Source organism: Sarcophilus harrisii, chromosome X (assembly GCF_902635505.1).
Source record: "Sarcophilus harrisii chromosome X, mSarHar1.11, whole genome shotgun sequence".
NCBI lineage: Eukaryota > Metazoa > Chordata > Mammalia > Dasyuromorphia > Dasyuridae > Sarcophilus > Sarcophilus harrisii.
In genome coordinates, this window is record NC_045432.1 from 56,135,109 (window position 1) to 56,423,466 (window position 288,358).

Genomic DNA, 288,358 nt, shown 5'->3' on the forward strand with positions numbered 1-288,358 from the left:
CCAGAGCAACTGGCCTATGGAGAGATTACACTGAACTTCAGTTGACAGTACTCCAACTCTTTCCCAGTTGTGGTGCATCAAATGACTCTGGTCTATTTAAAACTTCTGATATATTATACCCAAATTCCTATCCTCTACACAAAAGGTTTCTTTAAATCAAAGCATTAGTTTTATAGACAAAGAAACTGACACCCAGAAATTAAAGGTCACACAGCTAGCTAAAATGGTAGAGTCAAAAATGGGACCAGATGTCTTAACTCCTAGTCCATTGATCTACTATAATGGCAATAATAGTAATAACAACAATAATGAATATGTAGTTGTATATTCATATAGATTCACATTCACAGACAACTATCACTGGAACTGTTTCTATGAGTATTGACTTTTAAAAGTCTGCTAATTATAACCTTTTAACGGGAGATCACCTATCCACAATGATCTTGGAATGCAGAGGGCAGAACTGCAAGTTCCAATTATCTATAGTGGGACCTCCAAAGCAGAATAGAGTGAAGCAGTCATGAAGCAAAAGACCCTATATAGGGCTGACTGAGCATAAGAGAAAGTTGTTTTACTCAAGCTGTCTATGTAATTTTTTAAATTCTTGACTTTTTCAGAATAGACCCAACAAAGAATATTTACTTGAACAGGACAAAACCTAAAACATTTAAATATCTATTCATTGACCTTCTCAAATATTCTGTTTAATCCAATAGGCTATAAAAATTAAAAAAAGATTAATTTTTCAGTCTTATGTGCACACGATATACTTAAAGATGATCAAGATATCGGAAACTCCGGTTTTATTGTAGTTTGGGTTGCAAATTGTAAAATCATCAGAATTTCAAAATTGGAATTAGTTTTAAAAGTCTCTTCTACAATTGCCTACTCCTGGTTCAAAAACTAAAAATCATTAAAAGTCTGCAAATAAGATTGTAAAACAGTTAAATCCAATTAAGGCACTTTAGAAAGAAGTCACTTTCAAAATCCAAATAAAAGAAATGCTCAATTTTGAATACATCAGTCTCTCTTTTCTCCACATACTAGTTCAACCTCCAGGACACGCAACCTTTCTGTACAAATAAGGTTCTAACAATTTTCTGGGGCCAGACAGCTTCACCCAATTTCACTATTAGGAATCAGAGCATAAATTCAGTGGGTCCATCATGAGTAATAGCTGAGGAAGACCCAAGAGGATGCATAAAAGTGAGGTTCCCAATAAACTAACAAATAAGATACAGTTACATTGAAGAATACCAACGTCAACCATTCCCCTTAAACGATGGCTTTTAAAAGCTACCTTTCTTTTGGGGTCTGGAGGCCCTTTCTAAACAGTGATCACTTATGGCCTCACTTACATATTCTATATGTCAATAGTCACAGCTTTAAACAAACAAAAAAAAAAAGGCAGGAATTTACTTTCAGTCTAGCACATTTATCCATATCCCTCTCTCTCACCATCACTGTATTTGCTTTAGAGAATGTGTATTTTGACCTAATGGTAAATAATAAGTTAAATTCTCACAGAAAGTTAGTGACCACAGAGGAAACTTAAATAGGGAGCAGAATCATTTGAGTTACAACAATTCATTTGTAAACTTTTCCGTATTATTTTCAATCACTGAAGAATGCCAAGGTTGAAAACATACTGAATTTTCATCTTGCTCTTTTTAAAGAGGTTGGGAAGAAAAAATTTCAATTTATTTCAATCAACTTCTCTTAAACACCAACTCCATGTAAGGTACTGGGGATATGAACAGAAAAAGTCAACTGTCCTGGCCCTCAAGGGGAAGGAGGAGAAGGGAGAAAATAGAAAAATCACAGGTTTTCAAGGGACTTAATTTACATTCAGAGGCAGCAACCAAGGTGAACTAGATGTCCAATATGTGGCCCATGAACAGGAGCTTTTTTTTTTTTTTTAAACAGAAAAAATTTGTTTTAACCCAATTAGTTAGTCTACATTAAATAACTAGCACAGTAGGGCCTGACCACCTGTTCACCCCAACCATTGGATAATTGACAGTCACTAGGCATCATGCTTAGCATCAATTAGTAAATGTAACTGAAGTGAAAAAAAATTCATCATATAATTAAACATTCATTCATTGTACTATCTGTCACATACAAATTACCCATCATGTGGTTTTCCAGAAGTCCTCATAATTATCACTTTATTTAATCACCTTCCAAATTCTTTGTCTTAAAGTAGATAAACCTGAAGGAAATTTTCCTAATCAGAAAATGTTTAGGTTCACTCTGTGAGTGAGCTACTATGGTGATTCCCAAAGTAATTTCAAATTAGGATAAATTTTTTGGAAATTAGGAAGTGGGACTAATTTGTTACTAAGCTGACGTGTTTTAAATGAGCTTTCTCATATAAAAGAAAAATAGGGAAAAGGAATTGACCTGAAAGCTCTAAGTTTAAGACTGATTATTAGCACCCACAGATACGACTTTTTTATGTGACACTTTCACATCTAAAGCTACATAGCAATGTGCTTCAGGAGAAAAGACCTAAGCAAAATATCCATTAGGGAGCCTTGGTCTGTACACATGGGGAGTGTTTTCTGTTTTTAGGAGGCAATACAGCACATCTGCTTTCTCAACCTAAAAGACAGATGTGCAAAGCCTCAATTTCATGGGAAGAAAAAGGGAAAATGGGTAGTGGATGTTTATTATAGTTATCTGAAATTGCTGGATAGATAAAGATTGATCAAGATATCTCTTCACACTGGAGTAGAAAAATATTTTATCAGGTGACTAAAAATTAACAAAAAGGAATTCCTCAAATTAGACTGAAGTAGTGCTACTACAAGATTTTCTTTTATTCCCAAAACATACTCTGTCTAAAAAATTCTGAATTCCACGAGGTTAAATGTTTTGTAAAGCTCACTGGGATGGGGAGGTTAACAACAGAAGGGAGATTTGTCCTAACACTGCATGGACTTTTAAAGCAAACTGCTTGTTAACATTAAGGCACTACACATCACTCTTTGGTTCAATTTTTTAACACAATCTCAATCCTTTTCAAGAGAGGTAATATGAACCATACACATTTTGCACTGTTCCAACACAATATATACAGTGTCTAAGCTTTAATGTTCCAGCGTTGATTTGCTTCTTTTTAATTCATCAGGAAACTGAAATATATACATAGATCCATTAGTCATTATGGATGACTCTATAAGAACACATTAAAGCACTTGCCCGCCCGCATACAGACTAAGGTCCAGAGGGGGAAGAACAGCCTGGAGCTAATCAGCAACCTCATCCCAAGCCCTACCTCACCAGAGGCAGAGACATTCTAATTAATTTGATGATCCCTTTTTTTTACATGTCAATGAGAGGAAATGGGGTGATTCCAGGAAAATGGGGAGGAAGCAAGTCCTGGAGGGCTTATTTAACTCTATCCCTAAGTATGCATATGGAAAAGAGAGAACAGTAATCTTTTATCCAAAAAAGAAAGAGATCTTTGGGACATTAAAGCCTGGAGTGGGAAAATGGAAGGTGTCATGCTTTATGGGCTGTGTGGCTAAGCTTTGAAAATCAGCTCTCTCCCCTTTGCCTTGAACTATTGGTCAAATCAAAGCGGGTGAAACAGAAACACCACAGTATGAGATTCTTCTTGATATTATACTAATTTGATTTAGAAATCCTTAAAGGAGCATATGTTGGAATAATTTTTTTTGGGGGGGGGGGGAGAATATCATAAGCAGTCATTTGCATGCAGACAATTTAAAAGAAGCTGAAATAACTATAAGACAAAAGTAAGAGTGAAATGAGACAAGAAGACCCGAACCCATCATTGTCACCAGGTTATGGCTGACAAAGAAAGTCTTTCTTACCTGTAGGGATAGCCATGGTATTTAGACTTGAAGACAGAGAGCATCCAACTGAAAAACACCACGACCAGCACAATGCCAACGGCACACATTACTATTAAAAAGAAAAAAGGGCATGGTAAGTTCAGTGTGAAATATAGCCACAAGAGAGTTGGAAGACCAGTTACAAAGTCCTTATCTTAATTTCCAAAAGAGAGAATTTGGCTCAGGTGATAATGCTAATTATCTGGCTCAGGAAGAAAACCTCCCATTTTCTTCAAACAGGGCTTATGTTAGGGTTCCCTAATCATTTAAAAAAATAGATATAAAGAAAGAAAGTGGACAAAGTACGTGCCTGCTGGACTTGGAGTCAGGAAGAACTGGTTTCAAATACTTCTGAGTTGCGGAACCCTAGTAGGCTAGTTCGTTCCTTTATTATCTTCTTCCTCTCTGCTGGAAGGGTGAGACCATGAACTCCAAGCCTCCATGTAAAGGGGTCCTGAGACCCAAAAGGTTGAGAACCATTGTTCCAGACAATGTAGGTTATGTGTCTTTTTATAAGGGAGCTTCAAGTAAGATGCCTCTGCCCAGTTAGACTCCCAAAGGCCTTTCCATCCCTTGCTCTTTTGGTGTCTGTCAATTTGGATTCCTCAGAGCAAGTAGTGTATTTAATGAATCAGAGCTATATGGAATCAATTGAAGAATATTGGTGTTTTAAAAAGAGGAACAGAAAATGGTTCATGGTTAAAAGTTGTTAAAAATTCTGCAGTTTTCTTTCTTTCCAGACACTTCCAGCTTTTCAGTTTGGGGCCTAGCTCACAGTTCACTTAAATAGTCATTAAGTAGTCAGTAATCAATAAGTATTTATGAAGCATCTACTAGTGCCAAGTACTGTGCTGAACAGTGGTGACACAAATACTAAATAAATAAATGAAGGAATGAATAAATAAAAGCAGGCCCTGTCCTCACCATGCTTACACTCTACTATAAGACAAAACACAAAAGGGTGGGTAGAGGAGGACAGGAGGGTACCTGATGCAGGAGTATGTTGGAAAAGGCAGTCAGAGAAGCCCCATAACATGTATTTCCACCCACAATTAAGAAATTACATGTAAATTTATGCAAAACATTCCCCTAAAATTCAAGTTGTGAAAGAAAACCAAGATCTTTCATCCTAATGAAAATAAAAACCCTCAAGAAAAATAAAGTTAAAAAATAAAGAGAAAGATAAGAGTAATAGAGAATGCTTCAGTCTATATACAGACTCAATCACTTCGTTCTCTGGGTATGGATGCGACTTTTATCGTAAGTCCTTCAGAGAAGGTATAGATGATTGATTGTACTACTGAGAATAACAGTCATTTACAGCTGGTCATCCCAGAACATCGCTATTACTTCACATACAGTATATTTGACTTTGGAGAACCACTATTCTAGCAGATATATGATTGGGAAGGGATGTGGGCCAAATGCATCGTCAGAAACAAGGCATTTTAACAGAGACGGACTTTACTAGAACCTCCATAATGATAAGAAAGCTAAAGGAAATCTTCAGAACTATATTGTTATTATATAGAGCAGGCTCTTTACCTATCTGAACGATTAGCCTGCGTTCAAATCTTTTACAGTTTACAAAGTACTTTTCACAGACTTCTAAGAGACAGAGCAGGTATGATTTTCATTTGGCAGAACCACCTCTCTCAGCAAAGAAACCTGATTTTAGAAAAATTTTATTAGGGATAACAAATATCCCTTTTGTGGAAATAAGGGCTGGTAATTTGAAACACTAGAGAAATCATTTGATTCAGTGCCAAAGGTGAAGGAAAACTAATTCTTTCAGGACATCATTTTCACATATGAACATTCTGAGACTGGGGCTAAATATAACACTGCACAGAATTTGCTGTATTTTAAAAGATACATAGACTGTGGCTTCGAAAATACCATGCCTAAGGCAAAGAGATGCTTTTTTTTTTAAAACAAAAGAATTAGCCATCACACTGCTTCTTAGATAGGCAAACTGTTATTTTACGATTTCTCATATATGAAGCATTTATTTCATGCATTCATGGTTGAGATCTACGAATATACTTTGCTCTGGAAATGTGAAGAACTAACCAAACATGGTTTTTTAAGAAAAGATCCAGAATGTGGCTCTTTTCAACAATGAGATGATTCAAACCAGTTCCAATTGTTCAGTAATGAAGAGAGCCATCTACACCCAGAGAGAGGCCTGTGGGAACTGAGTGTGGACCACAACATAGCATCCTCACTCTTTCTGCTATTGTTTATTTGCATTTTTGTTTTCCCTCTCAGGCTTTTTTTTTTCTTTCTAGATCCGATTTTTCTTGCGCAGCAAGATAACTGTATAAATATGTATACATATATTGGATTTAACATATATTTTAATATATTTAACATGTATTGGAATATCTGCCATCTAGGGGAGGGGGTGGGGGGAAAGGGGAAAATTTGAAACAGAAGGTTTTGCAAGGGTCAATGTTGAAAAAATTACCCATGCATATATTTTGTAAATAAAAAGCTATAATAAAAAAAATTTTTTTTTTAAAAAAGAGACACCTAGAAACAGTAAGAGGACACAGGATCTAGGATTTGGGAGTCAGTGGCTCTGGGTTCAGATACAGCCTCTGAAACTTGTCAGCTGTGTGATCTTGGGTTGCTAACTTCTATACTGAGACCAGAGCCATCTTTAGAAGCTTGGCTAATATTCAGATTTTTCCCATAACAGAGAATACACAACAGAATCTCTGAAAAATGAAAAGAATAATAAAGTTGCCTTCTGAGATTCTCTCTAACCATTCCCTTTATATTTTAATAAATGAAATAACATTTTCATTTGAATAAAAGATTAGAAAAAAAGTAAAAATTTAATATTAATGAATTACAACTATGATAGACAGCTGTTCTCAGCTAAACAGTATAATATATATATATACAGAATATAAGTAATAATATATAAGTACATTTATATTAATATAATATATTATATTATAAGTATATTTACTTATTATATTATAGTTCTCAGTTATAGTAAAAAAAAATAGTAGATCAAAAAAAAAAAAAAAAAAAAAAAAAAAAAGGGAAGTGACTGGCCTTGGGGTATACAACTCTCAAGCAATGAGGGTCAGGATTCAAATCCAGACCTCTGCTGACTCTGCATTGAATGCTACAAGTCTTCCTCTTACTATCTCACCTTCCCAGAAAGGGAAAAAAGAGCAGTACTAGAAAGAGAAGCAGACAATCCAATCTCTTCAGGCTGTGGAAACAATAAAAAGTAAGGTTATGACATGGAACGTAGGTTGGGGCTGGGAAACATAGCATTAAGGAAAGAAGGCTTCTGTAATCTTTACAGCTCCTTTCCCCATGATAATCCTTGCCTCCCCAAAGGCTTCTGCTTCCTACCCCTCATCTTCTCACCCCACAAATCTGGAACCCTGTCCTCACGTTTAAATCCTGTCTTTAAATCCAAGTCTGGTTCTCATGTTGTCTCCAGTGGGTGGGCTAGATAGACCTTGCTCCCATTTCAAGGGCAGGGAGCTGGGTTCCTGGCATCCAAAGTCTGAAATTTAAATGCATTTTCCCATAGAAACATTGCTCTTGCTCACATATTCGAATGTTGTAAATAGTGACTGAGCTCTATAGTACTGTTAATATCACATCATATTTCAGGTATATTGTGAGTTAGATAGGCTTTGTGGACAGGCCCAGGTACCTAACCACCATTTATTAGTATTAATTGACATAGGAACACAACCCACTGCTAAGATGTGAGTTACTTGTATTGAGTCAGTTAGAAAATTGTGACTGGGGAAAAAAAACTTCCGGATTTCAAAAAAAAAATCTCTTAAGCAAAAGGAAATTCCAGCCTTTAAACAGAAAGAACAAAAAGTTACATGGAGTATTTTGGGCTTAGAACTCAATTCATCTCAAGCATTTATTAATCACCTGCTGATGCGCAAGGCAGAGTACAGCTCTTCAATTTCAAGCCAATTTTCTGAATTCGAGTATTATAAAAATTTTATGAGACTTACGCTTTCTCTTTCCGATATCCATGTGAGATGTGATGGCTTCACACAAAAGCACTATCCCCAGAGTAACAGCACCATCTTTGAATGTGGTTTAAGGAGAAATATCCACGATCAGCTACACACATAATATTGGCTTAGTTTCTTCCAGAAAAAACGAGTGTGGTAAGTGAGGAGGATTCTGTCTATCTAATGTAAAAATTAGTGCACATAGAAAGAGACATTCAATAGACAAACAAGAGCCTACATTTTAAATGAAACATTTCAGTGCCTAAGAATGATTTGCACAAAACCACTCAAAAACCAAATGAAATCAAACAAACAAAAAACACAAACCAGATACAAACTATTCTTTTTTACTTTTTAACTTTGACCTTTAAATAACTGGTCCTACTACTCTTGCATAAAAGTATTTTATCTTGCATATTCCCTCCCCCAAAGTACATATAGACAATAAGTATGCCTCAACCAGCTGGAAAGCACGGGGATTTGCAGATTAAATTATGACTTTCCCAACTCTCCATTTTTCTCAGTCCTCGATCAGAAATAGAAAGAACCATTCCAGGCCCCAATTATTATTCGAACCAAGATGAGGGTTTGTTTTTGCACAAAAGAGAAATCCACCACATGGCAGGAATTTTAAAATAACAACAAAAGAATCTATCTAAATATCAATCAATCAAGTATGAATGGATTGTGGGTGAAGGCCAAATGTAGCTACCAAGAAAGCACAGTTTTCTTTTTAGCAATAAATGACAGAAATCTTGGGTGTATATTTGTCATCCTTCATTGGTATGGTTTCATTTAATCCTTTTGGGGAAAATGTGTTTTTTGATTAAAACACTATTGCCTTTTTTTAAACTCTACTTTTTCTTCGGGGGAATGGGGTGGGGGAAAGACATGCTTTGTTTTACAAGGCTAAAATAGAAATACATTTTGTATGACCTCACACGTGGAAGTGATATTATATTGCTTGTCTTCTCAAAGGGTAGAAAAGGGGAGGGTGATAAAGAATTTGGAATTCAGTTTTTAAAACAATGAATGCTAAAAATTTTTTTTACATGTAATTGGGAAACATTTAACAAAACTGAGACAAATAACAGACTACAGATTTTTAAAAAATCTTCATATATTCTGCCATTTTATCAAGCCTGTTGCTTTTTCTATTGACATAGTAACAGCCCTTTCTACACTGTGGGAGATAGCTCCTCTTATGTTGCTATGGTGGTAGAAAAAGAAAAAAAAATCACTTGATAGCTGATGCCTGGTGATAAGCTTCTCTAAGCTTAGCAGGCTGGTCTTTAGATGACAAAGAGTCTGTCGCAGGGTATATGTAAAAGCCTTTCTAATTTGATAAACATGCCAGGGCCTCCCCTCTCTAAACATAAATTGTAATCACCTCCATAGCACAGTGAGGCATCAATGATGGCCATCAGCAAGTCCCAACCTATATAACATAGGAAAAACTTTAGGATTATAAGAAGCATATGCTTAGATGGTTGGCAACAGGGAAGCATGCAATATTCATGATGAAGGTAAACTAGAGTAGAAAAACAGACTTGACTTAAAACCCTCTATTTTTCCAAGTTAGGAGTAGGGAGAAGGTATATATTACATAGCTCAATGGAACTTGGTCAGGTGCTTTTGGCCTAGTACCATGGGAATTTCCCCTGCCCTTTTCATGTCCACTCCTTGTGACATCATCTAGCCAAACTAAAAATACCCTACTCTGTCAAGCAAGGCATCAGAGTATTTACTGCTGAGAAATAACAGCAGCAGCTCCAGATGGTGGGCAGAAGGGTGGGGCTGTACATCTTAAGCACAATGAATAGAGAGACAGATTCCCCGGGAACAAAGTTTTAAACAGTAAATGGAAGAGACACTCCAGATGTAGTCACTGTCTCAAGCCTATAGGTAAGGTGATCGATCTTTTCCTGGAGCTGGGTTAAAAAAAAAAAAAAAAACCTCTCCCCCCCCCACCAAGAGACAACACATAATACTGATCAAAAAGTCAAATTTATATAAATGAAAGAGCTCTGGGAAAAGTAAAAGCATGAGGCAAGTTTTTGCTGCAAAGAAGATTAATGAAAGGCTATCATCACTCTGAAGAGAGACTATAGCAAAGAGAACATAGGAAATGCTATGAGGGAGTAGGGACATAAAAACTAAGTCATTGCTAGTTAATTATTATAAGGAGGATACTAAACAGAAGGACGATGTGTGTTTCAGCTACAAACTGGGCCTGGCTGCTTCCATGTATGTAATTCTGGAAAAACAAAAACAAAACACACCAAAATTATTTTCAAAAATACATATGCCATTCAATACATATTAATTCAATTATAGAAAATTATATTCAATTTGGAATTATGTATTATAGTTCAATATCTTTTGTATCTACGGAAACAGGAAGAAGTGTTTGCTTTTTTTTTTTTTTTTTTTTTAAAGAAAACAAATCAGGACTAAATGCAGACTTTTATTTAGAGGCCTCATTGAACAAAAACACAGACTATTTAAAGCAAAGACTGCTTTTTGGGTGCTACACACCAAATAAAGGTGGCTTCAAACCTTTAGAAATAGAAAAGCAAGGTAACCTAGAAATCTGAATTAATGTTCCATCTCTCCCTATTTGACCATGAGTACGTAATGCTTTGTTATGAGTCTGATAATCCTGATAATTATAAAATGGTGATAACAATTGGATTCCCCCACCACTATGAGCAAACACTTTGAAAGTTTACAAAGTACTAGAGAAATAATCATTTTCATTACTGAGAGGTAGGCTGGCCCGTCCCATAGAGAGCTGAACTTGGAATCAAGAAAAGCTGAGTCTGCCTGGGCAAGTCACTTAAACTTTTTTTGGCCTTCAGTTTCCTCATGTGTAAAGAATGACTTCTATGATCCCTTCTAGCTCTAAATCATGCAAGTAAAGTGAATATGACCCCCCAAAAGTCAGCCTACTCCCAATTAGATAGAATGATCACTTTGGGTACAAAAGATACATAATAAAACACACTCCCCTCTTCCACAGAGAGGAGTGGGGGGGGGGGGGGGTTTATAGAAACAAAAGGTTTTTGTAGTTCAATCCTGTCCCACTCTTTGTGACCCCATTTGAGGTTTTCTTGATAGAGATAATGAAAAAGTTTGCCATTTTCTTCTCTAGCTCATTTTACAGATGAGGAATTGAGGTAAACTGAGTTAAACAAGCTGCTCAGGGTCACAAAACTAGTCCATGTCTGAGGCCAGATTTGAACTCATGAAGATGAGCCTTTATGATTTCAAACCCAGTCTCTATCTAATACAGCATCACCTAAGAGCTCAAGAAAAAGTTACATAAGTAGACCATTTAATAAGAATAAATATGCAGGGGGGAAGCTAGCTGTTTTCCTCTGTTGTACCTGAGCCATATTTTGGATTGGCACAGAGCCAGCAATTAACCCACCATCAACCAACCAGCATTTATTAAATAATCACTTATGTGCCAGGTACAGTATGTACCAGGTAAAACAGGCCACTTCAAATAGTGGGAGACGTCACGTACACATGTGTATATAAGCACATAGAAGCTAAATCCAAGGTCGTGGGGGAAGAGAAAAACCAGGATGACTGGCAGCTAGAGGCAATTAGGAAAGACTTCATGGAGGAGAAGGTACCCTAGCTGAGCTCTGAAGGAAAAGAGGAATTCTAAAAGACTTGGGTTAGTAGGGAGGGCAATCCAGACATTGGGGGAGGGAGGAGGAGGGGGGAGGTTGGTGGAAAGTCTGCAAAAAGGCACAGGAGATAAAATGTCATGCAAAAGGAACAGCAAGGGAGGTTGGTTAGACTGTAGAGGGTGTGAATGGGAGCATCATATAATAACGTTGAAAAGGGACACTGGAGCAAGGTTGTAAGGAACATTAAATGCCAGAAGAGTTTATATTTGATTCCAGAGGCAGTGGATGAGTAGGAAGGTCAGCCCTGTGTATTGGGACAATTATTTAGCCAGCTTAGTGGAAAAGGACTCCAGATGTAGGAATACTAATTAGCCAGCTAATGCAGCAGTTGAAGAGACAGAACTGATAAGCGCATGAAATAAGATGGAGGTGGCCATAGAAGAAAACTGCTAGAGAAATTGTTGGGCAGAAACAATAAGATCTGGTCATTGATGGGATATCAGGTGAGCCAATGTGACAAATCAGGGATGAATGACGCTATGAACCTCTCAGACAGGAAGAATGATCGGGTACTTATTCAAGATAAGGAAGTCTGAAATAACAACAACAAAAATATTAAAAAAAAAAAATCCCATGGTGACATTAAGAACCCCTTTTTACCTTCAGGAATTTTAGTGACCAAATACATTTTATTATGAAGATGGAAAAAATTCCAAGTCTTAAATGTAAAGGGCGGGGGGGGGGGGGGGGAAACCCCTCCAATAGTTAAAGAGTTCTGCATCCTAATTATGCCTAGTGGTTTTTGCTATGAAAATTTTCCATGATTTTGAATTTTTAGGAGAATTTAAGGTTTTATTTTTTTTTAAAGAAAGTATTATTCACCATGAAAACATGCAGAATATATTCCAAGCACTGGGAGGAAAATACATTTTCCTTTGTTTCTTTGTATGTTGCTACTTTAGCTACGGATGCAAAAAAAATCCGGGAAGTGACTTGGCCCACTGCTTTTTAAAAAGTCAGAAAACTGCCAAGTATTTACTACCCACGCTGTTTCCCACAACAGCGAATGTGACAAGTCAAAACAATCTTTCTCCAAGTGAAGAGTCCAGGCACCTGAAGACGAGATTATTGAGGAAGATGTATACTAGAGCTATGGGCGGCAAGCCAGAGAGCAGGAAATCTATATATTTGTCAGATGTGGTTGGCCCATTCTGCCTCTTTGTTCATGAAAGACTGAGTGGATATGTGGCAGTGGGATTCTTAAGGGGGAAGGCAGAGGATAACATCCTGGATGAAGAGCAGGGAGGTTCCAGAAATCATGGTTTCTAGGAAATATTGGTTTTATGACACTCATGTTACCTCCAAATCACCTCCAAGAGTATGGATAAATTCTTAAAATAAAACTCAATGATTTAAGAAAGAATAGTTGAAAAAAATAAGGATATTTAGCTTAGAGAAGAGAGTACTTTTTAAGAAGGCAGGGAAGAGACAGACATTATGGCTCACGTGGATTATTGGAAGAGCAGACACAAAGAAGAAAGATCTGACTCCTGTTTGTTCCCAGAGGGAAAAATTAGGATCAACTCAACAGAGTTGCCAAGAGGCCACTTTAGGCTCCATTAAAGGAAAAACTTCCTAACTATTCAAAACTAGAATGAACTGCCTCTAGAGTATGTTCCCTCTCAGAGGTCTTCATCCAAAAGATGCCAGATGATCACTTGTTGGGGTTACCTTTATAACTAAAGGTCAGACTAAATGGCTTGAGATTCTTTCTAATACAGATCTTCAGATTTTAATCTGTTAATATGTATTAAAAGCCTACTGGGCACAAAGCACTGTTAAAAGCTGGGCATGTCACATACAAAGCTTAGATAAAACCAATCCCTGCCCTCAGAGAACTTAGTGGGGGGTGGGTAGGAGGGAAGAAAAGACAGATATCTTGTGCAATATTTTGTATTATTATATTTTTTGTATATAATTTGTATTTGCATAATATATATTTTGTATATTATATTTATTATATGAGGTTCTAGGTTGGAAGGACAAGAGAAATACATCATGGAATGGATGGCATTTGAATTGGGTATTAAAGAAAAAACTGAATTCACAAAGGCAAAAAAGCAAAAACGACTTTGCAGACATAGAAAACAGCATGAGCAAAGATAAGGAGGAAGAAAAAAAGATGGCAGGTGTGGAAGGTAGAGAGAATAAATCAGTCCGGCTGCAGGATAAAGTGTGATGCAAAAGTAGAGTGGTACCAAATTACCGATGATTTTCATGTGCCAGGTCAAGATTTTTCAAATATGTAAACAACAGTTTTTTTAAAACCATATTTTTTTTAGTAGGCAACATAGGGAACCATGGAAGAATCTGAGGCAGAAGAATGACATGACCCAAAGATAATTCTGGCAGTGTCATGATCATTGGGGCCTGAGGAAAGGCAGAAAGGTCTACTATGGAATTATTGCAATAATTTAGGAATTATGGAGGAGACAGATTTCCTGGCACTGTTATCCAACCCCTGGGCCTTGCCATCACCCCCACACTCTTTGGACTTTCAGATCTCTCCATCCTCCCAGTAACTGAGCTGTCTTTTATGTTTTGTCACCCCTCATGAGTGTGTGAGATCCCTGAGAACAAAGACTAAGACTATCTGTCTTCCTGTTACTAACTTCATTTAGGGTTAGGCACATAATAAGTACTTGGTGAATACTATTTCATTCTTCAACAGGAGTAATAATGATAAAGAAAAGCATATATTTCAAACACCGAGTTCATCCAAATAAATGCAAATGGTAAGATAGTGATTGAAGAACTCATTTTCAACAGGTGCTCAATTCTTTTCCTCTCCAATTAACAATTATCTATTTTTTCTTCTACCAATTCCAAATGAAACAAAACAAAACACATTGAAGCAAAACAAATCACCACATCAAAGATGTCCCAAAACTTATGTCTTATTCTGCATGTTGAATCTAATGAGGTTCTCAATTGTTAAGTGAGTTTTCATATGAAATTAATTGGTTCAACAACCTCCCTGTTCCTCCGCACTATAGAGGAGTGCCATTTAGGTTACAAATCAAAGAAGGATTATCGAACAGCCATTACCAGGCTTCCTATCCTTGTACATGGTGTTTTACAGGGACACAAAGTATTTTCATTCAGAGAATCTCATTTCTTCCCATTTCAGAGCTGGAATGGACCTCAGAGATCTAGGCCAGTCCCCTGATTTTGCAAATGAAGAAACTGAGATTGGCCAAACAGCTCCACTGTCCAACAAGTGGCAGGATGCAGGTCCTGTAACTTTATGCCCAACGCTCTTTTGCCTCACTATCCCTAGAGTGAACAGTGAAATAGACAGGATGGATTTTTATCCCCTTTTTATTGAGGCAATGAAGGTGCTTTGAGAGAGTAAGAGGCTTACTGAAGGTCATATGTTATATGACTGGGTTTTCTCACTACAAATTCCACCACGGACACCATTAACATAATGTTCATTCTATAGGGATCACAATTAAATCATACAGGGTTACAGAACTGTTTCACTGGAGATGGAATAACTTAGAAATTTGGATTCTACTATGCTACTGGATGTAATCATTTGAGAGTTAATTTAAATGCTTTCCAAACAAATAGTTTATAGTAGCTTTTTAACGTGTAAAACTCAACAAATGGTGAAATGTGTTGTACTCTTCAAAAGGCCCCAGAACCACAATGCCTTTTTCTACATGAAAATGAAGTTTCATTCTTCAGCAACTGAAGATGTATTTCAAAGCTATTTACAGCACTTCAACTTGGTATGTAAGAGCTCAGGGCTTTCTATTTTCAAGGTATGAAGCCATGGCAGATTAAAAACTTGGAGCCAAGAAGGAAACTGGGTCTACTTCATATACTAGACAGATTAGTATTAATCTGAACTTGCAATTTAAAGGAAACCTGACTTTTCCTTACCACCTGTCCTGTATGGGGATTCTTATGAGCATACGGTGGTCCTCTTATGTGATTCCACATCTGTCCAGAGGTCATGGCAAGTACAAAACACTTTAAAAAAAAAAGATACAAAATGGTTAAAAATAAAACCCTTAAAATAGTGAAGTAAAATGGCAAAGCCTATCTACTCAGATAGTATGCTCTCAGCATACTTAGACAATATATGATAAATGAGCCTCCTGTATCCTTTTTAATATAAGGCACTACATATATACACACACATCTATATTTATAGATACAGATATATACATATATGTATATAGTGAAGTAAACTCATGCATCCTATTTGATATAAGAAGAAATTTCATTCCTCCTTCTAAACACTTTAGTTTTATATTGACAGTCATAAGTATATGAGGATAAAATTACATTTACTAAAAAAAAAAAAAAAAATTGACAATACTTTTCTCTGATCAATCAATAAACATTTACAAAGTACCAAGGCACTTTGCTAATATTGACCATAATTAAGCTGTTTATGAAAGGCTTCAAGTTAGCCAAGTAAAAAGCCTTTTCTAAACAGAAATCATTGTGGAATATTATCTCTTGTCAGAAATGTAAGAATAACAATTTACTTCCAGACAGAAAATGAAACATCAGCTCAAAAATTCTAATTTTATAGTAACAAACCACTGTACCGAGTCCAAATTAGAAGAAACGATATTACTCTTTTCCTTTCAAATGAAACAAAAGATTCTTCTGAAATACAGTATTCCATATGCCTTGCACTAAAGCTTTGGGGATACACTGTATAAATTTGGCTGAAGAGATAGCATTTTGAACTTCATTCCAGAAACAACTCTGACCTTAGCAAATTACTTACCAAAGCTGCAAAAGCCCATCCAGTTTTGTTAAAAAGAAAATCTAGATTACTTCTTCGAAGATAAACAAGGCCACCAATAACAGCCAAAAGCAATCCTAACATAAGAGGGCCAGCATAATTTGCAGGCCTAATTATTCGAATCTAAAACAAAAGAAGAAAAGTATGTTTATTATATATATTCAATGATTTACGATGGAAAAATAATTAGAAATGAAGATATTCCTAAGGTTAGTGTGATAACCTCTTAGAGAGAATGACAGTCTCACTTCATGGGACTATTATTTAAAAATATGTCACATACTTCACTGTAATTTAGGGTACCTAATCAAGGAAGTGATTCTAGATACCACAATATTTTTAACTTAAGGACCTCTCAAGGTCACCTCATTGATCAACTGACAAATGAAATCCAGGATGGGACACTGAGCACAGGGAGTTTTCTCACATAGCTCTCTGGTTCAGGAAACTGCACCATCATTTTATAGCTTGGGGAAGGGGGGAATAGTTAAAATTAGTGACTCTGAGTAAGACAAGGAGGGGGGAAATGCTAAATACCTTCATTATCTTGACTGTTTAATGAAATTTCTGAAGACAGATTTATTTTTCCCCCCAAATTGAGCAAACTTACATTGACATCGGTTCTATCAGCTATCCACCGGGCAATCTGTTCAGCTGAAAATCCCCGAACTTGTAACTCATATGTATCACTCTGTTTTGGCTTTCCTTTGGCAGGGAAGTTCATGAAAGTTGGAGCCGAATTCATATTTAGCTGATTTGAAAGCAAAGCAAACAAACAAACAAAAACATCATGAAAAGGGAGAGATTAAAACCCCAGGAAAATAATTCACTAGTAACAGCAAGGGAAAAGAAAATAAAACTTAAAGGTTTTGACATTATAATGCTGTTCTCCCAGATGTTACCCAACCTGATTCAGTATTATAAAATCTTACCATCTGAAACACATCAGACCCATCATCGAAATCTACCATAGCAAAAAATATCTTGTTGGTAAATGCATTGGAATATCTCCAGGAGTTGGCCAAAATATGGAACTCTTCATCAGCTTGTCTAGATATAAACACATGTAAAAATAAATAAAAAAGAATGACTGAATTTTCCAATAGCTAAAAAAACAAATAACTCATATACATAAAAACAAGAGCAGAAAAGGGCTTTTGAATGCTCCCATTATCCAACATAGTGAAGGGGAAGAAAATATGTCTCTAAATAACGACAACAACAACAAACAACAAAAAAAGGACCGCTAAATAGCACTGCAGTGGATTGAACACTGGGACTGGAGTCAGAATGACTCATCTTCTTGAGTTCAAATCTGGCCTCAGATACTTCTTAGCTGTGTGACCCTAGGCAAGTCACTTCACCCTATCTGCCTCAGTTTCCTTATCTATAAAATGAGCAGGAGTAGGAAATATCAAACCACTCCAGTATTTTTGCCATGAAGATGCTAAATGGGATCATGAAGAGTAGCGCATGACTGATAAAACTCAATAAAGATGGCACAAGTTAGATTTTGAGCGATGTACCCGATGTATCCTGAGGAAATGAGAATCTCAACGGCCAGTCACAGGGATAGCATGAGAAAGCATCTGAAGAAGCGCTATTCATTGCTATACTAAATAAATGAATCCATCTCAGAGGCAAGTGGAATTTATATTCATCTTTAATATCCATATGCTCATTTTTCTGAGAATTCAAACAGCAATACTAAAAGGTATTTTACTTACAAGTTAAGCAGAACTGTGATGCTGACTGAATTAGAACTTTGGAAATGTAATCATTGGGCATATAAGGTTAGAGTGAAAATAGGAAGTTTGTACTCTGCCTTCCTAGTTGTGTGGACTTGGGCAAATAATTTTTAATCTCTCTCAAATTCAGTTTTCTCATCTGCAAAATGGGCATACTAATAGTACCTACTTCACAGGGTTAGTATATGACTTAAGTGAAACATGATCTGAATTGTGCTTTGCAAATTTTAAGAGTGCTATGTAAATGACAGCAATTATTATTAATATAGATACAGGTCAGAGGATCTAAATTTGCAAGGGATTTTGTGGTCCAGCCCCCTGATTTTTCATGTGATGAAACTAAAGCTTAGGGAAATCAAATAATCTGTTCAAAGTTAAACAAGCAATAAAGAGAAAGTCTCAATTTGAATCTGTCTTCCAAGTTGTAATCTAGCAGTTGTTCTGCTCCCCCCAAATATCTCTCCTTCTCCTGTGTAAAGAAGCAGGGAAAGAAGAGGGAAAGTTTAATAAATAATATCTTCTGGTGTAAGTGATGAAATCTCATTGATTCCACAATCATCATCCAAGAAAGAGTATCTATCCAGTGCTACCATTGTCTGTTGACCTGATGTGAAGGCGTGAGACAAGAAATGTTATCGTAACCATGCAATGTGTATTTGTCTCTAATAAGAGGTGGGAATGGATAGGTGTTTTGTGTTGCCATTTTTTTCCAAATGATACCAGACTAGAGTTGAAAGATCATACCGGCAAACCAGACACTGTCGATGAGGCTCAAGAGCTGTGAACATCACAATCACTGAGTAGTTCTTTGGTGATCCCTTGACAAAACGACGGAATTTATCCCCATTCATTCTTATCACTGCTCTCTTGCTGGCCCAGTCCATCAGCTGACTAACCTTTTCTGATAACACCATCTACAAAACAGGAAAAAATTTTTCACAATACTCCAAAATCTCAGGGCTTTAAATTGTGGAACAAATGATGATTAGGGGCAAAATGGATAGTGGAAGCAAATATTCATTTGACTGACTTAGCTCTTAGTTTTATCCTAGAATAAAAAAAAAAAAAAAAAAAAAAAAAAAACCTACTTTCTCAACTGCCACTTTGGTTTAGTGAGAAAGTATATGTCAATGGTAATTATCATCACCTCTCTGAGTTTTGATATCCTTGTATGAAAGAAAGGGGATAGTAAAAGAGTGGGAAGGGGGGAGTACAGAAGACTAAGAGACAAAAACTAGGCTCTTTTTCTTTGAGGAATTGGGCAATGGAAAGCTAGGAAGCACATAACAAATCCAAGTTTAAATATTTTTGATGGACTATCACTGCAAGGATGCAGATTGGAAAAATTTTACTTGGGTTGTGAAACTTAAGGTATATCTGTGAGTCAATAAACATTTATTAAATGCCAGGGACTGTGCTAAGCACTGGGGATATAACCTCCCCCCCCCCCCCAAAAAAAAGACAGTTCCTGTTCTCAAGGAGCTGGCAATGTAACGGGAAGACAACAAGCAAACAAATCTCTTCTCTCAGATGTTGAATAGGGAATTAAGAGAGAAGGCATTAGAATTAATAGGACTTAGGAAAAGTTCCCTGAAGACTAGATTTTAGTTAGGATTTAAAGGAAGCCTTTAGGTAGAGATGAAGAGGGAGAGAGCTCCCCAAAGAGGGGACAGCCCGAGAAAAGGCCTAGAAAAGGAATGATTCAAAGTGTTATCCTACCAAGTGAAGGAACTGCAGCTTCCTGACTTCTCACAATCTGTCCAACAATTATGGCATTGAGGGAGACACACTGCTGGGTACTGTTAAATTTGGAGGTAGAGGTCCTGGGTTCAGTCATCTATTGAATTTTCATGTGACTTTGGGTAATTAACTTTAACCTGTCTGGGCCTTGTGTGAAATGAGAGTAGTAAAACATAGATAAGATGACTTCGGGTCCCTTTCTAAGTCAATTATTGCTTGTCTATTAGAGTTGTTCCGAATAAACCCGTTTTAGCAGTATGGTGTATTCTTATTGGCGTGTAGAGTTCTCAATTAGAGAATTCCGTAATTCAGTAAACAAGGAGACCTTGTGTACTTCAGGTCAGATAAAAGCACTGGAGACAACGATGACTAAGAGTAAGGTTTAGTGCCTGTCGAGTTTTCAAAGTTATGAAGTGGGGAGGGGGTGCTCAGTGAATGCGGCCGGTCGGTTGGCTGGTTGGGTCCTGTCTGCGCCTGGGAAACCAAGCCCCTCTGCTCCAAAGATCTCCGATGCCTTTTTCGCCATTCTAGGTTCACTCTCTATGCACGCATAGGGTGTGGCCTTGCCCCTCGGGCCAAGACAATCTAGCCTAAGCCGAGTAGTTCCAGGGTAGGGGTCAGGGGGAAGCCATACTTCCTCGGCCCACAGCTAAGGTTGGCAGGCCTATGGAATCTAGAGACCTAAGAGAGGGTCCAACCCGGTCTTAAGAGCCGTGAAGAGAGGACCCAGAACCTAGTGGAGAGGGCGTGCCTCCGCCGGGGGAGGCAGACGAGGGAAGGGGAGCAGCCCCTTCCCCCCCCCACCCCCCATCGGACCGGCTCCCCTCCAACCCTGGGGACAGAGCGCCCCCCACCGCCCAGCCCCGTCTAGGCAAACAGCACCGGGGGAGGGGCCCGAGGCCGCACCCTCAGGCCTCCCAAGCCCCCTTCCGGCGTCACACCCCCAGGCAGAGAGCAGTAGCCCCCCCCCCACCACCACCACCACCACAGCAGGTTGCGGAGCCGCCCCCGCAGGGGCAAGCGAGCCAACCAACGGTCGCTGCTCACCTCCTTTCTGCGGAAGGCAGAGGCAGAGGGGAAGCGGCAAGCCACGAAGAGCAGCGCCAGCGCCAGCGCCGCCACCGCCGGCACGCACCAGACCCGCCAACCGACAGCCATGGCTGCTCCGCTCCGCTCCGCTCCTCTCTCGGCCCCAGCCCGCCGGAGACAAACTTTCCTTAGCCGGGGATGGCAGGGGCGGGGAGTAGGAAACGGCCCACCCGGGCGCGTTCGTTCATTGGTGTAGATCACAAAAGACGCCCCGCCTTCTCCCTTCCCGTTTGAGCCCTCAACCCCAGCTTCTGGACAAAAAGCTTTTTATTTGTGATTGGTCGGTTTCCGGTGGGCTGCGGGCTGCAGCCGAATGACCTGGAGTTTTCTGATTGGTGCTTTTGATAGTCTCTGCGAGATCCTACCCGGAGACACCCAAATGTAGAGAAACGTCTCGATTCGGCTATATACACGAATAGCTTGGAAACTAGTAATATGTGCCCTCCCGAGCAAATCACTTTGTATTTCTTTGATATTCCGTTTTCTGTGTGATTTTTGTTTCCCTCGGGAATATGCAAATTTCTCAAGGACGAGGACTGTCCTTTCCTTTGCGTCTCACGCTCCCAGAATCCTCCGCGGTGCCTGGTCCTTCGTAAGGACTCGTTGAATTAAACTGCACATGCGTGAAAGATCCACACGCTGCCGAAGATGATTTTGCTGGGCAAAAAGGATATTTCTGTTCCTAAAATCATAGGATTCCCCTCCCCCCCTTTCCAGGAATTAAAAGCTACCCAAATTCTACCGATTTGATTAACAATAGCACGATCGTGACTTTCCGATCCCAAGAGGTTTTTGAATAAAGATTGCAAAAAGACAAAAAAGGCATGAGTAATTAGTCAATCGTCATCTTGTGAAAAAACTGCAATAGGTATCATTATCTTTATAAAACCCAGAATCTATCAAGCATTTGACAAACTGATAGCGTTAGTGGGAGCGGGCAGGAAGGTGTGGGGGGTGGCCAGAGGTTGGAAAGGACAGACAGTAAGAGAAGGGGGTAGAGAGAGAGAAGAAATAAAAAGAGAAAGCTTTTCTTTTTATTCATCTTGTTTATTTGCCAGCCAATTAATTTCTAGACCCTGTAAAGCAGCACTTTGCAAGTCTTAAATCATGCAGGTTACATAATCAAAGCTTTCGTCCCCTCCTTTTTAAAAATGGTTGCTGGAAAAATGAATTTGAGGCTCAAGATCTTCCTTTCCATCCCAACGCTCCCACAAAATTATGTTTCGGGTTCTATCAACAGTTAATTCAACTGTCCCCAAAGTAAGAAAAGCGTGCCAGTTGATTTTTGCTATCTAAATTAGGAAGCCCATGCCTTGAGGGTTGAAGAAGGTCAGAGACTTTCCTTTCTTTTGTACCTACCGTGTTTCTTTTGTGCTTACTGTGTATCTAGTTTTATCTAGTGATTTTATGGGGAATAATATGCCTGTATCTTCTTCACACCCGTCCTCTCACATTACAAGAATTTAGATATAATGTTAGGGTTGTCCACTTTTTTGGTTCAGAGCCATATAAAAAATGAGTATTGATACATAATATTAGTGTAACGAGCAAGATGAGACAGAAGAAAGAACGAAAATAACCCTGAATTATCAAAAAATTAGAAGGAAGAGCAAAACAAAACAAGCTGCAGGGTCAGAAATGGGACTCGACCCCACGTCCCCATGCGGAAGCCAGAGCAGCCCATCTTGGGAAAGCAGAGACGCCACCTATAGTCTGACCGCACTGCGGTAAAATCTATTTGATTACATCATTGAAAAGGGAAAAGGGCTCTACGAAAAATTCCTGATGAGACTCAGGGTGCAGATCACGTTTTTTTGCCTAGGAATAGAATTTCTTATCGTCCCTAACGATACCCGGCCCCCGCTTCCGCCCCCGCCTTAATATCTGAAGTTCAGAGGAGCTTCATTGGTTGAATTCACGATTAACAGTCTTTTTTGTCGTCGCTGCTCGTTTCTTAAACTACATTTCCCATATGTCATTTCTCACTGCCTCTGCGGTAAAAAGTACTGCAGTTCCGACGAGAAATCACAGGTATCGCGGGAGTTACTTTTCCCCTTTAGTATGCGCCGCAGACGGCCATTTTGCTTCTCTTGACTTCTTGCAAGGGCGAAGCAACGCGCTTGGCGCGCTGTCGACAACCTGAGTCCCTTGTGGTTTCTTCTTGCTCTTTTGGCGATGTTCCCTCTGTTTAGGAGGGCCTTGAGCCGCTTCTCGGGTAAGCAAATTTCCTTTCTCTCGTAGACCGATTATCTCTCGAAAAGACAAGCTGAACCTTCAGATAACCTTGACTCCTTTTGTTCTCCTTCCTCAGGGTTTCTTAGTTCTTTGGACAGTACCCTTCGCCTCGGTTTGCGAACAGTGCTGTCCGACAAGCTTGAGGGGGAGGAGGTCCTCATGTCCCTAGCGTTTCCCTTTTAACCCCGTTCGGTTTCTCCCCTCTCCGAGGAGCTGTCATTCCATGCCCTGATGGAAAAGGAAACCTAGCCAGCTCTCTTGCTGACCTGGTGACCTTGCTTGGTAAAAGCCCTCGGAGGGACCATTGGGGTGCTGCATGCCCCCTCCTAAAATTCCGGGATGGGCACTTGCCTTCCCCCAGCCCGACTCTCCCCCCCGCCCCCCATCCCCAATGCCTTTGCTAGGGTCTCTGACTTGGAAGGGAAGGATGATCACTCTCTTAGCATCCTCTTGCTTTATTTGTCAAGGGTACCTTCAATTCTCCCCTAGGGCATAAGGGATTAATTGCGCTTGCCAGAATTATTTCTCTGTATGTGAAAGGCTGCCCCCCCCCCCCAAAAACTTTCCTTCCATCTCCTACCCTACTGCTCCCCCACCCCCCCCTTGCCATTGTCAAAGACCTGGTCCATTTCGACTAGCATGGGTTAAAATGTGTATTGCGTTCGAGATTGACCTTTAGAGTGGTTAAAGACCTGTTTTCTGTCCCTAATTTGACCAAGACAGTATGACCTTGAGCATTGTGTTTCAATGTTACTCGATCTAACCTTTTTTTTCTTTTTTTGCAGCAGTGGGCGGGGTTGGGTTGGGTTGAGGGAGTATGCTTGTATTATTGATTGTCATGGAACCTAAAGGCAGCTTCTAAGATGGCTACTAAAGATCTGGCTCAGCCCACCTTTGTCACAATGGAAGCCCGAATTCATACCCCTGCAATGCGCTAGACTGAGAAGTCACATGATCTATGCAGAGCACCACCGCCCCTCTCCCCGAACCCCCTCCCTCCACCTGCCTGAGAAGAAATGCCTATCTTTAGAGAGGTCTAAAGCTCTATTAGGAAGGTTACATCTCTTATCAGGAAAGAGTCTGTGATATTGTGAAGTTTTTTGTAGCCAATATTTTTAGTCTTTCCAGGAAGATTTCGAATGAATGAATGAATGAAGCTTTTAAACTCATTGTGTGTGCCAGCCACTGTGCTAAGCGCTGGGGATATAACAAAACAAGAAACTCCTTTTTTTCCTGGAGCTTTCTAATTCTGATAAGACTACACATAAAAGAGCTAGAGTTAAAAGAGGGGCCAATTGGAGACTAAGAAAATAAGATGAAAGCTCTCTGGGGTCTGAGGGGGGTGGAGTTTAAAAGGATGAGTTTCCTTTGCCCCCCCTTTCCCCTTTTAGCCAATTTATATGCGCTTTGCAGGGTGGCTCATGGTCAAGGTTTGATGTATATATATATATATGTCGTTATATATGCATATATATATATATGGAGATATGTATCAAGAGAGATGGATATTTAAGCTGTTCAAAGAAATGAAATCTTAATGTTTAATCATCTTTTAAATAAAATTCTCTTCCTGTTTACTTGCTAGGAGGAAGGGAAGGAGATGGGTCTCATGGGGTCATGTGGACAACCTGGACTAATTATATCGAGATCATCCCGGTGCTATTTCATCATTAGCATATGGAGACCATGGCTGGATCTCATAACTTTACATGTTTTAAGAATAATCGTATGTTTGTTAGAACTGGAAGTGGCCTTGGAGATGATCTAGTCCAGTGGTGTCAAACTCGATTAGAAATGGATCCCGGCCGGCCAAATATTATCTACAGTGTATTAAAATTTTATTTTGTGAAACATTTCCCAATTACATTTGAATCTGGTTTGGCCGCACTCGGGAGTTATATTGATTGAGAGTTTGACACCTGATCTAGTCCAACCCCCTCATTTTACAGATGGGGAAACAGAGGCCCAGAGAGGGGAGGTCCCCAAGGACCTCACACAGCACAACTCCCAGGCCAGTGCCTCGCTGCCACTAACCTCAAGAGGTTAGTACAGTAAATTTAACTTTTAAATTTTATGCCACCCATAGAGCATGTTTTAAAGCGTAGCTGAATTCAAGAAATAGAGAGCTGGGGGGAAATAATTTGGGAAAAGGCCTAAAGAAATTTATGCATGTTATTATGTGGTGATAGTGCAGTAGTATCACATCCTAGCTGGGAGGGGGTAACAATATGAGAGTTAGTTTTAGAGTAGGAAAGGGCTAGGCCTTTTTTGTGTGTGTGTTTTTTTTTTTCTTTCTCTCTTTCTCTCTTCTCTCCTTTCCCCCCAGGTTTATACAGGATCATACATTTAGAAATCCCCTCATTTTACATGAGGCCTCTAGGGTTAAGTGCTTTGCCCAAGGTCAAAGGGAGGAATCTGAGTCCAAGTCTTCTGATTCCACTACATAGTGCTGCCATTTCTATCGCTTAAATTCCATGACAAAGGATCAATAAACCATCGCTTAACATTCGGGAATAGAATGCTCCAAATATGGGGAAATAGGTTCTGTTCAAAGAATTTTTTTTTTTTTAATTTATATAGGTGTTGTACACATGGTGGGAGTTTGAATTTATTTGCCCTTGCATCTCATAGTTTGATGATATATCTCTCATTGTAGCATATTAACATATTTTTTCAGATGATACATCATAGTGGCCTTGGAACTGGGGAGACCTCAATGTCTTGGAGTTGAGGAAAAATCAATTCAGTTACTATTAATTGGTGTATACACATATGCAGAACACCATATTCCCCTCCACAGCTTACTCATCCTTGACTACCAATTAGTAGCTTAAATCCTAATAACTTTTGACACCCAGATGCTAAGTCTGGATCCTGATTTGGTATGTAGCCTTTGAGAACATTTTAGTTCACACTGCATAAAGTAACACAAACATTTTATGCATGCTTCTGAAGGAGTGAAAAATTGAGAACTTAATTTGTTCTACTAGATGTCCCTATAAATTTAAACCTGATTTCACACTATTTGGAGGCAATGCCATCACTTGTGAGAAGAGCATTGAGTTCAGGGCCTGGGTTCATATTCTTCCTCTGGACTTAATACCTGTGTGACATTTGGCAGATCACTTAACTTACCTGGGCCTCATTTTCTCATCTTTAAAATGAGGATATTGAACTAAATGATCTGAAGTCCCTTCTAGGTTCTAGATCTATGATCCTACAGTCTTATTTGAGGAAAAAGTGAGTCTTTTATTTTGGGTCTGGGTGAATTTCTCCATAGTGTGGTCATTCTGTGATTCTGTTTATCTCCCTTCCTACTTTGTTTTTTGCTTTTTTTATATTTTAACTTTAAGGAAACATGAGGTATACAGTACCATAAAGCCATATACTTGCCCTTCATGATTATTACTGATAACGATCAAGTTTGCCCTGATTTCCTGAAAACTGATATGCTTTTTTGTTTTGTTTTTAGTTCGCAGCTTTCAGCAAACTGTTGAAAGGCAGAACCATCAGGACAGGCTGCCTAATTTTCATGATAAGTATGGCACCCCAATATTGCTAAGTGGAGCCACTTTCTGTCTTGCCATTTGGGCATACGTAAGTACCATTGCATCCCCCTCTTAGTACAGAATTATTGCTAAGGGAAATGTGGGATGAAAGGGAACTTGCTATTAGATGAGAGTGCTTACCTCTTATATTTACCAGAGACTGTAAGTAACTAAGAGTTGATTATTTGCGGTTCTGACCAATGAAGAAAAGAGTCAGAAGCTTCTGGATATGGGACATGATTGACTAGCTATGATGTGACTGTGGAAAATAAAATTTTGAGAGAAAAAGTATCCAATACAGAAATGTGGGATCTGGGAAACTGAATGAGCAGTTTCCATGTATGTACACTCTTGATTAAATTAAAGAAGCCTGAATTTTCCTTTCCTTTACAAGGGAATTATAAAGCAAATTGGCTGGGGAGACCTGTCTGATGTTTGCCAGTGTATAACTGAGAGACTTTTTAATCTTATAGGCAGCAACACAGATTGGAATCGAATGGAACCTGTCCCCTGTTGGCAGAGTCGTCCCAAAAGACTGGAGAAGCCAGTAAAGGAGAAATTCCTTTTCAGCAAAGCTGGCGTCATTCTGGATTGATTATTCCAGAATTATAATAAGAAGTTAAAGGTAGTCTGTCATCTACTGTAACGTGGCATTATTCATGTAATAAAATGCATTTGAAATCTTTGTTGTGTAGATCTTGCTCATTTCCCATATTAAAAAAAGCCTGTGCTCCAAGTAGCTTAATGGTCTTGTGAATGTATTAGTATTAATATTAAGGAGCACTGTTGCATTTCTACATTAGCTTTTCCCCTTCGCAGCAATTGAAAATTTGGATACCACAGAAAAGCTAACTTGCTGTACTTTTAACTTAAATAATTGAGAAGTAGCAGCGAGTTCACAAAGCTAAATCCCATGTTACCCGAGCTTCCAAGAATTTGATGTCAAGGTAGCCACCCAATTGCCATTCACTTCCTACTTTATCTTCTGTTTAATAAGTCAAGGTGCTATGGAGCCTATAGGGAAAGATGTCTACTTCAAGAGTTCATAGAATTGGTGAGAAAGTGTCTCCATCCTGTTCAACCCATATCTGACATAGTCATCTAGTCTCTGCTTGTAGACCACAGTAAGGGGAGAATCCACTGTTTCTCCCAGATCAAAGCTAAATTTGCTTCTTTTATGACTTCCATCCCTAATTCTGCCCTTTGGGGCTAATCAGAATTTCTCTAATCCCTCCTTCAGAAAGCGCTTCAAATACTTAGGTGAAAATGATGTGTTTACTAGTTAGAATCTAGATTTTTATGGCTGTGTTCATGTAAATGTCTTACATTGTCATTTAAAAATGAAAACATTTGTAACCGTGACACTTGATAATGATAATTGTCTTCTATCCCACCCCCATTGGAAAAGAAAACTCTTGTAATAAATATGTATAATCGAGTGAAACAAATTTTTGGATTGATCATGTCCAAAAAAGTGTGGATATGCAACCTGAATCCGTTACCTGTTTTTTCAAGGAGGTGGGTATTGTGTTTCATTGAGTCCATTGAAACTGGTTGATCACTATATTCATCAGAGTTCTTTGGTCTTTTAAAATTCTTGATGTTATTGTATAACTTGATCTGCTCACTTCATTCTGCATTAGCTCATAAGTCTTCCCATGTTTCTCTGAAAACATCTCCATTTTCTATAGTGCAGTAGTATTCTATGACATTGTTATTGGCATGCTTTGTTAAGCCATTCCTCAAGTGATGGGTGTTTCCTTTCTTCCCAGTTCTTTGTCATCAGGAAAAAGTGTTATGAATATTTTTATTCATATGGGTCATTTTCCTTTTTCCTTTGATCTCTTTGAGGATAAAGTCTTAGTAGGGATAGTGCTGGGCCAAAGGATATGTGCAGTTTACTAACTTTTCACATCGTTCCAAGTTAATTTCTATAATGGCTGGGCCAGTTCACAGTTCCACCAATTGTACATTACTGTATCCATTTTCCCAAAGCCCCTCTGGCATTTGTCTTAACTTTTGGTCAACTTTTGTAACCTGATAGTTGTGAGGTATAATTTTTTCATATGTGTATTGATAGCTTGGATTTCTTTGAAAACTGCATTTTTGTATACTTTGACCATTTATCAATTGGGGAATGGCTCTTGGTCTTATTAATCTGAATAAATTCCCTGTGTATCTTATTAGAGAAACTTGATGCAAAAATTTCCCAGTTCCCTTCTGATTTTCTCTGCATTGGTTGTGCCAGAACTTAGATTTTATGTAATCAAAATTGTCCATCTTATCATAACTTGGCTTTTGCTAGATAATGCAACACTGGGGAAGGGGGGGGTATATGTTATGTGCTTTGCTAAGTGTTTAAAAAATGTGCTTGATGTGCAAAATAAAATTTCATTGAAACCAAAGCAGATTGGTAGTCTGTTTTTAAGGCAGGATATTGGCTGAAGTGTCTGTACATCATTTTCTCTTTTCAGTCTGGAAAATAATGCTTACTGTCACTCCAGAAATGGTATGTATCTGGAAGTAAAAATTTGGTGTAAAAAGGCCCTGCAGATTCAATTGCCGATCAGGACACTAGTTGTACAATAGTTGTCTTGGCCATAATGGGCCTTAGTCTTCCTCTGTAAAATGAGGATTGATGATCTCTAAAGTACTTAGTTTTAAAATTTAGGATTTTTTGAGATCATTTGGAAGAAATAGCACTTAAAATATTAATATTAGCTAAAATTGCTAGAGAACTAAAATGTGAATAGAAAGGTGGTAGCTTAGCCAAGAAAGTATAAAGTAGTAACTCATTTTAGTCTTATTCACTGAAGCTACATCACAAGGAAATGCAAATAGTTGGCAAAAACCAATAGTTTATTTTAGTGCATTCATTCTCTTTTTAAGTCTTTCCCAAACTCTCAAGAATTACCTGTGGCATGTTTTCCTCATTTTGAAAAGTGAGGAAATAGTTTTTTGAGGTTTGTTCATTAACTGGAAAAGTCTTAGTTTCCACCTTACACTCTCAGTTGAGGAAGTTCCTAAGTTCAGAAGGACCGTTCTAGGATATTCTAGGTAGGACCAATCGAGCCTCATTTAAAACCCTTTGCTAAATTGGATCCAGCCTACCTTAACATTTGTGTCATTTTATTCACCTTTGCAATCTACCTTCTAGCCAAACTGTTCCATGTTCTCATTCTTCAAAGCATAAACTATATTTATAATAGGGAACTATTAGGTGTTTGTTAGGTACTGTGCTAAGTGCCTTACAAATGTTACTTTATCCTCACAATCATCCCTGGAGATGTCTTATTTTTATACCCATTTTATAATTGAGCAAACTGTCTGACAGGTTAAATGACTGTTCACACAGCTAATAATTGTCTGAGGTGGTATTGGAATTCCAGTCTTTCTGACTGAAGCTTAGAGGGATTAGGAAAGGTTTCTTAAGAAACTTAGGAAGTTTCTTTAACTGTGGGCTGTGACCCCATAACTGAATGTGGGAGTAGAGAGGTTGATTTATCAGTAAATGTTTGATTTATATACCTATTTTATATGTCTATATACCTGGGGTTGAGTAAAAATTTCTCCGAAAAAAATTGGTTATGAGTAGAAAAAAATTAAGAAGTCTTTTCCTATAGAAGATGGGATTTTTGTGTTTTGTATGATTTCACGTGTATAGTCAAAATGACATTTCTTACTTTCTCAATGGATGAGGGAGGAAGACATAGGATTCAGACTTCAACATAAAAGTTTAAAAAAAAATTTATTTTTAAAGGTGGGATTTTAGTTGGCAGTTGAAGATGAGGAAATTGGAAGGCAGGGGTGAGAAGGGAGAGCGTTTTAGGCATAGAGGACAGTAAAGAAAATGCCCAGAGCCAAGTTATGGAATACCTTGTTCATGGAACAGCATGGAGGCCGATGTTACTGGGCTAAAGAATCCATGGTGGTCAGAAGGGTATTTGTAAAGTGTAAGAAGACAGGAAAAGGTGGGAAGGAGGATAGGTCATAGAGGGCTTTAAACAGGAGTTTGGATTTGAACTTGGAGGTGAAAGGAAACCATTTGAGTTTATTGAGTATGAGTTGGGTCCATGGTTGAATCTGCAAGTTAACCACTCAGACCTTTGTTTCCTCATCTATAAAATAGGAACTACTTGTTTCCCAAGATTGTGATAGAAGCACTTTTTAAACCTTAAAGTATTATAGAAATGTGAAATGTTATACACACCGAAAAGTAAGGTGAGAACTTGCAATATAACTATTAGAGTTGAAAAATAAGATCCCCCCCTAAGCTATAGTCTTAAACATCATGCTATTCTAATGGTAGAAAGCCGTATTTCATGAACTTGATCATACTTGGGGTCAAGGGTTTTTTGTTTGTTTTCACCCTTCAGATCTCCCAAGAAATAAAAAGATCGTTTCTTGTCACCTTGAGACTGTCACTAATTCTAAAGTTTGAGGGGTTCCTGAGGTCAGGTTTACCCTTTCTTTAAGGGTTTTTCTGTCTGAAAACCATCACTGACCCTTGTGCTACAAGAACAATCACTTTTTCAAGAGTTGAACTCTCCTGGCATATATATCATACAAATAACATGCTTTTCCTTTAATTTTTATCTTCCATTAAAAAATTTTTTTTTCTAGTAAGTATAGAGAGATCTGCTAGATAAACGAATATGAAGGGCATAAACCCTTTGGAAAAGACTTCTTAGAAATCAAGGGATATGAAGTATTTTAAGAATCAATGAAGTATTACTGAATTTCTCTATATTTTCGCTCTGAAATGAAATTAATCCATTATCTGGGAACTGGTTGGCTGTTGTCCTTAATCATTTGAAGAATAATGAGCATGGTATATCTCTAAAATAGGGATGGTACTTATACTGCTGGTGTCAAAAGGTAATTGGGTCTCAAATATTTAGGCACCCTTCAAATGCTACAGAAACATGAGTTATCTATTAATTTTTGAGAATTTACATCTTGTTTCTTTAACAGAGACTTGACAAACATTTTCAGGTCAGAAACTGAAAACGAGTTGCTGAAAAGAAACATAAAGTGGCCAGGAAGCAGGACACTTTACTTCTTAAGCAAAATCATGAGGTGTGCAACAAGGGATATGACCTAGGTGGTATCTGATTGCTAGATAAGAAGCTAGGGCTTTGAAGCTGGGGATGATATTCTTAGAACACTGAAGTGGAAGGACTGAGGACTCTTCTACTAAGATATTTTTCCAGATCACTCTCCTTTGTGAGCTTAGTCAAAGAAGCATTCTGATGGATAGATGCCTTGCTAAAAGGTTCCACTGTTCAGTCATTTTCCAGTCATATCTCTTTGTGACCCTATTGAAGGTTTTCTTGGCAAAGATATTAAGCGGTTTGTCATGCTCTTCTCCAGCTCATTTTCCAGATGGGAAACTGAAGCAAATGGCATTAAGTGACTTGCCTAAGGTCACACAGCTAAGTGTCTGAGACTACATTTGAACTCAGGAAGATGTCTTCCTGATTCCTCACCCAGTGCTCTTCCCACTGCACCCAAAAAGCATTCATTAAATGCCTACTATGTGCCAGACACTGTGCTAAGTGCTATAGATTACAGAGAATATAAATCCATTTCGGTACATTCCTTAAAGGAGCTCATAATCAAATTGGGAGGAGAGAGTGAGGTATTTAATATGGAAATGGCTACATATAAACTAAATATAGGCTAGATAAATCAGGAGTTATTTCAGAGGGAAGATGTTCTTTCAGAAGCTGGGCCTTTGGCTGACACTTGAAGAAAACCAGAGTGGCTAGGAGATGGAGATGATGGCTGGAAAGAGGCCAAGTCTATTGGCTCTGAAAGGAGATGAGAGTGCTTTCTGAAAAATTTCCAGGATTTAAACAATGTTCCAACCTCACGTCCCAGAAAAATTATGAAATGGTTTCCTATGTTTGAGCCTTGAGTTCCAATCCTAGAGATTTGCTCCAAGGAGATGAAAAATGTCCGGATTTTTCTGTGGGGAAAAAAGGAAATATAACGGATGACCACCATTTGGGGAATCACTGAACAAAATATCTTGTATGAATGTAATGGAATAGTAATGCTTTAAAAATGATGACTAGACACTTAATACTTCCTAGCTGGGTGTGACTTTGGGCAAGTCACTTAAACCCGATTGCCTCAGCAAAAAAAAAAAAAAAAAAAAAAAAAAGACCAGGAGAACTTCAGGGAAATATGTGAAGACTTACGAGCTGTGGCTGAATTTGCACCATATGTCTATAAATATAGGGAGTAGAGCTGTGATTTCAATGAGAGGGGGAAATCCTGGAGGAGGAAAGTCACCCACTGAGGCAGATGAGATACCCTTAAAACTCTGAGAGTTGTGTAGACTAGAATACTAAAGAGTAAGGTGATTTGCTTAGTGTCGCCTCAGAAGTAGAATCTGAAAGCAGATTTTCTTGGCTTATAGGCCAGGTGTCTGTTTACTACACACGCCACTGTTTATAATATCAACTACATTACAGAAACACAGAAGTCTAGTTAAGGACCAATCTCCATCCTGGAGAACCAACTTCTTTGTTCTATATAAGGGGAGGGAGGAAGGACTATGGATGTGGATTCCAGCTCCGTTCTGGGGCAAGATCAGCGTTTTCTTTCCTACAGGAGGAATGGCCCATTATAAGAATAAAAGACAACAATAGCAGCAAGTTGCTTCACTTTTCTACTTTAGAATACACAGGGGCATTTTTTGTCAAAGTGTGAGCTTTCTAAGGCTGGGCTCTTGTTTCTTGAATGTGGGCTATGTTGAGGTATCTCTAATTTTGTTCAGAAATGTAGAGAGTGAGTAAGGAAGCCTCCTGCCTAAGGCTTCCTGTTACACTGCAGACATCCTTTTTCTAAAGCATGATGATTTAGCAAGAGTTTCTTGCTCAGAGACACCCTTGAGAAATCCATAAGAAATTGTGTGTGTGTGTGATGTGTATGTTCCTACTGTTTTCAGAGATCTTAGTCAATCATCTGTAAAATGGGGCTAATGATAACATCTACCTCCCAGGGTGGTTATGAGAATCACATGAGAACAGATGCAAAGTACTTAGCACAATGTACTTAATATATGCTAGTTACGCATTCACCTGTCTGATCAGTCATCTACCCATCTATCCTTTGTCTATCTGTGGGTACGAGGACTAGCTCTCATGCGCCCAGAAGCGTCGAGTCTCTTCCAGCTTATCTATGTAGTTAGAAATCTATGTATGTACGTATCTATCTTCATCTTCATCATCTATGTAATCTACCTAATATGGGTTATGGGATTCAAAAAACTTTACCGGAGCCGTGGGCTGCGTTTCCGCTTGGGAACGGTAGAGAGCGGGAGAGATCCGCGCCATCCCCCGCCTTCCTCACTCCGCTAGCTCCCCGACCACGTGACCCATCTCCCTCTTCCCAGGCCTTCCCGCTTCCGGCCAGGGCATCACCCGGAAGTGCGAGTAGCCTGGGGAGGGGTGAGTGAGTGGCTGCCGCGGCGCCCGGAGGGGAGGAGGAGGAGGAGGAGGAGGAGGAGGAGGAGGAGAAGCAGGAGGAGGAGGAGGTGGGACGAGAAGGAGGAGCCGGAGCTGGAGGGGAGTTGGTGTTGGTGCTGGAGGTGCAGCCGCTGCTGCCGCCGCCGCCTCCGCCGCCTCCGCCGCCTCCGCCTCCTCCGCCTCCGCCGCCTCCTTCTCCCGGTGTGTGCGGCAGGACCGCGTCCGCCGGTCGCCGCGCCCCTTCAGCGCTGGAGCTAGGGCGCGGTGCGGACGTGAAGCTAGGTAAGCCCGGCGTGCCTCTTGGGGCGGGGGCAGGTGCGCCCTCCTGGGCTGGCTGTGGCGCCCTACTGATTGACGTAGGGGGCTGTATGGGGGGGAGGGGGACCCCGTCGCGAGCGCGCCCCCAGCGAACTAACTCCTGAAGCCCCTGTCCGGGCCAGAGTTCTGCCCGTGCCCCACCCCCTCCGGGCACTTTGCGGGGCGCCTGCCCCGCCGCCTCTGCTTCAGGGGCACCCCTTTGTACTTTGGGCAGGATCCCGAAAAAGAGGAGGCGGCGGGGCACTCGTCTTGTTCGGAGATTCTGGTTTAAAGAGGGAGGGCATGCACGCTACTGGGTGCATGGGAGCGTATATTCCTTGTCTCCTTGCCCACAGAAATAAGACGTCTCGAAGTTTTCGCTCTGCCTGGATCCCGAGTCCGAGGATCGAGCTCTGTTTCTGTCTTTCTGTTTCTTTCTCTGTCATCTTCTCTTACTGACATTGACTGAAGCCCATTCCAAGCTGGGAGCAAGGAACAAGGATTTCATAAATCGTTTTTTTCCTCCCCATCTCATCTTTTTTCTTGTTACCTCTTCAGCTGTGGACATTGGCAGATTTTTTTCGGCTCTGCCAAGTACCGTAGGTGATAATGAGACTTGAGAAAATTAAAAGAAGTAAAACAGGGTCCTTGCCCTAAGGGAAGTTAGCCTTTTGGTAACTGAGTCCTAGTTAGGACAGCAACCACGGATTGCCACAGTCCTAGGGATTGAGTCACCGGGCAGCCAATCTTGTCCTTCCTTTAGGACTTTTTGAGTTTTGCTTTCTTATTTCAAAATATCCACCATCTGTGTTATCATTTTCTGTGTGGGACGGTAGGTAGAACACTGGATCTGAAGTAGAAAATTTGAATTCGAATTCCTGCTTTGACTCTTGCCAATTTTGTGACCTGAGCAAAACTTGCCTCTTGATGTTTCGCTTTCTTTCATCCTATAAACCTCCATGAGTGGAGTCCATCGGAAATGGGGATTTTGTGGTCCCCTATATTTTGGGAACATTTAAAATTGGGTAAAATAGTTCCTCATAATTTCTTTTATGTTTTCTTCACTGGTTGTGAATTCACCTTTTTCATTTTTGTCGTTGGAAGTTTGATTTTCTTCTTCTTTTTAAATAGGTTAGCTAATGGTTTATTTTTCTTAAACAGTTCCTAGTTCTATTTATTCATCTTTTTTTCTTGCTTTCGGTTTTGTTAGTCTATTGTTTGATTTTCAAGATTTTTATTTTGGTGTTTAGGCGAAGGTTTTTATTTTATTAGTTTTCTAGTTATTTTAGTTTTATGTCTAATTCATTGATCTGCTCTTTCACTTATTGATTGAACCTATTTAGTGTTATCCCATTTTCCTCTCAGCACTGCTTTGACTGCATCGCTAAATTTTTGGTATGTTATCGCATTGTTGTTCTCTTTGATGAAAGTGATTGTTTCTGTGATTTGTTTTTTTGATCCAATGCAAGTGCTTAATAAATGCTTTTTCACTCGTTCATGTTAGATGTCTTTTTTTTTCCTTTAAGTTTGCAAAACAGTTTATATAGTCTTGGTTCTCCGGCAACTATATAAAATGCCAGTGAAACAACACTTGAACGAACAACAAGGTTATTCACTGTAGCCAGTGAATCTCGATAGAGTTAAACAAAACTTAGTAATTTCTGTAGAGCATTTGATGTATTTGTTATACAAAAAAGAAAGCAAGATCTAATGCCCCACTATTACAGCTTTGTCAGTGCTTCAGATATAAGCATTCATGGCTCTCGGAGTGTAACCACATAATGCCATTATTACTGGATTATAAATTCATGCAAACTCATACCAAAAAGGGAGAAAAATGCAAATATCCTCATACTATTACTTATTATGAGTAGATTACATACTCATACTATTTCTTCCTTCTTACTAAAGAGTTGCTCTTATTTAAAAATTGCTCTGAACATTTACGTTTTCCAGAATCACTCAAGTACTTTGAGTAGGTCCCAGAATCACACACATCCCCCTCCTTCTCATCTGCTCTCCATTCTCAGTATTACTGCTTTTACTTACATCTCTCAGTTTTGACTGCTTCCTCTAATGCATTTTACTCATCTTAATGGAAAACATAGCACAGAGCCTGAGCTTTACTTTCTAGGCAGCTTACCATTAAATAAGGAAACCCCCAAAGTACCACTGGCCTTCTGCATTTGACTTAAAAGTGTTCTTTTCATTGCAGAATTGTGTCCAGAAGGACTGAAATTTATTCCAAGTAGAGAGCAAGAGTTAATTAACCCTGACTGTGACTTATACTTTGAAACACCTCCAGGCTGGATGTTACTATTTTATATCCTCCCTGATGACTGACTCCTTTTATCTAAATATTAAAGCACTTGACAAACACTTTAAGGTTCTTAACCTATCCGTGGGGAAAAGGACTCCATTTGCAAGTAGGGAAGCAGGTTATGAGGGGTAAAGGTTTGCCTCAGGTGAGCTACACAGTCCTTAAAAGAATTTGGACATGGGAGTTGAGTTTTGACTCACCATTCTCTTTACTTAACCATTATCCCAATTTCTTTTATTAAGAAGGGGTAATACCAGTTTGCCATAATCTTGTTGTGGTCCATATGAACCAAAAGCAAGGTCAATTTTTAGTCCTTGGGTAACATTCTTAAATGTTACCCAGGAGTCTTCTGGTTATGTGATCATTTGCTGGCCTACTTCTTGAGATAGTACAGAAGCACAAATATCGTTCCTTTAGATGTTTCATCAGAGTGGTTTTTTTTTTTTTTTTTTTTTTTTTTTTTTTTTTTTTTTTTTTTTTTTTTTTTTTGGTCCACAAAACTCTTTCTAGATTTTGCTCCATTGACTTTCTGGATGGAAGTAACTTCATCTAGGCAAGCTTGAGAAAGCCCCTGTTAAAGCCTATTTGGATTATAATACAGTATTTCCTTTCTTAAAGGAAATAGTTATTTTCTTTCCATTCTGCTTTAACTAGCTATATGTTTCTTCCATCCAGGCTTAGTTAGGATCATGTGAGTACATCTCACAAAGGGAAATGTACATTTTTTAAACTAAGAAAACCACACATACACGCACAAAACTCCAACAAACCTTAGCCATAAAGTAGGAACCTGGGAGTCTTGGCATACTGGTCTTTTACCAATCAATACATTTTAAATATTAGCATGAAAAGGGTGTTTCGTCTCTCAGTGCAGTTCTTTTAGCCTGGCTGACTATAGTGATAATATTTGAAAGCTAGTTGATTTATTGTTAAAATGACATTTTAAGAAAGGTATTTTATATTATTACCCACAGGTATAGCTTTGTTTTTATTTTTTTACACTGTTTTTAATTTTATTTCTCTCAATTACATGTAAACAAAAATTTCTAAGATTTGAGTTGATTTTAAATATCGAGTCCCAGATTCTCTCCCTCCCTCCTTCCCCTCTCACTTCCTTTAAAAGGCTAGCAATTTGATATAGATCTACATGTGTAGTCATGCAAAACACTTCCATATTAGACATGTTGCAAAAGGAAAACACAGACCAAAACCCCCCAAGAATAATAAAAGTTTTAAAAGTATGCTCCAATCAGACTCTATCAGTTCTTTCTTTGGATGTGGATAATATTTTTTCACCATAAATACTTTGGAATTGTCTTGGATCATTATACTGCTGAGAATGAGAAACTCATCATTGCATGTTATGTATTGTAAATTATTATTATCGTATACAGTGTTCTGTTTCTGCTCACTTCGTGTTGGTTCATCTAAGTCTTTCCAGGTTTTTCTGAAAGCATCTTGCTCACCATTTTTTTCCAATTAAAGCTTTTTATTTTCAAAACATACACATGGATAATTTTTCAACATTTACCCTTGCAAAACCTTGTGTTCCAAAATTTCCTCCCCTCTTCTCCCTCCCCTCTCCCCTAGATTGCTCATCATTTCTTAGAGCACAACAGTCTTTCATCACAATTATATATCAGAGTCGTCCCCCAACTGATGGGCATCCTCTCGTAGTTCAATACTTTACCACCACAAAAAGAGCTGTTAGAAATATTTGTGTAAATATAGGTCCTTTTTCTTTGATCTCTTTGGGATACAGTGGTATTACTGGGTTAAAGGGTATGCATGATTTTATAGATCTTTGGACATAATTTCGAATTGCTCTCCAAAATGGTTGGATTAGTTTACAGCTTGACCAACAGTGCATTAGTGTTCCTATATTTGCACATTCCCGCCAACATTTGTCATTTTCCTTTTCTGTCATATTAGCTAATCTGAATAGGTATGAAATAGTACCTTGCAGTTACTTTGATTTGTTTTTGTTTAATCAGTAGTGATTTATTTATTTATTTGTTATAACTTTTTATTGACAGAGCCCATGCCTGGGTAATTTTTTTACAACATTATCCCTTGCATTCACTTCTATTCTGACTTTTCCCCTCCCTCCCTTCACCCCTTCCCCCAGATGGCAAGCAGTCCTATACAAGTTAAATATGTCACAGTATATCCTAGATACAATCTCTGTGTGCAGAACCGAACAGTTCTCTTGTTGCACAGGAAGAATTGGGTTCAGAAGGTAAAAATAACCTGGTAAGAAAAACAAAAATGCAAGCAGTTTACATTCATTTCCCTGTGTTCTTTTTTTGGGTGTGGCTGCTTCTGTCCATCCTTGATCAATTGAAATTGAGTTAGATCTTCTCTTTGTCGAAGAAATCCACTTCCATCAGAATACATCCTCATACAGTATCATTGTTGAGGTATATAATGATCTCCTGGTTCTGCTCGTTTCTCAGTAGTGATTTAAATGATTATTTTTAAATGCATGCTGGTGGCAGCTATATGTAGCATGCCAGTTGTAGCATGGTAGCTTCTCGGGGTGTGGTCAGTTGGTAGCAATAAAACAGAGCTGGGAAGACACCTTTGAGGTCTTTTAGCCTGACCTCATTTTATGGGTGAGGAAACTGAGTCCCTGAGAGGATGAGTGACTTGGGCAAGGCCACAGGTGGTACCTCGGGTGACAGAGTCATCAGACTGCCCTTATAGGTGGGGCTTCAAGAACTCTGAATTCTAAACTGTAGCTAACTTGTAGGATGTTAGGCAAGTTATTTTGTTCATCCTCTAAATCATAGATTCCAAACCAGAAGCAGGCTAAAGATAAGGAAACTGAGACCCCAGGAGTCATGAGAATATAAATAGCAAAAGGAAGAATTAAGCAGATAAAGGTGGCAAAGTAGGCACCTGCTGAGCACCATGGATAGTGTTGGACTTGGAGTCGGGAAGGCCTGAATTCAAATTGTGCCACAGACAGTAGCTATGTTACCCTGAATAAAACGTTCAATTTCTCTCAGCCTCTCATTCCTTTTTTGTTAATTGGAGATGATGATAGTGCCTACCTTACAAAAGTTGTTGTGAGAATTAAATAAGGGAGGTAAAACACTTTGTAAACCATAAAGTGCTAATATAAATGCCAGCTATTATTATCATTGAGTCTCAGTGGATCAGAAGGCATTTTTTAAGTACCTGCTGTGTTTCTGGCACTGCACCATATATTAAGGGCTGGGGATACAAAGAAAGATAAAAGACAGTCTGCTTTCAAAGAGCTTAATAGAGAGACAACAATATACAAACAAGACACGGTTGGTTTGAATTCTAGATAATCAACAGAAGGAAGGCACTGACATAAAGGGACATTTAGAATAGTTTCTTAGAGAAGACACAACTTTAGCTGAGACTTGAAGGTACTAACCTCTTCTCTGAAAGTCATAGTTGTGGAAGCTTCTTTCCTGGTCGGTGACTACAATCTTTGCTTTTACAGAATTGTCTCACAGAAACCTTTATGTGACAGGGGGAAGGGCCCTGGAGATCATCTAGAACCCGATCATTTGCCAATGCTTGTTTTAATATTTGTAAGTGGCATCAATTATAATAAAATGTTGCTGTTTGAAAGTGTTAAGCACTGTAAAAATCACCTGCAAATCCTGGTTGCCTATAGTTGTCTTATCCCATACCAGATTTGGGTTGGTCTTGGTGATTTTGTATGACCTAACTCATTTTGACTTTGTCTATTTCATCTTTCTAGATGTCACTTTTCTTATATGTAAAAGGAAGTTTTTGATTTAGATGATCTCTTATGCTTCTTTCTAGCTTTGACATTCTGTGACACCATCTTCTCTTTCACCAATTATTAAGATCTGTTGGACACGTCATGTACTGATCATGTACAGTAAATTTTCATTATTAGATCGAGGAATAGAAACTTTTTATATATATAATCTGCTAACTGATTTGGCTATTCAGTTCAACTATGGTATTCTGGGAAGCTAATAATAATACTACTAGCAATACTAATAATACACATTTGTGTAATACTTTAAGGCTATAAATGAAATGACTTTGTCCGAAGAGTTGATAGTTTAGTTATCATTTGCCAATCAGGGAAAGAGAAAAACTTCTGTCATTCTATTAACACTGAAGAGCTGTCAATGAGGTTAACAACTCTCCATAGCCTAGGTCCCTTGAAAGAAAATCCTCAAGACTATTAAGATAAGTAATTGTAACTGACCTCAAGTGTCATCTAGGCATTTGGAGATGATCCTTAAGATAAAAGAAGCTTATTTGGAGTTTAGTTGTTGGCTTTCCTAATGTTGTTCCTTGCGATTCCAGGGATGGTAAGTCATGTCTGTATAGGTCCTTAATACCTTTAATAATAAAATTATTTACTCTTAGAATCCTTACCAAAGTTCTAAGTCATTTGTAAATTATGAAATCCTTTTATTGCAGGTAAAAGTAGAATGATGTTAGGTAGTACCATATCCTGCTAATTTATACATTACTTCTTTTTAAAAGAGTTTTTGTTGATATTTTCTGTTTCTTACATTTCTGCATTTATCCCCTGTATCCCTTCCCCTCCTCCTTCCATATGACAAATAGTAACTTTTTTAGAGAAGGAAAAAAATCAGCACAATTGATCGATACTTTAGAAAAGTCTGAAAACATGTACAAGGTGTAAGAGTTGTAGATCTCCCACCTTCAGGAGGGGGTAAGTTGGGGGTGTCTTTGAAATTCTTCATTCTAGTCCTGCTTGATCTTTATTATTTGGTTACATTTACTTTTGATGTTTTGGTGTGTCATTGTTCTTCCCAAACATTGTTGGGAGTTGTAGTTAGTATGTATTATTTCCTTCAATCTGCTAACTTCATTCTGCATCAGGTCATATGGATCTTTCCGTGCTTCCGTCTATTCATTCCACACATCATTTCTAATAGTACATAAATATCCCATTACATTCATGTATTATCATTTGTTTGGCCATTCCTCATCTATTACTCATTTTTGAAATTTTATTTTCCGACATTTTTTTTTAGTTTAAATTCCAAGTTATCTCCTTCCCTCCAACCCTACCCTCACTCCTTGAAAAGGCAAGCAATATGATACCAGTTATTCATGTGACGTCTTACAAGGCATATTCCCATATTAGCTGTGCTGAAAAAAAATAAAATAGAAAAAATATTCAATCTGTACTCAGAATTTATCCGTTCACTTTCTGAAGGTGGATAACAGTTTTTATCATAAGTCCTTTAGAATTGTCATGGATCATTGTCTTGATCAGAGTTGCTAAGTCTTTCATAGATCTATTATAATAGATTATCGTGACAGTGTATAATGTTCTCCTGGTCACTTCACTTTACATCAGTTCATATAAATCTTCTCCGGTTTTTCTAGAGCCATTCCCTATATCACTTTTTAAAAAAATAATACAGTACTATTGCATTGCAACCATATACCACAACTTATTCATCCATTCCTCTAATTGGCGGGCATACCTTCTATTTCCAGTTTTTTACCACCACAAAAGAAGGGAAGTGTCTTGGACAGCTACCAGAATTTTGATTGGATGGTAGATATGTATCAAGTGAACCTCAAAGGAGAAGAGACTACTGCGTGATGGTGGTAGAAGAACTTGGAAGTGCTATGGGGAACAAGGAGTATTCCAACTCCTCCACCATGAGCAGTGAGTCAGCTGAATAAGTGAAAATGCAACTAGTCTCAAAGAGAAAGGTCAGGAGGCTGTATCATTAGTCCGGAGCTAGGTCTGTGTGAGAAGTGCGAGATGGAGAAGCAGGAGAGGAAAATATTCGAGACTAAAGCAAGTTTGTTACATTGTTAGGGAACCTTGGAAAAGGATGGGTAGCTTTAGAGTGGAACCTGGTGGGAAAGGAAGGATGAGTTAAAGGGGGATAGCATAAGAGAGCAGGTGGGTTGATGGAGAATGGGGTTTGGACTATGACAGCCAGGGCTTCAGAATCACTGCTATGGGAAAGCTGTGAGTCTGTGTCAGTCATTGAAGAATGAGTTCAGGTAGGGTATCAACATTTGGCTTCAGGGTGGAGTCCTCTAAGACTAGTAAGGTAGCAAAGTGTCACAGTAGATGGATGTTGGGCTTTGAATCAGGAAAAACTGAGTTCAAATATAACTTCAGACACTTACTAGCTCTGTGACTGTCCTCAAGTCACTTAACCTCTGTCAGCTTTCATTTCCTCAACTGTAAAATGGGAATAATAATAGCACTGACTCCCAGAGTTGTGAAGATAAAATTAGATAATATTCATAAAGCATGTAGCACACAATGCAGGCACCTAAATGCTTTGGTCCTTCCCTTTCTCTCCAAGGGCATTTGGCAGCTCAGCCAAATGGACCAGTGAGAGAGGCCAACGGAATGGTGTTCCTCTCCTTTCCCCCTAACAGACCGAACCAGGAAACCAGAGGGAAGGTGATCAAATGGTGCCTGGACAGACAAGACTAGACCAAGCCAGGAAATGGACAAAAGGAGCAGGATGGAATGATGTCTCCCTTTGCCCCAGCAGTCAAAATCTGGTCAAGGAAGCCAGCACACAATAGTGTTTCCGATGTTTTAAAGGTGTTCCCAATGCAGCCTGAAATAGAAAAATAGATAGCCTGACTGCCTAGCTAGGGAGAAACTAATAGTGTCGAGAGACATTATATTATTATCTCTACTATAGAGGACAGATAGCTGATTTTGACATCCAGAAGAAGACCTTTGTTGAAGTCTTGCCTCCGATTCATATGGGTTTTGTGATTGTAAGTCGTGTATCTCCGAATGCCCCACATGACTGTCTAAGGCCATGAATTGTAGAGTAGGTACTGAACTGCATTGACAAAGTTTTTCATAGGGAGAATATCTACCAATGAAATGACAGGTTTGGTGTAAAGAAAAACGACTCTAGTGTAGTAATACTCTGAAGCAGTTTTCATTGATAAATACTGAAAGGCATCCAAGGTACCTTTGTTTTGTAAGTCAGCATGTTCAAGGTGCCCTAATCTTGATAAGATCCAAGACTTACTAATGGAATAGAACTTAGGGGCCATCTAGTCCAACCACCTAAGTTAACAGATGAATAAACTGAGACCCAAAGAAATTGTCACTTGGCTAGTATCTCATAGGTAGTAAGTAACAAGCTGGAATTTGAACCCATGTCCTCTTCAGAAGGGACTGTATAATTGAAGCGTAAGGGAAACTGAAAGCTAGACTAAGATATTCTTGTCTTTCAGGTGTAACACACACACAGCTTAGCTGGATATATGAAGACAAGGTAGCCTAACAATGTGCTAGCTCTCTCCCCCTCTTCCTGGGAAAATCCTTGGTTTACTGCAGGAGAGGCAGGGCATCCCCTTGAAATGCAGGCCTGCTGACTATGATGTGAGCGTCAGTTGGATAGGAGCTCTGGTTGGATGCTGCTCCAGAAATGGACAATATCAGTATTGTTGTTTTGCATATTTGGGGGCACTGAGGCCAAGGTCATGGTCTCCATCCCTGTGTGGGTGATTCAGCTTCACATCAAGAAAACCATGTGGAAGGAGGGCTGTGCTAGGTATCGATCTCACCTATGCCTTTGTAGTTTAATAGTCGACGTGTATTTAACTATTTTAGTTTTGCAAAGCACGATACTTAACTTTCTCATTCAGCTCTTTCCTATGTCACACTTGATTCTAGACAGTGTTTCTCTACTTGTTCGACAGTATGGCCATGCTGCTCCCTGGTGGTCCAGACTAGACTGTAAGCTCTTTGAAGACACTCTATCTTTTTCATCTTTGTATTCCACCCCATCTTCCATGGAGGGCCTACTGTATAGGTGTCCAGGAGATGCTTATTGAATGAAAGAAGAAATTATTCTGGGCTTGTAATATTAATAATGCTTTCAAGAGCTGATCCAAGTCTGCTGTTTGACCCACTGTGCCACACCTCCATTAAGCTACAGAGGGCCCATCGTGCACTTCCAAGCAGGATCATGGCATGCCGAAAACCACCTTTTAGGAAGATGAATCTCTTAGTGATGTTCAGGAATGAATGGAGGGGAGAAGGACTAGAGTCATAAAGTCCAGTTAGGGAGAAAATAATTAAGAAAGGAAATATGTCTCCAAAATTTCTGTTATAATACAGGTATCTTCTCTTGGAAGGATCAAGTATAATTCCCTTAGAAAGGAAAGGCCATTATCTAGGAGGCAGGAGACTTGGATTAAATAGTTTCTAAGGACCTTTTGAGCCATTTGTAAGACATAAAGATATTCCTAACTTTGGAAGGTTGAAGGGTTTCACTGAGGAAAGAAATTAGATAATATTTAAAAGACTTGGAGATGGGGGAGAGGATGTGAAACGCCAAATGGTGGTTTGATCTTAAGCAGAGCCTGGTTCTACTTGACCTCAAAAGATTGAACTAGGAACAGTGTGAGAATGTTGCAAGAAGGCAGATTTAAGGCAGATAGAAGGAAGAACTTAATGATGGGGAGGTACAATGGTCTTCCTAAGGAGGTGGTGGCTTCTTGGTCACTGGTGGTCTTCAAAGGCTGAATGCACCTGTGTGAAGTGTCTCTTGGAAGAGATTTGTGTTTAGGTATGCTGTGGATTAGATGGCCACAAAGCTGGTGGCTGAGACTGTGGGAAAAGGTGTGTTATGTAGCTCAATGTCCCTATACTAACACCTGAGCCACAAGGCATATTCTTTTGAGTTCTTTAGCTTCGATTTAGTGTTTTTTTTCCAGTTTTATCCTCATTGTAAAATGTCATTTCTAATTATTCTCAGTGTTACACCTAACAGCCATGTCTCCTTTAAAATTTTTTTCTGCTTCTAATCTTTAGTGAACTAGGAAACCAGAAATCACACCTGTTAGAATTATCTGTGAATGTGAATAAAGGTAAAATGGCAGCTGGTTGGCTCAGTGAATAAAGCACTGGGCCTGGAGTCAGGAGGACCTGAGTGCAAATCTGGCCTCAGACACTTACTAGCTTGTGACCAGGGCAAGCCCCTTCACCTCACTTTGCCTTAATCCACTGGAGAAGGAAATGGCAAACCCTTCTTTGCCAAGAAAATCCCATGGACAGTTGGTCCATGGGATCACAAAGCGTTGGGCTGGACTAAGCAACAATAAAAGGTAAAATAGGTTGAAATTTCTCCGGTCAGGTCTATCTAAGCTTTAGTACTTACTGGCTTTGCTGTTGCCCGACAGCGTGACCTTAGACAAGGTCTCAGTATCCCTAAAATGAGGGGTGGGATCCATTTGATCTGCAAAGGTCCCCTTTCCCTGTAAAATGAGTGGTTCTCAGGTCCTGTATCTTAAACAACTGGATTTTGTTCTTACTGTGTAGAAATGTGGATGATTTGGGGGGTTTATTTTGTATCCTACTTTAATGAAATGATAATCTCAACTAGTATCTTTGCTGATTCACTAGGATTTTCTAAGTTAGCCGTTATATCATCAAAAAGTAAAGATAGTTTGTCTCAGAGGACTTTACATATTACTCGGACTTTTTCCTTATTTCTCTGGGAAAGCCCTTGGTTAAGGTTTTAGAAATACCCATTTGATTAGAAGTAGGCAGAAGTGTACAGTGTGTTTCACTGTTTACTGGAGTTGGCTGGTCGTACCTGATAAGCTTTTGCTCCTCCTTTCAGAAGACAGCTGTGTTTGTGCAGGTTAATGATAAATTTTGTTAGTATAACACTTTCTACTCAAAACTCTGCAAACACGGTTCCCCCAAAGCACATACCCTGAAATCCAGGCAGTTTGGGATGCAAGCTGTTGCTGGGACAAGGTGAATCTGTCTATACTTCTGTCGGGTGTAGATGCAGAGAGAACAGGTAGGATCTTTTGTTTCATTTTTACGTCATCAAACATAGACTGCCAGAGTGCTAAGGGTCTTTCCAGGCCATCAGACCCAAGCCCTTCATTTCACAGATGAGAAAAAGTGGGACTTTGAAAGGGGTCGAAGCTCACCCAAAGCTGTGTAAAAGCCGATGAGTTGGAGCTCGGACAAGAACCCTGTTCTCTTGGTGTCTATCTAAGATTCTCTCCATTCAGCTTTACCATACGGCTTCCCTGAAAATTCCGTGTGATCGTTATCATTTGGGGAACATATAGAGCCTTTCTTCTGAGAGGAAATCTTCACATTCTTCACAACTAATAATTGTTCCAGGAGCTCTTTGGAAGAAACCGCTCAGGACTGGCTTTATCTCGGTGTATAATTGCAAGGCTGTTAACTCGAAGGCTATTTGAACTTGTGGCATATGGAGTGCCTAAAGGTACCAGACTGAATCCTTGAACCCCAGGGTTTATTTGTTTGAGACAAAAACTTATCGATTTGAATTAGATTTCTGCACCCACAGGGTAAAAATTCAAGAATAGACATTTTTTACCCTGTGTTTTTTTTTTTTTTAAAGCTCTCCTTACCCCAGCCTCCAGTTCCCTCCTTTCGCAGGCCTTTCCTCCCCAATGGTTGGTGATACCCTCTAGCTCTGAAATGACTTTCTTTTATTTTTGTGTTTTTTTAATGTTTACTTCTCAGAGTACCTATCATCTCTCCCCTTTTCCTTTCCTCAATAGAAGGTAAGCTTTTTGAGGACACACTGCTTTCATTTTTTGCTTTTGTATCCCTAGCATCTAGCACTACCTGAACCATAGAAGGCCCTTAGTTGGATTTAGTTACACTTTGTTGACTAAAATAGCCTTGTTCTCTGGGACTACCTGACTGAAGTCCAAAGTGCTTAACCTAACAATTAAGGCCCTTCCCGTCTAACTCTGACCTACATTATTATTCCGTTCTCCACCCTTCCTTATCTGGACCCTGTTTATTCATAGGGATACCTATGATAAAAATCACTGCTCTAACTAGAAACCAGATTATAATTACACCTAATTTACTTTCAAGAGACAACACACTGGGACACATCTCTGTAGAAAGAAATTTCACAGGTTAGATTTAATCTCTCCAGGACTCAGTTTCCTCATCTACAAAAAAGAAACTCAACCAATAGTTTTCAAGGCCCTCTCCACCACTTCAGTCCCTGTTTCACTCTTTATTTTCATTCCCCAACATCTCAACCGAATGAAATTCTCCCTACAGGGGAGGGTGGTTACAGACCACCCCTCAAATTGCTGTCTCCTTAAAAGCCTTCTCCAGTCAGCTTCTTCCCTCTAAAGCTGGCAAAGTTTGCTCTTCTCACTTCTTTGAAATTGTTAAAATGTTTTCTTTCCATCTCATTGTCATTTTTTATTTATTTGTGACCCTGTTATGCCCTCTTTTCAGTTTGCCTTTGAAGGCTGGGCCAGTGTCTTAATATTCACCTTTCTATCCTCCTCAGCTCCTCCTAGCTCTGGGCCTTCTCAGTAAATGTTTATTGACTCCTCTTGAATTTTTTTGCAACTCAGATACATTTTGGCTGGCCATAACCTCACAACTGAGTCATAAATGTGAGGCTACATAACAATATTCTTTTCCATGTTATTTTATTCTTTGGATGAAAAGAATTTACAACATTCTTACTCTGGGAAGAGTATCAGGACATAAATCTCCAGGAACCTTAGAGGGGTGGTAATGAGATCAGGCTCTTCTGGGCTTTTGAGGTGGTAAGTGGTCAGAAGGTATTAACCTGCCTGACCACTTTAGCAGCTTGAGATGAAGGGAATATTTCTCTTACCAAAGGAATATATGGAAATGTTTTGCATGACTACACATGCGTAACCTATATAGAATTGCCTACATTCTCAATGAAGGGGGGGGGGGGGCAGAGAGAAGGAGGGAGGAAGAAAGGAAGGAAAGGAAAGAATCTGGAACTCAAAAGTTTGAAAAATGAATGGTAAACATTGTTTTTTCATGTAACTGAAGGGAAAATACTAAATTAATTGTTTAAAAGGTATATAGGTTATGTCACCATCTTGTCTTAGACAGACTTATAGTAAGCTTTTTTGTTTAGTATTAGAATTGAAAAGCAGAGATCTTTAGACTAACAATGTACTGGCCCCTGATATTGCAATCCTAGTTTAAGAGAGTAAAACGTAGCCTTCCTGATGTGCTCATCATCATAATATAGTTTAGAACTTTTTCCTTATCTTGGGTGACCTTGCTAGTTTTGAGACGAAAACCAAGCACATCTAAGTCTTAAGGCCACATTCATTTACAGAGAGCAATCAGTTTTTCTTTTTGCATAGACTAGATAGAGATGGGGAAGCATTCAGAGTAAGAAGAAAGAAGTAAACTTTGTATCTATGTTTTAACCTCGGGGCAAAAGCATAGAGTGTGCAATCTAAGGACCTAGTTTGACAAATCAATCCATAAAGCATCTGCTGTGTGCACGGGATTTCAAAAACCAAACAGTTAGGTCTTGTCCTCAAGGAGTTTATATTTTGCTGGGGCATGGGACAAGATCTGATACATAGATACTTGTAAGGTGAAAGCAAAGCTTAATAACTGAGAGCTTCAAGAAAGATTGCCCTAGGAAGATAGCATATGTGCTCAGGTTTGAAGGAAGCTGGGACTTGATAGTTAGAAGCAGAGGTAATGAGGGAGCACATTGGAAGCATGGTAGCTACTCTATACAAAGGCACAGCCATTGAAGCCAGGATACCGATTGGCAGAGGTTACCTTCTTTTAAATTTTTTTTAATAATAGCTTTTTATTTTCAAAGTGTATGCAAAAATAGTTTTCAACATTTATCCTTGCAAAACCTTATGTTCCTAATTTTTCTTTCTTCCTCTCCCCACCTCTCCCCTCGACAGCAAGTAATTCAATATATGTCAGACATGTGACATACGTATTTCTATACGTATTTCCATACATATTTCCACATTTATCATGCTGTACAAGAAAAATCAGTTCAAAAAGGAAAAAAAATGAGAAAAAAAAGCAAGCCAACAACAATAAAAAAGGTGAAAAGACTATGTCGTGATCCATTTTCAGTCCCCACAGTCCCTTCTCTGGATGCAGATGCCTCTCCATCACAAGTCTATTGGAATTGGCCTGAATCACCTCCTTGGCAAAAAAAAAAAAAAAAAAAAAAAGGCGCCAAGGGCGTCAGAGTTGATCATCACATAATCTTGTTGCTGTGTACAATGTTCTCTTGGTTCTGCTCACTTCACTCAGCATCAGTTCCTGTAAGTCTCTCCAGGCCTCTCTGAAATCAGCCTGCTGATCGTTCTTACATAACAATAATATTCCATAACATTCAGATACCATAACTTATTCAGCCATTCCCCAACTGATGGGCATCCACTCAGTTTCTAGTTTCTGGCCACTACAAAAAGGGCTGCCACAAATATTTTTGCACATGTGTGGGTCCTTTTTCCCTTTTTTATGATTATAGGTTACCTTCTATTGACTCTGCATAGAACTTATATGTTCATAATAGTTTGCTCATTGTGTTCCTTGTTCAAATGTGAATTTTTGTGGGCAGGGACTGTTTTTGGCTTTCTTGATATCCTCCAGCTCTTAGTACAGTGCCTGACACACCATAAATGCTTAATAAAGGCTTGATACACCCCCAAGAAAGGGGAGAGGGTGAGGAAGAGGGAAGAGTGGAAGATCATGCAGATGCTGCAAACCTTCTTGTCTGGAAATGTAGTGGTACCCTTAACATAAACAGAAAAATGCGGAGGAGGGATAGGTTTGGGGGGTTAGTGACTTCCGTTTGAGATACATACAGGATGCCCCGATGTGGAGGTCTCCAGTATACAGTTGGTGATCAGAACACACAGTAGGACTGGATAGACAGTTCTGGGAGTCACTGGGAATGAGCTGATGAAACCTACATGGGCTAATAAGAAGCGGGTACACACCAGAATCTTGGCAGATATCCATAGTTGCAGGGTAGGACCTAGATGATGATAGGATCCTATGAATAAAAAGTCTATGATAGAAGCCAGGAGAAATGGGAAACATTCAGAAATGAATTTCTTAAGTCACGGAAGTGAGGAAGAAAACCAGGCCTTGTATTTATAGACTGCTCCACAAAGAACTTACCTACCAAATAACTCAGATTTCTTTTTTGCTGATTATTTGTTTTTAAGGTATACATATCACTGTTGGGCACATAAGTTGGAAAGGTGAAAGGAAAGGGAAAGGATTCATATATACAAAAATATTTGTAGCAGCATTTTTTTGTTGTAGTAAGAGCTAAAAACAGTGACTGCACGTCGACTGAGGAATGACCGAATACATCTGTGGTGGCTTGTTCATTTGTTTTCAGTAGTGTCTGACCCTTTGTGACCTTACTTGGGATTTTCTTGGCAGAGATTTGCCATTTGCTTCTTCAGTTCATTTGACAGATGAGAAATTGGAGACAAACGGGGTAAAGTGACTTGCCCAGGGTCAGAATTGTATGCGGCCAGATTTGAAGTCATGAAGATGAGTCTTTGTGAATCAAGGACTCTGTACTTGATTGGAACTCTGTCCACTGAACCACTTAGCTGCCCAAATATGACTTATGTGCAAATATTGTTGCAATATAAAAAATGATAAATAGAATGGATTTGGAGAAACCTGAGAAGATTGATCTGAATTTATGCAGAGTGAATTGAGCAGAACCAGGAAAAACAGCTAATACAACGACCTAAATAATGTGAAAGAAAACAACTTTGAAAAGATTTCAGAATTCTGGTAAATACAATAACCGGTTAGTACTTTAGAAGCATGCATCTTATCTCTTGGCACAGAGTTGGTAGACTTGAAGTATGAGTGAAACCTACATATTGAAATTTGATTAATATGTTGATTTGTTTTTATTGACTATACTTATTAGTGACAAGGCAGAGCTTCTCTTTAAGGGTGGGTAAATTAGTGGGTAGTAAATGGAGGTACAAAAAAAAGAACATCCAGAAAGATCACAATAATACAGGGAAGAGAGAAGGAAGTTTAGAAGGGACATAGAAAAGCTGGGCAGTTTTATTGCTACTATGTTAAATTTACGATATGCTTTTTTTTTTAACTCTACAAAAGGCACTTTTGGTTTCTTTTTTTGTTCTTTTTATGTTGAAGTATTCGTGTTTCTTTAGTTCCTAAAAAAAGACTGTTAAAATAGCTAAAATGAAGCTACTTTTTAAAAAAAGGTACATGCCAAATCAACAGAAGAAAAGAGGATAGATACAAAAGCAAAGCCTAGACTTGTCAGAATAGTGCCTGGATAAGAAATTGGAAATTGAGTGGATGCCCATTAATTGGAGAATGGCTGAATAAATTATGGTATATGAATGTTATGGAATATTATTGCTCTGTAAAAAACGACCAGCAGGAGGATTTCAGAAAGGCCTGGAGAGACTTACACGAACTCATGCTGAGTGAAAGGAGCAGGACCAGGAGATCATTATACATCACAACAAGATTATATGATGATCAGTTCTGATGGCATGGCTCTCTTCAATAATGAGACGATTCAAACCAGTTCCAATTGTTCAGTGATGAAGAGAGTCACTTACACCCAGAGAGAGGACGGTGGGAACTGAGTGTGGTTCACAACATAGCATTATCACTCTTTCTGTTGTTATTTTGTTTGCATTTTGTTTTGCTTCTATTTTTCTCTTGTGTGGCACAATAATTATATAAATATGTATGCATGTATATATTGGATTTAACGTATATTTCTGCTATGTTTAACATATATTGGACTACTTGCCATCTAGGGGAGGGTGTGGGGGAAAGGGGGAAAATTGGAACATGGGGTTTTTCAAGGGCCAATGTGGAAGAATTGTCCACGCATATGTTTTGAAAAATAAAAAGCTTTAAGAAAGAAAGAAAGAAGGGAGGAAGAGAGAGAGAGAGAGAAAGAGAGAGAGAGAGAGAGAGAAAGAAAGAAAGAAAGAAAGAAAGAAAGAAAGAAAGAAAGAAAGAAAGAGAAAGAAAGAAAGAAAGAAAGAAAGAAAGAAAGAAAGAAAGAAAGGAGGAAGGGAGGAAGAGAGAGAGAGAGAGAAAGAGAGAAAGAGAGAGAGAGAGAAAGACAGAAAGACAGACAGACAGAAAGAAAGAAAGACAGAAAGACAGACAGAAAGAAAGACAAAAAGAAAGAAAAAGAAAAGAAAGAACGAACGAACGAACCTGGAGAGCACATCCAAATGAGCTGGGGCTTTGAAGAAAAGCTGGGGATGGAAAGATTTCATTGCAATCAGGAATTTGCAAATGAGGAAATTCCTTCCACCAGCATTTTCTTTATCATTTCCAGCTTTTAGAAAATTTCTCAGAGCTCAATGAACTTAAGTGACTTGGCCAGGGTCATATAGCTAGGCAGGGGGAGGGGGGCTTTGGCTGCCAGCTCTTTAGTCACTGTACTTGTGGTTTCCAACACAAATAGAAATGGAGCTCTGCCAGTTGCTTGTTGCTTTAGAAAACCACAGATGAACATTATGTTGTGTTATATTTTTATTTCTTTTGTTCAGCATTTTCTTTTTTTATTATTATAGCTTTTTATTTACAAGATATATGCATGGGTAATTTTTCAGCATTGACAATTGCAAAACCTTTTGTGACAATTTCTCCCCTCCTTCCCCCTACCCTCTGCCCCAGATGGCAGGTAGACCAATACATGTCAAATATGTTAAAGTATATGTTAAATACAATATATGTATACCTGTCCCATAGTTATTTTGTTTCAGCATTTTCTAGTTACATTTTAATCAGGTTTGGGCTTTGGGAGTTTTGTGGGCCTGAGAGTTTGACATTTCTGCGCTACTCTATGCCACGAAGCTAATGACAACAAAGGAGATCTTGAAAAATTCCTTTTGCTTTATATTCCTTTGAATGGAAAGGGAAGAAATAGCAAGGAAAGTATGGAAAGGATTCTCAAGGGCTAGTGACTGCAGACAAAAGACAGTGTTACTCGAGTCTAATTTTGTTTCAGTGACCTTTGGACAGGAGAAAATAAAATAAAAATGGCCACCACAAAGTTGCTAGCCAGGATAGGAAAAAGAATAACAAGAAAGCTACCCAGGATGAATCCAAGTTACTTGGTTTTAAGGCTCTACATCCTTAGTATTAACAGTATTATTGGATGTGATTGTTGAGTTACTATCAGTGGTAGATGAAAGAGCTTTAAGAATAGTAAAGTGACTTCAGGACTGGCAAAAGGCAATATCCCAATTTTCAGAAATGAGAATAGATGGTACCTGTGAAGGTCAGACTGGTGAGCTAGACTTTCATTCCTGGGAAAATCCTAGAGAATATTATTATCAGAGAGGATAGAGGAGGAAAATGATATCATTTTTAAAAAATCTAAACTTAAAGTATATGATAATATGACTCTTAGAGAGATGGACTCAAGATTCCACATGGAGCATACATTTATGAATAAGGCCAGTGTGGGCATTTATTTTTGCTTGAATATGCATTATTTATCACATGGATTTTTGTTTTTCTTTTTTTAAAACAAGAATAATAAGGCATGTCATTGAATCAAAAATATTATACTTTTCCTTTGAAATAAAAATTTTCATTTTACCCTCTATTTTTATGGATGAAGAAAAACTGTACTGCATCAATTGATACAGCTTGGTCCTTTGAGATATTTTAAAATTTTGATTCTTCTGGGGTGAAGAGGATAGGAAAAAGGAGAAGAGAAGAGGATGGTGATAAGGTTGCTAAAAAAAAAAATAGGGTCACTGAAGCAGTTTATAAAAAATATGCTCAAAAGAGACCAGAAGGAAGGCCAGAAGGAGACAAATAGGACAACTTTCAAAGTCACAAGATGAATTTATTTTTTTCCTAGTAAATGTATTTATTTTAATATTCATTACTTTATGAATCATATTGGGAGAGAAAATTCAGAGCAAAAGGGAAAACCATGGGAGAAAGAAAAAAAACAAAAAAGAAGTGAACATAGCTTGTATTGATTTACATTCAGACTCCTTAGTTCTTTTTTGGGAAGGGCGAACTTATTTTAAATTGATTATTTCCTTAAAAGGGATATGATAAGCAGCCTCATGTACAAGTCTCTTTTTTCTGTTCTATTTTATGTATGGAATTGTTCGTTGTATTTAGAACTTAAGTGAAGTTTTTTTTTAAAGAAAAATATTTATCCTGCTCTTTCTTGTGCAACAAGATAACTGTATAAATATGTATACATATATTATATTTAACATATATTATATTTAACATATATTTTAATATATTTAACATGAATGGGACCACTTGCCATCTGGGGAGGGGGTGGAGGGAAGGAGGGGAAAAGTTGAAACAGAAGTTTTTACAAGGGTCAGTGTTGAAAAATTACCCATGCATAGCTTTGTATATAAAAAAGTTATAATACTAAAAAAAATATTTTAAATCATTACTATTCTTCAAAGAACTCAAAATTAAATTATTATAGACAACTCTTAGTTTTTACAATTTAAAAAAAGAAAAATATTTATGTCATATTGATCTTGTGGAAAAGTTAGAGAAATGTGGGCTAGATGAATGTGTAATTCCATGGATTCTGAATTGTTTGAGTCAGTGTTAATTTGTCTCTAGTAAAGTGTTCACTACATCTGTCCTTGGCATTATGCTATTTAACATTTTTAATCACTGATTTAGATAGTAGCCTATATGGCATCCTTGTCAAATTTAGAGATGACACAAAATTAGCAAGGCTAACTAAGATGCTGGATGACAGAGTCAGCATCCAAAAAGATCTTGTGGGACATATTTCTAAATTTGAGGACTTATTCTGTTTTTATCTTTCTTGATCTCCTTTGGTAGAACCAACATTTTCTTGACTCATCATCCCTAAGTTCTCTGAATTCCCTGACTTTGTGGATTTCTTCCCCCTGCAACCTGATTGGCTCTAGTTTCCCTGCTGCAGTTTATAATCATCAGGGCAGGGAGTATCTCTGGTCTCTTTTTGTATCTCCAGTGCTTAGCCCACTGCTGGGCACATCGTAGGCACTTAGTAAGTGTTTATTGATTGATAGGGAGCATTTAAAAATCCCAGTCTCATGTAGTCCGTTCTTCTCATATGTAACGGTTACCTGGAATTATGGGAATCATTGTACTCTGATCATGTACTGATCAGATGTGTTTCTATGGAAACAAGGAGGCTGCATCCAGAAAAGCTTGAATGTTTCTACATCCCTGTTGAATTGGAACAAAATAAATCTCTTTTGTTCAGTGACTCACAAGTGACTAATTTTCATGGAACCTGGAATATAAATTAAGAGGGGCTTTGGGGTTGGAGTACATACCATACCTCCCTGTAACATTTAAAATGACAGACTAGGAAATTGGACTGAATATATTAAGATCCTACGTGACTCCAAGCTTTTTAATGATGACAATGATAGCATTTATATAGTGCTTTAAGGTTTGCAAGATACTTTATATAGGTTGTGTTATTTGATTCTCACAAGAGTCCTGTGAGATAGGTGCTATTATTATCCCCATCTTGCAGATGAGAAAACTGAGACACAATTTCAACTTACTTGGTCAGGATCATATAGCTAAGTAATTGGGGCAGCATTTTATTTGTTTTTATTTTTTTTTTAAATAAATCAACCAAGTATTTATTCAGTGTATACAATGTGATAGTCATTACGTAAGCACTAGGGATACAGATTGCTGATATGAAATAATCCCTATTCTCAAGGAGTGGATTCTAGCAATGGAGATCATATTTATATACTGTGTCTGTCTGCCTGCAGAAGGTAGAGTTTGGATCTTGAAGAAAGCCAAAGATCCCAGGATGTTGAGGAAAAGAGATAGAGCATCCTAAGGCTCTAAAGCCCTTTGGAAATAGATGTTCACTAATACTGGCTCCCAGAAGGAGCTGAGTTATTTTCTGCTGTGCCAAAGTAGCAAGTGAGCCCTGAGAAGAAAGGACCCAATTTGTTCTGGGTACCATGGCTCATCAGTGATGAGTAAGGCTTGAATTGTGATCTTCTGGCTTCCTGGCTTTGTGGGGCAGCATTTTAATTCAGGTCTATTTAGACTCCAAGTCCAGGACTTTATGGTCTGTACCACTTAGCTGCCTTTGCAACCACCTTTCTATTTTATTTATTTTTGCCTTTTTTCTTTTTTGAGTGTCTAGTTGTTTTTTTAAAATTTAATAGCATTTTATTTTTCCCATTACATGTAAAGATAATTTGTATTATCTTTACAACATTTACATTACAACATTATCATTTATAACATTTATCAACATTCATTTTTGTAAGATTTTGAGTTCCAAATTTTCTTTTCTCTCTCCTTTCCATCTCCCCTTCCCAAGACAGTAATCTAGTATTGCCTTCCTATTTTCTGTAAAACTTAGAAGACATCCATCTAGAACTCTCATCATCTCAGTTGTATACTTCACATCCCCATTTGTTCCAATTTTGCTTCACTTTTAAGAGGAAAAGGTGCCTTTTCTTCTTTTAAGTTACCTTCGTTTGATTCTCCCATCTATTCGAGGTATCTGTCACCCAATATTCCTCCTCTCCTTCACAGCCAAACTCTTAGAAAAAAGTGGTCTAGGGACACAGTGGATAGAGCTCTGGTCCTGAAACCAGGCGAATCTAGTTCAAATCTAGCCTAAGACACTTAACACTTACTAGCTGTGTGATCCTGGGCAAGTTAGCCCCAATTGCCTCAAAAAAAAAATTCCAAGGGGGAAAAAAAGAAAAAAAGTTGCCTACACTCAATATTTATACTTTCCCAAAAGTATACTTCTTACTTCTTAACCTCTTGGAATCAAATTTCTGTCCTGCTTGACTGAAATGACACCAATGATTTCGATTTCTTAATTGCTAAATCAAAGACTTCTTCCTTCTTGACCTTTTGCGGTTTTGGACACCGTTGATTATCCTCTCCAATGGAAGTTCTCCTCTTCGGGTCTTTGCAACATGTCTCTGATGTGGTTCTTTTCTGTGGTTTAATCAATCCTTAGTATTTTTTGTGGGCTCAAAATTCATACCCCACCCTGTGCTCTGACCTTCTCTCTCTATATTCTTAGAGATCACATCAGGTTCCACAGATTTAACTGTTGTTTATATGCAGATAATTCCAATATCTCCATGTCCAGGTCTTCTCTCTCTCCTGAAGCCTTGTTCCACAGCTCCCATTGCCTACTAGATATTTCCATTTGGATGTTCCCATGGCATCTCAATGTCAATGTGACTAAATCTGAATTTAGTATCTTTTTGTTTGAACCCACCCCTCCTCTTAAATTCCCTGATTTTTGGAGGGGTCCATATTGTGGGCCAGGTACTGTATATATGAAGTGCTGAGGACAAAAGGAAAGGCAAATGACATTTCCTATTTTCAAGGAGCTCATGGTCTAATGGGAAAGGCACAAAAACAACTGCACAATTATGGGCAGACCAGCTACATACAAGTTTAATTGTAAATAATTAACAAAGAGAGGGCCCTAAAATGAAGGGAAACTGGGAAAGGCTTCTTGGAGAAGATGGGATTTTAGCTGAGACTTGAGGGAAGCCATTCTTAAGGAACAGTCTTTGTGGATGCCCAGGATCAGGAAATCTAACAGCAGGGAGTGCTGCGTGATGTCGGTGGGTGGGCTGTAGTAGGGCGCTCAGGTGTAAGAAGGCTGCAAAGGTGGGGAGAAGCCAGGTCATGAAGAACATTCAACACCAAACAGCTAAGTAAGTGTCTAAGGAGGATTTGAACTCAGGTTCATGATTCTTCCTCCTGGCCACCCAGCTGCCTCTCATGAAGCGTATATGAAGATATATGAAGCTTGAGGATTGAGAAAAAGTCATTAAATTTGACAATTAAGAGACAGGAAGCATTCTTCCAGTCGCCCAGGTTTACAACCTGGGGTTCACATTCAATTCTTTGGGGGCCCTTACTGCACCCCCCCCCAGCCAATCAGTTGTCAAGCCTTGTTTTTTCTCTATCCTGTCTGCCCCAGCTTATATCACAAACCCCAATTCTAGCCCTCATCTCCTCCCACTTGGGCTATTGTGCCCCCCCCCAATTTTCAGGCTCCCCCTCTTCAATCCATCTTTCATGTAGCTGCCAGTTTGACATTGCTAAAGCACAGGTCCGCTCCGGTTACTTTCTTCCCTTCTCCTAGAAATTACCGTGGCTCCCTCTTCCCTGTGAATCCTTGGCCGCGGGACCATTTGTCCGGCTCATTCTTTGCCAATTCCCAGGCGTGGATTAGCCCCCGCCATCTGGCTTCTAATATGGAAATGAGCTTTGCATGACTTCACATGTGTAACGAACGGCTTAGCTGCTTAATGGGTGGGGGAGGAGCCAACGGGAGAGAACCTGGAAATCAAAATTCAAAAAAAAAGGAATGTTTAAAAAAAAAAAAAGACATTTAGGCAATGGGGTTCAGACGGACTATCGGTGCAAAAATAATTGGAGAAAGACAAAAAGGCATTTTTTTCCTCCTCTTTCTGTTTCCCACCCCATACCGTCAATAAAGAAAAATGTACAAAAAATTAAAAAGCAGCAGCAGCAGATAGCCTCTGTATTTTTCCTCTGGTTTCAGGAGAGGCCCTTTGCTCGGAAGGAAGGAAAATCTCCTGTGTGTGTGAGGCTCCAGGAGAGAAGTGACAGTTTGGAGGAGCTGCAGAAAAGCCCTGCCGTTTACCAGTTATGAGGCTTGAGTTAGGTTCTTAATCTATCTCTGCCTCAGTTTCTTTATCTATCAAATGATGTGTTAAGGGAGATGATTTCTTGGCTACCTCCTGGGGCATCTGGATGGCTCAGTGGATAGAGTGCCAGGCTTGGAGTCAGGAGGACTCTGCTTCCTGAGTTCAAATCTGACCTCAGACACTTGATGCTGAGTGACCTTAAGCAAATCACTTACCCCAGTTTGCCTCATTTTCTTGGTCTGTAAAACGATCTGAAGAAGAAAATGGCAATCTTTTTTACATTTTTGCCAAGAAAACCCTCAATGAGGTCACAAACAATCCGATCCAATTGAACAGCATGAGCTACCTTATGGTTTTGATTTCTAGGATCCCTGATGGAAATTTTAAAAAAATCTTTGCCATCAATCCAACATTAAATTTGGAGGTGATGAAGTGTTGTATGTCATATCTTTAATCCATAATTCTAAAGCCAATTTGAAAGCCGCAGAGTAGCTAATAATCATGGTGAGAATTTTTGTTGCTTTTATATATGCTTTGGGGCACATTTTGCTTCTGCTTTGGGTGGAGAAAACTCCAAAATGAACTCATTTCCTTCAGATTTTTCATTTTTATTTTATTTTTTTCAAATTCAGAACTTAAGCTCAAAACCCCCTTATTCCTTTCCTTGCTACTTTAATATCTAATGCTGACAGAGTCCCTGTCCCTCAATTTGCTTTTCCTCTGTCCTATATAGTATTTCCTTTTACTCTTCTTCCATTCTTCCTTTCTTCCTCCTGTTCATTGTTTCCTCACATCCTCCCCCTTTCCTGCTTCCCCTAAACCCACTGCTCATTTTCCAGCTCAAGGCCACATTTAGTGGGCAAATAGCCAGTGTATGTTTCTTGTTTAATCCAGAAACTGGGGGTACAATAACTTGCTAAATTTTCTTATTTATAATTTATATTGTATCTTGGGGAACCAACGTGAGTTATCTCAAATAGACTTTTATAGACTCGTTTAAAGCCAGATATAAAAAATAAGTTCTTGCATTGCAAGAAAGGAGAAAAAAATTTTGGCAGCTTGGGTCTTTTAGGGTCCTTTTTTCCCCCTCCAGAATTGCAATTTTTAAGATCATTTTAATTTCCTTGTCATTGTATGTACTTAATCCCTCTCTTTAGTTCTAATTATTTGCATTATAAAACTGTAATAATTGGAAGTTGTTAAAAAAAAAAGACCGACTTTTCTTTACTCAGATTAGTTTAAAAATGAGTCAATAATAAAAATCTAAATGGATCAATTAATTGCCAATACTGAAGAAGCAGTGTGAAGCAAGCACCTTGAGCAGAAAGAAGACTTCAGTTTCATCAGAATGGGTTATTGTCATTCAGTTGTTCAGTCAGATCCAACTCTTCCTGATCCTGTGGACTGCTTCATACCCACACGGTCCATGGAGTTATCTTGGTAAAGATGTCAAAGCAGTTTGCTATTTCCTTGTCCAGCAGATTAAGGCGTACAGGTGAAGTGACTTGTCCAGGGTGACAGCTGGTCCATGCTTGAGGCTACATGTGAGTTCAGATCTTCCTGTCTCCAGGCCCATTGCTCTATCCGCTGAGTCAATCAGCATATCTTGGGGTCACTTCCTAGCTGCATAGCTTGCTGCTGGCTCATGTGACTTTGGCTAATCACTTCATTCCTTCCCCTTCTGAAACCTTCTTGTATAAAATGAAGGGAATGGGTGGATGGACTAGCTTATCTTAATGGCCCTTTCTAGCTCCCTAGCCAATTGTAACTCAGTTAAGTCAGAGCCTGCCTCCTGCCACAAAAGGCCCCAGGAACTACTTAAAGAACTTTTGGTATCTCTGGCTTGTTAGAGCCTGGGAACTTCCATATCTGGCTCCCCTCTATGGCAACTAGTTAAAAACTATCTGTGCATGTATTTTGAAAAGTAAAAGACTGTTATTAAAAAAAATAAAGGCAACTACTACTTTCCCCTCAAAAATTCATGCTTCAAGACATCTAAACTTTGGAATCTTTTTTACCCAGTAAAGGACTAGTCTGTGAACCAAGAGTTTTTCAAGGGCCTCATTTCCTCTCATTCCCCTCTACTGTTGGTCTTCCCCCGAAATATGCAGACTACATGACTTAACAGCTCTGTCCTGGGTGGAACCCTCTGTAACAAAGGAATCCCCTTAGTCCCGTAGAATCCAGAACAAGAGAATAAGAGGGGCAGGTAGGTGGCTCAGTGGCACTGGTCCTGAAGTCAGGAGGACCTGAGTTCAAATCTGGTCTCAGATATTTAACACTTCCTGCCTCTGTGACACTTTCTAGCTGTGTGACTCTGGGCAAGTCATTTAACCCCAATTTCCTCAGCAGAGAGAGAGAGAATGAATAAGAGGCACCTCCCCACAGCTTCTTCTGCTGGACCAGTCTTTTCCCACCAGGGGCCTTTATGGACCCCTTCATTTACAGTACTATCCCCTACAGGGCCCCAGCAGGGAGGAAGAACTAGGGGTTTTATCTGAAGGGACACATTGATTTATTTCCATTTCCCCAGTGACTCTTTTGTGGTCAGTGCTTTCTAGCTCTACTGGTATCAGTTTTTAGTGGACATCATGGCTCATTTACCACTCTTAACTCTCATCCCATCCCCTACAACTGTCTTGCATTTCCAGCAGGAGTTTTATACTAAGATGGAACAGTTCAGCATTCCACGCAAAAGGTTTTTCTAGACCACTGTGAAAACCCTTTCTTTTTTTTGGAGGGGGTGGTGAATCACTCTAGCAAGTCTCTGTTTTCCACACTGGGACAGATTCATGGTGAATCCATCCCATCATCTCTCCTCCCCAACCTCCCATAAGTACCTAAGTAGTATGCTTCCTACTGAGTCTTTTAGGGATTGGCAAAGTCACTCTTCTCTTTCCATTTGCCTTTTCATCTCCCATTTTCCTTCAGGGCAGTTGGACCACATTATGCAAATTTCCTCAAAAATGAGGAGTGAGAAGGGAAGAGGTGGAGCTAGCTTCAGGATTTGAGGAGACTCTCTACTTAAGAGAAAAAGAGATGCTTATAAATCTCTGCTACACTGTCATAATGGGAAGTAATTTAAATGTTTACATGAACTCATTTGACCAGTTGAATTCTATAAGTCAAATGGAAGATACAATTTGGAAGAATATAAGTTTTAAGCAATTAGAACAGGAAGGGGCCTCAAGCAGCAAAACAGTAGAAAGAGGCCTGTTATAGGTGTGCCACAAACTGACTGTGCTCATATTACTTAATGAGAATGGCCCTCACTTTGTGTGTGTGTGTGCGCACACGTGCACGCATATATGTGCACATGTGACTAATTTGTGTGGGCTCCACAGCTTTGGCTTGGAAAATCCCCATTGATTTACTGTATTAAAATTTTAAAATATGCTTTTGAAAAATACTTTTGTTGATGCCTTTTATATCTACATCAAATTCATTTCTACATGTGCTCCTCCTCTCTTCCTTACTCAGAGAACCATCCCACACAACAAAAACTAAGCAGAGAAAAAGGAAGCTCAGCACACTAACTGATAGCTGGGCCATGTATGGGCGCTATATTCTATTCTTTTAGGTCTCTCTCTGTAATAAAAGGAGTCACCTTTATTTTTTAATAATAGTGCTCACTACTATTACCCTTCCCAGCAGCTGTTGAGGGATGTGTCACTTAGCAAAAGGCTTTGATACATACACCCATATATACATACTACAGTGACAAGAGATACATGACATTCACAAAATGAAAGGAGATGAAACTTGAATTCTGCCAAATTCACCTTCAAAGATGGAGAGTTAAGTCACTTGGATATTGATGAGGGCATTGTTACCCTCACTATGCCTCAGTTTCCTCATTTGTAAAATGATGAAGGACTTGGCCCAAGTGATTCCTAAGGTCCCTTTCTACCTGCAGTCTCCGACTCTGTTCATTTTTTCTGTGGCTAGAGTGGGGTTTCTTTTTTTTTTTTTTTGGAATGTTTTTTTCTCCTACTAAGTCAGATGATTTTCTTTTTTTTTTTCCATGTGACATTAAAAAAATTTTTTTTAAATAATTATAACTTTTTATTGACAGAACCCATGCCAGGATAATTTTTTACATCATTATCCCTTGCACTCACTTCTTTTCCGACTTTTCCCTTCTTTCCCGCCACACCCCTTCCCCAGATTACAAGCAGTGCTATACATGTTAAATGTGTCACAGTATATCCTAGATATAATATATGTGTGCAGAAACGAACAGTTCTCTTGTTGCACAGGGAGACTTGGATTCAGAAAGTAAAAATAACCCGGGAAGAAAAACAAAAATGCAAACAGTTTACATTCATTTCCCAGTGTTCTTTCTTTGGGTGTAGCTGCTTCTGTCCATCATTGATCAATTGAAACTGAATTAGATCTTCTTTTTGTCGAAGAAATCCACTTCCATCAGAATACATCCTCATACAGTATGGTTGTTGAAGTGTATAATGATCCCCTGGTTCTGCTCATTTTACTCAACATCAGTTCATGTAAGTCTCTCCAGGCCTCTCTGTATTCCTCCTGATGGACATTTCTTTTTTTTTTTATTTTTTTTTTTTTTTATTTAATAGCCTTTTATTTACAGGATATATACATGGGTAACTTTACAGCTTATTGTACAATTAGCTTGTGAAAGGAAATCAAAAATGCATGTGTGCATAAATATAGGGATTGGGAATTTAATGTAATGGTTTTTAGTCATCTCCCAGAGTTATTTTTCTGGGCATAGCTGGTTCAGTTCATTACTGCTCCATTAGATATGATTTCGTTGATCTCGTTGCTGAGGATGGCCTGATCCCTGATGGACATTTCTTACAGAACAATAATATTCCATAACATTCATATACCACAATTTACCCAACCATTCTCCAATTGATGGCCATCCATTCATTTTCCAGTTTCTAGCCACTACAAACAGGGCCGCCACAAACATTTTGGCACATATAGGTCGCTTTCCCTTCTTTAGTATCTCTTTGGGGTATAAGCCCAGTAGTAGCACTGCTGGATCTAAGGATAGGCACAGTTTGATAACTTTTGGGGCATAATTCCAAATTGCTCTCCAGAATGGTTGGATTCGTTCACAACTCCACCAACAATGCATCAGTGTCCCAGTTTTCCTGCATCCCTTCCAACATTCATCATTATTTTTTCCTGTCATCTTAGCCAATCTGACAGGTGTATAGTGGTGTCTCAGGGTTGTCTTAATTTGCGTTTCTCTGATCAATAGTGATTTGGAACACTCATATGAGTGGAAATAGTTTCAATTTCCTCATCTGAAAATTGTCTGTTCATATCCTTTGACCGTTTATCAATTGGAGAATGGTTTGATTTCTTATAAATTAGAGTCAGTTCTCTATATATTTTGGAAATGAGGCCTTTATCAAAACGTGTAACTGTGAAAATATTTTCCCAGTTTTTTCTTCCCTTCTAATCTTGTTTGTACAAAAGCTTTTTAATTTGATGTAATAAAATTTTCTATTTTGTGATCAATAATGGTCTCTAGTTCATCTTTGGTCACAAATTCCTTCCTCCTCCACAAGTCTGAAAGGTAAATTATCCTATGTTCCTCTAATTTATTTATAATCTCATTCTTTATGCCTAGATCATGGACCCATTTTGATCTTATCTTGGTATACGGTGTGAAGTGTGGGTCCATGCCTAATTTCTGCCATACTAATTTCCAGTTTTCCCAGCAGTTTTTGTCAAATAATGAATTCTTATCCCAAAAGTTAGGATCTTTGGGTTTGTCAAACACTAGATTGATATAGTTATTGACTATTTTGTCTTGTGAACCTAACCTGTTCCACTGATCGACTAATCTATTTCTTAGCCAATACAAATGGGTTTGGTGACTGCTGCTTTATAATATAGTTTTAGATCTGGTACAGCTAAGCCACCTTCATTTGATTTTTTTTTTCCATTAATTTGGGGTGGGGTTTTAAAAATCCTCCAGGCCAAACCACTGCTTTTCAACAGTACTGAATCAAAACTACCGAGGATAAGATCAGAGATTGAAAGTAGGAGGGAATTTGAGGAGGCATCTCAGTCATTTTATAGATAAGGAACCTGAGGCCCAAAGAAGGCAAGTGTTCTTTAAATGTTATACAATAAGTAGCAAAGTCAAGATTTGAACCCACATTACGACTCCAAATCTAGTGGCCTTTGCACTGCACTATTCTACCTATCATTTCTGAGGCTTTGACTCAGATTTTTCTGAAGTATATATATATACATATAAAATTTTGTTTTTAACAGACGTTTGTAAGATCTACATATACTGCATACATTTACGGGAACCTTCCTCTTTAGGCAAGATAGGCTCAGATTATGATGATTTTTTTTATCTTCATAAACTTTTCAATCTCTTCAAGTCATCATCCTTGCATTAACTTCTTCAATAAAATTTGTATTTGGGGTATCCTGTACCCAGCTACTTAGGCAGCTATAGTAAGTACCTTGTACTCCCAAGACCTGGCAAGAAAGTTATTTTGGCTTTTGGTCAGTTATCAGCTTGATTCTGGCTTTTGGATGTTTTGTGACCAACTACTCAGACTGAAACCTTTATACATAAATTATTATCAAAAGAGACCTTTTGATTATGGCTCTACTATCTCATAGTTGATTCTTTTATAGCAAGTCCATCACTGAGTCTTTTTGTCTGCCTTCTAACCAGGGAAGGAAAATCTAATCGTAGAGGCTATTTCAATTTTATGTAACTAAATAATTCTCTTTTTTGAAGTGGTTTCACTTTATTTTGTCAGTAGTATTTTATTTTTCTGAGTACACGTAAAGATAACTAGTTTTCAACGTTTATTTTTGTTAAACTTTGTATTCTAAATTTTTCTCCCTCCCTCTTTTTCCTTCCTCTTCAAGATAGTGGGCAATCTGATATAAGTTAAATGTAAATATGTGCAATCCTTTTAAACATATTTCCATATTTGTTGTGCTGTGCAAGAAAAATCAGACCAGAAGGAAAAAATAAACAAGAAAGAAAACAAACAAAAAAAGGTGAAAATATTATCTTTCAATCCAGTCAAGTCTCCATACGTTTCTCTCTGGATATGGATGGCACTTTCCATCCCAAGTCTATTGGAATTGCTTTGAATCGCTGCATTGTTGAGAAGAGCCAAGTCCATCACATGTGATCATCACATAATCTTCTTGCTACTGTGTACAATGTTGTTCTGGTTCTGCTCACTTTATCGGCATCAAACTAAATAATTCTTAAACATTTGACCCAAGGTTTTAGGTCAAAGTCTCAGTTTTTTCCCTACATAGTAAATTCTGTGATTTATTTTCTAAAACATGGCGCTGTGGGTCTGTGATTTTATTTTTTAGCCTTGGATATTGTGTTACATATCCAGTAATTAAAAAGAATATTATTTTAACAGTGAATACAATAAAAATTCCAATCTAATTTAAAGATCTTTTTAGTATTGGAAGATGACTGAATTTCTTTGGGCTATTCCTATGAAGCAGAATTCCTTGGATACTAAAATGAACTTTGCACACCATCTCTTTCATTTATCTTCTTTTCACATTCCTTATACTTGGCTCTTCTAGTAATTTGAGGTGAGACTTTGTGGTTTTAAAGATAATTAGTTGCACATTTTCTTTTAGGACCTCTGTTAAAATCTTCCTCTGATGCCTCATCAGGGGTTGGCTCTGGGCTCTTAAAGGCAGTGCCAGTGAACTGGGAACCCTGGCAGTTGAAGTGCTTGCAGGTTGGGCTTCCCTCATCCAAGCACCAGCCTCCCTGAAATTGGAGAGGTTTAGCCACTAAGGTAGCCCTTGAGTAATACATTTTGCAGCCTTTTGAGCAACTCTTGAATACTGCTCGAATGCTAGTGCTGGACTTGGTAGCTAGAGTCCTTGTACTAGCAAAATCACTGATCCCTGAAATATTTAAGTATTCTTTCAGGGAGGGGAAAAAACAGGTTTGTAACTTGAGTGGGCAGCAGGAATAGTGAGAATAATAGTGCGATGTCCCAAGAGTCGAGAGACCAGGATTCTCATCCTAGTTTGGCCCAGTTCTGTATTACCTTGAACAAACCACTTGATCTTTCTGGACCGATTTTCTCTAGAATTGGTCTAGAGTTGAGGGGTCAAACTTGGTGTTTGCAAAAAGAACCAGGTTAAAATGTAATTTTGAGATGTTTAACAAAGTAAATAAAAATACAATACAACATAGATAATGCTAATTTGTGGTTTTCTAAGGCAATATGCAGGCTTGCTGAAATCTCTTTCTATTTAAGATGGATGCCACTGGCATAGGAATCTTATTTCTGAAGTTTCTTTCAGCACTGAAATTCTCTGTGTTTAGTTCTCTGTCCCAAGTTTTCCCTCTGGGAGTCAAGAAAAGAGTAACTTCCTCCTTTTGTAGCATACCTACTGATCCTGAATTTACCTGTCTTGCCCCTTTTCTCTGTTTTCTTGGGGCCAATGCTATTGTTTTCCTCCTGGTCCAGTTAATCAGCCTTAGCCCATTTTGGATGTTTGTAGGCCTCTGGCACTCATCCTGATACTGTATCTGGATAACTAAAGAAACATTTATCGAGTGCCTGTTATGTGCTAGTGTTACCATGCTAAGCACTGGAATCAGAAAGACAGGCTATTCCTGTAGTCCAAGGAAGAGGAAGGCTCAGTGTTAGGATGATTGGGATAGTATCTATATGAGAAGAACAAAGGAGACTGATGTGAGAAATGTTGGGGATAGAATTTACTAGAATTGGTGACTCATTGCTAATGGGTCAGTTATATACCAGATATTGTGCTAGGTGCTAAAGTTGGAGAGAACTCGAAGAACCTAAAGGCTAAAATGAGATTTTTGTAGAGGCAAGGAACTGGAAATTGAGTGGATGGAAGTCCATCAGTTGGGGAATGGCTGAATAAATTATGGCATATTGGTGTTATGGAATGTTATTGTTTTATAAGAAATGATGAGTAGGCTGATTTCAGAAAAACCTGGAAAGACTTGCATGAAATGAGCAGAACTAGGAGAACCCCATGCAGAGTAACAAGATTATGTGATGACCAACTGTGATGGACTTGGCTCTTTTTTTTTTTTTTTAATAATTATAACTTTTTATTGACAAGAACCCATGCCTGGGTAATATTTTACAACATTATCCCTTGCACTCACTTCTGTTCCGACTTTTCTCCTCCCTCCCTCCATCCCCTCCCCCAGATGGCAAGCAGTCCTATACATGTTAAATATGTCACAGTATATCCTAGATACAATCTCTGTGTGCAGAACTGAACAGTTCTCTTGTTGCATAGGGAGAATTGGATTCAGAAAGTAAAAATAACCCGGAAAGAAAGACAAAAATGCAAGCAGTTTACATTCATTTCCCAATATTCTTTCTTTGGGTGTAGCTGCTTCTGTCCATCTTTGATCAATTGAAACTGAGTTAGATCTTCTCTTTGTCAAAGAAATCCACTTCCATCAGAATACATCCTCATACAGTATCGTTGTTGAGGTATATAATGATCTCCTGGTTCTGCTCATTACGTTCAGCCTCAGTTCATGTAAGTCTCACTAATCCTCTCAGTATTCGTCCTGCTAGTCATTTCTTACAGAACAATAATATTCCATAACATTCATAACATTCTGTTCCGATTTTTCCCTCCCACCCTCCACCCCCTCCCCTAGATGGCAAGCAGTCCTATATATGTTGAATATGTCCTAGTATATCCTAGATACAATGTATGTGTGCAGATCCAAACAGTTTTCTTGTTGCACAGGGAGAATTGGATTCAGAAGGTAGAAATAACCTGGGAAGAAAAACAAAAATGCAAACAGTTTACATTCATTTCCCAGTGTTTTTTCTTTGGGTGTAGCTGCTTCTGTCCACCATTGATCAATTGAAACTGAGTTAGATCTTCTCTTTGTCGAAGAAATCCACTTCCATCAGAATATATCCTCATACAGTATCGTTGTTGAGGTATATAATGATCTCCTGGTTCTGCTCATTTCACTCAGCATCATTTCATATAAGTCTCTCCAGCCCTCTCTGTATTCATCCTGCTGGTCATTTCTTACAGAACAATAATATTCCATAACATTCATATACCACAGTTTACCCAACCATTCTCCAATTGATGGGCATCCATTCATTTTCCAGTTTCTGGCCACTACAAAGAGGGCCGCCACAAACATTTTGGCACATACAGGTCCCTTTCCCTTCTTTAAAATCTCTTTGGGATATAAGCGCAGTAGAGACACTGCTGGATCAAAGGGTATGCACAATTTGATAATTTTTTGAGCATAGTTCCAAATTGCTCTCCAGAATGGCTGGATGTATTCACAATTCCACCATCAGTGTGTCAGTGTCCCTGTTTTCCCACATCCCCTTCAACATTCCGCATTATCTTTCCCTGTCATTCTTGGCTCTTTTTTTTTAAACGATGTGGTAATTCAAGGCAATTCCAATAGACTTGGGATGGAAAATGCCATCCTCATTTAGAGAGAGAGTTATGGAGACTGAATGTGGATTGAAGCATAGTATTTTTTTTTCTCTCTCTCATGGATTTTTCCATTTTGATCTGATTTTTCTTGCATAGTACGATAAATATGGGAATATGTTTAAAAGGTTAACATATATTTAACCTATGTCAAACTGTAAGGAAGAGAGGAAGAAAAATTTGGAACACAAAAGTTTTACAAAAATGAATGTTGAAAACTCTACACATGTATTTGGAAAAATAAAATACTATTTTTTGTTTGATTTGAAAACATTTTATTTAATTTATACAAATAACTGCTAAATAAAAAAAGTAGATTAAAACAAAATAATTATTTTTTTCTGGCTAAATTCAAAGGCACATAATGTATAATTTAGAAGAAAATGCATTCTCTTCCTCCCTGTCCCATAGCCTTTAGGACTAAAGTTCTGCTAAAATCTTTTATTGTTCAGTAAGATATTTGGTGCTGTCTTATGGGTAATGGCTAAATATAATAAAATACTATTTAAAAATAAAATAAAACGATGGCATCAAAAAAGGTTTTAAAAAAGTCTAATGGAAGGGAAAAAAAAGTTTTTACAAACATGCAAATACAAACTATACAGCATGTCCCAAAAGTTTTAGTGTGGTGTTAAACTTAAAACAGTTTATAAAATAAAAACAAACTAATGGGAAATTAGGGCTGCTAAGAACTGAGGGTATCAGGAAAAGTCTCCCAAAGGACGGGGTTGTTTAGCTGAGCATGAAGGAAGGTTCCAATCAGTAGACATGAGCAGAAAGAGCATTCTAGCTATAGGGCATAGAGAGAAAGTGGGAAGGCAAGGAGATAAGAGATGGACTGTCCTTGTTTATAAGGGACAATAATTGATTCAGTGTGGCTGCTGTGCAGAGTGCAGGAAGGGTTGTGGCATATAATTAGCTGGAAAAGATAGAATGGAGCCAGATTGATAAAAACTAAATACCTGACATAGGAGTTTGGATTTCATCTTTGAGGCAATAGAGAGCCACAGAAGGAATGATGGGAGCAGCCATATGGAGGGTAGCTGGGAGAAGAAAGAGACTGGATACAGGGATACCAGAGAAGAGGCCGTTGTGGTAGCACAGTGATGGCCTTTTTTAGCAAAGTTATACTGCTAATTGAGAAAAGGAGATGGTGAGTTCAAGAAGATAGATTTGATAAGGTTTGATAACTGATCAGCCTGATAACTGTGCAGTGAATGAGGTTGAAGAGTTAAAGAGATCTAGGTTTTGAGCTCAGGTGACTGGATAAATAGGGATGTTCTTGAGAGAAATAGGGAATTTAGGAGGAGTGGGTTTAGAGGGAAAGGTAAATTCTGTGGCGGACATATTGAATTTGAGATACCAGTGGGTCATCCAGGTGGAGTTGTCTGTCTGGCTGTTGAAGACAAAACCTAGTTCAGTAGCAAGATGAGGATTAGATAGTAGTTTGGGAGTCATCTGTGGAGAGCTGAGGAAATCATTAACTTGGGAATTGGTGAAAGAGACAGAGAGAGCCAGCCAGCTAGCCACAGAGATAGAGGGAGGAAGAGTGGGCTCAGGCCACAATTCTAGGGGGCACTTGCACATAGCGGTTGGTACACTGATGATAATCACATGACAGAACCTGAGAAGAATCTGTCCTATCAGTAGGAAGAGAATAGTATTGGAACAGAGTCACTGAAACTTTGGAAAGAGAGAATCTGAAAGGAGTCTGTAGTATTGAATGCTGTGGAGAGGTCCATAAGGATAATAACTGAGCAAAAGGTCATTGCTTATGGGCATTAAGGGAGAGGGAAGAATCAAAAATGGCTCAGAGAATAAGCTTTGGAAAACAGATGTGAGAGTCATCTATGTAGAGCTGATACAGGAATCCCAGGGAGCACGTAAGATCTCCAAGGGAGAAAAGCCAGATCCCTGGGACACCCAAACTAAGAGAGCAAGAGATCCCGAAAGGGAATGTTCAAGCCATTAGGAGGAGAAAGCAGTGCTTGGAAAGCCAAGGCAGTGTCAAGGAAGAAGGGGATTTGGGGATTCACATCTGGTGGAGTTTGAGGTTACTTCTAAACTGAGAACAGTCTAGCTTGAGAAACTGGGGGCCTTTTCTTACTGAAAACCACAGTTGCTTTTTTTTTTCCAAAAAGACCAAGAAGTCCTTTTAGTCTTGGAAGTGAGTTATTAAGCCAAGAATGTACACTTTGTCGAAGGACAAATGGGAGGAACCAAAAGCAAGTCAAAGAAAATGGTTGTTTTGATCCTTGGGGAGGGGATGTGGAAAATTTTGCTTGGTCTTTAACGTTGTGAGACAGGATCCAAGGTAGGCCAAACCAAATTACATGTGATTGCCTTTGAATTTGGCCCGCTGTTCCTGATTTGAAGCTGTGTGTATGATTTATAATTCCTTTCTGGTATATGATTACATTAAGCAATAACTGCTGGCTCACAATTAAAAAAAAACCCCAACAAACTTGGCTTTCTTAAGTTTCACAGCTTTTCTTCTCCCAGCCCTGTATATATTTGGAATGTTAATATGAATGATTAGTATTTTGAAGGGTGAATGTTTAGATAAGTTAACTTTCCAGGATTAGGATCCAGGTCCTCTGCTATCTATCATGTGCCAAAATGCCAACCCCTGAATGAGATGGCCACGGTCCTCCACCACATCCGTAGGTGCCTCATTTAGGTGCCCAATATTGCTGGTAATAAATCTTGACTAGTTAGACTGTGTTGTAGCAGTTTGAATATCACTTGGAATTCAGTTGACATGAGATGATATAGTTATATAGTGCTCAGACCACTATAACACTCTCCACTCCTGTGCTATGGTCTCAATTCTTATTTGCAAGATTGTTTAGAAAAAAAATCCCAAATGTCCCTTGTTTCTACTAGCTCTGAGGATGGGCACCTTAGCAGCAGACTAGTTTTCACACACCCTAATCCCTCCGAAATGATTACGAGTACTGTATTTAGTCCGTGAAGTTTAGTCAAGTAAAAGCCCTATATTTCTGCCTAAAATCAATCTCAAAAGCTTTCATTCTGCACATTTTAAAAGTTTTTTCTTGTAACCAGTCCTTTCTCAGGAAAACAGAGTGTGGAAAAGGAATGGCCAAGGTGAGTTTTAGGATAACCTACATTGTTAATGAACTGTATTGACACTTGTAATAATGTGTGGCCCAGACCTCATTTATTACCCATTGCCAGTTTTATTTTTCTCCTACTTTTTCTTCCCTCTGCCTGCTCCTACCCTCAAGTTACAGTGAGATAAAAAAGTAGGAGTGTCTGGTTTTCCCAATATGCAATAAGCATACCCTTTGTAATTATATAGATCTCAACAATGCAAAGTTCCTGGCCACATAGAAAATTACTACAGCCCATAAATTTTTAAAGGGAGAGGCTAACTGGCTTGTAAACCGTGTGGCTGGGAAAACATCAGTATGTTCATTCTGGTCCCCCTTCGGCATTCCAGCTGGTTATGACATCAGCTGAAAGAGAGGAATAATATTTTGGTCCTGGCTTGGATGACTGACTACTGTAGTCTATACCCTCAAAAAGCAAATGTGGAAAATGATCCCGAAGGCAAGAGAGAAAGAAGACAGTTCAATGCTGAGGTTTCAGCTGTGTCCTCGGTACAGATAGACATTCTGCCTTCCTTCTTAGAAGTGGGCTTTTTGTAAAATGCTAAGCTGCTTCAGGTTTTGGTCAGAGTTGAAGATAAACAACTGGAGGGTTTTATTTTTTGAGAAAAGGGAGTTGAGACTTTCTCCCCTCGTTGCTCTTTTGTGGTAGCCACAATTCTTTCAGATGTTGTGCCTGAGTACCAGAAGACTTCAGGGTTACAATTCTGGAGCTGGCAGGGGTTTCAGAGGCCCTGCAGGCTTCTCAGTCATTTTACAAATGAAAATTGGGCTCCAGACAGGTGCCATGGCCCAGCCAGAACTTTTTTTTTTTCACATGGTAAAGATACTTTATTGCATTTTAGGATAAAAGGAGTAAAAAGTTCTTCCCCTTAAGGTGCTTATGTTTTATTGGGGGATACAAAGTATACAAAGAAAATGAGATAAAAACTATATACAACATAAAAAAGTAAAGGTTGGTCCTAGTATATGATTTATTTTTTTCCAGGTACAATAACTCTGAAAGGTCATCTAGTAAATCATAATAGAATCATATATCGATGAACCTATACCTATACCATAGAACCTATATCGATGAAGTTATAGACACTTGAAATATCGATGTGAATTATGGGAAGATCCATTTTATGGGGCACTAAACTGAAGTGTTAATGTGCTGTGTGTATATATCATCCATCAGACATGAGGGAACATATGTTACATATGGAAACCCAGCATGAATGGTTCCTATCCAGCCAGAACTTTTAACTGAGATCCTTTGATTAGCTCCAACCAGCACTCATTCCACTGCTCAGCCTTGCTTCTCTTCTAATGGAAAGAACGGGGTGAAATTTTAGCATCAGATTTTGTTCTGCTTACAAATGACTCTCAGCACGCTATTTATCACAAATACTTCCAATCACAACAAACTCTAACTTGCAAAATTAAAATTGAATTAAAATTACTTTTTCTTCTTTAAAGATGCCTATTTTTTGACTTAGAGAAATCTTCTTACATTTTGGTATCATGTTGAGTAACTGTACAGTTGACAAATATTGATTAAGTTTTAAGTGCAAATTATCCAGAGTGAGGTTCATTGCGGTTCTTTAAGAGACCATCTAGTATAACTCCTTCGTTTGACAGATGAGGAAACTGAGGTCCAGAGAGGAAGAATGACTTGCCCCATAGTGTTAAATAAGGGTGTTGGAGGTTGGATTTGAATCCGATACCTGTGTATCCAAATCCAGATTCAGTGTACTTATTATTATACCGCACTGGTTATTGGGTGGCCCAAGAGTCTTAGTGTATATTAAAACTAAAAAACCCTCTAATATCTGCTCCTTAATCTTCCTCACAGTAAAGTCTCACTTTTAATATTTAATTGGACTCTTTGACTATTATCAGTAGATGAATTTGAGGTAAAGATACTAAACAGCATTTAAAGTCCTTCACAACATGAATCCTATCCATCTTTCCAAGTTAACATATTATTCCCTTTCCTGCATTTTCTGTTCCATTCAAAAAGGCCTGTTAATTATTCTCATAAACGCCATTCAGTCTCCTCCCTCTGTCTTTGCTGAGTAGCTCTCCTATATTTGGAACGCACTGTGTCCTCCTCATTTCCACCTGGTAGAATCCCTAGATTTCTTCAAAGTATAATTTAACTGCCATATCCAAAAGATAGGATAGTGTAACAAGAAGCATTTATATAGCACCTACTATGTGTGTCAGGCACTATCCCAAGCACTTTACATATATAATCTCATTTGATCCTCACAATAACCCTGCAAGGTACATTTTACAGATGAGGAAACTGAGACAAAAAGGTGAAGTGACTTGCCCAGAGTCATGCAGCTAGTAAGTGTCTGAGACTAAATTTGAACTCAGGTTTTCCTGACTCCAGGTTCAGCCCTAGTCTATCATTGGACATCTTGCTCAATTGCAGCTTCTATGTGACCTTCTTTCCTATTCATTTCACTTGTTAGTGGGCTTCTCTTGTGAAATGATTGTGTATTGCCTTGTAAATACTTATTTCCTTGTTTCTCCATGTATGTATCATATCATCCCAGTAGAGGTAAGCTCCTTTGCAGCAGGGGCTGTGTTGTTTTTCTTTAATCCTGGCACCTATCATGCTGCCTTCTGCGCAGTAGACATATAAGGCATGGTTTTTAAAAACTGATTTGAAATTTACTTCATCTAATAAGTGTAGTGATGGCAGAAGCAAAAAGGATTTGAAGAAGCCAAGGATAGAGGAAAGTGAGTGTGTGTGTGTGTGTGTGTGTGTGTGTGTGTGTGTGTGTGAGAGAGAGAGAGAGAGAGAGAGAGAGAGAGAGAGAGAGAGAGAGAGAACACGAGAACACACATGTGATTGTGACCCTAAACTTATCTTTTTGAGTCTGGACTTGGAGTATGCTGGAGATGTTGAATGTGTCAAAAACGAAGTCGCCCCTGAGCTGACATAATTTGTTATTTATATCTCATGCTGGACTCCCTGTGTGTCCTTGGGACTCAAGACAAGCAAAAGTCATTCTGCATCAGACTGAGACTGTCTTGTAGACAGTAGATAACAAAGTCTTGTAGACATTGTAGATAAGCAGGCCATCCCAGCCTCAGAATTTAGCAGTTCCCAAGGGAAAAGAATGTGGCTTTTGCTTTCACCTTACTCCTCCCCTTAGAGAGGGGTTTTAACCTTTTCTCATCTTTACTACATTTTTCCCCATTCATGCCATGCCCCTTTAGGCAGAGATTTCTGGTACCCCCTTTTCCCTTGGTCCTACTGTCATAAATATACCAACTTCTGTATGGATTGTGAACTCTTTGGGTTCCACATGGGTGTTCATTTCTCTTGAAATTACCTTAGTTTTCACATAAGTTTCATGAAGCTGTGATTACCTGTTGACAGTGTGTATATGAATTTATGTGTGTATGTGTCTGTATTATGTGTATGGAGTCAAATTGGATAACAGATCAAGACTATGAAGGTAGGAGAGCAAATATAAGTTGGGGATGAGGGACTAGGTGAACAGGTAGGAATGGAGCACTGGAAGGTTGTGGTGACAACAAAGAACACATTTAAGAATGAAGCAGAGGGAGACCTAAAAGGACAGGAGATTTTGTTCAGCAATGGGAATTCAGAATTCAGATCATGGAGTTGTTATAGGTGATGGTGGGATTGAAGGTCTGACCCTTCTCATGAGTGGCTGAAATGGTATTTTAAAAAGTAGGCTCTGGAGTTGAGGAGGCTGATGACCTGGGTAGCTAGAATTATTTGAAGGGACATTACTAGGTATATTGAAGAGGTGGGGGGGAGGGAGGGAGGGAGGGAGGGAAGGAGGGAGAGAGAGAGAGAGAGAGAGAGAGAGAGAGAGAGAGAGAGAGAGAGAGAGAGTGTGTGTGTGTGTGTGTGTGTGTGTGTGTATGTGTGTGTGTGTGTAAAGTTTGCAGTTGGAAGGAAGACTATGAGGTGAGCATTGACTAAGACCCAGCAGTGGAGATTGGTGGAGGAAAAACTGCCAATCAATTGCGGCAGGAAGAAGCAAGAGATTCCCCACTTCTCTGATCTAGTTGAAATTGAGACAAGAGGCAGAGAACATGCACTAGAGAGGACTGCCAGAAATGGTGATCTAAAGGAAGCCATAGAAGTTCTGTGTGCTGAAGATGGAAAAAAGTAAAAGGAAGGGATCTTGGATGTTGAGGAGTTGGTTAATTATAGAACAAGAGTTTAAGGGTAAAGGGAGGAGAGCATAAAGGGATGAAAAGGGGTAAGATTGAGCCGAATGAGGGAGAGTGTAGAGAGAAAAAGGTAAGAGATGACAGGAGAATAGAGTTTTCATCTTCACAGATGGAGCACAATGTTACATTGTGTAAAAGAAAGAAGTGGCAGCTTCATTTCAACATTAATCTTCATTTCTTCTGGTTATATAGTATATAGCTATATTCCTCAGTAATGGAGGAACTAGCTAGAAGGTCAAGGGTTGGGACAAGCAGCTGTTGAGATTAATTATCCTCCCCACCCCATCTGCTTCTTGGTTAAACTCAAAAGACATTCATTCTCAGGGCTGTTGCCAAGAGTTGGGGCCAATGTCCATGTTCTCCACCTGTTCTGTCCCAGCTGCCAAAAAGACTTTATTAACTTAGCATCATTTTGTTCTTTTTTGCCCCTTAAGCATATGAAATCAGCAGTGGGAAAAGATCACAATCTGAGCCCATGGGCTTACTGGAGACAATTGGGGCAGTTATGTAAAGAATACTGATTCTAAGTAATTATCTTCTCTATCCTTTTAGTGGCTAGACTAGTGGAAAATTTGATCAAACTCATTTGGTATTGTTCTCTGTAGAGTTTGAATTTTATCATTTATTTTATAAATGCCTTATTTGCACATATTAACTTACAGGAAATGAAAACTGAGGTTGCTTATTCGACTTTCATTTTCAATTACAGTGGTTAATATTGATAATTGTTCTTTGTCTTTCAAAGACATGTTCCATTTTCATTTAATAACTTTGAGAGCTTATTTCTATTTGAGTCCCAAAACTGCAATGTGAATTTTATCTCTATAGAGGAAAGTGAAGCATTTTATAAGCAGCCTAACTTCTTCCCTCCCTCCCCAGCTTAATAGTATTTTATTTTTCACATATTTTTACATATAAAGATAGTTTTTAACATTCATTTTTATGAGATTTTGAGTTCCAAATTTTCCTTCCTTCCTTCCTTCCTTCCTTCCTTCCTTCCTTCCTTCCTTCCTTCCTTCCTTCCTTCCTTCCTTTCTTCCTTCCTTCCTTCCTTCCTCCCTCACAGCAAGCAATCTGATGTAGGCTACAGGTGTGCAGTCATGTTAAACATACTTTCTTATTAGTCATATTGTGAAAGAAGAATCAGGAAAAAAAGGAAAAACCATGAGAAAGAAAAAAGCAACTCCCCCCCCAAAAAACCGTAAAAATAGTATGCTTTGATCTACATTCAGTCTCCATAGTTCTTTCTCTGGATGGGGATGGCATTTTTATCACAAGTCTTTTGGAATTATCTTAAATCACTGTATTACTGACAAGAGCTAAGTCTATCGTAGTTGATCACATAATCTTGCTGTTACTGTGTACGAGGTTCTCCTGGTTCTGTTCACTTCACTCAGCATCCATTCATGTAAGTCTTTCCAGGTTTTTCTAAATTTAGCCTGATCATCATTTCACATGGAACAATAATAATCTATTACATTCTTATATCATAATTTATTCAGCCATTTCCCAATTGATGAATATCCACTCAATTTCCATTTCCTTATCACTTAAAAAAGAGCTGCTACAAACATTTTTCTTTTTTTCTATGTATTTTCTTTTTTTATAATAGCTTTTTATTTTTCTAAATACATGTAAAGATAGTTTTCAACATTCACCCTTCTAAAACTTTTTGTTTCAAAATTTTCTCCTTCCCTGCCTCCCTCCCCTGAACGACAAGCAATGCAATGTAGGTTAAACACTTGCAATTTCTCTAAACATATTTCCATATTCATCACATTGCACAAGAAAAATCAGATCAAAAGGGGAGAAAAACACGAGGAGAGAAAAAAGTAAATAAATAAATACAGCCACCACTAAAAAACGTGAAAATACTATGTTATGATCTACATTCAGTCCCCATAGTCCTCTCTCTGGATGCAGATGACACTTTCCATCACAAGTTTATGGTAATTGCTATGAATCACCTCATTCTTGAAAAGAGCTAAGTCCATGGAAGTTGATCATCACATAATCTTTTGTTGCTGTATATGATGTTCTAGTTCTACCCACTTCTCTTAGCGTCAGTTCATTTAAGTCTCTCCAGGCTTTTCTGAAATGAGCCTGCTCATTATTTCTTAGAGAACAATAATATTCCATTACATTCATATACCATAACTTATTCAGCCATTCCCCCAATTGATGGGCATCCATCCACTCAATTTCCAGTTCCTTGCCACTATAAGAAGAGCTGCTATAAACATTTTTCCATATGTGATCCTTTCCCCTTTTTATGATCTCTCTCTCTCTCTCTCTCTCTCTCTCTCTCTCCTTTTAATCTTTACTCTTATTTTTTAAAATTTATTTTCCAATACACATTGCTTTATGAACCATGTTGAGAGAGAAAAATCAGAACCAAAGGGAAAAAACCAGGGGAGAGAAAAAAACAGAAAAAAGAAATGAAGATAGCATGTGTTGATTTACATTCCATCTCCGTAGTTCCTTTTCTGGATGCAGATGGCATTTTCCATCCAAAGTCTACTGGGATTGCCTTGTGTCACTGAACCACTGAGAAGAATCAAGTATTTCATAGTTGATCATTGCACAATTTTGCTGTTACTGTTTACAATGTATTTCTGGTTCTGTTTGTTTCGCTCAGCATCAGTTCATGTAAATCTTTCCAGGCCTTTCTAAAATCATCTTTTTCATTTTTTATAGAATGATAATATTACATTACTTTCATATACCACAACTTGTTCAGCCATTCTCCAATTGATGAGCATTTATTCATTTTCTAGTTCTTTGCTACCATAAAAAGAGCTGCTACAAACATTTTTGCACATATGTCCATTTTTTTCCTTTATGATTTTCTTGACATACAGACCCAGTAGTGGCACATCTTGGTCAAGGGGTATGCACAGTTTTATAGCCCTTTGGGCATAGTGTTCCAAATTGCTCTTTAGAATAGCTAGATCAGTTCACAACTTCACTATCAATGCATCAGTATCCCAGTTTTCCAACATCTCCTACAATATTTATCATTATTTTTTCTTGTCATCTTAGCTAATCTGATAGGTGTGAGGTGATACCTCAGAGTTGTTTTAATTTGCATTTCTCTAATCAATAATGATTTAGCTTCCCATAATTTCTAATTCTTTGACACAACAAAAAGAGCTCCTACGAATATTTTTGTACACATGTGTCCTTTCCTCCTTTTTTATGATCTCTTTGGGATACACACCCAGTAGTTGCTTTACTGGATTAAAGAATATGGACAATTTTATAGCCCTTTGGGCATAGTTCCAAATTGCTCTCCAGAATGGTTGAATCAGTTCAATACAATTCTACCAAGTTTATTATTAGTGTCCTAGTTTTCCCACATCTCTTTCAACATTTATAATTTTTATTTTTGCCATCTTAGTCAATCTAATAGATGTGAGGTGGTACCTTTGAATTGCTTTACTTTTCATTTCTCTAATCAATAGTGATTTAGAGCATTTTTTTCATATGACTTACAGATGGCTTTAATTTCTTCATCTGAGAATTGCCTATTCATGTCTTTTGACCATTTGTCAATAGGGGAATGACTTGTATTCTTATAAATTTGACTCAATTCTCTGTGCAGCTTAGAAATGAGGCCTTTATCTAAAATACTGGCTATAAAAATTGTTTCCCATCTTTCTGCTTCTCTTTTAATCTTGGCTGCATTAGCTTAATTTGTGCAAAACCTTTTAAATTTAATGTAATCAAAATTATCCATTTTGAATTGCACAGTGTTCTCTATTGTTTGGTCATAAATTCATCTCTTTTCTAAAGATCTGATAGGTAAACTATTCTTTGCTCTTCTAATTTGTTTGTAGTGTCACTCTTTTCGTCTAAATTATGAACCCATTTCGACTTTATCTTGATATAGGATGTGAGATATTGTTCTGTGCCTACTTTCTGCTATGCTATTTTCCAGTTTTCCCAGCAGTGTTTGTCAAATAGTGAGTTCTTATCCTAGAAGCTAGAGCCTTTGACTTTATCAAACAGCAGATTACTATAGTCATTGACTATTATGCCTTTTCCTATTGACTATTATTACCTATTCCACTGATCCCCTATTCTATTTCTTAGCCAGTACTAGATGGTTTTGATGAAGCAGTCCAAATTCTAAATAGGATGAGAGCTGTTTGGAATTCAAAAAGCATGTTCCTCTAGAAACCGTGTTATACATGCTATACACAATGATGAAGTTCCCAGGATAGCCTGCAACAATCCTTTTAATCCTTAACCTAGGTGAAACATAATGAAAACTGTGATTCTCTCCTTCCTCTTAGCTTCCTTGTACATGGAGTACCAGAAACATTCCTTCTCTTTTAGTCAATCTTAAAAGCAGCTTGTCCAAAGCTCTCAACAAGAGTCCACTTGTTTGTTTTTTTCTGGGATAGTCTTGCTCTCCCCACCTCTTCACCTCCCCCACTCATGTCGAGCTGTAGCATTTACCAGGCATATTGGTTGTTCATGAGTCTGCTGCTCTGAAGTTTAGGATGTTGGTGTTGATTCTTTGGGCAGCTAGGTGGCACAGTAGATAGGATGCCAGATGTGGAGTCAGGAAGACCAGAATTCAAATCCAGCCTCATCCATTTAATATCTATGTAACCCTAGGCAAGTCACTTAACCCTGCTTGCCTCAGTTTCCTCATCTGTAAAATGAGCTGGAGAAGGAAATGGCAAAACCCCACACGAGGTTACAAAGAGTTGGACGTGAGTGGAATGACTCACTAACAACATTTAATTCTTTTTGGAACCCAGATAAAAGATGAACTTTAAATGCTTTTTGGCTGTGAATCACCATGTGACATTCTGCACCAAAATTTTTTTTCTTTTTTTTTTTCTTTCTTTTTTTTTTATTTAATAGCCTTTTATTTACAGGCTATATGCATGGGTAACTTTACAGCATTAACAATTGCCAAACCTCTTGTTCCAATTTTTCACCTCTTACCCCCCACCGCCTCCCCCAGATGGCAGGATGACCAGTAGATGTTAAATATATTAAAATATAAATTAGATACACAATAAGTATACATGACCAAAACGTTATTTTGCTGTACAAAAAGAATCAGACTCTGAAATATTGTACAATTAGCTTGTGAAGGAAATCAAAAATGCAGGTGGGCCTAAATATAGGGATTGGGAATTCAATGTAATGGTTTTTAGTCATCACCCAGAGTTCTTTCTCTGGGCGTAGCTGGTTCAGTTCCTTACTGCTCCATTGGAAATGATTTGGTTGATCTCGTTGCTGAGAATGGCCAGGTCCATCAGAACTGGTCATCATATAGTATTGTTGTTGAAGTATATAATGATCTCCTGGTCCTACTCATTTCACTCAGCATCAGTTCGTGTAAGTCTCTCCAGGCCTTTCTGAAATCATCCTGTTGGTCATTTCTTACAGAACAATAATATTCCATAACATTCATATACCACAATTTATTCAGCCATTCTCCAGCTGATGGGCATCCATTCAGTTTTCAGTTTCTAGCCACTACCAAAAGGGCTGCAGCAAACATTCTGCACCAAAATTTTTAAACTTTGAACTTGTAATGTGAATCTGCTCTCTCCAAAGTGCTTTTCTTAATTGACAAGTCTGATGGCCTTTTTTCCATCCTCATCTGTCTTGCCCTTTCTGCAGCATTGACACTGTCAGGCACCTTCTTATATGAGCTCTCTTCTCTGGGTTTTTGTGGCACTGCTCTAGTTCGAATTCTACCTTCTCATCTGGCTCATCATCTACATCTTCAGCTGTATGGGTATGACCCCTGAAGTGCTTTTCTTTTTTTTCTTTCTACCTTCTTGTTTGGTAACCTCATTGACTTCCATGGGTTCAGGTGTCATCTCCATGCAGATAACAGTCAGATCTACTGTATAATAGCTAGCCTAAGTCCAGCAATTAAAGTCGAATGCCATAATCCTTATCACGAACTGCCTAGGGAACATTTCAAACTAGATGTCTCATATACATCTTAAACTCAACATGTTCCGAATGAAATCCTTTGCCTTTCTGCCACACATATTCCTATTCCAAACATCCGTGTTATGGTTGAGTACACCACCATTAATCTAGGCTTGAAAACCTGGTGCTGTCCTCAACTCGTCATTCTCCTGTACCTCACCCACCCATCCAATCATTTGTTATATCTTGCTATTTCTTTCCCTGTCATATCACTTCAACATATCCCCTTATCTCTACTCAGACAAACGTCATTCCAGTTCAGGCCTTCATGAGCTCTCATTTTGTTCTAGGATCACATATAAGCACCTGTGTTTGGTATTAAACCTTTACAGCTTGTCTTTCTATCTTTCCAGTGTTTATACACATTACTCCCTTCCACCCACCAGCCTCCTTGTTGTAATGAACACACAGCTTTCTCATCTCCTAGCTGTCTCTGGGTCTTTGTACTGACTTCCTGCTCCATCATGCCTGAAATGCCCTTCCTTCTCATTGCCACTTCTTGCAATCCCTAGCTTCCTTTAAGACTCAGCTCAGGCCCCACCTTTAAGACTCAGCTCAGGGCCCAAGTCTTTCCCCATCCTTCTATTACATTTATATATGTACCTATTGTCTTCCTGTTGGAATGTTAGCTCCCTGAGAAGAAGGATTGTTTAATTTTGTTTTGGTATCTCCAGTGCCAACCACATCACCTGACAGGTTCTTCATCAATGTTCACCAGTTGATTCACTGACACTGCCCCCGTTAACCCTCTCAGGGCCTTGGGGTTGGTAAATTCTGCATGCTGTATAATATTTAGCTTAGAAAAGATAGGGAGAGGGGCAGCGGATAGAGCACCAGCCCTTAAATCAGGAGGACCTGAGTTCATATCTGGCCTCAGGCACTTAACACTTCCTAGCTGTGTGACCCTGGGCAAGTTACTGAACCCCAATTGCCACAGCAAAATATATGTATATAATATAAAAAGACTAGATAGGGAGAGATGATTGATAGATAGATAGATAGATAGAGGCTGATCGACCAATCTATCTATCTGTATTTAGGGGGGGGGGCAAAATGTATTCTTCAGGGTCCTACAGTAGATGTGGAAGCCAATAAACCACATTGCTTTTTTCCATTTTGAATGTTCTTTTTTTTGACCTTGCTAATATATAGTAAACACTTTTTTTAATGCTTTAAGAATGTTTGAGTCAAAATACAAGTTTTCTAAAGCCACTCAGCTGCTACAGCTGGTTCACCTGGCCTCCCACTTCTCTGCCCAGGGATTGTGATTTCATTAAAAGGGATGGGACCACACAGGATTCTGAGAGCAGGCAGGGTGAATAATAGAATTGCATCTTTAAAGGTTCATCTTAGTTAAAGGCTTGGAGAGAGGACATCTATAGAGAGAATGAGATCAGAGGGAATCTTTCCCCCCTCTATTTCCATTCAGCGTATTGATGCTGATTTTCAATGGATGAGAATAGAAGGGTAGGTACAAGTGCCTGGGAATAAGCCTTGTACACTTGACAAGTTATTGTCCTCCTTTTTTTCCCATGAATCATAGTAAATGGGGAATAGTAGCCAGATACACTGAAGTTAGCCAGTTGAGTGTTTGCATAGCTGCAAACCACCAAGTTTGTTTAACAAGACAGGGGCACTATTGTACAGCTGGTACTGGTGAGTTGGATGAATGTAGCTATTCACATGTTTCACTTCAATTTAGGTCTTATTTACCTCACTCTTTCCAGAGCTGGCTGTTTTTTGACAGATTCTCACAGGAGCACAGATTGAGAGCTAGGTCGTTCCCCTGATTTTGGAGATGAGAAAAACTAAGGCCTTATAGAGAGTGTGACTTGTTAGAGCTGGCATCCAAAGCCCAGGTCTTTTCATTCTAAATCTACCATTCATTGCTCTGCATTGTGAGGCCTCTCTTCTGGTTTTTGTTCATCAGCCTGTCTTTTCTTTTGTTCTAGTTTGTTTTTTTAATAAATCATTCTTAGTTTTGAGTAGAAAATAAAAGACCTTTTCAACACTGCTTAAAACTTTATTTTATTTTAGTTTATTTCATATTTATATTTATTTCAAGGAAACGTCTTACGTATCATTTTTTGATCTTCTTTGAGTGGCAGCAAGAAATGGTTCACTTTCTGAAGTTAGCATTTCCAATACTAGCTGAGAACTTTATCGGATACTCTTAGAAGGGGAGCTAAAGTGTGGTATATGAATGTAATAGAATATTATTGTCTTGGGAGACATGAAAAATATGAAGAATTCAGAAAGGCATGGAAAGACTGTAGGGACTGATGCAAGGTAAAGAGAGCAGAACCAGGAATATGTTATACACAATGAATAAAAAAACATGAATGGGGGGGCATCCACAATTGAACACAGAAGACAAATAGTGAGCAGTATTTGTTCTAGAGGCCAGAGGATAAAACATACCACCTTATTCTCATGCTAGAATCGGGGTTGGGAGTAGAATCACAGGCAGCTGGTAGTATAGTGGATAAAGGATTAGACCTGCACAGGAAGGCCCTAATTCAAATCTGGCCTCAGACACTTACCACCTGTGTGACTCTGGGCAAGTCACTTAACCTAGGACTGCATCAGTTTCCTCAACTGTAAAAATGGAGATAATAGCAGCACCTACTTTTCACGGTGATTGTGAGGCTCGAGTGAGATAACAACTGCAAAGCACTTTGCACAGTACCTGATACATAGTAGGTACTTAATAAATGCTTATTCCTTTCCTTTCCCTGTTCTTCCCGGAATCAGTTGTCCAAGGTTGTACACTCTGACAGATGCAGTGCCTGTGGCCATGGGGATGTGATTACATATTTTTTAGCCTTGTTTGTGCCTTTGTTCATGCTGTTCCTTTTACTTAGAATGATCTTCCCCCAGCCCAGTTCCACTGAATTTCTACCCAGCTCAAGTGGCACATTTAGGAAGCCTTTTCTGATCCTTCCTTCCTCCCTCCCTCCCAGCAGAAAGTAATCTTTCTTTCTCCTCAGAACTACCATCGAACCTTGTGCCTTTCCTATTTTGTCTTAAATTTCTTTATAACTACTCATAGTTGTAGAACTTCATTATTTTATGCTATTTATATATCTTTTTTTTCTTTTGAGAAAGTTGCACAATGATCAGAGAACTGGCCTCTGACCCATTCTGGCTGTGTGACTCTGGAGAAGCCACTTAATCTCTCAATGCTGTAGTCAGCTCTTAGACTAGAAGTTGCAGAGGTCTTTTACTGGAACAGAGAGTTCGTCAGGTCTAGTTAAACAAAAATTCCTCTTTCTGTTATTTGTTTGTGCCTTATTTCCTACCAGCTGTCTCTCTGTCTCTCAAACTCTTGCGTCCCTGAGAGCCTTTCTCATGGCAAAGCCATTGAGGAGCTCCCTGGAACACTCCCACCCCGTTTTTGCCAAAAAAGCATGCCTGCAGGAACCTATACTAGCCTTCAACTCTGCTGGAGTTCCAGGGATGGAGATCTACCTGTGTTCAACATGAAGTCCACAAATTTGCTGGCTGAGGTTTTGTCAGAAAAGGGAGAACAGTGGGTCATAAAAGTCATTCAAATGTAGCTGTTCAGAAATCCAAATCTTGCTACTTTGATTGCAAGGAGAAGCGAGATAGGCCAGAAACTTTAAGAAAACATTGCGAGTCTTTTTAGACTTGTCTTAAATCTCAACTCTTTGTTTTGGTGGTAATATTTAGTTGACATGTTGGCAATATATAAGTTTGATTCTATGATCTATTAAAGTGACTCTGAATCTAAGATCTTTGATTGTTTTTCTACTACTTGAGGTCTAACTATTGGTTTCTAGTATCGATAGGATTTTCTTGTTTTGAGGTTCTCCTTTCTTTTCGCCATAACAACCTGTTATACCACTGTTTTTCCTATAAAGCTGTTCCTGATAGGATTCTTTTTTTTTTTTTTTAACTTTTTTTGACAGAGCCGATGCCTGGGTAGTTTTTTTACATTATCCCTTGCACTCACTTCTGTTCCAGTTTTTCCCCTCCCTCCCTTCACCCCCTCCCCCAGATGGCAAGCAGTCCTATACATGTTAAATATGTTACAGTATATCCTAGATACAATCTATGTGTGCAGAACCGAACTGTTCACTTGTTGCACAGGAAGAATTGGATTCAGAAGGTAAAAATAACCCGGAAAGAAAGACAAAAATGCAAGCAGTTTACATTCATTTCCCAGTGTTCTTTCTTTGGGTGTAGCTGCTTCTGTCCATCCTTGATCAATTGAAACTGAGTTAGATCTTCTCTTTGTCAAAGAAATCCACTTCCATCAGAATACATCCTCATACAGTATTATTGTTGGGGTATATAATGATCTCCTGGTTCTGCTCATTTCACTTAGCACCTAATAGGATTCTTGATGCATTTAACTATATCCGGGAATATCATGATCTTCATTATCATCAGAACCATTTAAGTGCTTACTTTACGTGAAACATCTGTGCTAGGTGCTACAGGGTGCTACAGAGAACATTCTTGATTGTGTTCTGAAAAGAGACCACATAGGTAAACCATTTTGTAAACCTTAACATGTATTTGTATATAAATGCTATTGATTATCATTAGTGGTAGTAGTTGTATTATTGTTGCTCCTACCATTTAAATTTTAAAGAAACTTTAAATTTTAAGAAACAAATAGGACAACTACATGTTACATTATATACAAGTATTGATAAGAATGGTGGGGTGGGTAGAGCTGCCCGGGCAACTAGACCCACATGTGATTAGACTGAACCGGCTCCCAAAGCCTCCCAGAAAGCCTGTGTTTGCATGGGGAAGAGCATTTCAGTAGAGCAAATAGCATAGAAGTGAAAGCCTGTGAGATGCAGATGTCCATGTGCGCAGGCAAGGAGGAAGGTCCGATTGATAGCCAGTGGTGTCTTGGAACATATGCATCTGGCCATATGTAACAGGAGAACGAGTTGATATAGTCCTGATTTGGACTTGTAAGGGCCTCTTAGCTTTTCACCATGTGAATTGTTCCATTTTCTACCAGATATTTTCCCTGTTTTGAACAGGGGTTTCTGTCCCACGGCTTTGATTTGGAGTATACGCAACAGAAAGCATCCCTAACAAAGGACTTAAATTCCTGACCACAAACCTATGAGTAGATCTTATCTCCAAAGTTTTTTCTTAAGTTTGAGATCCAGGTACATTTTTCTGACAAAAATTACTTTAATAAATGATATTTAAGTTGCTAGGCCAGTCTACAAAGCCAATATAGCCTATATGATAGCTGAACCATTGTGCAGAGCAAGAGGAAGATGAGTTTCTTCCCTCTTTTCTTTGCATAGTCCTGGCACAAAAGTTTGATACAATCCATTTCTTTGATATCTTTCCACCCCCCTTTCGGTACTACTTTTCTATTTTCCAGCTTACCTTTCTTCAGGTTCCCAGTGTTCTTACACTACCTTAATTAGGCGCTGTGGCATCTTGCCTAGGCCTGCCTTAGGAAGGTCATTCAATAGTTTACATTTATTAAGTGCTTACAGTTCAGCAGGCACTGTGCTAAGCACTGGGGATACACAAAAAGGGCCACAGACAGTCCCTGCCCTCAAGAAGTATACAGTCTAAAGAAAAGAAGGCAAGAAGAGAATCAGGATGCATTGTTGGTGGAGTTGTGAACGAATCCAACCATTTTGGAGAGTAGTTTGGAACTATGCTCAAAAAGTTATCAAACTGTGCATACCCTTTGATCCAGCAGTGTTACTACTGGGATTATATCCCAAAGAGATTATAAAGAAGGGAAAGGGACCTGTATGTGCACGAATGTTTGTGGCAGCCCTTTTTGTAGTGGCTAGAAACTGGAAACTGAATGGATGTCCATCAGTTGGAGAATGGCTGAATAAATTGTGGTATGAAAATTATGGAATATTACTGTTCTGTAAGAAATGACCAACAGGATGATTTCAGAAAGGCCTGGAGAGACTTACACCAACTGATGCTGAGTGAAATGAGCAGGACCAGGAGATCATTATATACTTCAACAACAATACTAGATGATGACCAGTTCTGATGGATCAGGCCATCCTCAGCAACGAGATCAACCAAATCATTTCTAATGGAGCAGTAATGAACTGAACTAGCTATACCCAGAAAAATAACTCTGGGAGATGACTAAAAACCATTACATTGAATTCCCAATCCCTATATTTATGCACACATGCATTTTTGATTTCCTTCACAAGCTAATTGTACAATAATTCAGAGTCTGATTCTTTTTGTACAGCAAAATAATGTTTTGGTCATGTATACTTATTGTGTATCTAAGTTATATTTTAATATATTTAACATCTACTGGTCATCCTGCCATTTAGGGGAGGGGGTGGGGAGGGTAAGAGGTGAAAAATTGGAACAAGAGGTTTGGCAATTGTTAATGCTGTAAAGTTACCCATGTATATATCCTGTAAATAAAAGGCTATTAAATAAAAAAAAAAGAAGAGAATCAGGAGAGAGCAGTGCTAGGAAGGTCAAGGAAAGAGAATCCAGCAGGGAGGCAGTTGTCAGTGGTGTCAGAAGCTGCACAAAGGCCATGAAAGACAAGGCCTGACAAAAGGCTATTGGGTTTAGCAGCCAATGCTTGGTGACTCTGGGGAGCAATTTTAATCATAGATTTAGAGCTAGAAGGGACCTTAGAATCAGAGCTGGAAATTTGGAAGGGTCCTCAGTCATCTAATACAATCCATACCCAATAGCTGACATTTATTTGATGCTTACTGTGTGCTAGGAGCATATAATAGTTCTGATGCAACAACCCTGGGAGATGGGTGCTATTATTACTTCCACTTTACGGATGAGAAAATTGAGGCAAGCAGGAAGTTAGATGACTAATCCAAAGTCACACAGCTAGTAAGTGTCTGAGGTTGCATTTGAATGCAGGTCTTCCTGACTTCAGCCCAGTACTTTATCCTACCCAGCTGCCTCAAAGAAACCCCCATTCTAACATACCTGAGAAATGGTCATTCAGTCTCTGCGTGAAGACTGCCAAAGAAAGAAAAACTACCACCTCTCAAGGTAGGATTGTCAACTTTGGGACAGGTCACTTGCTTAAGATGTTTTTACTTTTATCAAACCTAAGTTTACTTGTCAGTTTCCACCTGCTCTACCCCCTGGGGCCAGACAGGAACAAATCTGATCCATGTATTATCCGATAGCTCTTCAGATGCTCTAAGGCACCTCTCAAGTTCCTCTTCCATCCTTTCTCCAAGCTGAACATACCTAGTTCCTAGATCTTCATATGTCATGGGCTCAAGACTTCACCGTGCTAATTGCTCTCCTCTTAACACTGTAATGTTTCAGTTTATTTAAAACATGGCATCCAGAACTGAACACAGCATTTCAGATGAGGTATGATGTGTACCAAGTACAGTGGGCTGGCTAATCGCTTCTCTATTCCTGGAATCCCTTTCATGCTTTTGGGCTACTCATTGCTTCCTAAAGTCCCGACTCCTTTTGCAGAGCACCTGCCCTCTAGCTGTGTCCCTCCCATTTATACTTGTCAAGCTGATTTTTGGTACTCAAGGGATGCAACTTATAGGATTTCTTATTAGATTCAGTTTAGTGCTCTAGCTTGTCAAGAAGCTTCTCTAGTCCAGAGCAGGTATCTCTTGTCCAGCGCTACACAAGTAGTAAGGTCAGGAGCCAGAACTTGAGCCAGATTGGACTCCCGAGTTGGTGCTCTTTCCTCTGTCCCACTGCCTCCCTTTATATTGATAAGTGAAAAACAGTACTGTATTTCACTTACATTGGCTTTTAAGATACTTTAAGGTACTCAGACATCATCTTTCCACATCATATTCTAATTTATCCTGTCTCCTTTTGCATTCTGAAATTTAGTACTGTCTTATAATTCCATGACTGATAATTGGCAGCACCAAAATTGAGATTTAGAAATGTTGAAAAACCAAACATTTGCAAAATCATAGAATTTTAGCATTGTAATATACCTTGGTGATCATTCTGCCCAAGGTCCTCATTTGTTGAGTGGTGGGATCAGAGGCCTGATTATAAGGAATTAAAAAGTGAGTAGGTGTTAAGGAAGTAGAGACAGTAAAATTAGATAACTATTCACTATATCCTTGGCACTGAAAAGGAGGAGAAATAGAGGAGTTTAGCTTGAGAAGATATCAGAGTGGAGTAGATTTTGAAAAAATGAGGGATGCCTGCACATGGTTGTAAGCATGTGTGCATGGGGCAGGGGGGAAGGGGCTGTAATGGGAGGATGGGAAAGATGGATTTTGAGCTGTGGAATCAGAGAGGTAAAAGAGCTTGTAATGTATGGCCTTTATATCATTAAGAGGCAAGATTTTTCTGCTGGGAGAGGAGGAAGAAGGAATAGGGAGCTCAAGGAGACAGGGAGAGGCTTGGAACGCCTTTGGGGAGTGTATTCTAGATTCAATCAAGGAAGAATTGCTTTTCATCAGTGAGAGCCCAGTTGACATTACATAACAGGAATTTGTAGTCAGTCCAGTCAGCCCAGTTTTGTGACTTCTTCCTTTAGCAGAATAGAGAAGTACTGCTCTCCGAAGATTGTAAGGACACGAGCAGCTGTTGGACAGGGAGTATGGATTTGGTCAACTGTAGAATCAGGACTGTGTAGAGAGAAAAATGAAATCAGATTAGAGGTGATGGAGCGAGAAAACAGAGGGATAAAGTCATTGGATATTGGGTGAGGACAAGGAATAAGGTTAAGAAGAGTTAGGCAGAGGGGGAGAGATGGAAGGGGAGATTGTGATCTGTAAAGGGCAATTTGAATTCACACATTCTCTCCTTCCCTTTCGAAACTTTTGTCTCCTTGATAAATTGCAGGATTTTTCACGACTTCCATGGCTCTAATAGAAAAAGGTGTAGGGAAGCAGGGCAGGTATGGGTCTTTGTGGTTTGTACGTTATGGTCTTGGACTGCCCTGTAGAAAATGTAGCAGGGCAAGTGGAGAACAAAATTGCTTTGGGGCAAAGATCATTGCAAAACTTACCCCTGCAAAGATGAGAGAGAATGTGATCTTGAAAATAGATTACAAAGATCAAAACAATACAAACAATTGAGTTTCTGAGTATAATAGATAGCATTTTTAGAGTTGATTGCCTAACACTTGAAATTATCTCCCTCTTGAAATTACAGTTCAGATTGTTTAGATTTACTCATTGTGTACATGTTGTGAGCAGCTAGGTGGTAAAGTGACAAGACACTGGGACTAGAGTCAGGAAGACTTGAATTCAAAGGTGATCTTGTATTTGACAGTTACTAGTTGTGTAGCCCTGGGTAAGTCACTTAACTCTCAGTTTCCAAATATGTAAAATGGGCTAGAGAAGGAAATGGCAGACATTTCAGTGTCTTTGCCAAGAGAACCCAAAATGGGGTCAGGAAGAGTCAGACACAATTGAAAAACAACAGAACAATGAAAGTATATGTTGTATCTTCTTCAACTCGGTAAACTCAAGGATAGGGGGGTGTTTATTTTTTGTCTTTGTTTTCCTATTGCTAGTGTAAGGCTGTGCTAGTTTTAAGTGCTTGATGAAGTGAATTGAATCGGAACTATCATTTTAGCCCTAGTATCTTAAAGAGTCATCCAGATTTTTAAGCAGGCTCTGCTAGTTTCCTGTGATGTGCGTTTGGGCCCATTGTCTGAAAACAAAGGACTACTAGCCTTTCTAGTAACATATCTATTTTAGCATGGAAGCTAGTCATGTTTCCAAAACCAGGGAGTAGATTCAAAGGTAGTGTAAGGGGAGGCCTTAAACAAGGGTGCTTCATAAATACAAAGATGCTGAGCCTAAAGCAGTCTGGTGAGTGTGCCTTCAGGTGTGTCAGTGGTCAGGGTTTACTTATATATAAAGCTTGCTTGCTTTTAAGTTGATTATTTGATTGTCTAAGGAGAGCCATCTTTGTAATCGTTTTTACCTTGTGCCCTCTGAGAGAATAGGATTCGGAAATATTTAAACATCCTATCATATGTGGTGGTAGAAGGTCAGTCAAATTAGCATCTGCTTCAGAAATGGGCAGAATTCATCCTTGGAGATTTCATCCCAGTTGAAATGGTCCGTGCTAGCTCTTATTGGGACAGTCTCCATTTTTAAAGTGTTACTTATGGTCCTGTGAATGCAGATTCTAATTCAAATCAAGTAGATTCTAAGAGTGAACACTGAACTTTTGTGATTGGATTCTGGCTTTTCCTTTTATTGCTGTCTCATGCTGGGTGTGATAATATCTTAGTATCATTTCTTTTATTTCCTGCTTTCCCTCCCAGCCCCCAGTCACCATTTGCCCTTTCCTCCCTTTGTAGCTCAAAATTCCTCCCCTGCCTCTTCTGCAAAGCTAATTATTCTCTATATAACTTGAAGTCTTTGCCAAGTACTTGCATAATTTCCCTGTATCTACCTAACCTGTTCTTCCTAATGTAACTTCTCTTATAAACTAGAGAAATTTGCTTTAATTAGTACCTTCAAAGTTACACAAAATCATGGGACCCAAACATGAGTAACGTAAGGTTCCTCTCAAAGTTGCCTACAGATATGCATTGGGAAAAGCCCATTATTTTTCCTGACTCATTTCTTAGGCTTGCTTCCAATGTGACTGATCATACCAATTGCACAATGGTATGTAAACAAACTCTATAGAAATATGCTTCTTTGTAACTTCTTTCCTTTCTACTCCTACCGATATATTATCTCCTCTGCCCTTGTCTTTAACATTATAAGCTAATGGGTACATCACCTGAAATTTTGTCTTTGCCTAGTCCACATAAATACTCGATAAAGTTTGTTCAATTGAATTGTTACTGTATGTAGGTGATTTTGTGTTGAAAGAAAATTACTTGAAACACGAAAACAACTTGGTGCAATAGTATTAGCTATGAGAAATTACGGTAAGAAGGAAAACATAAGCAGGAATAACTCTGTCTCCTTGGAAATATCCTAAGTTTTCTTTTAGTGCTGTATTCATTCAGGGATGGTGATGTCTTGTCTTGGAAATAGCTTTTTACCTCCTCTCCAAGATGAAGGAAAGTTATAGACAGATTTTTTAAAGTGATTTTTATTTACTTTACTACCAGCACAGTTCCATAGAGAAAGAAAAGTGCTCATTTCCACTGCTGAGTTGAAATCTTTTACTATTTTTTTTTTTAACCCAGGAATGTGAAGAAAAGCAAAATGGATCCAATTATGGGTGTGAATTCTATCACCATTGCAGTGGAAGGTATGACATGTAATTCCTGTGTCCAGACCATTGAGCAACAGATTGGAAAAAAGAATGGTGTACACCATATTCAAGTAAGTAAATGCCCCAGATTTCAGTGAGAACAAATTATGATGATTGGAAACCTGGTATGAAATGACTTTTAGACCTGGAACAGAAATGGACTTGAGAGTTCAAGACTTGGGAGCAAATAATGTCATGGTTCTAAATGTGCTGTTAAGTAGGTCATCTCTGGACCTTTATTTCTCCTTCAATAACAGAAGTCAAGGTGATCAAATTTAAGGTATCTGAAAATGGAAAACAAGGTGTCATTAGGATCATTGATTATGAAAGATGGTGATGCTTTCGATCCTATCCAGTAATCGTTCTGCATGGGTCACATGGCTCACAGATATTTGCACCCACGGACAGAGGCTTTTCTTTACTCAATATCCAGTCAACCTGTCTGGCCTCTCATTTCTTCCATCTGAACAGTCAACTACAACAAAATTGATTTTTTTCTCTTAACGTTGCCAGTATAACCGTGAAAAAAACCAATATTTGAAGTAATAAATTATGGATTATGTTTTTTTAAGTAGAATCCAGAATCATTTGTCTGTAGCAGAGAAAAGAGGGAAGGGTCATGTGTGTGTGCTTTGAAGTTTTGTTGTCTTAAATATCCCAGGCTGAAAAACTGGAACAAGGAAAAATCTGGAAAAATTCCTGATACTATTTTATATGTTAAGTGTAGACTGATTTTCAGTGAAGGAAAAACCATTAATGTGGTGTCCACTATTGATCGGGACCATGCTAGATGGACCTTCTGATTAAGGAGGATCACTATTGTGGCTTTCTGATAACTTCATTTTGGTGTCTTGTGGTCATTTAGGGTTCCTTTTGTATGTGTGGCACACTGGGATGTGTTTACAAGCACAGAGAACACTCCTGTTAGTTGGGAGCCGGTTGTGTCTTCATTTTTATGTGGCTGTCGAGTGCCACCACAGGCGCTGTTTTCTCCCCAACTCATCCTTCTAGCGTGTAGTCTGTTATTGTGAAAGAGAGTCTCATTGCTGTGCTTCAGTGGACAGAGACAGTAGAAGTGTGTTTCTGATGTGTTGCCAGCTTGCTGCATGATCTTAGGCAAACTTCTTCAACCTAATTTCTGTTTCCTCATCTGTAAAACAGGGTTGATAATTCTACTTCTTTCAAAGAGGTTATACAGCATTACTAATTAGAGAAGTGAAAGAACTTTCTTATTGGATTCAGAGGACTTCCTAGACTCCATGTCTCCTTGTGGCTACATTCCTTTCTTAATTTGTTAGGGCCATGGATTTTGCAAAACTGCCTGATGAGATCATAGCCACCATAGCCATAGATGAAAGGGGACTTTAGAGGTCATTTTGTTTATTCCTCTTATTTAAGAGAAGGAAATCGATTATCTGCTAATATTTGTTTTCATCTTTATGCAAGTGATTTGTAAAACCTGAAGTACTTAACTGTGAACTATTATTATTACATAGACAGTGGCTAAGAGGACTGGACTTGGAGCCAGGCAGGAAGACTCCTGCCTCAGACACTTAGGATGTGTGTGACCTTAAGAAAATCACTTAGCTTTTTTCAGCCTCAGTTTCCTAATCTGTCAAATAGAGGTACTTCCCAGGGTTGATGATAATCTCTGCAAAATGCTTTGCCAACCTTAAAGTGCTATATAATTGCTAGCTATTATTTTCATCTCTAAGCATAAGTTGCAGTAAATTTTGTGCTGTACATTTTCAGTAACAACAACAATAACAACAAAACTCCCAAAAATGGATAATGGAGGAAATTGAGATAAGTAATTTCTACCCACTTTTTCTTCTTCCTGTGAGTTGGATTTTTATTTCCTGTGGTATACTGACCCATTCTTTCTTTGTCTTAGCAATTAAAAAAAAACCATAATTCTGTACTGACTGTGGATAAGACCCTTCATCTGTTAGGTCTGTTTCTTCCTTTGTAAAATGAAGGAATTGAGCTAGACCCTTTCTGATTCTTTAACATTTTCTTTTCTTTCTTTTTTTTATGCTTAGGCAATTAGGGTTAAGTGACTTGTCCAGGATCACACAGCCAAGAAGTGCTAAGTGTCTGAGGTCAGATTTGAACTCAGATTCTCCTGACTCCAGGGCTGGTGCTCTATCCACTGCACCACCAAACTACCTCTCTTTAACATTTTCTTTCCAACTTTTGTAACTAGCTGCCTTTTCAGTCTTGTTCTCCTCTCTCTCATTTCCCCTTTCTTCTTCATCTTTTCCCTCTTTTTTTTTGTCTTACCTACTTCTGATTTCACTTATCCTTTTCACCTTAATCTAAGTTATTCGCTTTTTTTGAGTCTTCCAGTTGTTAATGTTCACTTCCTCATCAAATTATTTCCCATTTACTTTATTATGGGGAGATATCAGAATACTACATAGTCAACAGAGATCTGTGTATTTGGATTCCAAAAATCTGAGTTTAAATCTTAGATCTCAATAATTTTAATTCCTGAGTGAGCCTTGGCAGTCACTGAACATCTCTGGGTTTTCATTTCCTTATCTATAAAATTAAGGACTTGGATAAAATGATCTCTGAGGTACTTTCCATCTCTAAATCCCTAATCCTACTTCTCTGGATGTTTTCTTTCCCACCAGAAGAAAATAAGCTCCTTGAGGATGGGGCCTGCTTTGTTTTTACTGCCTTGGTATCCTGAGCCTCTAACACAGTACCAGACACTTAGCAGACATTTAAAATAGATTGCTTGAATTTATTTCCCCTGAAGTACCTGACAAGGTCTCTGAGGTCAGAAGTTAAGAGAAGCCAAAGACCTCCAAAGCAGTGTCCCTTACATCGTTTTTTAATTAATAGTATTTTATTTTTTCAAATATGTGCAAAATTAGTTTTCAACATTCACCTTTGCAAAACCTTGTGTTTCAATTTTTTTCCCTCTCCAAGATAGCAAGCAATCCAATACAGGTTAAACATGTTGAATTCTTCTAAATATATTTCCATATTCATCCTGCTATACAAGAAAAATCAGATCAAAAGGGAAAAAATACTTGAAAGAAAAAAAAAAACAAGCAAACAACCAACAATCCACAAAAAGGTGAAAATGCTATGCTTTGATCCACATTCAGTCTCCTTAGTTCTCTTTCTGGATGCGGATGGCTTTCTCCCTCACAAGTCTATTAGAATTGCCTTGCACCACCTCATTGTTGAAAAGAGCCAAGTCCATTACAGTTAGCCATCAATATAATCTTGCTGTTACTGTGTACAATGTTCTCTTGCTTCTGTTTATTTGACCTAGTATCAGTTCCTGTAAGTCTTTCCAGGCTTTTCTGAAATCAGCCTGCTCATCCTTTCTTACAGAACAGTAATTCCATTACATTCATATACCCTAACTTATTCAACCATTCCCCAACTGATGGGCATCTACTCACTTTCCAGTTCCTGGGTACTACAAAAAGGGCTGCTAATGCAGTTTTACATGTGTGGGTCCCTTTCCCTCCTTTATGATCCGTTTGGGATACAGACCCAGCAGAGACACTGCTTGGTCAAAGGTTATGCAGGATTTGATAGTCCTTTGGGCGGAGTTTCAAATTGTTCCCCAGAATGATTAGATCAGTTCACAACTCCACCAACAATGCATCAGTATCCCAGTTTTCCTCGCATCCCCACCAATATTTATCATCATCTTTTTCTGTCATCTTAGCCCATCTGAGAGGTGTGAAGTGGTACTTCGGAGTTGTCTTGATTTGCATGTCTCTAATCAATAGAGATTTAGAGCACTTTTTCATCTGACTAGAAATGGCTTTAATTTTTTTTTAATCTGAACATTGTCTTCATATCTTTTGAGTATTCCCTACATCTTTCAAAAACATCCACTGCTTCATCAGGTCACAGGGCTGGAGTGGCCCTCTTGCAGAGCCCCCTCTGTATAGATGTGGATACTGAGACCCTTTGATATTAAGTGATTTGCCCAAGATCACACAAGCAGTTAATGGAAGAAATGGGATTCAGCACTCAGTCCCTGGGATTCTGAGTTCAGAGTTCTTTCCACTGTACCAGTCACATGTTATTCATCCTCAGTGTTAATTAAAGACATTTGAATTTCTGTGTGTCTTTGTAAGTCAGTGGTTCTCAAACTTGTCAGGCCTGACTTTTTCCCCAGTAGTGCCTCTCCTGTTTCATCAGAGCCCTCCACATTTTGTTTTAAATGTGTCTCATATTACCAAATAGCTGTTTGTAGCTTTATGTCTCTGGTTGCCACAACATCCTTGGAATACTCTGCAGATTCCATGTTTGAGAAACCCTTGTCTACATCTTATTTTTAAATCCCCTTTTATGCCATATGTATTTATGCCTATATATACATATATATATATATATATATATATATATATATATATATATAGTTTGATTTTCCTGTTATGTGGCAAGATGTGTCTTCATAGAAGGTTACCTTCTTGGGTTTAGAACTCAAAAGGACCCCAGAGCTTATAGGATTCGGAATCATCGACTTAAAGCTGAAAAGACTATTAAAAGACATTTAGTACAACCAACACTCTGAGAGGAATCCCAGCCCAGAGATTGTTAAGTGACCTGACCATTGGCGTACTGCTAGTAAATGCCAGACAGAATTTGAACTTGGGACCTCTGATTCTAAAGCTAGCACTCTTTCCCTCTGTATCAGGCTATCTCTGGATCCCAGTAATCTGTTCCAGTCCCTTCATTTTACAGATGAAGAAACTGAGACCAAGAAAGGAAAAATGATTTGTCCTTAGCCAAATAGGTAATAAGGAGCACAGGGTAGGTCTCAAAGCTGGTCTCCAATCTGGATCCTCTGGTTCACTTTACACTCGCCCATCCTACCTCCAAATGGCTTGAATCACCTTTGAACCATGTTTCCCTCCCCCAAGCTTGCATACTACAGTATCCTTAGTGGGTATTCAATTAATATTTAATGATAACAAACTCTTAATGAATAGCCAGTTTCGTGTGTTATTACCTCCTCTATGAACTTTTCTCATGGTTGGTTTGGGCCTTAGAATGATAATGTGTGGTAAAATCATACATCCTTATTCTTCATTTGACAATCAGCTGAATTAGAACATGGCTTGATTGACCCTTGGGAGAGGGAGCCTGATTCTGTCTTCCTGGGATATAGTCTTGAATTCTCAAGTTCCTAGCTGGGAGAGCAGGATCTGTCAGTCAAGCTGGAAGCTTGCATGTATGTTGCTGTAGAGTCATTTAAAGAATCCTATTCTTCCATGACTGTTGTCACCTCTTGCTTAGTCTTGCCCACACCCACTGTCCCAGCCAAGACTCCCATCAGGGAAGCAATATATCAAATAGCACCCCTCCCTTGGTCTATTTAGGGAGAGTCTCTCTGGCTGCCTCAGTGCCTCTCTAGGTTCTTGCCTCCTCACCCAAAAATCTCAAGCATCAGGAAAATTAAAAATAGATCTTTCCCACAAAAAGTTTGGGGACCTGGTGTAATGTGATTCTCATGGAAGTGTGCTATTATCTATGTTTACTATGAGTTGGTGTGACTTTGAAGGTGTCTTTTCACAGCCAGGGATTAATGAGTCATTCTCTAAACATATCCCTAATAGCGCCAGGAAAAGACACATGTTTGATAGCCACATCTGAGTATTATTGTTCTCATTATTAGTACCTAAGTGAAGGCTTGAAAACCATTAGAAGAACGTTATAGTTGGTGGGCTTTTCTTACAGGTGTGTGTTTTTTATTTGTTTGTAATTTGGCTTTTTTAGTTCATTTATCCTGGGAAGAGAAAAGAGAGTAAAACCTATTTTGACTGAATACTGGTGACGAATTTAATCGGTTCATAGCAATTTTCAAACTGATCACCCATATTAAAGGTGCCTCCTCCATCATTGGATTTCCCAGCAGCACTTTGGTCTACCTTTCATATTCTAATGTGTATTATGTTTAAAATCTATATGCAACATCCTTTTTTTCCCCCTCCCAACCACGCAGAAGAGATACTTCTGTGTTCTACAGAGCATTATGGTCAACAGATCAAACTAATGATCTCTTATGATCAGGAATCTGAAAGACTCCCTTTTAACATCAGACATTTATTTAAGAAGTGCATATGTAATGGGCTGAGGCTTGAGTTGATGCACTGAGGTCCCAAGCACGTGAGACTAAATAGTAATTGAACTATACTCTATTAATATATATGGTTGGAGAAAGAATGGCCCCCACCCACTCTCTGTGCAAGTCCTGATGTGTTGTATAGGAAATGACGATTTTGGTGGGTGGAGGCATAGGGGCAGGAAGAGAGGCTGGGGGAGATTGCTGGCTGGGTTCTGCTCTGGTGGCTGCTGATCTCGTGGCTTCTGGTCTGGCTGGCTTCTTGACTCAGTTTCCTTTTACCTCTGACCCCCTTCTACCTCCAATTCTTCTTCATCTCTACTGAGAATAAAAGATTGAAGATTTTTCCCTAACCTGAATTCCTGACTCTGGCTGATTTTAAAATACACGGTTATCACATGCATAGGGTTCATTGAGTGGGAATTTAGCAATCTTGGTGTGTTTTACAGGTCATATACCTTCAGTTCTAAGAAGTTCTTGCTTGGGCTTTTACTTAGCTTGCCATTTTGTTTCTCACAATAACAGTCTCAACGAAGGTGGCTTTGCAGTTGAATACACAATTATCCACACTTGAAGGATTTGTCATTAGTTTTTTTGTGATTTTTCACAAGAACTTGAGCAAATAGTCTTTGATTTTACTTACCCGTTGGTAAAAAAGATCTGGTTACTTCAGTCATTGTGTTTCAGTTTGAGAAAGCACTAGAATCTTGGGATTAAAAAAAGGGTCCAAGAACTAAGTATGTGGGAGTGGTATTGAAATGTAGGCAGTTCACAGTTGATGCACTTTTCTTTCCTTCCACCGAATAAAAGTCTGCTGATAAAGTTTTATCTTTCAATCTCATGTCCTTTGGGGTTGGAAATAAGTTTTTCATTGATTTTACTTAATTTGTGTGAGGAAAAGCACAAACTCCAACCAGTCAGAGGTCTGTGCTTATGACTATAGCTACAGAAGTTTTTAGGGAAAAAGAAAAGTACAGGGATAGTTTCCAAATGTTTTCTGCTTCTTTGACATCTGAGTAAATTTCACGGATCCTTATTTAGTATTCTTCTCTTAATTCATCTTTCTCAAATTCTTCTAAAGCTAATGTTTCTTTATATTCACCATCATGCTGTGGCATGGGTTCTAGTATAGTAGACGTCCACTTTTGATCCCCACAGATGCAGTCATCTCTGATTTGTTTTGGGGAGAAAGCCAAATTGGAAAAACCAGAATCGACAGGTGCCTATTTCATTTATTTATTTTTAGGCACATTTTATATTTTGAATTGATTTTCTGAATAATCATTTTTACTTTGTAATATTTATAATTCTTGGACTAATCAGAAAACAAGTGCTATTTTAAAATTTGTTGGCTTGAGAAAAAGACTAGCAAAAAATAGATTGTATTCTGTAGTACTTAATTTTTTTCAATAAGTGCTAAGTGTGACACCTGCTTTCTTTGATCTAAAGCAACTGGTACTATGTGCCAGAGCGGAAGCTGAATCTCACTAATTATGTAGCTATACAGCTTTACTCCTGTCAGTAGAATTTTTGATAATTACAGTAAAATTATTTTACTATCTGGAAACCCATACACTTGGAGTATTCTCCAAATAAACCTATGCCTCATTTACTGAGAAATATATATTCTATAGAAAACAGGGCCATCTTACCTAGGGAGCTACTTCTGGTAGAAATCTTTTTTTTTCTGACAGCATTTATACTTATAATTACAGGGCTGAATTCTTCTTTGATATTTACATGTATATTCCTATATGGTTTTCTAAAAAAAGCCAACCAAACTCAATCATAGATGGTGGTACTGTTTCTTCAAGATCTTCCCAGGATTTACCACTGTTTCACAAAGGACCATTTAAGGTCAGATCAGTGCCATTTGAGTTTAGTTACTTTGCCAAGAAATGGAATTATCTATGTAACCTGAAAACACTTTCTGATCAGTAGCAAATCGTATATATGAACACACACACACACACAATGCAGATGTGTATGACGTGTATATGTACACATGACATGCATACAAATATACACGTGTGTGTATTCTAAAACAGTGAGAGATTCATAGTGGCACACTTTCTAAGTTTGGCAACTTGATAGTCAATAATGAAAAGGAAAAATAACACTTCTAATCACTTCCTGCCTTGCTTGTCCTACTTTTTCTTTCTTCTGCCTTTTGTCAGATCTCTCTAGGTCCACTCTTGGGCTATTTTGACATAAAGGAAAACATGCAATTGATATGCTAATTAGAATTAGCATTTACTGGGAGTTGCCTGTTGTAAGTGAAATTTTAAATCTGGACCAAGATGTTACACTATATATTGTGGACATAGGATGTTGGGTACTTTTCAGATTCCTGTCCTTGAGGCAGCATAATAAATGAGATTTCCTTCAGGACGTCAGTATAGTAATACTGTCACAAATATTTTGATCCCTTTTTAGAAAACTTGAAGTCTAATTACAGTCAGCTGATAGGATTATGGTATTTATTACTAGAAAGGACTTTAGAGATTATAATTTTTGAGAATTCAACATGTGGTTTATTAATAATAATAGCTAGCATTTATGCAGTGCTTTAAGGTTTAAAAAGTACTTTGTATGCATTATCTCATTTGGTTCTCACATCAACCCTGTAAGGTAGGTACTATCATTATCCCCACTTCACGGATGAGGAAACTGCCATAGGTGATTTTGCTCATTGTCACACCCCTAGTATATGTCTCAGGATGGATTTTAACTCGTTTTCCTGACTCCAAATCGACTGTGCCATCACTTATTATGTAACAATCAGATTTGGGAGAGATAGTTAACCCTTTCACAAAGCTCTTGACGGGATTGTGGCCGAGCTCTGACAGAAATCAGCTATCCTCCCCACCATGGAATAAGGCAGCTTAATGTTTCAGAACTTTCATGGATTTACAGAGGGAATACATGGGCCAGATTTGAAAAGATGGGATGGAATAGAATGGTTTTTTTTCCCCACTTCCTCCTGTTCCAGCTCCCACATCTCTCCCTGTTCCTGCTATCAGCAGGGCTTCCTGGAACGTCACTTCCAGGACACAACCTCATTCACCACTTATCATGAGGTTGCATTTGAAGGAAGGATCCCAAACACTAATCACATTTCTCCCTTGTAGACATATGTCCAACTACTGAGCTTTCCTAGAATTACTCCTCTATGGTTCTCATACTTATACTCTCTCCATTCCAGTGATTCTGAACTCCCAGCAGCTGGTATACATGCCATATTTCCCATTCCCAACTACTTATTCCCTTACTGTCATATACATGTTAGTTTTCATCATTATCATCATCTTCATCTTCTCATGACTGCTTCCCACAACACTTTCAGGTCTCCTTCATTCTTAAAAAATAATCCTCATTTGTTTTTCCTTTCTCTCCCCATTAGCTTTCATCCTCTATCTCGCCTCCCCTTCCTGGCTAAAGTCCTTGAGAAAGCAGTCTGTAGTTCTTTTCATTCTCCCCTCACTCTCTTTTAAATCCTCTGCAATCTGGCTTTCAAGTTTCAAATTCAAGTGAAACTGCTTTCTGCAGTGTTTCCAGTGACCTCTTCACTGCCAGACTTGATGGCCTTCTCTGTTCTTCCTCATCCTTCTTAACCCCTTGGCAGGACTTGCTGCTGCCGGTCACATCCTCTTGGATACTTTCTCATCTCTGGGATTTTTTGTGCCGTGCTCTCTCCTGATTCTTTTCTGTGTCACTTACCAAACATGAGTACTGCCTAGGGACTCTGTCCTGAGCTGCATTTTCTTCCTCCTCTATTCTGCCTCACTTCATGATCTCACCCTGCAGAGCCAATCTATTAACAAATCTTGCCATTGCTACCTTTAAAACAACCCTCACTCATACATACCCCTGCTCTCTTTTTCTATGGCCATAACCCTGTTTCAGGCCCTCATCCTTTTGCACCTAGAATATTGCAATAACTTTTGAACTAGCCTCCCTGTCTTTCATCTAGTCTCTCCCCACTTGATCCTCCACTCAACTGCTAAGGTCTGACCATTCTAGGCTCCCCACCCCGCCATATCCCATTGCTGATTCACATTGGGCTTGCAGTCCACTAAAACTTTTTCAGAACACGTGTTGTCTAACTTCCCACCCCCTGTGGTACTTGAGGTCGATTTTTGTATTCAAGTGTAAGATTTTACATTTGTCCCTCAAGAACTTTTGGGATTTTCACTCTGTTACCCACTGTGTGACAGCTCAGTGTTTTCCAATTTGGTAAGCATCCCATCTATGCTGTTATCTAAGTTATTGATAGGTAGGTTAAACAGTAGCCCAAGATCAAACACAGATCCGTGGAATACCCAAGTGGAGATTCCTTGACATGTTGATACATAGTCCATGTTTGTACTGTGGATACATGTATGTATGTGCATATATAGGCAGAATGTATACACCCTGAACAATTTCACAAAAGCTATTGAGCTCACCCTCAGTTTCCTGTTCCATTCTGGGCCTAGCATTAACACCTGTCATCTCCCCAGGACCTTGGGACAGAGGAACAAGTCTAAGCTGCTTAAACAGCTGAAAACATAAAGGACAGTTTTTGTAACGTGAAAGTCATAATTAAATGGATTATTTAATTAAATAATTTCTTCATTGGGGACAGTGATGCATTAGGCATATTGGGTTCCATCTTAGGCCTTAGAGTAACAAAGCAGGGCCAAAAGCCAATTGGACAAGATGACTTATGTTCGCTAAAATCCTTTTCTGATTGTGGCCTCATTGTGGGGCAGTATGGAGGCAATCGTAGATTTGCAGAGGACACACCAGTCTAATATTGTACACACTCTGACACATTTTGCCCAGCTAGAAAGACTCCATTCCAGCTCCAATGTCTCTTCTCTAAGTTCCATCTTGGCTGAGGCTCGAGAAGCTCAGACTATGGTGTGGTGCATTTTTCTCCCACAAAGATTCTCACAACCTTTTCTTAAGTTCTGAGTTTACGGTTGTGATCTGCATAGGTTCGAAGAGGTCCTCACTGCTAAAGTCTCTGGTCCTGTAAATCTATGTAGCTGGCGAAGTTTAAAACACTCAAACAGTTAAAAAATAAGGAAGTATTTTTCTTAAGCATGAAAAAACGACAGGAGAATTTCTTAATTAGCATCCATGCTATAGTTTCCTTATTTACTTATTCATAAGTAGAGGAAATCAATAAGGAATACAGTAAATTCATCACCAAATACTTTTTGTATTTAAAATTAAGGAAGTGACTTTTTAATGGTTTGGTTTTTTAATTGTTGTTTTTTAAACAAACAAAAAAAAATTCCCCACTTTTTTTTTTTTGTAAGGGACAATCAGATATATTAAAGAGATCAAATTAACTACAAAAGGACACATGGGTGTGAAGTAACAGCATCAGGATTTGAATTTGGGCTTCTTTATTCATGCCCACTGTTCTTTCCAGTGCAGCATCTTGCCTTCCAAGGAGAGGGCATCTATCGAAGGAATAATCACTCCATCAGTAAGCATTGTTAGGCTCCTGCTATGTGCCATGCAATGTGCTGAGCACTGGGGATACAACAAAAGGTAACAGCTCTCACTCTGATGGGGGGACAGTATGCAAACAACCACCTACAAATAGGCTAGGGACCTGGATTAAGTTGGAGTTATTCAATATGGGGCAGGCGCTAGATTTTTTTTTTCTCAGTAGTATTTTTTTTCTAATTACATGTAAAGATAGTTTTCAATATTCATTTTTGTGAGATTTTGAATTCCATTTTTTCTCTCTGTCCCTTATCTTCCCCCTCCCCAAGACATCAAGGAGAGCAATATAGGTTAGACATATACAATCATTTTAAACATATTTCCACATTAGTCATGTTGTAAAAAAATAAGAACAAAAAGGAAAATGTACTAGGAAGAAAAGTCAAACAAGAAAAGGTGAAAATAGTATGGGAAGGCACTAGAATTAAGGAGATTTGGGAAAGGCTTTCTTTAGATTTTAGCTGGTACTTGAAGGAGGCTGAGATGAGGAGGGAGAATATTTTAGACATTGGGGCCAGCCATTGAAAATTGCCAGAGGTGAGAAATGGAGTACCTGGTTTGTGAATGGCAAGGAGGAGGGAGGGAGGGAGAGACAGAGGGAGGGAGGGAGGGAGGGAGGGAGAGAGAGAGAGAGAGAGAGAGAGAATGAGTGTGTGTGTGTCTGTGTCTTGTGTGTCTGTGTGTCTCTGTGTCAGTAGGAACAGACATCAAGAGTAAGAAGACTGGCAAGACAAGAGAGGAGCTAGGTTATGAAGGACTTTGAATGACAGAGGATTTTATTTTTGATATACATATAATGTGATATAGTTAATTTTCCTCTAAAGAGACATATTCATTCCCCCAAAGCACCAGTCTCTGCAAAGTCACAAAATAAAAACCACACGTTAATTATGGGGAAAATGTGTTAATATGGGGAAAATGTGATTGGGGAACAGTTTTTAAAAACTTCTTTTTTGTTTTTGTTTTTGTTTTTTTTCAAAAATTTCTCTGCTGACACATTAAAAACTAGACAAGAAACTAATAAAAGTGATAGCATAGTTTTCTACATGTCAAATGGTCGAGAAGTACATATATCTTACAACCCATAGTGGCAGAGTCTGTAGCCTCCAACTGTCCACGATCTGCTCAGCCTGTACCTTAGTTCTACCACGTCTCCTGTTGACAGGGACGACTGCAACTATGGATCTCAAGGACAGAAGCTATGGAGAAGGATCAGCTAACAGCTCCTATTGCTCCCGAAGATACATGATATATCTTGACAAAGAACTTAAGTTTACTTATGGGAAGTAGGTGTTAGAAGGGTCGCAATTTGTGAAGTGGTACAGTTTTTTGGCATTCTTTCTATTTTTCACCTAAGGAATTGAGCATAAGCCAAGTCAAAATGCATACTGTGTTATGTAATCAATCTATTGGAATAGATTCACATTTTTGAAACAAGCATTATGGCAGAGTTGACTTCTTAGAAAGGAGAAGTCTAGGTCAAAGCTTCTTAAACTTTGGGTTGCAACTGCATATGGGATTCCCACTGAATGTAGGAATTGCAAAATTATCATTCTTATCAGTAAATGTTTGATTTGTATACTTATTTTATATACTCATATGCCTGAAGCCACATTAAAATTTCTTGGGTGAAAGGGGGGCACAAGTGGAAAAAGTCTAACAAGGCCTGGTTTAGGTAAAATGCTCAAAAAAAAAAAATCTTGGGAGGGAAAGAAAACTTACACCTGGGGAGGAGGGTTAGTGTTGAGCCTTGAAGGAAGGAGATGTGGAGATGGGAGGGAGCATTCTAGGAATGAGGATTTAAGAGTAATCCAATTTTGCAGGAACATGAAGAAATATCCGAAGGGGGATAGTGTGAAAGAATCCAGAAAAGTTAGTTTGGGGAGATTGTTGAGGTCCTACTATGCCAAGGTCAAAGATTACGTTTTGTGCGGCATAAACTAGATTAATATATATATATATATATATATGTTACATTGATAACAGAAGGAAGATTCACTTAGTAACCATTGTAGGGGAATTGTAAATAACTCCCATTTCAGTGAATTTAATTTTTAGCTGTTTGAAGAGGAGTGTGTGTATATGAGTGTGTATATGTTTTACATGCCCTGAGCCTGTGATGTCACTATCTAATGTTCTCCCATTGGCCATGCTCTTTCACATTGTCTTGGGTTTTCCCACAACCCTGGGAGAGGGACAGGGCAGGTGCTATTCTCATTTTATATACAAGAAAGTTGAGCTTTAGGGACGTTCTGCACCTCACCTGAGGTCATCTAGGAATTGGCAAGAACTGGCACTAAAGACAATTCAAGTCTTTTGAAACCCAGTTTAGGGTGCTTTCCCCTTTGTCAGACATCTTTGTAATGTGGGGAAAAGGAGTTGTCATGGCAGTAATCTTGGTGTGACAACACATTGACCCTCAGGGAGACAGCAAAAATAGACACTGAAGGGGAACAAGAATGTATGCCACCAGATCATGGGAATGAGCGAATGTGGCCTTGACTTCTACAGACACAGCAGAGAGTTTTTTGGGTTTGTTTGTTTTTTTCCCTCAGACACAGACCTGCAATATGTTGACTTTGGCAAGACTTGCTTATACCTAGTCCTAGTTATCTTAATTGACCCATTTCTGATTTGAAGATTAAGCTCCGTACCTAATTATTTTCTTTCATTAATCCTTTTCCCTAGGGATTTAGCATGTTGAGTTGTTGGGCAAAAACTTGAAGTATTGTGGTAATTTGTGTGAAGACATGTTAAGAAAAAGCAGTTTGCATCCCATTGGCAAATTCTAAGTGTGTTTGTCCATGTACAGGTTTCACGTGCTTTTCCAGTCCTGTAGTTATGATTGCCTACCTTCAGCCATATCCGTTTTATCAATATATGCTGCTTTTTCTTCAGGGAGAACATGCAAAGTCAAAAGTGATGGAGAAACTTCTCTGAGAGGGAAGGTGTTGAGCATGTTTTATGGATCTTGTTTGTGGCAGGATGATCTGGCAGCTTCAAAATATTTGTCACATCACTTAACTAACCCTGGCTCTCCCATTTTTCCCCCATAGGTTTCACTGGCAAAAAAAACGGCAACCATTATCTATGACTCCAAACTACAGAATCCAGGCTCACTGCGGGAAGCGATCGATGATATGGGATTTGAGGCTTCTCTCCCCAATCCCACCCCTCAGCCTGTCTTAACGGACACTCTGTCTCTGACTGTTACTACTTCTTCACTGGCCCCATCATGGGATCAAATCCAGAGCACATTGCTTAAGGCCAAGGGTGTAACAGACATTCAAATTTCTCCTCAGCAAAGCTCAGCAACTGTGACAATGATCCCTTCTGTGGTGAATGCCAATCAGATAATCCAGCTGGTTCCGGGTATCAGCTTAGATACTGGAGCACCAGAAAAGAAGCCAGCCTCTGGTGAAGACACCAGTGTGGTTCAAGCAAACGGAGTCATGCTGAAGATGAAGGTGGAGGGCATGACGTGCCATTCATGCACAAGCACCATTGAAGGAAAAATAAGTAAATTGCAAGGTGTTCAGCGAATTAAGGGTAATGTTCTTTGATTTCTTCTTTTTTTTTCTTTTCGAGTTGAAGGAAAGGAGTGCTTTTCCCTTTGGGCTTTTGATTTTCTCTTTCTTCCAAAGCTCCATTCTTTGAGTGGGTAAAAAGTGATGAGAATGGAATGCTTACTGGTATTCCCACATTTGTATTCCAGCCTGAATGTCAGTTAAGTTAATGTCTTTAATTAGAGGATAGGTGATTCCCAGACCCTAATTTGGAGGAGGAGACTTTGGGGGCCTAGAGATGTAAGGAGTTGAGGATTCCTAAAGCAGCCATCCTCTAATGGAGTTTCTTATAGTAACCACTCTGCTTTACTTTATTGCCACAGTAAAAAATAAAAGCACCCATGTTTTTCTAGAAAGAAAAAGAATATTTTATGAACAGAAGAGAAGAATGAGGGAGGAAAAATATGTATTACAGCATTAACAGGGTATCCTATGCTATCCTATTTGTTAGACGAGAACTAACAACAACTAAATTATGCTTTTTTTTTTATTTTGGTTTCTCAGTCTCCTTGGATAATCAAGAAGCATCTATTGTGTATCAGCCTCACCTTATTACAGCAGAAGAAATAAAAAAGCAAATTGAGGCTTTGGGTTTTCCAGCATTCATGAAAAAACAGCCCAAATACCTCAAGCTGGGAACCATCGATGTAGAACGCCTGAAGAACACGTCAGTCAAATCCAATGAGGAATCGCAGCAAAAATGTTCCAAATCTACGAAGGGCTCAACTTCTACTTTCATCATAGATGGCATGCATTGTCAATCCTGCGTGTCCAATATCGAGAGCCATTTAGCTACACTCCCAGCTGTAAAGAGCGTGACAGTTTCTTTAGAGAACAAATCTGCTGTGGTGAAGTATAATGCCAAATTAATCACTCCAGATGCCCTGAGAAAAACTATAGAAGCCATCTCACCAGGGAAGTATAAAGTGAGGCTTGCAAGTGAGTGTAATAGCAACCAGAACTCTCCAACAGTTGCTTTTCTCCAGAAGCCATGGGGCAGTGCCACTAGCCAGCCTTTGACTCAAGAAACTGTTATAAATATTGACGGTATGACTTGTAATTCTTGTGTGCAATCAATAGAAGGTGTCATATCAAAAAAACCAGGTGTAAAATGCATACGCGTCTCACTTGCCAGTAGCACTGGGATGATTGAATATGACCCTTTACTGACCTCTCCAGAAATCCTAAGGGAAGCAATAGAAGACATGGGATTTGATGCAACCTTAACAGGTAATTAATTCCCTCAATTCCCTTCGATTCTATAATGCTGTTTTATTTCCATTTTGGCAGTACTCTTGGTTTTTTATCAAATAGAAATGAGTTGTAGAGTATTACAGTAAACAGAATTCCAGACTTGGAGGCAGGAAGAGCCCAGGTTTAAATCCTGCTTATCAGCTTACTTACCAGTTGTGTGACCAAGAGGGGGCATTTAACCTCTCAGGGCCTCAGTTTCCTCCCTTGTTAATTAAGGGGATTGGACTAGATGGCTTCTAAAGTCCTTTCTGGTTCTGATTCTCTATCATCCTGTGATCTGTTGTATTCATTTTCATTAGGTTCTTATATTAAGATGAAATTTTTTTTTTAAACTGGGCTCAGCTATTTGTTCTTTCCTAACTAGAACCGAACTAGTTGGCATCTTCGAACTGCAGTTTTTACCCAGTATTTACCCAGCAACAGGTGAACTTGGCCAAACTACTGTTGTTTTGAACTTGATTTGAACCTGGCCTGAGAGTGAAATGGAAAATATTCCACTACACTTCTTTGATTGAAATATGTGTGAAAAAATTGGGTAGCTGCTCCAAAGTCAGCACAAAGTTGTTTCCAGACCATCTCATTAATTTCTACTGTCTTAATTAATGTAGGCAAACATTGCCATGCAGATATCTTCCTATTTCACTCTCGTCAACTGAGACAATGTCAAATGAACTTTTCTGTGCCTAGTGATTGCAGCAGATCCATAGTAGTAACATGGAACCAACTCTTAGTGACTGTTGGAGACATGGCTGTTGATTACACTCATTTTAATATAGCGTATTTCAAAAGACTTCCATTTCTGACTCCTATTTATTCCTCTGTATGAGTAAAATCACATGGAGAGACCTAGAAGGTTTAATACCTGTAATTCTGGAAATCTTAATAGAGTAAAGGGATTTCACAGCAGTTACAGAGGAAAATAAAGAAAGGGAAGTGTGGTATAATGGAAACAGCCAGGAAACACAAGTTCTACTGCTACCTGCCTTAATTAGCTCTGTTGTCTTTGGACTAATTGCTTCCCTCGGCCTTCTTTTCCTTATATGTGTGATTGAAGAGATTAGGCTAGAAAAGGTTTCAAGTTTCCTTCCATCCAAGAAATCAATTCAATCCAGCAAGCAGTACCTAGTTACTGATGTGGGAATGTTGCCTCCGACACTCGGTAAGATGATGATCCTAGAAGAAGGAGCAAGGCTTTCAGATAGACCCAATTTCTATTTCGTTTGCCATTATTGTCATGCCATTTTTTTTTTTAATTCTGCTGGTGTATTAATGTATTAATTCTCTCCGAATCATGGTTTCAAATAATTGAAAGAAATGCCAAATTTCAGTTAGAGCTCAGTGAAAGGAAAGCTGTAGATTTTCCCCATCCAAGTTCTCAGCCTTATGAGTCCAGTACTCTCACTTGTTAGCACTCTCACCCTTATGTTTTTGACTTTCTGTCATTGTACTTGCCTAACCTCCAGTACAGTGAGACTCCTTGTGGCCATGGCCTTCCTTAGAGTCTCCACACTTAGTAGGAGATTAATAAAGGCTTGTTGAATGGAATGTTAATGCAGCCTATCCAAAACAAAGCTCTTGAAAAGAAATTGGTTTATTTGACTCCTTTGTTCTGACATTCTTTTTAATGCCCCTAGGACCATCTTTGGTTAGGTGGAGGTTTCTCTTGTTCTGCCTGAGTAGTCATTTGCCAAATATCACTTGTTATAGATCTGCATTTGGAAATCACACCCAACTTTACATTTAAATAATGTCAAAACTGCAGAAGAGTAAATAGGTTAAGGGTTAAGTTGTCTACAAGACTTGAAATAACCCAATTAATCTGAAAACTTTAAATGATTGCTATTATTAATTGATTTTTTTTTTTGCATCAGCTGGATTTCTCAGTAATTCTTGGTAATTTTGAAGGAATGAGGAAGCTTTAAGGCAAGATTAAGTTATAAAGTAAACCATTGCCTTTGAAAATGAAATACCTCTTGGAATTTTTTCCCTGGCAACTCTAGTATTGCTTGATACTCTTCCTGGGCACTAAATACTTAGGATAGAGCCAACACTTCAGGTTGTTTTCCCATGACCAGGAAAGTAGTTAAGACACTGGGAGAATTTCGTTCCCTACACTTGGGGGAATGATTGAACTTTTGTCAAAATATGAACAAGATGGAGTCATTTGAATGTCAAGGCCAGGCAGGCTCCAGCCGGTCGTTCATGAAGGGAAAAAAAAGACTATATAGGGCCATTAGTGGTCGATGCTATTCAGCCCCTTGGTTTTCTTTGCATATATCACCTCACTGAACGTGAAAAACTATGGTCAATCCTCACCTTACAGGTGGTGGTTAGTTTTCAAAGGAAGGCCAGGAGCCAGGGGAGTAACCGTAGATGGGGATTTCCTGAGGCTTCAAGGGAGAGTGGAGGCTTCCCTCGGTTCCCAAGGGGTAAAAGATTGAAGCGGAAATTCCCTGCATTTTACCTTGCAGCAGAGCATTCATTATGCTGATCTGTGGAGAATTCTTCCTAAATGTCCTCTGCTCTGATACCTGCTGTGGCTTAATGAATATTTCCTGTGTTTCATTAGAGGAGTACACACTTTATTATGCCATCCTCCCAAAGTCATTATCTAATTTTTCACAGTTAAATAGAGTTGATACTAGTTTCCCTACTTTAGCCTATCTTTAGCCTTCAGGAGGTATATTTATTTTTGCCTATTAGAGCTAATTAGGGGAAATTGCTGTTTCTGACAAACATGATCTTATCGGTTAGATTCAGGTAAAGAGTAAGAAATCCCTTCATCTTTTTTGACCTTCCTTCACCCCAACTCAGTGTCGCAAATCCAAGATCGTGCAGGTTAGAAGTAACAGAGGTAGGATTTGAACCCAGTCTAAGAGCCTGCAGATCCTTGCCACCTAGGGAGTTCATAAAACTAAGTTATCAAGAGAATCTAAAAGCATTTATGAACTAACTGCCACCTTTTTCTCTACCTTCTTTTTAGCTTAGTTACTGGTACAATCTTTTTCAGTTTCCTTCTGTAAATTTGATCTCATTTTTGTCTGTTTTGAAAACCCGTAAGGCAAGACTTCTTAAACTTTTTCCACTCGTGACCCTTTTTGCCTGAGAGATTTTTATGTGACCTTGGGTAAATAGCTATATAAAATAAGTATATTAATCAAGTGTTTACTGATTATAAGTCATAATTTTGCAACCCCATATTGTATCACAACCCACAGTTTTAGAAGCTTTGCCTTAAGTGAATGGAAAGTGCTTTTCCATTGTGACTGTGATATCAGTTACTTATTTGAGGAGGATAAACATGTTCTAATTGGGGCAGAGTAGAGCAAAACTCCTACTTTTTAGGATCTATTAGTCAGTAAACATTTATTAATGAGAAGGGATTTTTACCCAAACTTCTCCTTCTGAAAAATATCAGATACCTAGAGAAGAATCAATGAGACTAATACCCATTTTACTTAAAACAATCACGTCTACTTCTGTAGGGGTATTATGCGTAATTAATATGACCATTAAAAGTAATTTTGAAAAATTCCTCTTATCTGTCTATCCCTACTTAATTTATTTACCAGCTACTCATAGGAGAATGGCAGTGGTTGAACAGCTTAGTAGAAACAGATCTGTGCTCTTTTGATTCAATTAAGATTCTACTTGGACAGAGCTGGGTAGTAAGGAAATGGAGAATCAGAGCTGTGGAAAGACACCAATGGATGTGGATGGCATTTTTCCATTACCAGTCTTTTAAAATTATCTTTCACCTTCCCCCCGGGGCGATTAGAATTAAGTGACTTGCCCAGCAGTCATTTAATGATTTTCATGGTTGCCTTTTTGGTTTATTTAGTACTTGGGGGTATACCAGGGATATATGCATAGCCAGTTAACTGGGAAACATCTTTTGTAGGTGTGGTTTCCAAGCTGTTGTATTCTGAACACTCTTTTTCTAACATACAGCAATCTGTTCATCCCTCATGTAAAACTTATACTTTCTGTTGATTTAGAGAATATATAATGACAAAAGTTAGAATTTATTGAGGATCTCTTTAAATGGATTTGTAATGTATTAATCACAGTAGCATCTATATTTGCTTAGAAAACTATGTACACGTAGAATGTTCTGTCCATAGAAAGTAGGTTATTAATGAAATGGAGCCCTTGCAATAGCGTCATGGTTTTCCAGTGATCAACAGCCCATAAATTGGGAACCACTAGTATAGGCTATAAACCATTTGGTGTAATACTGCAAATAAGCAAACCCTCTTCCCCCTGCCCTAAGGAATGGAACTTTTGTTGTTTATAACAGTCTTTATTGGAAATGTTGCTTTCAGATTCAAATAATGAAACATGCAGCAAAACAACGATTCCAACTCATTGTAAAGAAGAGCCAAAACCTCCCGTCCATGATAAAGAAGAGTCAAAGACTCCAGCCAAATGTTACATTCAGGTCACTGGCATGACTTGTGCCTCGTGTGTAGCAAACATCGAAAGAAACCTACGCCGGGAAGAAGGTAAGAAATTTAGGAAAGTTTAATGTATTTTCTAATAACTTTGAGACCCTTTGTCATTTTCATGGTATTAGGTGTCTGGATGCCTGAGACTCCCCTTGTGTATCTCTCTTTTAAAAACCTTTTTAAGCATAAATATTTCTAGAACTTATTCTAGGCCGCTGAAAGACCTTAGATTAGTCCCTTGACCACCAACGTTTTTTAGTTGCTCTTTGTTTACATAGAGAAAATGTCCCATCTCTTTCACTTGAACAATTTTATGTAGTTACAGGCAGGTCCCTCAGCCTTCTTGGTGTTTCAGGTAACTCTAAGACAAAAGGTACAGAGAAGGTATAACTTGAACAGGCGAAGAGATTTCTTCATCTGAGAACGCTTTATGAATTCCAAGTCCAGTCCTTATCCCAGATGCTTTAATTCCCTGTTCTTCTTTAATAGTGGTTAAGATTTCTAGAAAATGATGTAAGACCTGATCATGTTGGTATTCAGTAAATATTTATTAATTTTCCAGTGTAAAAATGCTTTAAAAAAATAAAATGAGGATCTGTAGGTTTTTTTAAATTTCCAATGGTATTTTATCTTCCAAATGCATGTAAAGATAGTTTTCAACATCTATTTTTTAAGACTTTGTGTTCCAAATTTTTCTCCCTTCCTCTTTTCCCTCTCTACTCCTCAAGACAGCAAGCAATTTGATATAGGCTATTCATGTATAATCCTTTTAAACATATTTCCATATTTGTCATGTTGTACAAGAGAAATCAGACTAAAAGGGAAAAGGCCATGAGAGAGAAAGAAAGAAACAAACAGACCAAAAGTGAAAATAGTAAGCTTCAATGTACCTTCAGTGTCCATAGTTCTCTCCCTGCATGTAGATGGCATTTTTCAAGAGGCTCTATAGTTTTAACTTTATCTTTTAGTTTAAGTATCTTAAGTTTCTATAAAATCTCACTACATCTTTCTAGCACTTTCACCTCTATTTTCTTAATAGTATTTTTCCAATTACATATAAAGATAGTTTTCAGATTTCATTTTTATATGATTTTGAGTTCTAAACTTTTCTTTCTTCCTCCCCTCAGAGAACAAGCAATCGGATATAGGTTATACATGTACGATCATTTTAAACATATTTCCATATTAGTCATATTGTGTTAGAAGAATCAAAACAAAAGGGAAAAACCATGAGAAAGAAAAAACAAAAAAAAAATTTACAAAATGAAAATAGTATACTTCAATCTGCATTCAATCTTTGAAGTTCTTCCTCTGGATGTGGATGGCATTTTTCCATCCCAAGTCTTTTAAAATTATCTTTCTTCTTTCCCTGCCGAGGCAATTGGGATTAAGTGACTTGCCCAGGGTCTTAGAGCTATTAAGTGTTAAGTATTTGAGGTCACATTTGAACTCAGGTCCTCCTGACTCCAGGGTAGGTGCACTATCTACTATGCCGTCTAGCTGCCCCTCACATCTATTTTCAGTAAAAAGTATTTTAAGGTGATATATAATAAAACCATGGTTTCAGGTTGCAAGGTCTTAGAAAATTGACACCAGACATTTCTTATTCAACATTTGCTCCACAGCAATAATTTACTAAAGTGCTTCCTGTTTAGAAAGCAGTGTGCTAACTACCAGAGAAAGAAACGAAATTTAAATGAAACATGGAACATCAAGTCTCGTAGGGGATGTGACACAAAGAGACCTCTAACTAGAGCTCACGTTGTTGTAGGATATATTAGTTAAAGAGATGCAAACTGAAACATTCTGTGAATTTGAAGGGTGGGGGGAGTTATAGAAGAAAAGTTTTCAAAGAAACCCCAAGAGCCATCTAGCTCAACACTTCCAGGCCAGCCCTTTTTATTTTTGGATAGCTTTGATAATTGTTCCAATGTTTTTCTATTCCATGTGGCGTAAATCTTGTGTTTGCGTAACCCCTACCCATTGCTCCTGATTCTGCCCACTGGGGTCAAATAGATCAAGTTTCATTTCCCTCCCATAGTTCAGCCTCTCATACAGCTTTCATGTCCCCTCAAAATCTTTCCTTGTCCAGGTTAACCATCACTGATTCTTTCAACTGATCCTCCTATAAACTTGCTCTTTGTCCCTTTTGGCTTCTTATCGCCATCTTCTGGATACATTCTAGCTTGACACTGTCTTTCCTGAAATGTAAAATGTTTCCTAAAAAAACTTTCCTAAAAAGTTCCTAGAACTGCACACAGAGATCCTGACGCATTCTATTTCTTCTCAGGATCTGTCAGTCAGGCAATAAAAATTTATTAAGTACCTACTGTGTGCCAGGCACCATGTTAAACAGTGGGGATACAAAAAGAAGCAAAAGACATCCCATGACCTCAAAGAGTTAACAATCTAATGGATAGCAATCCAAGAGCTATGTATGCACAAGCTATATATAGAATAGATAGGAAATTAAGAGAGAGAAGGCGCTAGAATTAAGAGGAGTTAGGTTTAGAAAATGGGATTTTAGTTGAGACTTAAAAGGAAACCAGGAAAGCCAGCAGGTGGAGATGAGGCAGGAAAGCATCCCTGGTAGGGAGGATGACCAGAGACAATGCCAAGAGCCAAGAAATCGAGCATCTTGTTCACGGAACAGTCAGGAGGCTGGGCTTACTGGATCCAAGAGTGTGTGCATAGGAATAAGGCATAAGAAGACTGGAAAAGCCTTATGAAAAGTAATAAAGTGTCTTAAAGGCCAAACAGAGTAATTGGCCTTTGATCCTTGAGGTGATAGGGAACCACTGGAGTTGATAGGGAACCACTGGAGTTTATTGAATATGGAGGGGAGTGGGAAGAGAGAGGCAAGCAGATTGCCAGAAGGCTTACTGCAGAAGTCTAGTTGTGAGGCAGTGTGTTTTAGATGTTGCCGTTACTGCAGCTTAGGGGAACACTAACTTTTTAATTCTGTTGACTTATTCACTCCCCTAATTTTCACACCATTAAAATGCCCAAATCTTTTCCATAGGCCTCCATGCGGCCCCCAACTAGAGAGAACGATAAAGAATGTGACTTTTGAATATTTCAGCCTAGCTCAGATTTTTTAGTCTGTAAAATGTGTTTTTATATTTGTCAGAAATGATCACATAGGATAAAAATAATGTAATTGATTGAAAAAATCCTCTGCTGATGAGACCAAGGTTATAGGTCTGTTCTCTCTACTATACTACTGTTAATGCCAATTTTCTTACAAGAACATAGTATTAGTTACAAGGAGCAAGTAAGTGTGGCTAGGTGATTAGAAATTCATGCCCACTCCTGAGGGAAAAAACTTCATTATTTGTGTCCTGCTGACCAGAACCATTAACAGCATCTTATGTAAGGAGAGAGGTGCCTTTTTGTATTGGTGATCATAATTTCTTTTTTTTAATTAAAGTTTTTATTTACAAAACATATGCATGAGTAATTTTTCCAACATTTACCCTTGCAAAACCTTCTGTTTCAAATTTTCCCTTCTTTCCCCCCATCCCCTCCCCCAGATGGCAGGTAGTCCAGTATGTTGAAATACATGTTAGATCCAATATATGTATACATATTTATACAGTTATCTTGTTGCACAAGAAAAATCAGAGATGATCATAATTTCTAATGCAATAATTGTCAGTACTACTTAATCAAGTGTTTGTGTGTATGTACACTTCATTAATTTACTGAAACTTCATTATTTCAGTCTCTAGTAATTCCACTGTGAACAAGTGCTGGGCCAAATATTATTTTGCTCTGTCTCTGATTAAAATCAGTCAATTAAAGAGCTTTTATTAAACCCTTACTATGTTCCTGGAATTGTCCTAAGTGCTGGGGATACAAAGAAAGGCAAAAAAACAAACCAAGCCACAGTCCTTGTCTTTATGCAACCTGTATTTTGATGGGGGAGATATTTTTTAAAAAACTAGGCACATATAAGGTATGTAGATATAACCACAAAATGGAAGGTCATTGGAAAGAAGAGAGTTTTCCCAGCTGGTAAGGACTAGAAAAGGCTTCCTTTAGAGGGTGTGCTTTGAGCTGAGCCTCGAAAGAAGCCAGGGGGGCTAAGAGGCAAAAGTAAAGTATCTCTATTAGGTAATATTTTTTACCATAGCTGGAGTCATAGTATAAATACCAAAAAGTGATCAAATAGAACTTTCCAAATTAATCTATGTCACCAAAATATAGATCACACTCATAAAATGAGAACTCTTTAAAAGATATATGGGTATAGATGTGTGTATATATAAAAGAGAATTACACAAAATAACAAGTTAAAGATATATTTACTATGAATGTTGGATGATTTAAGAGGAGATTGAGGAAATCTTCAATGGTTCTGGAGCTGCCCAGTGCCCACCCTAAGTCCTTAGGGCTAAGGTCCACAGAATGAGGTCTGCTAGTGGCTGGGAAGTTCTCACAGTAAATTTACAGCTTTCAAATTTCTGTTGGAACCAACTTCAAATTTTACCTCGATCTCTTGTCTCTTCCCTTGGGAGACTAGGCGTATAGCAGATGAAAGCCAGTCAGTTGACTTTTGTCAGCCAGCCACACCCCAGGTTTTATGCCAGCCAGATTTAGAGAAACAGTAAGCCATACTGTTTTAAAATAACTAATGATTCAAAGAGAGGCAAAATGATATTAATGGATGGAGGACTGGCAATGGAATTGGGAAAATGTGGGTTTGCATCCTGCCTTCGGTCGGTGTGACCCCAAGCAACTCCCACAGTAAGATTAGAAATTACACTTGAGTTACCAGTCTGCAGTGGTTTTCACTGGAGAGCGTTTCTACACTTGGAGTTCCATTTATTGATGAAAACATAGATCTGGACTCACAATTTAGACTTTTCACAGCCTGACTTCCCCAGAATATTCCAAAATAGTAAGGTTGAAACTGTGTTAAGTAAAGAAATATATAAACTCTCTCATAAACTTGTCTTGAATTGAGTATCTAGATAGAACAGTAGCCTCATTAAAATCAATTTTAGCTATTTGGGATGGACAGGAGCTTCTTTTCTAATTTGAATTCAAATACACAAGCAAGACCATGAGCAAGTCACATAACTTCTCAACTTTGCCTCTTCCTCATTCCACCAATACTCCAAAACTGGGAATTACGGATGAGTCGCTGATTTGACTTGGTGGAAGAAGCCTCCACAGCAGGAGTCCCCTAGACCAGGGAAATCATGGATTGGGACAAAATCAGATGGATACAGACATTTAAAAAACAACAACCCAACGTGAAACCACAAGTGTGCATTGTTGCTGGCTGCCCTTTTTAGTGTCACTAAAATGGCTTCTCTGTACATGCGCTCCTCTCTATTTCTGTGCATTCTTATAAATTATGTTGATGGGTTTTGTGATTTTTGTTTTGTTTTACATTACCTGCAGCTAGTATGGCTCTTATTCGGTATTGCTTTCTTCCTTCCAAAACACCTGATATGTCTTCCCAAATGAAAGGAACAATTCCGTGGCTTACTGAATAATGCCAAATGTGTAAAAGCCTGCCCCAATCCACAGCTCCACCAACAGTGCAATAATGTGCTTCTTACTAATGTACCATAGCTCTGCCATCAATTAATTTTGCTCATTTTTAATATTCTCTCTACCCAAGTAGTGGGTGGAAGGTGGGACTCTCAGAGCTTTTTTTTTTTTTTTTTAACTTTTTTCCCTAATTATTAGAGAGTTTGGACTTTTCAAATGGTTATTGATCATTTGTGGTTTTTTTTTTTGAAGAAATATCTATTCATATCCTCTGAGAATGGATTTTATTATATTAATTTAGGTCAATTCCACATAAAATTTTGATGCCTGATTTTTACCAGAAATACTTATGGTAAGAACTTTTCCCTAGTCAGTTCTTTCTTTTATTCTGTTTGTATTGCTTTTTGTCATAAAGAAATTATTTTTATGTAATCATATCCATATATTTTGCCTCTGATATTTTCCTTTATTGATTGAATAAATAAGAATTGTCCTCTTATTTTTGTAACCACAATAGTAATATTATCAGAGTCAGACTAATAGAAGGACTGGGATTTTAACCCAAGCACTAACATTTGAGAAAGGTGTGCTTCACGAGGTGAAATATATTTATGTCCCCACAGATTGGTAGGCAGATCCTTCACGAGGTTGCCATCCTTGTAGTCTGTGGCCATATCACACCCCTGACATATTCACATGGTATGGACTGCTGCCACCCCAGTGCTTGATCTGAAAGCCTGAAAAAATCACTGGTATCAGTGGGTTGGAGGTGGAGAGAGTACCAATAATAAAGGCAAAAGGGGATGGCATCCACCACCTGTACCCTCCCCAGTCTCTGTTCTCTTTTTTTCCCCAGTTAACAGTTTCAGTATTTTATTTTATTTTTTTTCATAATTATAACTTTTTATTGGCAGAACCTATGCCTGGGTAATTTTTTACAACATTATCCTTTGCACTCACTTCTGTTCTGACTTTTTCCCTCCCTCCCTTCCCCCCTCCCCCAGATGGCAAGCAGTCTTATACATGTTAAATATGGCACAGTATATCCTAGATACATGTGTGCAGAACTGAACAGTTCTCTTGTTGCACAGGGAGAATTGGATTCAGGAGGCAAAAATAACCCGGGAAGAAAAACAAAAATGCAAACAGTTTACATTCATTTCCCAGTGTTCTTTCTTTGGGTGTAGCTGCTTCTGTCCATTATTGATCAGTTGGAACTGAGTTAGATCTTATCTTTATTGAAGAAATCCACTTCTGTCAGAAGATATCCTCATACAGTATCGTTGTTGAAGTATATAATGATCTCCTGGTTCTGCTCATTTCACTCAGCATCAGTTCATGACAATAATATTCCATAACATTCATATGCCACAATTTACCCAACCATTCTCTAATTGATGGGCATCCATTCAGTTTCCAGTTCCTTGCCATTACAAAAAGGGCTGCCACAAACATTTTTGCACATGTGAGTCCCTTTCCCTCCTTTAAGATCTCTTTGGGATATAAGCCCAGTAGTAACACTGCTGGATCAAAGGATAGGCACAGTTTGATAACTTTTTGAGCATAGTTCCAAATTGCTCTCCAGAATCTCAGTCCCTGTTCTCAACCCTCCCTTTCCACTTTGTCTGATGCATCCCTCTTTTGAGCAGTTCTTTGTCTTAGATTTCTTCCTCTCAAATTCCTCCCGTCTTCTGGTCCTCACTGGTACCCAGTTTTCTCCTAAAATTGCCACATTTCTTGGCATCCTCTTTAAAGCTGGCTGCTCCTTCTCTCTCATCCTCTGACACACTAGAGCAGAGGAAGAATTGACATACCCCTTGCTCCCTACTGCTACTTTCAGGCCCTCTTTCTGCCACCATCACCCAATAACCACCACTCCTTTAAAGATCATTTCATCCTGTTCTGAACCTTGTTGCTACAGACCTTCATGTCACTCTACTTTCTCCCAAATAAATTCAGTACCCAACTTCCCAGTTATTTTATTATATTGGATTTATAAAATACTCATCTGAAAGTTTTTGGTTCTAATTTTGAATTGTTTATTCCATTCTGTTGACCTATTAAGATCAGTTTTGATTGGATTTGTCTATAATCTAACTTTTCATTTTGAAGTGCCAAGCATATAGTAGATACTAATAAATACTTTTTGACTTCATATAAAGGTTGGGGGTTTTTTTCCCCATTCTCCTAAACCTAACTCCCCATAGAAGATGTTTCAAACCTTCTCTTAATGTATATACTACATTAACTCCCCATTCTTCAACATAGGATCTTGCCTCCTATTTCACTCAAGAAATTAAAGCCATCTATTGTGCTCTCCCTCTTCTTCCCTCCTTTACACTCCATATCCTTTTAGCATTGTTCTTCATCCTTTCTTCCTTTGCTCCAGAATGGAGTGGCATTTCTCCCTGCCAAGGCCAATTTTGGGTCCTAGGACTTCCCATAATCTCTGGCAGCTTAACCCATTGATCATCTCTCTTCTTTTCCTTCTTTTCAACTTCTCCTTATCAACTGAAGCCTTCTGTACTTCTTTCAAATTCTACTCCCACATGTTTAACCTAGTGCTTCTTGATCTCATTGTAGAATTTTCATCCATGTCTTACTTCCTTGTAGATGTACTCCAGGGATTTGTCCTAGACTCTCTTCTTTTCTTTCCTCTTTCTGTGTTCACATTCTCTCTCTGTTTGTCTCTCTCTCTTTCTCTGTCTCTGTCTCTCTCTGTTTCTGTCTATGTGTGTGGCTCTCTGTCTCTGTGTGTGCCTCTGTCTCTCTCCTCCCATCCTGTGATATCATCAGCTCCTATCTATTCAACTATTATCTCCTTGCAAATGGTTCCCAGATCTATAAATAAAAGCTCACATATCTCTCTTGAACCTCTAGGATTACATATCCAGTTGTCTGCTTGACATCTCCACATGGATGTCCCATTAAGTATCTAGTCTATCACATTCTTATATTACAATCTGTTTAGCCATTTCCCAATCAGTTGGTACCCATTTTGTTTCCAGTTCGTTACAAAAAGAAGTTCTTTGGACTTTTTTTGAATACTTGTGTATTATTGGATCTTTCTTTTTGTCTTTGACATCTGTAGCTGAATTGAACTTTGAAACGATGATAGCCTTGAGTTACCGAGGAGTATGAGATTTTCCACTCTATCCCTGAAAGCTACCAGTCTGCTGACTTTTGGGAGTTCCTGTCTGCTTTTTAAAGTTTTGTCTTTCATTCCTTACTTTCACTTCTTAGTTCTGTGGGCTGGGAAACCAGATTGAGCAAGTTACTTCATCCCTCCAGGCTTCATTTCCTCTTCTGTAAAATAAAGGGTTTGGCCTAGATGATCTTAAAGGTCATTTCTAGCTTTAAATCTAAGATCCAATGATATCGCACTTAATATTTCTAAAACAAAACTCATTTTTAAAAATTGTAAACCTTTAATTCTCATCTCTTAATTTCCCAGTTTTTGTCAAGGATGTCCCTCTTCTTCCAGTTATAAAGTTTACAATCCTAGGATTGCTCTTGACCTTTCACTTCTGTGCCCTTGCCACATCTAATCAGAGGTCAAGTCTTGTTACTTCCACTTCCTCAAAATCTCTCACATCCATCTCCGCTCAAACCTCAGCCACCCTAGTGAAGGCCTTCACCACCTCTCATCTGAATTGTTACAATGGATTAGTTGGGCTCTTTCTCTCTATAATTGATCCTTCACAAGTTGCTATCACTTATGTATGGGCCTGACCATGTCACTGCCCTGCTTCAGAAACTTCAGTGATTCCCTCTTGAATTTAGGATAAAATATAAACTCTTCTATTTGGCTTTCAAAGCTCTTCACAGTCTGACTGTAGCCTATCTTTCCAGGCTAATTATGCATTAATCATCCTCACAAACTCTGCACTCCAGCCAAAGTGACCTACAAGTATACATAGTGAAGCAAAACAAATTTCCACATTAGGTATGTCAACAAATATGGGTCATTTCACGTCTTGAGTTACTCACCTCTCTGTCAGGAGGATATAGTGTATTTTATCATCTAGGATCATGATTGGTCACACATTGATCAGAGTTCTTAAAGTCTTAGTTGTTTTCCTTTAAAGTGTTGTCATTGTACAAATTGTTTTCTTGGTTCTACTCCCTTCACTCTGGATTATTTCATACAAGTCTGCCCAGATTTCTCCAAACCTGTCCCTTTCAAAATTGTTTATAATGCAATAACATTCTATAATATTGATTGTAATTGACAGATGATGTCAGCATTGGGAGTATGAACAACAAAGGCCTATTTTTACTCATTTGTAAACCTGTTGTTCCTTCCATTAGATGATAAACTTCCTGGGGATAGAGATTCTTGTTTGGTTTTTATCTTTTTGTCCCCAGGACTGACACATAGCAAGTATTTGATAAAAGCTTGTTGATTGATTAGAGAGATGAGACAACAATGGTAGAAGCTCATATCTAAGTGTATGGTAGTTGTTTTGCTAATGAATTCTTTCATTACCAATGTGTGTATCCAGGAATTTGAAGTATGGGATACCTTTTAGATAATCTAACATGCCAAGATTTATGTGAACTGATGCAGAGTGAAGTGAGCAGCACCATGAGAACATCGTACCCAGTAACAACAATATTGAATGATGATTAGCTGCGAATGACTTAGCTATTCTCAGCAATACAATGATCCAAGACAATCCCAAAGGATTCATGATGAAAAATGCTGTTCACTTCCAGAGAAAGAACTGATTGGAATCTGAATGCCAATTGTACCATACTTTTAAAAACTTTATTTTTCTTGGTTTTTTTGTCTTTGTTTTCTTTCGCAACATGGCTAATATGGAAATAAGTTTTACGTGATTGCACATGCTGAACCTATAAGAAATTGCTTGCCTTCTTGAGGTGGGGAGGGGAGGAAGAGAGAATTTGGAACTCAAAAATTTTAAAATGAATTCTAAAAACTTATTTTACATGTAATTGAGAAAAAATTTTTAAAAGGTCATTCTAACATGTTGGCAGACTGCAGAATAGTAGAAGAAAAATAGTTTTATTTGATAATACTACAATGTTTACATTGTTCCTTTCTTGGCTATTTTGCTAGAGTGACCTTTAACACTTACATTCAATAAATCCAGTTGAGCACATATGACTAAGCACTTACTGTATACAGACCAAACCGTGCTAGTCACTGGATGAGATAGAAAGTTTAGATAGAGCCTAGACTCTGACTTTGTGAGGCTTAGTCACATTGGGGAGGGAAGGTAACACATGCAGAGCTGTCATTTTGAGACCATGTCTGATGGAGCACTGCATTTTTCTTGGAGAAAAATCTTTTTATCAAGTACTGATTTCTTCTTTCCACCTTTGGTTTCCGAACATATGTAGGTTCTTTTTTTACACCAGTCCTTAGTTAGTCTTTGTTCTGTGCCTAAAGGTTAAATACTCTAGTTTAATTTGGGGCTTTTCCCCCCTTACCATTGGCCTTAGTTTCAATTAAAAACTGATTAAAAGGCAATTATAAAACTTTTCTTTTCCTATAGATATTCTGTTGTCTGCATTATTTCTTTTATTAATGTTTCCAGGGATATATTCTGTGCTCGTGGCCCTGATGGCTGGCAAGGCAGAAGTAAGATACAATGCTACTATTATGCAGCCCCAAATGATAGCAGAATCTATCAGGGAACTTGGATTTGGAGCTGTGGTGATGGAAAATGCTGATGAAGGGGATGGGGTTCTGGAACTTATTGTAAGTAAGACCTTCTTAAAAGTCTTCCATGGAGTACTTGGGGATGATTCAGAGTAGATCTACAAAGATGGGCAAAGGAAATGACAATCTGTGAGTGATATAGGTTAAGGGTTATCCTACAAAGGATGGCGGCTGCGTCTATTGCCATTTCTAGGAAGAATCAAAATAAGAAATTAGCTTAAACTGAAGGATTTGTATTGGACATGGAGAGGAATGTCACAGCACAATTCTTAGAAATAAGAATAGCTAGGTTGTAAAATGTCTGTCTTTTAAAAAAAAAAAAAGAGAAGAGATTCTCATATGTTGGTGAACTCTACATGGGTCCTTTTTTGTATGAATATAGATTATTTTTCATTTCTTCATTTAAGAGAAAAAATGCAGTTCCACCTTTTCTCACCATATTGCAAGCTATTTTGTAAAAGGTATATTAAAGCAAAGATACTGGTTCAGATCATTTCATTTCACCCTCCACTCCCCACCAAAAAAAGTGATCTAGATGACTAGCAGCCTACTCCAGTGTTACTACACAGTGCATGTTTCAGTAATCATATCTCAACAGCCTAAGGTACAGAGAATTACACATATGCACAATCTCAGCCATGTACACATACGTATAAATGAAAATAGATCGCCACCTGCTGGTTGTATAAAATTTTGCCTTATGTACAGCTGTGACTTTAGCCATCATGCAATATACAGCAACAGGTTATTTCTGAAAGAGACAAATGTTTGTATTTAATAGGTGAGAGGAATGACATGTGCCTCCTGTGTGCATAAAATAGAATCTACCCTTATGAAAACCAGAGGAATCTTCTACTGCTCTGTGGCCTTGGCCACAAACAAAGCACATATCAAATATGATCCAGAGATTATTGGCCCTAGAGATGTTATCGGTACGATACAAGTAAGTGCCAAGATTTTCCTTTTCTCCATTATTTCATTATCAATCTAAGCTTTCTAACAGAGTGATTTACTCAGCTCAAGATTTCTTACTTCTCTCTAGTATCGAATTGTAATCTGGAACAGTTATAGCTAAATTAAACAGATTCATGAAAATTCCCTAGGATCATTCTTTTCTGGCAAGGCAATAGAGAACAGGAGTCTGGGGTTCTTTATGTGACACTTCATATATTTCTCCTGATTCAGTCAGAAGGATTTTGAGTAATCGATTCCCCCTACTCTCTCTGGCTTCCCTACCTCCCACTGGTCCTCCTTGTCAAAAAAGAGCCATTATCAGGTAAAAATGCAGATATCTCTCCGATCCTGGTTCGACTTGAAGTGGTTGTGGAAGACTAAAAAAATTGGTAGTAAAAGAAAATTTGGCATGAGGCAATCATGATCATCACCAGTTGAGGTTTTTGTTTTAGCTTTTTGTGAAAGTATATGACTGTATGACAGTTATTTATGCGTTGGAAAAGGGAACTGAAAGACCAAGTGCCTATCCATATCATTCCTCTATTCTCTAGCAATTTACTTTGTTCGTCTCTAAATGAGAAGTATTAACAGTACACAGAAAAGCTCATTTAAACAAAACCATTCAAATGAGCATCTTCCTATAACAAAAATATTCCCACACCCCCACTAATAGTAGCTTCTTTTTTTCTTTCTCTTTTAGGTTTTAGATGTGTTTTTAGGCTTTTACGCTGTCGTGATTTCTCAACATACTGAAGGAAGTCACTTAACTCTCCCTTGTAATAAAGAAAAACAGTGAAGCAAAAATACTAGCTCAATGGGCCAGTCTGACAGTACTTGTGACATTATGCTCCCATACTCCTCCACCTCTCTACTGAGAGGAAGGAAGTGTGTTTCATCATCTTTTTGTTTAGGACTATAATTGGTCATTGCAATTAACCAAAGTTCAGCTGCTTTTTACTGTTGTTTTGATTAACACCATTGTAGTCACATCTTCATACTTCATTCTGTTTTAGTTTGTAAAAGGAATTTCTAGTCAGGTTTTTCTGATTGCCTCATATTTGTTGTTTTTTATGGACTTTTATGATTATATAATGAAATTACATTCATGTCACAGTTTGTCCAGCTATTCCTCAGTTGATAGCTAGCATTCCTATAGTTCTCTATTCCTTCTTCCAACCCTTCTTCCTTTCCCCCACCCATTTCCTGTCTTGGGCTCTAGATCAGCCATAGAGACGACTTCATTGACACTTGTCACAACAGGACTTGATCTGGATTTAGGACTTTTCACCTCCTAGAATTTAACTTAAATATTTGCAGAACATAGTTACAGGGGAGTGTGATTGGAGGGGGCCAAGTTTCCCATTTCTACTTGCTGCCCCCTGTTCACAAAAAGAAAGAAGAGCCTTGCCAATACTGGTGCCATGCTACTCCACAAAGGAGGCTTCTCTCCTCCTTTACTTGAAAAGACTCTCTGGACGTCATTGTCAAAGACTCTGTTATTTATTCTTCAATTTTTATAATGGCAAATATTTGCTTTTTTAAATTATTTTTTAACCAAGTTTACAATTCATATAAATAGTATCTAATCCAGGTATTGGATTAGAACAGGTAATGGATGGCAAAACTCTTTCTCTGATGAAGGCCTCATTTCTCCACTGTATGTAGAACTGAGTCAAAATTATAAAAAATTAAGTGCCACACCCCAATTGATAAATAATCAAAACAGTTTTCAGAGGAACTGAGCAAGCTATTTATAGCCATATAAAAAAATATTCTCTAACTCCTATTGATTGGAGAAATGAAAATTAAAACAATTCTGAGGTACTACTTCATACCTATTAGACTGACTAATGGGCCAGAAAAAGAAAATGACAGATGTTGGAGGGAATGTGAGAAAAATGAGAAATTAATGCATTGTTGGTAGAATTGTGAACTGATTCAACCATTCTGTAGAGCACTTCAAAACTATGCCCAGAGCTATAAGATCATGTATACTCTTTGACCTAACAATATCACTACTAGGCATGTATCCCAAAAGAGATTTTTTTTTAAAAAAGGAAAAGGGTCTATATGTACAAACCTATTTAAAGCAGCTCTTTTCTCAGGGTAAAGAATTGGAAATTGAGGGGATCCTCATCAATTGGGGAATGGCTGAATAAAAGGTGATATGTGATTATGCTGAAAAACTATTGTTCTATAAGAGATGATGAGTAGGATGCTTTTGGAAAAACTTGGAAAGTCCTCCATGAGCTCATGCAACATGAAATGTATTGTGTACAAAATAATATCAATGTTGTGAGATGATCATCTGTGAATGCCTTGGCTATTCTTAGCAATACAGTGATCTAAGACTACTTTGAAAGATTTATGGTGGAAAATGCTATCCATACCCAGAGAAAGAACTGATTGTTTCTGTCATCATGATTGTTGCTATCAACTGTTGAGACTTGGTTATCTGGTTCCTTTTTTCTTTTTTTTTTTTTCATTATAACAATGATTTTTTAAAATTTAATAGCCTTTTATTTACAGGTTATATGCATGGGTAACTTTACAGCATTAACAATTGCCAAACCTCTTGTTCCAATTTTTCACCTCTTATCCCCCACCCCCTCCCCTAGATGGCAGGATGACCAGTAGATGTTAAATATATTAAAATATAAATTAGATACACAATAAGTATACATGACCAAAACGTTATTTTGCTGTACAAAAAGAATCAGAATTGTACAATTAGCTTGTGAAGGAAATCAAAAATGCAGGTGTGCATAAATATAGGGATTGGGAATTCAATGTAATGGTTTTTAGTCATCTCCCAGAGTTCTTTCTCTGGGCATAGCTGGTTCAGTTCATTACTGCTCCATTGGAAATGATTTGGTTGATCTCGTTGCTGAGGATGGCCAGGTCCATCAGAACTGGTCATCATCTAGTATTGTTGTTGAAGTATATAATGATCTCCTGGTCCTGCTCATTTCACTCAGCATCAGTTCATGTAAGTCTCTCCAGGCCTTTCTGAAATCGTCCTGTTGGTCATTTCTTACAGAAGAGTAATATTCCATAATATTCATATACCACAATTTATTCAGCCATTCTCCAACTGATGGACATCCATTCAGTTTCCAGTTTCTAGCCACTACAAAAAGGGCTGCCACAAACATTCGTGCACATACAGGTCCCTTTCCCTTCTTTATAATCTCTTTGGGATATAAGCCCAGTAGTAACACTGCTGGATCAAAGGGTATGCACAGTTTGATAACTTTTTGAGCATAGTTCCAAACTACTCTCCAGAATGGTTGGATTCATAACAGAATGATTTTTATAAATGATCTTTTCCTGAGACATTTGTAATAGTGAAATAATTATCCTATAGTTTAGTTTACCAAACCGAAACCATAAATGACTTGGTGTTCCTTGTTTATACTGAAGATAGGTGTCAATAACTATGCATAACATATGTTTATATGCCAAGAAAAGAGGAGATTTAACTATCTTTTGATATATGGAACACCATTAATAAATGAATGACTATCCTTCAGTTGCACAAAACAACTGGGTGGAGAACTGACAGATAAGAAGAGGTACAATGCCTTAATTTTGTTAAATGATTATTAAACACCAGTTATTTTCTAAAAGGGAAATTCTCATCCCTTTAAGAAATACAAATGTATTTTACATGAAAGCTTGCCTAAAAATCTCCCTAGTGGCTTTATTTTAAAATAACCTTCTCTTGTTTTTCCTTAGAACTTAGGTTTTGAAGCATCTTTAGTCAAGAAGGATCGCTCAGCAAGCCACCTTGACCATAAACGAGAAATTCAGCAGTGAGTGTCTCATTTCATACCAAGTGTCTCATTCATTACAATTTTGGACTTCTCATTAAATGTTGGCAGCCAAGATTGAGTGTCAGATGCCAATATTTTCCTGGGTAGAGTGCTCACAGGTTGTTTTTTGTATCATAAGTGATCTGTAATTGTTGGTTACCTACAAAAAAGATTTTTTTTTTTTAATTTCAAGGTGGAAACGAGCCTTCCTCGTGAGTCTGTTTTTCTGTATTCCTGTGATGGGGCTGATGATTTATATGATGGTTATGGACCACCACCTTGCTAGTATTCACCAGCATCACAACATAAGTGAGCAAGAAATGGAAAGTTATCACTCTTCAATGTTTCTGGAGCACCAGCTCCTGCCGGGACTATCTGTCATGAATTTGCTGTCCTTTTTGTTATGTATACCTGTTCAGGCAAGTGAAATGTGGTAGATTATTTTTATGTACTATGGAAACAGTTAAAACTTTTGATATAGAAGCTAATTTTCAAATGCAAGCAGGAAATTAACCCCAAATCCGATCTTTATACAGGACAAAAATAATTATATTGAACAGCTAAATCTAAATTGGATAATTCTTTTTTTTAAAACTAAACAAAATTGTGTTTGTTTTCAAGGTAGGAAACAAGGCATTAGGAATTATTACCTTTGGTATTTAAATCTTTCAGTACATATTATATGTTATATGTGTTATTTCTCCACAGTACTTCAATCTAATCACTTAAGCAATAGATTTCAGAGGTCATTGTTTCCTGAGGCACTACTGTTAGACTATTAGACATAGTCATCTTGAAATTTGAACTAAAAAGGGCAGTTGTACCTGCTTTTTTTTTGAAAAATGTCTGGGTCCCTCACTTTATCAAAATTACAGATACATTTCTCAGTTACGTCTGCTTAAGTCTACCATAAGGGGAAAAAAGAAAACAGCTACTAAATCCTATATCTTGTGAAGTACCTCTGATTGAAGCCCTAGAAAAAGAGGAAGTAAGTTTTATATATAGAAAGTTTATCCTTGTATGCAACCTTGTTTTTGAAAGGTCTTTAAGGTATATCATTACTATTCCTAATCAGAGTCTTTTCTTTAGCTTCTAAGGCCAAGGTTGGCAAACTCTGACCTGAGAGCCAAATCCACCCATCATTACTCCTTCTTCTTGTTTTTAGACAGCCAGTGAGTTAAGAATGGTTTTTACATCTTTATAACAAAACTTGATTTTGAAAATGAAAAAAAATTCTTAGTTTTCAGTTGGACCAAAACAGGTAGAGTTTACCAACCCCTGGTTTACTAATCCCAGTCAGAGGAAGAAACTCAGAACTTAAAGTTCCTTTGTGTGCTTATTTGTGACTCAATGAGAAAAATATCTGTGGTTCTTTGCTGTTGCAGTTTTTTGGAGGCTGGCACTTCTACATCCAGGCGTATAAAGCCCTGAAACACAAGACCGCTAACATGGATGTGCTCATCGTACTGGCAACCACCATTGCATTTGCTTACTCTTTGGTGATCCTCCTGGTTGCAATGGCCGAAAAAGCAAAAGTGAACCCTATTACTTTCTTTGACACCCCACCTATGCTGTTTGTGTTCATTGCTCTGGGTCGTTGGCTGGAACACATAGCAAAGGTAAAAAAAAAAAAAAAAGCAAGTGAGCAGAGTTGTTCAGGGGTTCAGCAGCCTGGGCTGGGGAATATCAATATGGTTGTAAAAAGGCTGACAATGATGAGGATTTTTAACGAAGTTTATTTTAAACACCCATTGGAGGATTTAGTAAAGGCTAGAAATTCTTTTTTGGATTTTGTTTTGCTTTTTTGGTGAGGCAGTTGGGGTTAAGTGAATTTGCCTTGGAGTCTGAGGTACTGCCTCACACCTCTCAGATTGGCCAAGATGACAGGAAAAGATAATGATAAATGTTGGAGAGGATGTGGGAAAACTGGGATGCTAATGCATTGTTGATGGACTTGTGAAATCATGCGAGCATTCTGGAAAGCAATCTGGAACTATGCCTACAGCGCTATCAAATTGTGCATACCCTTTGATCAAGCAGTATCATTACTGAGTTTGTATCCCAAAGAAATCATAAAAGAGGGGAAAGGATCCACATGTGCAAAAATGTTTGTAGCAACTTTTTGTGGTAACAGAGAATTGGAAAGTTAGTAGATGCCCATCAATTGGGCCATGGCTGAATAAGCTGTGGTATATGAAGATAATGGAATATTACTGTTCTATAAAAATGATGAACAAGCTGATTTTAGAAAGTCCTGGAAAGATTTACACAAACTAATGCTGATTGAAACAAGCACAACCAGGAATACATTGTATACAATAACGGCAACAATGTGAATTGATAAACTATGATAGATTTGGTTCTTCTTAGTGGTTCAGGGATGATCCAAAGGAATCCCAATAGATTTTGGACAGAAGATGCCATCTTCATCCAGAAAAAGAATTATGGAGATAGAATGTAAATTAACACATGCAGTCTTCACTTCTTTTTTCCTGTTTTTTTTCTCTCCCCTGGTTTTTCCCTTTGGTTCTGATTTTTCTCTTCCAAAATGATTTATAAAGCAATATGCAATAAAAATAAAGTTAAATGGCTTGCATAGGGTCACACAGCTAGTAAGTGTTAAGTGTCTGAGGCTAGATTTGAACTCAGGTCCTCCTATCTTCAGGATCAGTGCTCTATTCACTATACCACCTAGCTGCCCCTAAAATTTGTTCTTTATAGCTTCCTCTTTTAAGAAGAAAAAAAAAACGATGGGACAAAAACATGTTCTGGGTGACCATTCAAATTGTCATGAAAAATTTATAATTTGATTCAATTATGTTCCCCAAACTAACTTGCTGCTACAACTCTCTTGCCATCTCTACTGCTATGTTACTTTTATTCTTTTAGCATTGTTACTATATAATATTTTTCTTTTTTTAAGGGGAAAACATCTGAGGCTCTTGCGAAACTAATTTCACTACAAGCTACGGAAGCAACTATTGTAACTCTAGATTCAGACAACATCCTCTTAAGGTATTTGATAATTCTTCCTCTGAAATTCTCAATTTTGTCTTCATTTGTATAATGTTATAAAATTCCTTGAACAGATTTGAAGTTTCTGCAAAAGGGAGTCTATGAAATTGTCTTTTGCAGCTCCATCTCTGACCATGTTATAACAAACTGTGTGTAACACAACCCGTATAAAACGAGAGATGTAGGGGGAGGAGGATGGTATCATGAGAATTTTCCATGTTGATTCCTTTCCAGTGAAGAACAAGTGGATGTGGAACTTGTACAACGAGGAGACATTGTTCGAGTGGTTCCAGGTGGCAAATTCCCAGTGGACGGGCGAGTTATTGAAGGTCATTCGATGGTAGATGAGTCCCTCATCACAGGTAAAGCCTTTCAGGGGCTTGGGAAACTATTGGTTCTTTTAAATCAACCATTTGGGTAGACTAAATAAGCTTTTATTATTATTATATTATAAGCTAGGCACAGAGGTCATATGACATGCCCAGAGTCACACAGACCCCAATTGGGTCTTCCTGATTCCAGGCCCTGACTCTAAGTGTTCTCACCAAAGACGAGGAATAAAAAAAACTCCTCTACAGGGACTTACATTCTACTGCAGGAGACATGTCACAGTTACAAATCTTTCTGGAATAACTACAAAATAGAAGATAGTTTGGTAGGGAGCTGGTTGAGGGTGCTTTTTCCAGAAGCTTTTGGGTATTGAGTACATTATGATCACCGAGAAGCATGGGGCTAGGACAATAGTTCACAGAGCTAATTTCCTCAAGCTTGTTTGTTATAAAAATATCCTTTGTTTGCTTGGGATTTGCCTGTGCTCTTGTGAATCTTGAAGCGAGTGGCCAGACTGTGTGAAGAGTCAGTCTGATAGAGAACCTAATGGACTCTGATGCATTTTATTGGGCAAGTACATTCAGCCTTGTCATCCATCCCTGGTGTTTTAGCAGTTTTAAGCAGTGCTCCAGGGGTGGTATGGGACTAAAGTAGGATGGGATTTCTTTCTAATAAGCAGCAATCTCAATAGTTCTAGCCTGGCCTGGCCCCGGGTTATCCCCAGGCCAGAGAATCCCTTTAAGATAAGTTCATTCTACTCAGGGAAATGAGTGTGAACCACTACATAGAATTCCCAATCCCTCTATTTTTGTCCACCTGCATTTTTGATTTCCTTTACAGGCTAATTGTACACTATTTCAGAGTCCGACTCTTTTTGTGCAGCAAAATAACTATATGGACATGTATACATATATTGTATTTAACATAGACTTTAACATATTTAACATGTATTGGTCTACCTGCCATCTGGGGGAGGGGGGAGGGGGAAGGAGGGGAAAAATTAGAACAAAATGTTTTGCAATTGTCAATGCTGAAAAATTACCCATGCATATATCTTGTAAATAAAAAGTTATAATTAAAAAATGAAAAAAAAAGATCAGTTCATTCTATTATGCATCCAGAGTTTATTAAGTACCTACTATGTACAATTCATTGGTGCTAGAGAAAGTCTGAAATTTGGATAAAATAAGATTCCTGCCATTATCTTATAGCCCAGTAGTGGGAAAATAAATGAACACGTATCACCATAATCTCTCATTTTTTACTGAGTAAAGAACAAAGTGTCACTCAAGGTTGGAGGGAAATTTTTGTTGACACTGGGGTAAAAGGAGAAGACAGGGCAGACTTCCTAGACAAATAGCATTCTATTGGTAAGAAAACATTGAATGAATGCAGAGGGGGAAGAAAGAGGATATTCAAGATTCAGGAAGCAAGGATGCCTCCATTGAAGGCTCTATTAGAGTACACATGGAATAGCTTTGGGGATTCTATATAACTTGACCCAAATTCAGGAAGACCTGAGTTATATATGAAGCTCCTTTCTACCCCTTGTTCTGAGGATTCTTGTATTTTATTCTTTAATTTACAATGGATTTGGAAGGTGTCTAATAATTGATTGTAGTTTTTAAATTAGTATACAAGGGAAACTGTCAATAGTCAATAAACATTTACCATCCTTACCTTCTGTTCCTCTGATTGGAGGGTGGACCCATGAACTCCCACATCTCCGATAAAGAGGAAACCCAGTTTAGAATATCTTCCTTTTCTAACATGACTCCACTACTTTGGAACTTCTTAGAATTTCCCCCAGTTCCTTCCTGGACCTGCACCTGTCTCCACCACTTTTTTTTTTTTTATCACCTTTAGTTTGGAAATTCTTTGAAGGCAAGAACTATCATTCTTTTTTATTGGAATCTTTACAAAGTGTTAAGCCATTGGAGTTGATTTGATCTTAGAGATATTTTGGGCCAGAACTTGAAACAAGGTACTAAGTGGAACTGATAGAAACAGTGCTTGTGTTCACACCTTTAGAGAGCTTATAAGTATCTAAGTACTCAATGGAGTTCACATGTTTGAGAGAGTTCAGGGTTTAGAAAGAAACACCGAATTCATACCTCCCTTAGGGCCAGAGAGCACTCTGGGAGATAACCCAGAATCCCCCCCCCCCAAGTATTTCCAGTGCTTAACTAAGTAGGTGGATAGAGAACTGACTTAAGAATAAGGAAGTTCTAGATTTAAGTCCCCAATACTTACTGGCTGTGTGACCCTGAGCAGATCCTTTAACTGTCCCAGACAGTTCTCTCAGACTAAGTTGTATTAATAGTTATATTAACACCTGCACTAACAGAGTTTCTTCCCTAAAAGCTCTCTATACCAATGAAGTCACAAACCCTGACCACAGAAATGAAGTCTAAGTAAGAATTGTCAGGCTGTTGCTTCTCGTTGCTCCTTCAGAACTGTTCTTACCTCCTTATCCAGGGGAAGCCATGCCTGTAACCAAGAAGCCAGGCAGTTCAGTAATTGCTGGCTCCATTAACCAGAATGGGTCCCTACTCATCAGAGCAACCCACGTTGGAGCAGACACAACCCTCTCTCAAATTGTCAGGCTTGTGGAGGAAGCGCAGACATCCAAGGTGATTGGGCTGGGATGGTGAGGCTGGTATTACTTGAGAAATTCTTTTAAAACATGGTATGGGTTTGGTCTAGTCTGAGTAATAACTTTTAAATGCCTTTGGAGGTGTTCTGGCTAAAAGTCAAGGTAGTAAATGGGCCGAGCATCATAATAGGCCCTAGGGAGGCAGGGAGAGACCATTTGGTTACTGCTAATTTGTTTCATTGTTAATTTGGGGCTCAAGAAAAGATGTTTCTCCACAATGCCAATCATGTGCTGTCTTCAAAGTAAAAAAGAAAAAGAGGAAAGAGGAAAAAACTCAGAATCAAATCATCTTTTCATTTTTTCAGGCTCCCATCCAGCAGTTTGCAGATAAACTTAGTGGCTATTTTGTTCCTTTCATTGTTATCATCTCTGTTGTTACCCTCTTGGTCTGGATCGTGATTGGATTTATTAATTTTGAAGTCGTGGAAACCTATTTTCCTGTAAGTGTTTTGTAAGAACTTTCTTTTTTGTTTTTTAATTGGGAGAAAATTTAACATTTTTTATCTATATTTTTGTAAGTAATTTAAGTTGGACGTTGCTTTAACAGAAACTGATATTTTGTGAGTGTCTTGGATGTGTATGAGGAGAGAGGGAAAGTCAGGAGTTCAGGATAGGGAGGCCATGTTAGGTATTCATATATGTATGTAATGTTCTTTTGGCATCTTAGTCTAGGAATTTTTATTTCTGACTTCTCCAAAAGCTATATTATACTTTTAAAATGTACATAATTGATTTATTTTTGAATATTTTATCTTTATTTCCTTTATAAAGTTTTTATTTGACAAGCTCCTAGATGAAATCTTAAGGGCTCTTCATTCTTGCCAAAGTATCTAGTTCTATGACTGTTTCTTCAATGCAGTGTAGAAGAAAGGATGTATGTAGCCTGTGAACCAGAAAACTCATTGACTTCGGCATCTGGCTGTACTCCTAATGTGAAAAATCACTTTCTCTTTAGGTGCTTGAGTTCCCCTCCCGTGTAAAAGGAAAGTTTGAGGAGATGGTTTGTTGGGTCCCTTACATCTCTCAAATTCTATGATTCTGTAGCTTGTAACTTACAAGTAAGTCAGGGTCAGCAAGTGTTTATTGAAAGCCCTATGGCTATAAAGGAACAAGAGACTCTTACTTTATGATGTCTGTCTAGAGAGAATTGGCCTCGGTGCATCCTGCCATGTCCCTGAACAGACTACATTGAAAGAGTTGGCTATATATTTGTCTTAAGCTACTGAGATTTTGTGGAATCTAGAAAGAAGAGAGATTTCTTTAAATGGCTCAGGCTGGTCAGATACATATTTGGAAAATTTGGGGGGCATATTTTGAAGGCTCTTTCTTATCAGGGAATTTCCATTGCATTTTAGGGAAGCTTAGTGTCTCTGCGGGATTTTCCCCAAAGGTCATTTGTTTAGTCACATTCTGAAGATCACTGAGTGCTGAGAGAAACTCAGCTCCCATTACTAGGTCTGGAGGGATTTTCTTGGAATTAGAGATTTGGAGCTGAAAGGGAAATTAAAGGTACTTTAGTCTGACCTGTTGAATCAGTCAACAAGTACCTCCTATGCTTTTCCTATGTTCCAGGCACTGTATTAAGTGCTGGAACACACAAAAAAAGGCAAAGATGTGGTCTCTGCTCTCAGTCAAGACCACCAGAAATGAAGTGATCTGCCTAAGATCTCACTGTTGCTTAAGTGGCAGAATGAGGATTTGAACCTGGGTCCTCTGATTCAAATCTACCATGCTTTCCATGACACTGCTCTCTGTCCTTTTACTTTCAACTCCATTGTTCATTTGACTATGGCATGTTGTCTTATAGGATATAGTTCATTTGTAGGTTCCCATGGAAATCTCAAAAATATTGTTTGTCTCTGTTGCAGATGAAATTACATTGAATTAAGCTCTCTTTGGCCCTTAGCATGGAATTTTCCATCTTTGGCAATAGTAAAAATGCAGTTCTATATATAGGAGCATGGTCAAGCTAACAGTTGAATTTGATTTATTTATAATCAAAAGTGAAAAAAAATGTTTCTCTCTGGATTTTTCTCTTATAATGAAAAAAGTATGTATTTGTAGTCAAGCGTAGAAACCAAATTATAGATAGGATTCTAGTGTCCAAGCAATGTTCCTTCCCATTGTTGTATTCAGTATTATAAAATGAAATAATCAAAAAGGTCTTCTTTCTCTGCCAGGGCTACAACAAGAGCATCTCCCGGACTGAAGTGATAATTCGATTTGCTTTCCAAGCCTCTATCACTGTACTGTGTATAGCCTGCCCCTGTTCTCTGGGCTTAGCCACTCCCACTGCTGTTATGGTGGGCACTGGAGTAGGAGCTCAGAATGGCATCTTGATCAAAGGTGGAGAACCCCTTGAAATGGCCCACAAGGTAAGTGAGAAGGAGGCATGTCCAGCTGGCTTGTGCATGGGCCAGAATATGATACTATCATCTCCACAGGAGGCTCACTGCCACATGGTGCTTGGTTTGAGCTTCTTTCCTGGGCTTCTCCCTTCTGTGAGCCTCTGTTTCCTCTTACAAGCAGATGAGGATCATCATATTGGCTCTCCTTGCCTCACAGGGCTCTTTTAGGAATAGTGCACGGATAACATGGAAGTGGTTTCTAAGTGTGAAGGACTGTTATCTCCTGTTGTTCCTCTCCTTAAAGTTAAGCCATCTATCACACAATCTCAGACTTGTGTTTTTGATTATAGAGAAACTACATTCTTGCCAGTGTGAGGATATTCTGAGGGAATAAACTCTACCTGTATATAAACCCTATACAGGTGGACAGCTTGAAGCACATTTGGGAGATCTTGCCCTGCTTAGGACAAAGTTGGAACAGTGGTCAAGCCACTCAGTCATACTCTGCTATTGGAGTGCCTTCTTTCTAGTTGTTGTGGTTGCCTTCTGTTCCCCCTCTACCCTGGGCTGCCTGAGCACCATTGCTTTTCTAAGCTTCTAATTTGAGGTTCCATGGAACTCCTGGGCTGCCTGTGAAGCTGGTTCTTGGTTCTCCATCTCTATTTACCAAGCTTTTGTTTACTCAATGCCAGTCTGCCCTTCTAGAGCAGGTCTAGAACAGGGCTTTTTTACCTTTGTTATGACCTAGACCTTTGGGCTTTCTTGAGAAGCCTCTGGGTCCCTTTTCAGAGCCATATTTTTAAATACATAAAGTCAAATGTGCAGAGTTACAAAGGAAATCGATTACATTAAATCGGCGACATCCCTTTTCTTCTTGCCCAAGTTCATGAAGTCCCTGAATTCTACACGTGCACACCCTGGGGTTTGTAGGAGCCAAGTTAATTAGTTCAAGTTTAATACACGTGTACATTCATTAACATAATTATACAGTCTGGTATATACAGTGCAGTGGGGGAGGAATAGAGTTGACTTACTGTATCTCTGTCTCTTCCTCCTTTCTCAGTTCCTCCTACCTTCCCATTCTCCCAAAAGTAATAAAAGGGAGGCCATTTTTAAAAATACATAAGAAGACAGTGTTTTTACCAAAAAAGGAACTCTCCTTCTCAATATTACAAAATTGATGATGGTAAGGAATGTCATCTGACTTTTGCAGGTAAAGGTAGTGGTGTTTGATAAGACTGGAACCATAACCCATGGAACCCCAGTAGTGAACCAGCTGAAAGTTTTAGTGGAAAGTAGCAAAATATCACGCAGTAAGATCCTGGCTATTGTGGGAACTGCTGAAAGTAACAGTGAGCACCCACTGGGAGCAGCAGTGACCAAATACTGCAGACAGGTACGAGATTTTCCTTGTTTTTCTAATATAGTGATCTTTATATAGTGGCTTTGCAAAGGAAGCCCAATATATGAAATAGGATGACCTTGGAAGCGTTGATTCTGAATTTGTATTATTTGTATGAACTGAAAGAAACATATGAGGTAGTAAGTCATATTAAGGCTTATTTCTGCTCTTTGTGTGTGCATGTTTCTTGATTTGTTTTCTTTTCATTTTATTTCTCCTTACTCTTTAACTGTGACCAGCCAGATGCTTTTTAACCAAAATACGCAGTCGAGACAAGAGATCCTGAGAGCCTAGGAATAGTAAAGATTATTAACAGCCTGTGAGCTCTCTGAGGGCAAGACTCCATCTTACGTATCTACCAAGTGTAACCCCATGCACATAGTAAACACTGAAATATTTGAATGAATGAAAGAAATCTTGGAGTCATTAATGACCACAGCACCATATTATAGAGAGTGCTCTAACTGATTTGTTTCCATTGGTTTTTAATCAATCAAGAAACATTTATTAAGCACCTCCTGTGTGCCGGGTACTGCGTATTAGGTAGTGGAGAGACAAAGAGAAAAAATGGAAAAATTCCTACTCTTAAGGAACTTACCAGGGTAGAGAAATAAATGAGGCATTGTTGTTTCTTCTCCTCTGACCTTTATTGAAAATAGAACGCGAAATAATTAAGGATTATTAATTATTAATGAGATTGAGAAGAAAAAATTCCAAAGTCCACTGTCATTTTTTTCCATTGACTCCTCATATGACATGGGAGGAGAGATTTAACCTCTAGTTCTTGCATTCTTGAAAAAACATTGCACGTCCCATCAGTGGCAATTAACATCAGTGAGCTTTCTTGAGGATCTTGTGACATTGCAAAGGGGAAACATCCTTCTGGTTTTTATATTTTTTTGGTTAGGAACTGGACACTGAAACCTTGGGTACCTGCACCGATTTCCAAGTTGTCCCAGGCTGTGGCATTAGCTGTAAAGTAACCAACATTGAACCCCTGCTCCATAAAAGTGACTGGCAAGTCGAGGAAAATAATCTTAAAAACTCATCCTTGATGGAACTTGATGCAAATGATGGACAGCCAGGTCATTCTTCCTTGATTATTGATGCCCATTCACTCAGTAAGTTATAGATTTTAGTACCAGTTATAGACCATTTGAGGGCAGATAGCAAACTATGCAACCTTTTAAGATTAGAAACACAAATCAAATTAACTGTAGCTTATTTTCCCAAATTGCCAATGTACTGTCATACAGTTAAGTCTGTTTTAGCCATATGCTAAGACCTAAATTATCTGATATATTGCATAGACTCACCAATAATTCTCTTAAGTATTTTGACCCATTTGCATACATGTTAAATGTTTACATATAAATTATGTTTATAATACTTATGATCCCAAAATAGAACATTCATTTTTTTGCTCCATATATGCTTTTTCTGAAAACAAAACAAAAAATAATCAGAATGCCATGCAATAATAGCAGAAGATTATATTAAAAAAATTTGCTTTCTTCATTCAGGTACTTCGAAATACACAGTTCTTATTGGGAACCGTGAATGGATGAACAGAAATGGTCTTGTAATTAATAATGATGTGGATAGTGCAATGATTGAGCATGAGAGGAAAGGCCGGACAGCTGTGCTAGTAGCCATTGATGGTAAAAGTTTTCTACAGCTTTGCTCTGAAACTTAGTGTTCTGATGCAGAAATATCAGGAATAATTTAAAGGTTACTTAAGTTGCTCTGTGTATATTTCTGAACTCTTCTTTGGAAAAGCATTCAGCAATAAGTGTGTCCCAGCTAACTTTTGAATGCAAAGAAAAAAGCCATGCTTCAATTTAGTGATAATTCAGTTGTTCTGGTAAAAGGTAATATATTTCACATAATTAAATTCTCCTTCATTTGCTTTTGCCTGGACGGTTCTGTACTTCTATGTCCTACATTTAGTGGTAATATCTAATAGAATAGAAACGAAATATTGGTATATTTAGATTTATTCTGGCCATTCATAGTGAGATGGAAGGCAATATTTTATTATAATCATGTTAGATCTGGGATAAAGCTGTGCGATACCACTTTACCTTCTCTTTTTAAATGGACCCCTAAGCAGCTCATCTGCACAGTCTAATGTGAAATGTCCTTTATGTGGATCTTTAAATTAACTGATATGTTTAGGTCTATTAGCAAATGCCTGTTTGAGAGAAAGGAGATGCCCTTTTATGACCCATCTTTTTGTCCTTTCTCATTTCCTGTGCCCCACCCTCTTCACTAAGCCCCGCCTTTATTTTTAGCAACGTTTTCAAAAGCAAAAATGGAGGTCGGTTGTTAGCTTTGCATTGTAGACTTCAGTATGTGACCCAGAATCATTTGACTTATTATGCCCTGATCAAGAGGGGCATCATTTGATTAGAATTCATTGGTTTTCTGTGGGTTTGTGGACGGTAGGCAGAACATTGCTTTGTGTTGGTTATGCTCTAAGTAAGCCAAGTATATTTTGTCCTCGGTCACTGTATTAGGTATGTTGTGTGGGCTGCTAGCCATTGCTGACACAGTGAAACCTGAAGCAGAGCTGGCTGTCCACACGCTGAAATCGATGGGCTTAGAAGTCGTTTTGATGACTGGAGACAACAGTAAAACTGCTAGGTCTATTGCCTCCCAGGTGAGTTGCACGTGATTTTGTTTCAGGGAGGGAAAGGGGACGGGGGAACCCAAACAAGAAGGCGAATCTTCAGCTGTATCTCTCCCTTTTTTATTCCCTACTAGCTATTAGTCCCATAGCTACCAAGCAGCATGAGCTGCTTTTGGTGTCCTCCCTAGCCAAAGGGAGAGAAACCTGCAGAATAGGCTAATAATATCTTAGCAGTTGTGGAACAGCTCTTAGAACAACATAAATCAATGGAAATTAATGTTAAGGAGTATCAAGAAATGTCATGACTTTTGCAGGTAAAGGTAGTGGTGTTTGATAAAACTGGAACCACAACCCGTGAAACCCCCAATGTTTAGCCATGATGGAGTTCTTTGAGGTTTAAATGTTTGTGGTGGGAGGGAAAAAATGAAATAAATAAAATAAAATAAAATGGGGTAACTAGGTGGTGTAGAGAACAGATTGTAAGACCTGGAGTTAGGAAGACTCTTCTTCCTGAGTTCAAATCTGGCCTCAGACAATTACTAGCTGTGTGATCCTGGGCAAGTCACTTAATCCTGTTTGCCTCAGTTCTTCATTTGTAAAATGAGCTGAAGGAGAAGTAAACCACTCCACTATCTTTGACAAGAAAACCCCATGTGGAGAGTTGAACACAACTAAAAAAGTGACTGAACCACCAACCAAAAAAATTGAGGCTAAAAATAGTGCTAATTTGTCAAGGATTTTGTGATGATGAAACAAGACTGTCTTATCCTAAGTATCTTCCATAAAGTACTGGAATCATTTCTATCTCTACTGTTTTTCTAGAGCTCTTACCCTGTTTTCAAGACTAGCTTCTCCTCTCTCCTTCTGTTTTTCCCCTCTCCAGATTATTCTCTCCTCCCTCTGCAGTGCCTTTTTAAAGCTCCTCTTCCTCTGTGAACATACCCACAAACACTGTGGCTCACATGGATCCCTCCTTTTTCTAAACCTCCGAGGGCATTTATTGTCTAAACCACTTAATTGGTCCTCTCTATCTTGAGTTATCCTTGAATCCTGAACTAGACATTGCATTAAATTGATTGAATTAAAGAAGCAGATCTTGAATTGAATTGGTTTTTTTTCTTTCTCTAGGTGGGCATTAAAAAAGTTTTTGCTGAAGTCCTTCCTTCCCATAAGGTTGCTAAGGTGAAGCAGCTGCAAGAGGAAGGGAAGCGTGTCGCAATGGTGGGAGATGGGATCAATGACTCCCCAGCACTTGCTATGGCAAATGTTGGGATTGCTATTGGCACTGGAACAGATGTAGCCATTGAAGCTGCTGATGTGGTTCTAATAAGGGTAAGTCATGTGGCTGGTCCTTTGTGGAAAGCCAACTCATCAAATTAGTAGCTGCCTCAGCAAAGATGTTGAGAAATCCAGCTACTTCCCTGTTGAGATAGTTCATGTACTTGATCCCATGCTGGGCTTGGGGTCAGGAGAACCTGAATTTGGATCCCATCACGATGATGAAGTAGCTAGGCAACTCTGATCAAGTCACAAGGCCTCCCTGAGTCTCAGTTTCCTTACCTTTAAAATTGGGATAAAAATAGTACTATCTTCCTAATGATTTTGTTAAATGAAATAGCATATTGTAAAGTGCTTTGCAAATCTTAAAGCACTACATGAATGTCAGGTGTTATTATTGTTATTGGTATTATTATATCATCATTGTACTTTTGTGCTGCCTAGCATTGGAATGGTGAGCATGAGCATTTCAGGGTCAGGGCTTTGGGATGAGCTTACTAATTATTCTCCTACATTTCTCCAATTTAATGAAAAAAATGAATTAGATAGAAGGTAAAATACCTTGCTCCTTCCTACAAACATACCAGGAGTTCATGAAGCTTCCATGTTTGGCAGTTATAGCACATCTATAGTCCAACATTTGTTCCTGTTCGTTGTCAACATAAACTTCAGTATAGACTATTGGGTGATAGATATGTAGGGGAAATACGATGGCTTCTTGTCACTTGCTCGTCTCTCTTTTAAATATATTTTTTAAAAGTTTTGTTCATACCTTTTTATTCATACCATAGTTGTTACCCCACCCTATCAAACCCTCTTTTGAAACCAGGAAAAATATTTAAGCAAAACTGGTAGACACAGCAACCAGATGTGACAATGTCTTCTACTCCATTGTCAAATTAATTTTTCTCAAGTTCAGATCTGACCATATCCCATTCATATTCAATAAACTCCAGTGGCTCTTTGTCATCTCCAATGTCAAATATAAGATTCTCTTTTTGGCGTTCAAGGCCGTTCACTACGTGGCTTTCTCCTATTTTACCAGCCTTCTTACAACTTTGCTCCCTTCATATCCTGCAATCCAGTGAGACTTGCCTTCCTACTGTTCCATCTCCCAACTCTGGGATTTCCCATGGCTGTCTCTTACCCCTGAAATGCTCCTCTTCCTCAGCTTCCCTGGCTTCCTTCAAGTCCTAACTCAAATCCCACCTTCTGTGAGAACTCTTTATTGGTCCCACTTAACCCTCATTTCCTCTCTTTGTTGATTATCTCCAATTTATCATATGTGTGTATAGATTTTTTTTCTTGTGTATATAGATTCTGACAGTACTTGTTTGAATGATGTTTCTTCCATTAGACTGGGAGTTCCTTGACAGCAAGAACTGCTCTATGCTGTTTGTTTGTTTTTTAGCATCCCCAGTACCTAGCACAGTGCCTGGCATGTAGGATTCACTTAAATAATTGTTATCGGCTGGCCACCTGACAGTGTATATACCATATTTGTCATCTATAATCTCCCAATTTTCTGCTCGGAGGAGGAACTTGTATGTTGAATCATAAATTTCCCAAGACTAAGATTATTTACTACAATTCATCAGAGTTCAACTATCTTTTAATGTTGTCTTGTTTATTATGGTAATCACTATATATATATATTATTCTTCTGATTCCACATACTTGGAGCTGGAACAGTTCATCCAAGTCTTATTACATTGCTCTGAGCTCTTCATTGTATCTTATAGCAAAATATTATATTATACTCATATACTATAATTTATTCAGTCACTCTCCATTTGATAAGTAACTACTTTATTTTGGGGGGTTTTTTGCTGCCATAAAAACCTTGGGGTAAAAATTTTCTGTCTTTAATCTCCTTTTGCCCATTTTTGGTGAAATGTTTTATTTTGTTTTGTCCTCATATCCTACAAATTGCAAAGGTTTACTTGTAAAAAAAAATCCACTATTCCAAAACAAAATTATTTGAAACTTGCTGTAATGGGATTGGCCCTACATAACAAGGCATAAACCTAAGGAAGTTTTGGGAAAGTTTACTAAAGTTTCAGAAAATTTTCTAAAAACCTAGTTTGCATTTCTAAAGCTGGCTGTCAAATTTGTAATAAATGATCTTATCATGAGGGAGTCATCATTTTCCATTTGTGTGGAAACCAAACTTGACAGTTATAAGTAAAGCTTGATGCTCTTCTTCATGTGCCAAATACTTTTATTTTCAGAATGATCTTCTGGATGTGGTAGCAAGTATTGACTTATCAAGGAAGACCGTCAAAAGAATTCGAATAAATTTTGTCTTCGCTCTGATTTATAATCTGCTTGGAATCCCAATAGCTGCTGGTACGAAACATTCAACAACCACTGTTTTTATTCCTCAGAAGTCATTCCAGTTTTCTTCAGGGAAGGAGTTTAGATTTCTAGAATGATTTTCAGGATATGGTTATTGGTTGAGTTTCTGATGTGGTAGATTATTCGACAAAACCAATCATTTCTAGAAAAAAATTACCATTTTAGGAACGAAGAACATATGGGGCTCCTTCCCTTTAGACAAATTGCTTCAAAAGGGTACCCAGATAGCTATAAGACACAAAAATAAGAAAGCCCAAGACCAGTGAAATAGAACTTATTAATAAGCATTTAAATGTCTACTGTGTATAGGGTCTTTTATTACAGTCTGAGGAAGCAGGTAGACCATATATATTGTCTGTGACTTCACGTTCTCCATTCGGAAAGACAAAGTGAAAATAAAAAAGTACATGCAATTCCTTACAGACCAGTTCACCCAACAGGTACAAAACCTAGAATGTTTTAGGAATGTAATCTCTAAATGGGATTAATTAGGAAAAAAAAAAAAAAAACAACTTCCTGGAGAAGGTGAGCTTTGATTCAAGGATTGAGGGAGATGAGGAATTTGTTTCTCATTTTCTCACTAGATTATAAGCTCTTTGAAAGCTTAGCTCAGTGTCTGGTACATAGTAGGTACTTAATAAATGTTTACTGAGATCAGAAACTGCCTTCACATTTCTATTATACCACCTCTCTCCCTCACTTGACATGTTGAGCACATAGTTGAAACTCAATAAATATGTTAACCGATTGAAGGGACTTGGACTATAGGAGGCAAAAATATCTAGTTAGGGGAATAGCATGAAGAAGGTTATGGATGTCAAAACTAGAGAATTTGTGGCAGATTAGCTAAGCACAGGAGGACTTGTAGTAACAAGATGTGAAGTTGGAGACATCCCAAGGTGGGATCTCCTAGGAAGCTTTGAACTTTAGCCTAAGGAGTTCTACTAGTTCCAGTCAAACACTCAACAGAAGGGAATTCCAAATTAGTGATGGAATGCCAGAGAATATCCTCCTCCCTCCAGTATAAGACCAAGCTATGATCCTAAATCCCAATAGTAATCAAGTATTAGGAGGTGACTGCATGTATCATTTCTTCTCTTCCTTGATGCTACAGTTTAGGAGAATTTAACTCATTTGGCTGAACACTTAGGAAACCATTAAGTTATCCTTCATAGTGTTTCCTTTAAATTGTACTATTTCCAACAACAATTCCTTGCTGTATTATCTACCATAAGTAGAGCATTATACTAGGTTCTGCGGGGGCAAACATATGACAAATGTCTCTGCTTATGCTCTTGGGGAAGCAAGAGAATATATTAGAGGCAGCTAGAAGAAGATGAGGTTAATGTAGTCCCATATAGAGAGCTGAGGGACAACCCTTAACTATCCTGTGAAGAGGGAGACAAGTCACTTTGCTTGTTGGAAACATCTTAGCAGCTCTAAGAAAGAAAAAAGCCCTGACTCAAGGCCATGTTTACTTTCTAGGTGTCTTCCTGCCCATTGGTTTGGTTTTGCAACCTTGGATGGGATCAGCTGCCATGGCTGCCTCATCAGTTTCGGTGGTGCTTTCTTCATTGTTGCTCAAACTGTAAGTGTGGCAGTGTGACCAAACATGTTTTCCCTATACCGTTTTGTGTGTCATAAACCCTTTTGGAAGTCGGATGAAGCCTATGGGCCACTTCTCAGAATAATATTTTCAAACAAATATAATATAATATACAAGATTCCAAAGGAAATAAGTTATATTGAAATATAGTTATTAACAAGTGCATGAGCCTCTGCCTTAAAACCATAATTACTAGGCTGTCTTACTAGGTTTTGAAACTGAAACCATAAGTTCTTATTGTTGGTATTAAAAGGGAGCCCATAATTGTCCTTGCAGGTAGCTAATATATAGCAATCACTGGCAGTGAGGCAGGGGGCAATCCCTTCCTTCTCATGACTAAAATTCACAGGAAATAGAATTTTCCATTGTAATGGTGGCAAGCTTCCTATCATCAGCTTTAAAACCTGAATTCTCTAAGCTCCCTCCCTTGCAGTGACTTCCAAGAGACGTTCCTCTAAGAGTGCATCTCGGTTTCTTTTTTGTCTTGTTCACAATATCTTTCTATCATATCTACTTTGCCGAAAATAAGGAACTTGGGGGAAAAAAGAGCTGGAACTTTTAGTGCCACATCAGTTGAGCAGAGCATCTACTTTGGTAGCCTGAAATTTGCAAATTGTGGGTCCAGATGCTGAGGATCCAGAAGGGCATGAAATATGGCAACGGCTTTGTCCTTCCTTTCCCTGCCATTTTAATGGAAGCATAGAAACAAGTTCTGAACTGTTCCTCTAACTCAGGGATCCTCAGACTTTTTAAATAGGGGGCCAGTTCACTGTCCCTCAGACTGTTGGAGGGCCAGACTATAGTAAAAACAAAAACTTTGTTTTGTGGGCCTTTAAATAAAGAAACTTCATAGCCCTGGGTGAGAGTGATAAACGTCCTTGGCTGCTGCATCTGGCCTGCGGGCCATAGTTTGAGGACCCCTGCTCTAATGTAAAAAATGAACCTTCAGAAGATACCTGTGACTTCCCCACAGCATACACTTTTTATTACTGTATAAATCTGTATGTGGCTCAGCTGTATATTACTGTGACATTTCTTCCCTCTACATTTATTTATTCCAGTATTTTCAACTAAGTTGTGCCTTTCTGTATTTCTAGTTATAAGAAACCTACTTATGAGAAGTATGAACTGCGACCTCACTACCAGGTAGGCCGGAAGAGTCCTTCAGAAGTGAGCGTTCACATCGGCCTTGATGACATCTCCAGAGACTCTCCCAAACTAGGTTTGCTGGACCAGTTAATCAATTACAGCAGAGCATCAATTAACTCCTTGCTCTCAGATAAGCGTTCCCTGAACAGCATTGTTCTGAGTGAACCAGACAAGCACTCACTGCTGGTTGGAGATTTCCGGGATGATGACGACACCTCATTGTGAAAAAGCCCAGCCACTGCTTCTGGCCAGACCTCATGGATGTAATCTGTTCAAAATTCGTGTTGCTAGAATTTGGAGTTGGTCTTGTGTTCTAAGACATTTGGGGAAGGGGATGTTTGTCTTGTGAAAGTATTTTTTTTTAGCATACCAACTTTCAAGCTATTTGTGTCTGGTTTCAATGATGTTCAGTATTTTTTTTTTAACCTGAGAAAGTAGAGCAGCAATGGAGACTCATATAAGCCTCCAAGTATTGCTGTTAACTCACTGGTCAGATGGTTTGGGAATTTGATGAGACCCCCCTTCCTTCCCCACCCCACCCCCAAAAAAGAAAAAACCAACCCAGTCCCTATTAACAGCTTAGGAAGAATACGTCTTTCAGGAGATGGGCGCTGAAGGGATGTGGCTGAAAGTTGCTTTGTTGGTCATATAACTTGCCTCCTTGCAATGGCAGAAATAATGACTCACAGCTAAAGTCAAGGCTTGGGAAATTAGGCAGGAGAGAGGAAGAAAAGCACTTGAAGCCATTCATGTGACACGTCATGCCTTATTGCAACTTTTCTCCGAGAATCTTTACCTTCTAAGCTGTTAGCACCTAGCTCTTGGTGAGATAGAGCTTTTCTCTTTCTCAAGTGAACTGGACTAGGTTGGATTGGGTCAGGTTTGCTCAGGTTGGGTTAATAGAACCGATGGCCTATTTTTTTTTTAAACTAGTTCTCTCTTGCCTTCCTGGCCCTTTGGGGTGAAGGAACCAAAAGGACGTTGAAGGTTTTTTGTCTCACCACACTCCCACACTTCGATTTTTCCAAAGATATTAGTTAGTTCTGACTTCAATTTTAACATAACCCTGTACAAATGTGATTCATGGATCATACTGAGATCAGTTCCAAGGAGCCACTCTCAATAAAATCACTATTACCAGCATCTGTTTTAGCCTCGTCTTCACTGAATTTTCCCACAGATTAACACTACCTTATTTAAAAACATATATATGTATATAAAAAAAAAATATATATATATATATATCATTCCTATACCTTGAGGTTTTTAGGGAAAAGTACTCTAGTTCTTAGTATATATTAGTATTTATCATTTGATAGATTATTAAATATCTTTTAGTACTTTAGGTAACCTTTCCAAGTTATTTTAAATGAATGCCAATAGCGTAAAATTGGTTTTGTTTTAAAAAATCATTTTTCTATGAATTGAAATGTAGAAATTAGTCTTTACCTAGAGTTATACTTATTAACAAACTGTATACTCTTTCCCTCTAGTTTGAGATGTTTCTACTCAATTGTTTAATGCAACTAGTAGATTTAAAGGTTTCTTTCCTCTGCCATGTGGACTTAGTAATTCCTCTGTTACATGGTTGGGAAAGAGGAAATGGGTCCCAAGGTTTCCACTGGTATAACTACTTGTGTGCCTGTTATTTGCAGGATCCTGTCTTTGTAGAGACTACCCGTTAGAAGATTCATAAGCAAATGCTTGGTTTTCTGATCTCATTATTTAAAAATCTTGAGGGAGATCATATTGCTCAGGCAACCTAGTAGAACAGCCTAAAGGGGAAATATCATTTGTTCTTTCTCACTCCCTCTCCCCTTCCCCACACAAAACAAGATCTCTCATCTGTCATTTAATGGTATCTTTCTGGATTCAGAGGAAGTCTAATTTGTATCTTCTGATCAAAAGACAGACACAGCTGAAACTTTCTATGAAGGTTCTGTTAGTTTAGAAAGGCAAATTCATTTTAGGGAAAGATGAAGGAGTTTGTGTGTCTCAACTCTTATTGTAGCCTCCTCCTGATGCTGTATTCTATATATCCAGGTTTAGTTGTAAAGTTTCTTTCCCTAATTTCAGTAGGTTTTTCTGCCATCCTTTATTTCCAGAGATTGCTTCTAGGGAGAAGCAGAAAAGGTGGCAAATATAAAATATTGTTTCTTACGCACTCCAGAATCAAAATTTTTCAAAGGAAGCAATCTCTTTCTTGAAGGGATTTGGTCATAGCCAGTTATTATTTCCAAAGCTATCTTTGTTTATGAAATTCTTTTGGCACCAATGGCTGCACTCTGGGTTGGTGGCCACGTTTGCTGTCCTGGGAAAGAGCAATTGTCATAATTTCAAAATCATGACTTTATTATGGGAACAGAAAACATTTTGTTCAGGACTGTCTTGCTTTACATCTGCAGCCACATTTTGGTTCTCTTCCATAGGTCTCTTTTGCAAGTCAAGGGTCCATTGGCTTCAGATTGGGTTGTGGAGGGAAACAAAAATATTTCTTACAGCAGGGGTCCTCAGACTTTTTAAATAGGAGGCCAGTTCACTGTCCCTCAGACTGTTGGAGGGCCGGACTATAGTAAAAACAAAAACTTTGTTTTGTGGACCTTTAAATAAAGATACTTCATAGCGCTGGGTGAGGGGGATAAACGTCCTCAGCTGCTGCATCTGGCCCACGGGCTGTAGTTTGAGGACCCCCGGACAGTTTATAGCAAGAGTTGTAAGAACAAATATATATATTCAAAATTCAAATGGATTTCTATTTGTTTCTGATATTTGAAATTATTTGTTCTATTTCCTGCATCCATTCACCAGACTGTGCATTTAGAGTCTGAGGATAACAAGTGCCCTTTTGTAGACTGGAATATGAGGTGCTTCTTGTCTGAAATGACTTGGGAGGCCTTTGGAATTAGAGGCCTACAATCTACCTAATGTGTTTCGTGTTGTAGAACAGACTGAGGAAGTGTGGCTATCTGTTGTGAAAACAAGACTGTCTTCCTCACCTCCCATCCCAGACGATGTGTATTGTGATTTAGTGTAAACCTCTTAGAAAGTTAAACATGCTGCTTTGTGAATAAATGATTTTATTTCATAAAGTTCTTCGGTTCACATGTACAGAATGGTTGAAATAGCACTAGATGAAATGTTTCTAGTAGTATACTTGTATGACCGTTTCTGTACACTTTTTGTGATGAAACAGCTTGCAATCAAAGGGTTTAAAGTTGTTATGGGAAATCAACTTTAATTACTTGTCGTTTAATAGCTTGTATTAGATTGATTATTTTTCTTAATATTTATTTTACTGTATTTTGTCATCCTCTATAAGTGAAAAATATTCGTGATTTGTTTACTCTTCAATCCTTCATTGGACAGTGTTGTGCAATGCCTATCTCTCATATTGTTGTGTAGCTCATTTGCTCTCTTTGCTCTGTTTTTTCCATATGCATGTAATTGAACATATTTCTGCCAAGGATGTGCCTTCAACTTTGTAATTACAGTGTTGTCCCGAGATATTTTTCAGTGTCTCTTTTGTGAAATGTTTCCACCATCACCAGTAGCTGTGAGTACACGTAACATTGGGAGGGCCCTATTCCCTAAAAGCTAGGGTCACTCTAGGGTTGGGGTTACATTTATAGGTATTAGTGAAATATTGCTCTTGACAGCTGTAAAGGCAGATGTTGCTCTGTAAGATGGTCTTTTGGATTTCTTTGGTCTTCTTTTAAAGATAAATTGCACAACATCGAGTATTATCTAAGTTTTTTCTTTTATTTTTTCACAACAGTCCTTTGATATAGAGAATACAAGTCTTATTATTATCAACATTTTATACGTGAGAAAATAGTGATTCAGAGAAAAGTGCCTTTCACAGCTTACATGACTAGTTACTTCATGTTACAAATCTAATCTTGTTCTTTCAGCTTCAAATCAAATTCCCATTAGGCCATGCTGCCCTTGCTCTATGTCCACATACCCCATTACTGGTACTAAGAGTCTAGTTACTTTTGAGTGTCGTGTGGGATTTCAACTCAGTGAATAAGCTGATGAATCTTTAATACTGTCTGGGTTCTTGAATTCTCATATGCAAACATTAAGTATTTCCAGTGCCCATGGAAGTATAGCATTGTGGAAGGGGGTGCTGGACTCAGAAAAAGAAGGATTGTATTCCTTGTCCTTCCTCTGACTTGGATTAGCTGTGTGACTCTGGCCAAGTTAAGTAACTTAGCAATGTAACAGGCAACCCCTAGAACCTATCTACTCAAATGTAAAAGAGTTGCAAGCTACCTGGGTGGAAGGAGTTCCCACACTAAAAGTTCTCCATTTTGAGAAAACCAAAGATCCTTCATTGTATATTTTACTGGGAACTGTGCTACACACTAGAAGTACAACTTCAAAAATCAAATAGGCTGTTGCAGTAGTCTAAGCCTGGGGTGATAAGAGCCTGCATCATGGTGGTTGCCATTGTCAGAGAAGAGAAGGGGGTGCGTGTGAGAGACACACTTCACAAAATTAAAAATCAACATACTGGGTGTTGGGAGTGAGAGTGAGCACTTGAGGATGGCACCTAGATTGTGAACTTGGGGCACTGGGAAGGAGACGGTACCCTCAACAGTAATAGTTGTTGGGCTTGTAGGGCTGACAAGACCCGGCACTTAATTGGATATGGAATGTGAGGGAGAGTGAAGATTTGATGTTGGACTCCAAGATCAAAAATATGAGTGACAAAAAGGGTGGTGGTGCCTTTAAAAAAATAAGGAAATTTGAAATAGGGCTGGGTTTCAAGGGAAAGATCATGAGATTTTTTTAGTTCTGTTTTTAGTTCTCTTGAGTTGTAGTTGCTTGTGAGACATACAGATGGAAATGCCCAACAGGAGGTAGAAGATAGTAACTAGAACTCTGGGAAGAGAAAAGAGCTCAATATGGAGATTTGGAGTTCTCGGCGTAATGATGGTAATTGAATCCATGAAGGCAGAGAAGATCGAGAGAACGAGAGAGAGAGAGAGAGAGAGAGAGAGAGAGAGTGTGTGTGTGTGTGTGTGTGAGTGTGAGTGAGTGTGAGTAAGTAGAGGAACTAGGACAGAACTTTGGTAAATCCATGGATAGGAAACAAGACCTGGATCCTGCATCAGTTCAGCAAAGGTGAGTAGGGCAGGGTAATCAAATGGGCAAAAGGAAAACTAGAACAGAGAAGTGTCACGAAAACCAAGAAAAAGAGAGTCTATTAGAGGGAAGAAATGATCAAAACAGTATCCAAGACAACTGTAAAGATAAGGACAAAAAAAGCCCTTGGATTTAGTAATTAAGTGATTATTGGCCACTTTTAAACAATTTCAGTTTAGCATTAGAGTCAAAAGTCAGATTATAAGAGGTTGAGAAGTGAGTAGGATGTAAGGAAATAGAAGCAACTCCTGAAGAGGTTTTTGTAAGAATTTGTTAGTGAAAGTGAGGTGAGATATAGGATGATAGCTTGAGGAAATAACAGGGTCAAGTGAAAGGGTTGGGTTTTTTGTTTTGTTTTGTTTTTAAGATTGGGGAGATCTGGATATATTTATGTAGGCAATAGAGAAGGAGCCAGTGGATATAGAAATTGAAGATGATTGGTGGGGAGGGTTGACGAGGCAAATTCTTGGTGGAGACGAGAGGGATAGGCTTGCCAATCCTGGTGAATATTTTGGGGGTACTCTGGGTTGAACCATTCATGTTTCAGGATTTCAAGTTAGAAGGTCAAAAATAATTCATCATAAATCCCCGGTGTTTTGCACTGTGACTGAGGAGAATTTCCTCACTTCCCACAAAAGGCAAGCTAGGAGTAATAAAGGAGAAGGACCACTTTTCTTTTGGTTCTCCTTGTCTCTCTTCATGTGCACTCAGAGTCCAAAGAGCTGACTGAACTTCTCGAGGAAGAGCTTCCTCATCTTCAAGGGATTATCCACCTCAGAAAGAAGAACATCAAGAATATGGCCCCCAAATCCCTTACAGGTAAGTAATTGGTCCTAATCTTTAAATGCCTTACAGCCTTGTGTGGTGAAGACACAAACCACATCCCCTTATGCCCAATTCTCTCACCAATCTCTATGGGATCATTTTAAGTGACATTTCCTAGAGGCTAGACAGTCCAAAAGATTTTTCTTCCTGTAACTCACTAGGGAAAATCTGCAGCCACAATGCTGTCCTATGGTGGGTGCCCTGCCATTTGCATGGCCTGCCCCTGCCTTATACCCTTATGCCGGTTCCTCATGCCCCAACCCTTGCTGAATAAACAGTATCTCATGCTCAAGGCAAACTTCAGGAAACTATTATTGCAATTGCTATATAATATCAGTTTTGCAACCCTGTTGCCTTATTAAAAGAACAAATGTCACAGGTACTTTTTGATACTTGCATTTGTGCCTGGGAAGTTTTGTATTTCTCTATTCTAAAAGCTTCTCAAGTATTTGATAAACCTGGCCAGATCTACTTTGTTTTGATCAGCATGATGTAGTGAAAAGAACACTGAAGGAGGACCCGGGAGGTCTCTGGGTACTTGCTTCAGCACCCATACTAACAAGCCACATGATCAAGATGCTTAATGTAGTCTTACCTTTTGGTAACAATGAATTCTCTTTATTTATAAATACTCTGTGCTTTGGTAGATAGGCACCTGAGGTTATATAGCTATGGCTCCTGTCCTTCCCTGTAGTTTATCTTCTGTTTAGAATTACTTGGTACCTCTCTTCTCAGGATGCTTCTTTCTAGATCATTTCTGCTGTCCTTCAGAGTCTTCAGTTTTGGCCTTTTATCTGATCACTTTTTCCCCAACCCTCAAATCTTGGTATGTGGAGAATCATGTGAGAGTGTAAGCCAGTTTTTCTGCACTCCCACAGAGGACCAAATGTCATAAATTGCAGGAAAGGAAGAAACAAGCATTTAATAAGCAGCTGCTGTGTGCTAGACACTGTGCTAAGTGCTTTATATATATACCTCATTTGCTTCTCATATCGACCCTGAGAGGAAGATAATGTTATTATCCCCATCTTACAGATGAAGAAACTGAAATGGACAAAAGTTAAGTGAGTTAGCCTCAAGGTCACAAACAGGTGAGCCCAAGCACTATCTCACACCTTGACTTGATCTAATATATGAAATGGGGCAGGGACCCAGTTCTTTGGGTACTCTCAAGAAAAGACAATGCTGGCAGTGGAAAGTGAGGCTATAATCACACTTTAATAGACTACAGAAGGCCAAGGGCAAACAGGCACAGACAGTACACAGACAAGCAGTGAAAGGGGGAACAGAAGCAGTGGATGTTTGGAGATAGAGTAGGAGATGAAGTCAGGAGGTATGAGGAAGAGGTGGGGCAGGAGGAGGCGCTGAGAATCACTCCTAGCCATGGAGTTGAGATGGGGTACTTGGTGGCATGGACCCAGATGGAGATGGAAGATGACTGGGAGGAGGCTCATTTTAGGAGAATAGATGTAATTCATATCATCTCAAAGTTATCAGGAACACTCGGGGTTCTGCTGGTCTTCTGGAACTTGTCTGAGATTTACATGTGACTGCAAAGTCTAGATGGCTTCCCCTGACTCAGCACCCAGTATCAGGATGTGATTTTTTGGGTAGCTATGGACACACTTTATAAATTTTGTTCCTCCCTCCCCTTAGTCATCTTGCTGCTCTTATAAACTCATTCTACTGATCAGAAGGAGAGGGGGTGGTCGGGGGACCAGAACAAGATCCAATTTAACACATCTGCAGGATGGAAGATCAAGAGAATAAAATGATCAGGGTCTCCAAATACACAGACAGGCTCCTCAAAGAGGACTGTGGACTGGCCTTCCATGTAGAGATTTTTTTTCTCTCATATGATTAGATGTTCCTCTGCTTGGAGGCAAAGGCCTGGACCAGAGGATGCTTTGAAACCCCTACCAGCTATATTGTCCTATAAACACTCACCAAAATCGGGCTGCCAAGACTTCATTTGGTAGAGTAGAGCAGGAATTAAGAAGTCTCCAGGGGGCCAGCTGGTAGATAACTAAAGCTCAGAACTGGAAGGGACCGGAGAGGTCACCAAGTCCAACTTGAACCTAAGCAGAAATTCCCTCTGTGACATGGCTGGAGGTCACATGCCCTTCTCTTGCAGATACTATGGGGAACTTGGTTCCCGAAGCAGCCTGTGCCACATTAGGACACCTTTCCTTTACCTTTCAGTATTTTGGTGACTCCATGATGCCACTGATGTGGGTACTTCCTCTCCCATTGAAGGTCCCAAGCACACCTGACCTTCTTCTGTGCTATTTTCATCTATCTTCCCATAAATCCTCTAGAGAAGAACTGCAGCCTTAAATTAGATGTGTATCCTCTGAAAGGGAACTCCCCTGACAACTGAAACTCAACTTTGATGGGGGGACATTTAATGAGGAGATGGACAAAAAGTCTTCAGCTCCTCCTGCTGAGAAAGTGGCTTGATCATGAGATGTAGCAGCTTCCAGCAACCCAGGCAGGGGAAAGCCATTTCCAGCCTGACCTCTCGGGCTAGTTTTCTCCTTTTTGACTTCTCCAATTTGCCATTTGTTAGCCCTTGTTCTTATTATATGACTATTCCAACTCCTTTTCTGGCCATATGGGCCCCTGATGTTTTTATGTTATTTTATGGATGCAAATCATCATTAGTAATATGCTGCAGTCTACTTATTTTTTAACTTGATCTTTCTATTCTCACTTGTACCCCTTTCCATGGAGCAGAAATCGACTTCTCTGCAACTTCCCCTTATTATTTTTAGTTCTGGGTTCTAAGACCAAGTAGAGCAAATGAAATCCTTTTCTTCTAGGATAATCCTTCAAGTATTTGATGACAATGCTCATTCCCCCCTCAAGTCTCTATAAACCCAGGTTGGATGAAACCATAGCACAAGAAGGCCCACCAAGTACTCAGGTGAAGCAAGGGACAGTCTGTTTGGAGTTTTAGCTCTCTTCTGCCAGATCCCATGACCTTTGGAAACACTCCTTAGTGGGCACATCTGTTCCTCCTTCAGCTGTTGGGCCCAGCAGCAGTACGTTAGTAGGGAGAACTATGTCCCAATACCTCTGAGTAGTTCCTTAGTGACTAGGATTCCATAGTAGAACTAATCTCATGAAACTACATCTTGCCTAAACTGGTTATTTTTGTCCTGTCTCTTGGAGACTTACAGGACATCTTCCTCGTTGCTTCATAACAGTAAATGTTCTGGTGCTACTGCTTTCAGTTCTCCTTCTTGGCCTTACAGAAATGCATATTTCTATTTATTTATTTTTACCATTAAACGTGACATAAGATTGACTCCCCAAGCCAAGGCCAAGAGGATCTCCCCGAATCCCAGAATGCTTCAAAGGTCATGTAGTCTAACCAATACCTGAAGAAGAATCCCCTCAACCTTTTGACCAATACATGGTCATCTAAACTTTGTTTGAAGACCTCCCCAGTATTGGGGAACCCAATATCTTTGAAACTCAACTCAGTTTGCCTCAGTTCCCCCATCTACAGAATGGAAATAGTAATAGCATCTATGACTCAGGGTTGTAGTGAGGAATAAATGAAATAATATTTGTAAAATATCAACTTTCAAATGCTTCCTACTTCCAAGTAATTATCCTTCTTAAGGGTTTTTTTGTGTTAGCTTTTAAAATAGCACTAATAATAACAAGTGGCACTGGGTTACAAACCATTTTACATAAGGGATCTCATTTGAGCCTCACAAGAGGGACCCTGTGAGGTCCTTCTCCTCTTCCTATTTATCTTTTCTTGGCTAGACCTGCTGTTCCATGTTAGATAACTGAATCAAAGCCTTTGCAGCCTTGAAGCTTATGGTGTATCTTTGAATATAACAAGCACGGCAGCAGTAGATGATGTTATAAGCAACATTAGAAAGTCTTTGAGTTTGTTCAGTAAATACAGCTCATTCTTTGCTTATCTAAGCCTGGGAAAAGCAAGTCATCATGCTAGGTATGGGGCTAAAAAGACAAAATGATTACAGTTCCTGCCCTCAAGCAGCTTAAGTTCTGTTGGATTGATGCAACATAGAAACAGTTAAGTATTTCTGAGTACTTGAGGAGGAAGAAAGTACTAACAACCAAGGAGACCAGAAAAAGCTGGTAAAAGAACATAGCACATGAGCTTAAGCCTTGAACATGGTCAGGGATTCTAAGAAGTGAATTTAAAGGGGATATAGCAGCAAGGAGACTGGGTTCCAGGGTTAGGCAATAAATGTAGCATCTACAAGATGAATTCTTAAACTGGGAGTCCATGAGAGGATTTCAGGGAATCTGTGAATCTGAATGGGAACAAATTCCAGATGTATTATCACAAACTTGAAACTAAAACTGAATATTTACTTCAATTATGAATTTATAAAAAACAAAAACAAAGCCTTATTCTGAGAAGGGGTCCATAACTTTATCAGACTAGCAAATAGGTCCATACCCACCACACCCCCACCAAAAAAATTAAGCACTTACATAATAAAATAAGGAAGCTAGACTAGATAAAGTCCTTTTACTTGTAAATCCACGATCCTGTGGGATTTGGTCTGACTAAGATTCTTACGCTGCTCATTTAGGAAACTGTGCCCCTCAATTCCACCTAAGATTATATTAGCTTTCTTAGCCAGCATGGCATACTATAAATTCAAATGATGAATTCAGGCAGCTAATACCCCCTCCATTCTTTTTCAGATTAATTGCTATCTATCTAGCTAAGTCTCCTCCATATTACATTTAGTGAGACTGATTTTTCAGAGTCTGACTTTCCACTTTTTTTTTTTTTTATTAAATTTCATCTTACTAGATTTAGCCCAGTATCCTCCTAGTCTGTCAAGAGTTATTTGCACCCTGACTCTGGTTTTGCTATTACTTCAGGCTTTGTCTCATCTCCAAATCGAATAAGTATACCATCTAACCTTTATTTAAGTCCATGATGAATGTCAGATAGCACTGGTTAAGCTCACATCCCTGGGGTCATTCAATTCAACTCTCTCCAAATACGGCTAATTGTATTGTTGTCTAGCTCATCTCTCTCCATTTTTCCCCCTCGAAAATAACATGAGAAACTTTATTAAATGTTAAGATCTGGGTAAACCAATTGTGACAAATTAAAACCTTCAAGAGACGGGGTTTCCAGGAAATTAATAATCAATTAATTAGGCTAGCCTGTAATCATAAATTGATAGTCAGTGGTTTCTTTTGGTAACCAAAAATGAGGAGAGAGATTCTGAAATGCCTTAAATTAGATGTGTATCTTCGGAAAGGGAACTCCCCTGACAATTGAAACTCAACTTTGATGGGGGGACATTTAATGAGGAGATGGACTAAAAGTCTTCAGCTCCTCCTGCTGAGAAAGTAGCTTGATCATGAGATGCAGCAGCCTCCAGCAACCTGGACAGGGGAAAGTCATTTCCATCCTGACCTCTCCAGCTAGTTTTCTCCTTCATGAACTGGGTTGCCCCAAACTCTAATGAAGGGGATAAAAGACAGGAGTTCCTCCCCCAGGCAAAGGCTCTCCCAAACGGAATTCAGTTTATACTCTAAACAGAAATTGTTTCTCAGTTGGATACCCAACTTAAAGAGCGTGTGACTTGGAGGCTAGGAGGAATTTCATCACTCAGCCATGCCCTTCAGAGACTGACTGAACTTTTGGGGAGTTGAGCCTTAACAGACGTAAGAAAAATAGGGGGAGCAAAAATTAATAATACGTTATTAATATAATAGTATAATATTAATTTCACAGTGAAGCCCAGAGCACAGCTAGGAAGCAATGTATTTCACTTCTCTTGGGAGAGAGATGAGGGGCTATGGTTGTAGAATGCCATGTACTTTATACAATGCTTTTGCTCTTTGGGTTCCTTGGAGAACAGTTACTTCTTCCTCAAAGTGTTTAGCTGCTCCTCATAAATTTCTTAGATCCTAGTGTTCCCTGGTCCTCCTTCCTTTTATTTCTCTGTGATATTCTTTTGTCAATCTCCTGACGTGGCAGAATTTTCCCTCTGATTCTTTAGATTCTTTTTTCATTTTCATATTGAAGTCCTGCTTTTTTTTTTTTTTTTAACAGGAACTCTTGGGAAAAAAAGTTGAATTTGGAGTCTGAGAATCTAGGTTTGAATCTGTCTTCTGCTACATACTTGTGTAGCAAGTCTCTGAACTTACTCTTCCAAATGTTAAAATTAATTATCTGACCTAAAAAGTAATTCTGAGGTACAGAGCTTCCAAATAATGATTTAACAGCAGCAGAGGTCAACAGATTACCTTTAGGTTGACTAATCCCTCAGTTATTACTAACCAAGTTGTGATTTACAGAATTTATATTTATAACAGAAAAGAGCAATTAAAAATTACAGCAATCTTAGGAAACTTGTTTTGAGCGTAATTCAGTTGGACGAGGCAGATCATCTGACTATTTTATTCCTCCCCTACTTTCCTAACCTAATTAATACCGTTGACAGCATTTTGAGGGTGAAGTAGGTGGGGAAGAAGGGAGAGTTGTTAGGGGTAAGGCACTTATTAAATCTGACATTCTTTTGGATTAGAGCCTGTGTCTTATTAGCCTGTTCATCAAAGTGAAATGCCAAAGGAAACTCTGCCCTAAAGCTGTCAGGAAAAGGGGAACTTAAGATTGGGAAAGAGGAGCTTCATTTTTTTGTTACCTTGTTCCCTAAAACTGGAAAGAGGGAGTTGTAGTTAATTAAACTAGCAATCAATCTCCATCTTCCAGTTGCCAGAAAGGGAATCTTAACTTTAGAAAAAATATATTATTTAAATTATACTTAACAATTAGTTCAAGGAAAAAAGGGAACTTGGAATCAGTAAGCTAGGAGTGAACCCCCCTTTCTTCAGCTTCCAGGAAGAAAACTTAACCTTTAAAATGAGTTATAATTCTATGATTATTTTATTCCTATAAAGAATTTCTACAAAAGAAATTCCTACAAAAATTCCTTTCAGTTATCTGCTACTAAATGACAATGTCCTATCCATCTATCTATTCACTAAATCTACAGGTAACCTAGACCCAAGAGAGTATCTTTGTTAGTTGGCTTAGCTATTAGAGCTAGCCTTTTCTAAAGAAATCAAATGAAAATCAAAGTAATCGGACTAACTGATTTGAAGTGAATTCCTTTTCACTTCTCTCTTTGATCTTTAAGGAAATAATTTCCTTATAGTTCACTTGAGCAGAGAGTCAGTCAGACTCCTTCAAGTGGTCTTTGCTCTTAACAACAAGTCTCCCTAATAGGTCTGAGTGTGACTTCAGAGTCAGAGCAATTTGCCCCATTTTCATTAACAAATCTTTCTGGAACAAGCTATGTTCTTAGGAAGTATCTATTCCTTCCAGATCTGTTTCTCAGGTTCTAAGGGTATAAAGAAAGGTTTAAGACAAACTCAGTATGAAATAGAGTTTTAAGAAGAACTTCAAATTAAGAACACAACTCATCTGAGACTTCAGAGAATTTGTTACATCATGAAGGCCTGAATTGACAGAGTGTGTCTCTTAAAATTATCATATCAATGCTTCAAATAGAAAATTTTTTCACAGTTATCAATGCAGTTTCACATGTAAAATTCTCAATCTAATTTTGAAAATTGTGCCACATCCCTCACTAAGTCACATCTTTTGCTAATTCCCCCTTTGTGAGGATATTATTATCATATTAACATAATGAAAGTATAGTATGATCTCCTAAAAACTTTAGTTTTTAAAATTGTACAATAAATTGTACGGTCTCGTGGTCTCTATTATTTGTAATTCAAATGATAATTTAAACTGATTCCTCACTGTAATAGTACTATACTGGCATATATTATTCAGTCAAAAGTCACCAATAGGGAATTTCTCTTATGTTTATAACAACGAAAAAATGAGACATCCTTGTACACTTGTCCTTATGAATGGAATTTGTTGTGAGGAGAAAAAGAGGGACATAGCAGTATTAATGCTGTTTATTAGTTCTTGTTTGATTTCAGGTATGAATCATAGACAGCCAACTGTATGCACAGCCAGCCTCAGAATTAAACCAGGTTGGAAAATATCTTGGATGGGAAATTGAGTCAAAAGGGTCCCTATTTTTAGTTTTCCTAAGGTTACTTAGAGTTCATAGATACCACTCCTATTGCGCTCCTGATATTTTTCTTAAATGATGGGCTAGTGGCCTTATGAGAGCTCAGATACTTAAGCTCGAAGTCAAAATTTAGAAGTATATCAAATTAAAGTTCCCTAAGATTCTGCCTCAAATAGCAAAACTTCATTAGTCATATGTTAGGGCAGGATATAATCAATCGTGAACAGTATTGGTTCAAATTCATACGGCATTCATTAACAGTTTCTAGATATTCAGTATAGTTGTTGGAGGCAAAATTCCCCACCTGTGCATATGTCATCTAGAGTTATAGGGTTATCCAGTATGGAGGAATTACAGTTAATTAAAGAGGTGATGCTAGTTCATTTATGTAGTGTTTACCACATGCCAGGGATTTTTCTAGTTCTTAAAGATTACTGTAAAGAATTCGAGAAGCCTGTTTCCTAGTAGAATGTTTAGTTTCTGATTTCTCAGTTAATACTTGAATTACTGGTTAACTTACAGCAGTAAATAAGAAAGTAAGTAAATAAGAAAGCAGTTGTAAATAGTAAGACTAAAATCTTTCCCTTTAGGAGAATAATTTTGAGGAAAATATAGCCCACTGAATATTTACTGGTTTTCTAAAAAGCAATCTTGCTACCTTAATTTAGCAGTTCAGTTCATAAGATGCTCAACTTTCGCCAAATGACATCAATTTAGTTCTATTCAAAATAACTTTACACAAGCACTTAGAAATTTAGATCATAACTCTAGTTGGAGAATACCTCAATCCTCTTATCAAATCATAAGAATTTAAGGCGAAAGACACTTCATTATTACAGTTTTTCAGAATTATAACAGTTACTTTAATAATTCAATAGGAAAGTGATCTAACAGAACTTGACAATTGTTTTTAGAAAAATTTTACATAGTAGTATATGTTTAAAAGCATATGTTCCTAATAAAAGAGAACTCACATTTTTAATCATATGTAACATTCTTCCAAATTCCACAATACAAGTGGAACTTTAGAGAATATTTTATTAGTTTAGATAAAGCTTTCTTAGAAAAATCATCCATGTTATTATCTTTGACAAGTCACTTAATCCAAAATCCAATAGCAATAGTCAACATTTATACAATGATCATTATGCTAAGCCCTTTAGAATCATTTAATTCCTCCAATAACCCTGGGAGATATGTGCTATTATCCTTTTTATCCTCTTGTACATACAAAGACTGATTAGATCTTCTAATATACAATTACTGTGTAGCTTCCACACAAAATTTTCAACCCAATCAGTTTTTGATTTATAATTACTAGTGGCAGTAACTAAGCCTCATTTTTCACAAGGATCCATCATTTTTAGTTGGCTTATATTCACAAAATTTATGGTGATGCCCCCAGTCCTTATATAACTGTTTCCTTATTTCTTTCAATCACCCAGAGAGCCAAATCAATTCTTTTTATTTTTCTAGTTTAACCCTATCATTGTACCTTAAGGTATTTCTCAAAACAATTCCCCTAATCTGCCTTTTCTTTAGTGGGATCAAAACCATTTCTTAAATCTCCTTTTCCAAACTTCAACCCCTTTTCTTTCAAGCCCTTCATTTACATTGTCAGTGCAGAAGACTCTTAACTTTCCTTAAACTCTTCACCCAGTCTTCTCTCATCCCTGCTTGCTTAAACTGTCAAATTTTCTTTCATTTTATAAAAATTCTTCAAAACTAGACCTTTATTGTTGTCTTATGCAGTACTCTTCTTATTTTTTTTTCCTGCTTGCTTATTTCCTCTAGTCTTTATTTCCCAGTCATACAGACTTAATCTTTACTCCACTGAATTTCTCTTTATACTTCACAACAAATTTTTATTACACAAAACCAATTAATTTCAATAGGGTTGCCTTTTTTTACCCCTTAGGACTTACAAATGCATGGTTCCTTCAAATTTCTTTAAGGCCTATAGTTCTTTTTGTTTGTCTTTAATAAGTGCCAGTCAATTAAACCCAAATACAAATTGTTGAACACAAGTAGGAAGTTTAAGTCCCTCCTAGTTCTTCATTAATGACCTTGGAAGGGAAGTCAGCTGCTTCTCAGAGTTAACCTTTTTTATGCTGGAAAAATATTCATCCCCCTGTTTCATGACTAGGGCTCAACGATGGCACGGGAATGGCACAAATATTGATATCTTAAAGGTATCTTAAAGCAACTTCTCTCACTACAGCAAGTTATTATTATTGTACTTTATTATATACTTTAAATGAAATATTATAGTTTTCTCCACATTTAAGTTGCCTTCCTTTATATATAGTTTAATAGCATTGTGTAAAAACAGTTTCCATTTTGGTGCTGTTGATTGTAAATAATCTTTATTCCTACTTGTCTCTTCTTTTTACAAAGTTTTTGATATTTTCCAGTACTGTAGGTTATTAGATTATTTAATTCTCCAGTGATTTTAAATGAACAGAAATCATCATCATACTAATTTAACTTTGGATTCACCTAATAGAAATATAGTTATATTATTACTAATAGTAATAATTTAAAGATATAAACTTTCATGAAGGTCATTAAGATTTCAAATTTCAGGAGCCAATATTATCGATGTGCTTATGCTTTATGTTTAACAATGAAGCAAGAGGCACCATGAAATAATTCCTATTTTCAATAATTCATACCCCAACTTATTAAAACCTCACTTATAATAGTGTTATCAAAATACAATTTTAACTTCCACTGATTTCAATGCAAGTTTTACTGTGTTTCTAATTTACCTGAAGAGTTGATTTAATCTATGTGATAGCATTAAATTCCACTTACCTTCAGTTGCTTCTGATTTCAAAACAAGCTTTTCTCTTTTTGGGAGCACTTTTGGATTCACCTTCAGTCTGGAAGTCCCAATGTAGGGGTGGATAACAGGACTCGCTTGGAGTCTTCAGGTTGGCTGTTTAAAAACAGTAAGCGACAAAAGGATAAATAAATTTCATCTCAATTTGCTGCTATTCTTTTGGAATCTGAAGGTGGTCTAAAATGTTCCTGTTCTGCCTTCTAATAAAAAAACTTTTACTTCCTTCCTACAATAAATTTGTCTCAACTTTAGGTAGTTTTCAAATATACCTCTAACCTACACTAAAGTTAAAATTACTTTCACAGAATGACACCCAGAAACTTCAGACTCAGAGACTGAAATTTCTTGGGCTTCGCAAATGTTTCTTTTTTAAAATTCTGAGTTGTGGTATTAAACTCACAAAAGTTTTATTCTAACTTCTAATTTATTCTAATTATAGTGTTTTCTCAAGGGTTTTTTTATTTTTTATTTTTTTATTTTAATACTTCAACTACAGCCGTAAAATCAAACTCATTTTAAAGTTCCTTTTATGGAGTGACTGATTTGTCAATTTTTGTTTTCATTAAACTACAAAGTTTGCTGGTACCTCAAAAACATATCAAAATACTTCATAAAAACTTTTGAATCATAATTTTAAAATTTCCAGTAGAGATCAATACATTTAGTCTATTTTATTTTATTACTTTTTAAAATCTGTCATCTTCTGTCATCTATACAACTTCCAATGTGACCAGTATTGGAAATATAGGGAAAAAAAGGCTTATCCTTTCTGAATACTTTTATTTTTAACATTTTACCTTTTACAGTCTTTCTCCTTTGGTTGAATTATTCAAAGGAAAAAACAGAACCAAACAAATGCTTTCAAGCACCTGTCAGCAGGGATTAGCACAAAGCACAGATAAGATAGCACAGATTTCCCATGTATCAGGGATAAAGCCTTTTGATCCGTGTTCTTTTTTAGATTTCATAAAGATTTTTCTAATTGTATGAGGTACTTTCCTATTTGAAGGGAGGAACCCACTAATTCTAAATTTAATTCTATCACTCACAAAACACACACACACACACAGAACATATGACAAGATGTGACACAACTTTAAATCAGGCCTGAATTTCTTCTAAGTTTCTTTAGGAGATTTAGAAGTCAAGGTCTTAAAATTTTTTTTAATTAAAAAAAAAAAAGAAGTCGAGGGCTTACACGTCTCTTCTATGAAGTTTACAACTTGTGACAGTCCTGTGACTGTGATCCTGTTGTCAGCCTAAGATCAATTCTATTTACTAGTTGTAATAATGTATTCACAATTTTACCTACAACCTACAAAAGGTAGGCTTAATTTGGTGGCAACATCAATTTCTTTTAACCTAATTTGACAATTTGGTTCTGCCCTTTAATATGCACTTTTAAAGTCGGTAAAGATTTCTCATGCTCTAAACACACTTTAGCAAAGTCTTCTTCCCTGTTCTTTTTAGGTCTTAGAAAAAACTTACAAAATTCGGCTTTTCTTTTTCCTTTTTACTGAAGTACATAGAGAGATTTTAAAGAAAATTTTTTTTAAAAACCTTTTCTTTCACCCTAGTGAGGGGAAAAACTTCGTAAAATAAAAAGGTTTCTCCTTTTCTTTTTTAAATAATATTTTATTTTTCCCCAGTTACATATAAAGACAATTTTAAACATTCATTTAAAAATTTTGAGTTCCAAATTTTTTCTCATCTTCCCTGAGGCAATAAGCAATTTGATAAAAGATTATACATGTTCTATTCAATATGTATTGGAGTACCTGCCACCTAGGGGTGGGGGTGGGGGGAAGGAGGGGAAAAGTTGGAACAGAAGGTTTTGCAAAGGTCATTGCTGAAAAATTACCCATGCATATATCTTGTAAATAAAAAGCTATAATAAAAAATTAAAAAGAAAAAAAAGATTATACATGTTCAGTCATGCAAAACATTACCATATTAGTCATGTTGTGAAAGAAGACACAGACCCAAAGGGGAAAAAATATAGAAAGTGAAAAATAGTATACTTTTCTTGGTGACACAGCAAGTAAATGATAAACTCTCATAGGATACCTGTGCATGTCTGAAGTGGAGGATAAGGCCATCTATTTTACATGCTCACCCAATTAGGATCCCCAAACATTCATATGATTTGGCACCAGATAGAGTAGATTTTTGTTCACTCCCAAAGGACTAGATTCCTATTGGCCAGTAACCCATTACAACTGAATGACCCTAGGCAAGTCACTTCCCTTTTGGTCCCCAGTTTCCTCCTCTGTAAAATGAGGGACTTAGAATAGATGACCTTACAATCCTGACTATGAGCGTATGGTCTTTTTGGTTTCTGAGGTAGAAACATCCTGAACACTAACTCACAAATAAAGGAGGTTCTTTAGGTTTAGGCCCCACAGCAGTCAAAGAATTTTGATACATTGGTCCCCAACAAACCAGGCTGATTCAAGTGGATCAATCCAATTCATCTTTGTTCCATTGAAGGAAGAGAAAGGCCCTGGGCTCAAACTCAAGAAATAAGAGCAAACAGTAATGACTAGTAGCATATGGAGACACAGGAGAAACCACCAAAATGTAATCAGTGGCTAAGATGGAAAATAACTGATTGGGTTGAAATGAATTCATCCATGAGAATTCTTAAGCTTCTTGGAATTAGATACACAGAGGGCCTTCATTGAAAGAAAGCCATCTCCATTTATAATCCTGAACAAATCCGTTAGCAGTCCCAAGCCTCAGGGTACCAAAGGCATTAGAGAGCCTCTGCCCTCAGAGATGGCGAGCCAAATACTTGTTCTATGTACATGGCATCATGTGGGTAGGTCTGATTTTTGCCCTTAGGAATGTTCCTCCGGAACAGTCTGGTTTCAAATATGAGTTCAGTCCAACCTGGGACATCCAAATACCATCTATTACTGATCTAGACCCTTTTACAGAACTCTCGCTGCTTCTACCCACTGCCTACAAAAAGCTTATACTATTTTTTAAAATTATAACTTTTTATTGACAGTACATATGCCTGGGTAATTTTTTACATTATTCCTTGCACTCACTTCTGTTCCGATTTTTCCCCTCCCTCCCTCCACCCCCTCCCCTAGATGGCAAGCTGTCCTATACATGTTAAATATGGCACAGTATATCCTAGATACAATCTATGTGTGCAGAACCGAACAGTTCTCTTGTTGCTCAGGGAGAATTGGATTCAGAAAGTAAAAATAACCTGGGAAGAAAGACAAAAATGCAAACAGTTCACACTCATTTCCCAGTGTTCTTTCTTTGGGTGTAGCTGCTTCTGTCCATCATTGATCAAATGGAACTGAGTTAGATCTCTTTGTCGAAGAAATCCATTTCCATCAGAATACATCCTCATACAGTATCGTTGTTGAAGTATATAATGATCTCCTGGTTCTGCTCGTTTCACTCAGCATCGGTTCTTGTAAGTCTCTACAAGCCTCTCTGTATTCATCCTGCTGGTCATTTCTTACAGAACAATAATATTCCATAACATTCATATACCACAATTTACCCAACCATTCTCCAATTGATGGCCATCCATTCGGTTTCCAGTTTCTAGCCACTACAAACAGGACTGCCACAAACATTTTGGCACATACAAGTCCCTTTCCCTTCTTTAGTATTTCTTTGGGATATAAGCCCAGTAGTGGAGCTCATATTATTTAAGGGAAGGAAACACAAAACCCCCCAAAAAATTAAAGGTGAAAAGAAGGAAGGGAAGGAACAGAGCAACGTGGCTTGGAGAAGGTTAGGAAGTGACCTCCTGTTATATCATTGTGGGACCCTAAAGAATGAGGATCTCAATCACTTTTTTTCCCCATGCTATGAAGGGTAGCAAACTCCTACCTTCTTCTCCCATCTCCCTCCAAATTAGTTGCCATCTGGTGAAGGGAAGAGCTTTTCCCCCACTTCTTCTCTCACCTATTCCACTGTGTCCTCTGGAATCCCCCTGCTCTATTTTTGAAAATCCCATTCATCCTAGATTTTTAAATCTAGGTGGCATGGTGAGTAGAACTCTGGTCCTGGTGTTGGGAAGATCTGAATTCAAATCTAACCTTAGATATTTCCTAATTGTGTAAGCCTGGGCAAGTCACTTAATCTCTGTCTGCCTCAATTTCTTCAACTATAAAATGGGGATAATAATAACACCTATTTTACAGAGTCATTGTGAGACTCCGTAAGATAATTGTAATTTTTAAAAACGTGCTTAGCATAATGCCTGGCACACAGGAGGTGCTATATAAATGCATTATTTCTTTCTTTTCCCTCACAACATAATATAACTTCCAGTTGATTTCTTTCTTTCATAATAACTTGCAAATGCATGACCTATTTTAATTCCTTTTAGATGACTTTGTTTCTAATTTGCTAAGTAATTAAATTCAATCATATTCAGAAGCTCATAATTGATAGGTAAACTAAATTCTTAAAATGAAATTTTTCATTTTTTCCCCTCAAAACATTTTACATGGCCTTTTTCTGAGGAAAGTCTGACTTTAATAAGCTTCCTTCTTTCCAAGTTGGAGAGAAGACTTAACGTAATAGTACTTAATATAAGCGTAATGGAATACTATTGTGCTGTAAGAGATGATGAGCAGGCAAATTTCAGAAAAACCTGGAAAGACTTACATGAGCTGATGCTGAGTGAAATGAGCAGAACCAGGAGAACATTGCACACAGCAACAGCAATTTTGTGCGATAATCAACTATGACTGACTTAGCTCTTCTCAGCAATATGATGATCCAAGACAATTCCAAAAGACTCATGATGGAAAATGCTATTCATATCCAGAGAAAGAGCTATGGAGACTGAATGCAGATAAGAAACATATTATTTTCACTTTTTTGGTTTTTTGTTTTTCATGACTTTTTCCTTTTGTTCTATTTTTTTTTTTCATAACATGACCAATGTAGAAATATGTTTACGTGACGGATAACCCATATTGGATTGCTTGCCATATTGGGAGGGAAAATTAGAAGGAGGGAGAGAGAAAAAATTTGGAATTCAACATTTTATAAAAAATGAATATTGAAAACCATTTTCAAATGTAATTGGAAAAAATACTGTTAAAAAAAGATAATACCTTTAAGATGGTTCTTAAGCAGTAACTAGGTAAGGCTTAGCTGAAGAAACTTCAGGCTTTTGTCAGAAAATGGTTATTTTTCCTTTGCCTGCTTTTGAAATCACTGAAAACGAAACTTTTAAAACTTTTTAAGGCCTAAGCACCTTTTTGCCAAACATATATCAATACAAATGCAAAGAATAGATACAGACATACCTGTTGCTAGCAATATTCATCATACCCCTCGAAATGTGTTGAGTATATTCTTCATTTAGATTCAAGGATCCTTTTTGAAAACCTTATGTAATTCATTTTGTCTAAGCTTTTATATGTTTCATTTCTCTAATGGGGGCGATAGAAATGCCAGCTTTTCCTAGACAGAAACATTCTTTTGTCTCAGCTTCCTCTAACTTTTTCCAAGTTGGACATAACAGTACTGACCTGTCCTGCACAGTGGAGGCTCTGTCCTCCCAGTTCACTGACCAAAAGGAACTCGAGACCAATAGGAGTTTCCTCTCCTCTAATAGGAAACCTGGTCTTTTTTTCTGTGCATAGAGTGCATCCCTGAGCATCTGCTGATCTTTGTATTAGCCACTTGGTCAGAAGGGACCATTGACCAGTTTTGATCACTTCAAAATGACCAAAAGGATCTTTTGAGGTCAAACACTCCTAAGGGTGAGCCTTGTGTTCTTGTGGCACATAACTCTTTATCGTGAAGGATCTGCTGATTTTAAAATCAATCACTCCTTAGGCTTCTATATCTTGAAACACAAACAAGCTGCCATGTAAAAATGAATAAAACACCAAACTTTCACTTTTAGACAGTTAGAGGCCCCTGGACAGAGAGGCACTCAGTTTGATGAGGTTAGTGGCAGTGCAGAGAATTGTGGAAATCCCCTTTTGGTTGTCGCAGGTCCTGCATGAAAGAATTCACAAACCTGAAATATTAATGACAAAAATGGAAGTTTATTGTTGGATAGGAAGCCAGTTTTGCTAAGAGGCTGATTTCCTCAGTGGCAGAGTCCTGTTAGGGAAATGGAGGCTGGCACTAAGAAGGGAATATCTTCTCAGTGGGCAGGGTCCTGGCCACTACGCCAGAGGCAGAGCAAGCCGCTTTGGACCTTCTGCAAAGAAATGAGTAAAAGGAAGCCTATTTTATGAGCAGTTCTTGGTAGGGGTGCTGTGGCAGCCTGAGCTGATCAGACCAGGATCTTCCAAATGAAATTGCTTTGAAGGCTTCCTCAGCCTGAGTTTGAATAGAGATCCGGCTTGCCCTAGAAATGGCCCAGTCGGATGATGCCACTTAACTTGTCTGGGGAGATATGCCTTCCCAGAAGGGCCCGAGACTCCAAGAACAAAAGGGAACACAGTTTCAGAGTGTTAATTTTACAGATCAAAAGGGAACACAGTTTCAGAGTGATTGCAAAGTTCACTCGTGTCAAGTTCATGGAATTCCCATCTGCTCATAAGCTCAGGCCACTAAGTCCTGGGAGATCTGCTGTCCAGATCTGCTGCCTCATGCTACTGAGAAGATAAAGAAAGCTTGTCACATATAACATCAGAGGTGGAAATAGAGATATGAACAGTCATGCACAAATGCCTCTCGCTGTATGTCTGACACACTCAATCTTTCATTAGGAGCCCAGGGCTGACTGCTCTGAAAAACACTTCCCATTGAGTTGGCTATCAACGAGAAAGTTGTCTTTCAACGAGAAGTGGTTCTGGCCCCAATGCTGGCTTGTTTTAGGATCAGGATCTGAGTAAATGGCACTAGTTAATTGTTGGAAAAAAAAAGATTAATACTGTAGGCACAGATAAGTTGAGGAAAAATGTAATTTGTCATAAATCCAATACCTAAGGATTTTTAACCCTGAGATAGACATCCAAATGGACATAGTCTCCCCTATGCCCTTGGACATGAGTCTCTATCCCCAGGATGATTTGCTAAAACATTTATAGGCAACTTGAACAAGGAAGTGATCATGGTGTTGAAATACAGTTTGGGATTAACATTCCACAACAGTTACTATCTAATTCCTTCCTGGATCACTTACCTCAAGGGTTGGAAAGGGTTTCTTCCCAGTGATCAGTATCTTCTTAACTTATGTATGCAAAATCAGATAAGATATTGCCCTTGGGTGAATGAGTCATAGAAGTCAGTTCACTTACTATGTGTGAAGGGGTATGTGTGATGATCTTATGTCACATGATTTTAGTTTCTTTTAAACTCATCCTTAATCTGTTTCTCTGAGAAAGGCCTTAGCATTTGCTCTATCTCTTCCTAAAGAGAAAATTCTGGAAAAGGTTTTATGTTGGAGAAAAGATCCTTTATTAGTAATTTTGGTTGATTTTTTTTTAAAGTTTTTTTTTTTTAATATGCTTCCATAAAAAAAAAAAAAAAAAAAATGCTTCCATAGTAGAAAGGAGTAGGTAGGGAAGTAGTGGGTTTCTCTACCCCAGAGGGATTTATATAAAGACTGAAATACTACTTATTGAAGAGATTATAGAAGGAAGGATTGGTTAGGTATATGTGACTTTAGATAACTTCTGAGGTCCTTTCCATTTCTGAGAACTATTTATTCTATGAGTGAACTGATCACACTGAGTTCTTAATTTCTCTTGAGGCTCATTACCTCACAGAGTTTATCAGATTTTAGATTTAAAGCAAAAAGACATCTTTGAAACCATCACATTGACATTAAACAGAAATATATGGAATCCTTTATCTAGATGGGACCTTAGCTCTTAAAGTGATTGTCAGAGAGTAACATACGCAATGTTACCAAGCTAATCAGTAGCAGAGCCAAGACCAGAACCAATCAAGTCTCTTGCTCCCCAGCCCAGTGTTCTTTCCCTCTTCGTTGTTGCAGGCAAAATGAAAGCCTCATACAAAATGAACTTCCCATCAAATATTTCAGGCATTAACCTAGACAGTGGGGAAAATGGATGTAGAGCCCAGAGAAAGAACTCTGGGAGATGACTAAAAACCATTACATTGAATTCCCAATCCCTATATTTATGCCCACCTGCATTTTTGATTTCCTTCACAAGCTAATTTAACATCTACTGGTCATCCTGCCATCTGGGGGAGGGGATGGGGGAAAGAGGGGAAAAATTGAAACAAGAGGTTTGGCAGTTGTTAATGCTGTAAAGTTACCCATACATATAACCTGTAAATAAAAGGCTATTAAATTAAAAAAAAAAAAAAAATGGATGTAGAGCAGGTTAGCTGTCCCAGAGTCACCAAATAGACAACTAACTGCCTATTCTGCCTATATGTAGGACCAATCCTGATTCTAGGGGGGAAAAACCCAAACTGGTCACTGAGGAAGTAATCCACAGAGGTTTCATTAGAAATAGGTTTGGAATAGAAAGAAGGATTGAAGTACAAAGGCTTCTACTTCCCCACAAGTGACTTCCAACTGTTTATTAGGAGGAGAAAATGCTCTCCAGTATTTCTCTTCTTTTTGCAGAGAAACCAAAGCTGGAATGAAGTCTGAAGCATCGTACATGTGAAGGGACCTTTTCTTACTGAGCCTATTGGGTCTACGGTCAACAAGATGAACCCTGAAACCAAAGGTGTGACATTGAAATGGCTTTGGTTCATAATTGCTGAGTTTTCTCTGCTGTCACTGGTCAAGATGTATGGATTCCGTCACTGCACCCAGTATGAGTTTGACTTTCACCATGTGATCTGTGTCCGGAAGAACATCACCAGCTTGAAGGAAGGCATTCGTGATCTCCCTAGATATATCACTCACCTCAACCTTACACACAACCAAATCAAAACTGTGCCTTCTGGAAGCTTTGCTAATCTGTCTAATCTTATAGATCTTAGACTGGAGTGGAACTTTATCTGGGACATTGGTCCAGGAGCCTTCCAGGGGCTTAAAAATTTGACCCTTTTGAATCTGGTAGAAAATAAACTTAAGAATATTAACTCTTCTTTTGAGGGCCTATCCAGTCTGAAAACTTTGCTCCTGAGCCACAATCAAATTACCTGGATCCATGAAAATGCCTTTGTCCCACTTGTCAATTTACAGTACTTAAGCTTGTCTCGTAATGCAATAACTAATTTTTCCAACATCCTGGCAGCTGTCCAGCATCTCCCACGCCTGGAAATTCTTGATCTCACGAACAACGTTATTGCTTTCCTGAATTGTAGTCCAACAACCCTGGTTTCCCTCACTAAGCTGATCTTGATGAGCAACAATCTGGTAGACTTGGATTTTTCCACTCTGTCACTTCCTAATCTAACTACCTTGGATGTCTCCCAGAATGCTATCCAAAATGTGCATCTGGAGTCTCTACCCCAGGTGACGAGTTTGAATTTGAGTGGGACACAGATGACCGTGGAAAAGCTTCAGGCCAAACATATGCAGAATCTGATGGAGCTGGACCTCAGTGATATTAATCCATCGCCCAACTTGAACACAGTATGTCACCTCCTGCAAAACTTGCCAGAGATAAAGACGTTATTTTTAAAGAAAAATCGAATTAACTCAGAGGACATCAAACGCCTCACCAACTGTACTATGCTTTTGTCCCTTGACCTGAGCAACAATAAAGATTTGGTTCATCTCTGTGATGGTGAGTTCAATGGCATGCCCAGTCTTGAATGGCTGAATCTGAACAGCTGCATGCTTTCCCTGATCAGCAACAAGACTTGGAATTCCCTCCAGAATTTGACAGCTTTGGACCTCAGTAGAAATAGGCTCGAAACCTTTCCAGATTTTGCATTTGCTCCTCTCAAACGTTTGCAGTCTCTCTCTCTTTCCAGAAACCCCATCACGAAGCTCAACAACCTGTCCTTCTATAATTTACATACACTGAAAGAGCTTAACTTGGCTGGGTGCTGGATAGTGGCAATTGATAAATACTCTTTTAGTCAATTTTTGAGTCTTGAGAACCTAAACCTTCAGGAGAACAATATTCGAACTCTGAAAGGGAACACTTTTTTATTTCTGAAGAAGCTTCAGGTTCTGACCCTCTCCCAGAACCGCCTGACCACTATAGAGAAAAAGGCCTTCTCTGGCCTCACCAAACTACACAAACTTGATCTGGCATACAACATCCTGTCTGATTTTCATCCTGGTGTGTTTCTGGGACTGGAAGGACTAGAGATTTTAGACCTTAGTTTTAATAAGATAACTTATGAAACTACCAAGAGCCTCCAATATCCTCCCTTTAAGGATCTCCCATCTCTCAAATACCTCAACCTAGAAGGACAAATAAATGGGATTCAGGTTGTCCCAATCAACTTCTTCCAAGGACTGGGTAGTTTGCAGGAACTACTACTGGGAAAGAACTCCAAGGTATTTCTAGATCACCTCCAGTTGGACCAACTGCTTAATCTCACCAGGTTGGATATCTCAGGGACAAAGGCTGGAGATCGGGGTCTCTATTTAAATACCTCCTTATTCCAAAAGCTCAAACAACTGAAAATATTGCGACTAGAGAATAACAACTTGGATTCATTAGTTCCTGAGATGTTTTTTGGTTTGGAACACCTTCGAGTCTTTTCCTTGAGGTTCAATAACCTGAAAATTATTCATCAAAATCTATTGCAGAACCTCAAGTCCCTGACATACTTTGATGTCTATGGGAATAAGCTTGAGTGCATCTGTGATAATGAGTGGTTCAAGAACTGGTCCATCAGTACTCCAAGTGTTCACATCCCCTACCTGGGGAGCTTTCATTGTCAACAGCCAAATACACAGAGCCTGCTAGTGGGTTTTGATACTGCCATATGCAATTTTGACACAGGTAAAATTTACTTCTTCTGCTCTTTCAGCCTGGTGCTTGCAACTATGATCTTCTCTTGGTTCGGTACCAACATGATCTCATCCATACGATATGGGATCTATATGTTTAAATCCTTGTACCTGGCCAAGTGGCATCGGACAGAAAGGGAGTTCATCTATGACGCCTTTGTCTCCTTCAATGCCGCTGATGAGCAATGGGTTTATAAGGAGCTTGCACCTGCCCTCGAAATGGGTGGCCAGCCTACTTTTAAGCTCTGCCTGCACCATCGGGACTTTGAACCAGGAATGGACATCTTTGAGAATATTCAGAATGCCATTAACACCAGTCGAAAGACTCTCTGTATTGTCAGCAATGACTATCTCCGAAGTGAGTGGTGCAGACTGGAAGTGCAACTGGCTAGTCTCAGGATGTTCTATGACTACCAGGATGTGATCATCTTGATTTTCCTGGAGGAGATCCCCAACTACCGACTATCCAGCTACCATCGACTCCGGAAACTCGTGAAAAAGCAAACATTTATTACCTGGCCTGAGAATCCTCAGGAGAGGCCTCTGTTCTGGGCCCGCATTAGAAATGCAGTAGGCAACAGAAACATTAGGGAGGAAAATGAACAGCTGATTTTGACTGAACCACTGGAAGACTGAAACTCTTGGGTGGTGACACTGTTCAATACCAGCATGAGACCTCCTAAAGCTACTTATCCTTTGGCTCCAGATATAACACAACTAGGTGGCTGGCATAGTAGAGAGAGTGCTAAACTTGGAATCAGGCAGACCTGACTTTAAATGACACCTACTAGCAGTGTGACCCTGAGAAAGTCACTTAATCTCTTTAAACTTTAGTTTCAGTATCTACAAATGGAGATAATAGCAGCTACCTTATTTTTGAGGACAAAATGAGATAACATATGTAAAGCATTTGCAAACCTGTTCTGTAAATGCTATCATCATCATTAAAGAAGCTGATGGATATAGTTCTCATAGGATAAGTTTATGTGTATGTGTATAAGAAAGGTACATTGTGTGTGTGTGTGTGTGTGTGTGTGTGTGTTGGGGGGGACGATATTCTGGAGTGTCATAATTGATCTACCTATGGAGAGGAAGTCATTCTGAGTCTGATGTTTCTATGATTGTGGATAAGATGTTTAGACCCCAAAGAAAGCCTGCTTCTTTCTGTTCTTCCTTGTGATAGTAGTGAAAAAGAATTCTAAAAGAAGCTACGTCAGAACTTAGTTTCCCTTGATTATAGAATAATGGGTTGGAGTAAATGACCTTTAAGGTGCCTTCTAAATTCCATCATTTTATGCAGTAACTCAGCTGCCATTTCCTTCAAGCAGCCTTCATGATTCCTTTGTGCCACTTGTCTTAATCTTCTAAATTCCCCCACCAGGCCTCATGTAATACTTTTCCCCCCACAGTGCTATTGTATATACACAGATGAATACATCCTTTTGATCCATGAAATCTATGACATCACTGGTCTAGAGGCCTTCCAATGTGGACACTTCCTCTCCCCTCTACTAGGTGAAGATTAACAACTCCTTTGTCATTTATCATATTAGAGAGGTGCTTGGGGACAGAAAACTTAAATGATGTGCCCAAAGTCACACAGTAAGTATCAGAGACAGGACTTGAACCAAAGTTTTCTTGACTCCATGCCTAGCCCTCTGTCGTCCTATGCCATCTTGTCTCTCTGTGCTTATCCTGTAATATATACAGCCAATTCTCACTTTACATAAATTCATAAATTTGACTATGTCATGAACTTTGAAAGATCAAATCTGACCTCAGGCACTTGACATTTAAACTAACTGTGTGACCCTGGGCAAGTCACTTAATCCTAATTGCCTCACTCCCTTGTCCCCCCCAAAAAAATGATTCTGAAAGGCATAATTATACTTGAAATTCATGGATCTGACAAAGTGGAAATATTCAAAGAAGTGAATAACAAGATTGTAAAATTAGCATTGAAAATGGAGCTAGAAGTGGATGAGAATGATGTGGAGAACTGTGGAATGAGATTCTGATTGAGTTGTTAGCCACAAAGATTGCAGAATAAGAAAGGGAAGCTTCAGAACCTGAGGTCAAACCATAAAGGTTCATGACAAAACAGTTGGCAAAAGCATTTTGTCATTGAGTGAATTTTTTTCCAGATATTGAAAAGAGAAATCCAAACAATTTTTTAAAAATTTAAATTTGTAACACTAGTCGAAGATAATATTGTTTGCTATCATCAGATATACGAGGAGGGGGAAAGAGAGGCACTGTCAATAGCTTCATCATTGATAAAGGCTAGCTGCAATGGGCAGGGAAGGAGCCCCTTATCACACACCTATGTTTACTTTACTGTACATGCTTTATCATTAACTTTACTTTTTTTTCATAATAATGTTTATAATCACGGGACAGCATTAAATGTGGCTATATTTTAGTGCATGATTTGCATAAAGGTATTATTTTGCGCATATCTTTGTTATATAGACTAAGCAAAGTGGGTGAGTAGGAGCAAATTCACCTTACAGAAAAATTGCTTTACATAGAAGTCTGGGGAATGGTCCACTTACATAAAGTGAAAACTGTCTGTTTTTAGAATTGTCTGTGTCTTATTCTAGGCTGCAAGCTCTTTGAGGACAAGAACTTTTTCTTATCTAATTTCTGTATCGTTTTCAGTGTTTAACACTGAAAGACACTTTATTAGTGTCAGTTGAACAGATACTTTTTTTCATGGGCAGAAGCTACATGCATAGAGAGAATTCATTAAGTAAAAGAATACTTTATTTCTCTATGGCAATAATCCTGCTGAGGGGTGCTACACATATAAAATCTACATATGTGTTTGATGAAATCAGGTCGACAAAGCTAGTATTCACTTGTGGGAATACCAACCAGGGCAATAAATTCTTTGACCCACATTCAGAATTTCCAGTTCCATTTGGGAAATAGTACATTTTTCTATGCTCAATCCAGCTGATCAAACAGTACTCCTTGGATGAATGCTGCACTTCTATGAAGAAATATGGATTGGGGCAGCTAGGTGGCACAGTGGAAAGAGCACCAGCCTTGAAGTCAGGAGGACCTGAGTTCCAATTTGACCTCAGATACTTAACACTTCCTAGCTGTGTAACATTGGGCAAGTCATTTAACCCCAATTGCCTCAGCAAAAAAAAAAAACAAAAAAAAAACAAAAGAGAAAAATACATATGGATTGTGGTACATAGTACTATAAAATAATGATGGTGTGCCCCCACAGGGCACGGGGGCAAGGAAACAGATCATTTCACCTATAAACCTGGGGCACATTTTTTCTATTCATTCACCACAAGTGAGAAGATCAGACATTCCTAGGGAAAATGCATGGAAGGGGGGGCATATGTGCGAAGGAACACACATGTCAATTCTAAACTTGAGGGCAGGGATTGCTTCATTTGCTGTATTTTTGGCCCCAGTACTTGTCATATAGTAAGTGCACAATAAATACTTATCAAACTGAATTGAACTGATAGTTTAGTTTGTATGCATAATGGTGATTATTTCTTTTATTTTCATAAGACAAATGTATTGCAATTCTTAAGTTGTCCATCATTATGTTTTGGTTCTGTTTTTTTGTTTTTTTTTTTTAATTTAGGTAATCATGGCTTCTAAGGATAAAGCAAGCCACTAGGAATGATGACATAGTGATTTTCCAACCATCCCTAATGTGGAGACACATTCTCAGTCACAAAGGCCAACCTTAGCCTCTAAATGACCATCCATCAGGGCCCGTATTTAAAGCTGCTCCAAGATGGGACAATTGTCAGAACTTATATTCCATTCGCATAGCCTTAGAAAGCCTTGAGGATCAAACAAGAAGAAAGTTAAGATTTAAAATTGTAACAGAAGGCATTTTTTCACGTGGAGAGGAAGGAGATATTCCTGACAATGAGAATGATCACTGACTGCTATGTTGAAGAATCCTCTGAGATCCCTTTCCCCACACATGTTTTAAGGAAAGGATAGCGACCTGGTGGAGTTACTTGCTCGGGATTTTAGACTCCTTGACAGATTTCCCAAGATCCCTTTTCTCAAGCTCATTGGTTGGTTCTATGTCACAACTGTCAAAGTCTTTTGTTGCTGAGGAACAGCAATGTCTCCATCTAGTGGATATTTATTACTTTGCAACTACACATTCTTTTTACCCCTCCTATCATAGACAGTTTTGTGATTCTTTGACATGTGCACCAAATAATATTGCGTACATTATTATACAGATAGATGACATTTCTGGCCAACTTTTCTTATATGTGAAGAAACAAACCAAGAGCAGTGAAGTGATATGCCAAAAGTCAAAACATAAGCATTAGGGCCAGAATTCAAATCCAAGTATTAGGAGCTTAAGTCAAATGCTGTTTCCTATTATCCTGTCCTGAGAAAGAACTGATTTTCTCTAGAGACAGGCCAAGTTATCCTATATGAGTAGAGTTTTAAAGGTACCAGGAAGGCTGTCCTTGATTAAACTTGCTTAGATGCCACTATGCCTGATCAGAGTCATCTTAGAAATTAATTGTTTTGGGTTCTCCCTGTGATCCTCTTTTAAAATAGTGGTGATGCACTGTATTTGTGTGAGTCCTAGTTTTCAAAATGCTGTCTCATTTTTTTTTCATTTGGTAATAGCTTTTTTATTTTTCCAAATGCATGCAAAGATAGTTTTCAATATTCACTCTTGCAAAACCTTGTGTTCATATTTTTCTGCCTTCCCTCTTCCCCGTTAAATGTGTGCAGTTCTTCTAAACATGTTTCACATGCTTTCATATTTTTGATCTCATTTGAAAACTTTATAATACACCATAAGGCATACTTGTAATAGCTTGTATTTATTTAAGAAGCATTTTTAAAAATCAGTTATTAGGACTTTTTTATTAGTCCTAATAATATTAATATTAGTTATTAGCTATTTTAAAAGAAAATTTAAATATTTCTATCTGTACTGTTATTGAATCCTTCATATGAAGGGTAGTGTGCAATAATACACATCGTATCTCAGACTGAGGAAGACATGGGTTCAGGTCCCAGCTATGACACTTAGCAGCTGTGTGACACTGGGAAAATTCCACATTAACCTCTTGGTTAACTTTTTAAAATAGCTTTTTATTTACAAGATATATGCATGGGTAATTTTTCAGCATTGACCCTTCCAAAACCTTTTGTTCCAATTTTTCCCCTCCTTCCCTCCACCCCTTCCCCCAGATGGCAGGTTGATCCATATATGTTAAATATGTTAAAGTATATGTTAAATACAATATATGTATACATATCTATACAGTTATTTTGCTGCACAAAAAGAATCGGACTCTGAAATAGTGTACAATTAACCTGTGAAGGAAATCAAAAATGCAGGCAGACAAAACCAGAGGGATTGGGAATTCTATGTAGTGGTTCTTAGTCATCTCCCAGAGTTCTTTCCCTGGGTGTATGTAGCTGGTTCAGTTCATTACTGCTCTATTGGAACCGATTTGGTTCATCTCATTGTTGAAGAGGGCCCCGTCCATCAGAATTGATCATCATAATGTGTTGTTGTTGAAGTATCTCATGATCTCCTGATCCTGCTCATTTCACTCAGCATCACTTCATTTTTTTTTTAATTAATAGCCTTTTATTTACAGGTTATATGCATGGGTAACTTTACAGCGTTAACAATTGCCAAACCTCTTGTTCCAATTTTTCACCTCTTACCCCCCACCCCCTCCCCTAGATGGCAGGATAACCAGTAGATGTTAAATATATTAAAATATAAATTAGATACACAATAAGTATACATGACCAAAACGTTATTTTGCTGTACAAAAAGAATCAGACTCTGAAATATTGTACAATTAGCTTGTGAAGGAAATCAAAAATGCAGGTGTGCATAAATATAGGGATTGGGAATTCAATGTAATGGTTTTTAGTCATCTCCCAGAGTTCTTTTTCTGGGTATAGCTAGTTCAGTTCATTACTGCTCCATTAGAAATGATTTGGTTGATCTCGTTGCTGAGGATGGCCAGGTCCATCAGAACTGGTCATCATATAGTATTGTTGTTGAAGTATATAATGATCTCCTGGTCCTGCTCATTTCACTAGCATCATTCTGTAAGTCTCTCAGGCCTTTCTGAAATCTCCTGTGGTCATTTCTTACAGAACATAATTTCCATAATTCATATACCACAATTTATTCAGCATTCTCCAATGATGGGCATCCATCATTTCAGCATCACTTCATGTAAGTCTCTCTAGGCCTTTCTGAAATCTTCCTGCTGGTCATTTCTTACAGAACAATAATATTCCATAGCATTCATATACCACAATTTATTCAGACATTCTCCAATTGATGGGCATCCACTCACTTTCCAGCTTCTAGCCACTACAAACAGGGCTGCCACAAACATTTTTGGACATACAGATCCCTTTCCTTTCTCTAAGATCTCTTTGGGATATAAGCCCAGTAGTAGCACTGCTGGATCAAAGGGTATGCACAGTTTGATAACTTTTTGAGCATAGTTCCAAACTGCTCTCCAGAATGGTTGGATGTGTTCACAATTCCACCAACAATGTAACAATGTCCCAGTTTTCCCCCATCCCCTCCAACATTCCACATTAGCTTTCCCTGTCATTCTAGCCAATCTGACAGGTATGTAGTGGTATCTCAGAGTTGTCTTAATTTGCATTTCTCTGATTAATAATGACTTGGAGCATCTTTTCATATGGCTAAAAATAGTTTCAATTTTTTCATCTGAGAATTGTCTGTTCTTATCCTTTGACCATTTATCAATTGGAGAATGGCTTGATTTCTTATAAATTAGAGTCAATTCTCTATATATTTTGGAAATGAGGCCTTTATCAGAACCTTTGACTGTAAAAATGTTTTCCCATTATCCAGACATCTTAAACAACACATTCAAAACTGAACTCAGTGTATTTTCCCCAAAATTCTTTCCTCTTCCTAACTTTCCTATTCCTATTGCCAAGGGTACCAACCACCTAGTCACCTAGCCTCCCAACCTAGGCTTCATCTTCAACTCCTCACTGTCTCTCATTCCTTTATCCATACTGCTGCTAAGGCCTATTGATTTTTACCTTTGTAACATCTCTCACAGATATTCCCTTGTCTCCTGTGACACTGCCACCATTTTAGTGCAGATCCTCATCACCTCATCCCTGGACTGCTGCAATAGCAGGTCTGCCTGCCTCAACCATCCTTCTTGTGGGTCAAATTTATCTTCCTAAATCACTAAATCTGACTATTACAATCGCCTCCAACCTCCCACTTGCCCATTCTAAAAACTCCAGAAGCTGTCTCTCCCTTCCAGGATCAAATTCAAAATCCTCTGTTTGGTATTCAAGACCCTTCATATCTTATATCCTCTAACCTTCCCATTCTTCTTACACCTTCCTCATCTCCACATATTCTGTGATCTTTTAAAACTGGCCTCTATTGTTCCTCAGACAAGACACCTTGTCTCCAGATTCTGGGCATTTTTAATAGGTTGTTCTTCATTCCTGGGCTGCTATCCTGCCTCATTTCTACCTCTGCCTTCTCTTGCTTCCTTCAGGGTCCAGGCAAAATCCTCCATTGTAAGGGAAGCTTTTTTTTCTGATCCTTCTCAATGCTATACCCTTCCCTCTGTTGATTATCTCTAATTTAGCCTAAGTGTATGTATATGTATTGTCTCTGCTGTTAGACTGTGAGCTCCTCGAGATCAGGGACTGCCCTGCCTTTCTTTGTATCCTTAGCACTTAGTTCAGTGCCCGGGACATAGCTGCTTAATAATGTTCATCGCCTGGCTATTACACACATCATGAATGGTAGGATCGGACATGCTGAGGGAGTGCACGTGATGTAATGACAAAGGTCACTTTTAATGGGGTGACCAGTTCCTCCATTTGTCCCATTTCTTAATTCTGCCATAAGGTTATGACCATCCCCTCTTAATGGTTGAGATAAAGGTGTTATAGACATTCCTTAAAGTCATAAGAATATCAGTAACCTCCATCTATGAGGCTATCCCCACCTAGGTCTCTGCAGTATGTCATTGTTCTTGTTATTCCATAAAAGGCTTGCTGTCCCAATACCTGGGGCTAGACTCTTTGAGATGATACTCTTGTCTAGCCCTAGGATCCATTGGTCCGAGTATTTCTTTCCATTTAATAATCTATTGAATTGGTCTCTAATCTCTGTCTTGCTCAGTTTCTTTTGACATTACATTTGGAGGCTCCCCAGCGAGGTAATTAGAAAATGAGCAGGATGAGAGACGAGACTTTCGGGTCTCTGCCTTGGGCCGGGGTGACTGCGAATCTGAACTCTTGGCCTGGAGAGGTCGGGCCCTCCTGGATTTCTTTCCAGAGCTTCCGGGAAAGAGAGCAGTTTCCAGCCACAATAGCCTGATGGTAGACAACCCTATTTCGGCCACAGGAGAGTAAGTTTGTCTGGGTACCTTTTGGGGTACCATGTGGTTTTGTTTGTTTGGTTTGGTTGATGAATAACCAGATTCACCGGGTTGCACGGTTGTACGGTTGTCACTTTTGGGGTGCCCTTTTCTTGGGGTACCGGTTGGTTTGGTTGATTAGTGAATTACCGGACGCGGATGTCACTTGGGGTGCCCTTTTTGGGGGTGCCATTTGCTTGGTTGATGAATGGCCTACTGGACGCAGGAGGTCGCTACTGGAGTGTGATGGAATTTTGGACAAGGTAAAAAAGACTTTTTCTTTCCTTATCTTGTGGTGGACACTGCAGTCATCAAGACTGCAGTCATTGTTTGGAGCTCTTGGGAGCTCTGGCACAATTCTTTAGGAATTGCTGCGACTCTATCTCTAAAAAGAGATACGAGGGAGCCTGCAAAGGTTGGGAAAACTAAGTTTTTACTCCGCCACCTCAAAACTCTTTTCCTGGAGCAGATGCTTTGCTTGAGGAAACTCTTTCTGTCCAACTCTTTTCCAGAGACAAAGGCCCGTCCTTTGCATTTCTAAGAGAGGTCCTCCCACTTCTTCCATCGAGTGGGAAGTATACACATTTGAAAATGGGACTCAGTTTCCCTGTTTGGGTCATCCTGTGTTAGTTAGAGTAATGCCGGCCCCTTCGGCTTTTGCATGCTCAGGGGGGCTATCTACAAAGTTTTTAAAAACGCCATTTGGTTTGGCTTTAATGTTAGTGTCCTACTGAATGTTGTAATTGTGCAGTCTAAGTGTGATCAGCGTTCTGTATGTCTTGTATGTTATTGGACAGTCTAGTTGTGCTCCGTGCTCTATGTGATTTTTGTGAAATTGTTTGTAATTTGTTTGTCTGTTTCAGTAACTTAAGAGCTCTGTTAAATTTAAGAACAATGATCAAATTTGGGAATTGGTTATTTCAATACTGAACTCCAGCTGGTGAAAACATTTGATTAGGAATTTAAAGATGATTCTAAATTTGGGAAATGGTTATCCTTAAGTATAAGATCTTAAAGGAACAATAGCTTGTTAAAGAAGTTCTGTTAATTTGCCGGAAAGAGGTCAAGTGCCTCTAATTTTACCTTAAGTATGTAACAAGGACTTTTCTGAAAGCTTCATCCCTGCCCAGGCTGGGCTTAGGAGAAGTCCATTGGGAACAATGGCCACATGGGGCCAGAAGGAGAGAAAGAAACTATGTTGTTTTATTATTTGAAATGAGATAGAAATGGATTATATGCTTTAAATCCAGCTCTGCTGGACATTTAGTTTTATGGGATTCCCCCACCCACCCACTGATTTCTGCTACTTGAAATGTTGGGTGGGGTAGGGATCTTTTGTAAAGATTTAAACTCGCCCCCCTCCCTACTGCTGCTACTTCAGCTATAGGAGCCATTTAGTTAGCCTGGAGTGATTTCGCTCTCCACCCTTGTGGAATTGGGGGAAGGGTAGTCACATGGAATTCTATTCTCCCCCCTCTAAACTGTTCCAGACATTTTAAATATCTTGGGTTTGTAATTAATATGCACTGCATTTTTTCCCTCCTGTAACTGATTTCTATAATGGTCAATAAGAAATTGTTAATTCAATTATGTCATACCTTGTTGTTTCCAATCTGGTTATGTGTAATCACTATATCCTAAATACTTGAGTGAATAAGTATTTAGTCTGGTCATCTATTGGGTAACCAGATATTGTGTTTGGATATTCAAGTTTTTTTTTTTTTTTAAGGTTTTTAACTAATAGGAAGCCACATCTTGTAGCAGTATTTGTGGACTTTCTATCTCAGACTGTTCTAACTTTTCTTTGTTAGATTTATTTTTATTTCTAGATATGGTCAAATTGCAGATATATTGACTTGCTTCTGGGACCTAGATCAAACCTTTGTCAGCTTGCCACACTACAGACCCATCCCCCTTGTGGACTGAGCATCGTCCTGAGCATCGTCCCTAGCATTGTCCCTGTTCAGCTTGAAGAAGCAAATGACAGCCATCGCCCGTGCCCACTTTTCCTGATGCAATTTGGACTGATGGGGGGGGGGAGTGGGAAAGTGGTCGATTTGTTAGAATTTTCACTGTATTACTGTGCTGTGTTTAAGACTTGGAATGGAAATTGTTAAACTTGTGTAACTATTGCCGTTATGTTTGAGGGACTTTTAGTGTTATGTATATGCATATGTGTATGATTTGTATGTAGGATGGTCATTTGATAATTCCTTTCCAAAAAAAAAAAGGGGGGGGGGGGGGGGGAGAAATAGGAAATTGGGAAAACTGGTACCTTGCTAGTTCAGATTTAATTGGAAGTTGGGAAAACTGGTATCTTGCTAGTTCAGATTTAGTTGGAAGTCCTTTACTACTTGCTTAAATTTACTAGACTACAATTTGCTGGTTGTGCTTTAACTTGGAAATCCCTTATTCTGTTGGAATTGCTCTGGCAGACTCAGTTTTGGGGATTATTTTTTAGAAACAACCAGAAATTGGATACCTGTCTTGGAACTGGCAGTGTCTTGGAACTGTTTCTCCACTCCTGTTACCCCAGGTCCTTAATTAGTATTTCAGCATACTTAAAAGGACCTTGTTGATATTGAGGCCTCTAAAAAGTTTGGGGTTGCCTGCCTTGGTCTAACTGCATAATCTGCTCAGAAATCTGTATTCTAGTGGCAGACCTGTTTGTTCCTCTGGGTGGGACAGGTGGGGGCCACTCCAAGCCTCTCCCTTCTCTCCTGGAGCTGGCTGCCCTTCTGAATGGTCAACACAACTGCCTTGAGTCTGCTGCTCTCCGTAAGCAGAGGCCGAGTCATGCAAAAATGACCACAGCTGTCCGTATGCTCCCCAACTGCAGAGGATCTGACAATTGATTGTCAGAAATACTTGAAATAAGGAACTTTGTGTATAGCTGATTAACTCTGGGGTTATCAGGGAGAGACTTGCCCTTGCATTGGTCTAGCTTTATTTTGATTCACTTCACATAGGGTTGTTCAAATTATAGTGCTAAGGCCTTCTAGAGGAAGGTAATTCAAAGATTTGAATAGTTCCAAGAGAAAAAGGAGGGAATGTAATGCCAAAGGTCACTTTTGATGGGGTGACCAGTTCCTCCATTTGTCCTATTTCTTAATTCTGCCTTCAGGTTATGACTGTCCCCTCTTAATGGTTGAGATAAAGGTGTTATAGACATTCCTTAATGTCATTAGAATATCAGTAACCTCCATCTATGAGGCTATCCCCACCTAGGTCTCTGCATTATGTCAATGTTCTTGTTATTCCATAAAAGGCTCGCTGCCCCTTTACTCGGGACTAGACTCTTTGAGATGATACTCTCTTCTAGCCCTGGGATCCATTGGTCCCAGTATTTCTCTCCATTTAATAAACTATTGAATTGGTCTCTAATCTCTATCTTGCTCAGTTTCTTTTGACATTACAGTGAAAGGAAACAAAACAGGGAATGTCCATGGTCATGGTACATTCATGGAGTGCTCTTACACAGGAAGCTTATGGCCAGATCTGCTTCTGATATTGTTGAGATTTGTTTTTCTTGCAGTAGAGAGAGTGCCAGTCCTGAAGTCAGTTCAAATGTGACCTTAGATATTTAGTAGTTGTATGATCCTGGGCAAGTCATTTAACATTGCCTCATTTTCTTCATCTGTAAAATGGACCGGTGAAGGAAATGGCACACCACTTCAGTATCTTTGCCAAGAAAACCCCAAACAAAGTCACAAAGAGTTGGACATGACCGAAACAACTGAACAACAACAAGAAATTTTGGAACTCGTTGCTCTGTTATTCTGTTGCTGTCCATGCATTCTTTTCAACCTGGATTACTCTTGCCTTCCTGCCCTCTCTCCTCTTGTGTACATTGTTGGAGGAAGTCACGCAACTGTACTGATTGTGCTTGCTATAAATTTGTGTTTGCAGTCTTAACTGGGTATTTACTGCTACGTAGGCACCCTTTCAATCTTGCTCAGTGAGTTCCAAACGTGACTTGCATGGACCCAGACTATTCCATGGGGGCATGATGACAGCTGAAGAAAGTGTACTTTCCCCAAGTCAAAGAGCAGACTGAGTTCAAGGAGTGACAGCTGAGGCAGAAGGAAAGGAATTAAAAAAGAGAGACCTACCCTAATTCCAAGTCTTCTGATCATCTGGTTTATGGTCCTGGCCCTGAAAAAAACCTCAAGTAGCCCCTTTGGCTATGAACTAAAGATGAAAACCTTCCCCTGTGAGGAATGGGTCTCATAACAGTTGCAATGGAGCAGAGAGCCAGGAAAGAGCAGATGGGCAGAAAACCAGGAAGTGGTGGCACAACAGAGGCAATTGCAGAAAGCAAGAGGTGGCAAGAGAAACAGAGAAGGGTTATGGCTAGGACTTAAGTTAGGGCTTAGTAGTAGTCTTAGAAACATGAGTTACTCGTACTTATGAGTTATTATTACTATGTAACTAGTGAGTTACGGTTACTATATAAAGAGGTTACAAGTGTTTCTTATGCATGTGTTCTTTTCCGTGAGGGCTCATTCTCCTGTTGGAAAGCAGCCTTGTGAAGGGCTTGGCAACCCTCACATCAGAGGTACTGATCTTCAGTGGACACACCCTATACCTTTGGTATTCATCTGATCCACCTGACTGACTCACCGGTGGTTCCAAGAAGCTGTAGCATGCACAATGGCCACACCCTCATAAACCATTTTTGGCAGAGGGGCTAAACTAAGTTGAGACTAAGTAAGAGGTCTCAAACCTGTTGGTGAGTTAGGGTATCTACCTCAAGCCTCTGAAGACTTCTCCTAGTGGAATGGGTAGATGTGAACAATTTGTTCCAGTGGCCACGTGGAGTGGTGGTGCACTTAGAACTTAGACATCAAATCTACCAAGATAATTCACTGCATCTTGAGCCATCACCAGTTGTCTTGACTCTGTCCTGCTACTGGACAACGATGACTATGGAAGAGAGAATGAGGCTGACAACTTTGTGAAATTCTGCCTCACTTCAATCCTATGTATGCACCAATCAAAAGACATCGCCCATACCATTTTATCATTTCTACTTATCTCAAAGTCTTGTGGTGACAAAGCAGAAGGTACACATAGCTGTAGCTGTAGCTGTAGTCACAATCTTGTAGACGGGCAGCCCAAGCCATAGGGGTCATTTTTCACTGGAAGCCTGAGTGGGATTCGGTAGTCCCCATGGTGTCTGAGCAGCCTTGTTAAGGATTGTACTGCTCACCTCCTGGTGTGAGGACGGAGCTAGAAAGGGTGTCCTAAAAGTTTCTGCTCACCTAACCCTGGCCTGCTTACCATGGCAGCTGGGGATCCCACTGAAAGAGATGAGGTGAGATCTTTCAAGACAGTTGTGAAAATCGAGTAAAGCTTCTCTATTTCAAAGTTTGAGTAGGCCTGAAGGACTTTAGGCATCAAGTCAAGGGCATACTTAAGTTCCCTCCCTGCTATCCCCTAAGGGCATACTTAAATCCCGTTATCCTCCTATGATATCAGTGTCTTTCTGTTAGGTCAAATATGGGCAACTATGTACTTATTGGTCAAGTTCAATTTCTTGGGTAGTTCCCGAGTTTAGAATGTAAGATCCTCAGCCAATAAGGATGAGGGTCAGTGGGGGGAGGTGGTATTTGCGTTAGGGATAAAAAATGTTGACCCTGCCCCCTAGGGTGCTTCCTCCTTGAGATTGTCTACTCCATGGGTGGGACGCCCTATTCTCTGGAGATCTTGTAATAAACTTTGCTTTGCTTCTAGATATTTCTCCAGCTTTTTTATTAAATGCTGACTGAACCACACACCACCCTATAGTTGAAACACACAAAAATGTACAAAAACTTCGGCAAAGATGATTCTACTCACTATCGGCACATGGAATGTGTGCACACTTTATAAACAACACAAATTCCAGGGGACTTGGAAAATGAACAACTCTTATGAGAAAACTCAGCAGGTACCTCATCCAAATAGCAGCCCTGAATAAAACAAGCTGACAAATGAAGGCCAGCTTACTAAAGTTAAATACACATTTTCCTGAAGGGGCTGCAGTGAAAAGGAGTGCTGTGAAGCTGGTGTAGGTTTTGCGATCAGAATTGAACCTTCTTTGCCTACCAAAAGGAGTGAATGACAGGCTCACGACAATGTGATTACCACTTAGGGGAAAATGCCACGCCATCTTCATCAGTGCCGATGATTCCACCATGATGAAACCCTGACGAGATCAAAGAAAAGTATTATGAAGACCTGGAGACCCTTGTCAAAGTACTAAAAGAGGGCAAGCTTATAATTCTGGGTGACTTTAATGCTACAGTAGACACAGACTACTAAATATGGCAGAAAGGCCTTGGGAAGAATGGAGTTGGAAGCAGCAATAGCAGTGGTCACTCACTACTGAAGATCTGTGCATCTCATGACCTTCCCATCATCAACACTGTCTTCCAATTACATAAATACAATAGAACTTTGTGGACGCACCTTCAAAGCAAACATTGGCATTTAATAGACTATGGGATTGTAAGGAGAAGAGACAGGATGTGAGAGTGATGGAAGCAATGTGCGGCCCAGAGTGCTGGACTATTTGACTTAACCTCTCCCAGCTAAATGCATTCAACAAAAGTGGTGGCCCCAAGGCAAAAAGACAACTGGAAGAATTAATGTTAATAGATTAGAGCACTTCTCTGAGGGGGACAGTTTACAGCTAACTTGGAGGGGAAGTTGAGCCAACACACAGTTGGCAAAGTGGAGCAGAAAAGGAGGGAGCAGCTTTCAGAGATTTGGTATATTACAATGCAGTTGCTCATTTAGATCAGAACACTCACAAACATCAAGACTGGTTTCATGAAAATGATAGGAAAATTCAGAAGCTGCTAAATGAAAAATGAAAACTCCACAAGGTGTATCAGCAGGATAGTTCATCTCTAAGAAGGCAGCCTTTAAATCCATCAAAAGTAAAGTACAAGTAGAGCTTAGAGAGATTCAGGATTCTTGGCTCAGTAAGAAGGCAGAAGAAATTCAGTTTTATACCAATAGTAACAATCCATAGCACTTTTATGATGCCCTGAAGGCATTATGGGGCAAAGACCTATGATGCATTTCAACTACTAAGCATTGATGGAGCCACATTGATTAGTGGTAAGAACATAGTTCCAGAGAAATGGGCTAAACACTTCCATTCTGTTCTCAATACAATGTTATCAATCTATGCTTGTTATGCCACAGTTTTCTTTTATTGGACTGGCTCAGTTTCCCTAATTGTTCTGCCTCAGTTTCCCTAAATTGTTCCTGCCTTGGTTTCCTTAATTGTTCTGCCTCAATCTCTTACTTGCAACTCCCCTCCCTTCCCCCCTGCCCCCTTCCGCTCTGGTTCATGAAGACTGATATAACTCAGGGCTATTTGCTCTAAGGTTATAATTGTCAATGTGTAAACTCAGAAAGGGGAACTCCAGACATTGTGTCTGGCATCCAACACTTTCTTAACTCCTAGTTTGTTAGAATTTATGGTCCTACCCCCCAACCTGTCAGAGCCCAGTTGATGGTTCCTGCCTGGAGATTCCCACCCACCAGAGTTTGCACGCCACCCCCTGCCTTTGTTTAACTACTGTGTATAAATATGTCATTGAGAACTTGAATTGGCTGCTGGATGCTGGATTCTTGGAGACAATAGTTTTGAAGCGGGTTGTGGTCCCTTTAAGAAACTGTATTTCCTATTGATCTGTGATTCCTTTCAGATTCCTAGCCCCTCCTGGCTGAGGCATATCCTCCCCAGACAAGTTGTCTTTCTGGGATGCCAGAGTCTTTGATTCAATTACAAATCCTGGTCAAAAGCATCCCTTTGAATTCTAATCCGGAATGTCCAGGCCCCCACTGGGTCTGAGCCAACTTGGGCTGTCCCAGCCCCCACTCTGACTTGCTTGGGCTGCCCCAGCCCCCATTGGTTCTGATCTGCTCGGGCTGTCCCAACCCTACTAAGACACTCAGTATAATAAACTTCCATCAAAGAAAGTCTTTTGCAGGTGGACCTTGGTAGCTTTCTTGACTGCCAGGACCTTCTGTCCACTGAGAACTGCATTCTCAGTGCAAAATGCCATTTTTCATAGATCCGCCACTGACTGTAGAAGTCAGTCTCTGAGTAAACTGATTTCTATCCAACAATCAACTTTCATTTTGCAACTAATTTTAGGGAATGAGTGAATTCTTTCACTCCTAAAACCTGCGGCCGATTTAAAGGGGATTCTTAACAACTCTTTCATAGCCACTAACCTCTAGAGCACCAGGAATCTAGACCACTCAAACAGGATCAGTCTCATTCAGCCCTGGGACCAAACATGGCTCTATTTGATTCCACTATATCTCTCCCATTTAATAAATGATTAAAAAACTCTTTAATCTCTATCTTGCCTCAGTTTCTCCGGTATTACATGCTAAAGCCATTGGCTGTTTACCCGTTTGAAGTCAATCCCTCCCTAGCTGAATTTCCAACTGAAGAAGAGGTTTTGAATGTCATTAGGTTCCTTTTGTGTGAAGAAGCACCTAGTGCTGATTCTATTTCAGCTCAAATTGCAAGGGGATGGAGGGCAGAGTGTCCTTTGCTCATCGAAAAGCTGACTGAAATTTTCCAGATTATATGGCAAGAGGAGGTTATGCCCCAGGAGTTCAATTGTCCGTTGTCCATTGTTCACTTCTATAAAGGTAAAGGGAATAGATAAGGCAATCACGGGGAGGGTCTCTCTTAGTCATGTCTGGCAAGGGGCTTGCCAGAGTGCTCCTTGATAGGCTGGTGGAAGATGGTCATCTACCTGAAAGCCAGTGTGGCTTCAGAAAGGGCCAAGGAATAGTCGATGTGGTGTTTGCTGCCTGACAACTCCAGGAGAAATGCCAGGAGTACAACAGAGGTGTAGACACACACAGTGTAAGTCTGACCTGACCAAGGTCTTTGATACCGTTACTTGTAAGAGCTTATGGAAAATTATGTCAAAATTTGGTTGCCCTATATGGTATGTCAATTTTATGATGGCATACTTGCCCGGGTTCTAGATAATGGATAAGGTGCTCTTGCTTTCCTAGTCACCAATGGAGTGAAACGAGTCTATTCTTGCTCCTATGCATTTTAGCATGATGTAGTTTTTTAAAAAATATTTTATTTTTCCCAGTTACGTGTAAAACAATTTTTTAAACATTTATTTTTAAAACTTTGAATTTCAGATTCTCTCCTTTCCTTCTTCCCCATCCCACTTCCAATTGAGAAGGCACATCGTGAAGTTGTGCAAAACATTTCCATACGTCACAGCATAACATTTGAAGCCATGATGTCAAATGCTTTCAATAAGGACAAACATGGCATCGAGATCAGTTACTGCTCTGATAGTAAATGCTTCAATACAAGCCAAGATAAAAGTGAAGGGAGTACTGATGCATGTTTTTTTGTTTGTTTGTCTGCAGATGATTGTGCACTAAATGTAGCCTCTGAAGCTGAGATGTAACAAAGTATAGCTCTATTCACTGCTCCTTATGCTACTTTTGGCCTAAAAAGTAACACTAAGAAAACACAAGTACTAGTCCATCAGCCAGCATCACACCATCCTTAGGCAGAATCATCAGTTACAGCAAATGGAGGAGTTTAGAATGCTGTGGATAAGTTGATTTTCTTTGGCAGTATGCTTTCCAGGGATGTTCACATTGAAGAGAAAGCAATTAGGAGCCTGCTATAATAATCTAAGAGGTGATGAAACCCTGAATAAAGGTGAGTTAGTAAGGCCAGGATTGGCTTTAGAGATGGAAGATTTGTTCAATTCAAACAAATCTCTGAAATACAAATTCATATTTATCAACTCATAATAAAAATCAAAGTAAATAATCCATTTGGGGACCTAGAACCTAAATACAAAATTCATGAATGTGGTTGTTAGTTTGCTATTGTTTAGTCTTTGACCACGGTATAACTATCTGCTTTGTTGATTATCTCTGGTGAATTGTTAATTCCTGACCTACTTTCCTCCAATTTCCAGAGCATTCCTGCCTGCCTTATTTGTCTGCTCAGCCGCTGTACATTCGTGGAATTCAAATTAACTGGAATATTTGCACTAACAAAACCAAAATCACATGTATCTCTGAAGACTCCAAGGATCAGAAAATCAGAGATTTAGAGCTAAAATGGACCTGAGAGATCATCATCTAGTCCAGCCCTTCTCCCTTAAAGGAGTTTACATTCTAATGGGAGGTAACATATAATCAAACAGGCACAAATGAAATGCTATCTGTAAAGGGCTTAGTACAGTGCCTGGCACAAAGTAGGTGTTTAATAAGTGCTTATTTCCCTTCCCTACTCCCCCTACATATAAGACACAAACATACGTAGATGGAAGCTAGTCCCAGAGGGCAAGGCTCTGACAGCTAGAGGGACAAAGAAAAGTCTATTGCAAATGATGGCATTTGAGTTACTGAAAGAAGCTATGGATTCAAAGAGGCATAGGTGGGGAGACAGCATTTCAGGCCTGGGGGATGGTTAGTACAAAGCATGGAGAGAAGAGGCGCGGTGCCAGGTGAGGAGCTATAAACTGGATTGTAGGGTGCTTGGAGGGGAGGCTATGAAAAGCTTTCAGTGCCAAATGCAAGAGTCTACATTTGGTCTAGAGGGAATAGGGCATCACTGGAGTTTATTGAGTAATGAGGTTTAATGGTCAGATCTATACTTTAGAAAAAATGATTGACAGCTGTGTGAAGGATGAACTGGAGCGGGAGGAGACCTGAGTCGGGGACCTCAATAGGAAGACGTGGGCTAGAGGTGACAAAGTCCTGAGCTAGACTGATGGCTGTTCAAGTGGAGAGAAGGGGACAGAGACAAAAGAAAGAGCATTTATTAAGTGCTTACAAATTGCCAAGCATTGTGCTAAGTGCTGGAGGTATAAAGACAAGAAAATAAAATGGTCCAACCTCTTGAAGAGCTTCTATTCTAACAGGGGAAGACAAAACATAAAGGAGAGCTAGGAAGGAGGGGTCAGGGTACTTACAAAGGGCAAGAGAGTTGGGGTGGAGGTTGAACATAGCTGAGAAGAAGCTGGAAGGCCAAAAGAGAAGTATCATAAAAACGGAGAGAGAGGAGAGGATTAAGGAGAAGAGGGTGATTGATGATATCTGAGGCTTTGGGATGGTCCAGGGGAATAAGGATTGAGAAAAGGTCATTGGATTTGGAAAGTAAGTGATCATTGCAAACTTGAGAGTGAGCAGTTTTGTGGCTCCACAAGCTGTGATGACCAAGGTAGAAACTCACCAATAGGCAATCGGGCCTCAGAGTGGAGTCCATCCTTTAGGAATCCACTCAGGAGGTGGAGCAGACTGGCCAGTGAGCTGGAAGTGAACTGTTGTGAAGGTAGAATAAACAAGATTTGACAGTGGATTAGGCAAGAGTGAGAATGGAGTCAAAGAGCTCTCCATTCTAGACCATCCCTCTTCTGAACTTCACCTTACTGCTGGGGGTATTACCACTCGTTCTTCCAATCTCCCAGGCTGGAAACCTAGTTGTTATGCTCAACTCTTCACTTATATCCAATCTATTCCAGGTCTCCTTAATTCTACTTTTGCCACATTTTTCATACATACTTTCTTAATGTTCAAAATGCTTTAAAACCTAGCTCTTTGTCCCCTACTTTTCCTGTCTCCTTATACCTTACTCCTTTCCATGTACTCTACGATCCAGGGCCACTGGCCTTTTTACTATTTTTTGCATGACACTTCATTTCCTAATCCTGCCTATTTTCACTGGCTGTCCCTCATTTTTGGAATACTCTCTCTCCTCATCTTTGTTAACTGGCTTCCTGGGTTCCTTCAAGTCCCAACTGAAATCCTACTTTCTAGGAAGTTCTTCAGGATCCCCTTTAATGCCAGAGTCTTCCCTCTGCGATTACTTCAATTTAGCCTGTATCTATCTTGTTGCATACATAGTTGTTTACGTGTTTTCTCTCCTATTAGACTATGAGTTCCTTGAGAGTAGGGATTTTTTTTGTTTTTGTTTTTGTATTCCTAGCACTTAGCCCAGGGTCTGGCACATAATAAGCACTTAATAAATGCTTGCTGATTGATTCACTGACTGTTAAATCATTGGATAAGGGAGTGAGATTGAGGAAATGAGAATGACTCCAAGGTTTTGAGCCTGGATGACCAGAAGGCTATTGATGCCTTCAATAGGAATTAGAAACAGCTAAAGGTTATCAGGGAGGAAAATAGTAGCCCAGTTTTATATATGTTGATTTGAAGCTGTCTAGGTTACATTCAGGTTCAGATGTACAGTAGGCACTGCTGGGGATGCACTGCTGGGGATGCAATGCTGGGGGTTAAGAGAGAGGTTGGAATTAGACAAATAGATCTGAGAATCTTCTGCATAGTGATGATAGTTGAAGTCCTAGGAGCTGAGATCACCAAAGGAAATGGCGTAGAGAGAAAAGAGAAGAAAGCCCAGTGCAGATCCCTTAAGGACACCCACCGTTAGTGGATGTGATCTGGATGAATAGCCTGGATGGATGTAGGCTGCAAAGGATTGGTCAGCCAGGGTGGAGGAAAAGCAGAAGAGAAAAGTGTCACGAAAACCTAGAGAAAGAGTATCAATGAGAAGAATGTGGTCAACAGTGTCACAGACCAGAGGTCAAGAAGAATGAGGACTGAGGAAAGTCCATTAGATTTGGCAATTAAGAGATCATTAATAACTTTGGAGAGAGCAGTTTCAGTTGAATGATAAGGTTGGAAGCCAAATTGAAGAGAGTTAAGAGAGTGAGATAAAGACAAGTTGAGACACCAATTGTAGATGACCTTCTCGAGGAGATTGGCCACAATAGGGAGGGAAGATATGAGATATACCTAGCAGGGATGAATACATCAAATGAGGATTTTTTGAGGATAGTGGAAGTGGATGTGTTTATATGGAGGAGAAATGCTAATGTAGAGGGAGAGACTGAAGACTAGTGAAAAAGAAGAATGATATAGGGGGACAATCTGCTAGAGAAGAAGGGATGGAATGGGATCACTTGTATTTATAAAGAGACTAGACATGGCAAGGAGAAGGGCCATCTCTTTCTTTGAGACAAAAGTGAAGGAAGAGATAGTGGTAAGGGATATTTGAGCAATGTGAGATTGAGGAGGGAGCTCTCTATGAAAAGCCTCCCTTTTTTCCCAGTAAAATGAGAATCAAAGTTCTCAGTTGAGAGGATTGGGGGTAGGCAAGTCATGGAAGGTTTGAGTATGGATAGAAAGGTTTGGAAGTCATGGAAAAGGAGTAAATTGAAGAACTCGGAAGTGGAGGTGTTTGAGAGTATGTTGAAATCCCCTAGTAGGAGGGCAGGACTTGGGAAGGAGGGAAATGCTATGAGCAAGGTACTGAATTCATTGAGGGAGGAAGGAAAGAGTGCTGGGGATTTGTAGATGACAGCTACCAGACTCTATTGCTTGATAAATATAGATGGAGTGAACCTCAAAAGAGGAAAGGTTGCTCAATGAGGGTGGTGGAAGGAGAGTCTGGAAGCTTTACCTCTACAAAAGGAGACGTTACTGAGTGATAGTGCCCCCTGAACAATCTGATTATGAACTTCCTTCAGTGGTTTCCATTCACTGATTGTCTAATCTCATTCTTCAATGGGTAGCATGCTCTTATTGCATTGTCCTCTCCCCATTCCAATGATTTTGGATCCCTGGCTGTTATTTATATAAACCCCTTGCTCTCATCTCTTTCAGTCCTACCCTCTCGCTAATGTTCCACTCCAGATCTACTTAACCCTTCTAATTTTGCTGTCTGGGTTGCCTGCTTCAGAGTTAACTGACTTGCTTTTTTTTTTTTTCCGTTTCTCATTCTTTCCATCAGCTGGCACTCACTGAGGCCTGGCTCCTTCCTGATGAGCTGGCATTCCTGACCGCCCTTTTTAGCACTAGTCGCATAACTAGCAAGTGAGATTAAAGTGGATAGGATTGAAACTGGAAGGGAGGATCAGGGATACCAGGTCATCAGGAAGGAGCCAGACCTCAGGAGCAGAACTGGCTTTAGTTGGATGCTAGGTTCTTACTTTCAGGCTTAATGGAATTCCACACCGTCCCACACCTGGCATATCCCAATTGTTTCTATTCCTCAGTTCTTTGACTGAAATGTATTTTAACTATACTGCTGTTGCAGTCCAAGTAAGTTTCTGGTTTTCTGACATACTGGGACAAGGAGGAATGGTGGTATAGAATTAAGTTCTGTTGCAAGGCTGCGGGTCAGCTTGTGCAGCCCTGCTGGTATATCACTGTGGGAGGTTGAGGAGGGACTGCTGATTGAGGGAGTTGAGGGTTATTATTGTGTTCATTGATTTTCCCTGCATTTGGGTTTGGGTTCTTGGTGTTTTAGACCATGGAGACAACTGAAGTTGCACATAATTCCTTTTTTGGAGAGATTTAAGAGGTTGTGAAGATTAGAGAAAATGTCTCCCTGCTTGTTGGCCACATGACCAGGAACCAAACACCTTTATTATTTCTTGCAGCAAAATCGTGTTCATTGCCATTCTTCCAATTGATGGGCATCTCTTAGTTTCCAGATCTTTGCCACCAGAAAAGGAACTACTATAAAGATTTTTGTATATATCATATATGTATAAAATACATACATTTCCCTAGGCTTAGTAGTAATAGGAAGCTAAATTTTAATCAAGACACATACACACACACACAAACACATCCAGATCTACGGAGGGTACTGCTGGAGCCTGGGCAAAGTATTGAAGTCCTGTACTTTTCTAGGTTTTTTGAGACCACAAATACTTTCCCCAAACCAGACAAGACCACCCCCCCCCCCCCCCCCCCCCCCCTGCCTATTACACAATACCACTTAATACTGATTTTCACTGGCAGAGGAAGACTTGACTGGGGTCTTCATTCTTCTGCCTTAGGTTCTGCTAGTGAAGATTTCAGACTAAAGTTGTCTCATAGAAGGGAGGTGGAGGAACTCTATTTTCCCCCCATATGTCCTGAGGAGATCCCTTCTTCCTCACAATCTTTTGTTGCCTAAGTGAGGATAACTGTTATCCCCATGATTGAGTTGGTGGTTGATTTTTTTTTGGGGGGGGGATTATAATAACAGTTTAAAAATTTCCCTTTTATAGCCACCACCCTGGTGCAGGACCTTATTACCTGATTCCGAGAGAATCTTAAGAGCCTTCTGGTTGTTCTTTCTGGCTTAAGTCTCATCCCCACTCCAGTCTATTCTCCACTTAGTTGTCGAAATGACATTCGCAAAACACAAGTCTCCCCATGAGTTGACCTGTTTTTAATGCACCAAATCTAGTCATCTGTATTTGCATCCCAGGTGGAGGTTTTCTATGCTTGGACTTCAGGGCATTGACAAAAACCCAAGTCAGCCCCCCAGCCAACAGTGAAACTTGATTTTCCCTTTTTAGTGTGCGTTTCCTAGCTCACCCGCCTTAAGCACGGGTAGTCTTTAATGTCCCCAGGAAGTTTGTAGAGACCAGGCCAGTGTCTGTGCCCTTTGTCCACGGCTCTGGCCCTATAGCCATCATCCCGTTTTGATCCAACTTTTTAGAGGGCAGAGGCCTTTTTGTTTTGAACTTTGCACACATAGTGACTAGCGCGTTATTAAGCGCTTAGTCAATGTTTGGTGATTGACTGAAAATCAAACCTTCTCCTGGGCAGGCTGGTATCCCAGAAGCCAGTTCCGGCGGCAGCCAGAGGCCCGTCTCCTTACTTCCGCAGGGCCAGCTCCAGCACCCCAGAAAGGAGCTTTTCACTTTCTTTCTTCCTCGGCCCCGCCCTATTCCGCCCGGCCTCGTTCCCTGGGAGTGGGCTGCGTGCGGGACGTGACAGCCTTGCCTCGTACGTCACCCCCTTCCTACTCACCCCACCAGCTTGGCGAAGGGCGGGCCGGACCAATGACGGAGCCCTTTGCCTCGGGCCCTGACCAATGGGGGCTTGAGGAGCCTCTGCAGGCTGGGCGGGGCGGCGGGAAGGGAGGCGGGCTCTCGAGGTGCTCCTCGAGGTGCGCGGCGCTGTGCTCTTGGCAGTAGGCGCTGACCCCGGTGAGCAGAGCAGTCCCTAGCTCAGGCAGCCCGAGCTCCAGCCGCAGCCACCCGCCGCCGCAGCCCAGCCGCAGCCGCAGCCGCAGCCGCCCCGCCATCTCCTCGCCGCCAGTATGTCTCTTTCCAGCAAACTGACCTTGGACAAGGTGGACCTGAAGGGGAAAAGGGTCATCATGAGGTAATAATTCTCAGCGGCTCCTCCTCTGGGGAGCTTCCTCTTCTGGCTCCTCTACGCCCTTCCGGGGTCCCTCGGGGGCCCCTACTTTTTAAGTGAGTCCGCGGGCAAGGCAGGGTGTAAGCATCCCTAGTGCCCGAAGCTTAAGTTCACCTGGTGCCCGAGGCGTAAGTTCTCCTTGCCTCTCCTTCCCCTCGACTCCCCCCCAAACCCCCCGTGCAGTCTCGTGGGGGGGGGGGGTCGGGATCTCTTACCCTGCGGACCATGTGGGATCCCTGCTTCTGGGAGGGTCCTCCGAAGGTCACCCCACTCGAGCCCCTGCCCCCTCCTCCAGGCGGGGCCCTTGTGGCTTCAAATGTTACATAAAGAATCTCTTCCTGCCCCAGCTTCCTGCTCCTCTTCCCCCTCACCTCCTACCCTCACCCCCCTTCCTCTTGCCGCACCCCCTGGAGAAAAGGAGGCACCTTTTGTTTTTCAGCTGCTGTACCGCAATTGGGGACGCTTGAAGAAAGGAGTGCCTCAAAGCCCTGCAAATTAAGACGGATGGCAGTGGGGGTGGGGGGGGGCGGGTGCTATCCGGTGATGTTCCGCTAAGCTTGTGTAACAAGCCTCCTGCCTTGCTGGCTTGCGTTCTGAGCCGATGCATTGGCATTTTTAGGGAAGTGTTTTTATCCTAGAACTCCCTAGTCCACTCTGCTCCTCTGCTTCGTCCGTTGGAATCTGGATGCAGCATCTTAGCTTAATCATCTTAGAGTCGGGGTAGATCTTAAAGGTCATGCACGCTAACCCCTTCAGTTGATGAACAAACTTCCGGCTCTGAGACGGGAAGGGAGCTTACCCAATGTCCCAGAGCTCGAAAGTGGTAGATTGTCTGACCTCAGATGCTGCACTCTTTTCAGAATTGTTTCTGTTGAGATTCCTTTTCCCCATTTACTCTTGCCAAGCATCCCTTCTCTCCTGGAACTGCTCACAAAGTGTTTTGCATAAATTAATTCTCAAAACGTTCTTGTGTGCTAGGAAGACTGGTATTGTGGAAAACAAAACAAAACAAAACAAAACTGGAGCCCAGAAGAGTGAGCTGGTGATTTGGAGTTTCTTTTTTCTTTTTTTTTTTTTTTTTTATTCTCCGGGTCTTGGAAGCAGGACTTGGAAATTCAAATCTTGTAACTCCCCCTCTCTCCCTTCCTCTCCTATTTAAGATTTTGGGAGATGTGGGGGAAAAACCAATCAGAATGATGGCTTAGAAGGGAGCTTCTTTTAGAGTTCGAGAACCTGGCTCTGCCGCTTACCACCTGTGTTTTCTTGGGTAGCCATCTCTGTGAGCCTCAGTTTCTTTCTTTGTATAATGGGAGGGTGGGGTCTAATGATTTAACATACACTCCGTCCCACCCCCCACCGACTCTAACCCAATAGGGGCTGGTATAGAGCAAACTGCAGCCAGATATTGAATTGTGGAACAGTTTGATTTCTCATGATCCAAAAGGAGTCCCCAGTTTGAGGGCCAGAGATCCATATTCCAATGCAAAGCACCATTTTTCTCTTGAGGGAAATGCTTGTTTGACAGGTCGCTATATGATTTTTGGTGGTTCAAGTTCTCTCCCAGTTTGGGCAGATCTTCTGACCTTCTGGATATTAACAGACATATCAGGCAGTGGAAAAGTCCTTCAGCATTGCAGAATATTTATTTGTAAAGAAAGAGAACTAACTGGCATAGATTTTAATCCTGGCTGAGACCCAAGGAGGTCATTTTGCTTAATTCCTTTTTTCTAATTTAGCCTGGCTAAGTTGGACCACATATGACCTATCCTGTGTTGCCATTTATCATCAGAATCATCCAACAGCCTGTACCTCTGAGAAATATTTTCTGATGTCCAAATTTCTCTTGACTTAGAGACATGCAATCAATCTGTCAGTAGCCTTTTTATAAGGGCCCCTCCTAGATAATGGAGAATTTCAAGGGCTTGTGTAGTGTATTAGAGACTTCTGCTTGTGGAGGGTTATATGTAATCTTGGAGACTTTTCTTATTTTCTTTCTCCCTGCCTCTCCCCTCATCTCTAGGCTCAAGGATTCTCAAGGTTGCCTCTATACTTGGTTCATGCATGCAGCTGGGTCAGGTAGGATGGGGCCTGGAGGTTCCTCAAAGGTAGCTTGCCTCTATCTGCAGCACCAGACATTTGCTCTTTATATGAAAATGGAACTTTGATTTCTAGAATTAACCAGATTGGATTTGAAGAGAGTGGAACATGCTTATCTTCTCCTCCTCCTCCTCCTCCTCCTCCTCCTCCTCCTCTCCCCCTCCTCTCCCCCACCCCCCTCCCGCTTGAGATGATTAACATATTCATCCCTAAGGCTCAGAGTTTCTCCTAATTTAGCCCAGGGCTTCAGGGGAATTAGCCAGACCCCAATAGAAAATGACCTCTCCAAGGTCACCCATTTAGTTGGTAGTGGAGAGTATTCTTTACAGCCCTGGTCTCCTGACCACTGGAATCCTTAAACAGATTGAAGTAGTAGGACCTTGCTTCTGTTTGACAAAGGTTGCGATCAAGAACATTGTATTTACATGGCTGCTGAGGAGCTCTGGAACTTTCGTTTTCTGCCAATTTGTGTAGGTCTTTTGAACAATGAATCACACTTGGGATTGTGGGATTGGGCCCACTTTTTCAGTAGGCCCAGTCAGCCATGTGCTTGCTGCCAGCACAATTCCCTTCTGCTTTTCTGCGCTTGTGGTAGTTGTTGGCAGCAGCCCAGAGTCTCGATCTCCTGATCACCTGCTTTTCCTCTCCAGCAAATAGAACTATGAATAGAACTTTTCTGGGACCCTGACTTAAATCCAAATAATATTTGAGATATATAGCATGACCACTTGTGCTGAAAATTTGGTTAATAAAGTGCCTACAATTACTGGCCAAGTCACTGTGGTGCCCTTCAATCTTCCCAACCCGATGAGTACATTTTCTGCTGCCACTTTTATGCAATGTCATTTCCTTTCCCCTCACGACTCTTTACCAGCTTGTAAACACCTCTCCTCATTCTCTTTGCTTTTTTTCCTCTGGCATGCCGTAACCTGACAGACTCTCTGTAGGATGTGTTCTAGATGAAAATGGAAGCCAAAGCGGAAGCTGAGAATAGAAGGGAGAAAAAAAGGATTTTCATCTTTTCTTATTTGGCAGTACATTTGTTAGTTTTCTGAGTCTGCTGCTTGTGCCAGTGAGAGAATTTATTGCTTGGGTGGGGTAGGAGAGATGTGAATCAGACAATTAGGCAATTAGAACTGAAGGGAAATTTAGAAATCATTTAAAGAAACTTCATTTTATAGAAATGGAAGAGTATGACTTGTAAGTAGTTAAGAATAGAATCTTCTGCCTTCCAGGGCTTTGCTTATAAACCATATTACCAGAGAACTCAGATTTCATAAACCTATCTGGATGTAAGGGAAGCCCCAGTTTTGTCTGGGGTGAGGGGGGAGAGATGTGGTTTAAAGTGGGGTGTAGAGTATGAGTAAGGGTAGAGATGCCTGACAGTCCAGAAAGGAAGGTGGAGGAAGAGCTGAAACTAAGAGGAAAACAGCCTGTTACTACTACATAGACTAGAGTCTTCAAAAAACAGATTTGAGTGATTATTCCAGGAATTGGTAACCATCAGGAAACTTGGTCTACATTCTCCCTTTTGAGTTTCTGGCAGACTTGTGGCAGATTATATGAATCTGCCTACCTTTGAGTACAGTGTACTCTTCTTCCTCTTCTAATTCATCCCAATGCTTAGTAAACAACAGGAAAACTGCACAGTACATTGTAGATCTTTTAAAGAGATGCTGATTAATCCCATTCTGTTGGTTGGGAAAGACTGTCCTAAAAAATCCACTCCCTAGGTTCATTGATTTGGTGAACTCTGACCCCTGACCAGTTATGAGGAACGTGTTTGTACATTTACAGGGGTGTCAGCAAGGGGGAGGATGACAGCAGAACTGGCTTGTTAACTAATAGTAACAGGATATTGTTTGGATCAAGGCTTTGTTGGAGCCAGCTTGATCTAGCTACAAAATCAGGGTTTGCTTTGTTGACCTATTAGAGTGAAGAAAGTGATGGAGAAAATGTTAATAATTCAGGTTAAACTTAAAAGTATGTTTTGTTTGTATGCACACCCTTGGTTTGGAGCAATCTTATTTTTTAAAAATGAGTTTTATTTATATATTTTATTTTTTTATATTACAACCACGACTGGTTATAGCCCCTTCACATGATGAACATTCCCCCCCCCCCAAAAAAAAAAGAAAAGAAAAAAACCTAATAAGCTAAATCAATTAGTAGCAGCAATTTGATAGCACATGCCACATTTAGCACTTGTAGTCCCCCACTTCTATTGGAAGGAGAAGAATGTGTTTCCTTGTGCTTTCAGGGCCAGGATTGGTCATTTATATCATTTAGAATTACTAATTGTTTGATGTTATTTTGTTATAGTCTTGAATAGTCCTGAGCCAGCTTATCTTATTCTATCAGTTTATGTATCTTCTCATGTTTTTCTGAATTAATCAAAATTTGCATTTTTGAGGGTACAGTAACACACTCCACTATATTTAAATGCCATAATTTAGCCGTTCCTAAACCAGTGGTCACCCATTTTGTTTCCAGTTTTTCTTTTATTTTGCCACTCCCAAAAAAGCTATTTCTGTGAATACTGGAGTACATGCCCAGTATTTAGTCAAAGGGTATATATGTAGTATTTTCTAGCTTGTCTGATAAAACGGGTATTTTTTCCTTATACTGCTTTCCTTTCTAAAATGTTTACCCCTTGAATTTCTGCTAGCCTTGTGATCCAATTGGATAGGGTTGCCTCGAATTAATATAGTGCTTTATAGTTTTAAAATCATTATTTTTTTTTTTTTTGGAGAAATGCCCCATAATGTAAGCAGTAGAGAAAGTGCCACCATTTTACAGGGGAAGAGATTGAAGGTTAGAGAAGTGATGCCATCCTCTCTTCTCACCAATATATGAGGCCAGTGTTAGAGAAGAGTTGAGATTTCAGTTGTTTGGGCTGAAAGGAAATGGAATAAGATTTTCTGTATTCACTTGGTCTGGTTTGAGAGAAAATTAAGATGTGGGAATCAAGCGAATTAAATGAAAAGGGCTTTGGATAAACAGGAAAGGGGAAGGCTGGCCTATTTTAGGAGCTGGGAGAGTGCCCCCTAGTGTTTCAGAAAGAAACTTCTCTTTCCTTTTCTCTACGGAGTTCTTTATTTGGAGAAGAGTGAATCATTAGCTCTCTTTCAGAGGGAATGCCCTGCCCTTAACTTTTTCACCATGTGTCTTCTGCATACTTTGAGGGAAAATGAATCATTAAAATAGACTACTCTTCATCCTATTTGAAATATGAACTGGAGCTGGCAAAGTTCCATGTCTGTGATATTTAAAAGGAGATGCTTGGGATCTGATCAGATTGCCTGGAACCACCTGCTACAATACAGATCTCTTTCCTCAGCAATATACAGTCTTAAAAAAAGTTTCCCCAGTCAAAGCACTTGATTTTCCTACTCTGTTGATTGTACTTTTAAGTTTTTCATTAAGCATTATTTTCTGACTGCAATTTCTTCCCAATTTCTTGAATTTTATTTCCCTTTGAACTGTTGTGGAATTTCTTGCTGTTGTGTAGTCTAGCACAAGAATCCAAAATTTCTCTAGTTTCTCCTGTTGAGTGTGTTTCTTAATCTTGTAGAATGGAGCCCAGGCCTTCAAGAAAAGATTTTATGTTCCTTTCCCCTACTACCTTCTTCCCTTGATTTTGTGAAAAATTCTTAATATGATGCCAGACATTTCCTAATATCCACACCTTTCCTCTCCCCCATTAGCAAAGAGTTAAGCAAAACCAATTTTTAGTTAAGAGTTGAGTTATCTAAGCTTGGTTTTGGATTTTTAAGAGGTATTTCTCAGTTCTCAAAGGGACTGAGGCAGTAGGCCTGTATCAGATCTCCACCTCAGACTCCTTGGGTGACCATTGAACATCTCTCAGCCTCAGTTTCTTCTATAAAATGCAGATAATAAGAACAGTCCCCCTGTGAGAGGCTTAGGATCAATGGAGATCACCTATGCGAGGTGCTCCATAACCTCTAAAGCCATATTTGGAAATAGAAGCTATCATTATGATAGTAGTGGATGCCAAGTTCTGGTAGTTCTCTATCTAAGGCGGGAAAGGCTTGACACCTGATAAACAGCCTAGCTTCAGAGGTGAATTTTTTGGTTATGGGAATTCTCAAGGATTCTCTGCTTTGTTGGAGAGGTGTTACAGTCTGTATCAGTGGAAAGGGGACCCAAGCAAAATCAAATGATCATTGTGTATGCCTTTTTTCCCCAAAGAAACGCTTTTTTTGGGAGGGGGAAAAGGGAGAATAGATAAGCATCTTATAAGATATATAGATGGTTACCAAGTGTTTTGAATTTTTATTAACTTTTTGTGGCAACTAGGTGAAATAAGCTACAGAGAGTGTGGTTATAAGGACTATATTTTGTTTCTTCAGAATTGCTACAAAGAAGCAATACGGATTTCAGTACAGATTTTCAGTCCTGCAACAAAGTAGAAAAACAAGAGTTTCTAAACCACTTACAGTTACATTACTACCATCAATGACTGTTTTAATAACATCATCTATCCCTTGTAAAAATTTTGATGCCTGCCATATGGGCTACTTAAACATTGAAAATGAATGGAAAACATTTTCTAAAGAAACATGCCCCACTACCACTGAAGACTTTTGTTATGCTCTTGAAAAAATTATTGGCTCCATCAAGCAATGGGAGATGTCGTTCATGAAAAAGTTCATGTTAAAGGATCCTGAAGCTTTTTGTATAACTTCAGGGAGAGCTTGCTAAATTTCAGTCTCAGTAGGATGCCTCTCAGAAATCTTTTTCTGTAAAGGTAATTCGCTGCATAGATTCATTGCAAAGTACACACGTCCCTACCGAAATTCACAAATGTAAATCATAAAAAGTAATTATCTCTCTGGAGGAAATGGTTTGCCCAAAATTAGCATGTAAAAAGTTATGTAAAAATAATGTGGTGGCAAGAAACTATTGGTGCAGATTTCACATATTGATCTAGGCTGACATGTCTAAGATAATAGGATAACATTCTAGGATAATACTTTTAGGCTTTTAAGAATGCTAAATTTAACATAAGTTTGGTATTCAAAATCATTAAAGGAGTAAACGAAATCCATATTAAAGGCACAAAAGGCAGTATGATATATTAGAGGACCAGCCTTAAATTGAGGAAGATCCATGTTCAAGGCTGTAGATGGCTTTTAGAGAAACATTACCATCCCATGTTGCTGTTTTCAGGCAAATGAGAATGTGAGAAGCCACTGTGATATAGTAGAGATCTTGATCCAATTCTTCAAATTGACTCAGGGCAACTCACTTGATCTGTTTCTTCATCTGTAAAATGTAGATCTCTAAAGTTCTTTCTAGCTCGAGCTCTATTATCCTGTGAAATAAGCCGAGATCCCTGGGAGTCCGGAGAAAACTGTAGATCATCTCAGTTCAGCTTTACAACAAGAATCGGTCATTATTGTTTAATGAAAAGAATTCATATTTCTTTAAAATTGGCAGACAAGCCCTGGTCTAGTGGGAAGGGGGAATATCAGTTTAAAGGACATGCACCAGAAGGTAGTGTGTTTTGGGGGTTGGCATAAAGTGACTAAATCACTTTCTTATCTGTAAAGTAAACTTGATGGCATCTCCCCTTGGGGGGTGAAGGGCCAATCTGGGGTCTTGGTGTTTTTTTTTTTTTTTTTTAATTTAATAGCCTTTTATTTATAGGATATATACATGGGTAACTTTACAGCATTAACAATTGCCAAACCTCTTGTTCCAATTTTTCACCTCTTACCCCCCACCCCCTCCCCTAGATGGCAGGATGACCAGTAGATGTTAAATATATTAAAATATAAATTAGATACACAATAAGTATACATGACCAAAACGTTATTTTGCTGTACAAAAAGAATCAGACTCTGAAATATTGTACAATTAGCTTGTGAAGGAAATCAAAAATGCAGGTGTGCATAAATATAGGGATTGGGAATTCAATGTAATGGTTTTTAGTCATCTCCCAGAGTTCTTTTTCTGGGCATAGCTAGTTCAGTTCATTACTGCTCCATTAGAAATGATTTGGTTGATCTCGTTGCTGAGGATGGCCTGATCCATCAGGACTGGTCATCATATAGTATTGTTGTTGAAATATATAATGATCTCCTGGTCCTGCTCATTTCACTCAGCATTAGTTCGTGTAAGTCTCTCCAGGCCTTTCTGAAATCATCCTGTTGGTCATTTCTTACAGAACAGTAATATTCCATAATTTTCATATACCACAATTTATTCAGCCATTCTCCAACTGATGGACATCCATTCAGTTTCCAGTTTCTAGCCACTACAAAAAGGGCTGTGGGGTCTTGGTTTTGATATGACTGGGGAGGAATAATGTGTGAACATTGCACCGGAATCTCTTATTTCATCTTTGTTTCAGGATCCCAGGGCTTCTCCCTGACTGGGAACTCTTAATTTCCCTGCTTAATTCTTGACCTTTCTGATCATACCTGTATGGAATTGGAGAGAGCAGCAAAGTCCCTAGATCACTCCTATGAATTGATTATATATCTGATTGCCTTCAGAATAAGACTATAACCATGCATTGATTTGATCATGATTGATCACTTAGGGACATCATTTAATTTCCTTATCCTGAAAGTCTGGTATCTCAGGAATTACGATGGTAATGGCATACTTTGGACTGATAGAAGTGGCTTCCTCAAGTGGTCTGAACTACATATATTTAATTCATGGTGCCTGACTTTGACTTTTTATTCTTTGCAGGGTAGATTTTAATGTTCCCATGAAGAACAAGGAGATAACCAACAACCAGAGGTAAGATCCCTAAATCTCTTTTCAAAGAGAAGTCCCTTGGACTTAGTTGGGGATGTGTAAAGCAGGGCTTCTTCACCCTTTTGGTGTCATGGATCCCTTTGGCAGTCTGGTGAGTCTGTGTACTTAGTTCTTAGAACAATGAAAATTATTAGACTGTAATACAGCTCCTGCCTTAGTGCTTAGCACAGTGCCTGGTGCTCTGTAGGTACTTAATGTTTAATAAATGAATGAGTAATGATTTTCAATGCATAGAATTACAAAAGAAACAAGGGACTTAGTAGCCCAGTGGGTAGAGCTGTAGGCTTAGAATTGGGAAGACTCATCTTCCTGAGTTCCAGTCTGGCCTCTGACACTTCCTAGCTATGTGACCTTGGCCAACTCACTTCACCTGGTTTGCCTCAGTTCCTCACCTGTAAAATTAACTGGAGAAGAAAATAGCAAACTATTCCATTATCTTTGTTAAGAAACCTGAAATGGGTCATGAAGATTTGAATACTACTGAAATGACTGAAAACTAGCATTTTTTTGCACAATCCAGGTTCATGATTCTACTCCCATCTCTCCCCAGACCCTAGATTCAGAATATTTATTGTAAAGAATCAGGTGATTTCCAAAAAGTACCATTGTAAAGTCTTTAGGAGAGCTGTTTAGAATAGAAAATCATCTTTTCCATCTGATTGCTCCCCATTCACTTTATAGTATCATAATCTGTAGATATGATAGAATAAGGGGGAAAAAGTAAAACCAAAACAGGTTCAGGGTGGGGGGAAAGACACTTTCCCTCTTTGTTTTTATGCTGCGGCCTCCTCCCTCTTCTACCTCCCCATTGGGAAATTTGTTTACAATTTAGAATGATGAATACTTAAGATGTCTTGCTTTCTGGCCTTCATCTTCCTAAAATAGTATCTAAGAAGTACAGTAGGAAGATTTTTATGTAGTCCAGTACTCATTGTACCTGAATCAGTCAGTGCACTTAAATCAGGCTTTTTTCCCCTGGATGACCCAAGGGGAAAAAATCACATATTTATGAGCATCTCATCATTTTAAAGAAATTGGTCAAATTTTGTTCCAAAGAAAGAATAATTTTTGCTCTTGGCTCCAAGTCTCAGATCAAAAAATAAATGCTATTACATTTTGATGCCTTTTTGCTGGAAAGATGCTTTCCGATGCTGTGGAATAGAGTCTTGAGGCTTTTGGTCCCGGCATGATTGTGTCTTCCCATTCTGTCACTCTTCTTACTTTTTGCCTTCTTTGGATTTTTCCATCTTCTGGAATATTTGAAAGAAGTCTCTGGAAATACCAAATTTAGAAATAAGCTACATTGTGAAAGGCTAAAAAAAACTATTTTTGTTGGAGCAGTCCTTCCATTTTTAGTAGTCCATGAAATTTATAAAAATGAAAATCAGAAAAAAATGAAGACTGATATTTTAGAGTTAGGTTAGCAGGTGACCCTGATAAGACCAGCTTTAATCTGACAGTTGTATTTATAGAATCATGACCTTTCCATGGGTTCAAGGCGAAGCCATCTGTACCTGAGCAGGAATCTTCTATAAGCGGGCCTCCATGCCTTTATGACAACTCGACTAGTAGGGCACTCGTTTCCTAATGAGGGAAGTGCTGTATTCTATTTTGGAACTGTTCTGTTCCAGAACTTTTCCCTTTTATTGAATTGAAATTTGCCTCTGCAGTTCTCCCCTACTGCTATTACTTCTCCTTTCTTCCTTTTCCTAGGCTTAATATCTATTGTTCCTTAAACTCTCATTCAGCTTTCTCTTTCCATCTTCAAATCTAATTTGTGTTCATGATTCACTTTTTTTCTGTCTGGCATAGAATTCTGCCTGAGGACACCAGTGCATTGTATTGTATCCAAAGATCCTTTCGAATTCCATGTTCTTCTGATCCTGGATTCCAATGAATTTTCGTCTCTTCCTCCCCCCACTCTCTGCCCCCCCCCCCCCCCCCCCCTTTTTCTTTAATGCTTGTTTTGGAAGAATTCACTTTAGATCCTGTGGGGGACAAAATCCAGGAAACAATCCAGGAAAGCCATTACTTTCTCTAAGCTCAATTTGTAACATATTAGATGTCTAAAAAGCAAATTCTGTGGATCACTTTGATTATTGTATAAATAAACCAGGTTTTAAATATACCCCATGACATAAAGTGGCCTTATTTTTATTTCCTTGATATTTCTGATTTGCATTTATTAAACTCTGTTTTAAGAGAGACAAAAGTCTGCTTGTCCTTCCCCACCATTTTATCTATCCATTTCAGTTATTTTGACAATTTGCTGGTAATCATAGGATCAGGATGAAATGTAATTTATCCTAGATAGGATTTTAGGAGATAGCATGGAGCTACCTTTAGGAAGTATGGGGGGACTTGAGAGGGGCAAAGGCCTTTGTATGTTATGAAGCAAAGGTTTCTACTAGCTTATAAGAATGATCTCTATTATCTTTCCTTTTTGGTGTACAGAATCAAGGCTGCTCTTCCTACCATCCTTTACTGTTTGGATAATGGAGCCACATCTGTTGTTCTGATGAGCCACTTGGGCCGACCTGATGGTGTCCCCATGCCTGACAAATTCTCTTTGGAACCTGTGGCTGCAGAGCTTAAATCCTTGCTGGGCAAGTAAGTATTAGAGTTTGGGTGGACTCTTTATCTTGGATGCTCTATTTTAGCAGGCATGTTTCTCACCAGTTTTCTAGCTTTTTAGTCCACTCATATTTCTGCATCTCTCTCTCTCAATTCCCAGAGATGTTCTGTTCCTGAAGGATTGTGTGGGTCCAGAAGTGGAGAAAGCCTGTGCTAACCCACCTAACGGTTCTATCATTTTGCTGGAGAATCTTCGCTTCCATGTTGAAGAAGAAGGAAAAGGCAAAGATGCTTCTGGGAACAAGGTAAATCATTAGATGTGGACATTGACTATAGCATCCAATCATGGAAAGCGAAGAGATGGATATGTATAAAATGGTGGAGGTTCATGTGGCTTTAAATACATAGAAACCGTTCAGGTCACTATTGTTAGTAAAAGTACTCCCTTATTTTGTTTTTTGGGATGCAATCTGGGGCTAAGTACATGTCTGAGGTCAGATAGGAATTCAGATCCTCCTGACTTCAGAACTGGTGCTCTATCCACTGTGCCACCTAGCTGCCTCAAGGTGCTCCCATTAGAAAGTGTCTTGTAACACACAGTAGCCTAAGTTTAATCCCGGAGCATTATCATTCTTTTGTGCTTGTTATTTTCTGCCGGCTTATGATTTAAATGGAGGAATCACTGTGGAAGGATAGTGAGAGTTTGGGCATTCTGAAGGCTCTAATGCTTACTCTGATCTGGGGAGTACAGGGTCATACCAGGTAAGTGACTAGACTGAGCAACATTTACACAGTGCAGAGTTTGAGAATTCTTTTGGCAAGACTAAAACAAAAAGCTGGGGTATAATGAGAAGGTACTTTGTATTGTCCTTGGAAAAGAGAAGGAACTTGGAGGAATTGCTTGGCTTTTGGAAAAACTGAATCTGGTATAATTAGGAATATTCCTATTAGAAAACTATTGAGGTAAGTAGTTATTATGACTCCCCCAAGTCTGGTATAGGTATACCTGGGTGTAGAGGAAGCAGGTGAATGGTGTGATCTTGGCCAGATTATCTATGGTTTCTGTAGCACTTCTCTCTCAAAAGTACAAGCAAAGATAATTTTCAACATTCACCTTTGCAAAATCTTGTGTTCTAAATTTTTCTCTCTCCATTTCCCCCCCTCCACCTCCTCCTCTAGACAGCAAGTAATCCAATATATGTTAAACATGTACAATTCTTCTATACATATTTCCACATTTATCATGTATAGCACTTCTCTTGGAGAGCTCAAAGTACCTTCATACCTGTGCTTATTTTCCTTTTCTGAATCTCTGAAATTGGCAGAAGTGGCTATTTCCCCCAGTTTACAAAAAGAGAACCATGAGTCTTTTGAAAAGTAGAGGAATTTGACTAACTTGTTGCTACTAAAACCGTAGTTTGGGCTTCTGATTCTTTGCCCACTGGATCAATTTATTTTTTCAATTACATGTAAAGATAGTTTTCAACATTCATTTTTGTAAGGTTTTGAATTCCAAATTTTTTCTTGCCTCAGTAGAGCAAGCAATCTGGTATAGATCATACATGTACAGTCATTTCGAACATATTTCCATGTTAGTCTTATTGTGAAAGAAAAATAAGCACAAAAGGGAAAAACCCCAAGAAAAAAAACAAACCAAAAAAAAGTTGAAAACATTATGCTTCTATCCATAGTCAGTTTCCATAGTTCTTTCTCTGCATGCAGATGGGATTTTTCATCCCAATTCTATTGGAATTACCTTGGATCACTGTATTGCTGAGAAGAGCCAAGTCTGTCAGAGATGATCATCACACAGTTTTTGGCTATTACCATGTGCAATGTTTTCCTGATTCTGCTTAATTCGTTGAGCCTCAATTCATGCAAGTCTTTGCAGGCCTTTCTGAAATCAGCCTGCTCATCATTTCTTACAGAACAATAACATTCCATTACATTCATATACCACAGTTTATTCAGCCATTGATTTCCAGTTCTCTGCTGCTACAAACATTTTTGCACATGTGGGTCCTTTTCTCTCTTTTATGATTTCTTTGGGATAGAGACCTACTTCCTAGATTGTTTTTACACAGATTTGATCAGCATGGTCAGAAAGTGCAACATTGATGATGAAGTCGGTGGTAAAAACTAATTCCCTTGGGATCATTTCTTATTAACCAGATGGCTAGAAGAAGGAGCCAGAGATGATCTTAGCATTTTCTGCTTTTAAGGTCTTGGAACAAGCAGAAGTTCCAGGCTAAGTGTCTTGGTCTCATTTTGCACAGCTGACATTTGCCTAAGGTCAACAGGGAGTGCCTGCTTTTAAGCAGTTTCTTTTCTTAGCACCATTAGGCCTGGTCCTGCTCTTTCCTATCTTTGGCATCATCTTGCTACAGTAGCGCTGGAATGCTGACCTACAGTGCTGGGCCCTTCCCTCACTGAAACCCAAGACACTCAGATTGAAAGTGGCAGAAGTCAAGTTGCAGTCCCGAAGTGGAACTTGGGATAGTACATTTTAGGGGGGGGGGGGGATTAACTTTCTAGTTACATGGTACACCAGGGCTTTCCACCTCTGCTTTAGACTTCCAAAAATCAATCAAAACTCATTTAGAAGAAGGCTTGGAGAACGTCTTGTGTTCTCCATAGAGCAGAGGCTGCTGGAAAAAATTTGGGGATGTCTAGAACCAGATGAAAATAGAATTGGAAAGTGGTTAACAAAATAAATAAAAATGAAACACAACATAGATGATGTAAATTTGTCGTTTTCTAAGTCAATATGGAACTGCAGTAATCAGACTTCCAATTGAGTTTGACACAAATTCATTGGAGCACTTTTCTCCTAAAAAGGTGCTCCATTTATTTGAACAGTCCCAAGTGGGCAGAGATGCTCATGTCTTTTTCTTGAGAGAACTTAATTAAGGTCATATCATAAAGGAGAAAACAGCCCATGTCTCTGGACTGGAAGCCCTAGAAAAATGGTGATAATGCTTGTATTTGGAGCTGCCTGTCACAGAGCATAGTTATAAGAAGAAGAGGTTTACCTTAAACCTTCTGGCTGTTCCATAACGTAAGCACTTCTACTTTCAAAAAATTCTCTTTATTCGTGCTCTCTTCTCTTTATTTGCAAAATTGGGCCCTCCTTTATCACCTCTTACTTGGATCTCCAGTCTCTCTTTCACCTGCCAAGGTTATCTTTCTAAGCACCAGGGGCTCTGTGTTACTTCTAGGATCAAATAGAAGCTCTTGTTAAGCCTTTAAGGTTCTTTATAACCTGTCCCTTTCTTAGGTTTTCAGTCTTTTTAAATCTTAATTCTTCCTCACACACTGACACACTTGGAATTTCCACTAACATGGTTCTTCGTCTCCCATCTCTGCTCCTTTGCTTTGACTGTTTCATCTAACAGGACCTCCTTCCTCACCTGGCTTTTCCTTCAAGATTTCTTTCAAGAAATTCTGCCTTCTCCTGAATCCCCAGCTGCTAATTGCTTTCTCTCACCTAGTATGTTGTGTCCACTCTGTATTTATCTTATTCCTATCTAGTTGTTTGCTTATTGTTTCCTCCATTAGAATGTAAGATCCATTGTTTTTTGTAAATTTTTTTATTTTAAACTTAAATATAAAATGAGGAAAGAAAAAAAGAACATTGCTATGTACACAGCAAACAGCAGACCATTAAGAGGATTCAGTATTAAACAATAAATTGCTTTTTCAAGAAAACCTATATAATACTACACATTGTTTGCAAAACTGCCTAGCTTCTCTTTGCTTCCTTGTTGGTTTTTGTTGTTGTTGTTGTTTGCTGTAGACTAGTTTTTCCCTCTCTCTCCCCTCTCTACCCTACTTAAAAGAAGACTACATTTAGCATGGATATATACCTACATTAAATATATATATCTATATACATATATGTAAGACCATATTATGCTTATTTTTTCTTATCCTGTTTCTCGGAAGTTGGATAGCATCTTCCTAAGTCCACATCTTTTCCATGTTTTTCTAATCAGCTCATCATTTCCTATAACACAGTGATATCCATTTCTATAACACAGCACATCTATTCCTATAACACAGTGATATTTCAACCCAAATGAAAGTCCTCTCTGAAAAACTGTGAATTTCCCCCTAATTCTCTGCATTTCTGTTCTTGGCTACATAGATTTTATTTATATGATTTTAATTTAAAATAATCGCAATCCTTTTTATACTTCAACAATATTCTTGTCTTATAATATGGTTTGTGGTTTGATACTGCTGAAACTCCTTCCTTTACAGCTTTTCCCACTGAAGTTCCTGATCTTTTGTTCTTCCAAATGAAATTTATCATTTTTTTCTAACTTTAGTAATTTAAAAATTATATTGACCATTCATAAACAGTATATATTACTTTAATTATTTAGATAGGAGCTTATTTGCCAAAGAAGTGTTTTATGTTGATGTTGAAGTCTGCTTTGTTAGGTATACTCAGGTATTTTATACCATGTAGCTATTTTAAATGGTCTGAAACATCATTGAATAATATTGCTATCACATAGTATAGTTTTTTTTTTTTCACTTTTGATTAAATCTGTTTTAACTTTAACTTTGAGATAATGACTACCATCCCTGCTTTTTTTTTTTAATCTCTTCAATATGATTTTCCAACTCTATCAGTTGTTTTTCTGATGAGATGTTTTACTTTCTCTTCCATTTTTTTTATTCATTCTTGTGATTTTGTTTTATGATTTGTTGGTGTCTTAGAACATCATTAGCTTCCCCTTGCCCAGTTCTCATTTTCAAGGAATTATTTTTGATTCTCTATCCCAGTTGGTTGACTTTCTTTTCATTTTCTTGGATTGCTCTTTTATTCCCTTAATTTTTTCTGCAGTGTCTTATTTGATTTAAGGTCTTCCAAGAAATCTTTCTCTGCTTGGGACCATTTGATGTTTCTTATTGAAAAATGAGTGGCTTTTCTTTTTCTAAGCTCCATTAACTTCCTCTAAAGTTAGGTTCTTCCTCCTTTGCTTACTCATTTTTATTTATTTATTTGTTTTGTTTTGTTTATAGCAGCTATTGATATAATCAAGTTGTAGGCCTGAGGTATGGGGAACAATGTGCCAAGCCTCAAGTCCTGATTACTGTTATTATTTTCTGAGATCTGTTTTGGGGCTCAACAATGGGCTTCCCTCTCCACTCCTAAGCCATGGACAGGCCCACCAACCACACTATACTGCAAATTATTTTGCTTACTGTGGCTCCTCCAGTGTCTACAAACTATGGCTGGCTTCTTTGCCCTGGAACAGAAACCAGGGGCTCTGTTCTCCTAAAAGTGGGATCTCTGCCTTTCACTACTGCATTCACTAAATATGTGCTAGCTACTTCTCCCTGCAGCTACAGCCTAGGACTTGTTTGGTCAGCATAACTGTGATTGTCATCTATCAGCAACTGAAAGCCTTTCAGCCTTTTTCTCTTCAGTGAAACCCCCCACCTGCAGAGATGAAAATTTCTGCAGCTGAGGTTGCCTCTCAACCTAGCTATGTCCAGAGCTTGTTTGTTGGCCTACTTTCTTAGGCTCTTCACAAATTATCTTAAGACAACTGCTTTATCCCATGTTTATTTCTATTGCTCTTAGGCGATGTTCCAACTTTTTTGTGGAGGAAATTTGGAAAACTGAAAGTTTTTTTTGTCTTACTCTGCCATCTGTCCAGAATCCTCTCAGAATTGAAGCTCCTTGAGGACAGGGACTGTTTATTTTGCCCTTCTTTGTGTCTTTCATACTTAGCACAGTGCTGAACACATAGTAGATGCTCATTGGTGTAATTTAACCTGACTTTCTTGACTGCCTTTTGCTCCCTGATAATAAGCGTCATTTTAGAACTGTGGGACAGCAGACTGAACAACCTTTCAGTTGTCTGGAGTGACTTGAGGAAAGTCAAGTCCATGAGCTGTTAAACAGATGCCTTCTTTACTTTGCTCTTTGGGGAAGAGCTGTGCTTGAGTTGCATTTTGGAAATAACCCTGCTGGGTTTCAGTGCAAATACTCTAGGTTCCACCTCCTGTTCTTTGCCCTTTCCACATTGGTGCTTGTCTGCTGTCCTATGGCTGTCTTTGTTCTTGAATGTTTTCATTTAGCCTCCTGAGTTTATTACCACACAACCTTTTAGGAAGGGTCAAGGGTCAGCTCTTTTCAGAAGCGTTCTAAGCGTACACAGAAAAGACCAGGCCCTTCCTTGGATAGGCCAAGAAATGGAAGCCCACAGAGATAACATGACATCCCATGATGCAGAGGAATGAGTGATGGGTGGGGATAGGAACAATCTGGACAAAATGAAGTTTCTTCCAAGTCTGTTGCTCTACTACCTTATAGAGACTTAAAGTATTAGGGAGAGAAGAAGAAAGAGAACATGTGATCCTGTTGGCAATTTAAAAAATATACATGTATACCCACATTTCCTAGGTTTTAAAGTTTGTTTAAGATTACCTGTGCTATTCTTAGGGAATAATTAATAATTGTTAGAAATGTTTTTTTAGTTGCTTTCTGAGGTATTTATAGTCCTTGTTTTTTTTTTTTTTTTTCTCAGATTAAAGCTGATCCAGCTAAAGTAGAAGCCTTCCAAGCATCTCTCTCCAAGTTGGGGGATGTCTATGTCAATGATGCTTTTGGTACTGCTCACCGTGCCCACAGGTACTCTTTCCGTTGTAGAGCTAGGCCAGGAGTATGGTAATGTTGGCAACAAGGCAGCAACCTTGAAGATGGGAAAGGAGAGAAAAGTTGAAAGGAGATAGGGATGAAGCCATCTGGTTCAGATTTGGTCTTCCTGAATCAAAGGGAACAATGAAAGCTTAATGTTCATGGCGTTATCTGATAGAGAATACTAGTCCTGAGGAGAAAGGTTGTTCTCCCCACGTGAAGTAGCCGGGGTTCAAAGCTTATTCCCCTAATAGGAAACAAATTGAGAAATCATCCCCAGCTCCCTTGTCAGCATGGGTTGGATAACTTAGCTTTCCTTTACCTATGGTGGGCCTTTCTTCTCAGACCTTTGTCTTCTATCGCCTAGGTGAGCAGTAACATTTTAAAGAATGGGATCAGTACAAAGTTATTCTCAGTTCTAAGAGAGATAACACCTAGTCCCTACTTGTCTGATTGGGAGAAAAGCTACAAGCTTAACGATGGCTTGTCTTATGTATTATGTATTATTATATACAAAACAAAGTACTGAATTCAGATGGGGAAGGTCATTATCAGTGGGAGATCAGGGGAGACTTTCTGGAGGTGATGGTCTTCAGAAGATAGTGAGAAGGCAATTAGTTAAAAAAGTTGGGGGAGACATGGCAGGCATAGAGATTGTCATAAGTAAAGTTATATTTGGGAGCAGCAAGTTGTCCAGGATGACTGGAGTATCAGGTTCATGGAGGGGAGTGATAGAAAGTAGGACTGGACAGAGAGAATGACACCACATAGTGGAGGGTTCTGAACATGAAATAGAAGAGTTATAGAAGTAATAGAAGTGTTAGAAAACACTTAGCCATTAAGAGTTAGTCAAGAGTTTTGAGCATAAGAATGACGGGAAGGACCTTAGAGAGCATCCTACTACACCTACCCTTGCCTTCCATTTAAAAATAAGGAAACTTATTTTATTTATTATTATTATTTAAAAAACTAAATTTTATTTTCTGTGGGCTCACAGAAAGGCTGGTGATTCTCACAGTTTATACTTGGAGAATCCAGCATTTGATCCATATGATAATGGTATTTGCAGATAATAAGAAAACATAGTAATGCCTATCAGAGAGGGGAGCAGGGAAGGAACAAGTGTCTATTAAGTATCTGCTGTGTTCCAGGCACAGTTCTTAAGTGACTTAAAGTGTTATCTACTGGTGGTCTAGGAGAAGTGCATGCATGTGTCCTATGCAATTTTAATAAAATTCCCCTGCTGTATCTTTTGGTTGACCTAGGGAGTCAAACCTTAGAAAACAGTTTTGATGTTTAGAGTTCTTTGTGATATCCAGCAAGATTTGTATAAAAACTTGTATTCTACTTTCTTTAGGTGGAGAAGAAGTTGTCCTCACTTGTGTACCAAATCCTTACTCTTACCTAAGTTGATGTCATTTTTTTTAAGTTTAGGCTTAATGTTGAGTCCCTGGGCATTTGTATGTAGGTTTCTTGGTGCTGTCAGGCTCCTATCATGAAACATGACTGAAGTGAACCTGTATTCTCTCACTAGTTCCTCTGGGCCTTCAGGAGTCAGAGGTTCAGCTTGTTTGCAAGCATGCTTCCCTTTTATTTTATGGAATGAAAGTTACAACTCTCTGGACATCCCAGAAGAGATTCCTGATAGGCCTGGGATTGTTTGGACCGTTAATGACATTTTTTCTTTTTTCTCTCCTAGTTCCATGGTGGGAGTGAACCTGCCCCAGAAGGCATGTGGTTTCCTCATGAAAAAGGAGCTGACTTATTTTGCCAAGGCCTTGGAGAGCCCAGAGAGGCCCTTCCTGGCTATCTTGGGCGGGTAAGAGTTGCTTTCTAAGATCTTGAAGAAGACTTAGAGGTTAGGGGCCAGTCCTTTTGTTTTGTCTTCACCTTTGACAAATGGAGCCTTTTCCCTACAGATGTTTTTAGGGGGAAAAAATGTCCATCTTAAACTCTTTTGTCAGAGCTTCTCATGCTTTTCCCTTGACCACTCCTGTAAAAAAGGCAGATGGGCAGGCAGAAAAGACCTCTGAGTTTTTGGATTAAAAACAGAAGTCTCATCTTGCACCCATTGGAAAAAGCTGGAAAATGTATTTATTTTTACATGTACAGTCCCAAGGATTTTGTCAAATGGTTCATTTTCTCTGCTTGGTACTTAAGTTATTGCTTTACCTTAAAAGAAATAGGAAATGGCCAACTAGAAGAGGTTGCTTCTGGTCAAAGTTCAGTGAGCAAAGCCGTTTGAGTGCCAGCCCCAAGACTCTTGGCTCGGTGTCCGTGACCTTTCTGGGCAAATGGTTAGAGTCCACAGGGAGGAAAATACTCAACATTTCCCTGTGTAAACTGCCCCTGGGAATGTGGACCAGTTGCAGATAACTTAGAAGCTTCACTCATCTAGGTCCCCCAAGCCCAGAGTTTCAGGGTCCTGGAGATTTCTAGTGGGGCTGGATTATTATCTTTTTCATTTTTGTCCCTTCAAAAAAGTAGTGAAAGGATATACTGGAAGTCCTAGCTGGAAGCTTTCCTCAAATTGAAATTGACTGTTAAAGTACCTAGGTCTTCGCCTTCCTTTCTATTCAGGGATAAGGGATGGAATTTACCTAATGGTGCCTGGTAGATTCTTGGAAACTAAAAGAACTAAAAGTCAACAGCAGAGTTTGTTTTGGTTTGGATTCAAGTCGCTAGTCAATAAGCATTTATTGAGTGCCTACTAATGTGCCCGGTGCCAAACAGCGTGGTTTCAAGGAGCTCACAATCTGATTCATATCTGTATCCAGCTTCTTCCTCTCCTGTTAAATTGTCTCCCTTCCCCATTCTTTTTTATTTATTTATTTTGGGGTTGATGTGTTTTGTGTGTGTGTGTGTGTGTGTGTGTTGTTTTGTTTTGTTTTGTTTTTGGCAAGGCACTCAGGGTTAAATTGCCCATGATCACAAAGACTAGTAAATGTCAAGTGTCTGAAGCTGAATTTGAACTTGGGTTCTTCTCATTGCACTGCCAGTGCTTTATCTAGTGTCACCCAGCTGTTCCCCCTTTCCCATTCTTTAATAAAAATGAAAAAAATTGTTCCTCTGGTGAATTATTTTGAGGTGTATTTTCTACCAAACAAAATAAAGTATGGGCTTTACTGGTGAAATTAAAGACCCTAATATTTCCCAAGCCTCTTGGGGGATTCTAACTGAATTAAATTGTGGACTCTTAAGAGGTGTAACTTTTACAGCTCTGAGTTCTGTATGTACCATCAGCTAATATAGTACACTAACATAGCTACAAGGAAATCCCTATCTATTACTTGAATCTCTTTGTTTAGATGAGACTTGTTTGGGGAGATGTCATCTACCACTTTACTTTTGTAAAGAAAGTATTTCCAAAAAAAGAAAAAAAAGTTTCAAAGGGATCGTAAATGCCCATCTCCTTTCCCCTCTCCTCTTTCCTTTCCCTCTCCTCTTCTTCCACTGTTTTCCTGTGCTGTGGCACATACACACATCCAGAAGATAGGAAGAGGATGAGTGCCAGTTTTCTTTGGTTGGGCTTGTAAAACAAAAGGTCTCCTCAGCCCCTCCTTGTAAACTGGAGCAGAAAAACAACAGCTAGATCAGTCCTGGCCCAGTACCCCCAGAATTTCCAACTGGAGCCCTGGCCACAAAGCCAGGGGAGGCGTCCATGGTCTCCATACACACTAAAGAATCTGAGGGGAGGGGTGCCATGGGCACAGTTGTTCCGGGCTTGGATACCTGGGCAGTTGTTGCTTCATCCACATGCATGCCTTTCCCTAGTGATATTCTGACGCTTAAGTTCACTAAGTTGTCAGGGACTGTCTTCATTTGGTTGGTGCTTTTTTTTTTTCCTAGAGCTAAAGTTGCCGATAAAATCCAGTTGATCAACAATATGCTAGACAAAGTCAATGAGATGATCATTGGTGGTGGGATGGGTTTCACCTTCCTCAAGGTGCTCAACAACATGGAGGTATGAAACAAATGAAATTGGGTAATCACTGCACTTGTGGCTGCTTATGAATGCCTAAAAAGGAACAAAAACTCAAACTCTCAATCTAAGCCTGAATTAATTTCTGTCACATCTCCCAAACTTTCATTTATCTTGGTGAATGGCCTCTGCTTGCTCCTCTCATTTCTTGTTGCGTTGTTCTTAGATATTAATGCATTGTGTATCAGCTCTCATTTATCCCATGGGAAAGTCTTCCTATGTAAATGTCCTTAGTAAGTAGCTCCTCATTGCTTCTGTCTGTCCTGCTCCCCAGATTGGAACTTCTCTTTTTGATGAAGAGGGGGCTAAGATTGTCAAAGACCTGATGGCCAAGGCTGAGAAGAACGGTGTCAAGATCACTTTGCCTGTTGACTTCGTCACAGCGGACAAGTTTGATGAGAATGCCAAGACTGGCCAAGCCACAGTGGCCTCTGGCATCCCTGCTGGCTGGATGGTGAGACCCCTTTGTAGATGGCACTATGAGGCAAGATTAGAATTTGTTTATTCGGCCATCCTTTCCTGAGCATTCTTCTGTGTAGAAGGGCTCCCCTTGAGAGAAGGAGCTGGTGCTGAAGTGGAGCTTTCGGCCCTTGTGAGAAGGCTCTGTGGGGAAGATAGCAGTGAGCCAGCTAAAGAGCTGGGGCTTTCAATTCCTGATTTTGGTCCCAGTGCTGCTGCGAGTTATTAAATTATATGAAATTAACCTGCCTGGCCTTTCTGAAGGAGATAAAATAAATGAAATTGGTTGTTTTTGTGTTTTTTTTTTTTTTTTCTTTGCTGGCTTGGTTTCGGTTTGTATACGCCTTCTGGTTCTTTAGAGGGCTAGAGGGCCCATCTTTTGCCTCATTAGGACCAAGTGAAAGGCCTTTGCTCTTATCTGTCCAAGGGGCATTTTCTTTAGGGCTCAACTTTCATCTCTCCCTCTTAGGGTTTGGACTGTGGCCCTGAGAGCAGCAAGAAGTACGCAGAAGCCGTGGCCCGGGCCAAACAGATTGTGTGGAATGGACCTGTTGGAGTATTTGAGTGGGAAGCCTTTGCTCGAGGAACCAAAGAGCTCATGAATAATGTGGTGGAGGCCACCAAGAGGGGCTGTATCACTATCATAGGTAAGGAGAATCTACCCAAATCCTAGTCATGTAAACTGATGTACTAGCTCCATAGACTTAATGGCATAGCTGCCATCCAGGGGAGCCATGATGAACCTGCTCAGGGTACTTGGCTATATCTGGATAAATCACAAAAGCCAAATGAGCGTCTGCAGCTAAGTCCAAGGGGATTCCTTGGTTTCCTTTTGAGTACGTAGAACACATTGCTTCCTCAGCAATGATCAGCTTTGTTTTTCCTCTTCTCCTTTGCCCATCACTTTGCAGGTGGTGGGGATACTGCCACTTGTTGTGCCAAATGGAACACTGAGGACAAAGTCAGCCATGTGAGCACTGGGGGTGGTGCCAGTCTAGAGCTGCTGGAGGGTGAGTTGTGTGGAGTGTTCCTTTGCTTTTGCCATCTTGGGGTGGGAAGGAAGATGATAGAAAGGAAACAGAAAAGAGCTTAGGGATAATTTGTACTGTCAGCTGGTTAGTGGAAAGTTCAGGACCTGGTGATGTACTTCAATGTGATAACTTTATTTTAATATTTGAATACCTAATATGGTAATTTGGAGCCAGAATCTCCAAAGTTTTACATAATGCTGATTGGTTTGTCCTGGCAAAAAGTCATAATTCCCTAATACTTTGCTGGACACAATGTTCTCTTCCCCTAGTATTAGTCTGCTCACTTCAGGGGTCCTTGAACTGAACCCTTTCGTGAGGCCGATAGACTATTTAGCTAACAATAGGTCCCATACTTGAGAGGGACTGAGATGTTATCTACATCCCAAAACATCTGTTGTAGGGATTTATGTGTGGATCTTCCTGGAAACAGAGGTCTATGTAAGATGACCTTTCTTATAACCCTTAGTCCCAGAACTGAAAAGAGCTGGGATCATTTTACATTGACCTGAGGCCCTCTTAGGGTTTCCTCAGCTGTTGGGAATGCTCTAACAGAGACTTGATAAGACTTGGACAATGAGCGATGGACATCCCTTTTAGGTCATTTAATAGGAATTTTGTTCACATCGTTGTGTCAGAATGGCTAAGGAGTATTATTTTCAAGACTTTATTGAGAGGTTAACTGTAGTGGCCAAGGAAAAAGCAGAATCTTTTGGGACTGTATTAAAGGTGGAATTTTCCTAACCCTTTCAAGGGCTTTTTTTGCATTTCAGCATATTTATGTGTAGCGTTCCCCTCTTTTCTTCTCCCCCCCAACTCCCCGCCCAGAAATGGGACTTGTGTGAACTTGCTTCCAAAGATTTTGAAAAACAACTAAGTCTTTGTGGAGGGAAAGTGCTGCTATATCATAATCCAGTTTAATAGTGGGGAAGCTTCGAGGGGAAACAGTTGGCCACTGTCACAATGCATGGATTAAAGGGCAGTTCCAGGCTCATACATTCCAGGGAGAGTTGAAGAGGGCAGGTTGGATTGTGGGCCTGGAGTAACCTTCCTGTGTGCTTTTTCTCCCTCCCAGGCAAAGTCCTCCCTGGGGTGGCTGCCCTGAGCAATGTCTAACGGGTGCCACTTTCCGGCCTGCTGCTTTCTGTGCATCACCCTTCCAACATGACACTGCAGTTCTTCCTGTCCCTTTCCTTGGCACTAGGCAAGTTTCTCCCTCAAGACTCAACCAGTGGCCAGAAGATGGGGCAATGAGGGCCCCAGAAGCAGCTCAACTCAACTTTGTGTTTCCTGGGTGTGCCTGTTGTCAGATCTCACTTGGAACTTATTTAGTGTGTCTAAACCATTGCTGTGATCTGTAGAGCGTGTGTATATATATATATATATACATATACATATATATGTATAATATATATTTATATTTTGCCTTTAGAAAGAAAAAAACACAATAACTAAAGCCATTGTTAGCCATACTCTTGAAATAGTTTGTTCTGTTCAGCTTTGTCAGCAGCTGTTTTTGTCATTACCCACACACAGTATGGAAACAAGAAGAAACTCCAGTTTGGGGTTGGGGGCAGGAGGCAAGGTTGACCTGTTAAATAAACATTTCATAAAAGTGCCAGCTCAATTAAACTGCTTTCTTCTTTCTTTTCTGTCATGCGGGATCTGGAGAAAGGCTCATTGGCCTTTGCCATTTTCTACTAGAACAGTTCAGTATATTCAGGTACATTTTCAAAGTGCTTCCAGTGGTTTCACATTTATTTTCTCAGACTGAGGCCTGGGCCACCCAAGGGATGGATGCTGATGGGTAAGTTAGAGGGATGAATTTTGCTGAATGCAGAGCAATGTCTGAGTTGGCAAGTTACGGGACAGGACTGGCTGGAAGATAAGGGTGGTTAGGCCAGACAGGAGATGTTTGGCTATTTAAAAGTAAGGAGAGAATATTAAAAAAAAAATAAATTTGGAAAATTGGAGTTTTTGATGTTCTATTACTAAGGAACTCGGGGAGGCTAAGCTATAAATGAATAGAATCCCATTTGAGATCAGTCTAGAAGAGAACCATGTTCATGAGTTGAAGTGTTCCATTTTATAAATTTTTACAGACGGAGAAAGACTCAGAGAAGTTATAACATATCGAGGTCACACAGTGGCACAGTCAGAACTAGGGGGAAAGGGAAAGAGAAGAGATGAAGCATTTATATGGCATCTTAGGTGCCAGGAACCATGCTAGTGCTTTTTACAAATATTTCATTTGATATAATATTAATGTTGACATTATAACTAATCCAGTGTTCTTTCCATGCTGCCTTTGCCCTGAACCAGCAGAGCTGGGAACAGTCTGGATGACAGAGGGGAAGAAGATCCAGACATGAAACCGCTCATTTGCTACAGAAGAGTCAAGGGGAATCACACTGAGCACCTTGTTGGGTGTGTGTGTGTGGGGAAATTGCCATTTTCTCTTTCTTTCTTTCCCCTCTTTCTCTCTCTCTCTCTGTGTGTGTGTGTGTGTGTGTAAAACACATATATGATAATATATATATGTAAAAAATACATATATTCACACATACACATATAAATATATGTGTGTATAATAGTGATGTCTTAGACCATAGGGATACAGGTCATGCTTTCCGTGTAGATCTTCAAAGAGTTTACAGACTGGTTGGAATGATATGGCTAATACATAAGGTGGGGAAGTATGTGTGACAAGCACTAGCTTTGTGATTCATTGGGATAGGGAACTTCTGTGGAAAGAAATTCCCATCAATATAGATTATTCATCTTTTCAAAAAGAGTTGCTAAGTCCTGATCGGTCAGTGACAGTTAATAATGTGTCAGTGGCAGACCTTGAACCCTGGTTTTACTGGCTCCTAACCATGCTGCCTGCCCCTTCTTCCCCTCCCCCCTCCCCCCACATACCCTAAATTGTGGGTTGTATTCCAATTTAGAACAAGGGGATGGAAATTGAGGAGGGTGGGATCCCTTTCTGTCTTATCTAGCTAAAATTAAATCACTGAATTTTAGAATTGAAAGGACCTTAGAAATCTTCAACTTCGTTTTGCAGAAGATGAAACATTTCTACTTCTAGCTTCTTAGGAAAAGGACAGGTTGAATGAGAAGGAAATTATATAGATTTGGAGGAATTTGGACTAATGAAGGCCAGAGATTGAATCTGGAAAAGAGAAATTGGTGAAAAAATGAAGTTTCAGCTCCAGATTCTGCTTCTGGCTTCTCTGTGAGACTGTTGACAGCAAAGGGAAAGGATGAAGGACCCAAAGAGGAAGATTACATCAGGCCAAGCAGTTGTCAGAGGTAAGAAAAGGTAAGTGAACCAGTGATGAGTGGATTGTTGGGTGGGGCAAACTGGTGAAACTATTGGTGTGAGATGGGAATGGAGTGTAGGGTATGGCAGAGGATGAGTTGTTGAGACTTAAGGACAGTTTGTTGAATGTGGCTGTCAAAATTATGAAACCAAATTTAATAATTGGTAGGAAAGCTTTTAACTAAGTGCATAGAGTAAACCCACAAGTAGTTAAAAATAAAGCCGAAAATCTAGGGAGCAAGGATTATTTTGCAGTTTTGTATCAAGTTTAAATGTTTCTGCTATAGTTGAGCAAGTCTTCCAAGTGTTGACTGATCTTCTTGGAAGGAGATAAAGATTCCACACTCTTTAAGTTGTTAGGGACATAAAATTGTTACCAAAGGAAACAGAATCAAGTAGGGGAAACTGAAGTTGTTCAGGAGAAACAATAGACCTTTATTAGGAACTCAGAAAAAAGAAGAACAAGGAAACATTTAACAGAAAGGAGAAAAGGAAGACAGCTACATACAGAGTTAGGAAACAAGTCGCAGTTTTTAAGGGCTCAGGGAGGATACTGGATACTGTGAGGAGGAAGAAATAAGATAAAACAGAACCAGAGAAACTACTGGGGAAGAGGTCATCTAGCAAAACTGTGGTGTTTGGTGATTTGGGGCTTTATGTTCTTATGGTTCATTAGTTTGGGTAGTCTTTCCAAAAATAGCTTGTAGCTTTTCACAATTTTAAAACTTTTCAGTGTTTTTCTTTGTATTTATTTTAGGGGTGCCAATTTGTTAATCACAGAAAATATCTTAGTCTTTTGAATTATGCCCTCTATTTAGTTGATAAAACTTTTCAGAGAAATACATTTCCTTCTATTTGATCTAATAACAATAGAGGCAACTATGGTCTTCTGTGTGTGTGTGTAAGACTTAGTGAAATGGTATTATCCATTTGTTGATTAATCTGGATAGACCGGATCCTGCCAAAAGAGGCCTAAAAGTACTGTGAAGTGTTGGGGATTAAATTTTGGACTATATCAGTGCAGGTTGTTTCTATTTTTCTTACTTATACCGCTGAAGGCAAGGGATGCAGAAGAGAAAAAAATGGAATTGGGAAGTGAATCATGGGCTAACAGAATGAGATTTGTTCATTTGAATCATGGCTTTAAATATGGGGATGCCGATTTCTTGCCTGGGATGGAATATTATCTAACAAAGGCTGGTAAGAACATACTTGTACATTATCACCTGATAATTCTCTTAGTTTATCTGCCATCTGCCATCTTCCCCCTTCCTCCCTTTTTTTGGCATTCATCTTTGTCACATACTCATTTCTTCTCGAGACACCTCATATTAACATAGTTCACTGCTATTCCTGCAGATTAATCATTCTTTGTCCCTTCTAGTTTTCAAAACATTAGTAGGCCTTTTTTGAGGCCCTTAGGCTGACAATCAAAAAGATCAGGGGTACTAGTATTAACTGCTACATGGTACAAGTTCAGGAGATTTGATTATGTCCTCCAAGATTGACTTGAATGACTGTTACTAGTCATCCTGAAAAAATAATTATTTTAAATTGTTGGAATGGATTTAATTTCAATATTGAGGTTTTAGGGACAGGTAGGTGGCACAGTGGATAGAGTACCAACCCTCAAGTCAGAAGCACCTGAATTTCAATATGGCCTCAGACATTTAATACTTCCTGGCTGTGTGATTCTGGCCATGTCACTTAACCCAATTGCCTCAGCAAAAAAGAAAAAAAATTGCATCTCAATTCTTTCGTATTGAAAATAATTTTCAATTTTTTTGAATTCGAAAATATTTTTCAGATATCTTCAAAGAGAACCAAAATATATCCATTTTTGATAAGTTGACAGATTGAACTTGTATTTAGGCGCTTTTTTTTTTTTTTTCTTTTACTTGCCTTATAGATAACAAAGAGGCAAGAGAATGTACTTTAAAAATTGGATTTCATCCCACATGATAGTATCACTAATGTGGTATGAGCAGAATGATCAGGTGGGCAAATCCACCTTGAAGAGAACTAATCCAGGTGTGGGGGAAGGAGGCTGAAAGGATTACAGGTATCCCATATTTGTCAGTTCTGACTTCAATATTAATGTGTCTGAGAGCATCTTGAAATTGGAGATGCTATGTCCTCGGAACTGGGCGAGCATACCACCTTGGAACATAGAAAACCAACTCAGTACAAATTGTAGAAACTGTTGAAACCTTTGTAAGGTTTGGTGAAATTTTGCCTTTATGCAAAATGACAGAATTTGAATGAACTTCATACAATGGACTAGTCAGGGATAGAGAAGTCCAAGATTTCAAGGTGATCAATTGAATATCAGGCTTGTAGAATAATTACTTACAAGAATAATCTGATACTTGAAATGGGTCATCAAAGACATGCAAAAACTTTGAAGTGACATTGAGGACCCAATTAAAGGAAAAAAAACCCCAAAGTGATATTACAATTTGAGGTTTATTAATGACATCTGTTTTGGATCATATTCAAACCTTTTACTCTTGTTTGTCCCATATTGGGCTCTTAAGCACTGTGTTCAATTTGGGCTCCCAAAATGCAAAAGTTAGCAGAGGTTTAAAAAAAAAAAAAAAAAAAAAAAAAAAAAAAAAAAGCTAAGGAATCCAGGGAAAAAACTGCCAGGTTGGGATTGTATGTGGGCAACTTAACTGTTTATCCACTTTAACACAGTTTAAGGTTATTCACTACAAAATTTTTTCTAAAATGACACATGGTTACAATTTCAAAAGACTGAAATTATGCTTAAGACTGACTACATACTATAGCTTTATAAATGATTCAATGTTTAATAGACCTTTCATCTTCCCAACATAATGAAATGATGAATAAATTGATGAATTATAATTTTATTGTTTGCATGCAACTTCTAATGAAAAACATTTATGATCCTACTAAAGTTCAACAATCTTAACAGCAGAAAAAGTTTTACAACTACATTACTTTTTACTTAAACACTTATTTGTTTTCTATGAATTTATCATGGTTACAGTTACGTTCCAAACTATTTATACTTTAGAAATGCATCGAGGCTGTCGAGTGATGCCTTTTACAAATGCATTGAGGCTGTCAGGTGATGCCGTTTACAAATTGTCATAGTCGTCGTCGTCTTCATGTTTTCTTTTCAATGCATTTGGTGACTCAACAGGGGTGTTCTGTGATACCACGTTGGTGGTGATGAGGATGTTCTTTGGCCCAATCAGAGAAGGGTTGATCAGAACATTCTGAACAGCAGGAGCTGCAGGAACAGCTGCAAAATAAAAACATGACCCCCAAACAGAATACTGTTAAATCTTTGAAGACTAGGATTTCAAGGTAAAACAAAAGCACCTGTCTTTTCACAGTTAGTTGGTTTTTGGCAGCAGAGAAAGTCTAGCTAAGGAGAGACTGGAATTGAGAAAGAATGGGGGCAGTGTGCAGAGGATATTGGGAGGGAATGGGGATTGTAGGGCCACCTCTTAATTAGAAACTAATGAAGGAGAAGAGAATAGGGGCAGATTCTGGAATTCTGTGAGATGGTTGGGGAGGTGAGTGGGGGACCTCCTGCTAAGAAGCCTCAGATGATGTATAGAGTGAAATAGTAAATGGGGACCCAGGGAGGAATAGAATGTTGCTATGAGACCTGCTTGGGATTGGACTGAAAATCTGTAGTATTTTTATATGAAATATCTATCTTACAAAACACCAGTTGGGTGTGTGTGATGATTTTGTTCACGTATGGATACACTACAGTTCTGAATAGTGAGGTACTTCCTAGCACAATGATTCAACTGAGTAAAAATTATCTTACTATGTGAATTGTATGTATCCTTTTATGAGGTTAGCAAAAAAAAAAAGTTTTGTGTTTGGGTTACACATAGGGAAAATAAAGGAATAATCATCTCAAAGCTTTGTACATCTGGGGGATTTGTGAGAATTTCAAAATAAGTACAGGATGTATTGGACACCTTGCTGCCATTATTTGGAAACAAATGTTAAATAAATCCAAAGTGCTTGAATGACTGAGGTATTGTGACCCAAACTGATTTATTACCTGGTTTGGCAGCAGCAGACTGGGAGGGTGGTATCTGCACAGTGAACCTTTGACCTGGCACAGACACAGGGGCCCCAACTTTAGTTGAAACGGCAACTGACTGTGCAGATGGGGTACCTGCAATTAATTATTAACATATTCTATTAGGTGCCTTAATGCTTAATCCATAGCAATTTCTCTTAATGTGATGAGATCATTAGCAGCATCAAAAAAACATATATTTTAAAATTTCTTAGCTTGTTTTTAGATGGTAAACTTACAGGAAGCCCTGGTGTTAAGAATATAAATCAACAGATCTGAGCTAGTTTTGTCACCAGTACCGAGTTTTAGGAAGAACATAGGCAAGCTGCAGAACTTCCCAAGAGGTTTATAGGGGCCCAGATAAAGGCCTTAGTGATCATGCTTTTTGGAGGAAAAGCTTGAAGGAAGGTGCTGGAGATGTGGAACTTAAAAGAGGAGAATGTCTAGAAGGGAGCACGAAAATTCTACTAGCTCAGGGAATCTGGGAGTCAGGCACTCTTCATGTGCAGGAAAGATTTGATTAGACTGGTTCTGGAGCAATGGGGCAAGTTGTAAAGAAGTACATTGGTGTAAAGAGGTTACCCTAAGGTTTGATATCAAGAAGAACTTTCTAACAATTACAGCATGTGTAAGTAGGGGGTAGCTTGCCTTGGGAAGTAGAGGGCCTGTTTCACTAGGATTCTCCAAGAATGCCTTGGGGTTCAGAGATTAAAGGACTATTAAGGTCCGCTATCAATAACAGTTCACCTCCAGATTTATGAAACAGTCACGGAAATCATTCACCCTTTACATGCTGTCTTTACTAAGGGGGGGGGGTGTGTGCTACTGAATCACCCTAAAAATAAAATCCAAGCATTGAAAGTATTCTTCCAAAGTGCTTTATTGGAACTGTAGTGCTTTGCAGTAAAAGCTATCAAGAAAAAGCTATGAGTTCCCCTCTCTTACCCAAAGTAGGAGTGCTGGGTCTGCTGCTAACAGCACCAACACTCAGGCGGGGAACAGTTATCCTTCCAGCTGCAGCAGGCCCCTGGAAAGAAGGAAAGCCGCAATTCTTGATTCTGATTTGACATCTCAAAATCTGGATTGTTGATGCTTTTAAAGCCCCCAAATTTACAAAGAATGTTTTCTTTGCAAGTAATCCACAAATCCAGCATGGTATGACAAAGATTTACATTAAAAATTATGTTCCTTTCTCTTTTATTTAATGTTCCTGTTTTAATCCTCCCCCTCCCCCCCAACATTCAATTCAAGCTGTCACAAATATGCCGAATATTTTTAAGTGACTAGTTATACTTGGTAACTAGCACTTGATCCATTACAAATTCCTCTGATCTAATCTCAACTGAGTCCTTACTGCTGTTGAGCAATTCTTTTTTTTTTTTTTTTTCTATGCCTGTTCCAATTTTCTCAAGCCCCATCACCAACAATGTCCTCAGTTCATCCTCTTTCAGCAGATGACCTTGCGTCCTACTTATTGGGAAAAAAATAAAAATAAATCACACAAAACCAAAACCTGTGGCAATCAACATGAGTTCCTCCCTCTCAGAATCTTTGCTGTCTTCCCAGCTTGACTCCTTGCCTACAAACATGTCATGGTCTCCCCTATCTTTATAGATCCTTCCGAGCCTATCATTGCTCTAAGCTCATTTTACATACACACGTATAGATAGATATATCTATCTCTTGCTTTCTTTCTAGTCTATATTTGCTGCTTCTGCTTCCTTAGTACCTACTGACTTCCTAACTCTTCAATGTGGCTTTCCAGCAAGACCATTCTACTGAAATTGCTGTCTTCAAAGTTATCAGTGATTTCTTAACTGCTAAATATGACATCCTTTTCTCAGTTGTCATACTTGACCTCTTCCAGCATGAGACATACTATTGCTTACCTCTCCTGCCCTTCAGTACTCACTCATAGCTTGTGGGATCCTCTCTGAAGTTCCTCCTACCAGTGTGACCATTCCTTCTCAATCTCCTTTTCTGGTTCCATAATCGTTTTCTGCCCCCTAATTGTGGGGAGCCTACAAAGCTCTGTTGTAGACTTTCTTTTCTATCTACTATTCTCTCTGGATGATCTCATCAGTTCCTAAGGATTCTTTCATCCTTGTGAAGATGACCTCCAAATCTATCTCCAGAATTAGAGTTAAGCTTTCCCTTGAACTTCAGTTCTACATTGACACCTCCTTGTCCAGTCAACCTCAATCAACTTTGTTAAGCCTAGTAACTTCCATGACAGGCACTGTGGTAGGTGCTGGGGATACTAGAATAAAGAATTAATTCCCATTCATAGGGACCATACATTCCAATGGGGGAGAAAAGCACATATAGAAATCTATACAGCACAAATAGAAAGGGAATAAGTACAAATATATACAAAGTAGTTAAATACAAAGTAGATTGGGAGGGAAAACACTAGCAGGGGAAATCAGGAAAGGCGTCATGAAGATGATGCTTGAGCTGTATCTAAAGAGAGATTTTGAGGCAAAGATAAGGAGAGAGTGCATTCCAGGCAAGTTGGATGGCCAATGCAAAGGCATGGAGATGAGAGATGAAGCATCACATGCGATGAACAGAAAGCTAGCTTGTAGAATTGTAGGTAGGAGTATGTATGTCCAATGAGGGTAACATAGGTAAATTGGGACCAGGTTGTGTAGGGCTTTAAAAGTTAGATGAGGAGTTTCTATTTTATTAACTCTAGAGGCAACAGGAAATCAAAGGGGACTCAAAAGGTGAGATCTGCGTTTAAGGAAAATTATTTTTGCAGTGGTGTGCAGAATGGGCTGTTGTGGTAAGATACTTGAGGCAAGAGGCCAATTAATAATCTAGGTGAGGGATGGTGAAGGCCTGAAGTAAACAGCTAGCTAGCTGTATGAGTGGAGAAGAGGACCCTATGCAAGAGATGTGAAGATAGAAATGGCAAGATCTGGCAACTGACTGGGTATGTAGGGTGAGGGGAGAGCAAAGTGTCGAGGACAATGGCAAAATTACAGGTCTGAGAAACTGGTAGGATGGTGTTTAAGAGAAAGACGAAGTGTATTCTAGATGCACCGAGTTTGAGATTTCTCTTGGCCATCCAGTTTATGTCCAATAGACGGCAAATATTTGGTGGTGAAGGACTCCACTGAAGAGGACATATAAGGGCTAGATATAGAGACCTTCAAGTCAACTCCAGAGTTGACTTAGCATAATCCTTGGTAGCTCAAACTCAATACATCTAAAATGGAACTAATCATCTTTCTCCACAAACCTACTCCTTCAAATGTCCATATTGATTTTGAAGGCTCTGCCATCCTCCCAGTCACCCAGCTTTGTAACTGCAGAGATGGCCATTGTTACTCTTTCCTTTCCCTCTATAGTTGATTTAAATCTTGTTGATTCTACTTCATCATCTTTCCACTCAAACTGCCTGCATCACTTGCTTGGATTATTGCAATAATATCTTAATTGGTCTCTCTAGTTCCCTTGTCTCTCGCATCTCCCATCCATTCTAGATGTAACTGGCAAAATAATCCTTCTATTATACAGCCCTGACCACCTCAAAAACCTTCAGTGGTTTTCTATGGCATTTATGGTCCTCTACAATCTTACAAAACTATTTTCTAACTTTCACTCCCTTTTCTTGCACTGTGTGTTCCAGCCAAAAGCAATTACTAGTGTGTTTCCCTGAATTCAATATTTCAGTGTTCTCTGAGTAGGTCCAAACCATTCCCTCTCCCCAGATGCACTCTTACTTCAAGGCTCAGACATCCCCTCCTAATGAAAGATTTTCATGATCCCCTCAGGTGTTAGTATTCCTCTCTTAAATTATGTGAATGTAAGTTTCCTGAGGACAAGGAATGTTTGATTTCTGTCTTTATTCCATGTCTAACATGCACGTGGTATATATTTGTTTGCATTTTGGCTCTCCCATTAGATTGTAAACTTCTTGAGGGCAGGGGCTGTCTTTTGTCTCTTTTTGTATCCCCAGCCTTAGCACAGTGACTGGCACATAGTAGCAACTTACTAAATGTTTACTGATTGATGGATAAGCACCAAATGTATTTTTGTGGAATTTATTGGGATCTCCACTTAGATACTGTAGTACACTTTCAGGCAGGCTTCTCTTTTCAGAATGTTACATTGTATTTACATTTTCATCAGTGAATTCCTTGACTTACTGAAAGACATCTCCAGTGATGGCATTTTTGGCAGGAAGGGAAGATATCTTGATGTGATGAGTGGGGCCCTTCCTGGAATCAAGAGAGGTGGGATCAACTCCCACGCTAGCTTTGTGACCTCAGGTGAGTTCCTTCCCCTCCCTGGCCCTCATTTTCCTAGGACTGAATGAGTAGCATGATTTAAATAGTCTAGCAAGCTTGCTTTCAGCTCTTATAACTATGGCATAAGGTAGGCCCAGCTCCTGATGTTAAACATCTCAATCTACTTCCGTGGGATAAGGGATAGTTTCATTACTTTCGAGAACTCCTGGGTGAGGAAATTCCCTTTTACCAACATTGGTTGGTGCCTTCTCTGCAACTTTGAGTTCTAAGAAAACTGACTAGAACCCTGAGAGAATAAGTGCCTTGCCCAGAGTCAGAGGGGACTGGAACCCAGGGCTTCAAGAACAAAATTCTTCCTAACTTTGAAGCCAGCTTCCCATCTCCTTATACCACACTGCCTCTTTTCAAAAGAATAGCTGGCTAGAGAGAATTTTAAAATAGTTTTTAAGTACTAATAAGTGATTTTAGCTAATGGCTAGTAAATGGTTTTTGTTTTTGTTTTTGTTTTTTAACTATGGGATAAATGGTACTATTTTCTGGAAAAACTGATTTTCTTTTTAAAAAAGAATCACAAAACACTCACCTTTTTTGGTAAAGGCTTAAGTCTGTAGTTTGGTGCTGTTAAACAGTATCTGTCGGGTGGGAGTCTAAGTCCTGAATATGGCTTAATCAATGGTAAAGGGGTTTGATTTTTTTGTCTTGCAATATCTAATAGAAACTGAGAAAAATAAACCCTAGTTAGTGCTGTGTTCTCTCTCTCTCCCCCTCTTCCCCCCAGATAAAACAGATGCTTAAATAAAAGTTACTCACATCTCTTGGGGGAGGGGAAGTAAAAGACTGATCAGATCGACACTGGATTGCCAATCGCACATCATCTGCATCAACAGTGGCTTTCTTAGCATGGCTTGAATAAATTTTTGCATCATCCAAAATTGTTGTTACATATCCTTTGAGAATGGAGACAATTTCCTCTTAGACAGATGAGAAAGGCTTAGTCTTATTTGGGTTATGTTATAGAAATATTTATTTTAAAAATTATTAATTTGAGATGTTATGGCTTTTAAATATATATATATATATATATATGTGTATATATATATGGAGAGAGAGAGAGAGAAAGTTTGCCTTATACTATCCATTTAAATACTTACCACAATAAAAATAATAACTGCCCTCTCTGAGTTCAGCCCATTTTATGTACTTTAAGATTAGGTTTATGTGGCTGATGTAGAAAATACAATTCTATTAGAATTATAGAAGACATTAGTATCAAATTGACTGAATTAGAGAAATTTTGTTTTGTGGGTCACTCACGGAAGGCAAACTCCAGCATCTGATTGATTACTTTTGGCTCATAATCTGTAATTCCCATATCCTTCAGGATTTGTGCCATCACCTGTGGGTTTAAATAAAGTAGTAAGCTATCCTCACCAAAACAGACAGCCTAAAAACTGAACTCTAAAATTTGGCTAAAAGCAGTCCAAGGTCACAACTACTGTCACCTGGAGAGCAAACTGTTCCCTTTATTTTTATTTAGTGTCTAAATTTCAGACACACGTTGCCTTTTCTCAATACCTAGTGTCTCATTCTTAACACTTCCAAATGAATTCCCACTCTTTCCCTGTATAAACTCCACAAGTCACTAGTTAGCTTCTTTGGTGGTTAACAGCCTCACCAAATTTCTATATGTAATTTAAAAAAAAAAAAAAAAAAAAAGGTGGGTGTGAAATAGGAGCTCAAGAATATTTACATAGCCTGTGTGTGAATTATTTTTCCCCCCAGGAAGATTGCTTCTGGAGGAGTGGCTATAGCAGTCTGTCATTTTGGGGATGGAGAATGAGGCTGGCATTCTTCCAAAATAAATGAGCAAAGGATATGAACAGGCAGTTTTCAAAAGAAAAAAAATGCGAGTAGAAGCTTTCTCAATAAATAAAGAAGTAAAGCAAGGACACCCACTCTCCCCACTATTATGTGATAATGGTTCTAGAAATACTAACAATAGCAATAAGACAGGAGAAAGAAATTTAAGGCATAAAGATAGGTAAAGATGACATGATTTACTTAGAAAATCCTAGGGAATCAGCAGAGATACCAATTCAAACAATAGCTTCGGCAAAGTTGCAGACTTCAAAATAAATCCACACACACGCAAAAAAATCAACAATATTTCCATATAATAATAACAAAGTCCAAAAGGCAATAATAGGAAGAAAAATCCCATTCAAAATAGCTACAAAATGCATAAAATACTTAGGAATCAATCTACCAAAGTACCCTAAATAATTGGAAAGATTCAATTATAAAGTGGTACCACTTAATGAAATAAAAAAAAGTAGCTAGAGGAATATTCAGTGCTCATGACTGGGTCATGCCAATATAACAAGAATGACAATACCCAAGTTCATTTATACTTTTAATCTATACCAATCAAACTACCAAAATGTTATTTTATAGAAGTGAATGAAATAAACACAAAATTCAATTGGAGAAATAAATGATCTAGAATAACAAGAAAGATAATGACAAGAGGTAGGGAGATAAAGGGGGAGTAGAACTTCCAAATCTCAAATTACATTATATAGCAGCAGTCATCAAAACCATTTAATACGGGTTGAAAAACAGAGAGGTAGATAGATCAATGCAACAGATCAGACAAGGGAGGAAAAAAAACCATGGAACTCAAATAATCTAGTGTTAGTCAGAAAACAAATTACTTGGGGAAAAAACTCTGATTAGAAACTGTTGGGAAAACTGTAAAGCACACTAGCAGAAACTAGGCTTAGATCAATATCATGCCATATCCCACAAGCAATTCTAAATGGATGTGACCTTAATATTAAAGATAATACCATTAAAATTAGAAGAGAAGCAGATCATATAACAGAGATAAAACTATGTTTGCTGATGACATGATGGTTTTCTTAGAAAATCCTTGGGAATCAGCAAAGATACTAATTGGGGCAAGAGCTGCATTATTGCAGGTTATAAAATGAACTCACAAAAGTCAACAGATTTCTATATAATAATAATAAAAAAAAAAACCCAAATGGCAACAACATAAATAGCTAGGATATATTCACTATGTTCATGGCTAGACCGTGCTGATATAATAAAAATCACAATACTAGCAGTTTTAATGTTATACCAATCAAACTATCAAAGAACTACTTTATAGAACTCAATTAAATAATGACATTTATTTGGAGGAATAAAAGATTAGAATATCAAGAGAAATAAGAGATTGGGATAAAGGAGTAAGAGCACGTTCATACCTCAAAATAATAAAGAAATTATCAAAACCATTTTGCATTTGTTTTAAAATAAAAAATTTATAAGTAGATCCCGATAACCCAGTATTCAATAAAGCAGACAACATAAATTACTTAGGAAAGAATTTCCTATTTAATAAAAACCGATTGGAAACCTAAGAAAACAGTCTGGCAGAAATTAGAGTTAGATGAACATCTTGTGCCATATTCCACAATCAATTCTACATGGATACAAGACCTTAAGGTTTAAGATCATATCATTATTAGAAGCAGATTTTTTTTTGCAGCTATGGATAAAAAAAAAAAAAAAAAAAAAAGTTTTTTTTTTTCCTTTAGAATTCAAACACAATCACTGAATTAGACAAGAGAAATATTGTGCATACTGTTTTATTAAGTACATAATAAAATAAATTCACAACACAGATGTAAACCCACATCACACTCAAAACAATACTTAATAGCTATGATGAAGAATGGGCTCAACTATAGACCTCGGGCTTCATGCAGGAATATTTTTTTACACCAAAAACTGGGGAAATCTTTTCTACTCAGATATATCCTTTATAATAAACTTTATTAACCACCCACCCTGAAAGGGATTTCCAAGAAGTGTTAGCTCTTAATATTAGCAGTTTTTAGGCAAAAGAACCGTCAGAATCATCAAACTGGCTATCTCTGAGATATACAGACCAGACAATTGGATGTCAACACTGTACAATCAGAATGGGGTTTATAGCAAAATAGTTCAATTTCATTCTTTTAAGCCAGCTCACCTGCAGATACAACTCCAGCCCCCTGCTTTTCCTTCTCATGCCAGAGGTGGCAGCAAACAGTAACAAGTCTTTAAGAAAAGGGGCACTTTTCTCCAGCTCTAGATGGCACTGAAGGGCAAAAACCCTCTGGTATTCTTGGCCAATGAAATCAGTTCTCCCTGACCAATCAGTAATCACTCAGCTGAAGCCTTCTCTCAGTTTACTTTCTCTACCTGTCTGAGCTCCAGACTGAGCAGCTTTTTACCCTACCCCTGCTGTCTTCACTTCTTCTCAGGCTCCTCTTCCTCTGCTGCTGCTGTCTTCTCTGGCCCTTCGCCTGCTGCTCTCTCCCTGTAGTAGTTGGAGTTCAGTGGCCCATATGCGAGCATCCTGGCTTTCATTGATTCACTTTTTACTTAAAGTCACAACTCCCCAAATTTCTCCTATCAAATTGAGAGTCCTTTTTCTTTTTTTTAAATAAGTTTTTTTTTATTGGTCTTTTTTTACATCACCAAATTTTCCCCCAGGATCCCTTCCCCTTCCTAAAAGCCATGCTGTATAACAAATAATATTTTAAAGACCCCTCCCTCCTCCCTATCTCAGCAAAACTGATAAAGACATCACAAGTCTAAAATATTTACAATATACTACAGTCCTCGACTTCCCATTTTGGCCAGGGGGTGAGGGTGTAATTTTGTAATATCTGTTACTTGTATTGTTACTTCTGTTTATTGTATTCATTATGTAGATATATATGTTTTTTTGGCTCTGATTACTTTGTTGTGCATCAGTTCATGTAAAAATTCCCCTGCTTTTTTCTTTTCATATTCATCATTTTTAATGGCACAGTAATATTCCATCATATTCTTAGACCACAGTTTGTTAGCCACTGTCCAATTAATGAGCATCTGCTTTGTTTTCATTCTTTGTTATAACAAAAACTGCTGCTGTAAAGATTTTGATGTATATGAGAACCTTTTTTTTTTTTTTTTGGCCAGTGGCTTCCTGGGGGGGGTAATAAATGTAGTTATAGAATCTTTTGGTCAAAGGAATGGTTTTTTAAGTTACTTTACTTGATTAATTCCAAATAGAAAAAGAAATTCCATGGAAAACTACAAAATGCATCAAATGTTTGGAGACTGATTTACAGAGCCAACAAAATATCTCCATATTTTAAATATTTGGAGGAAGAATATTCAAAATCACTAATGGGGAGATATGTAAATCAAATTAATCTTGAGGTTTCACCTCAAACTCAGCACACTGGCAAAGGTGACAAAAGATGGGAAGCTTGAATGTTGAAGTGTTCTATAAGCACATTGGTGCACTGTGGAGCTGTCAATCAGTACAGCCATTTTGAAAAGCAATTTGGAATTACTCAAATAAAATGACTAGAAGGTCCATATTGTCCCTCTGACTCAGAGATTCCATTACTAAATTTATACTCCAAGGAGGCCACTGATAAGAAAAAAGTCCTCATGTATATTAATATATTTATAGCAGCACTTTTGAAGGCAGAGAATTGAAAATAAAGATGACCAGTGATTGGGACTTGATTAAATGAATTTTGGTACATGAATGTAATAGAGTGTTACTGTACTGTAAGAAATGAGGAATCTGATTAATACAGAGAAACAAAGAAAAATTTATCAGATCTAATGCACAGTAAAGCAGAGCCAAAAAAACAGTCATTATAATTTAAATTGAAAGAATCATAAAAAAATGAAAGTTGCAAAATTATAAGGAACAAATATGGTACTAAAGAGATATAATAATAGTATTATTAATAATATATTTCTAATTTAATTAATATAATAGTGCTAATCATAATATGAATATAAATGATTTGTTCTTAAAGGGCTATAGAGATCCTAGCTAATATTTATTATACAATAATAATAATTACTGGCTAGAATCTACAAAACCTTTTAGGTTTACAAAATGCGTTACCTAGATTCTCTCATTTTATCCTCCCAACAACATGAAGAGACCTCCCCCTCCCTGCTTTGCAGAGGTGGGAGATCCAAGGGTGTGGTACATTGCATATATTTTCCAGACTTTAATATGGATCGATCGTTTTTGCTGATTTAATTTTCTATTCTTTTTCTTCCCCCCCCCCCCGCCCCCTTTAAAAATATTATTTGTTATATGAGATGGCTCGCTGGGAGGGGGGAAGTAGGAGGAGGAGAGAGGGAAGAGGAAAGAGGAAGGTTGCTAGGAGACATTTTGGTTATATAAAAAAGACAGCAATAAAAATTTATTTAAAAAAAAGAAATTCAAGTGATCAACCACCATGACGGAATACTCCAAATTACTAATAAGAGAAATCCAAATCCAAACAACTGTGGTTTCATTTCCCACCCATTAGATTGGCAAAGATGTTAAAAGACCTAAATGGTAAAAAAAAAAAAAAAAAAATGTCGCAGGGGCTGTGGAAAGAGGCACAATGATGGTAAAGTAGGCAAAACCAGGATAACAATATACAGGATGACCTCAGTAATGCAAACGAAAACAACCTTGAAAGATTGAATACCGATCAGTACATGAACCAATGATGGCGTCTTTCAAGTCTCAGCTAAAATCCCACCTTCTGCAGGAGGCCTTTCTCGATCATTCTCTGTGCTAGTGCCTAGCCTCTGGCCATTACCTTCCACTTTAGCCTCTATGCAGCCTGTCTGTACAAAATCTTTTCCGTATCATCTCCCCTAAATAGAATGAGGGCTCTTGGGGAGCCAAGAGTCAGGCTGGCGTTTTTGTTTATTTGTTTTTGCATTTCTTTGTATCCGCAGCGCTTAGCGCATAGCGAGCCATTAATCAATGCTTGTTGACAGACTGACTGAAAGGAGATACACATTCATTTTCTTTTTTTCCCCCTTTCTATATGGTTTCAATATGTTTTATTCATTTTCATGACATTTAAATTGTTTCCGATCAACGAAAATGCGCCTTCTCTTCATCCCATCACCACCTCCTCCCCCGCGTCGCTCCCCCCCCCCCCCCCCCCCCGCCCCTCTCAGAGAAAGCAAGGAGAAAAAAAATAATACCAACCACCACCCCGGTAACCAACACATATAGTCAAGCAAAACCAATTCCCGCATTGGTGGCATCCATTTTCTGGCCGGCCAATGCGTCGATTTGCTTTACTGGACTGTAATTATTTGGTGCTACGGTGGGTTCTATGCGGAGGTGGGCGGGGGGGGGGGGCTGCGGCATTGAGCAGTGGTGGTGATGCAAAGAAAAAGACGTCAAATGGCAAAGAAAAAAAAAAAATCCAAAAAGCCCGCAATGCCAAAGAGAATCGGACGGCCAGAGGAGCCTGTGCGGGGGCGGCGGGACTGGAGGGTATGGGGGGGGCACTGCTTGGAGTCCAGATCGGGCCCTCGGGAGAGTGGGGGGGGAAGGGTGGGGCGGGCGCTGCGGAGAGGCCTCTGCGACAGAAGCTCAGGAGCCCGAGGGCTACACCGACAGCTGGAGGACTATCCGCAGTGCGAGGGGGGGTGAAGTGGGGGGATGGGGGGCTGCAGACAAACCCAGCCGAAGTGCCGGGGGCGACGGCCACAGCTGGACCTGACAGCCGGAGGCCCCTCGCCCTCTTTTCCCTTTTACCCGCGGGCGCCGAGCCTACCGGCTGCGCGCCTCGCTCGCACCTACCAGAGCATCCTTTGGCCCGCTCTTGGGAGATGCCATCTTAGCCGGCTCCATGGTACTCGACAGCTAGACTTCCGGTGCCGGGCAACGGGAGCTCTCTCTTTATATAGGCCCCGCCCCTGGCTTGCTGGCGTGGGCGGGACGGAGGTGGGACCAAGGAGGGGAGGACCGCAGTTTTGTGCTTGCCGCGCGGTGGCGCTGTGAAGGCCGTCGGAAGGGAGGGGGCTCTACCTCAGGGGCGGCGGCGCTTCTGTTCCCTTAACGGGGCTTCTTTGAAAGCAAAGAGGAACCCCCAAAACTGACTGGGGTCAACCGAGGAGGAGGAGGAAGAGGAAAAGGAGATGAAGATAGAGAAGGAGGTAGAGGAAGAGGAGAAAGAGGAGGAGGAAGAGAAGGAGGAGGAGGAGGAGGAGGAGATGGAGATGGAGGAGGAGGAGGAGGAGGAGGAGGAGGAGGAGATGGTGCAGGAGGAGGAGGAGGAGACGGAGGAAGTGAACGTGTCATTGGGGGCCCTGCTGGCTCCCTCCCCCTCCCGCCTCCCCCCCCAAGTCAGGCAGTATGGTGCGTACCTACGGCCCTCGAGCCCAGCGGCCCCAGGCTCCCCCCCCCACCTATTTCTTAATGCACCACAGGGCCTTCGGCTGGTCTTTGGGTTGGGGTCGCATTCCTCCCCCAGCCCAGGGAGGATGCTGGGGGGCGGGGGGAAGGGGCAGCCTAGGCAGCGGCGGGCTCGGGCTGCCAGGGTGGAGGGGGCGGGCGGGGTGTGTCTCGGGGGTGGGGGGGCGAAGCTAGTTAGCTAGCTACCTAGTATGCGACAAGGCGTCATAACCCAGCCTGACTGCGGAGCTCCCAAATCATGGCGCACCTTTCCGCAAACGCCATCCTTAGGAGCAAAGTCTGTACAAAACGAGCTTGCGGCATAGCTCGGATCTAAACCAGCTGCACTCCCAATGGAGGCGGACTGATGCGAAATCCACCACACCTTTTCTGGTGTAAAGCTGCTTGGCCATTCTGAATTAAGGCTTCATCCTTTCGAATCTCGTTCCTCGTGTAATTTTCTCGTGGGAGTGGGAGGTGTTTTTAAACGACATCTCTATATCTTGTTTGATCTACATCCCCATCTTCCATTTTATCTGTAGCTTTATGGAAATAGAGATGTAGTGCAGGATGTCCAAAAAGTTTTAGTGCCCTTATTATATTAGGACTTTGGGGAAACCCATAGGGGAGGAAGAAGATAAGAGAACTCAGGAAATCTAAAAGAACAGGTATATTGGTAAATATGACTTGTTTACTTAATCACATATAGGTTAAAGTGATGTGATAGTGACAGCATGAACACACCTGATGGGCCTTTATACAAAGTGTCCCGAAAGCCTTCGTGCAGAACCCCCCCCCAAAAAAAAAAAAAACAACAGAAAAGTGCACCAAGCCGTTTGAGACACCCCATATAAGTAAGTAAACTGAAAATCTTTCAACTATCCTATTCTTGCCAGTTGTAAGTCTGTTTTAAGGAAAGATCTCTTAGCACATTTGTAGATAGTTGTCAAAATGGTTAGTAGTCTATGAGTTGCAGTCCATTGACACATTATTAAACACATTCTGTGTTAACAGGCATTAGACTAAGCACTAGGGTTGCCATGAGAGGCAAAAATAATCCTTGCCTCCAAGGATTTCACGTTCTAATGAGATAGAGGAAATAGAAATAATTAGATACACATGACAGGTAGAGAGTAAGTGCTTTTTCTGCCACACCATCTCTCCTCTATATTTGGCATTTGCCATTCCCTCCCATACCCTTAACACAGAGGAGGCAGTGTCCAATAGAAGGTGATGTCACAAAAGCTGGAGGGAATAGTTTTGTTTTCCTCTCTAGCCACTTTTTCCTTGATTTTTCTCAACCTTCCATTTGTGAAAGCTGGTGGCTGGTGAAGAATTGTAGGGATGACAATGGCAAGACTGAGAAGGTCGACTTTGCTCTCATTTCCCAAACTTAGGGAAATGAAGGCAAAATAAGATTAGCCAAAGTGGATGTCATTTACTCATCCCGAGTACCATCGTTTCCTCCACGATAGTTGGGTGCCAACAAGGAACAAAAGAAAAAGCATTTATTAAGCCTTGCTATGTGCCAAACACATAAGAATAGGGCAGTTCCCACCCTCCAGGTGTTTATATTCTCATTGGGGAAAACACCACATGTGGGAAATCAATGGTGCCAGGGAGAGGTTCTTTAGTGTGGAAGTTTATAGCAATGGTGAGTGGGGTCATAGGGGTGCAGACTGTTAGCCACCATCTGGGAATAATGGCAGAGTTGATTTAATCATGGTTTCAGAAGTGGGAGCGGAGAGAAGAGGTACAAGGGGTGAAGCATGAAATAGTGTTCTAATAGAAGCAGTCTCTTGCTATACTATTTACCAGGGAACATAAATAATAATATATCAACCTCCAACTTGCACTTAGTTGTCTTCATTGAACCCTGACACCATTTCTCTGACTTAAAGGGTTGCTTAGTTTTGCACTGCAAGATATCTCTTTTTTTATTTAAAGCTTTTTATTTTCAAAACATATACATAGTTTTCAATATTCACTCTTACAAAACCTTATGTTTCAAATTTTTTCTCCCTCACTCCCTCCCCTAGACAGCAAGTAAGCCAATATAGGTTAAACATGAGCAATTCTTCTATACATATTTCCACATTTGTCATGCTGCACAAGAAAAATCAGATTTAAGAGGAGAAAAATGAGAAAGAAAACAAAATACTGCAAGATTTCTAAGGTGACCAAGCAGTCAGGGTGAGAGTGGTGGAAAGAAACAACAGCAAACTGTTGTGTTGGGATCAAGAGAGGCCCTGGATTCAGATTTGCCATCTGATACTTATTAAGCTGTGTGACTTTAGGGAACTTGTTCTCTTCTGTGGGCCATACTTTCTTCTGTAAAATGAAGGTATTGGGCTTGATGGACTCTGATTTCTTAGCTCCAGATGTGTAATTCTAGAACTAAAATCCCTAAAGCTCTATCCCCTCTTTATCCGAAGATTCAATTCAATTAAATATATTAGTTAGGTCCCTAACAACAGAGTAGTACCAAACAACCTGTGATGCTGACTGTGAGAACCTGGATAAATCCTTTAACCTTTTAACCTTTTGCCTTGGACAGTTTCCTAAAAGGAAAATGTACACCACTTGCTTTGGTAGACTTTTCCTCCCTTAATGAAATTACAAGTTCAGACTCCCCAAAATGTGTGTACATTTGCAACAAGTAGTCCTATAATGAAAAAATATGAATAACATTATTTATTTTTTCAAAATCAACAAATAACAGTCCTGTGTGACTTTTGTAACCCAGATGATCAAGTGGTACCACTGGAAGATTTTGCCACTCTCAGAAAAGGGAGAAAGAAGGAAGACAGAACCTGAGAGGGTGCTTGCTGTAGGACCCCCAGTAATGAGTCAAACAGCAACTAGGTAAGTGTTTAAACATAATCCACAGTCTGAGGCCATTTGCACTATAGTTAACCATGAGTTGGCTACTTATTGAGATTAATTGACGTGTTATTTCTATATCTGACACATTGCCAAAAAATATCACAGTTGATTCTGAGCTGTTCTGGGGAGCTCAAGATACAGTTGCTAGCCTATAAAACATCATACTTCATTTGAACTAGAGAAAACTGGAAATGCTGGAAGGTGACCTATTAAAAGGAGATCAAAGCCCACCTGTGACTTGTAACTAATTTACTTAGACTAGGAATTCAAGTCCCCACCCATTCTCGAGCCAAAAAGTTGTCAAAATAAATTGATTTATCAATTAACTGATTGTCCATGTCCTTCTTTGGAGTCACAGAGAAGTAATAGACTTTTTTTTGTGCCTTTTGGATTGATCAGCATATTGTAAAAACAAACTTTTTTTTTAGCATTCTGGAGTGGAAAACCTGCTAAATTTGAATTCAAATGCTGGTAAAGCTATTCACTAGATATGTAGCCCACAAGTCATGTAGCCCCAATTTCCTCATATGGAAAGTGTGGATAACATTTGTACCATCCATGTCATAAGAGTTTGGATTTTTCTAGTAAAGAAAAGTGCTTTATTTCCATCAGAGTGCTAGAGAATCGCAAGTTACTATGATTATAGAAAGAACACTGTATTTGAAGCTGGAGGAATTAGAATCCCAGATCTGCTATGTACTCCGTACTTTGCCTTGTCACTGAAGCATCCTGGGCTTAGTTTTAGGGAATGGTTTTTGGCCTCATATTCCTGAGTTTACTATATATCTTGGAAACTAGGCCTTTATCAGAGCTTCTTGATGTAAAGTTGTTGTTTTTTCCCCCTAATCTGCTAGTTTACACTCACACTAGTTTGTCAATTTCATTTCTACAAAATTCTTTTTAAATTTCATGTCACCAACATTATTTGCTTTCTCTTTTATCCCTGTCTCCATCCCTTGTTTGACCAAGAATTCTCATTCCAGAATGGCTGAAAAAATTATGGTATATAAATGACTGCAATATTATTTCAGTTGTAAATAATGACAAAAGACATGGATTCAGGGAGTAGACTTGTTTGAACTTAGGTGGAGCCAAGTGAACAGAGTTAGGAAGACAGTTTATATAGTTAACAATATGATTATAAATAAAAAAAAAACCACATAACCTTTGAAAGACTTATTAAATCTGGTCAGTGCAATGATTTACTAGAATTCCATTGGGCCAGTGGTGGGCTATATCCTCTTCTAGAGGTCATAGACTCATGGCATAGAATAGCACCCAGTTTTGAATAACCCCAATGTGGGCCTTTGGTTTGCCTGATTGTGCTCACCTGGGTCTTGTTTTTAGTTGTGGTGTGCTTGTTTTTTTCCAAGAGAGGGATTTAGTGGGAGATAGTAGTGAATGTTAATGTTGCCAGGAAAAAAGAAAAGGAAAGAGATAAGAGGGTATTGAAGCATTTTGGAAATTTGCACAGGAGAACAGAAGGAAGTTCAGGAGGTGACACAGACAAGCAGGACAGCTTGAAAATTACATATTGAATTTATTATATAGAAATTCACAGTTTATATATAATCCTTTTTTGTTATACTTTTCATATTCTGATTTTCAAAAAAAAAAATTAAAACAAAAACCCCCAAGAATTCTCCTCCTATTCCTATGTGCAAGGTGCCTGACGCTATTTTCTTCTGATTTTTTTTTTTTAATTGTATGGCCTTTCATATTCAGGTCATATATCCATTTGTAGTTTCTTGTGGCATATGGTATAAGCAATTGGTCTCAAACAATTTTCATTCAAACTGCTTTAGTATTTTTACCAGTTCCTGTTAAACAGGGAGTTCTTCCCCAAGGAATTTACATTTTGGAGTTTATTGACTAATGAACTACTGAGCTCATTTGTTTCTGATTATTCATTATCTGGTGATCTTTTCCACTGATCTGCTTTTCTCAGTTTTTTTTTTTTTAATCAGTGCCAACTAGTTTTTTTCCAAAGAACATTCTGAACATCCTTATAAAAGTACAGACTGTTAATCATTAAAGAATAAATTTTCCCTTTAAATTTTATTTTTTTAAATTAGAAATTTGGCAAACATCAACATTTCTATATAAAAGGAATAGGAAAAAGAAAATAAGATTGTACATGAAATGTGAATTTTTGTGATAGATAACTTATTGTTAAAATATGTTTTAAATTTAGCACAGTAGTACATATTGAGTTAATTCTTTTTGTATTTTGTTAATGTATGAGTGTAGAGATAAGATTCCCCCCATGAAGTGCTTTAGCTTCCTCTCAGAAATTTTGGAGTGCTGTTTCAACATTATCATTTTCTTTTACATACTTATTGTTTCTGTGATTTGTTCTTTGACCTATTTATTGTTTATGATTTCACTAAATCTCAATTTGTGTTTGTATCTTTTGTTTGTGGTTCCTCAGCCAATTTGTATATTTCTGTGTATGTTACGGTCCATACTCTTGGTCTAAAGTATAGTCTATATGGTCTAAAGTATTAGCTCTTTTTGCCTTTTTGCCATTATTTGCAATATCTTTATGCCCTGGTACATGTCAGTTTTTCTAAAAGATCCATGTGGTACTAAGAAAAATAATATATGTATGTATATATGAATTCTTTTGCTGTTCCATTTAGAAGATTTCCTAAGTCTTTTTAGTTTCTCCAGAATTTATTCAGTTCCATATTTTCCTTTTTGTTTAACCTGTTAGACTTTTTTAAAATATAAAACTGACAGAGGGATATTGCAGTCTCTTGATACTGTTGTATTATTGTCTGTCTTCTTGAAGCTCAAATAATGTTTCTTTTGTGAAGTTGAATGCTAAGGCTTTTGGAGCATATAAGTTTAATACATATTGGTTTGCTGTCTATGGTTCCTTTCAGCATAATATAGTTTCCTTGTTTATCCCTTTTTATCTTTTGAATGTTTGTTTTTGCTTTGTCTGATAGTATGATGGCAACTCCTGCTTTTTTGGATTCACTTGATGCATAGTAAATTTGTTCCCACCCCTCAGTTTTATTTTATGTATTTCTTTGTTTTTAAAATGTGTTTCTTGCAAGCTAACAGATTGTAGGGTTTTGTTTTCTTCTCCAATCTGTCACTCTTTTTTCATTTTATCGGATTGCTTAATCCATTCGATTTAAAGTCATAAGAGTTAGGGTTATGTTTTCCTCCATCTGTTTCTAAATTTTTTCAGCTTAAAATCCCCCCTTTTCTGCTGTAAACACAGTGTTATTACTTTTCTTCAGTTACTTTACTTTAATCTTTTCTTTTTAAGATGACCCTGTTTCTAGGCTCTCTCTCCTCTGCTCCTGTTACCCTCTCATTGTTTGGTACCCCCTTTCCTTTAAGCTTTTGTTTATTAGTTCCTTTTTCTTTCCTACTTTATATCTGCTTTTATAATTCTTCTGTTCCTCTCTTAGTTAAGTGGCTTTTCCCTTCCTCTCCTTCCTTTCAATAGTCCTTATTCATTAGTTATTTTGTACCCCTTTTTAGAAATTACTTTGACTGTCTTCACCATCTATTTTCTCTGACTATTATAGACCCTTATTTTCTGATTCATGACACCTATTATCATCTGGTCTTTTTTTCCCTCTGTATTCCTCATGCAGTCAAAACTTACATGGTATCCATTCTAGGTTCTCTCCTCCAGGCAATTCATACCTCTGCCTTTTCCATTATGCTTCACTCCCAGAATAGTGCAATTATTGCAGGTGTCAGAGAGGCCAGTGACCCATGGGTAGGGCTGCTTCCCTCACCACATCCTTGCTGATGTAATACACCATGGATCTATACCTTTCTCTGTTGACCCTTCCTCCCCACATCCCCCACATTCACCTGGAAATCTCATCTTTGTGGTTTTACTCTATTACTCCTCCAGATGCCAGTTGCCCCAAGAGGTTCTAATTCCTCTCCTATCACTTTAGGATAAGTAGACTTTTCAAGCTCCAAATCCCCTAGGCCTCATGCAGTAAAAGATCCTTATTTCCCTTCAGTGACTATCTCTACCCATAGATGAATTTATCAGTGTAACTTTTTCCCACTTCCAAAGTAAGGTCTTCTTTCTTTCTCCTCCCCTTTCAGTCTTCCCTCCTTCCTTAACCATTTCCCTCTAGACTCTTCTTTTTTTGAGATCACAGAGATCATTGTCCCATCGTTGTTAACCCTTGATTTGACTGGTGCATTACATATGCTTCTCTGTACTTCTACTCCCTCTCCCACTTTTCTGTACCCTCCCATGTTGTAATGTAGTCCCACAAAAGAAGCATTAACCCATTTGTAGGTAGGACGCCACCAGGTCCTGTTCATGGTGCCCCCATCTGCCTTTTCACTGTCATCTCTCCCAGATATCAGCTTCACCTTTATCTTCTTGTATAATTTTACAAAGAAGCCTCTATTGGTCTCTCTTGTTATTCTATTACTCTTGCTGTCATAGTCTGTAGAATTTATTCACTTCTCCCTCCATTTCTGTTTGGAGTATTTCAGCAAATAATCTCTTCACTTGTAGTTTTCTTGCTAAAATTGTTTCAAATTCTTCATTATTATTGAACATCTATCTTCCCCCACCTCCTTTATAGTTAAGCTCTGATTTGCATGATAGGTCACCCTGGGCTGCATCCTGAGCTCTGTTGCTCTTCAGAACAAATTATTCTGTTCCTTTCTGCATTTTCTAATGGGTACAGAATGATCTTGTTCTTTTTTGAATGTCCTTTCTTTTGTATTTGAAGGTCTTTCTCCTGATAAGGTACGGAACTTGTTGTTTCGGAACTTAATTATTATTAAATTTGGTCACCATGTGCTTTGGAGTTGTCAGCCTTGGAGGGTTTTTTTTTTTTTTTTTTCTGGAGGTAATTTGTGAATTCTTTAGAAATTCATTTTCTATGTTAAGAATTTCTGGGCAGTTCTATTCTTTTATTTCCTATATTACGGTATTAAGGTTTTTTTGTCTCATGTTTTTGGAAGATTTATGATTCTTAGATTGTCTCTATGTATCCTATCTTTAGGATCAATATGTTTTTATTGTATAATAAGCATATTTTCTTTTAATGTTTTGCTTTACTTCTAGATTGTTTTTCAGTTCTATGTTTTTGAATTCCCAATATTGAATTCTCTCTTTTGTTTCTTTGGTGAGACTGATCATCTCAGATTCCATTATTTTTACTGTATAGGAAATAAATTTTGATCTCATAATTTTCATTTCTTTTTTAAACATTCAGGAAAAATGTGTTACGGTTACATGTTCTCAACTTCCACAGGATCTTAGGTCTTGTTAAGTATCAGATCATTTTCCTTTGTGGTGCAGGATTTGTTCACAGATGCCTGAAATTGGTTACTAGATCTGGAGGCTTTATTCTTCTGTTACTGCTTTTCTTGTTGATTTATCTGTTTATATGCAAGGTCTGTGAGTTTTTTCCTTCCTAAAATCTTTGGTAATTTCACTCTTTACTGCTTTATTTTCCCTTATTGCTTACTCTCTGACACCCTCCCTTCTGATTGTGGTTTCCTTTGGGGCTAGATCTCAAAGTGCCCCAGCCTCCCCTCACACTGAGCAATTCATGGTTCACTGACCTAGATCTCTGCCCCATGTGCTTCCCAGCTAGATGCTGAAATCTTTCCTTCATGCTTTGGGAAGCCTTTGTGAAGGCAAAATGGAGGCCCCTGAAGAAATGCAGCAATGGGAGAAAAGTGCCAACCTAGGAAAGTGTATTCCAGGGTGAAAAGGCTGTATAGGTATTTGGATATTCCAAGTTGAGGAGATTCCAGGTACTGAGAGAAGATCCAGGATGAGAGAGTAGCTGAGGCATGGTTTTGAAGTCCACTAAAGTCAGAAGTAGAGCAAGGAGAAGAATGAACACAACACAAAACAGTCAAGTGAAATTAACATCAAAAAAAGAAATCAACATACTCAAACATTATTAGTATTTGCAATAGTAAACATGTAATTATATCCAAGGCATATTTCATATGAGCAATCTCTAGCCTTGTTAACTGTATAGTGTACAATTATTCCTTCAGGTTCCCTGTGAAATTGGTCTAGTGACAAGTCTAAGGGATCCAGTGTCTTTGTCACTGACACATCTCTGTTCCTACATCTGAGCTAATAGTTGGCATGGGCTGTTGACCATATGGATCATTATAGACTTGTGCATACATATGCTGCCAGTAGAGGAAGACTGGCTGCCAGTATATTTCTGCCCCACAGATTGAATCTGTGCTGTGTGAGTCTCTCTGTAGCAGTCCTAGGTGAGAAAGGAGTTGCTTCTATGATCCTGATGGGCTCCTGTCCTTTAATAGTATGCAGTGTCATCTTCACTGGAAAATCACTGTCAGTGCCTGTGTTTGGATCAGAAAGTTTTTGTGCCGCTCCGGGACATATTATTTTGGTCAGCATTCATTGATTCGAGGGGCCATCTTTCTTCCCACCTGCTCATTAGAAAGTACAGTGAATTCTACTATTAGTAACAAATGGTTGCAGTGAATAATCTTAACAGGGTACCCTCCATTCTCTGTAAACAGATGAGTATGGGTTAGTCCTTCTATTATTCAGCTACTTTGTGAGTCCCTCATGAGGTTTCTGTCTCCTTATCTAAGGTCTTGACAGCACACTTGAGCATAATAATGTTTTATTTCTGTCATAGTTCTTGTGATTTGAAGCTTGCTGGCTTCTCTCTCAATTGATATACTGAGTGTGAGTAGTTAGCGTCATATCCTTCCCCTGAGATACTAAAATACAAGTATCATACAAGTAGGCTTCTCAAACATGAGCAAGTATGTTATAAAGACTATCATCATTCCTGATGGGATTGTATGCATGGACGAAACATGATACAAGTGGACTGTACTGAGTTTTTTTTTTTTTTTTTTTTTTTTTTCAGGTCTTGACATTCTCAGTGTGTTCAGCTGTTTATATTAAAACATTTAGCCCATGGATCTTCTTGCAGATGGTGAGGGAGTAGTTTGAAATTTTTAAAAACCTGCCAAGGCCAACATTTCTTGCATGGTTTGCTCTCAAGGTCTTTACCTTGATCAGAGTAAATCCTGGCAGGAAATCTATATATAGAAAAATACTTTTCCCCAAATACTTGGCAACCATAGATGCTTTCTGGTTTTTGGTATACTTATACATACCTAGTAAATTGGTTGGCCATCACTAAAATGTGACTTAAAGTTTTGCTATCTCCTGCCAGAGGAAGACAATGTAGTCAACTTCCAATGACTTGGCAGTATTTATATTCTGCAAATGTGTAGTATGAGTTGATAATGCTCTTTGTACACATCTGACAGAAATTTCATGCTTCTTGTTGACACTTGTAATTTGGAGCCAGTAAAAATATAATTCTTACCAATTCTTGGGTCCTTTTTAAACCCATATACCAAAAGTCATGATTTAAGGCATTTATGACTATTGGATAGTCTGCTTTGAATGGCACCGGACCCTTTCTGTTTAGCTTTGTGGACTTGGTCTCTGTTGGATCTAGTATTTCATCATCCAGTTTCAACTTTTCACTAGGGTCTTGGGACTAAGGTACCTTCTACTGTCTGGGACCCAAGATGTTTAAATTATTGTCTTACTTTTTTGCTTTCATCACTTTTCTTAGTCTTTCATCAGCCATTTGTTTTCATTGCAAGTCCTCTACTCGTAAATGTAGCAATCTAGACAATGTATCTGCATGCACATCCACAGATTTTATCAGACCTGTAGGATATTCTCAATTCATAATTAATCAGTTCTACCATCCATCTCTGGCAATCAGCATCTAACTTATTGGTCAAAATAGAAATCAGTGAACTCCAGTAATTAACCCATACTTGGAGTTTTGCTGGCTCATATTCTCTCTCTTTCTCTGTTATTCCCCCCACCTCTCTCTGTCCCTCCCTTCTATTTCTTCCTTTCTTCCTCTCTCCCTCCCTCCTTCCCTCTTCTACCTCCCCCCCTCTGTGATTCTGTGTATCTCTCTATGATTCCCCGTGTGCCTCTGTGCATATCTCTCTGTCTCTTATTTTGAAATTTCTCAGCAGTAGCTCACTTGAAAATCCAGAAACAAACTTTAGCAGAGTAATAAGATACATTGTTTCTGGTGGCCATTTGTCTCTTGGCACAGAATAGCTTCCAAACCTTCTAAACTAGCATTTGTGTGAAGGTCTGTATAGGCTGATACTGGCAAATGTCACATGGTTGATTATGTTCTTGAAGGTTTTGGCACATTTGTTTGTCCATTTGTCTCCAAAAGGCCTTGTAGATTTGAAGACTTAAGTTTTGCTTTTCTGGTTCTTGGTCTCTTCTATCATGAGTGAGGTCTTTCAGTGGTTTAGCAGTAGTAGCATGGTTCTTGACAAATGGGACGATACCATCAAACCCAGGAAAGGTATCAGGATGTAAAAACAAAAATTATTGTTTCTTATTTTTTCTTTTTTCCATTCTGATCCATGTCTTTATTCATGTTATATTCCTTGTCCAAAATGTCTTTCTTCTCTCTTCCACCCATTCCTGTTTTTTGCCTTTCTCATAGTGTTCTACTTTTTAATTACATATAAAGACAATTTTTATGGCCATAGCTATGTCAAAATAACTTCTACCTCCTTTGGATCCATGCTCCTTGTTAGACCAGGATGGGGCCCACGTGCTTAACGGAAGCTCTGCATGGTTGGCATTTGTCAATTGACAGCTACACACCAGCTTCCTCCTGCTGATCTAAAACTTTCATTCAATATCTACTACTGCGTTTGGAAGATCATATTTTCTTCCAGGTATGATAACACTTTCAGGTAGTTCATATCTCCAGCTACTTTCTCCACTAGCTGTTGGATTATGGTACCTCTGAGTTTTGGGGCATATGTCCTCCTCAGACATAAGAATCTGATAGTATCCACTATGCAATTCCAAGAATATTATCCAGTGAATCTTACATCTGTGGCATAGTGCCCTGGTCCACTTTCATTCTTTTGTTCCTAGTCTGGTAACTTAGAGGTATCTATATCTTTCTGTTTTTCTTAAGTACCATCATTATGGGTGATGCGTAAAGACTGCTGGATTCTGTGATGATACCATTGGCCAGTATTTCTTTAAGATGGCTTTTGATGTCTTCTAATATGGATAGAAGAATTTTCCAGTTTTTTTCTGAATGGGTAGAAATTGATAGCTGGATTCTGTGGGTTCCACATCAACTACATCACACATACCTCTCATGCAGTGAGAATACATGTCTTCCTGCTGAATTTCAGCCTCAATCTCTCTTCCTACTCTTGTGGTCCTGTATAGTCCCTAAAACTGAATAATTCAGGATACATTTCAGAGGCTGAGGTTCCTGTGATGTTCACTGGCCACCTTCTTGCAGTCCTTCATGCAGTCTGTATAGATAGTCAGAATGTACAGGTTTTGAGTCATGGCTTATTATTTACAAGATGCTGCTAGAATTTTGAAAAGACTAGAATTAGTGCCAATCAGGACTGATACTCCAGTGAGTGTTAGAGGAGCCATGGTGTATACTTTGTAGACCTTTTTCCTGGGAAATTGAAACTTACCATATTATTTTTTTTTTTTGGTAGTTTAATATCCATTCATTTTTTATTTTATTATGCTATTAAAATACTTGTTTTATTCAATAAATTATTAATAAAATATTTTTATTTTATTTTATTTTTTTTTAATAGCCTTTTATTTACAGGATTTATACATGGGTAACTTTACAGCATTAACAATTGCCAAACCTCTTGTTCCAATTTTTCACCTCTTACCCCCCCCACCCCCTCCCCTAGATGGCAGGATGACCAGTAGATGTTAAATATATTAAAATATAACTTAGATACACAATAAGTATACATGACCAAAACATTATTTTGCTGTACAAAAAGAATCAGACTCTGAATTATTGTACAATTAGCTTGTGAAGGAAATCAAAAATGCATGTGTGCATAAATATAGGGATTGGGAATTTAATGTAATGGTTTTTAGTCATCTCCCAGAGTTATTTTTCTGGGCATAGCTAGTTCAGTTCATTACTGCTCCATTAGAAATGATTTGGTTGATCTCGTTGCTGAGGATGGCCTGGTCCATCAGAACTGGTCATCATATAGTATTGTTGTTGAAGTATATAATGATCTCCTGGTCCTGCTCATTTCACTCAGCATCAGTTCGTGTAAGTCTCTCCAGGCCTTTCTGAAATCATCCTGTTGGGTCATTTCTTACAGAACAGTAATATTCCATAATTTTCATATACCACAATTTATTCAGCCATTCTCCAACTGATGGACATCCATTCAGTTTCCAGTTTCTAGCCACTACAAAAAGGGCTGCCACAAACATTCGTGCACATACAGGTCCCTTTCCCTTCTTTATAATCTCTTTGGGATATAATCCCAGTAGTAACACTGCTGGATCAAAGGGTATGCACAGTTTGATAACTTTTTGAGCATAGTTCCAAACTACTCTCCAAAATGGTTGGACTCGTTCACAACTCCACCAACAATGCATCAATGTCCCAGTTTTCCCGCATCCCCTCCAACAATCATCATTATTTTTTCCTGTCATCTTAGCCAATCTGACAGGTGTGTAGTGGTATCTTAGAGTTGTCTTAATTTGCATTTCTCTGATTAATAATGACTTGGAGCATCTTTTCATATGACTAGAAATGAAACTTACCATATTATTGCTCCTTATTTTCTTTTTTCCATTCTGATCCATGTCTTTATTCATGTTTTATTCCTTGTCCAAAATGTCTTTCTTCTCTCTTCTACCCATTCCTGTTTTTTGCCTTTCTCATAGTCTTCTACTTTTTCCAATTACATACACAAACAATTTTTAACATTCATTTTTTTTAAATCCAATTTTGAATTCCAAATTATTTCCCTCTCTCCTTTCCCCCCAAAACAGTAATCAGTTTGATATAGATTATATGCAACATGCTTAATTTTTACAGTTTTTACTTCTTTAACAAAGACCTTATGAATCCAGGTAGAAGTGAGGAAGAGGCCACTGTGACTGACCTCAGAGCCTACCTACCATGACCTCCTCCAGCCATGATTTAGTTTGCTGAAACTGGAAAAGAAGGCGGCATCATTTTTTAATAATAGCTTTTTATTTTTCAAGATACATGCAAAGATAGTTTTCTTTTTTTTTCTTTTTCTTTTTTTTTTTTTTTTTTTTTTTTGCTAAGGCAGTTGGGGTTAAGTGAATTGCCCAGGGTCACACAGCTAGGAAGTGTTAGGTATCTGAGACTAGATTTGAACTTGAGTCCTCATAATTTCAGGGCTGGTGCTCTATGTACTGTACCAACTAGCTATCTCCAAAGATAGTTTTCCACATTCACCTGTGCAAAACCTTGTGTTCTGAATTTTTCTCCCTTCCTACCCTCTTCCACACTCCCCATCCCAGACAGCAAGCAACCCACTATAAGTTAAACATGTGCAGTTTTTCTAAGCATATTTCCATATTTGTCATGCTGCACAAAAAAAAAAAATCGGATCAAATGGGGAAAAAATACGAGGAAAAAACCCAAGCAAACAGATACTACCACTACCAAAAAAAAAAAAAAAAAAAAAGTGAAAATACTGCTTTGATCCACATACAGTCTCCATACTTCTCTGGATATGGTTGGCTCTTTCCACAACAAGTCTTATTGAAATTGAGAAGGCATAATTTTTAATATAATTAATATAATATAATTTTAATTTTCTGTCACTAGTACAAACTTTCACAGCCTTTATTCCCCTTGTCCTCTACATCTCAAAGGAGGGAAGTTTTGCATATTTCTCCCACTTGATTGTCTCTGGGATCGTGCCTGTAGTTCTGCACTTTCTCTTTGCTTTGCCTTAGTGGCCAGCATTTGAGAAGATGATCCAGAGTCGGTCAAGACTGAGCCTGTCATAATAAATTAACCCCCTAAGTTAAAGAGTACCTGTCAGACTTTAGACATTGTTGGGAATGGTATCTGTGGCTGTGTATCTGTGATGTGCGAGACTCAAGAACAAAGTCCAGGCTCAGCCACTGCATTCTAATTTTTCCTGCATTCCCATAATGCACTGTGCCCATCAGCAATCCATCTCTACAAGTGCTGCTGCATCCTGAAGAGGAGTGCAGCAAGCTTTTCTGCTTTGTGCCGATCAGTATTTGAGACAACCTTAGAAGAGCTTTTTCTGATTCACTCTTATAAACATCTCAGTTAAAGTTTTTTATATATTCACTCCAGGTAACACCAAGGAGGTTATTCATTGCCACTGAGGCTGTCCCTCCCCAACTCTGTCATTGCCATTATTTTGTCTGATGTAGGTATCTTCCACTGTCTCAGGCCCACCAGTGTTATTCTCCTGAAAGACATGATTCATGTCTAGAGAAAATTTCAGTTTTTGCTATAGTGGCACATACTTGTGATCTCCATACTAAGGAAGCCAAAGCTGATGGGGATTCCTTGAGTTAGGGGAGTTGTGAGCTGCAGTATTGGATTAGATATTCACACTAAGTCTGACATCAGGATGAAGAGCTCTCAAAAGCACAGGGTCATTAGGCTGTCTAAGGAAGGATGAATTGGCTCAGGTTGCATATGGAGAAGTTGAAAGCTTCTAAGCTGATCAATAGTAAGATCAGGCCCATGAATGGCTGCCATGCTTTTAGATTGAATGAAAATAAAAATAATTATAATAATTATAAAATTAATTATTGATAGCTTTTTTTAAAACATCACCAAAAATTCCCCCATATTCTTCCTCCTTCCCTTTAGAGAAACAGCCAATATAACAAATAATATTTTTATTAAAACTTTTTGTTTTTCAAAATATATGCATGGATAATTCTTTGACATTAATCCTTGCAAAACCTTATGTTCTAATTTCCATCCCCTTTACCCCATCCCCTCCCCTAGATGGCAAGTAGTCCAATATAACAAATAATTTTTTATGCATTGTTTTATTTTATTTTATTTTTATTATAGCTTTTTATTTACAAGATATATGCATGGGTAATTTTTCAGCATTGACAATTGCAAAACCTTTTGTTACAATTTTTCCCCTCCTTCCTCCCACCCCCTCCCCCAGATGGCAGGTTGACCGATACATGTTAAATATGTTAAAGTATATGTTAAATACAATATATGTATATATGTCCATACAGTTATTTTGCTGTACAAAAACAATCGGACTTTGAAATAGTATACAATTAGCCTGTGAAGGAAATCAGGTGTGTAGTGGTATCTCAGAGTTGTCTTAATTTGCATTTCTCTGATCAATAGTGATTTGGAACACTCTTTCATATGAGTGGAAATAGTTTCAGTTTCATCATCTGAAAATTGTCTGTTCATATCCTTGGACCATTTATCAATTGGAGAATGGCTTGATTTCTTCTTATAAATTAGAGTCAATTCTCTATATATTTTGGAAATGAGGCCTTTATCAGAACCTTTCACTATGAAGAGGTTTTCCCAGTTTGTTGCTTCCCTTCTAATCTTGTTTGCATTAGTTTTGTTTGTACAAAGGCTTTTTAATTTGTTATAATCAAAATTTTCTGTTTTGTGATGAATAATGGTCTCTAGTTCTTCTTTGGTCACAAATTTCTTCCTCCTCTGCAAGTCTAGAGATAAACTATCCTATGTTCCTTTAATATATTTATAATCTCATTCTTTATGACTAAATCATGGACCCATTTTGATCTTATCTTGGGATACGGTGTTAAGTGTGGGTCCATGCCTAATTTCTGCCATACTAATTTTCAGTTATCTCAGCAGTTTTTGTCAAATAATGAATTCTTATCCCAAAAGTTAGGATCTTTGTGTTTTTCAAACATTGGATTGCTATAGTTGACTATTTTGTCTTGTGAACCCAATCTATTCCACTGATCAACTAATATATTTTTTAGCCAATACCAAATGGTTTTGGTGACTGCTATAATATAGTTTTAGATCAGGTACAGATAGGCCACCTTCATTTGATTTCTTTTTTCATTAATTCCCTTGAGATTCTCGACCTTTTGTTCTTCCATATGAATTTTGTTGTTATTTTTTCTAGATCATTAAAATATTTTCTTGGGAGTCTGATTGGTATAGTGCTAAATAAATAGATTAGTTTAGGGAGTATTGCCATCTTTATTATATTTGCTCGGCCTATCCAAGAGCACTTAATATTTTTCCAATTATTTAAATCTGACTTTATTTGTGTGGAAAGTTTTTTGTAATTTTGCTCATATAATTCCTGACTTTCCTTTGGTAGATAGATTCCCAAATATTTTATGCTGTCGGCCGTTATTTTCAATGAAATTTCTCTTTGTATCTCTTGCTGTTGGATTTTGTTGGTGATGTATAAAGATTCTGAGGATTTATGGGGATTTATTTTGTATCCTGCTCTCCAAGCCTTTCTGAAATCATCCTGCTGGTCATTTCTTACAGGACAATAATAATCCATAATATTCATATACCACAACAAATAATTTTTAAATGCAAAAAAAAGAAAAAAAAGAAATAAAATCAGCAAAATTGATAAATACATTGAAAAGGTTTAAAAATGCGTGTAGTATACCATAATCATGGACTTCTTACTTCTGCAAGAATGGGATAGAGATGTGTTCTCAAATCCCTTTTAGGTGTCATACTTGCTCTTTTTATAATTTTGCAACATTTACTTTGAGTTGTTTTTTTGGTTGCTTCTCTTCCCCCCTCCTTCCCCCGCCTCGCCATATCCATTGTTGTAGTTATCACATATATCATTTTCTTGGTTCTTCACATTAGATCTTGATTTTACATTCTACAAGAAGCATTTCCAATTTCCCAGTCCCCCTTCATGCTGGTACTTTGATCTGATAACTGTCCCCAATTATCCTGCTTATATTGTCTTTGTACTTAATTATTTGCATGTTGTTTTTTCTATTAGACTGTGAGCTCCTTGAGAATAGGGACTGTTTTTTGTCTTTCTTTGTATTCCCCCATATTTAGCACAGTGCATGGCACTAGATGCATAAATACTTATTTGACTGACTTTTATGCATTCATATTTGTCATTTCTTACAGCACAGTAATATTCTATTATGTGAATGTACCATAATTTGGCTATTCTGAATCAGTGGGTATTTTTGTTTCTAATTATTTGCTATCCCAAAAGTAGTGTGATACATACATACACACACACACACACACACACACAGATATAGCTATATATGGGGATTATCTTCTTATTAATGATCTCCATGGGATACATGCTTAGTAGTGCAATATCTGGGTCAGAAGTTATAGACATTTTAATCACTTTTTTGCATAATTCCAAACTTACCTATAACTGTGAAAAGCAGATGATCTGTTTTTCTTCCAGTTTTTAAATGAGATGAACTTTAATATTACAGTTACAAATCCATTAAAAATGTATTGTAGAATATAATATGAAGTCTAAGTCCAATGTTTGCCAGACTTCAAAAGAGGGAATTTTTTTTCCAACTTATATTTTTAAATTTGTTCTTTTCTTATCTTTTTAAAAAAAACTAAATGTAAAATAAGAAAAACCCAAAATACAAAAAGAAATACAGAAAAGGACAATGTAAAAAATTAAACCAAACAAAACATTGCCATGTGCCAGGAGAACATTAGGGAAGATTCAAAATAGGTAACAATTGCTTTTCATGTCAAGGAAGCATATATAACAATAGAAGAGATTATGTATTCATGAGTGCCAATCTTTTTCTTTGCTTTCTTGTAGGTTATTCTTTTGTTCTCTGCCACACACTTTTTACTTTATTCTTTTTTTCCCCTTTTCAGGCTCTCCACATCCCCAAGCAAGCTAAAGTTAAGCATGGTTATATTTATATATACATAGACATAAATATATTTCCATATATTTACACATACACACACATATATATATATATATATATATATATTCATTCACACCTATACACACACCTCCACACATAAATCTATATACATACACATTTATATATGCATTTATACATATATAAACATGTATCTAAAACAATGTTAATATAGCCATAAAGAGAGAATTTTTTTTTCTGAAGTCATTTATTTGTTTTCTGGTTTATCAAACACTGAGTTACTTAGTTGTATTGTTTCTCTTTCTCTCCTTACTGCTGTGTTCCATTCATCTACTTCTTTACTTTTCAACCAATATCAAATAGTTTTGAGGACTGCTATTGATTTTATAATATGTTTCAAGGTCTCAAAGTACCATTTCCCTTCATTTCTACCTGTCATTTCCCTTTATATTCTAGATCTTTTGCTTCTTCCAATGCATTTTCATATTATTCTATTGGATTCCATAAAGTATTATTCATTTTTATAGCAGTAAAAGAGTAAATTACCTTTGCTTGTATTGTCATTTTTATTATAGTAGCATGGATCAGACATGAGCATGGAATATTCTTCAAGCTATTTAAATAGTTATTTCATTAAGGAGCATTTGGTAATCAAATCCATTCAGATGAATAGTATTCTTTGGTAGAAACACTAAGTGTTTTCTGCATTTTTAGTTATTTTTCAATGGGATTTACATTTCAAATATGTCTCTTTGATTTTGTTATTATCACACAGAGATGCTGTTGATTTTTGTGAGTATATTTTGTTTCCTGCTACTTTACTGAAGCCATTAATTATTTCAGTTTCTTTGTTCATTCTCTAGGATTTTCTAAGTAAACCATTGTATGGTCAGCAAATAGATAATTTTGTCTCTCCTTTGCCTTATTTTCATGTCTTTAATTTCTTTCCTTTGCCTTCCTATGAGTAGCATTTCTAGACCCATGTCAAACTATATCTAGAACTATATCTTGTATGTTTCTTTATTTTCTTCCTGTCCCATCAGGAACTGTATTTCATAATAAGCTGACACAATGATTGTATTTGTTAGTGTTTATGGTAATTGGCAATGATAACCTTCCCCCTCCCCCTTTATCTTCTAAGAGGAGGGAGATGTGTTTTATCTTGGATCACAGAATCAATGCTGGTCATTATGTTTAATCTGAATTCAATTGTCTTTAGTGATATTTTTGTACCTGGACTTTGGTACGTGCCTAGCCCAGCTAAAATGGCATCCTCCATGTGAGATGTTCTGGGGACCTGCTCCCGGCAGATAGGTTAACTGTTGAGGATATTCTGTGTCAATCTATAATTCGGGGGAAATGTTTGTATGTTGAGGGTAGGGCATAACGTGGCACATGTGATATAGATTTACTCTGGCTCCCCTCTTTGAAAGGTCAGGTATATTATCCTTCACCCTTCCAGCATGGTTCTCAGGTCAAGGGTTTCTCATCTCTGCTCAATCTTGTTCTCCCCTCAGTCTTCTTAGTCTAAGTGCCCTAACTCCCTTTGAACAGCTTTTAAAAAGGAATATTTACTTCAAAGATATAACAGGAATTTTCCCCCTAACACCTCAGAGGCATAGTTTCCCCCTGTAGCACTTGTGGAGGGACCAGGGATCACTTTCACCATTGACTCAGTTCCTATATAGCATCAGGCACACCAAATCACTGAATTCAAGTCCAGATTCTCCTCTGGCCTTATGGCCCCAGACCCTGGCTTCTCCCAGTTTTCTTGCTGGGCCACCTATAAAGCCGCTCTTCGAATCCTGAACTGTCCTTGGCTTGAACTTCTGGGTCCCCTGCACCTAGAACTGAAAAGGGCAAATGAAGCAAACCAAAAACTCCAAGCCAGTTTCTCAGGGTCAAGGAGCCTCTGAAGAGGGGACAGTGTCCCTTGGGCATTCCCCACCCCTTACCGCATTATGTCATCTGTATTGAATTACTCCTGGATGCCCCAAGAAAAAGACAAGAGAAACTGTCCTTGTTGCTCCATGTATCCAGGCCTGGAGAAGCAGCCAATGGAGAGAGGCTGCCCCCAATCATGTGGTATGCCAACATGGAATGGCATGTGTATCCCTTTATATTCCCAGTGCCTCCCACGGTAGGCTGTTTTAAGTGTTCTGGGCATGCAACAAGCCTCGGTTATGGTATCATTTACTTTCTTGTCTTTGTGTTGTCTCCTTCATGCTGAACTTTCCGTCTTTCTCTTCTTTGCCTCTAACCTCTTAGAATCTAGGGCTCCATTCAGAGTTCACCTAGAATTGTCTTCTTCCACCACTCCCTTTCAGCATGAAGTCAGTTTTGTTTTCCTTGCGGCCTTGTATGTAATAGATATTTAAACAAATGCCAAGCAGTTGACTATATTGTTTTCCTGGCTTTATTTTATCAGTCAGCATTTGTTAAGTACTTATTTTGTGCCAGGCTGTATCCTAGGTCTTAGGAATACAAAGACAAAGATGGAAACTTGGAAATGTCATAATTATTTACAAAGTACACAAAGCTAGGTGGCACAGTGGATATAGTACCCAGTCTGGAGTCAAGAAGATTCATCTTCCCAAATACAAATCTAGCCTCAGACACTTTTTAACTATGTGACCCTGGACAAGTCACCAAATTTGTTTCAGTTTCTTCCTCTGTAAAATGAGCTGGAGAAGGAAATGGTAAACCACTTTACTATCTTTGCTAAGAGAGCTCCAATTGGGGTCATGAAGAGTCAGACATAACTGAAATGACTCAACAACAACAAAATAAACAATAAATATGAGTGTTTTGAGAGAGAGTGAGGTCAAGAAAATCATCATCGAAGAATCAGCATTTGAGCAGAATTTTGAAGGAAAACCACGATTTTAACAGAAAAAAATAAGCAGACAGGGCATTCTGGGCATGGGGATAGCCTATAAAGATAGAAAAAGATGGAAAGTCATGTTTTAAGGACTACCAAAAAGCCCCTTGGCCAGATCTCAGAGGGTATAAAGGGGATTAATGAACAAGAAGCCTGGAAATGTAACCTTAGAGTCAGGTTGTTAAATTACCTAAGAAGGCGTTTATGTTCGATCCTAGGAATAAAGGGGGAACCATTGGAGTTTGTTGAACTTGGTCAGACCTGTGCCTCAGAGCTATCACCTTAGTATCTCTATGGAGAATATATGTGAGGGAAGAGAGGCTTGAGATGCTACTTGATCCCACCAGTTCTTATGTTTTTTGATTTCTTCCCACTTGTCTTTTCTTATGCACAATTATATTCTAAGACATCCTTATGCCCAAGTTTGTTTATGCCATTTGTCCATTGATGGGCACCTATTTTGTTGACAGGTTTTTATTACTACAAAAATTCTGGTAGTTATTCAGCAAACCTTAATTAAATGCTTCCTTTGTGCCAGGCATTCTGCTAGACATGGATACAAGGTGAAAAGAGAAACAGCTTCTACCCTCAAGGAATTTACTTTCTATTAAGGGAAATTTGTATAAAGAAAATTAAATATATAACATGTACAAAATGGATGCTGAATAATTTGTGGGGTCAATATGTGCTCTTGTGGGGATCAGTATAGATTTTCTATAGGAGGTGACACATTGAAGGAAGTCAAGGATTTCTTGACGCAGAAGTGAGGAAGATGAGCTTCTTCAGAGATCCAGGTCAGATTGGCTGAAGTAAAGAGGAACATGTAATTAGACTGGGAAGCTCAACTGGCACCAGATTTGAAGGACTTTGGTCATATTTGATCATGTAGGCCAGAGGGAGCCGTTGGAGTTTCTTGAGCATGAGAAAGACGTGGTCAGATTTGGGATTTAACAAGATCAAATTGCTCTGTCTGGTTTGAGGGCCTTCTCTTAGGAGGCTCTTCTAACAACGTTGGTGAGAAGCGATAGTCTCAAACCCAGATAGTGGCCTTTGCCATGTGAGTAGAGAAAAAAGTGATGAATTAGAAATATGCTGAAGAGGCAGAATTGACAAGACTTGGAAACTAATTGGGTGGAAGGGACAGTAAAGAGTTGAGAGTGACTGAGGTTGTGAACCTGAGTGACTGAAAGGATGGGCAATGGGGAAATTATGAAGAGAAATGGATTTTAGGGAAAACATAATATGTTCTGGTTTGGATGTAGTGAATTTGAGATGCCCATGGTAGTCCAGTTGGAGATGCTCAGTTGGTGATGTGGCATTAGAGTTCAAAATAGAGACTTTTTCTTTGATATGCTTGAGGTCTTTACTGAGTAGTGGGATCGTTGGGGCAGAGGGTATGAACAGAGGTTAGTGATTTTTTTTTTACATAACTATTTTCCAAAATAGTTGGACTAGTTTGTAGCTTCACCAACAGTGTTCTTTAAAATGTTTTAGAATCTGAACTTAGATGATGAAAAGTCCATTTATATATACTGAGCAGAACATGGAAATTCCCCATGGTTCCACAAGAAATCATGAATCTCATACCACTGACTTAAAATCTTTTTTTAGTTTCATAACATCCCTCCCTCTTCTCTCTGACATTATTACCGTGGCACAGGCCCTCATCACCTCACCTTTGGAATATTGTAATAGCCTGTTGGTTGGTTTTTCTGCCCATGTCAGCCTATCTTCCACTTAGCTATCAATGATCTCAAAACTCTATAGTGGTTCCCTATTAACTCCAGAACCCAATAGAAAATTCTCCATTTGACATTTAAAGCACTTTACAACCTGGCCTCTCTTTCTAATAAACAAAAGTTTAAAGGAAAGGGGGTACCAAACAATAAGAGGGTAACAGGAGCAGAGGAGAGAGAGCCTAGAAACAGGGTCATCTTAAAATGAAAAGATTAAAGTAACTGAAGAAAAGTAATAACACTGTGTTTACAGCAGAAAAAGGGGGATTTTAAGTTGAAAACATTTAGAAACAGATGGAGGAAAACATAACCCTAACTCTTATGACTTTAAATCGAATGGATTAAGCAATCCAATAAAATGTTCTTTAGAATCTCAACACTGGCCTCCTTGCTGTTCCTCCCAAAAGACACTATTTTCTGACTCTTGGTATTCCTCTTGGCTGTCCCCCACATCCGGATTACTTTCCCTCCTCATCTCCACCTGTTAGCTTCCCTGGCTTCTTTCAAGTCCCAGCTAAAATATTCCCTTCTCCAGAAAGCTTTTTTCCATCCCCCTTAGTTTGAACTCTTATCTTATTTGCAAAAGTCTGCCTATTCCCTCCTCATAGTTTCATAGAGAATGCATTTGATACCCAAATACTTTCTTCTTCTTTTTTCAATTTTTAATAGATTTTTGTTTACTCTGATGATTAACTGGTAATTCATTTGCATTAGGTTAACTGTTTTAAAGTAGGCCTCAGAAAGAATAATCTGTTTATTTCTTTTTGTATAGCTTTTTATTTACAAGATATATGCATGGGTAATTTTTCAGCATTGACAGTTGCAGAACCTTTTGTTCCAATTTTTCCCCTCCTTCCCCCCACTCCCTCCCCCAGATGGCAGGTAGACCAATACATGTTAAATATGTTAAAATCAAATACTTTCTTCTTATGAAGATTTTGTCCAACTAGGAAAATAGTAACTTGGGCAGGTAATTGTTCACCTTTTCTTACTTCCCCCTTTTCAGTAAGAAAGCTCATGATGAAAATGAAATATTTTGCACAAATAAAATCAATGCAAGTAGTTGATAAGAAAAGTTGTCAGTGGAGGAAAACAATCTTCCTATCCAATCTCTCTAACAAGAGTATGATATCCAAGACAGGTAGGGAACCAGTATCTGAAAGACAAAAAGCTGTACTTGCAAGGACACGTCAGTGACAACACATCTAACCACATACAAGATATCTAGGACAGAGATTTTGGAAGCGCGTGCGTATTCCTCACATACAATATGGCTGACCAACAGAGCAAAGCCAGTCAGTAGCAACACTATCGATATCACTATGCCTGGAGATAAGGTACAGCTTAACTCTGAGCAGCAGCTTAGACACAAACCAATTAGCAGGTATTACTGTAGCCTGAATATAACATGAAACAAAATTGAGTGACCTTAATAGCAAAATAAAAACAAGCTTTCTCGAGCATGTAGTGATTCACATGTATAGCAGCAAACATGCACTTTTCACATGAGCAGTCTCTTATTGCCTCAAGACATGTGTAATTGCATCTTCAGCTTTCTCTAAAACATCATAACTGAGCCTAGTTCTCCTGTATTGTGGGCTAACCATCAGGATCACTGGGGGTTTGTGTGTCTACATCTGGGCTGGCAGCCATGCCCATTTGGCTCTTTGTATTTTGTGCTCTGAATCTGTGCCCTATGAACCTTGGTAGCAGTTTGGGGGATGAAAGGAGCTGTTTCTGAGCCCACTTTTCCTGCTTTGTAATCATTGTCTCCTTCACTGGATGTATCACCCTCCGTGTCCATTTGGTTCAGTTGGTGAGTGTCCATCAGTTAGATTGGAAAGCCCAATTAGAGGCAGATGATCCAGCAACTTGCTTTTGGGGAAACAGAACTTGTAAGGTCTCAGGGAAATGGAGCAATGGAGTGGGCATAGGAGCCAGGGAATTAGAGGAGGAACCACGAAAGAGTTTGGTTATCTAAAGATAAGCTAGTCAGTTGGAGACAAGATGGATTAGAATTTTTAACAACTGAGAAGATAGAGCCTAGAGTTTCAGCTTTGTATCATTCTGTGCTAATGAGATAAAATGAGCATATTTGATTATTCCTGATAATGGGAACTGAATGAGCTTGTGTTAGCACAGTCTGTGATATATCCTTGGGCCTGCATTCTCAGGAGCCACAAGGGCCTATCTGTATCAGTCTCTCTACATGTTGTTCAATGCCAAAGAAGAACTCGATATGCTTTTCTCCTTTGTGCAGCACAGAGATGGAGACAATTAATATTGATGTCTTCTGCTCTACTCCCTCAAATATCAAACCTAGGATTATATAGTAACATCCGGTCTTGTCTCTGTGATGGTCTCCACCACCCTTGCAGCCATCTCCCCCTGGCCTCTCTGACAGTCATGATGAAAATGAAATATTTTGCACAAATAAAATCAATGCAAGTAGTTGATAAGAAAAGTTGTCAGTGGAGGAAAACAATCTTCCTATCCAATCTCTGTGTGATAACACTGTGTCCGCCTCAGGGGCCCACCAGCATCCCACCATATGCTCATGTTCAGCTGGTCTCCCTTGATTATTCTCCTTCAGGACATGAGGAAGGAGAGAGTATCTCATAGAGTACTTAGTCCTAAAAAAAGACTTGGCCAAAATCTTCATCATAAGCACATCTTTTATAGGGACTCCAAGAGAGATAACTAGGGGAATAGAAAGCTTTCCGAGTAGCAAAAAATAGAGACTGAATGGGGCCTCCTACCCCAGAGAAGAGGGAGCTAAAGACATCATACCACTGTGTTCCAAGTGGCTTGTTCTCTCAACCCACTTTACCCTTCAGGTCCACTACTAGTGTTGCTGTCCAGTCAGCGGAGGGAGCAAATGCCAACATCCTCTTGCTGATTGGGCACATAAAAGGAGACTCTTGGACAGTTGTCTCACCTGGATGTCATTTATTTTTGGGTCCATACTAGTTGAACCTTGAGGTCCCTGGAGGGTTCTGCCATTTACTTGGGAGGAGGAGGGGCTTTCTTCAGATGATCCAGGAGTCCACAGCCACAAGTTGGGCAGGTATGGGAGTTGTCAGAAGAATCTGGTAGATCTTTTAGAGAAAACAACTTGCATCAATCTTTGAATCTAGTGCTTCTGGTCAGCATACGTGGGTCCGAAGGTAACAGTGTCTAAACAACACATAGAGATGATCCAGCCACACAGGGCTAGGTTTAAATAACACAATAACTTTTTTGGCACAATTCCTATAATTGAACATTATATTAAGTCAGGTACAGAGCAGACCACTTAGAGGCCTTGTAGTAGATTAGTTCTGAGAAAGGAGATGTACAATCCTCAAGGTAACAGAGACAACTTACCCATTAAGCTCAAGTCCCATCTTAAGAGGCATATCGCTAACCCAGGGTGGCAAGGGAGGGGGCAAGTGTAGAAGTTGGAACTGCCTAACTTAGAGGGCCTGGGTTAGTTGTAGAAGGAATAGTCCCAGATGTTTCATGTCATTTGCTGTTTCTATCCTTGCCTAAATTCTGTACCTGCTATAACATTTGATAGAATTTAGTAAATTTTACTATTTTATTTAATTAGAAAAATTTCACATCCCCTTGTCTAATCATTCCCTCCTTTAGGGGATATAATCTCTATAATTTGATTATAAATGTAGGTTAAAATCATAAGGTGTTTATACTTGCATCCTATTATAATAACTCAGAGATATTCCAGTATCAATCTACTCTTTAATAGATTATGTTGTGCTTGGAAAGCTTCTCAATTATAGAAATTTGCTACAAAAGAATAGGGGCATAAGGGAAAGTTTTGTTTCTTTATTTTGACGTCAACTACGGGGAAAAGTTATATAGATAACCAATTGCATTAAGCCAGAATTAAGTTAGCTAGGTGGGATGTAAAATTCATGTTGGGAAATTGAGTCAGGAGAATCCTTACCTTAGCTTTATCTGAACATTTTCCCAGTCTTTCCCATGAGAGTTCCACTTACCATTTATGGATATAAAACTCCATATGGTTGCTGGCATCTTGGATCATTGGCTCAATAGCAATTCTTGGTGATCATATCTAGAGTCAAACTCAGCATAATATCAGTTAACAGTGCCACAAAGTCTTAAATAGCAAGTTCCAATAATCAGAGCTTCAACTCTCAAGGATCATCTATCCTAAATAATAAGTATGGACTATAATCTTACATTAGCCACAGTAAAAGATTCATGACCAAAAATTTACAAATTATCTTGATGTAGCCAGTACTCAAAGTTGATGATTTGAAGTTCAACATTACACAAATGATTTTGCTTTCAAGTGCTTAATAACAACCAAAGACTTAGGATGTACAAATATAAAAATTCTAAATTGTGTATTAAATGTTGTCTGTAGCAAAACATGTTCAATTATTAACATAAACTACTGTTTCCAGAATCTCTTTAAATAATGGGACCATTTTAAGGTGATTTTTAAGTAGCTGCATACAATTCTACACCTATTCAAATTCCAGATCAAATAAGAAATACGTATAAAATAAGATAGCTCTTGAATTACTACTCTTCATCAACATAATTCTACTGAAATCTTGTTCCTTAAGACAAAAACAAAAGACTTCCTAGCTTTAACCTCATAATTTAATAGATTAACATCTTTGTTTCACTTATTTGTTTGCCTAATTATACTCTGAAAAATTGAGATGCTTCAGCAATTGAAATATATATATATTTTATATTTGTATATATATATATATATATATATATATATATATATATATGATAAGTTTAAGCACTAATTTAACTCTTGCTTAGGCTGTGGAGTGATAACAAATTCAGATCAAAACAGCAAACTCTCTACCACTTTCTTGTTACAGTAAGTTACCTGCCTTGGAATCATTCTAACAATTAATAGTTCTAATAACTAATAATAGAATAGTTCTAATAACTAACAATGTTTTGGTATTTTAATGACAAATCTCCAGTTTTTGTCTGCCCTGATAATACAAATTGACCATGAGAGCTATAAGCAGGGATGTGGTTACAACAGTATTAAAATTGGTCCTCCAGGAAAAGATAATGATAAATGTTAGAGGGGATGTGGGAAAACTGGAACATTATTGTAGTGTTGATGGAGCAATAAGATGATCCAACCCTTCTGGAGGGCAATTTGGAATTATGGGCAAAGGGCTATAAAACTGTGCATACTCTTTGACCCAGCAGTGCCATTACTGGGTCTGTATCCCAAGGAAATCATAGAGAAGGGAAAAAGACCCCCGTGCAAAAGTGCTTGTAGCAGCTCTTTTTGTGGTAGCAAAGAATTGGAAAATGAGTAGATGCCCATCAATTGGAGAATGACTGAACAAGTTGTGGTACATGAAGGTAATGGAATATTATTGTTCTTAAAAAATGACGAACAAACTGTGATTATAGAAAGGCCTGGAAAGATTTACACTAATTGATGCTGAGCAAAACAAGCAGAACCAGGAATACGTTGTACATAATAATAGAATGTGTGATGATTAACTATGAAAAGCTTGGTTCTCTTGGTTCAGTGATCCAAAGTAATCCCAAAAGACTTTGGTTGGAAAATGCCATCCACATCCAGAAAAAGAACTAAGGAGACTGAATGTAAATCAACACATTCTTAAGTTCATTTTTGTCTGTTTTTTTCTCTCTCCCATAGTTTTTCCCTTTTGTTCTGATTTTTTCTCTCCAACATGATTCATAAAGCAATGTATGTTAAAAATAAATGAATGAATGCATTAAAAAAAACTGGTCTTCAAGCTTATATCAGTAAAAGTTGCCTAGTATATGGAGCCAGGTGAACAGTCTTCTTGTCTAGTGAAATGACATAAGTAGAGGCCACCTTAGCCTTTTCTACATTATTAATGTCACAGACAGATATTTACTAGCCTTAGATCTAGATGTGGCTTCCATTGAACTGCTGACTATTAACTCTGTTTCTCTGAATGTACCCATTTAAGGATAGTCCAAGGACACAGTGAATGTAAGAATGAAGCTCCAAAAAGAATATTCAGGGTCCCAAAAGTCTCACTAATAACAGTAGACTTGCACATAGTCATTATCAATACCAAATTATTTATTACAATGAATTAACATACAAATGAAATTTAGTAGACCTTTTAAAAATCAGCAAACATTTTTTAAAAAGTTTTTTTTAACATAAACATTTCTTTCTAAAAGTGTTCTCCTTTATTAAGAACATTAAAAAATTTATTTTGATGTTAAAAGGAATAATCACTAAGTTGTTATAAAAAGTAAATTAGTTGAGGATCTCTAAAATGACAGATACCTCTCTTATTCAACCTTAAAGCAAAAATAAATCTTTAAAATTGGAATTTATCAAAACTAAGTTGGTATAAAATTCTTTAAGTAACATAAATAAATCCCTAAAGTACTATAACAAAATAAATTCCCAGTCATTACAAAATTTCTAGTTAGTTTTCTTTAGTCAAAAAGTGTTCACAGTGAGGGGTAGGGAGATTAAATTTTTACAAGCCCAAAAGAAATATACAACCAGTTACGTTATCTTTATCACAATAAAGTTTACCAGGCCTTTAAATTTTTAGTCAATATCTTTTTCTTCCCCTTCTCTTTAAATATATTCCTAGAAATCAAGAAAAATCCATTCTGGTAGAGTGACTATGTGATATTTCACTTAAACTCCAACGTAGACATATTTCCTTCTCTAAAGGTATTTTGTTTTCACCCCTTAAAACAAAATTAATTTTTAAGAATGGAGTTTTTAAAGACTGTTTCCCCTCAAGTTCCTCAGGCACTTTACATTTGATTACATAAATAATAATAATGTAGAGCTTAGCATGTGCTAGTTACTGTAAGCACTTTACAATCAGTATATTATTTTGATCTCACAATAGGAAAGGGTTGGGTTGTGATCCCAAAGCAGCATAGCGATATATAAGGTGCCTCAGGAACCGAGGGGGAAACAATCCTACCCTGATTTAGATGTCTCATAGGCCTTTTGCATTAATTTGTTTCGAAGATAAACCAATTTGGACAGGTCATAGGAGTCCAGTGGGATTCAGGGTTGTCTTTGGTTAGCTAACATCAATGCTGTCAACACCTCCGGGTATCACACTGTCCAATTTAGATTCCGACTGATTCATGCCCAAATCCTAGAGTACATTGGAGATTTCAGAGGAGATCTACACACTGTGTTGTGGTTTCAGACCCCAGAACCTACTCAGAGAGGAATAGTGGACTATGACCGAACAAACAGGAGTCCAAGATGGGAGCGCAGGACATTTGGGGAAGGGCCTCATTCATCTGGCAATGTCTGGACTTTGGGAGCATTAAGTCCTGTGGCTCCAAGTCCAGTTGCTGTTAGGGAAGAGTCCAAATTCTCCAAATTTCCATCGTCCTGAGTCAAGGCACCATTAATGTCAATTTATTTTTCCCAGAGTTTGGTCTAAGGAAGACCAAACAGATTGTACTTGTGGCTTTATTCCTCCTAAGTAAGTGGATAGGTATACATGGGAGCACAGAACTGAGCTCCAGGTGAACGTAGGCAGTCGGAATCATAAAGAAAAAATCACAGGGAGGATGTTATCACATTGTGGTCTTCATCAGGCCATCTCTGCGATTGCTTTTTCAGAACTGGGAGTCAATATGAATCAGTTTGAGTTGATTATCTGGCATAGTAGGGGAAGTTCTGGGTTCAATATATGTCAATACTGTAAGTAACTTCTGATATACCCCAGAAGGAATGCTTGGTTTTATCTGATTCTCTGGTCATTCTGGCCTCTTCTGGATGTTAACAGAGTTTGAGTAAATCAAGGTGTTTAGTAAAGTCATTAGTCATTCCATTTTCACAATATACATATACATGTGTGCGTTTGTTCATGTGTATATATAAAATGTGGAGTGCCATATCATCCTTGGGGTGCTAGTAAATGTTTAACAACTGACCAAAAAAGTATGCAAACACACTTAAGTTTTAGCTTCATTTTATATCACTTTTCTCAGCATAATTTCAAGTTGCTTTCCAGAATGTTTAGACTAATTCACAGTTCCATCAGTGGTATATTTATATGCCATATAGGTTTTTTAAAAATTCCATTTAACTTTCTTCGATGAACAAAAATGTCTTTTCTCTCCTTCCCATCTTCTCCTCCCCCCACCCCCATCTTGGAAGAGGAAGAAACAAAGAAAACTTTTGTGACAATAATAATAAAATAATATGAAGCACGTATGTAGCGCTTTCAAGGTTTGTAAAGCACTTAAAAATATTATCTCATTATATCCTCATAAACAACTCTGGGAAGTGGTTGTGGCTATTATCCCCATTTTATAGAAATATAACATAATCAAGCAAAACAGATTGTTACTTTGGCCATTTTCTAAAAATTCCATGTCTCATTGAGTTCTCCAGAGTCATTGTTGGCCATTCTGTTGATCGGAGTTTTTAAGGCTTTCAAAGTTATTTGTCATTCTAATGCTTTGTTGATGGAGTTGTGAACCGATAATAGCCATTCTGGAGAGTGATTTGGCACTATGCCCAAAGGGCTGTCAAGTCATGCATACCCTTTGATAGACCAGCGTTTCTACTGGGCCTGTGTCCCAAAGAGATCATAAAGGAGGAAAAAGGGACCCACATGTGCAAAAATGTTTGTAGCGGCCCTTTATGTAGTGACAAGAAACTGGAAGCTGAGTGGATGCCCATCAGTTGCTATCAGCTGCTCTATCAAAGAGGCATACTTGAGACTGTTAGAATATTCTACTACTCACAAAAAGTTGTTTCTCACAGTCATTTACATCACCTGTTTTCTTAATGATTTTTGTTTTCTTATGTTTTCCTGTTTTCACCAAATACCAGAAGTCATCAAATGCTTAAGAGTTTAGATATATCACCAAATTTTAATACTTAATTATAACCAAAAAAGAGGATTTTTAGACCATTCCAGCAAGTAACTTAAAATCTAGCAACCTCAAGATTGTTTGTATTACCTTGTCCAAATCAGAAAATGGAAAGTAACTGATGTCAAATTAGAGGAACAGGTTGTCCGTGAGGGCAACAAGTATGTTAGTTGTTCATGTTAAAAATAATCAGTTTGTAGTATATATGGTTCACCTAGATAGTCCAAAAACCAGCCTTAACAGCAGGAATATGAATATAAAATTTATGGAAATTCCAAGATATTTTGGGGAAGCTAGGTGGCACAGCGGATGGGAATACCAGTTGAGAAGACTCATCTATCCGAGTTGAAATCGGGCCTCAGACACTTCCTAGATGTATGACCCTAGGCAAATTAAACAATTTGCCTCAGTTTCCTTATCTATAAAATGAGCTGAAGAAGGAAATCGCAAACTACCTTAAAATCTTTGCCAAGAAACACCTCTTCAAAAAAAGGGGGGTCACAGAGTTGGACACAATGAAAAATAACTGAAACAAAATATTTTGCTGTTAATTTTGCTATGATGATGTAGCCAGAAAGGTTATCTTCCAAATAACAGGATGATACTTTAATTTGGACATCTGATCATCATTACAATATTTCTTTTACTGTGTAAAATGTTCTGGTTCTGCTCACTTCACTCAGCATGGGTTCATGTAAGTCTTTCCAGGCTTTTCTGAAATTCACCTGCTTGTCATTTCTTTTGGCACAACAGTATTCTGTCATAATCATATACTACAAGTTCAGCTATTCTCAAGTTGATGGGTAGGCCCTCAATTTCCATTTTTTTTGCCACTACAAAAAGAGCTCCTGGAACTATTTTTTTTCAAACATATAAGGCTTTTCTCTTTTCTCTGATTTCTTTGGAGTACAGATCTAGTAGTGGTATTGCTGGGTCCCTTCCCTTTTTAAAATCTAGAACTCCACAAAGCAATAAATCAAGATTTAATTTGTAGAATCTGCCTATTTCTGAGGTGTAAATTCTCACACTGAATACTGAATGATTGCTGAGCAGGTACAAACAGGCTGCAGCACAAAAATATTCTATCCCGTTCATATTCTGTGAAATGTTGGGCCATTCTTCATTGATGGCTACCACCTTGGTTCCTACTTCTTTGCCACCACAAAAAAGCAGCTCTCTCTGTGTTCTTTTCCTCTCTGAGATCTTTGGGATATGGGATAAATTTAGGATAGATTTATTGTTGTACATTTAGGAGTCTGTTGTTGTTGATCAGTCATTTTCAGTAATGCCCAACTCTTTGTGACCTCATATGGCGTTTTCTTGTCAAAGATACTGGGATAGTTTGCCATTTCCTTCTCCAGCTCATTTTACAGATAGGAAACTGAGGCAAACAGGGTGAAGTGACTTGTCCCAGGATCACACAGCTAGGAAGTATCTGAGGCCAAACTGGAACTCAGGAAGATTCATCTTCCTGATTCCAGCCCTAGCACTCTATCCTCTGCACTACCTGGTTGCCCTTTGTTCCTCTAGGTGAATTTAATAATAATCTAATTTTAATTTAGTAATATTTAATATAATAATTCAATTAATTAGAATTCAATTCATTTAATAATAAAAATAATAGCATTTTAAGCTCTATATTATGGCTTGATATAGTACTGAATAACTAAATTAATTTAGATAATATCATTATCTTTATTATATTGGCTTGATCTAACCAAGAGGGATTAATATTCATTTATGTCTGTCTTTATTTGTAAAGAGCGTCTTATAGTTATATTCATATAGTTTCTGTATATGTCTTAGTTAGGTAGACTCCCAAGTATATTAAACATTCTGTAGTTATATAAAATGAATGGAATTTCTCTTTATGTCTTCCTGCTGGGTTTTATTAGTAGTATACAGAAATGCTGACAATTTATGCAGATTTATTTTATATCTTAAAATTTTGATGAGATTACTAATTCTTTCACTTAATTTCTTAGTTGACTGGGTTATCATCTGTAAAAAGCAATACAATAATATTGTTTCCTCTCTGACTAAATTTATTCACTCTTTCTTTTTTCCTTATTTAACTATAGCTAGCATTTCTATTTTATCAAATAATAGTGATAAATAAGAGACATCCTGACTTTATTTGTAATCTTTTTGGAAAGTCCTCTAGTTTATCTCACCATTACATTATAAGATTGGCTCTTGGTTTTAGATAGATGCTCCTTTTTGCCTTGAGAAAATGTCCACTTATTTCTCTGTTTTCTAGTGTTTTTGTTTTTGTGTTTCAAAAATAGGAATTGGTCATGTATCTTGTCAAAAGCTTTTTCTGCATATGCTGATATGATTTTTGTTGTTTTTTCATTAATGTGATCTGTTATGTTGATAGTTTTCCTATTATAGAATCAATCCTTCACTCCTCACATAAATCTAAGCTGGTTATAATATATAGTTTTTGTGATATGATTCTGTTGTCTCAATTGTTTTTTAATTTGAAATCATATTTATATTTTGTATGTATTATAGATATATTTATATTTTTATATTGATTTTCGTTAGGATGTATTTAATTTCTGATTTTCTTCCTCTTTTTTGACTCTTGCTGGTTTAGATATCAAGACCAAGATATCATAGAAGGAATTTGATCAGATTCCTTTCCTTTCTAATTTTTTTTCAAATAATTTAGATGATATTGAAATTGTTCTTTGAATATTTGAAAGAATTCATCAGTAAATCCATCCATTTACCCCCTTATCCATCCTAGATTCATCCCTGATATCTTTTCTTTCTGATCTCAGGATCTGTTCAGTTTGTTTTTCTGGGATTGGGATAACAAATCTTCTATTTCTTGTTATGTAAGTCTGGGAATTTCATATTTTTGTGAATATTCATCCACACCATCTAGCTCATCAGTTTTATTGGTACATAATTAGGCTGTATAGTTTTTTTCTTTTATTTCTAAAATTATTGTGAATTCACTTTTCTTTTTTTAGTATTTTTGTTTCAAAACAGAAAAACAAAATAGAAAAAGGAAAAAAATTGCCATGTGCACAGCAGAGCATGAGAAGATTCAAAATATTGAGACACTAAATTTCCATTTAAAGGAAAACCTATATAATACTACATATATTATAGTCATAGCCATTCATCTTGTTTTTGCTTCCTTGTAGGTTTTCTTTTGTTTTCTGCTCTGCACTTTTTACTTTATTTTATTTATCTTTCTCCATCCCCCCCACCCCCAAACACCCTGAGGTGCAATTTTGTTTGTGGAAGAAATATGGAGAAGTTAGTTTTCTGACTTGCTTTGCCATCTTCCTAGAATAACTCTTTTCATTTTTGATATTAGTAATTCGATTTCATTCTTTTTAAAAAAAAATCAAATGACCTAATGGTTTATCTATTTCATTGGTTTTTAAAACCCAGCTCTTAGTTTTATTTATTAATTAAATAGTTCTTTTGCTTTTAATTTTGTTAATCCATTTATTTTTATGATTTCTACTTTGGTGTTTAACTTTTCAAAAGTTTTCTCATATTTTAGCCATATGCCCAATTTATTGATCTCATCTTTTTTTTTTTTAAATCGATGAAAGGGTTTCAAATCTTTTTTAAGATATAAAATTTCCCCTAGGAATTGTTTGCCGCCATCTCCAAAATTTTGGCATGTTGTTTCATTGTTGTCCTTATTTTTAATCAAAGTCTATGGTTCCTATTATTTGTTCTGTTCTTCACTATTTCTAGTATTAAATAATTTCATTTCTAATTTTATTTTATCATTTCTTCAGCAGTCCTGTATTGAATACAATTTTTATCACATTATGGTCAGTAAAAGATGTGTTTAGTATTTCGGCTTTTCAGTATTTATATTGGAGGGGGTTATCCCCCAGTACATGGTCAATTTTTGTAAAGATGCCATGCTCAATTATGAACCATATATTCTTTTCTATTTCCAGTCAATAATTGCCAAACATCTGTTATATCTAACTTTCCTAAAGTTTTCTTAAGGTCCTTGACTTCTTTCTTATTTCTGGCTTAGGTTTATTTCTACAAGGGGTACACTGAGGTCCCCTACAATTATAATCTTATTATCTATTTCTCCCTGTAACTTTTTCCTTTTTATTTAGGATTTTAAATGTTTTTTTTTTACCAGTAGATGTTAAATATATTAAAATATAAATTAGATACACAATAAGTATTCACGACCAAACCGTTATTTTGCTGTACAAATAGAATCAGACTCTGAAATATTGTACAATTAGCTTGTGAAGGAAATAAAAAATGCAGGTAGGCAAAAATATAGGGATTGGGAATTCAATGTAATGGTTTTTAGTCATCTCCCAGAGTTCTTTCTCTGGGCGTAGCTGGTTCAGTTCATTACTGCTCCATTGGAAATGATTTGGTTGATCTCGTTGCTGAGGATGGCCAGGTCCATCAGAACTGGTTATCATCTAGTATTATTGTTGAAGTATATAATGATCTCTTGGCCCTGCTTGTTTCACTCAGCATCAGTTCTTGTAAGTCTCTCCAGGCCTTTATGAAATCATCCTGTTGGTCATTTCTAACAGAACAATAATATTCCATAATATTCATATACCACAATTTATTCAGCCATTCTCCAACTGATGGGCATCCATTTAGTTTCCAGTTTCTAGCCACTACAAAAAGGGCTGCCACAAACATTCATGCACATACAGGTCCCTTTCCCTTCTTTATAATCTCTTTGGGATATAAGCCCGGTAGTAACACTGCTGGATCAAAGGGTATGCACTGTTTGATAACTTTTTGAGCATAGTTCCAAATTGCTCTCCAGAATGGTTGGATGTATTCACAGTTCCACCAACAATGTATTAGTGTCCCTGTTTTCCCACATCCCCTCCAACATTCAGCATTATCTTTCCCTGTCATTCTAGCCAATCTGACAGGTGTGTAGTGGTATCTCAGAGTTGTCTTAATTTGCATTTCTCTGATTAATAATGACTTGGAGCATCTTTTCATATGGCTAGAAATAGTTTCAATTTCTTCATCTGAGAATTGTCTGTTCATATCCTTTGACCATTTATCAATTGGAGAATGGCTTGATTTCTTATAAATTTGAGTCAATTCTCTATATATTTTGGAAATGAGGCCTTTATCAGAACCTTTGACTGTAAAAATGTTTTCCCAGTTTATTGCTTTCCTTCTAATCTTGTCTGCATTAGTTTTGTTTGTACAAAAACTTTTCAGTTTGATATAGTCAAAATTTTCTATTTTGTGATCAGTAATGATCTCTAGTTCTTCTTTGGTCATAAATTCCTTCCCCTTCCACAGGTCTGAGAGGTTAAACTATAGGATTTTAAATATTATAGCACTTGGTGATTGATATTAATCCATGGTGTGTGTGTCTGTTTCTCTCGCTTTCTCTCCCTCTCTCTCTTTTCTCTTCTCAACCTCCCCAGTTCTGTCAGAGGAACCACCATGCTTCCAGTGTCTCCATCTCGGTTTTATCCCGGTCTCTCCCCTACCCCGGACAGTCAGTTGTCAGCTCTTGCCATTTCTATCCTCACATCTCTGGCACCTCCCCCCCCCCCAGGCTCCCATGGTCTCCAGTCTATCTTGTCAGAACAGTCTCCTCACTGGTCTGGTCCCCCCTACACACTGTGCCAGAGGAATTTCCCTTAAGTGCACATGTGACCAGGTGAGTCCCCTGTGTGATCAGCTTCCTGTTGCCTCGAGGATAAAACACACACTCCTCTGGTCAGCACTTAAAGTTCTCCACAAGTGGCTCCAACCTCTTTCCCGTCTCATCACTGGCCCTCCTGGACTGTCTGGTCCTGCCAACCCCAGGTTCTCCCCCGCGGCACGGGCCTTTGCGTCGCCTGTCCCTCCGCCTCAGCTGTCCCCTCCGCCTGGGATCCCCTCCCTCCTTACCTCTGGCTCCTCCAGATGCGGTTCAGTACCATGTTCTTTCCAGAGCCTTTCCCCACTCCCTCTCCCTGCCCTTTCTCCAGCTGCTAATGCCCCATTCCTCCCAGACCAGTTTCCATTGAAGACCGTGTGGTAGAGGCTTGTTTTTTTATTAACTTTATGCTCATTCTGAATTTCTTTTTATATGTACTTGCTGTGTCCTCCGTTAGAATGTAAGCTAAAGGAGAAGTCGGGATTATTTTCTTCTTTGTATTCATATCCCCAGAGACATGATACCTGGGACACAGTAGAGACTTAATACTTGTGGACTGAAAGGGAGGGAAGGTCATGTATGATTCAATGTATCGAGTTGGGAAGACTTGAGGAGAGTAAGTTCAGAACAGCCACCCCAAGGATCTAAAGGAAGACCAGTCTTCAGCATAAAAGGCATCGCAAACACACCCGGATCATTTTTATAATTTTTATTAGCCATTTAAAATATATTATCTATTTCATAGTTACAATTTACTTCACGCGTATGGCAGTGTTGACATAAGTTTGAGATACTTTAAACCAATTACAATACGAGGGGAATTAGACAAGCAGGAGAGATCTTGTGTGTCCGTACCACTGAGATATGTCAATTTGGAACGTCTGTCATTGCAAAATCTACTCAACTATTTTTCTGTAGTTCTGAGAGACATACTTCCGGAGACAATTCTAAAACATCTGTTTTCTAGGAAGTTAGAATTTTGCTTAGGATGTACTCAGCCCAATTTTGAATCTATAAAAATCTCTTCCTTCCAAAAAAAAATTTCTCTAAGCAGGTTCTGTTTTCATTGCAGGTTTTTTTTCATTTTTCTTTTAGGGCGGCTTAGACACTTGCCGAAGGCAGATCATTTTATAATTTTTAAGGAAAAAAAGGTAGGACAAATTCTTCAAATATCCTAAATAGCTGTGTAAAACTGAATATGGGGAAAAGGCCGTCGATGGTATAATAAATGGTTGGGTTCTGCTGCTAATACACTCAAATATTCATTTTCCAGGACTTAAAAATAAATACAATACACAATGAATGTATTTTGGAAAATGTTAATTCGGGCGGCACCATAATCTCTTTTCGCAGGAAACTTTTGGCATATTTTCCACACTTTGCTTATAATCTCAAACCTTAATTGTTTAGAACAGCTGCCATCTTAGCAACATTCTGAAAATGTTGAATTCTATCTTTTAAAAGATTTAAAGTTCTGCACACTACTTCTATAAAACATGCTACAAACCAGTGCGATTCTCGATGCACACAGAAAGATACAAAATGTCACAGAATATGGAAATATTTGTAACATGTGATCTCGTCGTCAAGTTAATTGAAACATAAAACATTCAAAATTTGTGGCTTTCGGTTTTCAGATTCACAAACTAATCCTTGAAGTAGACAATTTAAAAACATTTGCGTTAAAAGGCTTGAAAAGGACCAGTCATATGAAGTACATAGCGTCTTCTCTGCAGACTCCTCAAAGTAATTTAATAATGACAAACTGTAACAGATTAAGATGCAAATCTATTTATTTTGAAGAGAAGATCTCTAAAAAATTCTTTATAAATGCTAGCTAAAAACATAAATTATTCCACATTCTAATTACGTTTGAGGGGCATACACAGACAGTGAATCCTGTTCAGGCCAAGACTGGTACAAAATCATTTGCTCAACTTTTGAGTCCAAAGGGTAAATTTGTCATTAATGTACTCCTAAAAAGACTGCGCCCATTCTCTTACCCTCCCCTCCCACCCCCGCCCCCAAAGGAGAAGGCGCTGCAGACATTTTGTCAGAAGCACTGGGCCAAGGTCGATTAGCAAATGCCGCAAACGTTACTCTGAAAAATCACAGTACTGAGGGTTATAAGACACATGTGACAATATTTCAGAAGAATACAAGTAGTCTGAGGTGTACAGTACATTTCTGTCTGTCTCATAAGGAAAGTTTGAAAATGATTGGTACCCTCGCGTAGTACTTTAAATGATATTAATTTCCACATTAAAACAAAATTGTAAAGTTTTTCATTTCACAAAACCACAAATCAAAGCAGGCAATATTTTCAGTAAAAGATTTAGAAGTGTTCTGTGTAACAATACTATGCTCAAAAGAAACACTTGTCATTGAAAATTCACAAATTCTAAACTATATCAAATCTTTTTTTAAGAAACCAAAAATTCCTACCACTTTCTCCAATGTACTTAAAAGGACTCCGACATAAATCTATTTCACTAGCAAGTTGGATGTTCCAGGCTTAGCAGTTACAGATCAAGGCAGTACTTCTGCTTTTCTCATACTATAAAACCTGGTTAAAAGATCCAGGACTACTTTAAAGCCAATTACGTAGCCAAGGCAAGGAAGGCTTCGGCCATATAACCTCTAGCTTTTAAGTGACATTTGAGAAAGAGATCTACACATGAATCTCACACAACCATCTCCAGCTATGATCTGAGGCAGAATTTGCCAAATAACCAGAAATGTACAGATTCTACTACCTATTTTTACCTAATTTATTTGATGAGAAAGTACTGAATGGCAACGGCACACAAAACGGCGATGACCGCAAAAGCTACGACCAGGATGAAAGCAAACTGGTCATCGGTTAAACACCTTTTGTTGTTTTTAATTTCGGCCGTGGTGTCATCCTGGGGCGGGTCTATCTCTTTCTTCTCGGATGCGAATACTGTACTGGGACTGTATGCTCCCAGTAGTTCCTGGAGCGCTCCGTTTTGTTGATATTGTCTGCCGGCACATACCCGGAATCGATATTCACAGTTGGTTTGGAAATTAGTGAAACAGAAGGAGGTGTCTGGCCCCTTGTATACCTAAAGAAAAAGGAGTTTGGAGATAAGAAGGATCCATTTTCCCAGGGAAGAACCACAATCTCTAATGTCCAGAGTGTATTTACTGTATTTACAGTAAGCAGTTCTGCTTACTGACCCAAATATATCTGTGAAAAACTTAATTTCCATTTGTTTGGGGAACAAGCTTTCATAGAGAGGCATATTGTAAACTATAGGCCAGAGAGTTAAAAGACGGATTCCCTGGAAGCCTGGGTGACTGTATGAGGGCTCGATCTCTTGGGGAAAGGGAGAGCTGAGATAAAATTAGGCAAGATGAATTTCCCGGCAGAGTACGTCATATACCAACAAACCCCTTGTCTGGGACAAATCTCCCAAACAAGATTTGGCCCGAAGTCAGTTACCTGATCGGCTCCTCTCCCGCTGAGGAGCTGGAGAATGTAAACGATGCTGTCTCCTTTTATAGGGGGTAGAGGATCCCAAGTAACCTCGCAAAGATTCTCGCCCAGCTGAGATATTTTGGGTGCTGGAAAAAAAGGGAGAGTCTGTCTAAATTTAAAAGTTCCGTTTTTCTTTCTCCACTGGAGGGAATCTTCTCGCCAATGAGAACGGGTCTCTCCTATATTCCATTTCCATCCTTTCCAAAGCACTCACATAGAGTTTGTAAGGATCAAAGGAGATCATATTTGCCATTATTTTATCCCCATAGAGTAGAGGAAAGAGAATTAGATTTTAAGCCAAGGACCTCTAGCTTTGAGTCCTGCCTCTGACACACAGTGCTTGTGTGACCCTATGTAAGTCATTCATCCCCTATTGCTCTAAGCAACTTGATAAAACTCTATGTTGCAGAGAAGGTGCTAATCTGTATTGGGGGAGGAAGGGTCCATACCTGGTGTCATAGAGAACACCGATGAGGCTGCAGGTCCAGCCTGCACGTATTTTCTTCCTATTAGTATCTGTATACCTGTTGGACATTAGAATTACTGCGTAGTTAGAGCCAGGAGCTGACATGAGCAGGGGCTGCTACTGGCACGAGGCACTTGGCTATCGCCAGAAGAACTCTGGACCACTTTAATACCCTGGTCAGAAATTGGGACAGCACTGGGATGAGCAGGAAAACTATGTCTAAAGCAATTTGACTAAGTTGGTGATTGGAAAAAACCCTTCAGAGCTCATATTCTACTGGTATTTTCATCTATTAAGGAATAGTACATTTTGAAAGAAAAGCTCTTCAGATACTTCAGTGATTTGTGATCTTGTCAACGCAGGTGCTCCCTCCAACAACACAGAGAGGAATGTCACCCTCTATGGTTAACAGATTGGCGTTAGCCAAGTTTTTGACCTTTTAGATACCACGGGCATTTGTTCGGAAAGCATCTGTCTGTTTTCTGTACTCCAAAGGGAGCTTTGAAGAAGTCTCACAGAATTAAGCCACTGGTACTGACTGATAGCGAGATGACCCTCTGAACCCCCAAATCATACGGCACCTTGACACTTACTTGGGGCTGTGCCATCATTGGTGTGGGGCCCCTCGCCAGTGACACACAATGTAACCTTTCTATTATTTATAAATGGTGTTCAAGAATCAGACAACAGACTGCTGTTGCATCCATACTTGAAGCCATTTCCTCCTGATGAACGAGCTCT

The 288,358-nt window shown here is 38.7% G+C and overlaps 7 protein-coding genes and 1 long non-coding RNA gene across 16 annotated transcripts in view; 5 read left to right on the forward strand and 3 right to left on the reverse strand.

Annotated features, from left to right (window-relative positions):
* Positions 1-277: 277 nt before the first annotated feature.
* On the reverse strand, positions 278-21,137 carry MAGT1 (magnesium transporter 1). The gene is made up of 10 exons (XM_003774889.4): positions 20,887-21,137; positions 18,844-19,013; positions 17,284-17,401; positions 16,962-17,102; positions 16,334-16,474; positions 15,472-15,561; positions 10,070-10,133; positions 7,874-7,948; positions 3,846-3,936; positions 278-3,140 (listed from the first exon to the last, which is right to left on the reverse strand). The coding sequence occupies exons 1-10, from the start codon at positions 20,995-20,997 to the stop codon at positions 3,125-3,127; spliced, it is 1,017 nt and encodes a 338-aa protein (XP_003774937.1). The 5' UTR covers positions 20,998-21,137; the 3' UTR covers positions 278-3,124.
* A 1,848-nt stretch (positions 21,138-22,985) lies between these two features.
* On the forward strand, positions 22,986-29,116 carry LOC100932664 (cytochrome c oxidase subunit 7B, mitochondrial). Of its 2 annotated transcripts, XM_003774890.4 has the most exons (4): positions 22,986-23,143; positions 25,113-25,205; positions 26,636-26,760; positions 27,185-29,116. In XM_003774890.4, exons 1-4 carry the CDS (start codon positions 23,104-23,106, stop codon positions 27,260-27,262), a joined length of 336 nt encoding a protein of 111 aa, XP_003774938.1. In that variant the 5' UTR covers positions 22,986-23,103; the 3' UTR covers positions 27,263-29,116. The 2 variants fall into 2 exon arrangements, with proteins under 2 accessions (XP_003774938.1, XP_012408794.1); XM_012553340.3 differs by lacking the exon at positions 25,113-25,205 and having other exon boundaries at positions 22,990-23,143.
* A 5,120-nt stretch (positions 29,117-34,236) lies between these two features.
* On the forward strand, positions 34,237-153,435 carry ATP7A (ATPase copper transporting alpha). The gene is made up of 23 exons (XM_031944667.1): positions 34,237-34,471; positions 94,248-94,386; positions 108,983-109,475; positions 109,997-110,722; positions 115,072-115,251; positions 126,264-126,427; positions 127,170-127,331; positions 131,081-131,157; positions 131,351-131,576; positions 132,543-132,776; positions 134,081-134,172; positions 134,407-134,534; positions 136,981-137,135; positions 137,464-137,598; positions 139,339-139,533; positions 140,720-140,902; positions 141,816-142,029; positions 142,432-142,569; positions 143,428-143,570; positions 144,669-144,872; positions 147,050-147,167; positions 148,662-148,764; positions 149,880-153,435. Exons 2-23 carry the CDS (start codon positions 94,267-94,269, stop codon positions 150,154-150,156), a joined length of 4,467 nt encoding a protein of 1,488 aa, XP_031800527.1. The 5' UTR covers positions 34,237-34,471; positions 94,248-94,266; the 3' UTR covers positions 150,157-153,435.
* Positions 153,436-154,605: 1,170 nt separating this feature from the next.
* On the forward strand, positions 154,606-180,764 carry LOC100913294 (toll-like receptor 13). Its single transcript, XM_003774898.4, has 3 exons — positions 154,606-155,061; positions 155,794-155,901; positions 175,379-180,764. Exon 3 carries the CDS (start codon positions 175,466-175,468, stop codon positions 178,313-178,315), a length of 2,850 nt encoding a protein of 949 aa, XP_003774946.1. The 5' UTR covers positions 154,606-155,061; positions 155,794-155,901; positions 175,379-175,465; the 3' UTR covers positions 178,316-180,764.
* A 21,313-nt stretch (positions 180,765-202,077) lies between these two features.
* PGK1 (phosphoglycerate kinase 1) lies at positions 202,078-227,564 on the forward strand. Its single transcript, XM_031945199.1, has 11 exons — positions 202,078-202,308; positions 211,168-211,218; positions 213,691-213,846; positions 213,971-214,115; positions 220,359-220,462; positions 222,168-222,287; positions 224,318-224,432; positions 224,725-224,904; positions 225,379-225,556; positions 225,821-225,919; positions 227,013-227,564. Exons 1-11 carry the CDS (start codon positions 202,244-202,246, stop codon positions 227,051-227,053), a joined length of 1,254 nt encoding a protein of 417 aa, XP_031801059.1. The 5' UTR covers positions 202,078-202,243; the 3' UTR covers positions 227,054-227,564.
* Positions 227,565-231,135: 3,571 nt separating this feature from the next.
* TAF9B (TATA-box binding protein associated factor 9b) lies at positions 231,136-245,591 on the reverse strand. 4 transcript variants are annotated; one of them, XM_031945218.1, is made up of 8 exons: positions 245,269-245,591; positions 238,911-238,992; positions 238,407-238,543; positions 238,180-238,314; positions 237,495-237,566; positions 234,283-234,364; positions 233,317-233,433; positions 231,136-232,533 (listed from the first exon to the last, which is right to left on the reverse strand). In XM_031945218.1, exons 1-8 carry the CDS (start codon positions 245,317-245,319, stop codon positions 232,367-232,369), a joined length of 843 nt encoding a protein of 280 aa, XP_031801078.1. In that variant the 5' UTR covers positions 245,320-245,591; the 3' UTR covers positions 231,136-232,366. The 4 variants fall into 4 exon arrangements, with proteins under 4 accessions (XP_031801078.1, XP_012409040.1, XP_031801079.1 ...); XM_012553586.3 differs by lacking the exon at positions 245,269-245,591 and adding an exon at positions 241,888-243,356; XM_031945219.1 differs by lacking the exon at positions 245,269-245,591 and adding an exon at positions 241,639-241,881.
* Positions 245,592-246,057: 466 nt separating this feature from the next.
* On the forward strand, positions 246,058-284,835 carry LOC116420329. The gene is made up of 3 exons (XR_004230620.1): positions 246,058-246,716; positions 248,609-248,727; positions 284,745-284,835. It is a non-coding gene; the product is annotated as an uncharacterized LOC116420329 (long non-coding RNA).
* LOC100932920 (fibronectin type-III domain-containing protein 3A) overlaps positions 284,189-288,358 on the reverse strand; it is an 80,191-nt gene continuing 76,021 nt past the window's right edge. For all 5 annotated transcript variants that reach the window (XM_023507039.2, XM_031944904.1, XM_031944901.1 and 2 more), the window contains exons 25-26: positions 287,116-287,237; positions 284,189-286,735 (exon numbers count right to left, since the gene is read on the reverse strand). In XM_023507039.2, coding sequence (XP_023362807.1) covers positions 286,421-286,735; positions 287,116-287,237 — 437 coding nt within the window. In that variant the 3' untranslated portion in view covers positions 284,189-286,420. The remainder of the gene's footprint in view (positions 286,736-287,115; positions 287,238-288,358) is intronic.

Coding starts and splice junctions, on each gene's coding strand:
- MAGT1 (XM_003774889.4), bottom strand. CDS start 20,997: ATGGCTGTCGGTTGGCGGGTCTGGTGCGTGCCGGCGGTGGCGGCGCTG. Junction 15,562..16,333: donor GATGGGCTTTTGCAGCTTTG/GTAAGTAATTTG, acceptor TTTTTTTTAAAG/TGTTTTGTACTTGCCATGAC. Junction 3,937..7,873: donor GGATATCGGAAAGAGAAAGC/GTAAGTCTCATA, acceptor TCTTTTTAATAG/TAATGTGTGCCGTTGGCATT.
- PGK1 (XM_031945199.1), top strand. CDS start 202,244: ATGTCTCTTTCCAGCAAACTGACCTTGGACAAGGTGGACCTGAAGGGG. Junction 222,288..224,317: donor TTCCTGGCTATCTTGGGCGG/GTAAGAGTTGCT, acceptor TTTTTTTCCTAG/AGCTAAAGTTGCCGATAAAA. Junction 224,905..225,378: donor GCATCCCTGCTGGCTGGATG/GTGAGACCCCTT, acceptor TCTCCCTCTTAG/GGTTTGGACTGTGGCCCTGA.
- ATP7A (XM_031944667.1), top strand. CDS start 94,267: ATGGATCCAATTATGGGTGTGAATTCTATCACCATTGCAGTGGAAGGT. Junction 115,252..126,263: donor AAACCTACGCCGGGAAGAAG/GTAAGAAATTTA, acceptor TAATGTTTCCAG/GGATATATTCTGTGCTCGTG. Junction 132,777..134,080: donor GGCTGGAACACATAGCAAAG/GTAAAAAAAAAA, acceptor TCTTTTTTTAAG/GGGAAAACATCTGAGGCTCT.
- LOC100932664 (XM_003774890.4), top strand. CDS start 23,104: ATGTTCCCTCTGTTTAGGAGGGCCTTGAGCCGCTTCTCGG. Junction 25,206..26,635: donor GCTGCCACTAACCTCAAGAG/GTTAGTACAGTA, acceptor TTTTGTTTTTAG/TTCGCAGCTTTCAGCAAACT. Junction 26,761..27,184: donor GTCTTGCCATTTGGGCATAC/GTAAGTACCATT, acceptor TTAATCTTATAG/GCAGCAACACAGATTGGAAT.
- TAF9B (XM_031945218.1), bottom strand. CDS start 245,319: ATGGAGCCGGCTAAGATGGCATCTCCCAAGAGCGGGCCAAAGGATGCT. Junction 237,567..238,179: donor TTAAGCCTTTACCAAAAAAG/GTGAGTGTTTTG, acceptor TCTTGATTCCAG/GAAGGGCCCCACTCATCACA. Junction 233,434..234,282: donor ACCCAGCACTCCTACTTTGG/GTAAGAGAGGGG, acceptor AATTAATTGCAG/GTACCCCATCTGCACAGTCA.
- LOC100913294 (XM_003774898.4), top strand. CDS start 175,466: ATGAACCCTGAAACCAAAGGTGTGACATTGAAATGGCTTTGGTTCATA.